Below are 208873 nucleotides of genomic sequence, written 5' to 3'. Positions count from 1 at the left end.
AGCTAGAGAGCACTCATGTTGGCTTAGAGGTTTTAGCCAGTGTTAACCATCCCTTTACAAAAACTAAAATATATGGATTCCCACTGTGCATATGTTCCTAATATACTGCACAATTAAAGTAACAGAATTTGGATAAATACTGGAGTCAAATTCTTACCTTAGTCCCAGTTTTCTGTGTTTTCTATTGCTCTGGAAATTGAACCAAACTGAGTAAGTTGTTGCTGAAATTCCAATCAGCTTTGTTTTCTTTTTGAATGAGGATTAAAGCAAACCAAGAAAACACTTTTGATTTTTTTTAACAGAAGCAGTTTCCAAAATCTGCAGCCCAGAAGGCCAGTTTGCACCTTCACAATCACAGGTCTGAATTCTTCATCCTCTTATACTGATATTTAAAATGCTTCATAAATTCCCAGAAAAGCTATAGATATTCAGACATTTATATGGCCCATTTAAGTGATCTTTTTGTTTCTTATATGTTGCTGTCCTATTGGAAAGGTTTCGTACCTTCTCGGTGGTTTCTCATGGGCAGCTCCTCACAGCACTGACTCCTTCTTCTCAGCACCACCAACAAACTCCATCCCTCCCCTCAACCAGCCAACCTGCTCTTTTATAATACCCCTCTTAATTGGATCCAGCTGTGGCCTATTAAGAGCAGGCTTGTTCTTAATGCTTGATAATTAGCACAGCTGTAACTCCTTAGGGGCCAGATTACCTTCACCACTGTCTCTATTCTCCTACCTTTTATCTAACCACACTTATATAGCAAGTTTTTGTCATTTATGTAGCTTTCAAGTGATTCTTGCATGCTTCATGTATTTGAATTGCTTCTTGTGGACCAAATCCTTTTGCACGTAAAACTTCTCAGCTGTTGAATTTGAATTTTTTTTTGCTATTAGAATTAAAGGTCCATATATGAAATATATTCCTGAAATATATACACCTGGTCAGCAAAAGAAAATAGAGAGATGAATTTTTCCCAATACACATAATGATGAAGGCAAAACTGTGTTTGATCTATTTGAAATAGATTTATTGTGTTCTTCAGCTGTGTTCCAGCAGGTTTGCATTAATCTACTTTATAAGTATAAACCTGGATTCTGAACAATCAATCAGTACAAGGTCAACTGCAGCCATTGCCTGCCTGGTGTGAGTCAAAACTTAAGACACATGGACATTTATGAGAAAATAGAGAAGCAGAGATTTCACTGTCACCAAAATGCTTTTTGTGTTCAAAAATAAATATATGGAATAGTTTCAAGTGAATTAGGTAATAAATCTTTTCATATTTTGAGAGTAAGATCAGGGAAAAACCTAGAGGTGAAGTTATAGTGTATTTACTGAGTACTGTGCTGGTCTACACCAGAAAATCCTGAGATGGCACTGTCTGAATAGTGCAGATGTTGGGCAGTGGTTAAAAAACTTACGGTAAAAAAACTTACGGTTTTTGACTGAAAAACTCCTGGTGCTGAGCTTTAGACATGTTGTACAACTGTTTAAAGGCACCTGAACACGGTGAGGTGACGGTGGAGGAGCAGTTTAGGGATGCTGCTGTCCCCTTCTTTGCTCAGGCACAGCTGACTCCTCTGCAGGCCTCCTTGCAGTGGGGTTGGGGCGGGCACATGGCAGCTGCACTGCTGTGGTTCAAGGTCTTTAGGAGGTGGGCACTGCTTCTGGCTGTGTAGCCACGTCCTTTGTACTGGTTTGGGTCAAAAGCACCTCGTTCTGACAGGAGCCTCCTCCCATGGAGACCTGGCAGCAGAAGGACAGCTGGCACAAATGCTGACAACTGGTAGCTTGCTGTCTTGAGAGGCAATGACCTACACCAAGGAGACACCACAGACATCAGGGAGTTGATCCAAGACCCAGAGAAGGCTGTGGAAATTTTCTCTCATATTAGGACCTGTGTTAAGATCTGATCATTTTGTTTATTAGAGAAATACCTCTAATAAGAGAGGAAAGACCTCCCATCAATGTGCCCCCTGAATTAAGGTGCAAACAGACCACATGCTGAGGTCTATAATAAGGATTTCATTTAATAATAAATGTGAGGCAGATATAGAAAGAAATAGGAAAAAAGCAGGGGGTGAAGAGAAAGACAGTGATAGAGAGACAGATTAAGTAGAAAGGTATCATGACCCATGGATCCTGTTGGTTCTCTCTGGTCTTCTGGTCTTTGTGGTCATGGCGGTCCCATAAAACATGGGGTTCAGGTTAATATATGTTTAGGTATGTGGGAACATCCAGGTACCTCCCCCAGAGTGGGTTAGATTTACAGTCTTTTGAAATGCTGTGGATCGTGTGCAGTCCTCTGGTGGAAGACATTCAGACTCTCACAGACCCAGGCCCTGAAATATTTATTCACATGCTAAATGAAAGAGTGCTACCAGCCCATTGTTTTTAGTCTGGTTGCAGTACTTACACACCATATCTTGCACAGGGCAGATGTACTCTTCCATCACCTTCTCCACCAGGATGAAGTTCAAAGAGGCTATAAATATATAAACCTGAAAATCATGACAATGAGAAATAAATTTGAACTATTTTGTTTAATTGAGGCAAAAAGAAAATAAGTCAAATATATCTTTAATATTTATTTTATTCTGGTTTCTGAGAGGAAACTTGGGTGATAATGTCAGGAAGATCCTGTCTATGTCTCTTGTGGTGTCCTAAAGAAAAGGATCCATTTGATATGGGGCAGCTTTCCAAAGAGTGCACAATTAGGGGCAGCAATGCGAAAAATTACAGACACAAAGAACAAGAAAGACTTGCAGACATGTGACTGAAATACCATGGCTGGGAAAAGCATGGGTCCACTTGGACCAGCTGTGTGCCTTGGTGTCCCTAATTACAGATGCAACCTGTTGTTTTATCTTCAATAGCTTAGCAAGATTACTTTCACAGTGGTTGCCTGATAAATGTCTGCTTGCTCATTAACATAGCTGACATTTCCTAGCTCTGCTTAGTTATGCAGCCTCAGTTAATTCACATCCTTTTTAGTTGATAGGTCGAAGTTCAAATGGCACAAATTTTTGATCTTATTTGTGTGGCTGTGTATACTTTCCCTTCCGTATGGTCAGAATAATAACTTCAAGGCCAGAAAGAAACCCCAAACCCTGAAAGAGCAGAAAGCTCATTTATATTTATTCTGGGGCAAAACTTCTTTTGAACTCTGAAAATAATTTCTTCTTAATCACATGTACCTTTATCTCTACAGTACAGTAGTAGTTCCTCAAATCCATATTGCTTTCCTGCAAGGCCCATGCTATAATTGTACATATGTACCCCATTAAAGCAGCAAACATTTTTTCAATGCATTTAAAGAAAATAGATATATAAGCTCACTGGATAATATGTGTTGTTAGAACTGGCAATATTATTGATATGGGACACTGACATAATATGTCAAACCAAAGCCTGTCTTTAAAGAATTCCATTTATCATGGCCTGAATTTGTAAGGTATATATCAGAAAATGTTTAGCCTGAAGAAATGAATAGAAATAGAGATTTTTTTTTTTCCTGTAATGTTTGCTTCAGCACTGTAAATTTTCAGAGAGTAGTCTCTGAAATGGCAGTAATGAATCAGGTGAATGTTTGATTTCAAGGGCTCCTTGGGAAGATCTAGAATTACTCACCTAAAAAGAAGCTGTATGCAGCTGAGCTGTGTTGCAGTCTCAGTGCTCTTCTGGGATGGAGCAGATTGGAGTGTAAGACCCTTCTCTGTTTCCTTCTTCACTTACTCAGGAAGTAAGTGCCCAACCATTACCTCCTGTACGTTTTTGGTCCCATTCCCACCTTTTCCTTTTCCGTATGCTTCTTTTTAGTAAAAAAAAAACCCCAAAAACAAAAGAAAAAAAATCCCCAAACAAACAAACAAAAAAATCCCCAAACAAACAAACAAAAAAACCCACAAAAAACCCAAACCAACTCTCCTCCCAGCTAAGTGCCATAACCTAGAACTGAGCTCAGTCTCCCTTTTGCCCAAAACACTTCCATTCCTGGATGTCCAGTTGCTGCAAGGCATGTGGTGGATGAGAGGACCTCCCATCAATGTGGCCCCCAAGCCCTGCATCTGGGACTTTCAAAAGTCCTTTAGTGAACGCCTCAGCAAGCTGAATACCACAGACCAAGGGCTCAATGTCAAGAGTTTTTCAGCACTGCAAATGAACAGATTTAGAGCAAATCAAATAGCAGAATGGCAGCTGATCATGCACTTGCCATTTTCATTCATGGACTGCTAGTATTTTTTAAATACTGTCCTACAGAAAAGTCATAATCTTTTAGTAAATAATTTTTAATTTTAAAAAGTCTACATGGGATATAATCTTAGTGTAATTTTTAACTTACTGAGTAGCTTTTATTCACTGGACTGCACAGTCTTTTGTTAACATCCATGAAACTTCAAAAATAATGTATTAGTCATTGGAGAGCTTTTAGTTTACTCCCAACCTACATTAAAGACAAATGCAGAATTACAGGGAAAGCATTAATAAAAAATTGACACTGAAGACTACAAGGACTGTTGCAAAGTGCATTTCCTAGTATGCATCAAAAGCTAACAATATAAAAAATTCTATTAAATTCATGCTTAATATAGTGTGGTTTGGTTTTTCAAGAAGAACAATGTATTTTACACTGGGCCTAAAATTGTCTCCATAAATAATAAACTATTTGAAAGCACTAAGTCAGTGCAGATGAGCAGAATCAGTGGCGTCATGGTGTTTTATTCTAGAGGCCCTGCCTTGTTTAGGTGGTGACAGGTAAGGAACCTGGTCCTCTCTTTCTGATCACAAGTTATTTACATTGGCATGAAAGATTTAAAGCCAGTGAATGAACTAGAGAGGACATGAGCTCTTGGGCAGTTCAAGTGACCAATAAGGGAGCCAATTCTGCATCATGATTAAAAAACAAAGGAACTCGTTCCCTTCACTTCTGTGTGAAGGACTTCTCACTTTTCTTTGAGGACCATTAGTGGGACAGAAAAAAACCACAATAATTCATCTGGGGCATTTTTCCTCCTCCCTTTTTCTTTCCCCGCTCTTGTTTTTCTGTGTTCCTGAGGTTTATCTGCTGAGGTTCCTGGCTCTGTGTGCACAATGTTTTCACTCATTTGTCTTGCATTGCTTTCAGGTTCTCTGAGCACTAAAACCAAACCATATCTAACCAAATAAGCCACGGAGGAATATCTGGAAAAATGAACAGAGCTGTTAAAAGAGACTGTGCATTGCATAAATAAGAAGTCATTTGAAGAACAATCTCATGTCTTCATAAGCAAATGTGGCTCATTTTCCATGTAGTGACATGCTTTTGAGCTTCCCTCTTGCCTTCCAATTATATGCTTGTCAAAGATAGAGCCAGAAGGTCACAACTACTTTACTCTCCCCACTGTACAAATCAGCCAATGAAAACTTCCACTTCTTAATGTTTTTCAATTATTTATGATACCTAGTTTGAACAAATACACTTACAGACTTGAATCTGGAAGATAAAATGGGAAAAAATGGCATAGCAACTCATTCAAAATGGGCAACACCAGACTGGAAAATAGAGAGAAGTTCTCCTAGCATGCCTTTGCTGGAACATAAATCATCTGGCTTTCTTTATATTGTTTGAAGTGATCATTTGAAACTACACCGCCCTGATATACTTAATATTCTATTTGGAACTACAGCTGAGACACGTGCAAACACATGCATATCTCCCGAGCAAATAGGGTGGGTTTACCTTGTCAGGCTAGATGTGCTAGACAGCTGAGCATCTGGCTCCTTCTGAAGCTTTGATGGGAGCCAAAACAAACATCTTATCAGTTATGTCTGACCTGATGAATATACTCAGAAGATGCCTGTGAGAATTTCTCAAAAGCAAGGGTTGGAGTAAACCACTCCTGTTAGAGAATGCTGAGTCTGGCGGCCCCAGAATGGTGAACCTGCCATGGCTCCCTGCCTCCAGACCATGAATCCATGTGCCCCTCTCCCAGAGCCATTCCCCTTGGCCCCCAGGCCAGTTGCCTCAATTAACAGCTGTTCTGTCGGGCGTTGGTCAGGGTCAAGCACTGACAACACGCCCTCCCTGTGCCCTGTGCTGGTTCACCCCTGGCACTCGGGCATCGTGCTCTTGGCTCTGCAGATGTGAGCCTTGCACGGGCCAGCAGCCCCTGTGATATCAGGATGAGTTGGCCAGGAAGGTACTGGTGTTTCCCAAGCTGTGGCATTCTTTGAGACTGTGTGTGCAGCTGTTGTCATCTAACCCCACACTCCCCATCCTCCCCGATCCAAGAACCCAATAAATGACTGTTGGCTCAGAGGGATTTACAGTTGGACTGGCACAATATGGCTACTGTGGCTATAAGATGTATGGGCTTCTGCATCAAAATGCTCTCATCAGAAGTCAGTTGTAATAAATTCAGTAATGCCAAAGAATGCCACTGAAAATGAACCAGAGAAGAAATTCTTATGAAATTCTTGATATAATGAATTTTCAAAGAATGAACATGTTTCCATAAATGGAAGCAAGTGTCAGGTCCTGTGAAGCTCTCCAGGACAGAACAGATTGTAGCTAAACAGTTTTTCTCTCCTGAACAGCAAGACAAAGTAGGGACACAGTGTTTGTGCATTTCAGATAAAAAATGAAGCAGATCTATTCCGTTCCTGGGAAAGCCCTCAGTCCTGCTTGGCTTTGGAAGGACCTGCTTAAAAGAAAAAAACCCAACTGTACAGTCCAGCTAAGAACCTAATCCCTATTGCCTGTCTGCAAACCACTGATGAGTTGAGTAGACATTCCCAGGGTGACATGGGCACAGGAAGTCCCCACATGCCTTCACGGAGCTCAGACCCAGTTTGAACTTGCTGGAGACCTGCATGGGAAGACGCAGGGATTGAAGAGATGGTGGAATTTTTGACCTTGCTACAGGGGATGTGCATGCTGTGCCCAGAGGGTAACCACAGCCCCTTGCTAGCTAGCATATGCCCCGGGATGTGGTACAGAACCCTGAACAAAAATGAAGGGCACAAAAAGGAAGTTTCACCCACTGCATGTTCTCAGCTTAGTGCTGGTCAAGGTTGGACTCCATCTCTCCTGCATTTTCTTCACATTAGATACACGTACAGATGGTGAGGCTTGTTTCATTGTGAGGGTTGTTTATGAAAATTGCTGGACTTTGTTTTTTCTTGTTTTATCTCCTCCCATGTGATTACACAGTCAGGGTCACTCTGTATTTATGGTTGTTTTTTTGGGGAAATAATGAGGAATATTCAACTCCCCATTTTGAACAGGCTTGCTCCAAAGCATCTCCCAAAAAGCCGCTTGTCAGGAAGAGCGTGGCGTTCTCCACGGTGCTCTGAGCAGAGCGGCTCCCTGCCTGCCTCCCCTGGGGATCTGCGCCTTTCACTGGGGCCATCCTGCTGGGCCTTTGTCCTTCTCACTGGCAACACTTTCTGAAACTGAAAAAGGCCCATTTATCCCCTTGCTCATTCAAATGCAGACAGGCTAATGCCGTGGCTATTTAAAGTAATGGCAGTCAGCAGAACAGATGCTTAGGACATGAGTGCTGGACTATCATTAAAAGATATGGTCTCTGATTAAAATATGTTCTTCCTATGGGAAACTGCAGCCCTCTGGGACTTTTTGGCTTATTAAGAAAGTTTTGAGCTACCATGTCTCTCTAGCAGAGATAAAATAATGCAAACTTGCTACTGGTGCCAGGAGCATGTTGTTCTCATTCCCACTGTTGTTTCTGGGATCTTCAAACTATTCTGTTTTGATTCCTGTAGCTAAGAGATTTTGAGTAGAAAGAATGAAGTATCTTATATCCTTGTATATTGAGATCTTAATTTCTTGTAAGTCCCTACAGGTACTCTTGATTTTACCCTGTGATTTCATTATATAATATAATGTAATATCATGCAATATATAATAAATCATACTTTCCACTCCTGTTTCCTCTTGTTTACTGTATTCCAGATAAGAGACCATTGTGGGTGCTTAGATTGATAATTTCACGAATGCAGAATGGGTTTGGCTGCACACATTTCTTTGAAATGAGCAACGACTGTGTTCCTAATATAATGAAGTGATTCTGAAAAATGTCATACTTACAGCTTATTTTTTACAGAGGAATTATTTCCTTTCAGGAACAAACCCTCTGTAGCATGGGAAGCCGCAACATGTAAGCCAGTTCCTAACTACATCAATTCTCACCAGAAGCAAATCTAGAGGTGCGTGTTCTACATTTCTTTGGTTAATAATCTGAATCAAGGTTTATTTAGTAAATAAAAAGATATGTGCTGCAAAAGTTTTCCAACATCTCATTTAGAGTGTAATAAACTGTGTTGTTTGCTAGCCTTGTGGCTCCTCTTAGTTTCTGATCGTATGGTATCAGAAAAATCGATATCTCATTTCTCACATCAACCAGATGGATAGGCCAGGCAAGGACTTCAGCCAAGCCTTTGTACCATTCTGACAGGGGAAAAAACATGTTTTCCCTATTTCAAGCTCTACTGTTTACAAGCAGCTATTGACAGCTTTGCAGTACTTTCTCTCAGTAAGATCTATCACAGTATAACTTTGAAGTCTTGCTGGCTCGGCTGTATTTCTTATACCTCCTCACTTACCAAGTACAGCTATAAATCCTTAAAGTGGTTACTACTGCATGTGCTTACTAAATGTTGAGATCAGCCACATAGTAAAGGGAGCGTTCTGAATTTACGGTCAGCCTGACTTATGCTGATCTTTCCAAAAAAAGCTGTCAGGAGATTTTGGCTTACAAAAACCTGGCAAGTACACTGCCATGCCTGCTGATGAAATTAGTTTCCCTGCACGGCTGTGTGGCACAGCTCTTTATATCTGTTGCAAAACAAGTTGGTGCAGAACCAACTGGCAGTAGGAAAGGTTTGTTTTTCTGCTCTGTGGATGTCATGGTACATATTGACGTAAAGGGAAATTTTTGTATACTACAACTTGGGAGAATGCTAATATTGATATAAAAAGTATTTTCAAACTTAGAAGACAGATGAAAAAAGTTATATTTTGAAATGCATTGACTAAATTTAAAACATTTCTAATGAAAGCATTGTTTTTTTTACTTTTACGCACAATATGTCATAATCACATCCAAATGAGAGTATTAAAAGGTAAACAGACCTTGTGATTGCCAAATTAATTATGCAATGTATGGGAATATCAAATAAGAATTATCCATTTAACTCTGGTCCTACTCACAGTGCTTATTACACATTATTTTTCCACAGAGACACTGCTTGTCAAAATAAAAACCATGAAATTATTTTCTCTCTCTGTGAACAGTGGCTGAGTGCATGAAAAGTTCTTCACAACAGTTTCTTCACAGTTATATCACTGCATATGAGATGGTTGTAAAGCTGGCTTCAAGAAAGCCAGTGCTGGCATTTAGTGAATCTAAAGCACTATCAGTATAGTAATACTAATGGTAATTCCCATGTAATACAAGAAATTTAAAATTCAAATGCAGGCACTCCATTTTCCAAATGTCACCCTTAGGAGAGCTACAGAGGCAGCTCAACTCACAAAGGGAATTTGTGTGCAAATTCAGACCCTTCATAGACTGGTGGAAAGCAGCAGAATACAAACCAGACCTGTGCAATACTTTTATAGTAATCCTCTTAAAACACCCACCAGTCTGTGTCCTGTGAAGAAACTAGATCCACATTCTGGGTCTTTCCCTCTGCTTTGCCACACCCAGTCCCCTCGGACCTGGAGATGTCTGGGAAGCCAGCCCATGACTAGACCCAGAGTGACAACAGCCCCCTGGGCTAAGCCTGGTCACTCCAGGGCCTCACCAACACAGCCCTACATTGTGTGCTTTATTGTAGTGCAACTCTGTAAGATCACATTTTCCCTATTTCGAGCTCTAAATGAAGGGCATTACCCTTCATTTCCCATTGCATTTGTAGGTCCAAAATTTTAAACTGAGACCAGGAAGTGCAGCTGATTCAGAAGAAAGATGATTTTTTGTCTGATATCAGTTGAAAGCTCAAAATCAATGACACCATACATCAACAGAGGCAAAGAGAATATAATCTTCTATACTTTTTGAATCTTCTGTTAAGCATAAACTGTACTGTTCTTCTGGAAATGAAATTTAAAGATCATTTTGTCAAAGACATCACAAAGTGCAAAGAAACAACTTTTGCACATTTTTAGCTGGTCTAACTTCAAGGCAGAAATCAGAGTTAAAGGAAAATAAACCATGACATAAAAGCAAAGCTTCCTCTTTTTCTGGATGATTGCATGCTCAGATTGCGCTTAAAATTCCCAGGAGATGTACAGATAGAGATGAAATATTGGTTTGCTGTAATGGCAGCATGGAGATCATAGCTATAAGCTATTTTTGTAAATCATAAATCAGTGTCTGAGCACCAAACCATGGGAGTCTAGCATTCAATTCATATATTATCACTAATTATAGTTTTTTTTACTTGACAATGTATCATCACTCATGCAAGTAGCTATAAGCTATTTTTTTCACCCATAACCACCAAACTCGTACACAAGACAATGACTCCTGAAAACTGTCAAGAATAAATAAGAAAAAGGATATTTTTGTTATTAGTAATTCTGTACCCAGTTGAGAAACTGTTTCTTCTCACTACAGCCCAGGGCACTGAGCAGTTCTTTTCCCAAAGAGTTTATCTTTCAACAAGGCAAGGCAAGCAGAGATTCTGAGAATGAGACACAACAGCCAAGAATTGAGACTGAGTGACAGTTTGCTGTCAGCATGTTAATTAAATTCTTTATTTCCTTAAAAGAAGAAACACCTGAGAACACTGTAAGTGAGGATGGGGTACAGAGGCTGTGAAAAAGAATTTTGACAGCCTTGTAAGAAGTGACTAATTAGCAAGGAGGAAGAAATACTTAAACTTCATTGTGCTCCTTTGACTTGCTTCCTAAACTGTTGGCCGTCCTGATCAGTTAATTTTCAGCATTTCTCAGCATGTGCCCTCATCCTCAACCTGCAGCTGAGAACATTGCCCCTAGAATGGGGTTCTGCCAGTGCTTTCCCTCTGAACTCACAACTCATCTGTTGCTCACAGATGTCACCTGGGCATCAGCCACAGACATGATCCTCACTGCAACCCTTGCTGGAGCTGTCTTTATCCCTGCTCCCCTGCCTGAAGATGTCTTTTAGATCTCCTATGCTGCATCCTTTTTCTTCCTTTCCCACATCTATCTGGGCCCAAGCATGGCACACTTATTCTGTGCAGGTCTATCTCAAATCACTCTTACAGTGTTTTGGGGTGGGATTTTGAAGGAATATGTCTTTCCCATTAACATTATGATCAAGCTGCAGCAGCTCCAGCCAGGGAGAGTCACTCTGATATGACAAAGAGGAGCTCAGGAGACAAAATGGGCTGAGCTTCATCTCAGTCCCTTGCTTTTAGTTATGTTCACCAAAGCCTCCCACATTACAATAAATCTTGGCAATGATACTGCATTGGTGAGCGAGATCAATACTGCCAGCAGCAGCCTGACTGATGATGTGAGCCAACTGTGTGCAGCCAGCATGGTGACATCCATGGGCACTCTGGGCTGTGCGGGGGATTTGTGGGTGTGTTCTCACTGGTGGAGAGTCACGGAGCGGGGAGCCCAGCAGCACAAGCTTCCACTCTTCCATTACATTGACAGTGAGAGTAGCTAACCTGTGCTGTCTGAGCCTGAGGAACATTTGGCGCGGTCCAGCACAGACGGCCAACTGGTTCTGAACCTCGCAAGTACCCAGATGGACTATGTCATGAAGTTGGACCTATAGGGAAGAGGTTTCCTGGGGTGGTTTCAGCAGTGGAATCCTGAGCTCAACTATGAGAAGAGTATGGTTTGCACAAAGCAGGCAGTCTACGTCTCCAAAGCTAGGAATTTCCACATAGAGGGTGAAACACTGGCATGAAGTGCTGGCTAACCGAGCAGCATCTTTGCACTGGACGAGGAAACGTGAAGTCAGAATTTTTCCAGAGTGGAGGAAGCCTTCTTTTGCTAGTGTCCATGTGCTCCGTTTTTGTCCCATTCTCCTTTTCACATACATCATATGGAAAACCAGGGCTTTGCAATGGTCAGTCGTGTTGTACAGAAAGCAGCACTTGAGAGTGTGACTAGCTCCCCACAAGCAGTATCTATGAAGTGAACATTTGTTGCACACAAAAATATAACAGCCTTTCTAGGAGCAGGTAGAAAACTTTCAGTCACAAGCAGATCACTGAAACATTCTTTGGTCATCTAAATTTCTTGCCTTTGGTGTTCTTGACCAAGATCTCAGTTGATATCCACCAGGTATATGAGCTTTGTTTTATTTGCAAATATAGTAAAGGCATTATTAGAGTTGCTTCTGTATCTGTACTGAGAGACAAGAAAAGTGTGAGACAAACACTGAAAACACCTATAAAAATGTGATAATTTCACTGGATTGCAGAATGTGATTGCAGAATTAAGAAAGTGATTTAGGTTGGTTGCAGGTCTTCTGGTCCAACTCTCCTGCTCAAGCAGGGCTGTGTAAATCCTGTTGCCCAGGAACGTATCCAGATGGCTTTTAAATTTCTCAAAGAAAAGAGACTCTACAACCTTCCTGAGCAACCTGTTACGCAGTGAAAAACTGTTTCCTGATATTCAGAGGGAACATCCTGTGTTTCAATTTGTTCTCTGTCTCGTCTTGCCATTGAAAAGAGCCTAATTCTATCATCTTTCTATCTTCCCTTCAGATACCATACAATCCAGCATGCACACACATAAATGCAGAGCCAACAATAAAAATGTACAAAGCTAATAAAAAGAGTTAAGTCAGTAGGATGTAACAACCACTGGTGGGTTATTCCAGGAGATGCTTAAAGCAAACAGAAGCCTCGTAGAAGCTGCTTTTGCAGCTTCTGTTTTTTTAGGGTGTGAGAGACTGAAATGTAATGGTTAATGGCTCAAACAATCAGCCACTTGCAAAAGCAGGAGTGCTTTGCTGTCAGTGTGCAAGGTAATAGCCCAGGTGCAGAGGGGGAAAGCACCAGAGGATGACCATGAAAAATCAAATTTTGTCTAGCAAAAAAATGGGGTTTGAGCCAGATAATGGAAGAGGCCAATAAGAAGCAGATCCTGCTAGGTGGAATAGTGTTTTGTATCATGTCCTCCCTTACACAACTGGCTCAGGTATGAAAAGTTCCCTCTGGGGAAGTACTAGGACATTTACACATGGGTCTGAAGGTATTCATCCCTTTTGAGGGGGCTTAACCGGTTAGCAATAATAATGTGAGAGGCAGCTGTAATGTCTTAGAAAGTGTCATAATCCATCAAAGACCCCCAAAGCACTCTTGTTTCTTGGGGCCTTCCATCAGAGGCCTGTCATGATCCACAGTATTGCATCAGAGAGTGTAAAATTCCCCCCACAGGGGAGGTATATGGGCATTCCCACCTATGCCCGAACACATATTAACCCACTGAGCTCTTTGTTTCACAGACTTTCCCCAACCTCTATTGGACCAAGATTGCAATCATTGCTTTGATGAAGGGACATCTAAATTTCAACAATCAAGCCTCATCACTGGATCCATGAGTAGTAGCATCTTTCTACTCTTTTCCTTCCTTTCTCTTTCTTTCTTTCCTTCCTTTCTCTTTCCTTCTCTCTTTCTTCTCCTAACTTCTCAAAATATTGTAAACCAGAGTAAAAAAAAGCTTCAGTCAATTCCTTGTTGTGTATGAGTAAGGTTAAAGTTGGTTAAGTTTAAGTTTGCTGAGTTAAAGTTTGTGAAGTGCCTTACAGTCTGGAGACTGTTTTAAAATTTGCCAGGTACCTTATTCTACCTTAATGGTCTAAAGTTTTCAAGTAAAAGTTTGTTATTGAGCCTCCTGAGAATTTTGCTGGTTTTCCCACATATCACCCAGAGTGAATGAAACTACCTCTCCCTGAACCTGTTGAGCGTCACACAGGGAACACAGGGTCTGCTGGGAATTTAGGGTCTCCTGAAATTTAGTCCACAGGTCATAAGTGGTTGCTACCCTAGACTAGGGTAGCAGTAGGTGAAGTTAGACTGTGCCAATATGCGGCAACCACACTTTTGAGCTAAAAATGCAGTGGTCAGACTTCATTTCTTCTCCAACTTGGAAGCTCTACCTCATCCAAAGGTCATTTTCCCCTTACACATGCATTGGGGTCTTAGCAGCATTGTACTGCAGCGTGCTGATGCTTCCTGTAGGCTACCAGATGTCACAATTCTGACAGAAAAGAGGGAGAAAGGCTGAGTTGGAAAAATAATTTTTTTCATTATAAGAATAGATACCCGTAAAACATCTCAGTTCACAATCTTTTCAGTTAAATTTCAAACCTGTATTTTTCCACCTACATATATATTCATGTTCTCAAAAGGGTTGAGCACCCACGTCCATCAAGACATGCCAATGCAGTACATTTTTATAACAGATTTTTACTACTGTAACTCAGTCCATTTCCTCCATTTCCAGCATTGATTACATCTTACTTGTCTGTAGAAGTGCTCTAAAAAGTCCAAGAAAGCCATTTTAAAACATTAAAGAAATCATGGATCTGACCCTTCTTACCCTGAATACTCTGTGCCCCTCACTGCTGTTTGAACAGATTGCTGCTTTAGACACTCAGCTGCTGAAATTCTCTTGGTAGCCTGTTACTGTCTGGTGTTTGATCCTCCTACACGCCCTACTTGTGTCACATCTGATGTCTCTCTAAGAAGGGTACATGCTTGGATGCAGGTGCCTGCTGACATATTACTTTCTAATCCTGGTAAGCCATGACACTGCACAAGAAATTCAGTTTGGTCTGTCTGTGAGATAAAGACTGCTCAAGGAACTGACTCCTGAAAGTCATGGAATATGACTGGTAACATCTCTAGGCTAATTAGATTGAGAAAAGGAAGAGTTTCAGTACTACCATGCTCATCACCAGGAAAAACCTCCCAGTCAGAGCAAACCAGAAGTGGGAGCTCCCAACACTGTAGGCAGTTTGAAACTCTCCAAGCACTGCTGTGAAGCATCAGTGACACCCCAGGAAATCCCTCATGTCCTTCATAGAAAGGTTGCTCCTCAAGTCACTCCTACCAGCATCCCCTTGGCACTTTCTCCATGGCTGAGCCATCATCTCCCTTGCTGGGATATGCAAGGTGCAACACTTTTTGAATTAGAAAATGCATTCAATTATCTGCAATTGACTTAATTTTTCCAGTGTGACTGAAGTTCCCAGTGCTGCTGAAAACCAAGCATGTGGTGGTGCCTCCAGGAGCTGACTCCCAGGAGCACCTTCCAACCCACGCAGCTGCTCAGAAACTTTCTATGCTGCAATCAGTTCTGTGGCATGGTTTCAGGGGGTTTGTGAGGAGATGCTTCTCTGTAATGGGGCTCACATCCCCCAGTCAAAGGGAGTCAGGAAACACAAGTGCCCCTTTGTATCTAGGGTGAATGCAGGGACATTGCTTAAGGCCGCCATCCTCTGGAGTCCAATGATCTGTGTAGGAAGTTAATCATTGATTAGACAGCAGGCACAATTCAAAGAGGTGATGCAAAACAAGTCAGAGAAAGTGTGATCAAAGCTGTACGCAGAATGCAATCAGTATCTGAAAATCCTTTTGCACCACAGGACCTACATAAGCTCTCCACGCAAAGCTGACTTCTCAGGCCACACCTGCAGTGAGGACTGAGAAATTTCTTCTTTTTCTATAAATCTCCAGACTGTGCTGGGGGTGCAAACCAGACCACTCACACCAGTCCCAGCTGCAGATCATTCTGGGGGTGCGAACGTTCATTTTTTTCAAAATTAAATTGCGAATCTGCTCACAGTTCAAAGTAATTCCTTCTGCAAAAACAAGAACAATGCTGAAATAACTTTGTGCTGTGTGATGTAAGCCCCTCAGGTTTCTACAAACTGTCAGAATAGAGAACATGACTTTTTTTATATTACAGTTATCTAAGAGGCTGATGTGTTTCCTCCCTTTTAGATTGTTTTAGGCACTTTTTTTCTTCAGAGTTAGAACACTGAAAATGTGGCTATGCTATCTGTTGCTTTTCCTCCTAAGATATGAGGAAAAAATATCCAGGCTTTTCTCTCAACAAGAATATCCAGTTTATATTATTAAAACTCAAGGCATCTTTGAATTAATCTGCAAAAAAATTCAGTTAGCAGGACAAAATTCTAGCAGTCTAGCACTCCCCAATATTACTCAAAGTAATGTTTTGGCTCAAGCAACTAGGAGGAAGAAAATCTTAAGTCTGGATGATAAAGCTGCCAGCAGATACATGTGTTTAAAAGCGCTTATCCCACCACCTGCCTTTCACCATTCCCTCCATCTGCACAGATTGACCTTGATTGGCAAAACACTCCAGCCTTGCTGTGTGCAGGCAGAGATGTAGCACAGTACTTGTCACCTTCTGCTGCTCACGTGTGCTCTCACGGGGCGAATGTCTCCCCTCATCTTCTCTCTAATCTGATACTGGCAGATTTCAGATCTGAGACAAGACTGTGTACCAAGACTGTAGGTGCAGAATCCCATTACAAATATATTGTTGTTTTACAGGGCTCTCTGTTTCATCATTCAAGAAAAAATTAATGCATTCACAGCATACATGACAGGAAGATGTTAACAGAATAGTTTTTGTTGCTTGTCTTTTGAACTCCGAGCCTTGCTTCACAGTGACACTTGATAGAGTTGAAGGAAAACACAATCCAGTATAAATTTTGAAGTTTCCATTATAAAAATGCTGGCATTTGCTATTACTATGAAAAGGAATTTAACTACTTCCTTTTTGCACAATATCATTTGCAAAGGAACAATAGGATGTCACCATTTGAGGGGATAAAAGAGTGGCCTTGTAACTTTGCATGTTACTTGCTGTTACTTGAAGCAGCGTTGAAGTCTGTTTTCCAGATCACAGTATCTGAAAGCAGACAGGTTTCTTCTGAGGGAAATTCCAAAAGGCTGTTGAGGAAGGGGTGAGGTATTTCCGTTTCCAGTGGCGGCTACCCTGAGGCAGTATTATGGCATGAGACAATGGGGATCTGATGCTAAAAAAACTGCCTTCTGATTTCAAAAAGCTAATTTCTCCAGCTGAAATTTACGCAAGGGTGAAATACACCTAATTCTGTCCCTGGGATATTTCATGCCATGTCCATGTATATGTGAATCACATGGAGCAAAGAAAACATTTGACAATAACAAACTAGAAAGACCAAAGTCCTAATAAAATATGCAGTCAGGGGATACCTGTCATGTATGAAATCGAGTAAATAATTTCATGTCTTAGCCTTTTAATTTTCCGCTCTACTTTTGCATTTCTTTTGCATTGCAAAGCCTTCAAGCAGTTACTTTCCAATCTCTGTAGTTATATTTGTCTGAGAGACTTATAGGTGACAGTGGTGCCATTACAAGTGCAATACAATGAGTGAGTAGTTTTAGTAAAATACAGTTTCCAGTGACCACAGAAGATGGGGAGAGATCTCTAGGAAAGGTCTTGTAAACTTACTAGTTAACTTCTTCAAAAAGTTGGTGGGTATTTCTGTGATGTGAAGCTGGAGCCTTAGAAACGCCAGGAGGGACATTTTGGCTGCATGTATTTATTCCTCCATGTGCACTTTGAAAGGCACAAAAGTACATCCAAATGAGCAGACACCTTTGAAGTCTAGTCAGATCAGTATTACACTGTGTCTTTGTGACACTCCTCAGAGCAGCAGGGCTACACTGTTCAGGAGCAGTGACCAAAAATAGCCATATAGCTCACACAGAGCTGAGCTTCTATCTTCGAATGGTCCTGCACGACTTTCAAGAACCTGGTGGTACAGACTGGTTGCTAACTAAGGACCTATCACAGTGCTCTCTTAGGTGATAGATGTATCACCTGGGCTTGAAAACTGAAAAAAACCCACTCAATTTTTCAAGTGCAGCAACACATATTTCTATGGAGGTTTCATTAAAATACTACACCCTAAACCTATCTGTAGCTGACAGGTTCAACAAATAATTATATTGGCCCTTGTAGGCAGACTTGCTACTAAAATGGAGCAGGAGGTTACTGCCAACTTCTGCTGCATCTGCTTTAACAGTTTTTTATATAAATACAAAACTCTTTAGAGCTTAGAATCAATATTTTAAATTTTTTTAAAAAAAATTTGAATTAATGATGTCTGAAGTCTCTCCAGGACTGCACAGAAAAGAATTTGATTGCTCTCCCCTTTGGGATTATTTTTGAGGCATAGCTTTGCTGTGGATCAGCAGGTCAAAATTGATGGAAAGGGTGAAAAGGGAGTAAGAAGGTTGCAATGAAGCAAAAATGGCTAGATTGTCTACTCATAATTTAACTTTAACCTTGCAAAGATTTGGAAGACATTCTGTTTTTTTTATAGTTTCATGAAGCAAAAATAGAAAATTCTCCAGTAACCATGGAAACATGGAAACAATGATTACTGGAAATTATCTCTACTTGTTCTATCATTGGTTGACACTAAAGTCACACATGCATTCTCAGCAATGCTGCCACAGCCGACAGGGAATGAACCTTGCAAAAGTCCTCAAACATCTGGAGCAGCTGGAGCAACTGCAGTTTTGGAATATTCTAATTCTAACTGGTGGTGGCTCAAGCTATACCTGCTTTCAGCAAGTGATTCTGTGAACAATTAAATACTGAAACTCTAACCATGTCTGAGTATGTATTTTGTTGACCAAAAGACCTAATAGCCACCAGCACATCAAGTGCCTTTATGTGTCCTCAGAGCTCTCAAAGGAAAGGTCAGCAAGGCATGCAGTGTCTCAGAGCAGTCACCACCGATGTTTATCCCTATTGAAGGGGAGGGAGAGGGATACAGACGGTACCAAATCAATAACAGCAATTTTGGGCCTTTGGAGGGTAACTCGCCATTTAGGTCACTTACAATAAAAGTTTATTGGAAATAAAAACACAGGAATGAAATGAAATGGACTTTTAGTGGAGAAAACAAGAGAAAAATGAAGACAAGAAGGAATTCAATATGAAGTATTGCAGATGTCACAAACAGCATGAGAGCCGGGTCTGTAACCTGCCTGCTAGAATCAGATAAGCTGCTCTTGTGAACACCCCAATGCTACACATTAAAGGAAAAGCATGGCATTAGAAGTATCTCTGTGACTGTGCTGCTGATATAAGATATATTTCTGAAAGGATTTGATTTTGCTACTTCACTCCTCTTTGCAAAGCAGCTGGATTCATGCTTTTCCTTTCTCCAAGAAGGAGTTTGCTGTGAAGAGTACCAGCCTCATGGAGCATGTCCCTTACAATTTCTTTCCCACTTCCTTTTCAGAAAACTACTCCATTCCCCCAAACAGTGAAAAGCTGCTGACATCCCCCATGCACAGAAAGTGTTAGGAGGGAATTATGATGGTGTTAAAACCTAGTTATCCAGAAGAGCTACTCACCCAGAAGTCATCTGGAAGCTGGGAACTGTTTGTGAACATTTGAAACAGGGACTTGCTGCTTCTGTTTGAATATCTGAAGAGGATGGAAAAGATTTCTAGTGATTTCCTGTCTCTCCATTTGTCCCTTTTTATTCCAATGAAACAGGACTTCTATTTATATTGATTTCCTTCTGAAATGGTCACGTAAGTGACATTCTCCACCTCAAGGCCATAAAACTGACGGACCAGACTCCCCCCTTTTGCCTGCCCTTGGTTGTCCTTCTTGGAGCTGTATATTAGACATTGCAATAACATGCCACAGCACACTCAGGTAGCCCAGACTCCCCACTGGACAGTTTTGAATGCACAGGGAGAGGAGCAGCTCCTTTGTCATTTATAAGTTAGCATGGATGGACAGGACAGAAAGAGTATGACAGAAGAGCTGGTCTGTCTGGTGCTGGCAGTAGCACCTCTGTTGATAAAGGTACTGCAACTGTTTGTTAATAAATGCTGTTTGAATCTTTGCATGTCAATACCCATAATCCCAAGCACAGGGCCACTCAAACATCTGTCAAAAGTGTTTTGTCTCCATTCTGTGCCAGGAGGCACAAAGTGAATCACCTTCATGTTCTTACTCACAGTGTTGTCTAATTTTTATGGTTCTTGCAATCTGCTCAAAGTTTAAGCTGGTTACTTTTAAATGCACCCTAAAAAGTGAAACCTTTACCTCTGCTTGCAGGATGTAACTGCTTCAGATTTGTAGGCTAAGATAAAAAGTCCTCTCCCACTGGGCCCCTTCTAGAAGGTTGTTAAAATTAGTGCCAGTGTATTAAAAATCTATTACATCTTTTACTAGTGAGCCATAACCTGTTCACTTGTGGGAAAATGAGCTTGCCAGTCTACTAAGGAGCTGATTTGCTAACTTCCCAGTCTTTGTGAGGTGTCTGCTCTTTGTTCCCAGGTGGTTGTCATGATGGATGCTGTTCAGTGCAGAAAAAACAATAATTTAGCACATACTGTAATACAGTACAGTAGCCCAAAGTACAATGACACTAGCTGGAAAGAAAGAAATATTTTAAACCAGAAAAAAATTAGTTTCCAAATAAATTTGACAAAGTAATAACTTGGGGACACAGACAGTGCAATTAAATAATCTTTCTTTGGTCTTATATTTTCTCTGCAAAATAAGTAGAGGCAGAGGAGATGAAATAACCTGGAATAAGTAACTGATGGAGCAATGTAGCATGAAAAGGGCAGTAGTAAATTGCCTTGAGAAACTCAGCAGTTTTCCCAACAAAATCAACTAACCCCTGGGCTCCTAATGTACATACACATATGCATTTTATATATGTGGTTTTTGAAGATATCTATATACTTCCATAAGCATGAATATTATATTTAAGGTACTTTCTACAAAAATTCTTACCTTCTATTTGCTTCGTGTCATTTCCATCTCAGTAAAGGTAATTGTTGAGAACACTAAGACAATTTATGGGCACCTGTGGGCTCATAAATCTTATGTGCTTATCCTAGAGATGTATCTTCTATATATATATACTATATCAGGTGGTTTCTATCATCCATCACTGTACAATGTATTTATGGTAAAAATAAAAAAAAGAGGTACCAAATCTGATCTTTGTCAAAGCAGACACTGGCCAGCCCTGCAGTGATGGCAGCTGCTAGATGGTTCATTATAGAGGGTAGAATGGAGATGTGTTGCTTGTGAAAATACTGACACTTCCCCAAGTTTCTCTCCTCCTATGGGTTTTTTTCAGGAGAAGGTCAAATTTTCATATTGAGGTCCCAGTTATGGGTACTAGACTAGAAAGCAGTTCAGACTGTTTTGAGTTAGCAAAGCATTTCAGAATGTTAAAAGTGAACAACAGTTGACAACAATGAATGTGCTTGCAGGAGAAATATTTGCATTTTGGTAAGAAGACTCAGAATGACTCTGCATTAGCAGCTAAGCTCAGGAGTAAAGTTGTGATGGTGCTGGCTGACTCTCCTCCAGCTCAGACCTTGAGAGGTCCTTCTACTCAGGGTCTCTGGATGTACCCAGCCACTGTCCTTCATTCACTCTATCAGGACCAAAGAGCTAAACTGATGTAAACCCCTGAAATGCACAAACAATGGTCACTGGGTCCTCAGCACCAGCTCCACAAACCTGTTCTTGCTGGGCTGCACTACTCAGTAATGCAGAGATAAATGACTGTTAGGTACTGAAACATTAGGATGTTCAGCTCCTAAGTCCCTGCCTGTTTCATAAGGTGCTTGGGGCAAGCACTTAGCTCAGACTTCTCAACCTTAACACTGGAAGTGGACAACGAAATTATACTGCTTTCTTCTTCCATCTATGTCCGTGATTACAAATGAGACTCCTACATGACTGAGAAGTCCTTTCTCCATTAATTAGATAGATGAGTTGACCACGGTGAGTGGTTACACTGAATCTTTAAACCTCTTACAAATTCACGATATAAGCAGTCTCTATGCTTGGCCATTAATTTAAATACTCATGCAAAATCCAGGATTACTTGATGCTTTTCTCTCTTTCATGAAGGCTTATAATGACCTTAAAAGCATTTACTCAATATAAGGTCAAGGAATTATTTTAGCTGTGAAATCAGTTGCTTAATAACAGTTTCATCAGAGTCAAGAAATCATGCAGGCTGTAAAGCTCAAGTAATTATTTCATTTTTCTGCCTACATATTCATGTATTTAACTACTACTCCGCACAAATAGAGAAATGAGTTAACGAGAGATTTTCAGTACTTGGGTTTAGTCTCCAAAACATACAGAGAAGCATGTATCTGCAAAATTAAACAGCTATTTCTGTAACTACTTAAGAAATCAAATGCTGTTTGAATGTCATACGCCAGTATATCACCTCTTATATAGTACAAGCAGGATCTCACGCTGTTTTATCATTACTTATTAATGGCTTGTCTTTGATTATATTGTAAGTCAATTAAACAAGTTTAGAGGTTGCAGTAGGCAAAAGCAAATAAATTTGGGTTTAGCCATAATTTGTAATTGATAAAAAATTAGTATGATTATGAAATTAATTTCCCTGATAAAATATTAAATATTCATAAACAAAATATTAGATTTTTATATCAGTGTGATGCTGTCTTTTTTAGCGTCAGAAATATTTATCAATTGAAATAGGGCAATACATGGGTAAAATGGTTTGAAAAATTGCAAAACTGACAGAGTGTGTTCCTGCTTCATAATAAACAATTGTTGAATGATGTTTATTAAAATTGGCTCTCAAGTGACAGTTAATAAATGCATAGTTCTATTATGCATGCTAAATTCAGCATTCTGGAAACTTAAAAGCAAATAGATCAAAACCAACAGAGATAAAAAAGTCACAAAGACAAAATACAGCAACACCAGAAAGTGACAGGGAAATAATTCAGTCTTAAAAATGACTTATTATTTGGTAACTTGTAACAACAATTTTATAGAACTGAAATAGAAGCAAATCAGAGTCTTTCTGATGTTGTATATATGCAATTTCTCTGGTGCATATAGTTTGATCATACAGGAGAGAAATTCACATTAAGAAGTCCCCTTCAAAAAAGCACAAGGCCCAGTTACCCCCTGTTTCTGAATCCAAGTTATGAATAGTCATGGATAACAAATGAAGGGAAAAAAAAAAAAAAAGTTGCAATAAAATTTAGCTATCAATTTATTTTAATTAAAACCCTTCAACATTTCTTCAGTATGTGGAGAAATTAGACTATAAGCAGTATGTTTCTATGTATGTTTCTTATATACCCAGACCATATCTGCACTGAATTGCAAAAATACTGGATTTAATGGGCTTTGTGTCCTTTACTGCAATCACTCCTTTGGTTCTTTGATGCTGCATGGGGTTGGTGTGATGATGGAAAGAGTTGCTTCAACCATGAATTTTCACCTCTGTTTCTAAAAGTTGAAGGGTAAAACTTTAAATCAAGGAGCAGTTTATCTTTAATTAAGAAAAACATAATTAGGCATTATCACATAATTGCTATTACTGATGGAGAAACTCATATTTTCACAACTAGTGACCCATGCTGTATTATGTCTCTGCTGTTTACTGCATAATAAATCTGTATTTGTGTTTGGCAGCTAGCCAGAAAAATTAAAAGGTAATCAACATGCTTCTCTGCAGTCCGGTCATCAAAATCTCTGACTTCACAGATGAGTAAATAACAAAGTCAAGTTGTGGTATCCTAACAGAAAAGCTTCTTTATAACTATGTTTATCTCCTCTGTCAAGACATCAAATGACACTTGAAACAACCATATACAAAAAGCTTTGCAAAACAGATGAGAAGAACTGTGCTATACACCTGGTGTTGAGTTAAAAAACTGTTTAATGTCTCAAGGCACCACCACGGTAGAATTTTATACCTGCAAGTAATCATCTAATACACTATTATACAGTTAAGGTAATGTATTAATAAATAGCTTGTGCAATTTTGGGAAGCAATCTATAAAGGAATGTTAGATATACAATAGGCACGTACTATAATACAAATAAAAACCAAAATTCCTAGAAAAAGCATGCTGAGCACCTCTTGGCATAGGTTGAGTTTCTTATTCTAAACACTATGTAAATCTTAACTTAGAAAAGGTAAAACTGCAATCTTAGAGTAACTGCTTATTTAAACTGATTTTCCTGGGTATTTTCCTCTATGTCACAGGATTATTCTTAGGGACAGAGGGCTCTGGTACTGGCTGTAAAGGGCTGTCTTGTTCATTCAGTTGTGCGTTCAAGTTTTCAGAAGTTAGAAGAGAAGAGTTAAAAACTATTTCGCTTAAGTCTGATTTTATGGATACCAGGTGTGGTTCTTGAAAATTCAATGGTTCTTCTAACACCTGTGTATTTTCTCGTGTCATTCCCATATCTGATGGTGACTTTCGTTTCATTCTTGTGTACGATTTGTCTAAATTCTCCATGCCTTGGTCAGTTTTCTGAAATCGCCCAAAGAACCAGATGAAGAAACCAAACAAAGCAAAAGCCAGCAAACTTGGAATAAAAGCCAGGCATTTGACATCAAGGCTGGAGCCTGTGAACCTGCTGTGCAAGAACATGTCCCCTTCGGCATAGGTCCGGTTCGTCAGTGGGTTAGTGTTATTGGATCTCCACTCCCAAGATAACTTAGTTCTGTTGAGGTCTTTCAAGCTCTCTGAGTCCTTCACTGTGTAGATCTTCTGTCCAGGACCGATATATTGACCATATTCATGAGGTTTGTAAAATATTTGGTTCTTCCACATATTCAGATCCAAGATTAAAACAAGGAAGATAATTCCATAGTTAAACCATTTGCCTGTTTGGAAAAAGAAAGTTCTGTCATCTGATATATCCATTTTAGAAGCAATACAAATGCCATTACACATAAAAGATAGAGAAAAAAAAAAGTTCTTTTTTATTAATCTGTAAAGCAAAGTTGTAAATAAATTTCCACCACAGTCAGATTTATGCGGAATATCCCTTAGTATTTCACAATTAGGTCTGGACACAAAAAAATTTTGTAACTGAAGCTCAGGAGTATAACATAGCTAGGTGATGTGTTACAGATCAATAAACCTAGAAAAAGCACTAATTCCACGGCTTTAAAAATATTCACATGGAAACTTTCCATAAAAAGGCCATATTTGACAGAACCATTTATATTCCAGAAATTACTGAAGTGAATGAGGTTTTTGAGGTTGGTAGTTATATGAATTTCAAGAGTATATACTTATGTTGTTTGATATACCAACCATGGAGTGCAGATATATTCAGGTACAGTTAATCAGACAAACTGATTTATAGAATCACAGTGAGATTATTGAGGAATAGCAAGGGCTGATTGTAGACTTCTGAGTCTAGCCAGCTTGGCTTAGCTTTTTTAATAATCTGTCTATGAATACACATAACAAATTATACTATTTTCACAGTCAAAGCATATCTTACATTCAATTTAGACATATGTTAAGATCTCACCTGTGCAGTGATGACAGCCATCACCCAAGAACCTGGCAAATCTACATGTCAGCATTAATGAAAATACATATATGGATGAATGTTCCTGCTGGTGATGCATGATTATGGTCTTTGCTGAAATCATATTTAAGTATGCTTCAAGTGAAAAAGAAAATGTATCATAGGATCTATCAAATTACCTAGGCTAGTGACTTGCACAGAATTAGTGGATTCCAATTCCTGAAAGTATGTGTGTTCAAACTGTACAATCAGAATTCTTCAGGAGGGTTAGGAGACTAACTTCATGTATTCAGGAGTTATGTTTAATGGTTCTCTTCAGTTCAGATTAAATAGAATGAAAATAAACAAGAATATTTATTCTCTTGTTATTCTCTTGTATTGAACAGTCGTTGCTGTTCGGAAACAAAACTGAACTGAAAAGGTTTTGCAGACAATCCTATAATTCCTGAATAACTCCTCTATCAAAGTCAAGTTGGATGGGGCTTTGAGCAAAGCAGTGTACAGGAAGGTATACCTGCTCACATCAGAAGTCTGGAACCAAATGTCCCTTAGGGTTCCCTCCAACTGAAACCACTCTATGATTTCTCCCTGTGATTTTGTCAATTTTATAATTGATGTGTTAAAGAAAACTATCTTTGCAGACTTAAAACCACATTTCATAATATTTAATTTTTTAAATCAACACCAAGAGACTGAAATTGATGCTAAAGTATGAAATAATATAACAAATAATACAATGTAACTTGATGTTTCCTGTGGATGTTTTCCATGCATTTCATGTTTCTATTTTTCCCATCACATCTGTCTTTCAATGCAAAGACACAAGATTCACTGATCAATAGCTGTTGTCAAGCAGAATATAAGAGCTGACTTCTTGTTTCTTCCTCAATTGGGCAATTAGATTACTTTTCTTTACCTTACCACCATTTCTTACGACACAGTGATAATATCACTGGTTTTCATATTCTTACTGTCTGAAAATGTTTTGAAAATGGCCATGGGTTCAGAAGTCATTTGATGCTGAGTGTTTGATAGAAAGATACACTGTTCCTGTTTCATAGAAAGTATGAACTTGAAACTCCCTCACTCAGTTCCTAGTCAGAGCTAGGCAGGCAGAGACAAAGCCCTGAGCTCAGCTGCTGTGATTGTTGGGCCCATGTGGGCCATACAAACCACTTAGGTCCATCACCCTGTTTAGTGAAGATGAACTGCCACCTGTATGTCTAAATGGCAGCAAGCTGACTAAGAACAGCTGCTGTTCTCTAGTGGATTTTCTCAAAAATCCTTAAATTTCTCATTCCAGACAATTTTTTCACCCTCTGCATCATTTATGCTTGATGAGCTGTGTGACTTTTCCTTTCCTTTTGAATACAGTTGTCACCAGAACCAAAGGGTGTGTATGAGTAACAGTCTCACTATAACCATACATGAACACAGTGACATCTCTCTGCTCCTACTCAGAAATCCCTTTAGCCAAGGGCTGCATTAATCTCCTTAGAAACAAAATGACTGAGTTAGTGCTGTCTTGGGTACTCACAGAAAGTGTTTACCTATTTCTAGAATACCATGCTCTCTGCCATCTATCCCTCTCCAAGACAGGTATTCATTGCTGTACTAGCAGGCATGACAGCCAAATAAGCCAACTAAGCCATCTTTCTAGATCTGTGATGTTTTGGAGCATAAAGATATCATTGTACTCATATGTGGTTACACAGAGATTTAATACATTGACTGATCTTTAACATTATAACTTAAATGTTTATAATATATTTATATGAAATTATTGTCTGCTGCAACTTAATTTTAGCACAACCTTTTTCATAGCAAACTTTGAGGCATATATCAAGTTTATATAGGAAATAAGCTAGGTAAATTAAAAGTCAATCACAACCTTTGGTCTTGAGCATGAACAAATTCAAGTTTGTAAGTTTGCAAAGGATCATAATAAATATATTATGAAGGTATAGATATTAATTTTATTTTTTAAAATGTCAAGTTTTATTCCAGTTTAAAAGTGACAAGGGAAAAAGGAGTCCCACATTATGAAGTCATTTAACTTGTCTCTTACCCAGTTTCTGTAGGATTAGTATCACTGCTGCTTTAGGGTTGGCTCTACTTCAATGGAATTTGTGTGACCAAGAATACTGGCATATACCTAACCCCACTTAGCCCTTCTTGGATGGAAAGGGGTTTATTATGTTTATTCAGAGACAAAATCTGAAACGGAAGGATGTAATAGGATCAACTCTCAAGACTGGAAGGCTAGTCAATCATTTTGGAAAACTGCAAAGAATTTTATCCAGTCTTCAATGAAGTTAACAATGAAAAAGTCATGTGGGAAAATAGGTTGTCATTCACCATCTGAAAAGCAATTTGGTTAAAAACTTGATCACTTTCTCAGCACTGACATTTTACATGCTGCACATAGCATTTGGAGAGTTAGGAATCTGATTTGGTGTATTTGGAAACATGGAAAAATACTGCAATTTGATGCAACAAAGATTCTCCAAAAGAAAAATTGGACCCAAGAGTGCTAGTGTCCTTGTCAGGCTGTGATGCAAACGTGAAATGTTTTTCTAGGCACTGTAGACTACAACCAGTATTTGGGGATGAAAATTCACTCTTGCTTTCTGAGAAAGCATGTCTGTTGAAAAGGATTGTATCCTCCTGGCTAGAATACTCACCAGAAGGGTGAATTGACTCTACAATAACCTCCACTTGGGGCAGCTTGGACCTGCATCATAAAACCATGCTCTGAACACCAGCCTGTACAGAGCTCTGCTTAGAAACAGTCTCCTTCCACTGCTGAAGCTCAACAACTGCACAGCACATTAATGCCAGGGGTCTTCTCATTTTGAAAGAAGTATAGATTTTTATTTTTCCTTTTTCCAGAAATTCACATGCTTTCACCATAGGACAAGATTTTTGGGCAATCCTCCACACAACATTTGGAATATATCCCAATATTCGAAACCAGCTGCTGATTCTGGAGCAGTTTTATTTTTGTGTGCCCACTCTGGAACAGACCATTCATTTCCCAACAAAAGGATCTCATGTAGAAGCTAGTCCTCAGGAACCTTAGTGAGGTCAGGAGATAATGTGAAAATTCCACTTAATAAGGCTAGACAGAAGCAGCCTCATGCTGTGCAACCACAGCCAGAGGCTAGTGTAGGAAATGTTGGCTTTAGACTTCTATCTCAACTGTAATTTGTGTCTAAAGCCACTCAGACACTGCTGTAAAACATTTGAAACGTTCTTGCTATCTTCTGTCACATTAGTGCTATTAGCTAGATACATGCATACAGACAGACCACTCACAGCTGATGTAAGATGTTAATCCTCTGAGGTTTTTCCACATCTGTGTGCACAGACAGCTTTGGTTTTACCTCTAACCTTTCTATATTTGCCCTCAGGACTCCCTCAGGCTACTCTGGGTAAGCTTGGGCTGAATCTAGACCTGCTGTTGGTTCATCTCCACAAGCCAGCCATACTGGGAACTCCCCAGCTATGAAGGTGATGATTTCTCCTTTGGGTGGAAGGGTACTTGGGTCAGATGAGCCCTCAGAAACATGTTGGAAACAACCAGAGAAATCTCCCATCTCTTCTGACACCTAAATCGTAACATTTGAATTTGAAAATTATCTGCATACTTGAGGAGATGCTGTTGGATTTCCAGTGCTGTTGTTAAAGGGTACAAGGCAGACCCCTCCCCCCCCCCCGTCTTTTAATCACAAAAGAAGCTGAAGTAACAAAATTTACTTTTAGGTTTTACAAATTTCCCTGGGTATTACAGAAACTAGGATAGACTATGTATTTTCATAAACATCAGCCTAAAAAGGAAAACACACACTTTGCAATGAACCATCTGTCAAGGGAAATCCAGATGAGCTAAGCAGATGCAGGAATTCAAGTTTTTTTTAATGTTTATTAAAAAAAGTGGCTATCAAAATAGAATGAAAATATTTAACACTCAGTAAGGAGTTTTGCAAGGAGTTCCTAGCTGCAAAGAAATGAGAGTAAAATGAGGTACGCAGTTACCAGTAAAAATAAGATAGCTTTTCACAACAAATTCAAAATTACACTAAAGCATATCAGCTAGACTCAGGAGATGTTAATTCACTATTACTGCCAAAATAATTCAGAAATCACAAGTCAGGACTAAGAAAGCATGTTATTAGTTTAAAGTAGCATGGGTTAAAATAATATACCTTATAGAGTTGGATCTTTCTGCCTTTTTAGACACTGAATTATGCAGAAGCAAATTTAAATTTTTTTTCTCTGCAATCATGGTCTTTATTTTATGAAAGCTGAAATTCTCATTTACTTACTGTATTCAGGAGATAAGTCTTTAAGATAAAATAATTTTTAAAAAGTGAGAAAAAAGAAGAAAATGATAAAGAGAAAAAGAAAAAGAGCAACTGTCTTAAGACTTGTGACAAAATCAGGAGATCTGGCAACACATAGCATGCAACTGAAATTCTTCATCTGTACAGAACTTGCTCAAAGCCATCAAGGACAAAGCAACAGAATGGTGGCTTGAAATCCTTGACTCCTTGGAATGTCACTTTCCTTAGAGCTGCGCCTTTGTGGTACCATTGCTTATTTGAAAAAATACTGAATAGGGATACTTTTAGTTATATCAATCAAAAGTGACTAAAACAGACTGTGTAAGAGCTAATAAAGAATAAACTTTGCCAGGAAAAGGATGGCAAATGTTATTTCAGCCATGCCTTCTTTCTTCTTGCTACTTGGGAGAAAATGGTTTTCAGTTTCTAAGAATTAGAGCACAGGTCAGATTTACAGGCTGGATTTATCTATTTAGCTAGTACTAAAAGAAATGTTTTTCAGGCCTCAGTATTCATTTCCTGATGGTCATTTAAAATAAGTCCTATGGTTAAATTTAACATTCTGGATTCTTTGTATTAAACAGGGCTTAAATAAAGCTGGCTCCCAGTTGTTATCATTGTTCTACTCCCATATCACCAGCTGCAGTTGTATCCACGGGCATCATTTCAGATTGGATTATATTAATCTTGATTTCATATATATATATAACTAGATTTTTCTTTCCAAATATTCTACACCTTGATTTGAGTAGAATATTCAAGTATCTGCACATCTAGACAGTCACTAGAGCTTGCAAATTATCCAACATGATGCCCTAACCTAAGACAAGAACTGATGGCAAGAACAGATGGTTCAAGCAAAACCTACCCAAAGGGAGGTTCTTGTGCCATGTGTTATGGCTGTTTATTAGATCTCCTAAAGGGTGGTGTAGCACTGAGATAAAACAGGCTCTCAGTAGACAGGATACGTGATGTGCAGTCAAATGGATTGATTTGTCTAGCGAATCTAATAAATGTATCTTGTTAATGCTGAGCAGGGAAAAATTTTCCTCAGCCTTCATTCATTATCTCATCCTCATTAAAAGAATGCCTTCTCACTAGAAAATCAGAAAGGACTCCAGTCCTCTCTGCAGAAGACTACAATGCATAAATATTGGTTTTATTTGGTTGGCCTGTTTTCAAACAGCAGCATTGCAAGTGATTGCATTTCTGATCACTAATTTATGTTCTTTGCTCTTGTTTATTCTTTGATTATCCCTGATTATTATCTATCTCCCTGTCTCTCCTACAATGCAAAACTGTTCTTTGCTCTTCAATTCCTCTTCTATCACCCATTAATTATATGCCAAGTTTCTGTATCTAATGACACAGCCCAACCTACCATGCCTCAGCCATTTTTCCTACTCCTCTGTGCATCCATTCCACTACTTTTCCTTATACAATGAAATAACAGAATGTACTCTGAGAACCTTGTGGGACTGAGCCTCTCTAAATTTACTCCCTAGTCTTGAGATAAAGGGAAAAAATTATGTTTTCGCTTTCTCTGAATTCCATACCTGTAATTCAAATAAAATATCTAATGCTCAATCTAATTTTTTTTCCTTCTGCCCCTTTCTCGTTTTGCTCACTTGGGAGAGAAAAATGTGTTCATCATGCACACAAAACATCTCCTTTCACCCTACATCTTCTAGTCACTGACTGGCCATCATTTACTTTATCCTGTTCCATAAACCATAATGGCTCAAATGGTCTCCCTCAGATATGTACAGCTCTTCTTTGTTCTTGTTAGCTGGCTGTTCTCTGTCAGCATTCCAGCAGGGCACCTATCTTCAATTTTGAAAAACTTTCTATCCCTCCATCTGTAATTCCTACTAGCCCATTTGCCTTCCCTCAGTCAATAGCCAACAGGTAACTTCTGCACTATTTTTATCTTCTTTTCCAATTTTTAATCTCATTTCTTCATTCTCTGCTGAAAACACCTTTTCTGAGGCCTATTCAGTCTGCCTCAGCTCAGTGCTGGTGTCATTCTTTCCTGACACATTTTCTTCCCTTGGCTTCAGCTGTCTGCTGAGCTTGTGACTCACCTGCTAACTCCTGGCCTTACCATTGTATCATCTCTGAATGCTCCTTTTGTCCCTGGTCTGCAGGACTTTCTTTTGGCTTGTCCTTGGTTGCCCTCATCTATCTTATTTCTGTGTGGCATCATGTGCTGTGACTTTTTATATTAGCAGTTAAAGACCCCTGCCAATTCACACCTGCATCCTTCTGTTATCCATTATTATCCATCTCTTCTCAATGTAGAGAGAGGAGCTATACTCCTTTTGTATAGCTTGAAGGTAAAACCAAAATATTTATCCCTATTTAACCACCTTCTCTTTTTCATTCCCTACTGTTATTAAAATACTGACTCACAGTATGCAAGAATCAGGTACTTTTTATCTATATGTATCATCCATTTCAATAACTGCAATTCTATTTTATTTGAGGTTATTTAACTGTCTGCTTCTTGTTACATGACTGATGGAAGCACAGTTATGAGTGGCCTTTGCCAAATGAGAATGACCGAAGTTATGAAAAGATATTAGCATAAATCACAGCAAAGGCACCTGAAAGCATAAGAGATTTGAAGATGAAATAAGCTGCTAATTTCCCTGAGAGAGTAATTTCAGATAAAAGATGTCTGAAGTTACATTATGTATTACTTAATGTCAAAAGAAGTTGCCGAAATCCATGATAAACAGCAGGCCTCTCTGATTTGTAAGATACAAGTTCCTCATTTCCTGGAGATGGTTATATATGGAGAATATGGATATGGACAGATAAAGAAAAGTCTGAGACAAACACAAAAAAATATTGGTTTAAGACCACAGTAGCATACATTTATTACGTAGATGCAGTTCACTGCGTGACTGTGTCACAGTCTGTAAGATCACCTACCTGTTATATGTATGTGATATTCCTCTTTCAGTATCTTTTGGAAATAAGGTACTTTGAATTGCATGTGTGCTGACGGCAAGCCTGGAAGATTCACTTCAACATCACCCATAAAATGTGGAAACTCCCAGTCCTGTTAAAAAAGAAAAATAAGAGCCTAAAAGTAAGCTTTCACAGTATATTTTTGCCTTTAAAATGGCTTAAATTAATAAAACAGAAATGTTCTATATTTAAGCCTCTATTATTGGATTTTCTTACTTTAAATTTGACTGACCCACTTGAAATAGAATACCTTATTTATATTAGATATTACAATATAATTTTTACCTCAGTTTCATGTAATTATGGGTATAAAAGTTCACTTCAGAATGACAGTACTGAACCCACCTTACCAGCTGATAGTACAAAACAGAAAAAGGATAAGAATACTTATTTAAAACCTGACAACACTAAGAATACCTATATAAAAACCTTGTTACGCTACTTACTCTTAGTAACTTGCAATTTGGCAAACAGTTTACAGGTATGAAATTGGCAAAGGTGGCCTGAGCCTTTCAAATACCACATATATCTGTATTCTACTTGTTCAACTTACAGTGTGTTTTCTGTATTTTGCCTTCATATACTTAAATAAACAATCACTGCAAGTGCACGCACTTCAGCATAATCTGCCTGAATCAACCCAAGCACAGTTTTCCCCACTGCCATATTTCAGCTGACAAGGTAATGCTGGAAATGTGGAAGCTCTTGCCTAGCATTATGCAAATGTTGGTAGTGTGTGGTACCCCAGCTGAGGAAGAGCTGCATTTAAAGGCATTTTTCACTTGGTTATCTGTGCTCACCATCAGTCACTTGAAAATGGGTATGATAGCATGGCTCATTAGAGTCCAAACTGAAAGCAATACTGCTAGAATCAGGATGATTACTGCCAGTGTCAGTACTCTGTGCACTGCAGATTGTTGATGATCTCCTGTTACAAACATGCTGCCCCTCTTCCTGTGCACACTCCTGGATTTGTATACTACAAGCTAGTGCCACAAGCACCTGAATTACTAAAAATAAAATAAAGGAATCCAAAATGTGAAGAACTCTATGAGTGACTTCTGATTCTCTCACATAAAAACCATTCCAGCATAGCTGTCTTCCCGTGAGAACCAATTCCATTATTTCATTTTCAGGTTTGTAAGGATAGAATGTTTTCTTACAGAGTAATATATATATATATATTCAAAACTAAGAATTATCTATTAAATTGGGAGGAGCTGTTGACTCCCTCAAAGGCAGAGAAGTCCTGTAGAGAGACTTTGGCAAATCAGAGGGCTGGGCAACCACCAACTGTACGAAGCTTAACCAAGTGCCAAATTGTGCAGCTGGGATAAGGCAACCCTGTCTGTTCCCAACAGACTGGGAAGTGCAATAGCGGAAATCAGTGCTGGAGAAAGGGACCTGAGGGTCCTGGTCGATAGGAAGTTGAATGTGAGTCAGCAGTGCCCTGGCAGCCAGGAGGGCCAACCCTGTCCTGGGTGCATCAGGCACTGCATTGCCAGCTGGGGAAGGGAGGGGATTGTCCTGCAATACTCTGCTCCTCACCTCGAGTGCTGGGGGCAGTTTTGGAGGCCATAATATAAGACAGATATAAAGCTATTAGAAAGTGTCCAAAGGAAGACAACAAAGATGGCAAAGGACCTTGAGGGGAAGCCCTGTGAGGAGTGACTGTGGTCATTTGGCTTGTTCAGCCTGGAGAAGACTGAGCGGAGAGCTCATTGCAGTTACAACTTCATCATGAGAGGAAGAGGAGGGGCAGACACTGATCTCTGCTCTGTGGTCACCAGTGACAGAACCCAAGGGAATGACCTGAAACTGTGTCAGGGTGATTTATGTTATATACCTCAAAAGGTTTCTCCCCAAAGGGTGGTTGAGCATTGGAACTGGCTCCCCAGGGAAATGGTCACAGCACCAGCCTGATGAAGTAAGAAGTGTTTGGACAATGCTGTCAGACACAGGGTGTGATTCTTGGGGTTGTACAGTGCAGAGCCAGAAGTAGTCCCTTTCAACTGGGGATATTCTATTCTATATATGACCTCTTAAAGATTAATCACTACATGTAAGTTAACTTCCGAGACTTGCTAAGCTCTCCAACATTTTCTGCAATAAAAGAGAAATGGAAGAGTTTTATGATCTGGAAATAGCACAGCCTGATCACAAACAGCTGATTTGTGCTAACTATTTGTTATAATGAGTTAAATGGATCAACAGGAGTGCAAGCAAGGAGAAAATCTGACACCCTTCACCTAGTTCTTAATGTTCACAGAAATGCAGAAAATGACAATTTACAGATGTAGAAGGTAAGAGGAATAAGGATGCTCTCATTTTGCCTTATCATTAATGCAACACATGCACTCCTGGTAACACCTGCCCAGCTGCTGTCCCTTACCCTGCATCTGTAGACATCCTCTTGCAGGGGGCAGGCATTCAAAAAATGCCCAGAGATAAAAAATTTATGCATGCACACTTTCAGTTCACTGTTTGCAATATACATCTCAGGACTGGTGTCTCTTGTCGACTCATACATACTCTCACCCAGGAATAAATAGGAAAAAATACATTACATATTCTTGAAAATAAATGAATGGAGAAGTGTGAACTCTGCATAGTTATAAGTAAACACGGGTCTATAAATCTGGCCTCCTGTTTCTGCCTTGCCCCAAAGCTCCTACTGTGCCTTTTGCTGATTTACAGATAAAATTCCACCATGCAGAATTTTGTACTGGTCTGTGTCTCTGCATCTGAGTTTTTTATTAAAAAGAGTTTTTTCTCATCTGGATGAGTACTACCCGATAATACCATTTTCTACATATATGCCCCATACTGTATGAAGCACGCCTGAATTTTATCATGGCCCTTATTACACTGGAGCACTCTAACATGGTGTGGCCATAACTAGAGAGATGGATGCAGGCTGGTGCTGCAGACCTCACAGCTATAAACAACTCACTGGCATTCAGCTAAAGAAATGCAGATCTGGGCTGGGCAAAACTACTTTTAGGGGTAACAAGGAAAACAAAGAAGTATCTCACATAAGACACTACCTGTAAAACCTATCTGTAACGTGGAGCTTCAGATCAAGGAGGAAACAGCAAGGTCTTAACATGTTATCAAATATAAAAACATCCCCAAGCTGCTTTTAGTATGAGAAAAAAGAAACCATCATGATGGGGATCATATCCTTCCCAGCAAAGGACTCCAGATGCCAACGACATGCCATAACGCTCCCACTGAACCCCATCAGACTGAAACTGCCCATTTCAGGAACCACAGGAATAGAAGAAGGGTGGATGAAACATCAGGAAAAGCAATAGAAACTGAGAAGTGTGTGCATAAGAATTTAGACATTATTATTATTATTATTATTATTACTCCTACTAGTACTACTGAAACTTCTTTCTCACAAAAGTATTCTTTTTTGTAATGATTAGATCTCAACTAATAATTAATGGATTACACTGTTTAAATTTAACACTAATAATAAAATCTTGGCTTTATATATAAAGGTCCTTCCTCACCCATACATAAAATTTTGAATGTAACACCTTTATCAGAACATTTATACAGTCTCTTCTTTAAGAACAGTTCCATGAAATTATAGAAATAAAATAATTTTTAAAGGCCACCAACAAATAATCAAATGTATTTGAAAGCAATTTTAAGATAAGGAAACTAAAATAATGAGTTAAACCTTCTGACTTCCATGGAAGTTGCTACAGATGCAACAGTTAGCAAAATGAAGCTTTAAGTTAGGGATTAAATAGCCTTTGGATGTTCATTTGACTCCCAGCTTTGCTAAGTGTGCGTGTCACCTGTCCACAGAGGGACATTATCACCTGCAGATACACAGCTGTAGTATTATTACTGTGCCAAAGAAAAGTAGATTATTATTACATTTTCAGGCTAATGCCAATATCAGGCTGTCAAATCCAAACCCAACAAAGTGGCCATTTTACTGTCTAGATTCCAAGAAAATGTTGTCCAAAATCTTTTGAATATGTTTGGTTTTTGCCTTACTGACAGCCAAAAGACAAATTTCAGCAATACCCAGAAAACCATTTTCCTAAGAAATTCAAGATGCCTTGTAGATATATTCCACCTCACTTGTAACAGCTACACGAATAGACCAAATGTTCAAGCCCATAAATGCAAACACTTCCCACTCTGGAACATAGCTCAGGCCTGCCCCATGTCCCCTGCACAGTGTTTTCTCTCTGTGGCCTCTCTCTGGTATCAGTCTGTGCTCACCACTGGAATATGAGCATCATGTGTTGTATTCTTAAAGTTTTCAGCTCATAATTATGCAGAGTTCACTTGATCAGCTTTAGTTCTCATTGCTGAGTTGCCTGTACTCTGCCATTTGTGGGATCTCATTAAGAACTGGGCCCAAAATACCATATTTAGACTGCATTGCAGAATTGGAAAAAATAAAGCTGTACAAACATACTGTTAGCTCACATATGTACCTTTCATACTGCACGAACAGATTGCTTCTCCTTTAAATCCATCAGCATCAGATTTCTAACATTCTAACATGACTTCAGTGGTTCCCAGCCTGGGGGGATGGGACAGCAGCAACATCCCCTCCGTGTGTGGAGACAGAGCCAACCCAGAGCCAGCAGGCTTAAATCAGCCGCACAGAGGTCTCTAACCTCAGCAGAAAGTTTTGTGGCATGTGCAAATCAAATAAGGTTATTGCCTCATTTCACTCTAGTCACTGAGGAAAGGGCAGCCAGAGGATGAATTTAAGATCACTGAGGGCCTCATCCTGGTGTTGCAATGGGCAGAGCGTACCTCTGATTTCCATCAGCTGCCTCATTAAATGCAGAAGCACAGAAAAAAACCTGAGGAGATCATAGTATTTTGATTCTCTTTGCTTTGGTTCTAGCTACCCAGGCCAAACAGATGCACATACTCTCTGCTGCAATGCCAGGTGTTAGTTTAAGGCCCTACAGTGCAGCTTGCAGTTTGGTACAACTTTAAGTAATGAAATTTTTGCAATGGTAACTAAGCATCAAAGCCAGACTTTCTGATATGATCTGGCCATTTTTTTGTCATCGTCTGAGGAAAAGAGAAGGCATTTCCTGAGCAGCCCTCTCCTGACCTTTCAAGCCAAGACACACAGCTGCCCAGGAGCATATTGGCAATGCCTAGTGTCCTGGTTTGGTGCAGGATGGGTCCTTGGTGTTTTTCCTTGCAGGTTGTGGGCCACATCTCCAGAGCCCAGGGGATGAGGAGCAGGTGCTGGCAGGATCAAGTCAGGATCATTAGCTGTCTGGGAGGGGAATGCTAGCCCTCAGCAAACCACAGCCCATGCATCATGCACACACAACCCCACGTGCCTCAGTCATAAGCCTTTCTCCCCAGGGAAAAATGCCACAGAGAAGGTGAGACCATGATTAGAAAACACTAACTGATGGTGAACAAATGTACCATGGTTTTATCTCTCTTCCTGTTTGAATGTAGCTCTTGGTGTGTTCATTAAATATGAAATAACACTAAGAATAATATAAACACTGCTGAGATATAATAGGGGAAGGGAATAAACACTAAATATTTTTGCTGTAAGTAATGATGACACATGCAATATTTAATGCTGTGGACACACTTGTACTTTAAGTGTCTCAAAATAGTAAATAAAAACAGGGTAGGAACGGAGAAAATGCATATATGAATGTGTATATGTGTTTCAGAAACTGCCTATAGCATTTTTTATGTATTTATTAAAAACATTTTGAGGTGAAGACTGTTTTCAGATATCTTTGCATCTTAGAACATGACGGACACAGACATTGTGAGGAAATTTCAGGAGATGCAATGGTTTTGTATTTTTGCAAGTGTTTAAAGTAAGAAATGAACAGCCAGAATTCCGAGTCAAAGGCCCAGCTCCTCTGTGGTTATGTCTAACCTCATTGCAGTGCTGCAACTTGCAGTGATGTCTACAGCTGACATCTCTGTGAGCTGCTAAACTGCAAACATATTCATAATATTTCATTCAAACATAGGTAAGAAAGGAAGTCAGCAGCCATGACTTGAAATCACTTTCATGCTTGTGAGATCAAACGTATTGCTCACCTTCTGACCTTCTGTTCTTGGACAAATAGGGGAAGACAGTTTGATAGGCAGTGTTGGATTTAGCCCTTGTTAAACAAAAAACTACATCTACTCTTAACATTACCACCTGTATACCTCAATGGCTTCAGTGTCACTATTCTTCAGAAGACCTCCTCCTTCACGTCGGTACTATCAGTGCTAATCTCTTCATAGTTTTCAAGTCCAGAAAATTTTATTTAATCTGGTCATCTGTTTTTCTTCACCTGTCTGGATTGTTACTGACAATAATGATAACAAAATCCCATCAGGAACTGTGGCACCAAGTCCATTATTGAAAATACTGCTTCACCTTTTATCACTCAGTGTTGATTTAAAGAATTTTAAATATGGAGAAAACACTGCAGTGGTGGAATAACTACTTTGGTTGAGATCCAAGCTGCAGAAACAGAATACTGAAGACAACTCCCAGGACCAGACATAGGTATAGAAAGGCTATCCTTGCACTATATGGCAATGAAAGGCACTAACATATACAGAACCAAGCTGTTGTTCTCCATAATTTTTGTGCTCTTCCCTCCTCAGTCTTTGCTTAGCTTCTTCAAGCTCCTGGTTGTTCTCTAGAAAACACACTGCAAATCTTGCTCTTTTTCTCTCATTTGAGAAAATGATAATAAGACAGCAATAACTCCCTCTATGAGAGAGCAGCAATGCATGCTTGGCCTTGATGACCTCTTCCATGAAAAAAATCATTACAGAATCCTTTGGTCTATTATCTATTTCTGCATATTTAAAGCAAACAATTCCCAGACCACACAGGACCGAAACAAGCACTTGGCACTTTGAATCTACACATTAATGCAATTTGAGCATAGACAAAGCTGTGTATGCACATGTCCTTACTGAACTGTCTGAATTGGTATTTAGCCTTTCCACAGGAAGCTCAAAGTAATCTCAGTATTTCAGTCCACCTAAAATAAGGAATGCTTGCATTTCATTGAGAGTCGCATATCTACACCTGATTCATGACAGATGGCACCTCCCTCTCTTCCCCCTGTGACTATGGCTTGGATATCATCCTCTATTCATTCCTCAGAACCTTGCAGTGCCTGGATACTGCAGATTTTTTCTGTATAACATGTGACAGATATGAAGATTCCTACCAAACCCTACAGCTAAAATTTCTATCAAGGCTCTCATCATCTGCTGTTCAGTTACACTGGCACCTTTCCCTCCGGCCTTCATGGGTGCTTTTCCCAATTGATACAGAAATGATTCTGCAAAGACCATTCTCCTAGTCTATTTTTTTTTACCATGAAACTATTTTCGTTCATACAATAAAGTACAGGCCACTTCCTTTCATTCAAATTCTTTGAGATCTTTCAACACCTATGTACAGACTGTCTATATGACAGCTGCTCCTTCAATCAGTCTTTAAATTCAGGCTATAATTTTTTTCTCTATTTAGAGATTTTTTTTTCTCTTGAGCAGTTCTCTATCAGCTGAAGAGCTTTATCCTGTCTCATTCTTCTTTATAATTTTCTTTTTCAGAACAAAACATTAGGATGTCCTGGCTTACCTGTCATCTGGACCAATAAATTTGCTACTGTTTGTACCCACCCATCTAACTAGTTACAACTCTGGGATTTTCTTTAGCAATTAAATTCTCTAGGATTGGAGTTTATTCTGACTGTTTTTAATTATCATCTAGCACAACACTGCTCTGGTCTTTAGTGATCATTGCTAGTTTCTTGATGGGACAAATACTGCTGGTAGTGTGAAGAGTGAATGTCTATCCATTAATTTTCTTACATTGCAAGCAAATTGTGTTTGAAAACAAGCCAGTGCACAACAAAGGACAGACATTAGAAGGTCGCAAATCTTGAGATGTGTAGTTACCAGGAACAGCAGTGGTCACTATTCCCTGCTCAGGGCAAGGACTGTCCTACCCTTTAAGTACTTATTATTGTCAAACAGGAGCAAGGTGAAATCCCTTTATCCATTTCCGAGGGGCGGCAGGCACCATGAAGCACAGCCTCTGTGCACTTACTCCCAGAATGTCCTAGGACCAAGTCCACCAGTTTTTTCATCAGGCAAATGTGAGGTCTCATACATCCAAGATGACACTCTGAGGTTCCTCTTCATTATAAATCACTCCTACCTGTTTAATAGCTATTCACAACTGCTAACAATGCTGATTTAAAAAACGTACTCAAAAGTAAATGCTCTTTTATTTCATTTCAGTGTAGGACACTCTGAGGTTCCTCTTCATTATAAATCACTCCTACCTGTTTAATAGTTATTCACAACTGCTGACAATGCTGATTTTAAAAAAACATACTCAAAAGTAAATGCTCTTTGATTTCATTTCAGTGTATCCATTTTCTGTAAGCTTTTACTCTTTTACTGTCTCACTGATGGCTGACCTCAGTTGAGTTTATTAGCTATCAGATAATCCATCTGGATGACAAACGCCAGTTAAAACTTTTCCAGTTAATTCTTGACTCTGTTAAACTGTTAAACAAAATGTTAATGTTACAATATTGTGTATCTGTAAAAGACAAAGAAATCAGCTCCAGTAAAGCAACTGTGTCTTGTTCTCTACCTGAAACTTCCCTAAACCACCAGCCAGTTGTAATGGTTTTTCTAACTACCTCAGTGACACACTTTATGAAAGCAATTTCTGTGGTGAATAGGAGAAATGAACATTCACTAATAATACACAGTACTTATATTTACACATTTACTGAGACTACATCCTACTGTCAAGGGAAATCACGACATAAGAGTCAATCTTTCTGGTACCCTAGAAACCAAATATCTGACTATGATGTGGAGAATAAAAATAAATTTAAAATATATTGCTGTACAATCATCTTCAACAATATCAGAATGTTGGAGAAGTACATGCAGTGAAACACATACCACTGCATTGTAGGAAATATATGCACACTGCAGCTGAACAGTAAAATGGTATCTGGGGCATTTCGGGATTTGTAAACATTGCTAATGACATTTTTACCTATTTGAGAACAGCAAGGTCTGTTTAGGGTTCTAAAGTAATTTTACATTAAGACAACTGTCTCCAGCTAACTTCAGCTGTATTAAAATGAATATTGTTCCTTCTCTTTCCAAATATCCCCATACATGAATTTCCTTATTGCCTGATATTTAAATTTTAATGGTGTTTTTTAGAGTTACCTAAACCTAAGAAGAGACATTTGCTGTAAAATACCTGAGCAGGTATTTCCTTGCTATAAGCTTTGCAACACAATAAATATGGTGTTATAAAAATAAAGAGCATCTGGAGCAAGGGGATTACTGTGTGTTCTTCAATGTAGAAGGAAAGTAAATCAATCCAAAGCTGCATCAATATTAGAAATGCATGACTGAGGAGCCACTCTGTTCTGGACAAAATTCCTTCAGATTATTATGTATGCTCTGAAGAGTTTTACCATCATCTATTCCGAGTCCCCAAAATCTGTGTCTGGTTTCAAAGAAAACTAGAAATTGCCCTTGGGTTTTCAGTGTGATCTGAAGTGGCAGATTTGGACCAGCGGTCTCAGTTTGAAAGTTTTATCCAGCTTGTTTTGGTTTAGCTATAACTAAAAAAAAATTTCAATTGCAGGGTTCAGCTTAGTGCAATTAAGGTAATGAAACAGTAATATTAAATTTCCATTGGAAAAGAAACCCAGTATTACATGCTGCATTTGACTGATATTGAAAAAAAATAATAGAGCTGAAGGTGGCATAAAGTAAAACACTGAATGCATATGGAACGCAGAGAGAAATGTCTCATGAATTTAAATGCGGGGTTTGCCAACAAGTAAATGTGAATTCCTTTTTCCTTAAAAAAATGGTAATAGTTCTTTCCAAAATTATTTTCCTCTTCATAACTTGTGCTAATTAATATATCAATTCTAACATATAAGGAAAGATAAAGGAAACTTTGTTCAAATGTTGTAAGGAGAAAGGCTGACTGCAAAACATGGATATCTGTACCAAATTTTTGTTTCAGAGACAAGAGTAATATGGAATGTACTTGGTCTTCCCAGCTCCCTCTGGTTTTTCAAGTTGAAGTTTAAATATTTTCTGTGTCCTGAATTTTAGCCTGCTAGTAGGATCTGCAGCAGCAGCATAATGTTTGCAAACAGAACTTCATTTCCTGAAGGCAACTCATCCCATTCCGGAGCCCCATCTCCATGCTACCCCTCTACCTCCAGTTTTATCCTCAAAATCTCTGATGTGGCTATTAGGCACATCTGTTGCAGGAGCTGAGAAAAATAAGAAAGCAGTAAGTCTCCCTATGTAAGTACAGGTCTACTAGTTTTATAATTTTTGGTAAATAAGAGGCTACACAAAAATAGTGTGCGGCTGGGATTACTGTAGTGTATCTTCCACGGAGTGCACAGCATTACATTAGTCATTCTCTGCAGTTCAGTGACACGGCATATCCTCTTATTAGAGAGAGTGCATGCCACTTAATAGTTGCAGAATTATTTGCTTAAGCTCTCTCTTTCCTATCTGCCCTCCCCTCTCCTCCATTCATTTTCTTATCCCTTGAGGAAGTGATGCTAGTACTCTATGTTACACATACATAAATTACATCCCTTAGAGAATGAACAATATCACAGCCCAAAAGGATAGTCTTCAATGTGAATAAAAATTGGGGAGGATAACTCTTTTCTACAGTCCCCTCTCTGACACCCAATGCAAAACTCACTTCCTGAGCATGAAAGGAAAAATGCAATTTCAGCTTTTCGTACTAGAGCAATATATCTGCCTTTGCCAAGCACATGCAGAAAACATGAACTTCATCCTAAAAGGTTTTCAGTGTTTAGAAACCTCCCGGGAGAGCTTGTCAAAAACACAGTGAACCAAGCTCTAATTGCACAAACTCACCCTGTTCTTGGCAAAAACAACTGTTTGGTCTGAATTTCAAAACTGTTCCCATCAAAATCCTTAGGAGCAGAGAAAATATTATTGAGGTGTGTTTTTGAATCTCAAAGACCAAATCAAAGGCTGGTGGTATGCAATGAATTGAAGTATTCTCCTAGTGAGATTTGAACTTAAATATAGTAACTATGTTGACCATAAGGTAAGGCTGAATTAAAATTAAAAAAAAAAAGACAGATGAGACAGGGTGACACAGGGTGGACAAGCTCAAAAGATTTGGAAATTCAGTGTAGATAAGAAACCATATATTCAGCTCTTGGCAGAAGCATATCCAAACTAACAGAGGCTCTTGAAGGATGTCCTCCTGCAGCCCTTCTATTTAGTCTTTACTTTTGATCTGCAAGAAATTCCGTTCCCCGCTTCCTACTGATGTTACTTTTGGAAGACAACTTGCTAATTTCTATTCAGAGAGAATTTTCTTTGAGGAAAATCATAAGTGCCCCATGAGCCACTCTTTTTGGAGGGGAAGATGGTCTCTTACACCATTTCTCTTTTCAGAAATTTTGCTCTTTCATCTACCCACATAACACTGTATCTCTCTAATTTTTGCCACAAACACTTCATTTCTTTTCCCTTTAATGTCTTTTCTCCCACAACTTCCTCTGTAACATCTACATGCGATAGACTTAATTCATAAGTACATATTTTTAATTTTAGGAACTTTTCTGACAAATATTTTGGGAAACGACACATTGGCTGTTCTCAGAGACACTGTTATGTGGGCAGTAAACAGACAGAAGATCTTGCCTGCAGGTAAGTGCATGGCTTCCAAACTTCCAAACTTTTAATTGATGCCATCAATGAATCAGGGGAGCTACATTACAGCCATTGAGTGATTACTCTGTCAGTCTGATTAATAGGGCAGGTGGAGTTAAAGCAATGTTCTGCATGTGTATATGCATGCAGGCAAGAGATAGATGTGTGTGGTTTTTTTGGGGGAGTTCTAGTGTAACTAGTCAAAACTGTAACAGTGGACACAGTTACTGAAACTTTCCAAACAGGAAAGTATAGAATTCAAGCATTATTTTCAATAGTTTAAAGAAATGCTAAGTCAATTTTCTCATCAGAGGAGCTGTTTTAGAACAATTCACCAAGTCAAGAAAATGAATGAGCTGTTCTTTCACAGCATTCCTCAAGGAGGAATTATCCCAAATGATATGGTTACTTAATATGAACATTTATAAAGGGACAGTCATTATGCGAATTATGTATTTTACATAATTTATTTCAGCTTTCAGTTTATAGCAGCACTTTTATCTTCCTTTCATTCAGTGATAAAAAAAGCATCAATTATAATTCTCCTAATATGTCTACAGAACAAATGTCTGCTACTAAAGTTGCTGTGCTCATTCAAACATATCATTATTCATCAGAGGGTCCCAGGCAATCTACATTTACCAAAATAATGAATAGATAGAAACTGCACACTTAAATGTGGCAGTTTAGGTACATGAGAAATCCACTACAAAACATATTTAGGGATGTGCTGGTCTGTAGTAGTGCTACCTGCTATGTGTTGACTTGGCTGGGTACTTCTGCTGTTAATTATGTAAATTATATTAGAGCCCAGAGAACAATGGTCTTACTGCCATGTTTTAAAAGAAAACAGAGACCATTGCATTGATGTCTCCTCAGACACGATACATTTTTCCTGAAGTTTATCCAGTTTACATGTACAACGCATGGCTTCAAGATATACAAATATGAAAGAAATATGAGCAAACCAGATTATAACAAGTACTACTGCAATTTCAAAGAATCTATAATCAGAGTTGGAGAGTTACAATGTAGGGGGAAAATGTAGAACCAGATGACAGGTTATTATTACAGGAATGTAATATTTAGAAATTAAAGACTATTGGGCTATTGGTCTGCCTCAGTATGCCTGACAGCAGAGGTCAGCCAAATGATCTGATCTGCCCAAAATTCAATTTCACTGGATTCTGAAAACAAAAAATTCAAAAGATAAGTTACTGATAAAAAAAGCCCATTTCTCATGTGCTACAGTGAAGATACCCTACTAGACCTTGCAGATGCCAAAAAAAGCTGAAAGCTCCAGCTCATAGTCTTTCTACTTCAAATCACTTTCTACTTTCTACTTCCAGCTCATAGTCTTTCTACTTTCTACTCATAGTCTTTCTACTTCTACTTTCTTTCTACTTCATAGTCTTTCTACTTCATAGTCTACTTCTACTTCTTTTCTACTTCACAAATTAGAGACTTCCCTGATCAAGGCTACAAAGACCACTGACCAGAAAAGAATTTTTTTAAAGTTTTTGCTCAAGTGAGCCATAGAAGATTACAAGCTCCTATAGGAACATAGCACAGGGGGATTCATAATGCACAAGGACACAAAATTAATTTTAACATTTTCCTGTCTTGTATTCTTGACCAATATAAATATTTATCAAAGTATTGACTACTCCTTTACAGTCACCTAGAATGATCAAGCCTTTTGTTAGAAACTCAGAATAAGAACTAGTATTAGTATTTAAATGCTCCTTCCTAAAATATTAATAACTTTTTTGCCTCTCATTCACAATTATCTTCTGAGCTTTCCTGCAGTCAGCTGACAAACTTTTCTCTTTAAATGCTGAGTCAAAATTAAGGGAAAATATCTCTCATTTAACTCTTGTAGCAACCATTTAAGAAGCAAGCCATACTATTTCCTTCTGATAAACATACTATTCAAGTCTACATTGCCTCATGCCTAATTCTAAATACTTAATTGTTTCCTATGAACTCATACCAGATACATGGAAATCCTTTTGCTAATAAGAGAGTGAAGTCCCTTGAAGCAGATTCTTTGACAGAAAAGAGAGTTATTAGAGGCTTGCTACTCAACTGTCACTAACGACAACATTCTACTTCCCTGAAAAAGCACTGGAAATGTTCACTGATTTCCATGATATAAGGGCAATTGCCAATCATACAACTGATAATTACATGTATCTTTTAATGAGTATGATTCTGCACAATGATTTCTACCAGAATGTGTTACCTTTTTGGAACTAAATCACTAAGGAAAATTAAGTACATGTTCTCATTCTAACTTTAATGTTACAGAAATCTATGATTTAGACAAAAAACATAGTAATAGTTTCATTTAATTTTCTTATACAACCTGAAGGCCCATCTAGCCTGCATGGTTCTGTGTGTGGCTATACAGACACAGTTATTCTATCCCCGATGGAACTTGCAGTTTAGCTGCAGTTTTTTAAGATTCTCATCACTTTTCTGAATTTCCAGTAGCAATCTGGAAATTCTTATGAACAATTCTTAGAAACAATAACACCATTAATTGATACAGTAGAAAAAATGTTTTTGCTGGATAATACTATCCTGATAGATTGCCTCTCACTGTCCCAGTGAGCAGCACTTTCTGAAGAGCTCTTTGCAGAAGAAACCTTACAACTGTGTATATTTGCATTGGGACACACTGTAGAAATTTATTTACTGTATGGGGAACAAAAACTTCATTTTCAATTTTTTTTACAGTTCAAAACTGCTACAAGCATACTTACAAGCACTATGTAAACGAAAAGCAAGATTTTTTTTGTGGCTAGAAAAACGAATACAAAAGTTAGGTTGAGAAAATGTGCATGGAAGTGGCTACACAACAACTCTGCTCAGACTCTGAGCATCACCAATATGAACCAGGCATTTTGTCTGCAAACCAACACAGTTGTGTCAAGTTGGAGCCACCATCTCAGTGAAGGCTAAAAATGGAGCCAGGATACTGCAGCACAGTTGTGTAGAGCTGGGAAAAGTCTTATCTCTGTTGATCTGAAATTCAGCAGGTCAAGGGAGCAGAGACTGTTCTTCCTTCCAGACCCCTCCCACGGAGCAACAGGGTGAGAAAACTCAGTCCTTATGTAGTTTTATAAAAGTAGCTGAAAGAAATGCAGGAAGCTCCTTGCAGTATGAAAAGAGAGTGGCATTGGGTTAATATTGCTATAAAAAATGGCACTAGAGGAATTCATACACAAGGGCACCCAGCTACCACTGTGGCAGGTGCCATATAGAGCAGGCAGAAATCACAGTGCTGCTGCTTATCATGCAAGTGGGCTTGTGCACCACTGATCTCATTTGCTTATAACTCTTCCAAATACAACTGCTTGGGCTGAACACAGCCCATGTCTGGTGTGTGCCTCAGGCTGTTTTTTTTTTGTTTTGGTTTCTTTTTTGGTTTTGGTTGGTTGGTTTTTGTTTGGGGTTTTTTTTTTTTCCTATGTTTCTGGTTTAGGGTTTTGACATTTTCAACTAGCACCATTTCAACTAGCACTTCTGAGAGTGAGACCAAAGACAAAATAAGTTGCTCTGCTCTGTAGAGATATTTCAAGTGGAGACATACAGTTTAGCAAGGGAGTACCTCTGTGTCAGAAATGTGCCTCTTGCTTTCCTGTAAATACCTGCCCCAAAGTGAAACAGTTTAAGGTACCTTTGAAAAGCCAGTAATTTTCATAGTTACAAGAATCTAGCTAAAGGTTCAGAAATGTGCATCTTCCCAAACTCTGCATCACTCAGCATGCCAAAGAGTCCCTCGGCTCCTAGAGAATCAGGCTCTGTAGTGAAACTGCATATCTCAGAAGAGAGACAGGGTATCCTCCATCTCCCCTTTGCCTTCACCTCCAGTTTTTGCTGCTGCTGGCAGGACTCTGAGCTGCTCTCAAACAAGGACTGAGGTGGCCCTGCACAGCAGCCAAGAGACAGAGAGACAGCTTTCCTCCAATTACTAATCCCAAGTACTCTATGTGCAGCTGGAGCTAGTCAAGTACAGCTTGAGCTAGGCATCTGGACCTGAGGGAAGATGGACGAAAAATGGCATTTGGCTCTGAGACTGAGTGTAGCAGGGACTAGTTTTTAAAACTAATTTTCATTTTTTGGTGTTTTTCTTTTTATTTTGCACATAGCACAACATAGCAGTATGTTGAATCAAAGTAAAGGTATTTAGACCATTTTCAAGCTGTACATTGCCAGAACAAAACTTTGTATTATATGCATTGGAACAGGCTGCCCAGGGAAGTGATTTAGCCCCCATCCCTGGATCTATGTAAAAGACATTTAGAGGTGATGTTTAGGGACAAGGTTTAGTGGTGGACTTGGCGGTGTTAGATTAATAACTTGATCTTAAGGGTCTTATTTTACCTAAATTATTCTATTATAAACCCTGTCCTCCTTCCCCCCCCAGCAGCCTTCTCTAAGAGGCTGGGCAGAAGGCTTGGCATTTCCATGTGCAGCCACACAGCCTGGGCCATGCTGTGACAGGAAATGACCACAGAGACACAAAGGTTTATAAGGAAAATTGGAATAGACTACACAAAAGGAGGGGAAAGAGAGGAGAGACTTGAATGAGGGCAAGAGGGTAGGGATGAGAGAAGGAAACTGGTTAAGGAAGAAGGGACTGAATTAGGGAGAGAGGGAAGGGAGACAAGGAGTGATTCTGGTTTGAACAGCTAGATGAGTCAGATTCACTAAATATGGAGCCTAGAAATGAGAGACATGATGACTTAAAGCTGGAATTGGATATAAATAAGGGGATATGTCCCAGAACCGAACATGAGGAGGACCCAGGATAGGGGCAAAAAAGGAGACACAGAGAGAGGACTTGGAAGCGACAGGAAGGAAAAAGCCATGCTTGGGGATGTGATCAGAAAGTGTCAGTACCACACTGGCTCTGGAGTTTGGACTGGTCCCCATGCCTCTAATTATCAGTACTCTCTGCTGTTAACAAGCAGATGTGAAGCACAGAGGCAGAGTATACTTCTATTCTTTCTTATGAACTGTCTCATTGGGAGAAAAAACACACACTGCTATTAGCAGTTGCTCACATGGCAAACATCCCTGCAGGGGAAGTAAGAGTTCCAGTACCTGATAAGACATATTGAATTCATATGGCAGGCTTTTGATTTTGAGATTGCCATCTGTCTGTAAAAAAATATCAGATTTTTGCACACAGAAAACTGTGCATTAAGGCATCTGCCTGAATATTTCAGTGGTGAAGACTCAAGAACTAGGTGTCAGACTAAGGTTATCTGTACCTTGTGGGTAGGCATGGTACAATCCTTTCTTAGTTACTGGATCACAAAATTTGTTCCAGAAGAAACAACTTTTTTCATTAAGAAGTATCTAATTTATGATCATGAGGTGGAAATATATAGTGGCAGAGACCCCTGTAGTTCTCCTGCACTCTGCATCTGCTGCACAAGCTGGAAATTGTGTGGGAAGTGGGGTATAAATGTAAGAGGTAGCAGCAGATGTGAAAACATTTGCCTCTTGTTACAAAAGTCATTGCTGCTAGGAGAAACTGAATTTGACCAGCTCTGCTATGACACATCTCTCAACCAACTCTGCTATGAGACATCTAAGAGACACCAAGTGAATTTCCAAAACCAAACTATTATTTTTTCCCTGTGGGATTGCCTCCCTACCCTACCTACACTTAGATTTGTACAAGTGACAAGTGCCCATGGCTGGTATTGAAACTAATGAGAGCTGGAACCTGAATATATCACCACTGGGAAGAGTAAGAGTTGACACGATATTAGTGGGGAGAATAAAAGTCTTGTAGTGCATGGCACTATCCAGATAGGACCAAATTGTCCTCCTTTAAGATCAGCATAAAAAAGTAACCAGACTTTTTATGGAGCTAGATATTTGACACAGTTATAGGCATCATTCAAAGCAAGCAATGAAACTGTTTTAAAATTAGTTTGAATGCTACAAGAGAAATAGGGCTGTCAGTATAATAATATATAAGATTACATCAAGTAAATATGTGGCTCTGTCTGTTAATGATGAAATAATATGCTAGACCCTCCTCCCTCAATTAGGTAACTGCTCAGATAAGAGATGGGTAATAATATGAATTTTCATAATAATGTCCTCAGACATTTCAAATTAGGGGCCGTTTGACTTTAATTTCTTTGTGCCTCAGTATAAAATGTGGACAATAATGGACAATAATACTCCTGTTGTGAAGGCTATTGTGAAGATAAATATATTAATGCTTGAGAAGCCCTTAGGAAATACAGCAATGAGTGTCACAAAAAAGTCCACAAGGAAATTAATGATTTCATCTTCATATCAAGGTTCCAATCATGTGCAGTAAGTAAGGCCTGGGGCCACAGGCTGCACAAAAAAGGTAAACCAAAATATGGAATAGCTTCTAATTAAGTGAACACCACTCATCTAGTGCAGCAAGTGAGAGAGGTCCTGTGGAAAAATGGAATGTGGATAGATAAGTAAAGATTGTATCACAATGCATGGATAAAATAGGGGTGAAAAATTTATACTGGTGACTTAATTCTGACATCTCCTAATTCCTGAATGCATGATTCTGCAGCTTCAGTGGTGTTGTCACACTTTTAACACCACTTTTTATATGTCACTGTATTCGTCTTGCTTAAATTATCATCTGCTTATTTCTGATATTAGGCTTGTTTGTGTGATGTTTTTCTTTCTCTAATCCCCTGTATTTAGAACACATTGTCCAGATATGAAAATCTTTGCAGCCTGACCTTGAGGAACAGTAAGAGTTTGTGTAATTTAGATTAGTACAGTAATTGTTTGGCCCAGATGCCAGACACATCCCCAAGGGTATTTAACATTCGTTCAGAAGATGCAGCTGTTGCTTTTCAACTTAAGGTCAGGACGAAAGCACAACCTAGAGCCAAAAGAACATGCTGCAGTTCTTGTCTGGGAGGTGGCAGTTGCAGGTGGCTGGGACACCACCAAGCAGTTGCCTTCAGAAATGTCACCCAGAGTCTGGGAAGTCTGGGCAGCTTTCTGCAACACACAGCCTACAAAGACTGGGCCAAATCGAGACCATAAAAATGTACACTTGCATTCCTGACATGGAACAACAATCTTCTTGGTTTCCTCTAACTCTGCTGTCTGATAAAGCAGATTACTTAATCACTACTTTTCTACCACCTACTCCTTAACAGATTGTGTCTTATACATGGGATCAGTGCTGCTGTTGAGAATTGTTTCTCCACTTTGGGCACACAATTCTGAAATGGAATGAAATTTCATTACAGACCAAATGTGTGCTGCACATTGTATATAGTCAAGTCCAAAAGCCACCTGGGCGAAACTAAAAGTAAAGAGGCATCCAAGGATTATAGGATTATATCCTTAAATCCATAGTGAGATACATTAGAAATTGATGTACACTGTTTTCTCATTTTCATCTACAAGCAATAGAATGGATTACCTAGCCACAAATTTCCATCATTTAATTCCTTGTGTGGTACGTGATGCGGGAAACAACATCACAGCAAAGCTCAGTGAGAACTGATGGAGAGTGAAATCAAAGCTGGATTTATATGAAAGAAAGAGATTCAGTGTCTCTCCTGAAAGATGAAATAAAATCACAGACAAAATGACCATTACCAGCCAGAACAACTACAGTGAAGTCTTCTTACTTACTGTATCATTAAATTAATGCTGGCAGGGGTGCAAGCTGTGAATTCACAGAGAAGTGCAGTGCTCCAAAGGCTTCTACAATTGTTGAAAAAGAGATGGAAACAGAGTTGGCCAGGACAGAGTAAAAACTTCTTGAAGGTGATGGCCAAATTTGGCTGGCCACAGCAGAAAAGCAGCCCTGCCAAGGTTGGGTGACTGAAACCATGAGTACTTCTCCAGGAGTGGGGCACTGCCACCAGCAACTGCCATTGGTCTGTGCCTCCCCCTGTGCCTCTGGTGCACCGTACCGTGCTGCTGGATGGAGGGAGACCATTGCAGGGGATTAAGCCAATTTCAAATCTTTCTCTCTGCTGATGTGCTACCAGGCACAGCAGGACTATCCTGCTACCACCATGACCTTAAAGCAGAGAAAGGGAACTGCTTTCAAATGTCTGCTATGAGCTGGAGGTGGCCAGGCTTGAAGCTGCAGCCATGACTGCTGGGCCTGGGCTTTTTTCTCCTTTATGGCCCTCATAAGTGCTTCAAACCTCTCCCAGCATCGGGCTGCCTTAGGACACACACTGCCATCCCCAGGGCCAGTCCTGAAAGCAGCTCTTTAATTCAGCTATTTTCATCCAGGGAGAAATGGATTCCATGCTGGCTGTGACTGATTTCAGAGGCTCTGACAGCTCCACCTTGCATTGGTTGCTAATGGATTGTCCCCTCTGTGCCTGTGGCTGCCCGCTCTGCTAATGAAGCAGGAGATGAAAGCACACGGCACCATCACACAGTACCTGAGGCTGTGTCATTCTAGCATTAGAGGTATCAGGACAAGTTCAGCATTACTGGCTACTGCAGCAATCAAAAAAGTGTTGGGGAGAGTGAGGTGAAAACTACAGCTCTTTGCCAATTTGAGCAGTATCACCTTTGTCTCTGCTCGTACCATTTCAACAAGAGCAATGATGTGTTGATATCCCTACAGCACCCGTTGGCTCAGGTAGGGTCTTAATGAAACATTATATTGCAAATACTGTCTGGGTACTAGGAAGAGATAAAGAGGTTAATTTTTTGGGGACCAGCCAAGGCATAGTTCAGTCCAAAGCCAGCTGCAGGACACTACTGAGACTGTTTGGGAGACTCTGTAGGTATGTTGATTTCATTGTTTTGCTGCTCCAGTGGGAAACACAGAAATTACACTGTGTTATGTAGTGCTGGTGCCCAATCTATCTGTCAGACCCGGTGTTATTCTGGGGAATCTCCTTTCCTTAAAAATAATTACATGACACAGCAGCAAACATGGTCACATTCCAGAAGAAGGAAACTTTTTAGCTTTTGACCTGTAGGAAACTAGAAACCTGGTTCACTGAAGGCCACACTTACACAACACCTGTGACCCACAGGGACATGATGCCAAACACGGTATAACTGAGTAATTAAATGGTAGTTGAAATTCAGAAACTATCACAACCTATCATTTCAAATCTCTAAAAGCACTAGGGAATAGTTCCCCTCCTCTATACATATGGAAAAAAAATATTTATTGATGGGCTCAGTAAAGTCTGGATTCTAACAGATGTAAAAATAGCTAATGCATTTGGTATCTCAAAACACTCAGTGATTAAATATGTCTGTTTTGTTATACAAATAAAAGCAGCAGCTTTATAGGATGTTAGAAGTCAAAGGCAATAAAAGTAATTGTCTTTTTCTTAGTGTTTCATATTACAGGCTTCAAACTTTTCGAGGAAGTATAAACATCTGCCATTCAATCAGCTTTGCAGAAATAACTCAGCTAGACTAACAATATCAAGCATATTCTTGTTTCTTTTCCTCTCTAAGGTTTAATTAAGAGCAACCAAGCTGTTCTTGCTCCCTCTTCTTACTTGAAACTCAGTATTATTGATAGGTGGATCTGTATGCTCTGTACAGTCTCGTATGTTCAATATGCCATGTAGCTAAAGGTCAGATATGGATGGGCATAAAACTTGTTGCCAAGGCAGTGCTCTGTCTAATGATGGCAGATTGAGGTTTATCTTTCTCTTTTTAATTCATTGCTTGCATTTAAAAATTGCAAGCAATTCTATCATTTAGGAAGCAGCTGAACCTGTTCAGCCTCATCTCAGAATTTTTATTTTCACATAAAAACCTGTGTAATGCTCATAACAAAGCAGATTTCTACAGTCAAAAAATACATTCCAGAGCATTTCTGTGGAGAGCTGAAATTACCTGAATATCACCATTACTATCAACGTAAATCACTCCAATATACTCTTAAGCAATGCAACATTTCTTACACGTACACCCAGCAATAACAAAGCCTATCACACACTGATTACAGCAGAATCTATGAAAAGGCTCTCCTTGCTATTAAAGATTAAAATAGTCCTGTGAAAGACTTGTAAACAATTCCCATATTTTATTGTTCCTATGAGTGCATGTTTTTCTGTGAATTTGGGCTGGATATGTTGGTTTCCAGGGGCAGTATGTGAAAATGCTGGGTCTACTTTTAAATGCTGGGTCTGCTTTGTTATTTCAGGCAAACACCTGCACTGCCAAAGAAGGGCCTCAGTGTCACATGTATGGCACGTACCAATTGTCAGGGTAAAAGGGAATGACTGTGACAAATGAGAAGCTTTTTCAGCTAATTCATTTTGTGTGTAGTCATCTCAGAGCCATGAGGCTCCAGCTGGGACTGGTGCCTGATTACACCAGAAGTTGTACCAAGTCAGCCTCCTTCACTGAGCACCTTGGGGGCTTAAGCAGACAATCACACAAACAGTGAAAGAAAAGAACTACAGTTGTTCCTCTTCTGCAAATGAGGAACTAAGTGACAGAGCTAAAAAAAGGGCTCAGCCCTCAGCCAGTATAAATTGGCACAAGAGGATTCAGGTCATCAAAAATACACCAAGTTACAGCAGCTAAAGAAAACACTGGAGTTGGATTTATAATGCTTGAGATAAATATAATGCACCCGAGCAAGACTTAACCATCTGCAATCAGTATAAAAGATGAAATGCACTTAAAAATACTGTGCTTCACATGTCTTGTTTAATAAAATCCACAGCATAAAAAGATGGTGCCAGTTATCAAACTAGACAAGCACAGAATGGTAACACTGCAAGAAAAACCAGACAGCTCGTTAAAATAGTAAGGTATATAATGTGCAATAAGGGACAAAATACACCCACCTTTTCTCAGCGGAAAATTATTTTGCTTATAATTCTCTTAGTCCCAAAGTAATGGAAAGACTTGAAGAAATGAACTGCAATTTATAGTATGGCCTGGCAAGGGAGCAAAAAAATGTTTCAAGGATTTTTAGAGGAAATTTATATATCCTGCTGGATCTTGAAAATATTTCAACAGAAACTTCTCGATTTTAATTACACATATCAATGATTTTTGACCCTCATCACACTTTTACATAAACACTACCTACACTTTCATTGAACTCTGAAGTGTTTTCCTTTAAAATAAAACCATTTGATTGCCAAAACATTATTTCATTTTCTGATCTGTAAATATAATACATTTCTATTCTCTTTGCCTTATCCTCAGTAAAGAACAAAGTGAAGGAGGTGTGGAGGCTTCATGCCCTATTTAGTCAGAGCCTTACTTCCCTGCCAGGAGACGGGCAGGGACATTTCCCTCTGTAGGACACTCCATTTCTATGTGCTGGTTCCTGAGCTGGCCATTTCTGGAACCACACTAACTTGTCTCTCTTAGTACACAATAACTCATTCCCTTTTTACCAGTCACAGAGAGATGAGACAGGAAAATTAAGAGAAAACAGATGCCTGATGGATGAAAGTGGAGCTCAGGAGAGCTACTGTTCTGTGTTCAAAATTGAACTGAAAGAGACTTGATATCATTCAAAGCAGTGACTCTCACGGAAAAAAACCCAGCACTTTGGGACCAAGGAATTCAATGCAGCTATAAATCCATAAGCAGCAGCTGTAGAGGCAGATTCAAGAAAAGAAATCTAGCATAGGAAAGAAAGATTCACATCTGACCCACTACAAAGAAATGCCATGCAATAATGGCATGAGAAACATACCTTTTTTTGGTTAAATGGTATTTAGGAATATACTCAGGTATGTCACTTGAATTTCATAACAAGTACAAATAAAGTGAAGATGTAGGTCAAGACTGTTCCTTTCTATTCCTTTAATTAATTTTTATTTTCAGGATTATTTTCAAATGTTTTACATCAGTACTGATAAGGAACACTTCCACAATCCATAGATGAGGATGCAGAAAGGACAAAAGAAGAGGGGAAAGTCTTTACTGTGTGAGACACTGCAGGAAGGAAAATCCATTACTTGCTACAGAAAGGTTTCTCCCAAAGTCACCCCACTTGAACTTGTCCCTTCTCCTACAGAGATCTGCAGGCCACAGGAGATACACTACAACAGAGCCAGACCTCACAGCAGGATTCTTGGGCAAACATTGCACAATTAGCTGAGTACAAGTGTGTCTTCAAAATGGTTATACATTTCTGTAATGCTGTTTGACAGGCGTGTCTAAAATCTGCTAGGAAGAGCAATATACTCTGAGCGGAATGAAACACTCCACAGAATTCTGACAAAAGTAGTCCAGGGTGTATGGCTCCTCTCTGTAAAACCTGCCTCAGAAATGGAGGTGGATCTGTCATTAGTTTTATTAAAGGCAAAGATCCATCTACCCTGACTCATCTGAAAAACTTGCCACTGGTCACCTGCCCTTATTTCTGAGTTCACATCTGAGACATGACCTTATCAATCTTGTCAGTATCTGAAGGGAAGGCGTCAAAAGGATGGAGCTGGGCTTTTTTTGGTGGTTCCAAGCAATAGGACAAGAGGCAATGGGCAGAAATTGATGCACAGGGAGCCCAGGGAATTCCACCTGAAAATGAGGAAGAACTTTACCATGCAGGAGACCATGCTCAAGAATAGATTGTTCAGAGAGGTTGTGGAGTCTCCCTCAGGGGAGATATTCAAGAACTGTCTGGACACAACCCTGTGCAATGTACTCCAGGATGAGTCTCTTGAGCAGGGAGGTTGGACCAGATGACCCACTCTGGTCCCTTCCAACCTGCCATTCTGTTATTCCACGCGATTTAATATTTTGCTCTCTCAACATGAGATTATTGGAGTAGCAATACTAAAACTACATTTTAAATAAAACTTGCCAACATATTTTCACAGTCCAAATAAATAACTTCATGTAAATAAATAACTTCATCATACAAATATCACTTAGAAATGCAATTAAAAAGAGCCTCCTGCTTTGTGTTATAAAAATATGAAAGAGTACTCAGGACAAGCTGTTTCACATAAGATTTTTCTCTATATTCAGCAACTCCAAGATCAAAATACTGGGATTTCATTTATCAAAGCCAAAAGAATGGTTTAATACAAATTTTATATGAAGACAGCTCTGTTTTTCTAGCCTGCATGCAATATCAAATTCAGTACAGCTTGATACATTTTCATTCATACTTTCATTACAGCTCCGTAAAGTACAATAATTTATTATACATTCTCTTGAATCTTTTTGAAACATCAAACAAAATGTAAAATTCAAGGGTAGAGAAAACAAAGCACCAGAAATTTTACAAGAAAAGCAGTATTATGAGAAAAACAGCATTTCCTTTCTTATCCTTCCAGTTCTGACCACAAACCACAGTGAGCACTGGACATTGGAAAACAACACTGAACTACAGGACTCTATGCACCTTTCAAGCCCTAGTACAGCACTGATAAAATCTGAGTGCCACCAGTGTTACCTCTATGATAATTACTCTATGGTATAAGTAATAGATAGTTTTTTAAGAGAACTGAATGTCTCAGAAACACTCTCTGCTGGCAGAATTAATAATATATTGGAGAGGATGGACCAACTGGTTCTTTTTATATTCTTTGCTGACCTCCAGTTCAACAGACTAACATGCCTAGGACTAAGAGCAAAGCCATGGGCCTTCCATGCTCCTCTTCCTTGCCTCAGCCCTAATGACATAATTTTTCTCAGAGCTTTGGGTTAATTATTCACACAAATCTCAAACCACATATAGATGCAAAGAGGAGAGCACAGCATCACATGAAGAAGGTTTTTCTGTGACCCAGACTCCTTTCTTTATAGGTAGATTGAAAGGAGCAGACATCAGGCAGATTACAATGAACCATCTCCCCAGTTAAGCTTTCAGGCAGAAGTCATTACACTACAAGGATCTGTCATCAAGTAAAAAAAAAATTCATGTGAAAGTGGAAAGCTGAATCTTAATAGCAAATATTAATTTTCATCTATTAAAGTATCTTAGTGTATAATATTGTAAATGCTTGAAATCTGGAAGTATTTCTTTCTTTTCTGAATTTATTTCATCTTCCTAAGAGAAGATTTGAATTTACAAAACAACCAGCTTCTGTTTCTTTTCCTGATGTAATTTTTGCAGAAAACACTTTCTAATTTGGAAAGTCATACAGTTCTTACCTAGCACTCTAAGAAGAGAAATCACCAATATTTTTGCAATAAAAGGCTAGAGGCCTTTTTTGCAGAGTTACTGAGAATGATGTTATAAAATGCCCTCCCTAATAGTGATTGTAAACGAAACATTTATTTACATTTTCGTAGCTAAATACTGTTGTGGTGCATCAGTTTAGTTGCTCTCTTGCATTGGGAATTTGCACAGAATAGTTTTGTATTGTACTGTATAGCTTATGTTATACCATGTGGTTTGTTACCCCGTTTCCCCATCACATGTTCTTTCCCTCACCTGTCCCGGTACCCCCGGTGGTCTCTCCCCTGGGTTACCCCTCCCCTTGCCACTCCTCACTGGTGTCCCACTGGCTGTGGACCTCTCCCTCAGTCCCCATCCCAGGGGGTATAAAAGCTCCGTGCTGCCAGGGAATGCTCTCTCTTTCTCCCATGGGTTTGTCTGTCTGATGTGTGTCTTGGAATAAAGGACAACGTTTCCAACGTGGAGGAGAGCTCTTCTCTAATCTTTTACCTTTGTCTATGAAGTATCGTGTGGGCAAGGGTCTGTAGCTAGCTGGAGTGGACCCCAACAGCCCAGGAAACATGTTTCTTCAAAACACCATTTGCTTTAGAGGAAATAGAGTGACTAGGCAGCCTCAACAGCCGGAGTGAAACATTAGGAGTGTACCTGCATGACAATAAGAAGGTCAAACACCAAGATGAAAGAAGCCAAGAAGGCTCTTGAGACCTCATCACTTGGCAGAAATCCACGATTCAGCTTGTCCCAGCTGATCCAGTCAGTAGTGATGACAAGCACAACTACAGAGGTCAGAGTAAACAGAACCGTCCTGGAAGGAAGAAGAAAAAATATTTCAGGGAGAATACAATAGTAATGAAGATGCATCATTCTGTTTTATCTGTCTTCTAATGGTCAACTAGCATTTTATCAGCACTTTCCCATTGATGAAAACCGACTAAAGAAAATTAAGTGCACAAACAAATCTTTTAATTTAAGAAAGAAAGCAGTCAGCTGTATCCTTAGTGAAAATAAATTTAGTAGCTAGTACTAAGCATGTTGCAAAATTAGCTGGAGTATATCACTCTGGTTTTTCATTCTGTACTTTTCACTGAAGACGAAAACCAGGTAAGTAAATAAGAGAAGTAAAACATACCAAGGCCTGCATGATCTATGCCAAATTCAAATTAACTAATTGAGAAAACATTGTGTAAGGCACCAAAGACATTAGAAACTGAAAATCTTTTCTGAGCTGTAGGAGCTGTAAGACACTAACTGTGAAGTCTAATTTTTATATATGTCTCCATTAAAAAAAAAATTCAATGCAATAAATTAATTTGTTTTCAAATTCTGGAGATTATAGAAAGATTTTGCTTTATGTTTTCTAAGATGTCCTTCATAAAAGTTTTTAACAATGTTATGACTTTTCTGAGAAGTCAAAAGTGAAAAGTGAATCACAAAAGTATTAAGGCCCCTGTATAAATGCTACAAGAATTCCAGAAGACACATTTGACTAATTCACACAATTTTGAAACACAGTATTTAGAAAATATCTTTCTAAGCTATCCCTGAAAAATACCTCTGCATCATTTCCAGCATCACTTTGGTAATACCTTAAAGAGTTGGCAGCAGTGACTGATTTAACTTCTGGTTCCATGGAAGCTGGAAAATTTAGTTGGTAATTTAAGGATGAGCAAGGCTTTTTCCAGTAGCCATAGCTGTCAGCAAATCTGTGCTATAATAGTGGCATATCAAAACCTGAATGCATACTCATGACTAAATAATTGTGGCAGGATTTTTTTTCTACAGCAATAATGTCTCATTTTCTTCAGCCACTGAAGGTTGTAAAATAAAGTGAAGAATATTTCCCATGACATTTCCAAACAGGACCAATACTCAGCAGAGGGAAAAAATATCTGTACACCAGTAGTCACAGGCTACCAGTCTGTATGCATTTCTTTTTATACAGCAGCCTTGTCTATCTGTGAGGAAGGAAAACCAAATATGTACATAGGCAATAGTATAATACATTTGGACTCATCAACATCATTCTTCTGTGACATGATGGGCTGCACTTCTTCAATGTAATGAGACAAAATTACTTGATTGCCACCACCTTTACATTGGAATGACTATTTTTGTTCTTAATAAATTAACTCAGTTACATGCAACACTACGGTTGATGCCCCAACAATTTCCCTCAAAAGAATTATGAGCACCTAGGCAAGAAAAAAACAATAAATGAGGTATATGAAATGTAATTAGACCTAAGCAATAGTCAAGCCTTCTTATCCCAAAATATTTGCTTAGCTACCATCTCAACTGTCAGTACCTGAACCTGACTTTTCTACAAGCTCCACTTTGGTACATACACAGAACAGTTTACTTCAGAAAGACAGTTCTCTCTCTCTTGCATATAGTCTCTTGAGACACACAAAAGTGTTTTTCCCTACTTATTTCACCTTCACATAATATTTGAAATTCTCATGGTTAATGTTCTTACTTTACCTGAAAGGTTCTCCAGAAAGAAAGCAATCCTCAGCACTTGTCTGCTGGCCAAGGCAGACTCCCCCAGCCACTAGGCACCCTGATTTTCCTTGACCTTTTTCTGTGGAACCACCTCTCCTGGGGCAGAGGAAGTTTAAAACCATAATTCAAATCTGAGTATTTTGCTATAGGAAGTATATACCCAGAAGTTATGCTCAAGACTATTCTGCCTCAGTCCTCTTGAATTATGCATTTGCATTTTGGAGCAAGAGTTCAAAGCATGGAAGATCAGACTTTGGCATGTAGGCAAGCAAAGGCAGGCTTATTTTTATTCATGCTTTGTTGGCATGCATGCAAAGACCCGACGTGTGTACTCAAGTCCTGATTTCCTTGAGGAAATGCATATGCACTTAGAAAACGGCTTTGTTATTCATTCTGAAATGTCAAATAGAGAGGGAAGGGAGCAGAAAATGGGCTGCTAATGGAATAAGAAAATGCTAGACCAACAAATAAGGTTAGAAATAGACTTTCAAAATGGTTGCATTAAACAGCATAATTAGTACTCAGTTGTATTTTTGACCTATGATACTGGAGCACAGCAAGATATTCAATACGTGCTTTTGGAGTTATTATAAACTGAGGTTTCTTGGGTTAGAGTTCAGTTCGCTCCTTGTGAAAGTACAATGTCCTGGAGATTAAGAAAAAAAAAATGAGAATTTCACTTAACTTGACATAACTTGTATTGGATAAACCAGTGTGAGCTGCCCTGCTATATCTAGCCCAGTGTAGTTTGCCCTTTAATCTGCAATGCACATTATTGAGAAAGAGCTACACCGTCAACCTATTCCCCACATTGCTGGCAGGACCTCTCCTCATTACAGAAGGGGAAAGGCTACAAGGTGAAGAGCAAGAGAGGACTGACTTTTCTCTGTACCAGGCACTAAGAAATGCAATTTCTGCCTCTAGTTCACGAAGGAAACGCACTTTTATATTTCACTTCTAATTCTAGCTTGCTGTATTGAATGATTATGTGCCCTGGACACCTATTCAGCTGCAATAACACACATTTTACAGCCTACTGCATACTCCTTAAGAGTGCAAATAAACACTGTCTAGACCAATAGCATACTGAATAGTTAAAATTATTAGGCAGGTCCACAAAAGTCAGTACTGTGCTTATCACTGCCAGTGATTATTTAAAATCCCCAGTGCTGCTGGGGAGGGATAAAAAAGGGGAGGCTGAAAGAGAAGAACTTTTACTGCCAGAAACCTCTCAAAAAATAGGCAATTTTTTAGACTGTATCTCTATAATAATCTTTGATTGCCAGGACTGAGTTTGGTCTTGAATTTGTCAAATCAAATCACTCATGCCAAACTGAATCCATACAGGCCCATTTGTTGACAGAATACTAATCTGGTTCTCAAAAACTTGGCAAGGCCCAAAACAGGTGCATCTTCCCTTCTGCCCCTTTCCACAACACTTTCTTGCACTATAAGCTTTGACCAAACTGACCAACTTTAAGTCTGTCCTCCAGTATATTATACATTATGAAAGGTTGTGAACCACATGGACCAGAAGCTGAGCAGTTTTAGTCACTGAAGGTGGTTCCCTCATGGCAGACAGGGTCACAACCTAAACCCTGTAGAGAGGAAACACAATGAGCCGAAGGTTGTGAACCACATGGACCAGAAGCTGAGCAGTTTTAGTCACTGAAGGTGGTTCCCTCATGGCAGACAGGGTCACCTAAACCTTGTAGAGAGGAAACACAATGAGCCACTGTGATCTTATGTCCTGGATGCTTGGAGACACTCTCTTCTGCTGTTAAATATGTCCTACCTCCCTCATGAGGAACTCCTAAGCAGAGCCCATGAGGCCACAACTGATTCTCTTGCAGCCCCAAGGCAGTACCACAAGACCATTCATAGCACATCCCCTCCAAACCTACGAGCATCTTTGACTCCATCCAGCCACTCCCTCAGGAATCAGTCTCTTATTTGTCTGTACTGAGTGAAAAACTGAACAATCCAGAATTTGTCCCTGGAAAGAGAAAAGACAAGCTAATAAAGGTATACATGTTCATAAAACATTTAATGTTGGAAACAAGAACTGTTTCCAATCTGAATCCCATGATTCTTCATGTCTAAATCATCAGGGGAAAGTATATAAAAAATGGATTCTGGTCTGTGATGGAACTTATTTTCTCATATTGTAACATAGAGAAAATGAAGTTTTTCATTCAAAAGTTAAATACAGTTCTCTGCATAACACTACCTTCCCTTTAGTTGTGACTTTGAGCTGCTCATTTTTGGAGGTATTTAGAAGTTTCTTCTCTTACATGACCCTCTGCTAAATCTTTTGTGATGCTACAGCTTTGATGATCAGATAAGACCAACTGAAGAGATGAAAGACAAACTTTAGTTATTTTCCTCATTTTCATTTTGTCTTTTTCTAGAGGCAAAAAACATTATCTTGCCCTTTGACTACACCTTTTCCCAAAAAAACCCCTACCTGTGATTAGTAAAAGTAGCTCTTGGATTTGTATGACTCAGCATTTTGAGAACTTTTCATCTTAATTTCACATCTAATTGTCACTAAGCTGGGTCATTTGTAAATCATGAAACATTGTTAACAAGGATTCCAAGTATTGCTTAATATGTTGTTCATTTGGAATGAACACATTTGACAGGACCAAGAAACTGGTCAGTCACGCTCCTTAGGGCTGCCCTGAGTGGGAGTGGGTGTCTGCTGTCCCACCCACATCACACTGCCAGTTCCTGGCATGTCTCTGCACCTCCCTGGGGTTTCCCCAACTCAGAAACCACCCACCATGAGTCACAATCCCTCACTCTGCTATGAAATGCACCTGCACTGGCTCTGATTGCCTTGGCAACTTCTCATGAATGTACCCAAATAGTTGCAAATATCCTGTGAAAACAGATACAGAAGAGGAACAACAAATTTTACTGCTCCTTATATTTAAAAAGGCTTTCCAGTCCTCAGGAAAGAAAGATAATCCATTGAGTCAAATACTCTACATAATTTTTAATCTCAGAATCAACACTGGCCAAATATACAGTCACACAGTGTACAATAACTATAAAGAACAATGCTACTGCAGATGTTCATATACAAATGCCAACACTTTTTATTTCACTTGTTTTAATTAAGAAGGGCTCTGTTATTTAATCCGTCAAAAATAGCAGCACTAAACCCATTCAAAATAAAATATTTAGTCTGCCTGTTGCTTGGTGTCAGAACCACTTCTGCAATTAAGCAAATATAAGGGACAGATGCTCTGGTGGTGGAAAGCATCTGTGTTCCCTGGAGCAGCATAGCTTCAATCCTCCAGCTGGCCACTGCTCTTCTGCCCCTATGGGACAGTTCTCTGAAAGAGAAAGCAGGGCCTCGAGATTTCTGTGTTTACCAGCAGCTATTGCAGTGCCACAGAGTGACACAGTTGGTGTTGAGGATCCCATATTCACAGTGTTTGGGTAGTGTGGGCTGACCTGAGCATGCATCCATAACTTTAGCACACCAGGTGAGATCCCAGTGTCCACTTCAGATGTATCCAGAAGAAATCACACTTGTGCACCCCAGAGCAATCCATACCATTAAAGAAAGGGGAGGTGGAGAGGTAACTGGCAGGTCCACCCCAGAAATGTGCTACTGAAGTGAATTGGTAGTACATACAGTCCCTAGAAATCTAGGAATATTTAGAGAGTTAATTACATTGGACCTCTTGTTAAAATAAAGTGTTTGATCCTGATGGAGATAAATATGTGGCAGAGATATGGAGCAATACTATAGTCAGATTTCAGAGCACCATTCTCCCCATGGCATGCTCTGCAGCCATGAGTAAATGGGAGAAATTACATTAATGCAGATTACCATCAATGAGACTTAATTATCTGAAGTTAAATATCAATTAGAAGAAAATGGTTATAATTCAAATGTTGAATCACATTATTTTTTAAAGTCCTTGTCACCACAAAAGTGTATGCCTGACTTCTGTCCTGTTGAAAGTAATGTGTAAGTAATTCAGCATTTGCTAGTAACTACTGGTTCTGAAACACTTCCTATGCTGTGTGTGGCTCATAACTACTCATCATTAGCAGATACTGCACATTTTGAGAACCATACGTTCCCAGCTGAGTCTTCTAAACAATGCTGCTTGTCATTCTGACTGGTGAGCTGAAGAAATTGGACACCACAGAGTATAAAGGATGTTCTGAGGTGGCAAAATTGGAATGGTTTTTCTGTTTTTTCATATATTTACTTAGTAACATTATAGGCTTTCCAGATCACAAAGATGTAGAACAAGCAAGACTGGGGCTTTGATGGAATTGACTTGGTATGCCTTTTCCAGCCAGAGTGTCCCTAGAGCTCAAGGCTCTTTGAATCTCTGAACCCTAAGTATAACCCCAATCCTAACCCTAACACCAGTTTCAGCTCTGAACCTAACAAAATCCTATAGGTTTTCCAGATCAGAAAAATGGAGGCCCAGCAAGACTGGAGCCTTGCAGGGATCATGTGGTCATGCCTTTTCCAGCTCCAGTGTTTCTGGAGCTGTCGGCTCATTGACTCTCTCAACTCTAACCCTAAAGCTAACACTAACCCTAAGCCTAACCCTAGCCCCAGCACTAGGCTAGCCCTAACCCTATACAATGGGTTTCAAGTTCAGAAAGATGCAGGAGCAGCAAGGCTGGGCCTTGCTGGGATGGTGTTGGCATGGTTTTCCAGACCCAGCGCTCCTGAAGCTCTAGGCTCTTTGACTCTCTCAATCCTAACCTTAAACTGAACACTAAACCAACCCCAGTTTAAGCCCTAACAATAAGAAAATCATGTGGGTTTCCAGATGAGGAAAGTGGAGGAGTAGCAAGGCTAGGGACTTGCTGGGATCACCTCGTCTTGCCTTTTCCAGCCCCAGATGTTCCTGGAGCTAACCTACCCCCAACAACCCTTCCCACAAACGTTGCTTCACATCTATCTTTTGCCTGTCACAGTTTTGATTTTATTAGAGCGTATCAATATGATTCCAGAGCTATTTGGGAATTTTGCACAAAGATTTGTATAAAGCCTGAAATTACATTTATGTTAATATATAAAGGAAACATTTTGCTGTTTCATGTAATAAAATTAATAAGATTAGGTAATGTAATCACCTGGTGCAATATCAGAATTCTAGCGCATCATATTTTTATTACAGGTAGAAGCATCTTTGAGTTTCCTTTTGCCACACCATTAATTTACTAAAATGAAAGTGTTATCTATTTGAAACAGCAGCTCATTTAAATTAAACTCGTCACCATAAGCTTTACATTTCAAATGCCATTTCCTATCTGTGACACAGAAAGGCAAAAAGTTTATGAAAGTTCATGGTCTTACTTGTAAAAAGCATTTTCAATCACTATCATATGCAAGGTAGTATAAAATTCACATGAATCATATCCAAAGAACTCTACTTCATGTTCAAATTCCAAAGTTAGAAGTTAATTGCTTAATTCCAGCAGAAAGCATTTGGAAAAAAACCTGAATCAAAACAGAAAACCAAACAAAATTCTATATAAGGTAAAGAGAAGGCATTTTTCTTCCATGTTTTACTTTCATATGGATACATCACTTATTTTATCAATGGAACGGGGAGTGGAAGACAGCTGCTCAAAAAACAACAGAAAAAAGATTTAAAAAAATATTTTCAGAGCAACAATATAGCTTAGGATAGACCTGCCTGGCAATTAGTCAGCAAAAATGGTGTATGTTCAGACAAGTGCAGTTCTTCAATATGCAAAATTTACCCATGAAAGGGATGATTTCTGCAATGTGAGGGAAGCTGTGTCAGAACTGGGCACAATTCCTGCACCTCATTGTGGCTGTGGAGCTAGGGCAGCAGCTCAGTTACACAAGGTAATACAAACAGTGCAGAGGCCATTACCTGTTCTGAGTAAGTCAGAACAGCTATTTGAATATTAGTGTTAATGAGGCCAGCTGGATGCAATAACAAGAAGATTTTCACATGCTACAAGGTACTATTTGTTCAGACTCTCTAGCTAGAGCTGGTCTGCTTAGTATACATGAGTCAACATTAGTCATGATGTGACATTAGTCATGAATCAACAATCCTCTGGACACAGATTTCCTACACCCATGTGTCTTAGTGCTCAGTTATTCCCAGTCCCTGGCTAGAGTGAGGTAAAGACTGTTTATCAAGGGATAAGACATGGGATATTTGTCCAAACATACAGAAGAGGGACTTTGACTTTCACGTTTCCACTATCCTCAACAACTGCTACAAACGGTCATGAGAAGATGTTATAGACCTCCATTTCTCAGTCACCATGAAACACTCAGTAAAGTCTTAGATCCATTGCAATGTAGAACAGGAAAAAATATTTTTCAGAGCAACAATATAGCTTAGGATAGACCTGCCTGGCAATTAGTCAGCAAAAATGGTGTATGTTCAGACAAGTGCAGTTCTTCAATATGCAAAATGACCCATGAAAGGGATGATTTCTGCAATGTGAGGGAAGCTGTGTCAGAACTGGGCACAATTCCTGCACCTCATTGTGGCTGTGGAGCTAGGGCAGCAGCTCAGTTACACAAGGTAATACAAACAGTGCAGAGGCCATTACCTGTTCTGAGTAAGTCAGAACAGCTATTTGAATATCAGTGTTAATGAGGCCAGCTGGATGCAATAACAAGAAGATTTTCACATGCTACAAGGTACTATTTGTTCAGACTCTCTAGCTAGAGCTGGTCTGCTTAGTATACATGAGTCAACATTAGTCATGATGTGACATTAGTCATGAATCAACAATCCTCTGGACACAGATTTCCTACACCCATGTGTCTTAGTGCTCAGTTATTCCCAGTCCCTGGCTAGTGTGAGGTAAAGACTGTTTATCAAGGGATAAGACATGGGATATTTGTCAAAACATACAGAAGAGGGACTTTGACTTTCACGTTTCCACTATCCTCAACAACTGCTACAAACGGTCATGAGAAGATGTTATAGATCTCCATTTCTCAGTTACCATGAAACACTCAGTAAAGTCTTAGATTCATTGCAATGTAGAACAGGAAAAAAAACTTTTGAAACTGAAAAGATATATGTTTTAATATTTAGAAGGGAAAACCTATTTCAAGTGCATTTAGATGGTAATTGAAATGCTATTCTAAAAGCCTAAAATTAAGCTTTTCAGACCCAGAGCAGGAGCTAAAAGTATGTCTCAACACGTCCTTGATTTTCCTGAATTGAGACACATCATTAAATTCTAGTTTTAGAAACAAAAAATACTGTAAGTGTGGATTTAACACCACATTTTCAATCCTGTCTATGATCTGCATTATTTGGATTTCTAGATGATTGCTTTAAGACAAACTGATTAATTTTCAAAAGACACAATTGAAAACATTTAAGTAAGAAAAGTGGTAAAATTAATTAATTAATAAAGCAATTCTTTAATGAATAATTAATTACTTCTCAATTGCTGAATTTACTAGCATTGTTTCTGTTCACAGTTTATTTAATCATTAATGGAACTTTAAACCTGATCAATGTTTTACTATACAACCAACACTCGGAATGTTTCCTTCAGGATATTCTAGACTTGTATTTCTTTTCTGCATTTAAGTTATTCAAATTTTTTCTGAAAGCACAGTGAGGTCTGCTACATTTCTTCTAGAGCCAAGCAAAAAACTGATCATTATTTTTTTAAAATACATTATTTTTACATATGGGTTAATTTAGTGCAAATAGAACATTTTACAAGGAATTCAGAATCAGCCAGAAACTTAACCATAGAGGTTTGGTTTTTTTCAGAAGTCTGCATGTGAAATAACACATCTAATCTCTTATGACAGTCAACAGAGATGTACTGTGAGATTTGGTTGCCTAAATCAAATTTAGTTTAGCATGATTTGGGCTGCTGTGGAGTACCTTTGTTGGTCTTCAAATCATGCAACAGAAGGTCTCCTCTGAGCCCCATGTCCTGTCCACCAGGCCTGTGCACTATTTCAATACACCAAAGCATTTCAATACACCAAAGCATTTCAAATTTTAGCCTATGCCTATGTTTAGGGACCTGAATCCCACCTTTATTCAAATGATGGAGTCTGGAAAATTATGCAGGTGACTACAGGTAAGTAGTGGCAAGCTGAATAATGATCATGTGCATTGACCAGAGCTCCATTGCCTGTAGCAGGAGCTGGCATGTTGATAGCCATGATCAACACAATAAACATCAGACATCTCAAAACTGAAGTCAGTTCTTGATGTTTTAATTTATTCAAATGAAAAGCCTTTGTATTTTTGAAATGAAAAACAAATATACTTTATGTAGGAATTAACAACACTCATATTTGAATAAAATAATGGAAAATTTGTATTTAGAAACTATCAAATGAAAGCAGTCACTGAAAAGTTGGGGTTTGCTTGCTTTTTAAAAAGGTATTTTAGAAAACTGAAATTATTTCACATACAATTTTGATGTGGCTGTCATAAAATTATCCTTGCAAGTTTTTGGAAAAGAAAACAAGAACAGACCCCATAAAATTTCCCATAGTATGTGTGATTATAAAAGTATCACTCTGTGGTTCTAAGAGTTACCAAGTATAAAGCATAAAAATGGAACTTAGTTTATCTAAGCAGAACATATGGAACATGTTGTCCTTGCCACGATACTGTCATGTTGCTACTCTTAGAAAACATTTATAAGTGGGTGGGAGAGCTGTACAGTATACACATACATTGTCAGGGCTTCTCAGACAATATATTACAACCAAAACTGAAATTTAAAATACAGTTCAAGTTTAGAATAAATTAAACATAACAGTTTAATAGCTTTCTATGTTCTAGACTAGACTAGCTGTATAATTTATCTATACACTACTTTTATTGAACAAGAAATTTCTCATTATTTTAGGGGTTCATACACCATCATATCTATGGGATATAGTTTCTCATTCATCAAGACATTGCTTTCCACAACTATATCTGCGCAAACCCTATTACAGTAAAATATAATTGCAATTGTTTTGAACTGCTCTTCAGGTTTATTTTCCCCAAAGCATTTTAAATAAATACAGGGTCTTTCACCCAACAACTTGATTATATTTTGATTAAATGTATTTCCAAAACAACTGTAACATAAAAAAAAAACAAAGCCAAAAAAAACCCCAAAAAACCAACCAAGCAAAAAACAAACAAAAGCATTTTAAATAAATACAGGGTCTTTCACCCAACAACTTGATTATATTTTGATAAATGTATTTCCAAAACAACTGCAACATAAAAAAAAACAAAGCCAAAAAAACCCAACCAAACAAAAAACAAACAAAAAAAACCCGCAAAAAAACTTTCATTTTGCTTCCAGAAAAACCACATTTTTATATCAAAAATCTTTCAGATTTTACCTCAGTGAGAAAAGGGAATTACTAGACAGCAAGCTGAGTGCATGCCAGGCATGCCTGCTGGCAATAAAGAAGTTCCAACAGCGTCCAGGGCTGCAGTAACAGAGGCACAACCAGTAGATCAAGGGACATATCCAACTCATATCCAGAATATCACATCCAGTTTTTGGCCAACAGTACATAAAAAGCACCAATAAACTAAAGTGGTGGTTTTAAAGTGGAGTATTCTAAAGCTTTACTGGTTAGGGGCTGAAACACTTGTCCCATGAAGAGAGCCTGGGGGATGGGAGAAACTAACAACTGCCCTCCACCAAATGCCTCTGGGGAGGTGAGCAAGAAGATGGAGCCAGCTTCTTCCAAGAAAGTGAATAACAGGATGACCAGAGAATTTATACCAACTCAAACATTCTCTAGAAAATAAAAGTTCATATACCTTATTTTTCGCAAGTTGAGCCAGTTCCAGTATAAGGCTGATATGTCTTCTTAAGAATAAAAGAAAAATCACATGCAAATTGCTGTGATTTTGACTTCCTGGAAGGTTAACCTTTCTAACAGTAGAACAGGACTAGAAATAAGATTTAACAAAAAGAAGATAATAAAAAAAACTCACCAAAACACATCCTGACAGCCAGTGCTGTTCCAATAATTATATTCTCAGCTCTGTGACAATGTGAATTTTGTCACTTTTCAGTGGAAGATAAACAGAAATTTCCAAGAAGAAAGTGCATCAGGGAACTTGGGAATTGTTATGGCTAAATTCGCTAATATGCCCAGATACATACTGGATAAACTTTAGGTTTTCCAGGAAATAGTTATCCCCCTCAAACAGAAATTTTTCACTATTTCAGAAAAAGTCCTGTGTTCTATGCTGAGACTAATCTGCACTATTTCCCAAATTGTTCCAGTAAACAGAAACCAGATAAATCCTGGAAGGAACAGCAATATTCAGGGAACTCAGCAAAGATGCAGTAAAACCCAGGCTAAAGCCTGTCCCATACCCGCCCTGCAAAGAGAAGTGCAGAGCTCAGATCAGCAATCATCCTTGTGGATGGGATCATCATGCTACTGGCTACTCTGAGGAGACAGGGGTCTCACTACTTCTGATGAGAAATTCCTTCCCATGGATGAGAAACATTTATCAATGAAAATTTAACCAATAATGATGCTTATTTGAATGTTTTGGTTTTCTTAAAATACAGCAATCAAAAGCTTTATTGCAGGATTCCCCAAAAGGTTTAAGCAAAGATCCCTTTCCTCCGGAAATTGTCATCCTTTACCTTCCAGTCTTGGTCTCTTCCACTTCCAACATCCTAACAAGTAAGACTTAACATTAAAGATGCTCAGAATTTACCATCTCAGTCATATAATTCTATGCTGAAAAAAACCAAAACATTTGCTTTTAGCTGACATTTCCTCATCACAGTCAGTACCCATTCAGTTTTAGACCTGTTCCTTCCTTCTGTCCACTTGACCTGACTTAGTTCTGAATACATTTCCCTGTGATTTGTAGCTTGTAATAGAGCCCCTTTGGCCCTAAGATTTGAGTGTCTTTTGTTGATCTGGGACTAATGCAAAGGACAAAGGACACCTCAGCAGGTTTTAAGGCAGGGGAGTAGTACCAGACTGCTGAATGACACTGCAGATCTCAGGCAGTAGGGATTGACAGGGACTGCTAAAAGCCATCAGTTTTCATTTTTTTTCCTGGGGTATCATCAGAGACATTTGTTTCTTCTCCCACAGTTTTCTCTCGTGGATGTCCTTTAGGGTTACAACCATCTTTTAGAAAGACTTAGAGAGTAAGTGATTAATCACACCTGGGTATCATCAGAGACATTTGTTTCTTCTCCCACAGTTTTCTCTCGTGGATCTCCTTTAGGGTTACAACCATCTTTTAAAAAGACTTAGAGAGTGATTAATCACACCACTTTTACCTATGCAACAAGGCAATTCTTTCACCAGACCCAGGCTACAATCTGGGGACAGGCCTTTTATCTTGCCCTAGAAATAGATGAGCTGTCTGGACAAGGGGCCACATCTAGGTGAGGTTAGGTATCCACCCAGTTTACCTCCAGAGACCCAAATAGTACATCAGATTTTGCTTTGCTTGCATGATTGTACTGTGCTCAAAATAGTTAAGCTGCAGCTAAAGTGAGCCCAAGTTTAATAGAGATTGTGCTGACCAAATTTCATTAATTCCATGTTTATTATTCTCTTAAACACTTTTACTCCTCACTGATTGTGTCCCCTCTAGTTTTACAGCTCTGTGATCCTTTTCTTCCTGTAAAATACTTCAACACGTGTGTTTGACAAGCATAAATGTCTACAAGCTGCCACCCCACCACTAATATGATTGCTCAATCAATCTCCAGCAAGCACCTACAGTGAAAAGCTAGAGCAATACTTTTGGAAGGGCTATATTTTACAGCTTCTCACTTTCTCTCTAAACAGGGAACCTTTGTCTTGTTGATGAGACTTTGAAACAAATCAGAATTTGGAATAAATGGATGCACTGGGCTTCTTTGATCAGCACTGCAGAGACTAGAATCAGCCACATTTTTAGACTTTTGTATTGCAAATAACTGCATCCATTTCACAAAGGTTCTAAGAATGAAGACAGCTTTGGGGACTAGATATAGCATCTCAGAAAGCTTTGTTTAGCCATTTGGATTAACTTGGTTAGTATTATCTTCAGCTTTCTCCCAGGTTATCCAGTCATTGTACAGAGTTGATATTAAATTAATTTGACCAGTTCTTCAATGAGGTTTTTTGCTTTATGTTCTTCCTGGGAGCCCTGAAAATAACTGTCATCTCTAGCTAAGAGGCTGTGAAAGATGAATGTGGCTTACAGTCATCCCTGGGCCTTTCCATCCATTACTGGTAATCTATCACAGACATTTCTGAGTTGATAACCCTTATCAATGTCTACTTAAAAAAAAAACAAACAAACAAAAAAACCAAACAAACAAAAAAAAAAAACAACCAAAAAACCCACAAAGAAATCTATTTAATCTGAGGCAGGATCCACCTTCACTAAGTTAAAGCAGGTTTGTCACATCCATATTTTCTGAAATATCCCTTTGCCCAGGATTTTTCTCCTGGGAAACTGAGAAGCCTCAGAGAAAAAGGAAAATAATTATTATCACATTTGCTTATCCTGTGTTTTGCTCCTTTGGAAGGTGTTTGCAGATTGTGTCACTGGTTTCATGTGAGTTGTTTTGACTCATTGGCCAATCAGGGTCAAGCTGTGTTGGAGAGAGTCAGGAGTTTTCATTACTAGCCTTTTAGCATTCTGTAAGCATCCTTTCCTTTCTGTATTCTTTAGCATAGTGTAGTTTAGTATTCGTTAATATAACAGTGTCATAAAATTATAAATTAGCCTTCTGAGAGCATGGAGTCAGATTCATCATTCCTTCCTGCCAAGAGGGACCCCACAAATACAATACAGGTTTTCAGTACACGGTGAGAGTATTCTGATATTTATTTGGGAAGGAATAGACTTTACATTTAAAACTCCCTAAATATTGTTAAATGTAATACTAGATCAGCTGGATTATTTTTAGTTTGAAAAGTGTTCATAAATGCTATAACCAATGATTGCTAATATAGGCATTTCATTCTGCATTTAAAGGTGGCTTCAGATATGGGTTATACAGGAATGGGGTGACAACTAGTTGCAATTACAAACAGTAATTGCAAAATGCCACAAAATCTTCTCTGGAGCTACCTGCCTGCTAAGCAAGATGCCCTTAACTTCATTCAGAATATTCTATAGCCCACAAGTTCTTAAGAATATGCTGCTAGAATAAATTTTAACAATGCTTCCAGACACTAATGCTGTTACCAATTTCTCTGTCAATCAAATTATACTTTCCTTGAATTTGCATAAATCTAAATGCTGGGAAAACACATATTTAATTCCATTTAGATTTCTGTAATTACATTTGCATGAAATTTGTTTCAAGGATGGGATATGTGTAATGAATGACACTAGCAAAGCTATATTGCTCTACTTGAATGGGAATAAGTGAACATATGAAGGGTTCTGGTTACAAGGCATAATTCAAAGACACTATATAGATCACCTCTCTCTAAAGAAAATAAAAAAATCCCCAAACATACAAAAAATAATGTAGTTTTAAGAATTAGGACTATTTCCTAGCTGGACTGATCCTGTGGAAAAGTGTCCTCAAATCTCTTTCAGAAATATGATAACAGAATAGCTCACAAAGTCAAAAAGTTTGGAACAAACTAGTACCTTAAGACCTGTGAAACCCGATTAAAATCTTAGCTCCTGCTTAACATACTATGCTGGTGGTGTGTGTGCCTGCTGTGTTGACACCTTGGACCTTGCCATCGATTTCATTCCAAATAGGTCTGACCTAGGTGCTCTTTAAAAAGGAATTGTTTAAAAACACCTCCAAGAGCTTTCTACTTACATTATTACACTTTGCAGTGATTTTAAAGCCCATTCTTTTTGCAACGCAAGGCCTGCTAGTGATTGTTTAGTTTTCTTTCATGTATACTGAAACTCTTAATATCAGGTAGCAAATTAAAATGCTTCTATAATTTTGATTTGTTTCAGAACATTGCCGCACCTGCTGCCAATTAGACTGCTATTAATGCTCATTCAGTTTTTTATGTCGCAAAAAAATTATAAAATAATAAAAGTAACCCTAATTGCCAGTGTCCTAATGAGCACAGCTGTGTCACAAGGCCAAAAGGTTCCTGAAACAATCCAAAGCCCAGACCATAGATGGCAAAATAGGATAATATCTTTTTTTCCTCTTTCTACTCATGCAGGGAGAGATACAAAAGTTGAATCCTTCCTCTCTTGGTTCAAGGAGCTGTAGTTTTGTCTTTGTACTGGGAATTACCTCAATCACAGAAAGTCACATCACTGCAGCTATCCATATAGCATGAATGATCTTAAAAACAAAAATTATAAATGTGAGGAGATAAAATAAATAATGGCATTACAAAATAGTGATTCCTCCCTCCTAATCTTTTTCAACCTGTTTAAATTTCCAAACTGATCAAAAAACACAAAAAATGAGCATAATAAGATGGCTTGACAAGATGGATGGATAGTTAGGATTTTCACAAGGTCCATAGGAAGACTTAATGATAAAATTTTAGCTTGTGACTAAGCTAGGATCCTAAATCCATAGCCAGGGAATAATATTTCAATGGTCTGATTATCTTGAGTACTAAAGCCACACAAATATGCAGGTCAAATTCATGATAATTTTTAATATATTTGGATGCATAAAATAATATTATAGGATAGTAAATTGAGATGAATATTTTGGCTATGACTGATTTTCCCAGAAGGGTAAAGCATTTTTCCTATACATCACTTTCTGACTGCATACACCTAGATATTAGTGTCAGCTTTCTTTATTAGTCTGTTCTTCCATTGAGAGGTAAAACCTGCTGTCACAAGACACATTAAAGTTTAGACTGTTGTATTACACAAGGTAAGTATGTAACTTCTGGCACTGATAAAGTCGGATTCTTTCCCCACATATCACAATCAATAACCCAATCAGGTTTCTTATGCAAGAATCATATAGATATACATGTTAAAAATATTGTTATTACTCAAAATCAGAAAAAACTCAATAAATGAATGTAAAAAGGAGCCAGATTAGGTGGAAACAAAAAAAAAACCAAACAAACAAACAAACCCAACAAACATATTCACTAAGCATCAGAATTTTGCTTATGGAATAATAAGAAGATAAGAACTAACACTGTGAAAAAAAATAGAGAAGTTCTAAGAGGGAAGTACTATCAAAGTTAAGAAAAGGTTTTAAGATTAAACAATTCAAACAGGACAGGTATCATTGTATGCTTGAGTAATCTATTTTTATGGATCCCATGGAGCTTATTAAACACTTCAAGGAAAAACATCCCCTACACCTAACTGGAAAAAAAAAAAATCTGTCAGTATCTAAAAGAGGATTAAAGTTTCACTGACGACAACTGGGCTTTTGTGATTGATTTTCAAAAGATGAAGGTCAGGTGCTTATTTTAACACACGTGAATGTACCTATTCACTAAAAGTCAATCATCTTGATGGTTAAAGTCAATATGAAAAGCCATCGACAACAACTGTTCAGAAGCACAAAGATTTTCTTAAATTTGCAATTTCACTAAGATGGCTTATTCTATGCATGAATTGAAGGTCCTAAATAAATTCTGCTTCTTTATAAAATTAAATTAGATGACATACTGCTGATATCTCTGGTAATATGGGTGATATTAACAGCATATTTCTTTCATTAAAATTACTGATATTATTAGCAGTTACAGATTGACTACAGATATAAAAAGATTTTCCTCTAGACCTAAAGAAAATCTACTGGAAGTTCTGAGGCCTCAAAACCACATTGCATTTAATAAAATAACACTAGTGTCACTAGAAAGCAAATTTTGCTTCAATAACAGTTTTGAAACTATATAAAGAAACAAAACCCCATATCTGGCTTCAGTTCAGTGTTTACTTCACAGAAATGCCTTTGCTTCACTGTGCCATTATGCGCCAGCAGAGTATGCCATTACTGGAACACAAGCTCTCATTCCACTAATGGTATTGCTCACAGAACATATTAAGATGCTGGTGTTTTCATTTGGAGATATCCATACATCTTCCACAAGTAATTACATTACCAGTAATCCTTTTAAAAGGCTCTCTTTGCTCAGTTGCTTTGCCAATAGCTCTAAGCTTGGTTACACGACAGTCGCACTCACAGCGCATGAATTGGTAACAGATGAACCAGCTAATACACTGGTGCTCTCTGATCAGCCACAAATCATAGAACCTGGACCCATCAAAGGAAACAAACATGGTTTACAAAGCCCCAGATAGTTTGGTTTTGTTTATGGCTAAAAACAGCAGAGAAAGCAGAATATAGCACATGCCCTTTCACACATTTTGCAAAGAACAACAATTACCAGGAAATTGAACCAGTAACTTTTTAAGGCGTGCTGGCATTCCATACGATATAAAAAAGCAGTTTCTAACTGCAGGACAAGGCTCTCTTTCATGAAGGAAAGAAGCAGCAATATGAAGATATGGAATACAAGGCATATCATGAAATACTCTAATAACACCAACAGATTCAGACTAAGTTTTGCTAAATATTCAAACACTGCAAGAATTAAATCTGAAGGCTATTTTCCATACTGTGAATTATGTTGAATTCATTAATGAATAAAAACTGTTAACCTCAATATTAACCCCGTACTTTTCTACTGTAGAGTCTACTCCTTGTTCCTGAGATAGTGATTAAAAATAGCAAATGTCATCGTATCTGTCAGTCAGGGTATACATAGATGATGCAGGAGGCAGTGTGCAGAAGTGTTTTTGAATCATCAAGCAGCAGTACACAGAAAGGCAGAGAATAAATTAAACCAAAAAATAAGCCTCAGGCTGATGTGTTTGAACTTCACTGCAAACATTCTTCATACATATTTAATTGCTCCATTGAGACTGTGACTGTTCTGGAGATGTTCCAGGCATTATTTCCATTCCATTAGTACACTTGCAGTATGTGTACTCCTTAACCCAAAATGATTGATTCTATAAATGTCTTCCCACTTACTGACCTGAACACTAATTGAGGTTGTGTATAGATTAAAAGACAGTGCATGCTTTTTGAAACCAGCCAGCATATATTGTAGTCACTGAAAGATCTTGTAGCGCAAGAGGAAAGTGGTGCTCTTAACTGAAGACATCAGTATGTGGTTTCACAGAAATGTTTCAGGTAGAAAGAGTTGGAAATCATAAAATAGGTTGACAAACTTTGCTAAACAACACTTTAAACAGAAGCTTAATTCTAAGTCCCACCTTTCTGAAACATAAAACAATCATTCTTTGAAATACAGTTATCACCTACCAGATCCTTTTGTCTGTTCTTGCACTTTTTAAATTAAATTACTTTGGGAGAAAGTATAAATTTTTTACATTCTATAAAAATAAAACTTTAAAATTCAGATCATTTTATCAATTCACATGCACACAAGAGGAAAAGTTGAATGTTTTTAAAACACCTTAATTAAAACTAAGATAATTAGTACCCTGCAAATTATTCAACTATGAACCAAAACTTTTCCTGTTCAAATTATTAAAGGTAAATATAATTACAGTGTATCAGATAAAATTTTGAGTGAGCCACCCTGAGGAAGCAATCCTCAAGATTTCAATAAGCACTGCCCTAATTCCAGATTAACCTTGGGGTGCTGCAGCATGCATATTCAAAGAAGGACAACAAAACCTATGAAGGGTCTAGAGCACAAGTCCATACCACAAGTATATGGAATGGCTGAGGGACCTGTGGTTGTTTAGCCTGGAGAAAAGGAGACCTTTTCTCAGGTGAGACCTTACTGTCCTTTACGACTGCCTAACAGGAGGCTGGGGACAGGTGGGGTTGGTCTCTGGTAACCAGCAACAAGTGACATAAGATGAAAGAACATAAAGTTGTGCCAGAAGAGGTTTACATTGGCCGTTAGGATAAATTTCCTCACTGAAAAGGTTCTCAAGCATTGGAACCAGCTGCCCAGGAAAGTGCTTGGAGGTATTTAAAAGACATGTAGATGTGACACTTAGGGATAAGGTTTAGTGGTGAACATGGTAGTGATGGGATAACAGCTGGACTTAAATGTCCTTTTCAACCTAAATGATTCTATGATCAACCTGAAAGCTACAGACAGTCTTAAATCCTTAGCATTTAAGACAATATCAGTTGTACTACATTTTGAAAGAAAAAATGAGACCTTATAATAGAGGTGTGCTCATGCATCTTGGTCAAGCTTGTATCAGACAGTGAAAGAATACTTGGGGAACACTAATACTCATACTTTATTTATTCTGTTTACAAACATGAGTATGTTAGACTTCATGTGACAGAATACTGGAGAGAAGCTTAGACAAGAAATCTGGACCCGTCTTTGAGAGAAGTTTCATCCTGAGACCTAATGCATTAGAAATTACATTGCCAGTGCTCTCTTGCTCCGGACCCTCCAGATAAAATTTATTCAATTTAAATCCAATTGTTTCCCACTTAAATTCCATCTCTCAACTCAGTATATCATTTAAAAGTCAAATAATATATTTCCAACTTGTTTACTGTCACTGAAAACATGCATCACTCTATTTCCTTCCCAAGACCTATGCTTCCCGTGCTATGCCAATTGGTCTTGAATATTTCAATAGATGAGGTCAGGTCAAACCATGCAAATAACTGGAAGCTGAGCATGTGTTCTGGTCCATTTTTTTTTTTACTGGCACACCACTTCTGTGTGCCAGTAAACGAAGAGCAGCAAATATATCTTTATAGATGAGGGATTTAGCACATTTCTGTGCCACATCTCTTTTTAAAATTAGAATTCCAGACAGTAACCTCCTTGGGGCAGAGTTCACTTCTCCTGGGCTGTGCAATGCTGGCACAATGGAGGTCCCCTGTAAGAGCATTTATAATAGCAGTTTGTTTTTAAACCATGGTTACAGGTGGTTTTTTATACAAAATTAATTTTCTAAAAATTATAAAATTCTTGTTTAATTTTATAGTAGGGATCACAGAATCAGAATGGTTTGGGTTGAAAGGGAATTTAAAGATCATCTTTTTCCAGCTCCCCTGCCAGCACCTTTGACTATACCAGGTGGCTCAGAGCACTGTCCAACCTGGCCTTGAACACTTCCAGGGCTAAGACATCCACAAGGGCTCTGGGACAATCTCTCCCAGTGCCCCACCACCATCACAGGAAAGAATTTCTTCCTTAAATCTGGTCTAAACCTGTCCTCTTGCCATTTAAAGCCATTCCCCCTCATCCTGTCTTGACACCTCTTTGTAAAAAGTCTCTCTCTATCTTTCTTGTCAGCCCCTTTAGTCATTGCAAAGCTGCTATAAGGTCTCCCTGGAACTCTTTCATCTTCACGCAGAAGAACTCCAGCTCTCTCAGCCTGATTTCACAGAAGAGGTGCTTTGAAAAAAAATTCAAACCAACCCACCTAAATGAAAAGTACCATGTATGAAAAAGGAGCTTGCACTGGAGCTAACAAAAGTGCACAATATCAAAGAGGTTTGTTCAGAACTGGGACAAAGCTGTATCTAGTATTTTTAAAATAAGAAATATCTTACATTTTTATTATTTTAAGCATAGCATTGAATAAGTTAAAACTGGATAGCAAGTCACAAAACTGAAATTAAAACCTCCTTCATTTTAATGTAATAATTTGATAATTTCTTGGCCCTTGCCCTTTACCTTCTCAGTTGTAAAATAGCCTTTAATAAATGAAATAGAATTAAATTTTTTATGTAGCAGAACTAGCAGAAACTGGTAGGATGTGTAAAAAAGAAATGTGTAAGCAGCAAACAAGAGTACAACAGCAAAAAGCAGGAAACAAAGCTTTGAAAAATATGAACCTTTCTCAAGGCTGAATAAGTTGTTTTCCAATTGTTTTCACTGGCTTAGCTTTACCCCTTGGCCATCACAAACAAGGGCTGATGCCCTTTCCACTGAAATCCAGAAAGATTTACTTTGTCTGCATGAGAAGCAGCACTGTGCTGACCAATGCACCAACACAATCAGTAATACAAAGCAAACAGCAGTAAACTGGAGTCAAGGTGGTTTTGATTGAAGGAGTAGATCAATCATTTCAGTACATAAAGAATCTGAAAAGATGGAAAATGTCAAGTATTGTATTAAAAGTACTGTTTACTGAAGCTCTTTGATTAGTCAATATCACAAAATCACTCTGTTAATCAGGACAACTTTCTGCTAGACAAAGCATGCTCAAATATGCATGGTCTGAAATTTAACTGGCAGCTGGTTTTGTAAGGATTTAACTGCTAACATGATTTTTTTGTGTTAAAAGAAGAAAAACCTAGCAAAGATGCTAAAGTATCAAAACGTACATTATGAAATCAAGAGCCCTGCAGGGCACCTTTTGTTAACAACCTTTTGTTGTGATTTCATTGAAAATTTAATCTACTCTTTGTTTTAGGCCTTGCTTTTTTACACAGTCACAACTGCAGTCAGACAACATGCAATTATCTGAAATAAAAATGTAGCCACAATATTCTCATTATGGTACCCAGCCTAAAAAAGATATGAAGTTGAATGCCTTGATTAAGATAGCTGTCAGCAGATGCCTTTGATTTTACAGCCATACCAATTTTTCAAAGTAGAAAAGCAAGTAAGAAACAAAAGAAAGGCTCCTTACATCTATATTGAGGTTTTATACATGGAGTAAATAAGCTTATTCACATTCATATATATATAACAGTTTTAACTAAGTTTTCTTTTGTATTGAAAGGAGTTCATTCTGACAGTGGTCATGGGGTGTAAGAATCTGAGTGGGGACAGAATGGGATAGAGGATGAAGTCTGGCAGCACTCAAATAACTTCTTGCTTCAACTTTAAGCCCAGTCTTCGCAAAAGACAGTACTATAATTCTTTTCATAGGCCTAAATAACTGAATTTGGACACACCAATGTATTTTTTCCTTCTTTTACAGCATCTCAAGCTAGAATTTACAACCACTTTCTGGTCATATGCAGCACCTTGAATTTCAAGATGTGATTTCACTAGAACCATTAGTACTCTGTGGCTGTTAGCTTGTTTGCATCAGAAAACAGGAGGATATGGTGGAGTGTTTCACTAATTGTATTTGAAAAATTGAAGCCCAAAACACAGCAGAAGTCACATCATGAAGAACTATCAGGAAATCAAGAGGAATGGAACTTTTGCAATCAGACACTCAATGCCATTTCATTCTGAAAACTGCAGATTAATAATCTCATCCAGATTGTCCCCAGGGAGACTGATTTCAGCTCCCAATGTTAAAAAATCCCATTAATATTGGTGAGCAGTTTCACTGTGTTAGTGTGTCCAGTTGCACATGAAAGCTGGAAAGATAATCTTTAAATTCCCTTCCAACCTATGCTATTCTATAACTCCAGGAGAAAGATGAGTCAGAAGTTAAGCTAAGTACATCAGCAAATTCTAAGGTACAAATTTAAACATGCCATTAGGGAGAAATACAGTTTTTGAAAAATACTCCAGCATTCCAGGAAGGCAAATAATTTCATTACTTTAATAATCACATTTATTTTAGAAAACTGTATTGATTTTTGGCACCCAGCCATGACAAAGTCTATGAACTCTGGCTGTGAGCAGAAGCAGCTGAAACACTCACTTTCTGATCTCCATTGAACTTTGTGGGCTTTCAGAGTTCACATCTTGCACAAAACCACTGGCTGATGCTGCAGCTTCTCTACGTACCAGGTCTTTGGTCCAATGGATTCTTTACAGCTTTCCCAAATGAATGAGTTTCAGTTGAACTCACCATGTTTTGGGCTATGATTTTGCCAGGCTTCTGCACACTGCACCATGAATGCAAGACTGAATTCTTACATTGGTAGTCTGAAATGTTTCCTTCTGTTGTAAGACAAATAGTCCACAATATACATGCTGATGTAATTGCAATACTTGGAACAGCTATCTCAATTATCTGACTATATATTTATATTTTTATACTTCTTTATCTTTTAGCAGTTTTTTCTGCCTCTATGATCACATAATATGTGATATAGCTATGCTCATCCCAATTTCAAGGTGGACCTAGAATGCAGCCTAGGCTAGCTGTAAATGCTGAAGACAGAAAAAAATTTCTAATAACAAACAAAGGAAGAAAGGTAAAGAGCTCAAGCAGAAAGTAGGCAATCATATAACAACCACCACATCACTGGTTCTGCTTTTCTGGAAAATTTTCCAGTGCCTAAGTGGGGGAAGAGGTGTCTCCTGCTCAGCAAGAATTCTGCAGAAAGTGGAGAGAAGGTGCTAGAAAAGAAGTTGCTCCAACTGTGGTTGAACCAAGAACTGCAACTGCCCATTCAGAGAAAAAAAGTTATTGGAGTTTCCCAAGGAAAATTTGTATCAAAGAATTAGAGCTTTTCAGGTTTTGGCATAGAATGTGATTTTGTGAAACTACTGTCATTTGGTAGTACTGTTATTACTGAAACATTGGAGACACTGCACTTTAAGAAGTTTCTGGCATAGAATGTGATTTTGTGAAACTACTGTCATTTGGTAGTACTGTTATTGGAGACACTGCACTTTAAGAAGTTTTATTAAAGTTATATGTTGGATGAAATATTTTTAGTAGTTGTTCATGATATACCTCTTTGTCAGTAATAGAGATGGAATAAAATGCACTTTTAGAAAGAGGTGAACATGAATTGCCATATCCATCCAATTACGAAGGCTATACTTAGGAATCTAGCAATTACATAGGAATAAAAACAGGGGTTTTTTTCTAGTAGTCTATCAACTACTGAATTGCAAATATCTACCAAATATAACTCAAAAAACTTAAACAGGATGAAGAACGGAAAAGATAGGTCTTAAATACATATGTACTATAGTGGTTCAGACAATTTAAATCCAAATTAAAAGTAGAATTTATGTCTATGGGCCCAGTCCAAAATCCCATTGCAGCTAATGGATGATACTTTTCTCTCTTCAGTATAATTATTTTTCAGCCACAGTGCTCTGTGAATTTTTTTTTTTAAACACCAGGACATGAAATGTTTCTATACCAGCATTCACCAGGGAAATGGCATAAGTGCAGGGGTGTTAGGAGCTCCCTTTCTCCCCTTTGTTGCCCTCTCAAGTGTATTGAGTGTGGTGATGAAGACAGGCATGTGTGGTCTACCTCATGTGAGAGGAAAGCTGCCACACTATACTCACTCTCCTCCTCTGTTGCTATCCTATATCAAAGGTTCCATACCTTCTTGGAGATTTCTCACGGGCAGCTCCTCACAGCACTGACTCTTTCTTCTTCTCAGCACAGGCAACAAACACCATCACTCATCATCATCACTCATTTAAAGATGTAAAACTTATTATTCAGTATAAACAGAACAAGACGATTGGGGATAAAAGCATCATATAGTCAACCCAGGACATTAACTAACCAACCTGCTCTTTTATAATACCCCTCTTAACTGGATCCAGCTGTGGCCTATTAAGAACAGGCTTGTTCTTAATGCTTGATAATTGGCACAGCTGTAACTCCTTAGGGGCTAGATTACTTTCACCACTATCCCTACATTTTATCTATCCACACTCCTCTGCCTCTTTCTCTTATTCATGCTAATACAGATAAGAAGCTACATACATTTTTGTTTGATTTGTAGGAGTCTCCAGTCGAAAAAAATTAGGATGAGACTGCCTTATGTAACTTGAATGAGCCAAATAAAGAACTTAATCTTCAGGCTAAAGCGAACTCACAATTTTTGTTTGTTGTTTTGAAGTTGGGGTGGTTTTTTTGAATCTCATAGTTCAGAGCTCCCTAAACTTAATTATATCTCTCTCAAATGCTTTGCCTTGAGAAGAAAAGTGAGATGAAGAATGATTCTTCCTATCACAACTAGGATGTGGGAAAATGCATGACACAGCCTTTCCAAATAGAGATTGGCACAGGCAAGCCACAGATTTCTTTCTTGGTACTAAGACAGATGGGAGACTTCCACCTGCATGCCCTCGCACATGCATACCTTTTCTCTGCTCATACATAAATAATGTCATGCAAAGCATCCACCCCTCATGCAGTGCATTAGCAGTCTGTGCAGAACACGCTCCATGTGGCCACAAGGGAGGCCTGAGGAGTGATTGCAGTCCCTGAGATGCTCCCAGGAAAGCCAGGGAAAGGTTGAGACAGACCACAATGTTAGATCAGCAAATGCAATGTTGAAGCCACCCTCCCCACAGCTGACCTAGGGCCCCAGATCATCCTTACCCTTTTCCTTTTGCAAACACTGCAGCATTTGGGGCTATTGCTGGCTGGAGGAAGGGAGGAAGGGAAGGGGAAGGGCAGACATGTTCTGCTGTGGACTGCGACACCTCCAGCTCACAGCAGTACCTGCTGAGGAGAGCAGGCTGGTGGGAGAACCCCGAATTGCTGACACAATAGTTTTCATGCACTGAGGAGGGCTGGTGTCTGAGAACAAGGTCCAAAAACGTATCTGACTCATGGGGTTGCCAAGCCTCAACCATTCTGGAGAGTTTAGACCACCTTTACTTTTCCATACTAGAACTGTAAAAGCACTTTGTTATCCAAGTAGAAAAGTTTTCCTTGGGACATGAACTAGAGAATTTTTACAGGACCAAACATAGATATGAATGAAAACTTTCCTGCAAATATTTCTGATAATACAATGTTTTTGTATTTTTCCACTGTTTTCAAATATTCAAAATAATAAATAATGAAAACTAAAAATAGGCAGAAATCTTAAACCACTCTCATTTACATGAAAGTTCACCACTCTGTATTACAATGAATTATTTTCAACATTTTTTCATGATAACAAATTGTCATTTCACAGCATAGCTTACCAATAATACCCAGAAATTAAATAAATGCTCTCAAAAATATTTTAGTCATTTCTTGAAAAATTATAATCATACATCTTGATGGCCAGACTAAATATAACAATCACTATTCATGGACAGTTTTATCCTGACAGAATATATTTAACAATGCCAGACAAGATTAGTAGTCAGGTCACAATATAAATCATCTATGGAGGACCTTACTGAATTTTTTGTATTGAGACAAAAAGGAAATAATAAGAAATTTATGTACTCTCTTGCTTATCCAAACTGATAGTATTCACTTGGGTTATAGTGTAAGATTTATTGTGAGCAATAATATTGGAAAGTATTTGTATGTTCTTTTATACTATTTATACTATTTACAAGGGAATCTGCCTTACCTTTTGGATGATTCCAAGTTTCTGTTCAGTAGTCAGTACCTTATCCCAAGATAAATTACTTAAATATGAAAGAATGAATAAACTTAAAAACCTTCAACCAAGGAGAGAATACTGTATGTGTGTCTAAATGCACATATATTATAGATACAACTATTTCATTGTTTCATGCAATTTTATTTGTGAGAATGTATCCCAAAACCTTTTACTCAAACTTAATGAAAGGTTTGTTTTGTTTCAGTTAGTACACAACTTAAATTGACCGAGCTATAATGTGCCGTACGTTTTTCTCAATGCAGAGAGAAAATGAGAAGAATGAATGTTTTTAGAAGTCGTCTTTTGAACATTCATATATGTGAAAAGAACATATTTTTCCAGTATAAGCTTATCATCTTGATTGTGAAAACATAGAATATGGAAACATAATTTATCAAACTAAATATTCAAATAGGTGCATAATAAAAAGTCTCTTATAGAAACTGCTTTTATTTCTTTGTAGAGATGTGGCTATCTATCTCATAAGGAAGCTTTCTCTAGCTCCAGGGTACAAAATATTGTCCAGTTAAGAATACTAACTTAAGCTGTGTTTGACACAATCCAGTATAAACATATGTACATAAAGTAAAACCCTAGGAATTCTGCACAATTATTTTGAACAAAAGCTTCTAAACCTATATTACTAGCTTGATTTGTTAAATTAAAATACTGTGATTCCTAACACACATTTCTGAGCATGTGTAGCTATACTTTTTATTAAAGAATGCTAGCAGGAGCTTATGGAAATACATACTAATATAGGAATATTTTGTTTGCAAAGTCAAACAGCAAACATAGAGAATCAAAAATTTACAATTATCTGTATAACTTCATTTCTTTTCCCTGTTGGTATCTATTTTGCATTATTTCTGACATGAATCCTGTCTCAAAGGCTAATTGTCTTTATTGCACCAATAAAGACTGATCATTGTGTACACATACAGTGAATGTCTAGCCAGGGACACCACAGAAATGGATTCCAGCCTGGAACTTACATATTCAAAAGTTCAGTTTGTGTATATTGTTCTGTCACCCTCTCTGCAATGAAGATTCAGCTGCACCATTCACTGTTATCTCTACAATCCCCCATTCTGATAATTTACCTTTGAATATAAATTTTCTGTTACCTGCTTACGCAGACCTCAGCAGCTCTTTTCCTCTATTCCCGTAAATTGGTTTCCTTTTGACTGTGCTCTGTTTTTCCCTATGGCTAAAAGTTCACATTCTTTATGCCTTGCTCATTATAAACCCTCCTTACTCTGTTAGGAAAACTTTGAGGGCAATTGATGTTGGAGCAGTTTGTCAAAAGAGAGCATTCAGGTCTTGCCTCTATTGAGGAAACTGCACACAGCCCAGAGACATCCTTACAATTTTGTTCCAACTGCTACGCTCAGTTCTGCACAGGGTGTGGCAGGTCACTGCAGAAGACACTGCAAGGAGGAGACAGTGACTTCAGGCACAAAGCAGGCAGAGGTAACCCCAGGCCTTGGTGGCAGAGAGCTGTATGTTAGCATGGCAATGACTGTACAGCCTGAGCACATACTGGGGCACTGGTGTGGGCAGCATCCCCTGCCTGTGCTCGCTCCTGCGCAGATGTGTACGGGACACCTTTAGTGGAGTTTGGACTTATTCAATGTTTGGAGGAAAATAAAAAAAATATTTGCGAAACAATCAGTCCTCTCAAATTCTACTTCTGCTCCTGCTTCACCTAATGTAAAACATCAAATATGGTTCTATATTGTCTTATATATTTCTCTTACCACTAGCTAAAGCTGTTGACTTGTCATCAGCCTTGTCCAAGATATTTTTTTGACTTTATTCAACAAACTTCTTTTTGCTTATTTCAAATGCCAATCCTCTCGTGTCATATATAATTTGTCTCTCCTGAATCAGCCAAGTTATCAATATATCAAAAAAATCAGCCTATTTCAAGTCAAGTTTATAATTTTGCAATACTGATGGTGATGACAGAGCACTAGAGACAGCGGTCTGTAGAGAGACTCATCTGACTGCAGATGGTGCAGATATTTAACTCCTTGTGTGTATCTTTTGTGACCCACAAACATGTCTGCACATCTTAGTAATTCCATCAGGGTTCAAGATGCTTCATTGCTACCTAGAAGTCCTCTTCACAACACGCTTTCTTAAATCCATGAGAAAGTGTGTTTGTATTTGCATTGCATCACTTAGCAATATAACAGCATTACACAAAGCTGCCTCAGAATGCTGCAATTAGCTATGAGGAGAGCTGGAAATTACCAAAATGGAGAAATTTTATGAAAAAAAAAAACAAAAAAACCAAAGACAACCTCTGACTTCAAAAAAAGTTGAAGGCACTTCAAATACTCCTTAGTGATGGACTACACAAAGGCAAATAGCAACTGATCATTCTTTAGCTAGATGAGCTGTTTGTGGAAGAATTATGATGTGAAGAAATTCAGAAGTCAGCCAGAATCCTCAGGAGCAACCAACAAGCTGTTGCTGACAATGTTTACAGAGAATGATTTAAAACAGGAGATGATAAGATAAATCAAGACCTTTGTGAATTAGTTGCATTGGAGAGCTGAAAACATTTCCAAATGAGAAACAAAGCAGCCACAAATTAACTATCATAAATAAATGGATGGTGCCTTTACCACCTTTACAATCCATCCATCTTTGGTACATTTACAGAAGTTTTCTAATTTTGCAAAGTAAACACAAAAATAAAAAAGGCATTAGCAAAAAAAACCAAGTCTAGTTTGTAGCTAAGGTTTTCATTACATCAACCACTTCAGACTGTGTATCATATATCTATACTAGGAATGATAAAAATACACTGCACAGTGTTGCAATAGCTCTGCTAAACAGGTGTGCTACTAGAAAATGTCCAGAATAAATGGATTTTGACCTACCAGTATCTGTGTAGGACACACTGTTGAGGATGCTTCATTTAGGACATTTCAGAAATGGGGCTATGCACATCACATTGCTTAAGTAGCAATAAAGTAAATACAAATACCCCATGTTACTATGCTTAACATTATAATTCCTTTATTTTTCCTACGTAGTGAAGAAAAAAAAAATCTACTTTTACTGATGTCTAACTTGCACTATATAAATAATGTCTGCAAAACATAGACTGTCATCCAGGCAATTTTGTTTCATTGCCTAAAGCTAAAAATAAAAGCATTTATGTCACCCTTCAGGTTTTGAGCATACCGTTTAATATGAGACTCCTGCATGAAAACCCTTTTTTTTTCACTTATCTCAGTATTGAACTTTTGGCAGGATTTTTCAGGGTGAATATTATTAGAAATACATATTTTTAACATTTTAGAGTGGAAAAAATTTGCTTGCAATAATATTTAAATAATTTTAATACTGCTTTATTGGTCTCCCAGTCTGGCATATAAATTTGAAAACTATCATGTCACCTTGCTTTTAATCCTTTTTTCCCATTTTTCCAGTCTTTCTGTGTAATTAAGTTTTTTCTTAAATCTTAACTAATCTCCTTTTCAGTCTTTCAGACAAAGCTATCATTCAGACATGGGGAAAAAAATCAATGATGCTTTAGACTGAGCTCAGATGACATTGTAATCATTGGTGCCACTTGGCACCTATCTGTGAATTTTTTTTGTATGTCTGCTTTACCTTTTTGCCCATCCCTGCACAGAATCTCCCTCTGCACATCCTGCAATGATGACAAGGAGCTGCTTGAATCCCCCCACCCCCACCCATAACTCAAGTATTCAGTCACATTATTTTTTTCACCTGGTTTTCCAAGATCCCTCTTTCATGCATTTTTCAAATTATTAACTTAATCTTGAAATTCTGTCACGTCACTAATATTTATGATGTATATAAATAATGAATACTACTTCAAACATTAAATAACACGACTCTTCAGACTTATCAATGTAGCAGAAAATTATTATTTTATTCATAATGTTCTCTGCAGATTGCTGAGATGATTTCTAAATGTTAGCACACTTAGTCTTACCAGTTTTCTTAATTGCATTCAGTAAAGAACTTTGTCAAAACCCATGGGAAAGTCCAAATAAATTATATCAAGCATTTCTCCCTCATCCATTATTTTGATGACATGTGCATAGACTTCTAACAGATAAGAGAAGGTCTTCTCTCAGCAAAGATTCTCCGGATTCCTTTAGCAGAAATTAATCTAGAGCTTTGTTCTTAAATCCAATATTGATATATAATGATATATAATATATAATCATGTAATATATTCAATCCATTTAGCTAAAACTGAAGTCAGACTTACAGGCCAGCAGGATATTACTAGTTTGCTGGGGAAAAAAAGGCAGAAAAAGTAAAACAATATCCAAATTTTAATATTCAAATTTTCAATAGTCAATTAAGTACTAATAAAACTTGCATCAGCTCAACCCCTTCCGTTCCTTATAAGCTTTGTTTGTAGCCATCTGATTCTGCTTTCCTTTCAAATTTCTCTTACTATTTCCTTTATAGCCTCAACTTAATATAATAGCTTGGTTTTACTCCTTTAAAGTGCCAGATACTTAATTGCATTTTCTGTAGGAGACTACATACAAATAAATATCTTTCAACTTCTCTGTATGAGTTCTTTTGAAATCTGTTCTTTTAAAAACAGCAGGTCTCATGACATTTTCACAAGTTTTTCTGGTTCTGGTACAATTGCAAAAGTCTTTGCTATTTCTTATATATTCAGCTATAAGGTCTTCAGACTGCTTCTTAGAATATATGTTCTCCATCTTCCATTTTTCCTGTCATAATTTGTGTTCTATTTTAATAGCTACATTTGTCTGGAATCTATCTGGAAGAAGCTACATTTGAGGTGAAATAAACTCTTAACCCTCACAACTTTCTGCATTGCTTTTTAAGATTGTTCTTAATCATCTGAGATTGACATGACGTTTTAAATCCTATTCATGTGGCAATTCAAAGTATTTCTGTAATTAATTTCATGGCCACAAAAGGAAATTCAAATATCTACTTTACTACAAGGAATTACAGTGGGACACCCAAATATTATCACATATACCAAAAATTTCACAGCTCAATTATAAAGCATCAAAATAAATAGAAGAAACTTTATAAATCAATGTAAACATTATATTTCTACACCAACTATTTTGACTAGGAAGTCCTCACTCATGTACCGTTTTTGCAATTTTTAGTTAGACCAGATATACCCTTTTTTTTCAACCATATCTCTTTCTGCCACAGACAGTCATAGAAGATATGTTTTTCAACATTCTATAAAAGGTTTGTTTGCAGTAATTTATTTTACTATTTTCTTACCAGAATAAAATGATCCTAATGTTTCCTTTCTTCCAGAAAGCTCTGGCAGACTTTCCCCAGTCTGGGTAGGGTTTATCCTGAAGCATCATATCTGTGACCTATAGGGAAAGAAGAAATAGTAATTACAGTAACACTGGTGCTACACAAGGCAGTACAAGCAAGGACTTTAGGAACATTTTAATTTATGTGTGGCACAGCTGCACCAGTTCTGATAATGATAACAAACAGTGGACTAATAGTGTGTCCAATGCTATTTGCAATCAAGATAATGAATACTGGGCTACATATTCTGCCTCTAGAAGTGCATGCAACTCCTTGAGAGGCTGTAGAGATCCAAAGACAGGAAGATAAGCGGAACCAATCTAAAAGTTACAGCAACCTACAGGACATGAGTTACATTTCCCTGTGGCTGTGAAGCTTTCTGGCCCAGTCTGGGAGAGGAGAAGCACTTCCCTGAGAGCAGCACCAGCAGAATTTCTACTCTTGACATCAGAACTGTAGCTAGGGAGTGGAAGCATGTGAATTAAGCACTATATAACATTTATAATGTCCTCTCAGTTCCTGCTATCAGTATAAAAAGTACACTTGGGACTGACAACAGAAAAAACCCTTAAAACTTGCAAAATTTTTAAAAGTATGAAATATTTATTCTCATTTTCATAATTCCTGTCTAAAGAGACCATCTGTTTCTCTGTCCAGCGACTCATATGTATGCAGTACTTCTGGGTGATACATGAAAGTATTAAAAATTACTTTCAGCTCAGTGAGGGAGGTGAATACCCCTCAGGCACCTGCTTCTTTGGGAAGCTGTGTTTTCATATCCATTTACTTCAAATTAACTGTACTAAAAAGCACCAGAAGTTACATCACAATAAACTCATAAATTCTGTTATGCAAATGATCCAGAGTGGAAAAGCTATCCATTTGTAAAGAGTTAAGAAATAATTGATCAGATAAGGAAATGGGGCTGACCACCTGCTTCAAAATGCAGGTAAGTAAACCAAATTTTATTTCACTGTTATCAGTACAGAGTGGGAAATTACTATGTGTTTTGACCAAAATTAAAATAAATCTTAAGACTCCAGAAGGAAATAACTTCAAACTAAAGACAAAATTTCACAGATGCTTTAAAATCCAGTTTATCATCCAGAGTGTAAGCTACCACTTTCAATCAATGGCTTTAAGAGTGTTTATCAAAGAGAACATGTGGCCAATGAGTAAATTAAAAATGGATTCAACTTCTAAATTTTGGCTTCAAGTCCATTTGGGGTTAAAAGTGCCCAGTGTATTAGCCTGGGCTGGATCCAAAGGATAATGACTACATTAAAAAGCAGAAATGGACATTCTAGAATTTTATTATTCCATTAAAACTAACCTTAACAAAGAACAGATAATATTCTAAAATACCACCTTTAGTAACTGTTTAATGTGGGTAAATATTTTCTCTGATCAGCAAGCTATAATACTTTTCTATAAGATTCCCATTATCTAAATAAATATTTCAATAAATATTTAATGCTGAACAAGACTTCTGTAAAGATTTAATTCACTACTTTAGTAACAGGTTTTTTTTCCTCTTAGGAAGAATCTACATAGTAATGAATATTTGCAAAGAAGAACGGCTATTTCAAGAGGCTTTATTCAAGTTTCAAAATAGTTTCTCCAGATGCTTTCTGGAAAATTATTATATTTGGGAGAAGGATGCAATTTGCAGCTCTATGACCAATTACCAAAGGAGCATGTTTCATAAAAATTACATTTGAGATGGAGATATTTTCTGAGGAAAATGGCAAGATGAGGCAGGAAACATTCTTTCTGATATCAAATAGCTGGTCTTTCATCCCTCGGCTTTGGCATTTATTTAAAGTCATATCACCAGATCAATGTCAGGTCAGTTGCAGCTAAATTGGCTAAAGCAGAGACAGTCATTAAAGGGATGCATTCCATAACGAGAAATCCAATTACCTTTTGCATTAGAAAAATCAAATTCACTTTCTGATTTGGTCAAGGACAATCACTGTAGGAAACAGCTCACAGGAGAAAAGCACTCAACATTGTCATACAGCAGACAAGTTTTAAATATGTATCAAATACCCATTGTTTTTAGAAAAGAAAAAATATAAATTTTAATTGAATTTGCAGAACTTCATGTAAAGCAGTGTGGGTTTTTTTCTATTTGTATTTCACAATGTAATTCCTGGACAGCATACATTTATTTCTGTTTTACTGGACTATGTTTGAAAACATTGCTGATACATGGGAATACAAAAAAAAAAAATGGACACTTCAGTAAATGTCTGCCTGCACCTTATATAATGAAAACAAAACAGGGAAAGCCACTTACCATGTAATTAAGTAATGTATTTTTTTTTTCTTGAACTAGGAGATGCAATATACTTTAATCAATAATTACACTGCTTGAGTTCAAAAAGGAAGGGTCCCAACATACGGATAGTGTATACATTTTCATTTCATTTAGTGTCTCATGAGAGAAACAGTTACACTGTATTAAATTGCAAAAGCAAAGCTGTATCACACACACTGCCTGACTTCATAAATTACACAAATGCACAAAAACCTCCATTTCCATTAATAATTACTATGCTTTATATATATTATGGCATCCTAATTTTCATTTTGCCCTGTAAAATATGGCTTTATCAACTATTCATATTACTTACTTTATATTAATTATGAGTCTAACTCATAATGGTTTTAAAAAGATATATTGCTGTCATTAATAGCAAAATATTATGATTCCCATTTTTCTGTTACAGAAAAATAAATTTGTTCCTTTTGATATGGTCCTTTTGATGTTTGATGCAATCATCAAACCACAGAAAGGCTTGGGTTGGAATGGACCTTACATATCCTCTATTTCCAACCCCACCCTGCCATGGGCAGGGACACCTTACACTGGACCAGGTTGTTCAGAGCCCCAGCCAACCTGGCCTATGATCGATACTACTGTACAATATATAATACAATAATTTGTAAAATTATATTGTATCACACAGAAAAAAGCATCTGGGATTCAAAGTCATTCAGAGCAAATAACTTAGACAAAAGTGCAGAAAGCAAAATCATAAAAAAACTCAAAAAAAATCCCTGACAAAAGAGTAAGGTGCCTAAGATATCTGAGATGTACCAAGTGGAGCACTAAGACATCCTAAGGATCATTTATTCCTTCCATGCAGTAACTCTTTGAGCCTATTCTTCAGGATACTCTGCACATACTTTACATCTCTCTGCAGACACTCATGTCAAGTGATGCTGCATTGTACCTCGCAAGGTCCTTCCCAGCACAACCAACCTCTGCACTGCCAGTGTCAGCTAAGGCAAGGTACCTCTTCTAAGTTAACAGCAAGTGAAACTTCCCTAAAAAGAAAAAAGAAAAAAGAAAAAAGAAAAAAAAAAAGAGAGAGAGAGAGAGAGAGAAAATGGCCTCACACTTTGTTCATGCCTACAAAGTACCATCCAAATACTCCACTACTAGGAACTATGCTATCATCCTCAGAGCGCAGAGAGACAACCCACAGAAAACTGATGCAGCACAGGCTGCTGGCCAAGCTGTTTTCATTTGAAAAATTGTATTCGAGAAATGTAAAAATATAAAACTATATCAGTTGGTTTGATAGTAACACTTCTTCATATGAGCAGCTGCAGAAACTGTTTTGTACTAGAGAAATGGACTCTGGGCTTTAGGACACAACATATTCTATGCTGCAATATTCATGAAATGGAGACGAGACCTTAACAGAGAATTTTCATTGCTTTATTCATACTTCGATAAATCATCAAAACAGGGTAAGAGCAGCCCTCCAGAATTCAACAGTAGGTAGAAGAATCTAAGACCCACAAGAAAAGCCTGAAAACACAAACCAAATGGCGAAATATTAAATATTTTTGTGTTCTTTTGATAATGCAACGAGTAGCAAAAAGTCTAATGGACAATAGGATTCCAACATAAAATATCAATAAAGAACCTGTTTGTGTGCAATTACTCAGCCAGAAGAGCATGACATCATCCCTGAACAACTGCATTTGCCAAAATATACCTATCTACCACTGTCAAATCAATGATTCAAGCATTAAAAGTTTTTTAATTTTTTCAATTTTTATAATCTTACAATTTTAAATATCTTCTTTGAAATCATAAACCTCTTTGTAAGTAGCACTATATTAATTACACTTGACACTCAGCCTTTAAATAGTACATAACTTGCACATCTCCACTCACCCCAAACTCAAAACAAGAAACATTCTTTTCAGTCCTACTGGGGCATTTCATTGATAAGAGCAAATGTCATAAATTCTAAAATCTTTTAGAAATTGCAAGGATTCCATAGTGACGGGACAGGCCAGAGTGCAGTTTCCCATGGCAAGATTATGAACATTGCATTCTTCATCAAAAGAATCCACCAATAGTTTTGCAAAGACTGAACATTGCCAGTGTGTTTCTGAAAAGTATGTGAGTTTTTTCTTCTAGAAAAAACAGGGGCTAAATCAGGTTAAAGTAATTATGTTTTCTGAAGTCAGAGTGGGAAGTCAATGAGAGCTAATGCACACCGCTGAGGGGATACACTTCCCTTGCTTAGCTGTTATGTGCTTTTAGGTAAGAGCTATATATAGGTGTCCCACTAACTGCACATCAATTCTTTATCATATCTCAGTCTTTTAGTACTGTACTACACCACAGTGATCATATACCAAACATTTAGTACTCAGTCATTAAAAGTTTCTATCCATCACTTTTCTCTTCTTTGAGATATGTAAAAACTGTGGAGCTGTTCACTTGATGTATAAAAGTAACCTATAGGGAAAATGTTTTTATGCTTTTTTCATCTGGATTTCTGGGACAAAATTGACTTCTGTGGATGGTGACCAATCTGATACTCCTCTATGATGGTATGACAGGATGGGTCAATGAGGGGACAATAGCTGATGTTGTCTGTCTCAACTCCAGCAAGGCTTTTCACTCTCTTTCCCATAATAACATCATGGATAAGCTCAGAAACTGTGAGTCAGATGAATACACAGTGAGGTGGATCAAGAATTGGCTGAATGGCAGAACTCAGAGGGTTGTGGTCAGCCAAGTAGGATCCAGTTGGAAGCCTTTAGTCAGTGGTCAGCCAAGTAGGATCTAGTTGGAAGCCTTTAGTCAGTGGTATTATCCAGGGTTCAATACTGGGACCTGTCTTAACTCTTTTATCAGCAGCGTGGACAAAGGGATAGAATGTACCCTCAGCAAGTTTGCAGATGATGTAAAACTGTGGGGGATGGCTGATATACCTGACGGCTCTGCTGCCATTCATTGGGACCTTGGCAGGATGGAGAGTTGAGCAGAAAGAAACCTAATGAGGTTCAGAGTAGGCAAATCAGGATCCAGCACCAGGGGAGGCATAACCCCAAGTGCCAGCACAAGCTGGGGCTGACCTCCAGGAAGTGGCTCTTAGGAGAAGGACTTGGGGAACCTGGAGGGTGCGAGCTGACTATGAGCCAGCAGTGTCCATGTGGCCAGGAGGGCCAATGGCGCTCTGGAGTGCATTGGGAGGAGTGTGGCCAGCAGGAGGTGACCTTGCTCCTCCACTTGGCCTTAGTGAGGCCACATCTGGAGTGCTGTGTCAGTTCTGGGCTCCACAGCTCACGAAGGCAAAGATCTACTGGAGTGGGTCCAGGGGAGGCACAGTGATGATGAGGGGTCTCATCTCATATTACGAGGAGACACGGTGGGAGCTGCGCCTGTTTGGTCTGGGGATCTCATTAATGCATATAAATACCTCAAAAGTGGGTGCCAAGAGGATGGTGCCAGACTCTTTTCAGTGGTGCCCAGTGACAGGACAAGGAGCAATGGCCATAAACTGAGAAAAAAGAAGTTCTACCTCAACATGAGGAAGAACTTCTTCACACAGTGGGTTGCAGAGAACTGGAACAGGCCCAGGGAGGTTGTGGAGTCTCTCTCTCTGGAGACTTTCCAGACCCACCTGGACACATTCCTGTATCACCTGCTCTAGGTGACTCTGTTTTGGCAAGGGCTTGGACTGATGGTTTCCAGAAGTCCCTTCCAACCCTTACAATTCTGTGATTCTGTGATCATACTCAACTGTTACATAGCTTACACATGATATATTTAATTCTGAAAATGCTTTGGCAGTTGAGCAGAAGTGTCAAGAACTTTGTTACACATTCTTCTGAAATAACTGTTAATTTATTTAAATCCCCTCTGCTGCATTTTGTAATAAACAAAATGTGTGTTTGAAAACAAATTTAACAAATATTTTTAATTAGGCTTACAGATCTATAAGGGGGCAATATTTTTCAAGATAAATATTATTAGTTGGCTGTAAATACACTACTAGATTTTAAAGTTTTGTCTGCTTCCTCTATTTTGGAACTAAATTCCTAATTTAGTTGATTTTTACCCTAAAAAAATGAGGCTTCTTTTAGGTTTCTTCTCCTTCAATTTAATTGCAATGAATTCTTTTCATATTTGCTTTTTCAAAGCATCAACAATCACAAAGACAAAATGGTCCCTTCAATATACTTTTTATTGTTTTCTCATTTTAATCAGAGCCAGAACATTGTTCTTGTCTTACGAACACATGCTGTTCTAACAATAAGTAAATCCTGAAAAACAACATTATACTGCTGTCACAATTCAGTAACAAATACGAGTGATAAAGAATATTATGGTTCACTTTTGTGGCTCCCACAATGATCTCCAGTACAATTTTGTGCATTTGCACATTTCCCACCATGCTCTAAGTATTACTCTTATGAGCTCTTATTTTCCTAATCCAAACCATTTGGACATGTGTACAGTCTTACACCCAAATATTCACCAAAACCAGTTAAAGAACTTCTTCTGCATAAACATGGAGGAGGCTTATGTTAATTAATGCTATCTTTACAGATTCATGCAAATTTATTTCTCCACCCTCTGAGGAAGCAACAGGCCTCTTCTTTTTTAGTTGGAATGTCTTGATTTGGTTCTGAATATTGTCATAATGATTTCTGTGCAATCCATGCTGGGATAACAACTCAACAAGATGGCAAGAACTAAAAATATATACGCTTTAGGTTCAACTTTAGAAAAGTCACTTCTGCCAGCATTTCCTTTCAGTTTCCAAATTCAGTTAGGACAGAATGCTCCACAAAGCCAACATCTAGCCCACAGAGAATTTCTGGTAAAAAAACTTTAGATATCAAAAGGTGAGTTAGGGAGAAATCTGGTCTGCAATAATTTTAAGTCTATAAGTCTTTAAGTCTATAAGTCAACTTATTCTGGCGTATTTCAATACCAGGAGAAACAATTTCTAAATAGATTTTGCTTTTCTTAAAAGCAAAATCTAAAATTTAAAAGAAAAATAAAATTTTAAAAAAAATCTTCTTTTAACTGGAAATTCCTTGACAGTTCATACATATAAGTAACTGTTTAGGATCAATTTTACAATTGAAGCAGAAAATCTCTAAGCGATGCCATTTCATTTCCTAACATGTTTCAAGTCCCTACTGTGCACACAAATCACTATATACGTGCAACAAATGTCCCGGCTGCCATGTGGCAAGCACTTGCTGTTTATATAATCATTGACTGCACATTTCAGAAGATTTTTTTCCTTGCTTTACAGCTTCCTTATTAGTGTTACAAATGCAGAAGCAGAGGTCTGGGTAATGTCACATATTACAGACAAAGTGCGAGACATAAAGCCACATCATGATTTTCATTTAAGGCATTCAGCTCAGTTCCATTTTAGGTTGTCATGGCAGGAAAGTTTGCTTCACTCATTTAGAGAGCTTGGTGGTTCAGGTGAAAGGCCAGAGACAGAAGTCATGCCATTTTTGGTGCACATGGCATATGCATCTAAATCAATGTAGATTCTTTTTATAGCCAGTGAAAAGAAAAAACATTTCTGGGGTGAAAATCACATCAAAATATGTTCTGTTGTAAAGATGTACTTATTTCTCTTCACTCTAAACCAGAACCTGCTCAGATGATCACACTGCTGGCACTGGAAGTCTGATAATATAAATTAAACACGGTTTTCTACATTTTTTAGGGTTTCTCACCAAAGTGTCATTAACCTAATTAATGACATATGTGCTGGCTCAGAGGCAACAAGCTTTTGTCACAGGAAAGGGCTGTATTCACACATCCTCTGCCTAAAAAGTAGGCTTTTGTCCTCGGTAGGCTGTTTCAGACAAAGATACTTAGAGAATCCTTAGAGATCCTTTGGCAGGTAATGGAGGATTTTAGCAAAGGATTTCAGAGAATGGAGAAGCCATATCACAAAAGAGTAACCTAACCTAGGGAGCAGAGCCAGCCAATGCAAATATCAGAGACAAAGGTACTTTCCTATGTTTCCACAGGATGGGTTTCTATATTTTTGAGAGTAAAACTGCAAAGATGTCTAGGGAATGATGCCAAAGGTGCATTGGTTTTCCTCTGTGCTGTAGAGTATTGCTTAAAGCAGTGAAATCAGTGTGCCCATTTTTAGTCTTGGATCTAACAGGGCTTATATCTTAACCAATGTCATAGGTATTATCCATTGACTTTAATTCTAAAGACACACCTAGGCAATGTAGCAGCCTTCAAGTCTCCCCATCTTCTGTAGCTGCAGAATCAGACTCTTCACAACTTGTCCTTTCTTTAATCCCATGAATTACATTGTACAGATATCTACAAACCAAAGCACTGAAGAAAGAATTGAGCCAGCCCCTGATTAGTACAGAGGTAGCCTATAGCAGAAGGTTCAAAATGAGTTCATGCTGAAAGGGACTTTTTATGCAAAATCCAAATAGCAGTTTTTAAATTAGGTTTGGATCCATAACATTTTGGAATATTGGAGGAATGCAAGCATTTCCTCATTTATTCAGCATTTACAGATTCATTTACAGGTTCCCAGCTTTGAGCTGTACAATCCCATAATCACAGAGGTTTTGTTTTAGCATACATGAAACTATACACCAAATGGTGGCACACAGTAATTAAGGTGTGGTTCATCCTCTGAGACTGTCTTAGCCTAAGGAAAATTTTTGATGTCTGAATGTATCTGTCACAGACAAGTTCAACTACCCGGTCCCATATAGAATTCAGAATTCAGGGAAGTTACTACATGCAGCAATGAAAAACAGGGAACAAATTCTGGTTTGATTTGGAACAATGCAACACAGATGCTGAGCTCTTCTGGATAGGTTGCCAGCCCTTCTGAGTACACTGACAAGGAGTAGCTATGTCTCTAAAGACAGTTCTTCTGGACTTTGCAAACAGGAAGCTTATTGGAGTGCCTGCTATAGAGCAGAATACCAGCTTAGGCATGGAATAAATATCAGTTCCCAAGACATGAAGGAGTCCCATGCCAGACAGGTTCAAAAGACAAAGGTTTCTACTGATCAAATTCAATTTCAGGCCTGTCTTCTTTCGACATCTCCATCTAACAATTTTCTCAGTAACACTTGCACGTACCCATGTGCTCTAACAGATGCAGACAGCTTTCTGCATGGGCCATTAGCTATTACTCTTGAGCAATGCCATCATTTTTATTTGTATCATGATGCCCTCAGAGACTCACAGTTAGAGTTGTAAACTGTCAATGCAACGTCTGTGTAGTCTATGTTTTGAGTGCCAGAAGGTCAGCATTTGCTGTTCTGACAATTGTAGCTTTGAAGTTCTTGCTCTTCAGAAAAAAGTGACAACATACATGTCACTTGGTGCCTTTCACAAGCCTTCTCCTTTCCCACAAATACTTTTTAATTATATTTGGTGAGTTAAGGGATGAAAGAGGAAAAAATGTATAAATAACACTTGTCCAACATTTGAGTACAGAGTGTTAGTGTGATTCAGTGACATGTGAGGAAGCAAAAAAAGTAACCTTTGTGACAATACTTTGTGACAATAGCATATTTCCAATTAATTATTTGGGAGGTTGCTATTAACTTCCACTTAGTGACTAATGAGGGAGTATCTTGTTATGAATGAGTGAATGTGAGATACAATGGGTGCTTCTGACACTTGATTTTTGGGAATTTATTTCACTTTACACAGCTGGTTCTAGATCAACAGTTAAATAGGGTAAATATAAGTTACAAAATCATATCTTTTAAAATTCTCTATTGGTGTCTACATAATGCAGAACCTAGTAAAAACTAATGAATCTGTTTGAATGAAGAATGTGATTTCAAGCTCTGATGTTTACTCTCTGCCTTCCACCTCTCTGCACCCAGGCACATAACCAGAGGAGAACCATCTGAGCACCAGGATGCCCCCGGTGATGGGCAGGGGGCACACAGGCCACTCTGCTGAGACACTCGCCTGTCTCCTCTTGCCAGAACAAGGCACCTAATTAAATGAAAATCCATCTCCGTGCTGCTGGCACCGTGCTGCTTTTCCAGTTGATTCAAGGCTGTGATGTACTGACAGCTCAGAGTGGTTTCAATCCACTTCATTCCTTGAATAAGTAAAGGGGAACTTGAAACTTCCTTTACATGGCCTTTTCTGCTCTGCACTCAAGGCAAACACAGCTACTACATGACAATATTTTCAGTCTAAATGGAGAATGAGAGAAATTCTGCACAAAACAAGTTTCTCATGGAAACTCTTACTGGAAAACACACTGAAAAAATTCATGAAGCACTTCTGAAAAACCTTTCATTGGCTATTTCCCATATCATACTGTAAAGGATTATACAACTAGAATACTATTTATGTGCAGCTGCTGGTCCTTTGACAGATTTATGGGCAGCATCATTAATTGGCTTTAATTACCTTTTTATACTGAAGCTACAATCACACTGAGAACATAATCCATCAACAAGTTATAAATCCTTCTATTTGTCCCCATTTCCTGTGCAATTCTGTGAGGTGTAAGCATGGCCACAATTTTGTTCAGTCCATAAATGGTAAAGAACTACTTTGGTCTTACTTCCAGAATAAAGAATACTCATGGAAGGTATTCAGTGGAAGGTGATTAGTACCAGTTTCACTTCAACAGAAGAAAATCTCCAGACTCTGTTGCAAAGTCATTTGCCATTCTGAATAACAAATATTTTGTTTTGAAAAGTCAGTCAATTATTTCTCCTGTTGGATTATGTTCTTTAAGAAAATCTAGGCAATTTTTAACAGTTCAGATTATAATTAAGATGTAAAAATACCCATCAAAAATTCACAAGAGAATGTAGTACCTTATTAGAAAGCTGAGAAATAATGTTTGCTATTAAACTGTGTTGGCATTGTTTGAGGAATTCTCAGTGCTGAAAGAAGAACACAAAATGAATGTCCCTATTCCCTGAATAGGGAACTTTTGGGATTAGATATTAAAAAAATTGAGATCATAACTAAAGTTGTCTCTATTAAAAAATCATAATATTGAAGGCCTTGAGGATTTCAAGTGATACCACTATTCCCTTAAAATGGTGTGATTGGCTTAGCTCAGATATACCAAATTAAGAAAGATATTACCATTAAGTTTAATTTTATTTTCATTCAGGTTTTAAGGTACATGTTTTTGTAGACCCTCCACCAAATTTGATGCTTTCAAATAAAGCAGACGATAAGACAGTCTTATATCACACAAAACTCCACTTTGGCTTTCAGATAAAATTGCTGCTACTTCTGAGTCAAGAAAAAATATTACAAATTTTAACAGCTTCAAATATTGATTTTTTTTGCACAGTAAGCACCAAAGGAGAAGCTGGTTATTAAACATTAATGGATACAACTGAAAATGTTTCACACTGATCCTTGTTTGGGAAGAATATTGAAGACACACAGGGGATAAGGGTTTGTGAAGAATTCTTAAGTACTTGTTGGGTTGCTAGAGAGGATTTTAGAAAAGGAAGTACAGCAAAAAGAGAGCTGAGAGAAATTGCAGTACCTCTAGGGACAGAATTTTACACTCCCTTCTGGACTTGTGCTGAAATATGTTCCACAGCCAATTTGACAGTAAGTAGATAAGAGGTTTTGCAGACTGGGAAGTCAATGATTGCTAGAAATGATTGGTAGTAACACTGCATTCTCACATGCCCTTGGCTATAGAAAATAGCAGTCTTTAACCAAAATGCTTAGTTACTGAGCATAGGCAGAACTTTGTACCTTTGTTGGTTTTGTTCAATAAGAAGTGAAAGAATACCAGCACCTCTGGGCAAAGAGAACATTCAAAGAGAATGGAAAGAAATTTGTTCCACTTTTAAGCACACTTGAGAACACAATCCTTAAAATACAGTTGTTTTTCATCCCCTGCTAGACTTTCATTTGAAATTTAATATCTCTTATATAAACAAAGAATCAAGATTTTTGTTCAGATTATCTTTTTGGCTTTTTATGTATGACTATCCATCTGCAAACAGTCATCCCATGGGGAAGCAGGATGGATATCACTTAGAAGAAAACATGCAACGTTGGATCATGGCTGCACAGTTATTTGCCATTAGTTAGACATGTTTGGTTTTTTATCTACTGTCTACATACAAGACCATGGGAAATCAGCTAATGGTCACTCATTAAAACATACTTTTGCCTTATACATATTTATAAGAAACACTGTAGTGAAAACCAATACATTCTTTCCAAAAAGAACAAAGGAGAAAAAGCTCAAGGAGACCAACTTTACATGAAAGGGAAAGTTAGTTTTCTTAAATGTTCAGATGTTGCAAATTAAAAAATGCTGCTTTATCAACATGGTATAAAGCAGATTTTTTTATCAGATTCTCTTTTGAACAACAATTTGTGGTCAATTACTACTTCCCATGTGGACATTTCTCAAGGCTGAGCCATACTGTGTGCACAGCTGATATGGTACAATCTTTGCTCTACAGCTGGTCTTGTTTGTCATCTCAGCTTACTTGATTAAGTATTTTAATCAGTGCTTTGCTTAAGACCATGCACCTTCTGTGGAAAATTGCTGATATTTAGTTGAAAACCAGTTGACTTCTCAACATCTTTCTTAGACTTTGTCCATTTCTCATGCCATAATTTTTGAAGGGTTTATAATTAGTATCTTATATTCTTTCTTAGAAAACAATAATGGATGTTCTCTAATACCTGCAAATTCTCTACTAATAATGATGCTTCCAATGAAGCTGCTAAGCTGTTTTAAGTTTAGTATGATGCCATGGAGAATATATAACAAGACTGTCTTATTTTGCTTTAAACTTGTACCTTTTTGCTTCTAAAAACAAAACTACTGTGTTTAGTGAAATACTTATCCCTATCTTCTGACTGTTTTGTTAAGTGACCCCTTTTATTCAGCCAGATCCGATGTTTTGATCATTTTCTTGGACAAAGTATTTCTGATTTTTCTGCCAGAGTTCTCAGGAAATGAAATGCAGATTATATTTACATGCTTGAACTAGCTTTGATGTACAATCTGAAATCACCTCTATTCTATTCATGCTGTCTATGTTTATATATGTCTCCCTTATGATATTAAGCTAACCCAGGAGCATTATCATTTGGGCTTTTCTGAGTAGACCATTTGTCTGAACTCCAGCTGTTTGCCTTTCTCTCTCAGCACAAGGAGGGAACCACCACATTCTGGGGAAATGTAAATCTGTCCTCCAGAGCCCACATCATATTTTCTTAATATCTTCTAGAAAGTTTTGTTTAAAAAAATTTAAATTAGTAAATTTATATATACAGCTTATTTACTTTAAATTATATTACCTCTCTATCAAATATGTGTGTTCTGTTTTACTAAAGTTTCATCCTCCCTGCCTTGACTACATTAGGTCACCTTTGAACCAGACCTTAGACTTACAGTTTTGATGCCTCTGAATTCTCACTGCTAATCCTAAGTCCTTGCTCAAAAAATTTTATTTTAAAATTACTCAGCCTAGGACTATGTAGCCCATGTATATGAGAGCACTGTGATATTTTACCTGACAACTCCACTCCAATTCCAGTTTGAAAGATAGACTGTTAAAACCAAGCATGTTAAAACCATGCATTTGCCTTTTAACCTGGGTGGATATTAACCTAGGAGGCATCTTGCTGGTTTAACTGCTACCTAGCTGAATTAACGTGGTACCGTACCACTCCAAGCACAAATGACAAATATAAATGGTGATGCTCAGCATATGTATAATGCATAAAGCTGAAATATACATTCCCTGATTTCTTTTGTCACATAAGCAGGAATCTCATGAAAATGTCCATGTCAGTTGGCTGAAAAATTGGCACAGAATTTTTAAGGTTTATTTATATAAGCATATAAACTTTATCTATATATGCTTGAAAACTAGTAATGTCTGTAAACAGTTTTATTAAAATTGCAGCTCCTCTCTGTATATTGGCAAAACCATTTTATAACAGATGAATAATGAAATATGATTACAGTTCTAGATTAGCTAAAATTGATATGACCTTAGGTCTACTATGAAGCATTTTTCATGCAAAAATACAGTATATACAGGCATTTTAGTTTGCAATAGGGCCTCCTGAATCCTATGCAAACCCAAAGTTTAATAAAGACTCTTATCAGCTTTGAAAACCTTTTTCATTTTTTGATAGAAAAATGAAACAAGAAAATAGGCAGTTAAAGATGACTGAAAGAGATTCTAGAAAGAGAGTGAGATGGAAGATAGAGAGTGAGAAGTGTGGAAAAGATTAAATACTAAAAATGACAGTATGAGTTGAAATAAGCTTAGTAAATTGACATAGTAATGTATAGTTGCAAAAGAATGGAGATCCAATCCAGAGCTCTTCACACTTCCTTCAAAAGAAGGAAGGATTGACACTGACAGGTAGATTATCCCTAGATTAAACAAAACTACAGCTTTAAACCAGGTACTGGAATATTTCATAGGATATTTCAGATTGACTATTAATTACTGGAATGTTTGAAATGCAATCCAAACAACTGCTTGAGTAAGACAAACTACCAACCCACAGGACAAGAACCAAGCCAAGGTAGACCAAAGACACAACTTCCAGGAGCAGAAAGTTCACATCTAAGACCTCAGTGTCATCATATGCTTGAGAGACAGGCAGATTAGATACTACCTGAAGTTATTAAATATAATATACACCTAATTGGAGTAGTCTGTAGATTTTTCACATTCATGAGTAATTAAAATATGGTCAAAACACACAGAATCGATTGCTGTCGTGTGAATCATTGAAAAAACAGAGAGGAGCAATGGAAAATTGCTTAGTGATTTATAAGTCTTACTATCTCATTGGATAAACATGTGAAGAGACTTTATATAAGTCTTCAAAAACCTTTGGCCCACTATGGAGCAATGCTAGAGCCCAGCAAGGAAAACTCTAATCTAGAACCAATACAAGCCAGTGTGTCTTCTCAGTAGACTGCAATGCCATCTACACACACTTAACTTTGGCTCACAGGCAAAGTTCTGATCTAACGTGCTTTGGCCTCCTGAGATGCAGACAGATTAATTTTGAAGGACCACAACACATTGCTTTCATTTTTATGACCCAGGCCTGACATCTATGCATTGTGCACCCTTGTGCTTCTTATGCTCAATTAGAAAATATGGACTTGCTACTTTTTTTTCCCATGCCAAATGAAAAGTAATAATGATTCACCATGTGAATATTTCATTCCAGTTACTAGGCTAATAAGTTAAACTATGTTGTAATCCTGTACTCAGCAGTCGAATTAAGTTTGGCACGAGAAGACTTGAGTTTCTCATTGCTCTGAATGATGTTCTACCAACTGTGGTTTCACTGGGGCTTCTTCTGTACTGGTCTGTGAACAGGGAGGTGATAATCACTGTTGAATGAAGGTTCTCTGTGTCAGAGACCTCTGGTAATATCTTCACCCACAAAACTTCTGGGTTCCAATAATGTTGGACATAAATCTGAACAGCTCTTGAATCCATTATTGCAGAGCCACCTATCCCTGGCTTTTCACACAGATGTGCCTGCTACTAATCATTTTCAATACAAAAATAAGGCTATGAAATATCTGGGACAATTGTGCAAACAATTTATACACATATTTTGCAGGCAAGCTGGGGATCAGGCTATGGAAGGGCTGACTGCAGAATCAGATTCTTCAGTCTCAGTTCTTTAGCCATAGCTAGTATTAAAAGTTACAGCCACATTCACTATTAAAAAGCAATATTTCTACAATTTTCAGTAAAATGGTTTTTGTCATTTCTGACACAATTACCAAAAACCCCACAAAGGCCAAAACAAAACAACAAAAAAAGCTGTTAATTACCAGTGATGGTAAACAGGACATATTTGTATCTGTTACTTGCAACCTCGTGCATACAATTGATTAAAATAATTAGAAACATGGTTATTTGTTAGCTGTTTCAGTGTAACAATCAAGGTAGCATAAAACCAGCAAATGGGTGTTTGATTTCCTGTGTCATATATGATACATATGTACCTACATATATGCATACTTCCTCTGTCAGATACTTATATTAAGTCCCCTTACGTGGAGAAAAAGGAGGATGTAGCTTTTGGGAAAATAAATGACTTGATGGATTGAAGTTTTTAAAATAACATTAGTTTATTTTAATGGTGAATTTTTAATAGCACACTTAAAGGTAGTAGTCACTTTTTAGTGACTACACATGCAAGTACAAAAATATTAATTTATACGTAAGAAGAGATACTTTTGCCTGTCTGTCATCAGTGCTTTTATGATCTGACTGGCAAAGACTTACACCCTGAAAAAATTAAACTGGGACATAGGTCCCAGTGCCACAAAGACTATACAGTCTACAGTTTACAGACTGCAAAGTCAAATGCATCAGCATTCCCAGGCCCAAGCTCTTGCACAGTCTTTAAGGCAGGGAAGTCTTACACTGGACTATCTACCAGCCTTTTACTGTCCTGCATGCCACCTGCCTCCCAGCAGCATGCCATCCTCAGATTTGTCTCACTGAATATCTTCCCATTCCCATAATGAAAGAACATTACCTAATAAATAAACAAAGGATCTCAAGGCTTAAGACTTTTTTTTGTACAAGCTCCATGGGTTTTTCTCCATTGATGTTTCTGGTTAAAAAAAAAAAATTTAAATATTCTTGGGGGAATGAGAAAATATTATAAATATAAATATTATATATTTGTAATATATATATATATATTTTTATATTGTATGCCAAATATTTATACTATTTATTTATTTATCGTATTGTATATGAGAAAATATTATAAATATAAATATTATATATTTGTAATATATATATATTTTTTATATTGTATGCCAAATATTTATACTATTTATTTATTTATCGTATTGTATATGAGAAAATATTATAAATATTACTATGAGAAAGTTCAAAGTATGCCAACTTTCTGTCAATCTGAATTGTCCCTACACTACCCCAACTCCACTGCAAAATTCAGTAGAGTTGAATTTTTCACTTGCAAAATAAATTCAAAATTCTAGAAAACAGAAATGGGCAGTAAGAAAGTGCTTCTAGAACACAGGCTGACAAAGAGCTGAAGATACTCTGTTGCTGCAAAAATGCTACTGAAGCAAAGAACCAAGCACTTCAAATGGAAAAATCAGTATCAGGTAAAAGGGCATACCCAAGCAAACCAAGGCATATTTACATATGATTTTTAAGCCATAGCATCATAAAAGTCCTCATTTGAGCACTGAGTAGGATATTTCTGAAGGGTGCTATTTATAAAGTGCATTTTTCTTCCAAAATTCTAATAGGACATTCTAAATAGATAGTATTTACACATCTATACTATTTTTACAGCAAATGCCCAGTCAGTACAAACACCATACATATGGCTGCCCTTAATAAAATATTTCACAGTACCCATTCTGCTGTAGGAAGATACTGAAATAGAACTAAAATACCTTTTGCCTCTGGTCATTCTTGTTTTTCTACCTGTTCTTAGACTATTTGATTAGTTTGTGTGTGTCTTCTTTCACATTCTATATTTTTCTGATCCAAGAAGTTTCTGGTTTTTAAATTCTTGCACTATTTTTATTAGCACTGTATATATTAGCATTATACAAATGGGTCACTCTTTAGAGAAACATCATTAAGCATAATTATTTTAGCAGTTTTTAGAAGTTTTATAGGTAAGTAACTTGCAACATATTTTCCTTCTTTTTAGTAGTGTGATAGCAAAAAAATTCCATCTTGAAAATAAGTCCTGTGGTTTCTGACTATGCTTCTTTCTCATTAACTGCACTATAAATTAGAAACCCAACAATAAATATTATGGAACCATAATTAGGAATAGATTAAGTTGTCAGTTGGAACATGACTAGCACCAGATTCCTATAGCTCACATTGTTTCATGACAATTTTCCATTTATGAATAAAACGGGCGACTTTAAAATCTATTGTTAGCCTCCTGAGATCAAAATAACAAAGCTTTTTGCACCATTTTAAGCTGTCTGACTTTGTACTAAGGCTGCTGGAGAAGGTTCATAAGAGCCATTCTGCTGACTCGTGTGTGGTTGTAACATCTGAAACTGATGGGTGGTACAAGAACACTGAAGAGACTCTTTAAGGAAGTTCTGCATGGCCACGACCATCTTAATTTCTAGACTTCTGTTTGGCCTCTACATCATCACAGCAATAAGAACATGCTGCTTTATAGTGCCCAGAGGATAAAATATAAAAAAACTAAACAGATTAGCAGTATCAACCTATTGGAAATGTTAAGGAAGGCAAATGAACACAGCCCATTTAATTTCAGCTCTTTGAGTTCAAAGGTACTTGCTCAGACAGCTCTACCAGTTTGCCATACTGGAGATTTCATTGCTTTTTCATGACTGTAAATATTAAATTGTGGGAATATTTGGGACATGCTTGATTTTTTCTGAAGCTGTCTTTACAGACATAAGGTATTTGCTTCTGTGTGAAAAACAGAAAAAGTCTAATGTGACTTTCCTTTAAAATCATTTTCTAAGCTAACAGTATTTCTTGGCCCAGATCCCTAGCCCCAGACGTGGGCATTAGAAGACAGTAAAAGCTTCAAACTGCATTTGTACTTTTCTGCTCCTACATACCCTCAAATTCTGACTCAGCTCTCAGTGTTCAGATTGATAAACACCAATGTTGCTTGATCCCTCTTCAAGGCATCACCATCATACCAATTTGCTGTCAATCTGCCAGGCAAAAGTGTGATCTTTTTATACCTGCGTTATAAATGTGCAAACTTCATTCCTCTAAGAGCAGAGAGGTTCACACACCTGGACTGATGAGGTATAGCTATGACTTACCAAAAACAACATATTTCCTTTTGTTTATTGGGATTTTAGTAACAAGATGCTGCAAATACAGCAGATAATGGAAGTATGGCTTACCATCCAGATACCTACTGAAGGGTGAGCTAGTGTGAGAATCTCAGAAAAATGCAGGATGTTGCACATGCATGAAAAGTGTAACATATCTCTTTGAAACTGCCCTTTGCAAAGTTAATATTTTGATGTTTGATGTGGAAGGAAGGTCTCAGCTGTTCTACACATGGCAATAGAAATGCCTTTTCCAAACAAAAACGAAAATGGAGAAGTTTATGATTCACACGGGATCCCAAAATACCTTCTGCTCATTTTGAAGGTTAACAGCAGGTCTGACTCAGGAACTGCATCTTGCCAATATCAGTGGAAAGTTACCATGAAAAAGGATGAAAGGGCTGAATTCTGCTCTCCATTGCACTGATTAGGACAAGTCCATTAATGTGACTGTATGGCAAGAAGGACCCTTTTTCTATGTCCACCTAAAAGAGAACAGAGTTCAGCCTAGACTTTACTGTTCTGCCTACATTCTTGTCCTTCAAAAGGCAGTCAGACTTTCCTGTCACATTTTATTGCACTCTCTTCAGATTTGTTTGACACAAATTACAGATCTGACACTCTGGGTGCCTGTCACTGCTCCTCATTAACAATATGTAATGCATATAGCACAATTGGCATCAATGGGGATGGCATGCTCAATTTAGGAACAGGTATGCTACAAAGTTGCTGGAAAGTACATATGATATACAGAACTTAAAATTACAAAAAATCTTAATCAACTAAATTAAATTCCAATCATGGGTCACAGTTTAAAGAATTAGATAAAAAGTTTTAGAAATCATGCCAACTGCAAAAAAGTTTCTAAATATTAATTAAAGGTTCTATTTAGAAGTATTTCACGCATGATTTCCTTACCATCTGTATTTCTAAAGTCTGAAAAGAAGAAAAATGCAACATCTGGTTAAAATTACTTGAAGGTACTAATACTACACTGCTTGAATCCAAATTCAATAAAGTCATTCATCCTCCTTAAAAACATATTCTTTTCTAGATGAAAAGACTACCAATATATTATCTTTGTAGGCTTGTCATGTGTCTACAAGCAGTGTCAAAATTTATTTTTAGCTATGGAGTTTACTTAATCCCACAAGGTTTTATCTTGCCTTTATGTTGACAAATGAACAAGGCTGAAATATACGGGATCTGAGCTTCTGTCAAGATTCACCCTGTTTCAAAAGCCATTGTTCTTGCACAGCTGTTTCCTTTAAGCTGTTGACTTAAACACAGTTTTATTATTCTTCTGGGCTTATTACTGAATTCCTCAGTAGATGCAGTTAATTTTCTCCAAGCTTTATCTTTGTAGACAAGGCAAGAAAATGCAGCAGAATTATAATATACCAAGATGCAATGGAGTGACTTGGATAACTAATTTAACACACATGGCTGTGTTGTGGCTAGATTTTCTTATTCCCATGTTCTTGTTTTTCAAAATATACTTGCAACATACTACCAGATGAAAGTGAAAGTGCTACATGCATTGCTTGTAACACCTTTTAGTTATTAGCACGGGCAGTAATCATTAGTAGCACATGGGTGCTGCAGGGAAATACTTAAATTAGCAGATTGGCTTCCTGAACATAGCACAAGAGACAGATTCCTTACCTTGAGTTTTCTCTTGTCCTTTCTAATGAGCACCCTTCAAAAAAACTTCTTTCTCCTGGATTTTAACATTTATGATGAGTGAAGGGCTGGTAGGCTGTCTACAAAATCAGTAAGGTGCACAAATACTTGAAAATAAGTGATTTGCCTATTGTTACCAACAGAAGCCAGTGCAGGAACATCCATAGAATCCCACAGTAATGCCAGAGGTGATAGTAATGTGTTTTCTTCCTTTTATTCAGTATCTATGTGTGGCAATACATTCTCTGCAGAAGCATGATTTTGAATAATTCTTCAAGGTCTTGTTAACAGCTCTGTGTAAAAATATTTCAAGAGTATGACATGAAAACTGCTTGCACAGAGTAGTTAGTCTAGCTGTCAGACATGCTTTTGAATCTCCTCTTTTTATTTAAAAAAGGATACACATGGTTTTTTTCTTAAAGCACCAAATACTTTAATATAAATACTGATTAGTTGTTATTTTCAAGCAAATTAAAAGATAAAGAAAACACTGAGTAGCACAGAGAACATTCAGATTACAGACAGGCTGTTGTTCCTTAGTTACACAGACATGAATACAGAGATAAATTTGAACTGCAGTTCTTAACAGGAAATTTTTAATCATCTAGTCAACAGCTGCCATCCTATGAGCAAAGTGGGGAACCCATAAACCTCATGCTGTACCCATGGAAACTGAGTATTCTGAAGATGTATGGGATAGATGGAATACAAGAACTACTCTTAAATCCTGTCAAACTACTACTTCTTCCTCTTCACTCCCAACAAACACCATGAAGAAATGAAGAAAATCTGCCACCTTACTAAACATCAACTTATTGTTGAATGAAGTACTGAAAAATATACTTCTCTTCAGAATCAATCTGACAGAGACTTGGCAGCAGGGATCCACAAATGTATGACCTCCAGATTGATTACTGCATCTCATAGTATCCAAGACTGAAAAATACATACTGTGAAAAGAACTCCCACTGCTACAAAAGCAGCTGCTAGTCTGCTTAGCAACACAAGCCACTGTGAATGCATCATTCTGGCACACTGGTCTCTGCCCAAGCTCCCTCACAATTTCAGAGTCCAGGTGCAGGTTATTTCTGTGGTCCTCAAAACTCTCTGTGGGACTGGCCTTAGGTACTTGAGAGATTTCCATCCCCTCTGCAGTGATGACCTTTTCTGACAGCTCTGCTCCCTTGGAACAATGAAGCTGTCAGCCAAGGGAAGAAGCTCAGCAATGCAGAAGAACTAACTTTACAGAAGCTAAATCTTGGTGAGAGTGCTACCATTAGGAAAAGAGGGAAATTACTAAATTTCACCAGCCAAAATCCTCAGACCTCCCACAAGTAAGTTTCTTCCCTACCAAACTACAAGATGGGTAGATGGATTGGATACCAGTGTTCAGTGTACAATATTTGCCAGAGTTAACTACAAAAGAGACACACATAGTGAGAGGTGTAATACTTTAATAACTGCTCTTATTTTGTGGTTCTTAGACTAGGAAAAAAGGATAGAAAACTGCCTACCTACTCTGTCTCAAATGTATCCTCTATTGAGGCCAACAAAAATTACTGAAAAGTGAGTTTCAAGTCATTCTTCCCAATTTCCTGCTCACTGGATTAGAGTTACCGGTAATTAAAATTTAACTTCTTTCCCTAGAAGGACAATGATTCTTACCACCAGTAGTGACACTTCTCTCTCCTTCTCCCATAAAGTACTTTTACTTTTACTTTGGGGAACTCAACAGTGATAGGAAATTCAAAGCAGCCCACTTAGAAGTGCTGTGTTTTAAACAGTGCACAGCTTCAGATGGACAGAAAAATATCCTCTTGAATATTTTTGTAAAAGGAAAAGAACATTCAGTCTCAGATAATTTAACTCACTTTAACAAGTGTTTTCAGCATCTAAAAGAAAAATAGCACAGTCTGTCATGAACAGTTATTAGGATCAGAAGGAATGAGACTGAACTTTTAACACTCTTTTCATACTATCACGATGTCACACTTCAGTGCTGGGACTTTATCCTTAACTGAGATATGGGTGTTACTGAAGAAAAGTGCTGCACAGAGTTCAAAGATATGTCAGCTGGTGGAAGCAACTGGACTGAGTAAAAACCTCAGGGTAATAAGATGACCTGGCATGAATACAAATGTATATCACTCACTCAAGGGATTACGTTTCTGACATCATACACTACAAAAACACTGCCTAAATGCTTTATGGACAGCAGCAGAACCCCAAGAACAAAATCAACACTGCTCTCTGAAGTCATTCAGTATACTATGTAGAATAGACTGTGAGCTCTTCAACATTTGAAGTTCAAAAAATTTTAAAAACACTGCATAATTCAATTTTTCTCTCAAGTGACCTCATTCAATGATGCTGGGGGCTGGATTCAATGTTTTTAAGTGAACTGAAACCATAGCAGCAGCTACTAGTGCTACAGCACAAGGAGTGGGAGCTCCCTTAAAACTTTTAAAGGGCTCCTCCAAATTTACTGGTTTGTGGGCTTGATCTGTACAGTACTTTTTACACAAATACTGCTGTAAGGGTTGTGGGATGATCATTCTCACATTGTCAAAATAGTTTTGATTAGGGTGCAGTTAAATGGTTAAAAAAGTGCAGGTGGAATCAGACTTTTCTTTTAAAAATACCTTAGCTCTAAGGTCATCAGTAATAAAATGGTTTTTCTGACTTTATCAGTACTAATGCTGATAGTTAAGACACTTTGCACAGAGGTTCACAAGCTACAGCTGCATGGGTGGCACACTGAATGTTTCTGTAACGTTGACATGTTTTGCTGCCTGGTGATGTTCATCAATGAACTGTCCACAAGTTAATGCAGTGAAGTGAGTACATTTTCCTGTGCTGCTAATAAGTTTTAGAATTTATTTTTATTTAAATACAAGCTATTCAATCTGCTCCTCTTCCAAAAATGAACTGATCATTTGCTGCAATTGTACACCTTATTCTGAAATGCATTATGATTTTAGCAATTAATTTTATTTAATGAATCAAAATTTCTGAAGCCAATCTGAGTTTTCTCTGAGAAGTCTGTCCTAAATTACCATGTTGCAGTGAATGTGTGTCACCAGCATCTGTGTTTCATTACTAAGAGCAGGTGTAAAGATGTAGTTTAACCACAGAGAAAGGACCAAATTCACCAAGGCCCACCTCATGCAATTCTGTACAGGCAAAAGTTACAGCCATGGTTAATTCAGCCTACACTGTCTCCTGCAATTTCCTTTAACAGTGTTATTAAAGTATAGCCATTAGAACTGGCTAGCAGGTTGCTGTGTTCATGCCCTTACTGTATTCCCATAAATCTCCTAATTTTAATTTCTGTTGTATAGTCTGGTGGGGCACTGATTAAAATGTCAGCAAAAAGGATTCAACCTTCCATAATATTGACCCATTTGAACGAGAGGTCTCTCCTGGACTGAGGAGGAGCATGTAGATATCAGAAAATACACATCAGTACTGCACAGCAAGGACAGTCCTTGGTGCCAGTGAGAGCTGTAAGCTTGTACACTGTCCCCTCTGAGCATCAAAACAGACTGCTCATCATGTTTATTATTGCAACAAGAACACAGCTGGCATGGGGGAGTGTGCAGGACTCAGTGCATTGCCCATAATACAAGAGGAGAGTGAAGCAATTGTGTTAATGCTAAAAAATTCAATCAGTACAAATGTTTATTATTGCAGCATAGCCTTAGCATAGTACAGTTTGCAAAAACCCCACACAAAGAATCAGTGAAAACCATTCAGTATCTTTTTTACATCACAGAGGTGTTAAAAAATGAAACACAGAAGACAGAAGTACAATGAATTAATAGATCGATTAAATCATCGTTAATTAAGTGGTCGGAATTGTAATTCCTTGTGGAAGAACTGAAGTGTAATGTGTATTGAGAAGCTGTTCAGTGTAAAAATACTGGGCAAGAAATTCAGAATGAACAAATGACAAAGACAGAAGGAAATATGAGGAGTTTAAGATATTGTGTGGTGCACAGAAAGGATGAGAGCAGGAAGAGAGACAGGCAGAACCAGAAATAAAAGATATTTGGGAACCACTCAGAATATCGCAGAATACTGACACGCAGAAATAAGAATAGAAAAAGACAATCCTTTTTCAAATCTACAATTTGAAACGAATGACAAGCAATGAGTTTTTAAAAAAAAGGAAACTTAAGAGGAAAAAACTGATTTCTGGGGTAATAATTAGAGACAGCATCATTCAAAGGTCAGATTTCAGAGCTTTTAATGCAAACCCTACATTACAGCTAAATTCTTAATACCTTCCTTATTACCTCTTCTTGTCCAGTAACTGGATTTTTGTAATACTTGTTCGTAATTTAGATTTTATTTTTGCAATACAAGGTTTTATTCCAGTGAGTGCTAGACAGTCTTCAATAACCCAACAGGGCAACACCATGTAATGTTAGAATGGCTTGGAGGTCTCACTACACCACATTTTCAGCTCCAAATCTCTATTCATTTCCAAGGGAGAAAGAAGGTGTAGAGTTGGCCAGAGAAGAAGCCAGAGATACAACCTCACAGAGGAATAGTCAGCCGGTGTTGGCATCTCTTCTGAAATCATTCCCAAGTATCTGGCTTTGAGCATCATGTGGCTGATTCAGGCCCTTCATGCTACTTCAACTCATTTAATAGTCCTTCATCTACCAACTAGCATAAGATAACCTTGTAAATAGGTTCAATCAATAAAAATAGTAGGTTAGCAAAGTATGAACAAACTTAGTAAATGATACTGGCCCAGTCTGGCTTCGGTCACACCAATGACAACGTACATGGAAATCACCACAGGACAGGAAATTCAGGGGAAATCAATAAACCAAAGCTTTCTGTGGCCACAGATCAGCTTGATCATAAATGCTTGCCTTCAATTGCCTTATAAAGATTAAGGCTGTTTTGTATCAGTAACAACAGAACACAAGAAAGGCTCTCTTTCAGGAACACATGCACGCACAAATAATTTCATCTATTAATGCCCAATATCCTTTGAAATACGTCCTGAAATTTAGATAACTTAAATAACATTTCTTCTTAGCAATTTTCCTAACTTAAAGGCAAAATTTAAAGTTCCGGAGGATACACTGACATACTTATTCTCATTACTGTCCCTACAATCTTTGATTTCACACTGCTGTTGCATGCGGATTCCTGCTGACTTATTTCCGTTATGGTTTAATTTACTCACTGCTGCATGAACCTCTGACTTTATGTGAATTCTTTTAATGTTTCATTAGGAAATCCTTGACACTCTGTAAGTATTCCTTTACATTCCTTAATTCCCAAAGGATGCTTAACAGTAAACCATTACATGTTTTAACTCTTCTGCTTTGTGGGACAACTTCTGGCATTTCTATATCTCCTATATAAGTGTCCTGGGTTTGCCCAGGACACAAAACCTCAATACCATGAATGTAAATATCTAACTCTGAGTCACCTTATAATTCCTTTGTTATCAGTGGACAGATATAAGGGGCTTTACAATATGAATTATTTGCATCATTTTAGACATCAAATATAGTCCAATGACTAAGCAAGACTTTTTCTCTTTGTTGATTACTAAGATAACCCAGAAAATTAGCTCAGAATAAAATATCAAAATCTGTAGCTGTCCAAATGTAAATCTTACCAATTCTGAGACCAAATTACTACTTGGTTACACAAATCCTACCTTCATTCTCTGGGTCAAGTGTTGACCCAAGTAAAGCACAGTGTAAAGCCATACAGGTATAAAGCCTGTTTCTCATCTGCCATGGATATTCTGGAGGTATATGAGATATAAAAGGAAGTACATGTAAAATATGTCTGCAGTCTGAAAATTATGGTCCTGCCTAATACAAGACTGAGGTGCTGCAACTTGAGCTGTGCCTTGCACTAGTGCTGGACCTTTGCGAGTGCTACACCAACGTAATCACACCTACATGATTTGTCATCATTCTGATAATGCTCCTGACAGGATTCTGTCCATTATGAAGTAGATTATGTTGTCTAATAACTCTACTTAGATTGTTTCTTTACAATAAAATTAGGGTGTTGGGTGGTAAAACTAATTTTGTGTCGTCATATGATGAGCCAAAAAAATTTAAGCAATAAACCTCTTCAGGTCCAGAGAAAGGGAGTAAGTGCCTTGATTCTCTGCAGCTACACATTAGTATGAGCTTCATCCCTTTGGTACAGTTATACAAGCTGTATATGCAAGTTATAAAAGAAATACAAAGCAGAAGAGAAGACAGGCCAGAAATGAGCCCAGAACAAACCATCATAGAAAAAACCATGTACTCTGGGTTCACACACAGCTGAAGCCAGGGCAAAAGGGAGCACAGTCCAGGCGTATTCACCACTTGGAAGTATCTCCAGTGCACATACATTCCATTGCAATTTTCCATAGACGAAATTATTCAGCATCTTTGCAGAGGCAGATACCTCTTAGAATGCTGCCATTAAAGTGGGTAGAGAGAATAATTTCTCTTAAAGATTTGAGGAGAGCAGGGATAGGATGAATACAAAACTGAGAGCAGGGTCTTGTCTCAGCTCCATCACCAATTCCCTTTTTTCTTGTCCCTTTTCCTTTGTTTCAGCTCTCTATTGTAAAACAGGGGCATATTAGCATACGTATCTCCATGAGTTGCTATAAAGATCAATCCCTAGTGTCTGCAAAATGCAAAACCTTTTTTATTACTGCCAGTGTAGGAGGCAATGATTTCTTTTGTGATTTGGAGAAGCTTAGTACTGTAAGAAATTATAAAAATAGCTTTTTAATGGAGGTTTTAAAAGTACTTAGAAAAGTTTAAGTGAAACTCGACAATCTCTCTATCCATTAAAAAAGTACTTCAAGTTCCCACTTCAAGTAATGTAAAATAAAAATAAGAAGAGACCAAAAAGAGATTAGACTCATTGTACTGAGTGCTTTCTATTAAATGAACTTTTACAATGAATTTTAATTCATATCCATTGAAACTTTTTAATGTCTCTGTTTTTAGGAAGCAATTGTATATTTTAAGTCTGATACAATCAGCAGAATTGCACCCAAGTTAGACTTGGGTTTTGACAGCAAAGAGCTTTTGGAAGCCAACCTATGTGGTTATTTCTGTAAAAACTGGGTTTAAATATACTGAATTTTCATTCTTTCTTGAGCACAATCACAAGTATGATATCAAAAAAATTATCTTTGGCTAGAGTATCATAAGCCTAAGTTTGACAGTGTCTAAGATTTCTCCATACATGGAAGACAGAGCTAGTGATTTCACTTACTCTTCAGGTTTCCTTGGTCAATTCAATTTAAGGCTTATAGCAGGGTTGTTAAGAGAAGAATTCTCACACCATATTATAATTCATATACACCATAATTCATATATTATGCAGTACTGCACAGGAAACTTAATTCTGTGCTATATTTGCTCAAGCACTTGTTTAATTGCTGTGCTGATATATTGTGAGTTGAGTTGACCTATGATAACATGGAATACAATTTAAGGTACTGTAGCTGCTGTGACAATAATCTTTCATTTTTAGGCATAATGCAACACAAAATGAGTGTTATTCTGGTAACTTGAGTGATTAGGCCATTACTTTTTGGATATATTCTAAATGCATTTTCTCTACAAAACAGCATCAGAGATAAAGTTTCTCAGCTGAACACCCACCTATTAAAATTATGCAATTTAAGACCAGAAATAGTGTCTTTCTTAATTTACCAGTTTTAACCCTGCTCCTCCACCTAGAGAAGAATGGATAATATACAACATTCTCAATATTATTTTAGACAAGAGTGCTGTGATATATTTTTTTCCATAATAAAACATCCTTCTTTTCTTTTTTCCCTTGTACACTGTGTACAGTGTCTAATAATTCATCCCACAGATCCTGAAGGAATTCAGAATTAATAAAATGTATTGCTGTGTACCACTGCCATCTGCTGCTAATCTCTCCCTGTGGATACAGAAGGTCTTACTTCACCATATATTTAATCCAGTAAAGATCTTCAGTTGAATGTGCATGGTCGGTCCAATACTCCTTTCATAATACTTTTTAAACCATCTCTCCCCATTTTATCATAGAGCTCCTGATTGCACATCTTAGCCAATATATTGAGGCAATTGTTTCATTTTCAGTTTCAGAAAGAAAATTATATTCTTCCCCCACTCAGTGAAAAAGGTTTGTGCTGCAATCTCATCCAGAACCAGACTGTTCCAGAGAGGAAGTGTCCATCTTAGAGACTCCAACAGCTTACACATTTGCCATCTGTTCTCAAAGATCTTCAGTAAGAACATGTTATTTCTAGAGTCCCACTTCTCCAGCACTTCTGACACCCACTCATTCACACCATTTCTAAGGAGTACATCATGTCAGAATGCAGAATTGCTTTAATTTATATGCTGCTCTGACTTCAGTTTCTAAATGCATGTAACCAGGATATTTCAAGATGTGCTACATAAATATCATCAAGAAGTAAATAACATTCCACGTGAAAAAGAGCAAAGGAGAGTATGACAACAAGGAAGAGAAAATAGAGGACCCCCAGTCTCATTTATAGCAGTATGGCTGCTTGAAGCTACAAAACAAATCAATCAGACAGGATTTGATTTGCAGGAAGACATATCTTCTCCTTACAGCTTGTCTTTTGACTTCTACGATATTTGGAAAACAGAAATTCCCTTATGAATATTTGATATGACCCTTCCTGTATTTTTAGATGGGATTCAGACTGCAAGAATAGTGTGCACGAGGTCACAAAAAGATGTGTATGAGCTCATAAGCACTGAAATTTAAAAAAAGATAGTTGGGGAAATGTCACACCTATTTGAAAGAACTCCTACTACATTTGCTAGTAATTGGAAGATGTTGGTAGCTGCTTTGGAGAACACTAGGAGATATTTTGGGGCCTGACTTTGGGGTTTACATTACTTACTCTTGAGCTCTGAGGTACAGCTGGCTGTGGCCTTCTTCAAAAAAAATCCTGAGTCTTTTACTTCTAGATATACTAAGCACATGTTTTAGAGCCCAGAAAATGGTTATCAACAAAGGCAACTGCTGTAACAATGAGCTGAAGGGACTTACTGGCTGGGAAATAGACAGGGATGAAGTAACACCTCTGGCAATGCCTGGTCAGGACTGAAATAACAAAGTAACAGGGGAATACAAAAAAAGATCAAGCTTGAAAAGGCAGATAATTATAATCTAGAGCATATGAACAGATGGCAGCACCATCAATCAATGAATAAATAATAGTGCAATCTGACTTGATGGGATGATTGGATGAACTCAGATGACACCAGGCACACTCCACCTTATATAACTAAGTGGCAGTCAGGAAGCAGAGCAGGATATGAGCACATTCATGCCCCAGAAAGTGGAAAAGTGGAAAAAAACCAAAATTAGCAGCTCTCATATGACTGGATATATTTGGACTGTCATTGCACTGATGAATTTACTTGTGGTTATCACCTGGAGATAGTTATAAAATGTTTCTGCAACTGGACTGGCTCTCAAGAAACGAAATGAAAACCAAAACAAGATAGACAGGTGAACAAGAAGGGCAACTGGCTTTTGTATGCTTCTCTGAATGGAAAGAAACATATTGCCACTAATAATGTTATTAGTCACATTTCTGTGCAACCCTGGCAAGTGAGTTTAGGAACAGGTGTCATCCATTTTGCTCCTTCCAGTTCATGTTTCATAGTTCAATTTCATTTCCGCTACTGGAGAACAGCAGAGTTGTTAGCTGTACCGCACTTCAGATGCTGCTGCAAATTCAATTACAGTTTTATTTTGTCATTTGATATACCAGTGGAATAGAGACAATCAAGAAGATTGACACTGATCATAATCTAAATTGTCATGCCCAAATCATGACAGAGGCCTGAGTTAAAAAAGGTGCCAGTCATTCAAGACTCCCGACTCTTCAAACTTCCTTGTAATGTGCATTAAAATGGATTATTCATTGCTTGGAAATAAATCTATGCACTATTCTTTGCTAAACAGAATCTCCTGGATAGAAGAATTATTTTTCAAGAATAATGTAAGTTTAAGAGTTAACATTTTTGGCTATTATTCTAGTCTAAAAGTTAAGTACAAAATCCTGGAAACTTTAATTTACCTCTTACCAAAGAGGTAAATTAATCTTGTTTCTGCAGAGTGGTAACGACCTCTTCATTACTCTAGGATGTTGACATAGATAGTTACATCTCAGCAAAAGAGGACAAGAATAATATTCTCTCTTAATGGACACAAGGAAAGCACTTTGAAATCATTGAATAGCTTGCTATCCTACTCTACAAATAAATGTTGTTTGTCATGATCACAGAGGCAACAGTCAAAAGCAAATATCTCCAAATACTTTTAAAACTCTTGCCAAGAGATTGCAAGCCATTAAAAATGTTTTAATGGCAATAAGTAAACATCTATTCTTATCACAAAAATTAGTAAAGAAGAAAGTACACAAAGAGTATTCTACAGGTGCCAGGTATCTACCAGACAATAACATCAAATGATGGGTTTACTGACATGTAATGCATGAACTGCATTACTTCACCCTACACTGTACAGTGTATTAGATCATTATGCTTGTATTTTATAAAGAAACACCATGACATCATTTACAAAGTCAAAATGAAGTGCCAAGTGAGAAAATATTTGGGGCAGTTGAGCATTTCTATCCTCAAATACAACAATTAGATTGTGTCTGCTGTCTGTGCAGCAGGGAATTGAAAAAAAGGTGTTTCTTAGCAAGACCACCAAGAGGGACTCAGATTCAAAAAATTACTTTAGAAGACACATGTCACTGTGCTCAAAACTATGATTCAACAATTCTATCTAATCATGAAAATATCAAAAACTTCTTAAGAGCCTCCCTGTTCAGCCAAAGAAATCCATAGACTACATAAGATTTCAGGAAAGAGAGGTTATGTATCTATGGTTGGTGCTCTCTGAACATGGAATCCAAGCCCATACTCAGAATATAGGTCTTACCACAGGCAGTGACATTTCTGTCTTCGACATAACAGCAACATCCATGCTCAGGCCCTGTTGAACATTCTTTTATATGAAAGAACATACAAAACAAAATACTCACAGCTTAATTTTTTTTCACCTGCAAATTAATGCCCAGGCCATAAAACAAAGATGTGTTGAGGAAAAAGGAAAGAGAAAAGTAATGATGAGGTAAGATGAACATGAGGAAATAAGCTCACTGTCTTTCACTGATAAGGCAGATGAAGATGGCTCCATACTCTTTCACACATTCACAGCTCCTGAGCTGTGACTTTGTCTTTCCTGCAGACAGCATTTTCAGAGCCAGCCAACATTGCTAGAATACCTCTTTAATGGCAGAGGGAATATCTGAGGCTGCAGAAGTGCTAAGTGCCTGGCTCTGTAAACAATGGGAATGGAGATATTTCAGAACAGAATTACTGAATGAGGTCAACAAAACTCATGGATAAAAGAGATGTGTTTGAAATAGGCAAAGCTGAATTTTCTAGTAGGCTTTTGAAAAATTTCTCGTCACAGGCTTCTATGGAAACTCAACACTCAGAGCTTTAGGGAAGGTCTTTATGTTGATAAATAACTGATTAAAAGACAGGGAACAGAAGGTAAGTAGGTTAGCCAGACAGCTCTAGCAATGGAGGGAGGTCATTACCAGAGTTCCACAGGGATTTTTGCAGGGCATGCAGTTATTCGTCATATTCCTAAGCAACCTCGAAAAATGGATGAGCAGTGAGGTGAGAAAGCTTTATAATGATATTAAATTTTGCACAGTGAAAAGGATGATGGCTTGCTGGATGTGAAGAATTAGGAAAGGTGCTTATGGAAGAAAGTCCCTAGGCAATAAATTGGCAGATTAAATTCTTCATAGTTGAATGCAAAGTGTTGCAAAAAGAGCAAAACAGTTCTAAAATCAAGAGACATTATGTACACAAATTGCAAGCATTTCAGTAGAGGACCCTACCACATACTGTTGGCTTGTTCTTACTCTCCTGGTTGTTTTCTGCTTATAGTCACAGTTTGAGGTAGGATAGTAGTCTGGGTGGATTTTTGGTCTGACCAGGTGGAGGAACAGAACTTTTAAACAGTTGTAGCCTGAGATTTAATAATGTACATGTGACAGAAAAACATTCTGGTTAAGGACTCTACAGATTTACTGTGTCCTTGCACGGCATTAACGATGAACTTAAACCTGTCAACTATTGATGTTCAGAGGATTAAGAATCCCAAGAAAGGCTTCAGCCTTTCAGAGTGCTCTTTACAAACCAGCCACTGGCCCCTCTACTGGTTACATTGGGACTGCCCAGGTAAGACTGTCCACGTTAATTACATAAAATGCAAAAATACAGAAAGTTTCTTCACCAGAGGATGAAGACAAAAATGTTTAACAGAGGAATGTGAATGAAAAAAAAAAAAACAAAAAAAAACAACATGGACAAAATCTATTTGAAGACAAAAATGTTTAACAGAGGAATGTGAATTTAAAAAAAAACCAAAAAACAACATGGACAAAATCTATTTCTTTCACAAAGTCAGAACACAAAATGGTGTGAGGTTTTCCCCTGGAATTATGAGGCTGAAAAACTGGAGCTTTTACAGCTAATGCAGAAAATCTCAGAAAACAAAAAATCCTTCTTGCCTAAAATCAGATAAGCTTTATCAAGGGGAGGAGCAGTCCACAAAAAGTTATACTTCAGTATGTCACTCAATGAAGTGACTCTTTTCCATAAATGACTTCACAGAAGCCCAGGCAACTTGTGCATATGGAAGTCATTATCCAGTTCCAATAATGAGGAAAGGGAGGTGTAGATTCACTACTCAGTACTAACCTTTGGAAATCCCAATATTGTGTCCTGACAAGCAGTCTTAGGCAGAAGGTCTCTACCTCCTTATCCATCCATCCATCCATCCATCCATGTGGATACGATGTGTCTTGGTCAGCACTGGATTAGCAGAACAATAGTGATCTCTCACTCTGTCATCCAGACTGTGCTGGAAGTACTACTTCCTAACTTTCTACTAATTCATCTGCTAAAATGATGAAAGATAAACAGTCCCAGAAGTCTTCACCGTCCCACACAAGGGAGAAGTCAAACTGAAATCAAGCAAAGGTGTCAAAAAGAACAGTCAGGAATTGCTACAATGATTCAGTTCACATTCATTGTGTCAAGTGCTCTGCTAAAGCACAGTGATGAGAAAATTCCTGGCTTCTCTTTTTGAAAAGAATATGCTGATACATCTGTGGTAAACACTAGTTTGATGAATATGATACTAAACCGTCCCTAGAGTTTATAATTGTTTCTGATAACAGTCTCTGCTGCTCAATGATTTCTCAAATGTTCCCAGTTCTCTCTAGCAATTAACATGGGAAAAGAGAATCTCAACTAAATTGCCATTCAGAAAGAACATAAATAGGAATAGGACCCCTTGTCAGGAGGATCAGCCTGGTATATTCATAGAGATCAGTACCAGACACTGGCTGAAGATAACTGCTTCAGCTCCTGATAATCCTAGCAAGCAATATCTAAGAAAGGTACAACAAACTTCTAAACTTCTACTGTTTAGCCTCTTTCACACGTCTGTAGAGTTTGTAGGCAGCAATATGTCTTTAACGCAAATGGTAATGGCAGCTGGTAAGCAAAGCTCACCATGTGTACAAGTGTGGTTCACAGCTCAGGGCCAATCTTTGTAGAGTCCAAAAAGCCATCACCAAAAGGGAACAACAGTTCTGATAGTCTGAAAGCCAGCACTACTCTGCTCTCTGTGTCACTTCAGTGCCACCCACTCACTCCTGCAGCTATCCTCTGAGCATGCCTTACCCCACACGCTCAGGACTGTGCCCCTCACAAAAACACAGCTGCAGCAGGTAGCTCATCTTCACAGAGAGGCCACTCTAATCATCAGAGATTCTGCCCTCAAATCAGCTCCTTCCTCAGCCTGCTTGCACTCTCCCAGAAGGCAGCTACAATTGCTAGTTTATAGGTTTGTCTGGGTGGAATCCAGCCTTTCTTCCAAGGTGCCCTACTGTGCAAAAATCTGTGTCTGCCTCAAAAGCATTCTCCATGAGGACAATGCACTTTTTATGGGAGCAGGAGGGCATGCCAAAGCAGGTACAAGATTGCAAGATACACTTCCATGGCTTCAAAGATATACTTCCATGGCTTCAAAGAGTGAAAAGTGCAGAGAGACAGTCAGTGTACTGAACCCATTCCCTTCTTCACAGACTTCAGAATATCTAACACTTACTACAGATTTCAGCAACGATGTTTATTAGTAGCAGACACTCCTGTCCAGAGGTACAAAGAAGAAGGTTCTGTGCACCCATAGCATGGCCACACTCTCATTACACACAATAGAAATAATATTGCTGATTTTATTAGAAATTGTGTCAGATCCTGTCACCAAACTAGTCAGTCAGCTAGGAAGTGTTGAGGAGAAAGTCTTACTTCTGCCTTTTCAATCCAAAACAAACAGTGATCCAAAACATATTTTCCCTCTTCAATCACTTTCCTGATTTAATAAGCCACTCCTCAATGTCCTGGGGTAATAGTATTGTGTATTGATTACTCATTTTTAAAATGGAATCCCATCTGTTTCACTTCTGCTTATTCCCAAAGTTTCCAATGAAATAAAGAATAAGATCCTAATTCCAGTACGGTTCAAACACAGTGAAGGCTACATCTCTGTATTTATCTTCTGCTTTAGAGTGTATGGATGGATGATTTCTTTAAAAAAACTTCTAAAACATTAGAAAATATAAACTTCTGTGAATGGGAAGATGTGTGGAAGTTTTGTTTTTTCTTTTCTGTTTCAAAGCAGGATGAGGAAACTTCATAAAATATAATACCACAGAAAGACTCATATTACTTTGACATCAATTCCACGCTGGGCTTTATAAGCAGAAAGTTCAAGTAAATTCAAATATAAATTACACAGCAATTTCTGTTCATATAGAATATGATGGATTGCTTAAATTAGACACTGTGGGACATGATTTGTGCCAATGTACATGTCCATGCACCAACATTCACGTCCAATCTCATCTTTCACTAATTGAGGTAGAGACCTTGAAATTGTAGTAGTTTTGTTTGATGCTCCCAGGCTTAGCTGTCCTTGAACACTGTCATTACTATTGCCTGGTTGACATACTTTGCCTAGAGATTTGCATTTCAGAAGCAATATCACTATCCTCTTTCACCCTGAAGACCTAAACATTAATCACTACACCTCTTAATTCTCCTCATGCAGTCAAAGCATGTCCTAAAACACATTGGTCCTCCAATCCCATGTTGTCTACTCTTCCTGAAAGCTAATAGAACCAGATGAATTTGAACAGTCTAGTCTAATCAAACCACCTCTGTATTTTCTCCTAGTGTCTCCCCCATTCTTCGGTGATAACTCCATCTGCCACAGAAATCTGCTGTGGCACAATCCAATTGTGACTCCACTGGCAAAGAGACCTGGGAGTGCTCTGAGTACCCAGAAAATGATCAGGATCATGCCTTTTGAATAAACCATTTCCATGCTTTATACAGTGTTGCACAAAACGGGGTTTTTTTTTCATAGAAACAAGAAAAGAGGGACTGAAAAAATCCCACATATTCTAACGTAGAACAACTTGTCTTTAATCTATCAATGCAGCCATAAGTCATATATGTAGGATGTACATGATCTCTCAAAGTTCATCTTAGTTTATGCATCATCTCTTCTTTGACACTAGAATAAAGGTGTGGAAGCCCATGAGAAAAAAGCAAGCTAAAGGTATTCAGAAGTACCCATAAATTTTATTACCAATTCAGAAGAATCCACATTAATTGTCAACATTAGTCAAGGCACCAATTCTGTGATGTCCTTACTGTAAAGCATATACAAATTATTTCCTCTGCACTTGCTTTTCATGGCCACCATTTCACAGAGTACAGTTTGTCTTGGACAAACCACAGACACATACTGAACAACATCCTGAAAAAATTCTTGATGCTTTTTTTTCCCTTCTATCTGTCGTACAGTATGGTTCCAAATATGGAGGGTAGAAGACATTATTAAAATCGAATTGCTAAAAATCTCACCTATACAAATCTTAAAAATCTAATCTTAAAAAGCTATTAAACTCACTTTTTATCACTTTGTGTTTAAGAAATGCTTTTTCTGAACAATTAAAATGTGCCGATGCTTTATTTTGTTCCCAAAAATTAGCTGTCATTTTCTGGTTCTCTTTCACTAAGCTGATCTTTGGCTTGCACATAGAAGATGTTTTTGTAACAAGTATAATCCAGGTGAAAATTTTATTTTTCTAAGCCCTAAATTAGATCAAAACAAATCAGTCACATCAGACTATCTTCAAATCCTGGCTTGTACATGGCTTGCTTTCCTTCTCTCATTCCATTGTTCTCTACTACATCTTTCAGTTTAATTTTTCCTCTCTTTCTTTTCATTAAAATTATTTATCTTTAGCTGTTATTCACTGTTTTACAGGATAGCAAGTTGTGATGCTACTTCATAGCAAAGGGTGGCCACCATGCAGAAGCCAATGGCAAAACTCCCACTCACAGAAAAAAAAAAATCTCCCTGATGCATTTTAACTGAAACTCCTCTGGACTGTCAATTGAATACCTGCCATTATGCATTTGTTACCTTTTTACTTTTCTGGGTTGAAACGCTTGAGTTAAGAGAAATTGAGTTTTCTCTCCTCTCCTCTTTCTCTTGAAAGCAACAAACATATTCCTTTCCTTTTAAAATATAATTATGTTTCTTACCATCCACGCTGTGACAAAATCTCCCATCCAAGTCCCGACTGCAGCTACCTTCATAAAATTTTCATTCCTGATGCCCATGAAGTCTGTTATAATGTATGCACTGTGAAAACAAGAACACAAACATAAGATACACACATTTGCTCAATGTAGTTGCAAAGAACTTGCATTAGTGACAAAATTTATGATTATCTGTGAGAGATTTGCCATTGCTTTCATAATAACTTTTCTGCTAGATCTGAGCCTTGACATAGAACTGAACCCATATGGGTCGATTTCAATTAGAAATGCAATGTGAGTCTGATTTTGAAGTCCATGTCTCTTTTGAAGGTGCTAAAATAACAGTTGGCAAAGACTTTGGGATTATGTAAAGCTTCTGGAAGTAGAAAATGTTTTATGCTTTTTTATCTTTTTCCTTTATACAAATAGAATTACAACATTTTTCAAATCCATGACTTTGCAAAATCTTCATGAAGAAAAATAAAAATCTTTAAGGTATGTTTAAAAAGATAATTGAGCTGCTTGACTTTTCACTCCATCAGTTATACAACCACTTTTTTTGACACATCAGTGTAAGCAAGTTTTGCAAAATTTCAGTGAGATCACTGTTTATAGATTTATACAATTTATTTTCACAGATGTATTTTACTTAAATCCAAAAGAAGCATTTCCATTCTGCTTAAATAATGCAACAGATAGGATTTACAACCTCACTTGGTAATTTGACTTCAAGTTCACCAAGATGCTATAAGAACAATTAAGAAGGTAAAGTTACTTGTTCTGGATTAAAACCTTTCTGAAAAAAACCATACATTTTAATATACTGATATCCTTTTCTAAAAGACTTTTGTAGTGGTCAAGAAGAGGCAACTCTCCTCAAGAGCTAATAATGATGAATGAATATGAATGGCAATTGTATTTAACTTTACAAGTGATAACTTTATTTTCAAGACACTTGTAAACATTTTTATGTATTGTTATGCCTATTTAGGAGTGTGCATAAGTGACACAGTTACATGTAAAAGTGTCCTTGAACACTGTGCTCTCCATTATTCAAATCTTACCATTGTTACATACCAAATATTGCAAGGTCTAGGAGTTATACAGACCATACCTCTGCAATTGGATTAGTGCAAACTGATTCCACTCTCTGGGCCAGTTCTGTTAAAATCTAAATATCTGATCAAGACAGAACGTCTTGCTAGCATGGTCTTGCATAGACCATAGTATATTTCTTGGAGAGAATTTAATATGTTGTAGAGCTGAAATATTATTGTCAGTGAACAGTTTCATGACACATGAAAAATGTCCTAGTGTAACAGCCATTTTCATTATATGTATTATGATCTTTCAGCTGGTATGTCACTAACAAAGATGCCATCTTTTTTTTTTTTTGGTTGAATAGCATATAAATGCTGGCTCTCATTTTCTGCTAAAAAAAAAATCCAAACTATTTTTAACAGCATTCCATGTAGTTAAAAGATTATCAATATCCTAAATTCACCATGTTATAAATAAGGATGTAAGAACCCAAGAACAGGAACTTCAGGTCAGCCTTAAGTCTCCCTGCTTCAATGTTCTGTCTCCAAGAGAGGGCAACAGCAGAAGCAAAGGAAGACTGAAAACAGGCAAGCACAGCCCTCCCAGATATATTCTCCTACATGCTTTAGAACTGGAAAATATTTGGAATTACTTTTTTCCTGTAGCTTGGGCATGCCATTCTTGTAGCATCTGTGAAGGCAGAAAATAATCAAGCCTGCATTCCTTAAGAAGGTGTCTTGTTCACAAAGAAGGCATGGCAATAAGTGTCATTGGTAAGGAAAGGCCCTCAAATGCAAAGCATACCTTAGTTTTCTCCATCAGTGACAGACACAAACAAAACCCCAGGGTTCTCACCTTTTCTTACTTGCACTGTACAATCTCACAGGCATTACACATGGTTACAGGTGTACAATAAGCAAACACTTGCACTACATCCCCAGAAAATTAGCTACTCAGGCCATTCCTGCAGCCTGGCACACATCCTGGCAGGCTGCTGGGCACAAGGGGGGTCAGCCAAAAAGGCTGACAGGTCACTGATCCCTGAATACAGGTATTACCTAGCAGAAGAGAAATAAACCCAGACATAAGTGATTCTTTTTAATGGAAATTGAAATTCCCAGTGTAATCACTTGTTTTTATGAATGTTAGAAGCATCAGAAGGCTTATAATAAGGTTGAATGAAGTGGATACAATATTTAAATACTGAAAGGCCTTGAAAGCATCACATCTTCCCAACAGTTCTTCTTGTCATTTAAAACATGAAAACATCAAAGAAGCCTAGTATAAATTGTGCATTCCAGTCTACAAGTAATTAATGCCTGAATTAAATATGCAAATTGACAAAACTTCAGTTAGTGTCAAAATAGCATATTATTATAAAGAAACTGTTAGGAATATAATCTGTGCATGTTTTAAGTGCATTTACTGATTAAAATACAGGTATAACTTTTTATGAACAGGAAGAATATTTTTAGCATTGTCATCTTATTAGAAATAGTAATGAAATACATCACTTTTTCATTAACTGTTAGCATTGCACCTCTTTTATGCTGTCTTTTATGCTGTCTGCAATATTGTTTTTCCTTCAAAACACAAAGAGAAATTGACTATTTTAAAATGGGTATCTGGGGCTGTTAAAAATGAATAATTAAAAAACGGTTTAGGTTTAAACCTTTTTTTAGGTTTAAACCTAAAAAACCCTCCAGTTTTCATTTTCAGGTTTTAGTTTAAATAGGAATAAGAACACTTGACATTTTCAAAAAAGCCATGCTTTCCTGATGATACTAGCAGGATACATATTATAACAGTACCAAAAGTAAAATTCATTCTGTTGTGGAAAATCCTCACATTTTACATTTTTCTAGAATAAGCTAGTGATTAGAGTAGTTTTCTTTAATTATTTAGTCTTCTTCCTGGCTAGGACCCATGTCTGCACCTTACAGAAGGACTAAGGTCTGCTGGGTTCCAGTCAACTGTCATGGCCAGCCCAGATTTTCCATAGCTTGTCAAAAGGCTTCTGTTTGCCTCACCATCTGTGTGCTGTGCAGCAAGGCACCAGCATATTGCATGAGCAGCACAACCTAAGGAAACACCCAGCGAAAAAACACCGCAGTCAAAACCCAGAGCAAAAAAGCTCTTCTGAGACAGACAGGATAAGTGTAAATAATTAAAGTCTGAGGAGCCAATACTTGTGAATATTATACACAAAGGACAAATTTGTGACTGGGATTTGGGAGCCTTTCACAGTAACACTGGAAGCTACAGCTCCAGGTAAACTGCTCTCAACTGGTGAAAGTCTAAGGAAGGTAGAGCAGCATTTTAATAAAACAGGACAAAAGAGAGGGATAAAAAAAACAAAGGAGACTTGATAAACACAATTCTAAAACAGATTTAAAAAATCATGAGTAACTGTCTACATTCATGTTGATGCAAAAGGTATGTTAATAATCATGAGTCAGTGAGTCAGTAAAAAGACGTATTTGAACACTTTCTGGAGTTAGCAGCTGTGTGCACAAAAGGGACCACACTATCCTGGAGATTTTATTCAAAGGAAGATATCAGAGCATTTTTTCAAAGGATGACACTGTTAAAATTGCAAAGTCTGAAAGCAAATGGAAGGTTTTAAATTTTACATTGGATCAAGATGCACAAGTCACCGTGGTGCTATCGACACTATTCCAAGCACTGGAAAAAATGTCATGACTGAGACTCTGCTGAGCTGGTGTTTTCTTGACCATCACAGGATGTAGGAATGGGCTTTAGCTTGAATAGAGACACTTAAATGTAAGGGTAAACCAGGAAGTCAAACTCTCTATGGAGCTTGGTCAGATTAGGTCAAGGATTTACTTGCTTTATATTACTTCTTGATGGCCAGCATGTCAAAAAAAACCCATGTTCACATATTAAAAGGCATTGTTAAACCTATGTGACTAAGTGATTCTCAGTGAAGTGACATAACTTGATCTCCAGATGCTAATCCAAAGATCTCTGTATCTCTTGTGAGGTCTGTGACATAACTGACAACCCAGACACATCTGAACAGAACCCTGGGTGTCCAGGGATAGCAATGAGAGCATAGACACATTGGGGAGGTTTTAGTTGCTTTTTAAAGCAATTTTAGCAACCTTGGTGTCTCTTAACTAAGCTTCAGCTGGTTCTTTACACACTCTAGAGTACTGAAGGCACTGGGTTGGCACACAGAACACAGTGCATGTTCTGTATAGAGCCAACAGGAGCTGCACCCACAGAGAGTGATAATGCTCTTTAAAAAGGAGGGGAGGCCTAGATATCTTTTGTGTTGAGTAACAAAAAGTCTATACATGTTCTGCAGTCCGATATGCACTTTTCTGGGGTTTTATTATTTGGCCTTCCCCTTAAATAGCTGATTATCTACATGGAACTCATCTTCCTTGGTGCATCTGACAAAATGAAGTGCTTTGACACCGGCAAACAATTGAAAGCACAGGTATTTACACAGGCTGAAAAGAAGGATGTGTTTAGATGTGGCACCACAAGCTTCCATTACTGTCAATTTAGAAGAGGCAGAGAGTGTCAGAATAACTGAAAACATAGATAAAAGACTGCAGATACAGTTCCTGATCTGTATTTGTCACTCTAAAATGACAGAATGGCAAATGAGACACTTGGTAGAAATTCACTCAGCTGAAAAGCTATTCTTCTAATGTCAGAGCCATGGGGAACTGGAAGGTGCCCAGAGACAGTAAGATCTGCTCTCTTATAAACTGGCACATCATAATGAGGATGGCATAATGCACAGCTACCAGCAAACAGCACAGAGAGCACAACAGTGATTCATCCAGTCCCTAACCATCCCCAGTGCATGCTTTAGACATACAGACAAAACTTCTATGACACCAGAACAGAGAGAATTAAGAGGCACTGAACCAGGGATTTTGCTTGACAAGACATCAAAGAGGTAACAGCCACAAGAGGATCAGCAGGCTAATCTGCAAGACACAAAAATCTGAGAAGCAAAACCAGCTTGGCTATAGAAAGGCAGATCCATGGCACAGTGCAGAACACCTGAGACTGACAGACCAATTCTGTAGCTGAGCATCACTGGTTGGTAACATATTTATACATGCTTTTTTCTAATCAGGCAGCAGAACTGTAGTTCTGAAAAACTCTGCTCATCATTCTACAGGCCTGAGGGCTGTGTGAGTTACTCTGGGGACTTCGCTTGTAGAGCTCCCAAGCCATTAGAAGTTCTGCTGCTAGGATACACAGGAGCTCCTCACTGTCCAGAGGGACAAGCCATTTAGTTTCTAGCTCTGCAAGCCTGCCTTTAAGACAAGGCTCATTGAAAAATGCAGCAATTTCAATTCTGTCTGTTAATGTAGTAGAGGTATGCAACTTCAGTAGTAGGGTACACACGAGATTCAGTCCCTACTCCAGGGGACACTGGTTTGATGCCCTTCAGAGTTAGAGAATTGAACCTCACAATCATTCTCAACATGAAAAAATGATGACACAAGAGGAGAAGAAATGTGTGTTGCAGGAGACTGTTAGATGAGGTAAAACTGAGCTGTATATTCCATATTTTTTATAAATATCATCTTTCACATAGAAGAAAAATTCCCTTTCCTTCACTTTTTGAATGGATGCCACTGGTCAGTATAGGTGTTTGAATTACATCACAACTACAGTCCAAATTAAGATGCCTCAGCAAATTGGGACAGGATTTTTAACAATTTTTTTTCTTAATGTAGCTTTTTCTACTGCTAGTTGTAGGAGTTTCCTGTGGGGGTTTTTGTGGATCTTATTCCAACAAACCAAGCATAAAGCACTTGATGTCCAATAGAGTCTGGACTTCTCTTTTCTCTTCTAGAGAGATCAGGTGATATTCATACAGATTAACTTTTGCCTAATGGTGCCAGTCTTCCTAGGCTGTCTCCACAATCAATGGATCTGACAGCAATTAAAAGCAGGATATTAATTTAGATTATTTTCTTCTAGGCATGGTGATGTCATATATGAAAATGGCCAACAGCTTACGTCTAAAGGAGGTGCAAAATGCAAATCATACTGCCAGAGGCTGTGAGAGTCTGCATCTCTACTGGGAAAGTCTTAGGGATCTGCCAATTCAAAAGCATTAAGGGCTTCTACTACGGGAGGAATGCAGCCTCCCTGGTAAAAGTAAACTTTGGTGAGTGTTGGCACATACTTCCAGCAAGTTTAAATGTACCAATGGATTTGGTACACCTATATTTTTGTGTGTGTCTGTCAAACCCTAAATGACAAATAAAATTGGAGACAATGAACAGACAAGTTGGGAATTGAACCCAGATTTCTTCCCTCAGATGAGCACCTTTCTTCATCATTTCATCATGCTCTGATGAAAATTATGTACCAACCCCACAAATTGTACTACAAGGAAATTATGATGGACAGGATAGTGTGGGGAAAAGCATAAAAGGTGCCTGAAAAAAAAATTAAACAAACTGATTTTTCAAATTCATTATGTCCATGAGATAGCATTTACAAACTTTTCAGGAGTATTGCTATTCATGTGCAATGTGTATCATAAAAGCATGTATTCTGTTTAGTCAGAAAGAAAAAAAAAGGTTGCAGAGTACATTAGTTTGGTTTTTTTTCTGCAAATATAGACTACAATACTCAGCCAAGGATTGGCTGCAGAAACATTTCTAATTATACTGTGAACAGAGGAATGCTCACCCATTCACACAAAGCACAGCCTTACCTGTCCCCTCCACACGCTCACACCAGCACTGCAGCTTATACGTAGCTGCTTATGCTTCCATTCCAACTCTTTGACTGCTGCATAAGTTGTTTTTACTGAAGCAATGACATACAGGGTTGCCTCTTACATGCCTCTTACAGTTTGATGCTGCAGAAGAGAGTTTGATACTGCATGGCTAAGATATTTGCTTGTTGAGAATTATTTTAGTGGATAATGAACAAGTTAGGAGAACTGTGACAAGTTAAGAGAATCATGCCACTTTTTAGCATTTCTTTTAACAGGCTAGTAAAATTCTGCAACTAATCTGCAACACTGTTCTATGTGCTGATACATTAAATGACCTATTTGATTCACTCCATGTGCCTATATAGTAGGACACCAGAATAGTTTTACAGTAAAAAGTGCCAAAATACAAGATAAAACAGGTGCCCAGGGACACAAATTAGACAAGTGGCCTTGGGCACTTGTTAAGTGTTTTAGACATACTTATCTTAAAATACAGATAATTTGTTTGGTGTGTGGCATTTCAGAATATTTCAGGTATTTCAGCTACTAAAATTAAAAAATAACAGATTTGGAAATAGTACTCATGTATTTGAAAAAGCAACAGAAACTAAAGAATATATCAGGCAATGCTTTTATAAAGATGAAGCTAGATTAGTAATTTAGAAAAAAATATGTGGTAAAACTTTTTTAAATAAATAAATAAATAATTCTTTGTTTAAACTTTTTTAAAGAAATAAATAAATAATTATTTGTTTAAACTTTTTTTAAGAAATAAATAAATAATTCTTTGTTTTTAAACTTGGTGAGATACTGGAAAAAATGGATTTGAGTAATGCTGCACTGGCTGTACTCTTCAGAAAGGGCCATGGCTTGCACACGTCCATGCCTGGTTTTACATTTTAATATGGCTAAGAAGGGAAATAAACAGATTGAAGTTCAAAGACAAAGAATATTATTCACTTAAAAAAAAAGAGAGAACTGTTCATACCATCAACAGAATATAAACAAAATTAAATAAAATAATATAGCTGGAACTCCACCATTTTAACCAAGTGTTTTGATAACTTTAAAACTTCAGTGACTTTCAGCAAAAGTTTGTACTTTCTATCTGTTTCAGCTTTAGGTATGACAGAGAAGTTTAAATGCACTATTACAATGAATAAACAAGTAACTGCAGTATTATTGCTATTCAGAAAGGTGAAAGTAGGAAAATTTCCAGCTGTTACAAAACACCAAATAGACTCTGCTTGTAAAGAGCAGTCCAACTGGGAAAGCAGAAGCAGAAAAATATTTAACTAAATTTTAATAAAAATGTGTAAGTATTCACAGATGATGCAACTTTGCCTATTAATCATTCTTTAACTTACTAAACTTCCCTGAAATTTTGATTTTAAAAAATTGGGGGGTTTTATTTTAAAATAATGAAATGCCAGGAAAACTACAAAAAGCATGCCATAAGTTAATGAATTGGAACAGAGGGAACAAAGAAATGTTGACACAGAATCTCTGCTGACAGATACTCAGTGATCATAATTGAAGAGAATTTGAGCTGGATCTGAAAATAATTGTAAGCCACAGCTTTAAAAGGGATACTACAATCTGATATAGCTACAAACGAGCCCTAAATAAGAACTTTCTGAAGCACTTTCTCTGAAAATGGTTTGTTCTAAAACATTATCAAATTTCTACAGCCTGCAAACAGTTCTACAGGTGCAAACAGAAAATATCTTTCAGGTTGGGTGGGGCTTTGAGCAAGCTGGTCTAGTGGGCAGCATCTCTGCCCATGATAGACGGGTTGCAAGTGGATGGTCTATAAGGTTCCTTCCAACCCAAATCTTTCTATGATCCCATGATTCAGTTATGTATATTTGGCTTTGAATCTGTTTAAGATGACTGGTTTATATCAGTCTTGCTTCAGTCTATAAAATCAGGCAGAGACATAGAAACTAGAGTTCTTAAACAAAAATTATTTACCATGCTCACAGGTACCTTTGAGAAGAAATGGAAGGAAAATGAGGCTTGACAACTCAGGGGCTGGTCTGAGGATTTGGTTGGCTTCCCTCATGATGTGCTATCAGCAGCAGATTGCAGAGCAGATGGAAAAGAACTAGACTTCAAGCAATGTACAAATTATGAAATTGAGGAGATTGTTTCTTTACTGTATTACTTGAAAACTGTATATAAAGAACAACTGTATCTAGGGCCAGTCATTTGACAGGAGCTGGCATGTAATTGCAGCAGAGAGTTTCACATGGAAAACACAGCAAAGACAGCCTGTTCTTTCACTCCTTGGCTGCCAAAGCAAACACCTTTGCTGTGACTTCTTAACTATCCAATGGTTGATACCAGTCCAACACTTGATATAACTTTGTCTTGTATTGTACTGACTGTTTTATTTTCTGGTCCCTACAATATTCAACATTTTAAATAAAATTATCATTCAAATATAGAGGGAAAAGTGACAGAATGTTTTTATTGATTTTACCCTCAAATCAACAGCTCTCCATCTTTTTTTAATGTCTTGCACATGAGTTATCAGAAGACAGACACATCACAATCACGCAATGCTCAGGTTTTTGCTTCACCACTGTCACTTGTAAGACCACTCTGAGACACATAAATGAAGAAAATACAGAACTTGTGGTCTGAACTTCATTGAAAAGAATATTCTCCTAATTTTCGCTAAGGAGTAGCACATCTTCAAACAATGGAGAGAGAGAGAGAGAGAGAGAGATGTATGCACATGACTTTTTGACACCCGGACACTAAGCTTCCATGCTTTTGGCTACATTTTTAAGGTCAGTTAGTTACAAATACTGGTGGAGTTTCATCTCAGCTACAGACTTTAAAAAAGTTTCAATTTCAACTAGTAATTCTAGGATTTCCTGGAAGAGTCCACTTCTCTCCATAGTCAATGGAGAAGCACTTTACAGACATAACTCATCTGATTCATCTTAAACATCTGCACTGGGTCTGAGACTGAGTCAATTTTCTTTAGAGCATCTCATATGGTGCTGTCATTTAGATTTGTGACCTAAAGAGTGCTGATAACACACTGAGGCTGTTAGCTTACCTTGTTAACATGCAAGAACACCTCTGAATCAGATGAATCATCTTCTGGGGATTTCAGTTCCATTAAATGCAAAAGTAGCTAGTTAAGTCCAAACTCATCTTTATTGGATTCTTAAACTATGACATACGACCAAATATGGATGTTTATGTTTTAAGACTGGCATGGTTCAGATTTCTAGAGTGAAGGTCTAACATTCCTTGTAGGTCAGAAACACCACCATGTACATTACAGTATTTCCTGAGTTTACATGTTGATTATGTGGGAGATTTTGTAACTAAACTGATATTCTACCCTGATGAGTGGAGGAAGTAGAAGGTTGCTGAAGGGCTTGGCAGAGCAATTCTAAACCCTCCTCTCTGCTCAGGAACAGCAGTGTAAAAATGCTCCCTGTCAGGTGAAGCCATGAGAATGCGTAGAAGCAGATAGGATCAAATTTAATTCTTCAATTAAAACCAAGTATTTGAAGCCTTATACAATAATATTTGGTATTTTAAAGGAGAAGATAGAACAGTAAATAGCTCATTTTCAAGCAGCAATGCTCACACCACTAAGAAGGTACAAGGCAATAAAGTAATTTGAGACCTAATCAATAGAAACTAGTCCTTACAAGGAGAGTAGGATTAAATTATCATATTTCAGGACTTTAAAATCTTATTTATAAATAACATTTAAATACACTTTACTTTAAACTTACATCATTTTTCAAAATAGATATTTATATATATATGTCAGACATATTACCTGCTTTTTTTTCTTTTTTTAAAACATCTTTTTCACACACTCATGAACAAAAAAGTATATGCATTCTAAATATAGCTTTAAACCATTCATAATACTGCCCACCTCCATTGTTACACACATTGGGTCTGGTTGAGATAGACTTTTCTTTCATTTTAGCAGCCCATGCAGTGCTGTGCTTTGCATTTCTAGCTACAGGGGTGTTGGTAACACTCTGAGATGTTTTGGCTATTGCTTGCACAGCATCAGGGCTGTCTCTCCAATCCAGCACTCAGAAGGCCAACAGGCTGCAGACAGGGAAGAGGTTTCGAGGGAGGCAGCTGGGCACCTGATCTGAACTGACTCAAAAGATATTCCACACTGTATGCATCAAAGTCATAAAAGGGAGGGTGGGGATGAAAATAGAGGGATATTTAGGGTTATGGTGTTTGCCTTCTGAAGGAATTCCATGTGTACCAATTCCCCATTTCCCAGAAATTCACTGGACATCTATCTGTCTGCTGGTGTGAAATGGTGAATAAATTTCTTCATTTTTTTCTTCCCTTCCACATGTGGCTTTTGCTTTTTTTTATTAAACTATCTTTACTTCAGCCCATGATTTTGTCCATCTTATTTTCTTTCTGTCCTCCTGAGGGTGGGTGCTGGCAGCCAGCCAAAATCAGCCCTCCATAATATATTCTGTTCATACTGACTTTCTAGAAACAAAGAGTCCACAACAGATAAAGTATTAAATACTCTGATTTAACATTAATGTAAATATTCCTAAGAAATATTTCAAATACAAATCATAATGCCAAACTTCTGGTAGGACTTCAGAGGTCTCCAGCATCTACATTAATCATATTTATTTCTCAAATACTTACTGCTAAATAAGATTAGGGATTTTACAAAAACTAATTCTCTTCATTTGCTAATATAAATTATTTACCAAACCAAACTCCTCCATAACATTTCATTTTCATATTTTTTCCAGTTTCTCTTAATCTAGATAGAAGTACTGCATTCTTACATATAGATTAACTTTGTATCATCCCCTTCTGGCCACTGTCTTGGACGTTTATACCATTTACATCCTCAGTTCAAAGTTTATGAATGAGAGAACTTCACAATTATGATAAATGTGTCAACCTAATGAGAAATTTTAACATTACACGACAATGCAGATGGTCCACAAAAACTCTAAAAATAAGTATCACCATGCCTGTGAGTTATCTCCTGCAATGTTTAAAGAACATTTTCTTGGATTTGTTTGAAGCCTGTTCAGCCAGTAGTCTGTCACATTTGTGAACTGAAATCCCATTTCTTGTTCTGTACTGAAAATGAAAACAAAATCCTCTGCTAGATAAGAGAAAAAAGAATGGATTGTGACACTGTCTCTTTTGATTTACTGGTTGTACAGGCACACTGTGCATTATACTGAGTCATCTCTTAATTTCCCCAAAGATTTTATCTCAGAACTGGCAGGAGATCTCCCCCTTGCAGGAATCCAGTTCCACTTTTTCATATCCGGTTTTCACATTTCCTATTATACTGAAGGGGGGTCATTTACCAGCACTTAAAGTCGGTAAATTTTTACTCTTTTCTGTATTGACCAGAACTCAACTGTTCTACAGGTGATCCTTTATTCCAAATAAAAACCCAGACAAGTAACACTGCAAATACATATTAAATATTTTCCTATTTTTATAACTCTCATGAACACATAGAATAATTAGATTGGAAGAAAACTCTGGAGATGACCTAATGCAAACTCCTGCTCACCTCAGGGTTGATTTCAACCTGAGTGTGTTGAGGGGCGTTGAGATCTTCCCTCAGCAGCACAGCACAATCCAAACTGTTGCTGGGGTTGGAGACCTCCCCAGATGCTGTGGTCAGAGGTGAGGAGAAGCACAAAGGAGAGGCACTGCCATGCTGAAAGTGCTACTTGGGAAATTGTTTAGGGTTTTATTAGGAAAATAGTACAAATATTCCTGCCCTCTTTTGCAGCTTGGATGACCGATTTCAGGAAGACTGACAGGAGAAAGAATTCCAAAAGAAAAGTTTGCTCCATGTTCTGCATACTTTAAATATGTTTCAACTGATCAGTTTTGGAATGAAAAATACTATTCATCTAAATTTGAAGTAAAAGTTATATCTCCTTTTTATTTTTTTTTAATTTTTTTTGCCAGAAGTGTATCAGTCTGCTATGTTTTTGTAGGGGGGTTTTGTGATAAGTATTTTGAACTGATTAAAAAGTGCACTCAATTTCTGAAAATTTCAGATGACTTACATTCATCTTGAAAGTAATCATGTTGGTAGATAAAGAAAAACACAGTTGAAAGTACAACCAAGTGTGTTAACTGGTTTTGGACAGAGAAGCCCACAAAGAATTCTTGTTAAACAAGGATTTGCCAACAGAATGATAAATAAAAAGCTATAGTTTTGGATAGTTAAGAAGAAATCTTCACTGACCAGGCTTTGGTCTTTAACTGAACTGCTGAAATAGAGAGCAAGTTCTTAAAGTATGTATTTTTCTATCCCCCTTAAAGGAAAACAAGACTTTGGCATTAGTTTATCACATTGCCAGGAAGCTTTCCTAGGGCTGAGAGAACTCCTTACTAACAGACTACTCAGGAGTGAAAGAAACCCTGCCCCCAATGAGAAGCATACGGGTGTCCTCCAGAGGACAGCTGGATTCTTAACATGGTGTGGATATGATACAGTTTCATTTACTTTTCCAACATACTTTTTCACCTTGTGTTCTCTCTAATCTGTTGCAGGCTTGACAATATCTGGCACAGCCCCACATCCATCCTGTAAGTAATATGGCTGGCTGCGACAGTGAGCACAGTGCTGCCTTCCTGTGCAAAAGTACTTGTGGGAGACACACAAGCCACAGGGCTTTTTCCAGATAGCAGAATAAGTTAGTGTTTGGAAAAGAAGTACATGAATTCTACCTTCAGTCTGCAAGAGGAACAGTCAACAGAAGTTTTCTGAGGGTTTTACACCACTTTTCCTAACACCCTTTGTTTTAGAGTTCCTACCATTACATGCTTCTCTCTTTGTGTCCCTCAAAAAAGATTTAGTTATTAGCATTTTCTTTTCTCACAAAATGTTATATGACTACCATGAGATAAAACTGAAACCTCAAATGAAAACTTATTTATAGAAAATACATAAATAGATTCTTTTTCCCACAAAACAGATGATCATTAAACCAAAAAAATTATTGTTCTTTAAGTCAAGGTGAAGTAAAGAAACCACATATGATTTGGCCAGATCAGCAAGGTAAAAAATAGCTACACTTCAGATGCACTTCCTTATCAGGGATTTGTTTTCATTTAAAAAGGTCATGTTTTCCCTTATGGAAACTTTGTGACAGAAGTGTCTGCTCATTCTGCTCATTAAACAAACTCAAGCAGTTTGCTTCAAAACAATGAAGAGAGATTATTTTTGGAGTAAAACCAATAAGTCAATCCTGTTTCTTTAAAAGCTGAATAGACTGTAGAGACAGTCAGTGTTTCAAGTCCTTCAAGAGAGAAAGTAATCAAGAGAATAGAGTTTTCTTGATGCCACCAGCAGTGCCAGTTTGGAACAAATATTAGCTTTCAATAATATCAGATGACCTCCAGGGCATAGAGAGAGTCGAAAGTGGAATGGATCCTGTGTTACTGGAAGAATTTTTTCCCCCAGATAGTCTGGGGATAAGTTTCCCGAAAGATGAGAAAGAGAAGTAATATACGATGACACGTTTGACAGGCCAAATTTGGATTGATGACACTTTTTGTTCTTATTGTTGTAAGATACTGCTGCCATACATTTGTTAAAAATGTTTGAATAACTTTTCTGAGGCATTTTCAAATAATTATAAGCCCTGTGGTCAGCTTGAATAAAACATATACAAAAAAATAATGTAAAAAATGGGGTCCATATCCAATACTTAATCCTGAAGTACTTCTGTGCAGGGGTGCAATAATGCAAGAGTCGGACTGGATACAGAAGAGATCAGCTCTAAGAAAACATTGGCAATGAAAAGGTTTGCTATCAGTCTCTCTTCCCCTGGACAATGCAGGCATTACAGTAAACCTCCTTACTTCAAGCAGATTTTTGCCACGATAGAGGCCTTCATTATTAATTGGCAGTTCTTTCAAGAGCTGATGACTATGGCTGCAAAAAGAAATTTGTATTTCAGGCAGGCCAAAAGAGTAAGTGACTATTGCTTACTGGACTAAGAGCCATGAAACAATAGTGTAGCAAGTGCCAAAAAGAAACGTGTTGCTGAAAGAGAGGAACTCATCTATTTGTATTTCAGATTTTGTGTGGCCTCTAGTCTAACTCATGAGTTTTTTCTTAATGGAGTGAACCTACTCAGAGCCAATCAGTTTATAGCTGGAGAAAAGGAATGCTCCTTGAGTTTTGTAGTACTAATTTCAGGCTCTGACTACTGCTTCCTTTCAGATGCTGCTTACATAATTTTGTCCTTATGCGTGATGTCCACCTGAGAAGAATTTCCTTCATACTTCATGTTTTAAACTACTTTTTAACAATATTTTGTCTATAATATTTGAGTTTCAATTTAAAAATAAGTTATGTGTTAATTAGCAGTATAGTTTTTGATTTATGGATAAGAACTCTTGATGGCACTCATGAACTTCTTAAACAGGAAGAAGGGACTGAGAACTTGAAAAATTGAAGCTTTGGGGATAAAACCTTTTCAGATTTGGTCTGTTATCCCAGCACTGACCTTTGAGAAGATTAACAGGTTAAAGGTTAGCACAGTAGATTGTCAATTTTCCAGATCAATCTGCCATTTCAAGAGCAGGAATATGAGCTCTGCAGGTGGGAAAAAGACTGTCAGTACAGCGGAACACCAATCTGCTACCCCTCCAGGCTCCATCAGAGAATTTTTGGGACTAAGATCCCGAAGGTAAAACTGTGAAATAGCAAAGTGAAGCTGCCACTCAGAATGTAGATGATATAAGCCAACTCGCTTGGCTTTAAAACAAATGTTTTAAAACTTTTAAAACAGATGAAGGTTCAACTTCTGATGGGGGAAGTGGTTCCTAGAACCAAGTTCTTCTGACTGGAGAGGAACTTGCAGTGATAACAAAAAAATTATTTGGAAATTTTATTTAGAGCAGCATAAAACAGATTTACCAGAGTACAAACAGCACATGGAAATACTAATAGCAGATATCATTATCAGTGTTTTTCAGAGCCTTGGCTTTTTACTTTGTTTGTTTACGGGTTCTAGAAACAAACATGTTTGTTGGTCATTAACTAGTCTCTGGAGGTCCAGCTCCTTCTGTCTTAATTGGCATTCTTACAGTCTTGAGCAATATAAAGGCAAATCACATGGTGATCTAAGAAGGATCCACACTAATGCCAGATTTGTAAAGTTAAACCAAAAATTAAGCAAACACACATTTAACCTGAATTATATTTTATAATCTAAATTACCTGAGTAATTTTCATACTTACCTTCTAACATCAGCGTGTGTGAGGCATTTTGAGCCTGATTTTATGTAAGTTCTTTATGGAAACAAGACCAAGTCACCACTGCTCAATAGCATTGCTCCCTCCCCTCCTCCTGACAATTTTTTTTACAATCTTCTTGAATGATATTGACAACAGTTAATTTTCACTCCTTTTATAACTCTAAATATTGCATTGCATTAATAAATACAAATTATTAAAGGCAATAAATAAATTATTCACTTCTGTGCAGGGGAATTTAAGCTCATTTCGGACTGTTATAATCAAAATAGGCTTTTGTTATAACATTTTGGACAGAAAGGCTGTTACGATCAAAATTAATGTTTCTCAAAATGTCAAAATGTAAGTCCCTTTAAGACAATCCTGTAGAGAACTCACACTGTTCTTGTGTTAGTAGGACTGAACCTCGGTCATATACAGGCAGCTTTGTTGGAAAATAGTTTTGTAAATTCTGCTTTTCACCAAATCAATACTGCTGTTAACAGGAAAGGTAGAGTAACATAGTAACTGTATGGGTTACTATTTCATGTCAACAACACTTAAAATGGTTTGTGCAATGAGGTTTTAAACAACTGCATTACATGGCCATAAGATAGCCTAAAATATCACTATGATATTCATTAATTTATTCTGACAGGATTTCATTAGTGGAATTGAAAGGCATCATGTTACTAATCTGCTCTGTTTCACTAAAATAACCTGACCAACAAGATTAGGGATTTATGTGTATACCCTGTCCAAAGGCTTTTATCTTGGATCCGTTCCAGCCTTGAAATAGGTCCCACTGAGAATTATTTACTTCCAAACTGGTAATAGTCAATAACTCTAGAAGCTCAATTGAACAGTTTCAAGTCAATGAAATCTTACAAATAGGTTCAAAGTTTACAGTGCTTGCTTAGTATTATCAGGTTACAGGAATCAATTTTTACAATGCTTTAAAATTTTAAGCCAACCATCTTTTTAACTGTGTTCTTACTTTTTAGAAGCCTACACTCAATGTCTTAATAAAACCATAACATAACTGAAGTAAACAATATTTCAGCAACTACAGTATTTCCATGAGTTTATTAATTACAAAGACGAACAAGTAGAGAGACAAAATATGCATCAGTGATCCAATGGAACAATAGATCTAAATAAAGTTGCATTAAGGATGTAAGGAGTACATTACAGCATGTAAGGAATAGTGAAATATGTAACTGGCCCCTACATTCATGTGACTTTCAGAGAGAAAGCGAGAACTTAGGTATTTTACTAGGTACAGTTAGGAACTGAAAGATACATTTTGGTTTTGAAATAAATTGTGCTGCAAGCTGGCTGCTATAGTCAGCTTTTACAAAACATTTACCTTCAGGTATATCACTAAAGCTAGTTATATCAGAAAGCATGTACTTAAATTAAGTATGATTTCCTGAACCACAATATACTGGTAATACCAAGTTATTTGGAAGTAACCTAACAGCTCTGGGGAAACATAGGCCTTTTCTTATCAGTCACTGCACAGCAGATGTTTCTCAGCTGGCTTAGGTGATACAGTCTGCAGAGTGTCCTCAGCATTCATATAGGAAAAGTGAACAAAATCAGAATTGAATAAACAAACAATCAAAAATATTTTAAAACAACTGTTACAAAACTACACCCATTACAGGCCTAGATCTCCACTATGTGTCATATATGTAGGGCTTCACAGAAAGTGAATATAAAATTACTAAGGAAACTTGCATAGTTTTAGTTTGGCAGATGACTGGACTACTCTCAGGATAAAAATTCCTTACACACATAGGTAAACAATACAAACTAAGAACAAGTCACAATATATACCCATGGTAGGAACATACAAAACCAGAAATAATGTCTAAGTAGATGTTATCAACTGTAACAAAGCAAAATGTAATACCAGGTATTCATGTCAAGAATTCCATGTAGAGACTTGTTTGAAGAAAAGACAATTGTCACTAAAAGTCACAAACACTGGATCAGAGAGGCAGCTAAGGAGAGTAGCATAGTTCCTTGGATTCACAAATTTAAACAACTCATGGTTTCATCTCAACTGGCTCCCCTTTAAGTGGACTCCTTACATTTTCAAGGTCATGTAAGTTGCAAAGAAGTAGCAAATCCATTTGATCAAAAAGGGCTAAGGTTGAATATGGGTGTCTAAATTGACAAGTGCCATTCTAAAGTGCAATTCTAAAGGCTTTATTCAATCCAATAGTAAACTATGCATTTATGGACCAACAGAAAGGGTAAAATTAAAAAAAGAAAAGCAGAAATTGGGGCATTAATAATTAATGAATTAGACTTGTAAGCAAAAGATCAAAATGAAACAGTATCTGTTCCTGACTGATTCACTACTGAAAGTAGTTGTCAAATAAAATATTAAATACATAGGTATAGCTGTAGTTCTACTTGGAATTGTCAGCTTCAAAATAAAACTTTGTTCACTGATATAAAAGTATTTTGAATGTATTAATTGAACTACTGCTATGTGTTAGTTTTATGAGTCAAACTAGAGCTAAAAGACTATCAATAATTTAATGTTTCAGTAGGTAATTCTGAATCTCTGCACAAGGCCATGAAATACTGTAAATATGTACCAACTGGACTGCCCTAATTTACATTCACTGATGAGCTGACCCTACCTTTACCTTGTTTCATTAAGATACATTAATGATAGTGATTATCCAGTAAAGGAATCTCAATATGAGATAGATGGTGGTCATTAATAGTGCACATTACCTTGTTGTTGTACTGCATACAGATTGATTTCACCAAATACTAGTTTTAATATAAAATAGAAGGCTCAAACAATAATACTTTAGAAAATTGCTGCAAGATGAGGAATGTAATATCTACAAATTTGCAGCTATTACACATTTGATATGTTCTGCTGAAACATCCTTATCAGCAAAGCATTAAAAGGCACGTTTACTTACTGTAATTTAGGAATTAAATACACATACTTTCTCATGCAGACCTAAAAACAAGAGTAATTTTACTGAATTTTCCCTCTTTTACTTCATTTTACAGCAATTGGCACTGGGTACAAATCTCTGTTATTAATACAAGTGTGGGGGAAATTATATTGATTCCTTTATTCACATTCCAATTCCTGAATCTTTATCTACATTTTTTATTTACATGCTTAGTTCTGCCATCTCAGTCTTTGGGTTTTCTATTATTTCTCCTTATGCCACCATGCCTTAGGCCTGCTTACACTGTGGATTACAGTACTGGAGTGTGAACCAGGAGATGCTGACACTGCAAAAATGCCTGGCTGGGGAGGAAATAATTCCGTTATGAATTAATATCCCAGCCACAGGCAGACCAAAGAAACCACATGGAGCTGACAAGAGATAAATAAGATCATGCTGCTAAAATCACTTGCCTTGCTCTAGAGAATGCCAAAATGAGAAAGGCTGACATTCCCACTAACATGTCAAGCTTCCAGACATAAATAGAAATCATTTACTTTAACTCCTTGTAGACAGACATTCACTACCAAAAGCACCAAATATAGTTAAGCAACTTAAGATGCCATTTTAAATTAATCCTAAGGCTACAGGAAAAAAATACATTGGTTCCATACATACTAGGACAAAGGTACAGTACTAGCCAAATTCTATATCCTAATGGGATATGGAACTTGATGTGTTTATCTCAGAACAGTTCAGGTTGTTGCTTATGTTTTTAGAATTTATAAATTCCAAATTAATTATAATGACAGAAAATAATTTATGTATCTTTAGCATAATACATTTTTTATTTTCCAAGAAATGACAGCCTGTGTTTCACCATCCAATGAAAAACAGCAAAGCAACACCAAAGATCAGATGCAGTTGGGCATTTGGGAACGTTTCACAGAACCAGAGAATCACAGAATGATTTGGGCTGGAATAGACCTTAAAAATCATCTGGTTTCAACCCCCCTGCCATGGGCAGGGGCACCTTTCACTAGCAGGTTGCTCAAACCTCCATCCAACCTGACCTTGAACTCTTCCAATAAAGGGATATGCACATTTTCTCTGGGTAACCTGTCCCAGTGTCTCAGCCCTCATCAAAAAACAATTCCTCCTTCTAGCCAATCACTTTCAGTTTTAAAGTGTTGACCTTTCTCCTGTCATTAAAGACCTTGGTAAGAAGTCTCTCTCCATCTTTCTTATGATCCATCATCAATACTTTGCTGGTGGTGCTGCTCCAGTGGAGCCATTTCAAACACATAATAGGCACAAATACTGAAAGGCTTCTGTAGGGTCTGCCTGGAGCCTTTTCTAGGCTGAAAAATCCCAACTCTCTCAGCCTGTCTTCACAGGAGAGGCACCACAGCCCTCTGACCAACTTCCTAACTCTTCATAGACCTGCTCTAACAGGTCTATGAAGACTGTCTTGCACCTCAACCCCACAAATGGGCACAGTATTCCAGACGGGATGGCAGGAGAATTGAGTAAAGGAGTAGAATCAACTCTCTCAACCTGCTGGCCACACATCTTTTGATGCAGCCCACAGTAAGACTGGCTTTCTGGGATGCAGGTGCACACGGCTGGGTCATGTCTAGCTTTAGAGTCACTGTCAGCAAAAAATTTAATAAAAAACTAAATACAGACATGTTTCATACAAGCAACAGTGTTAATGAACTGTTTGCCTCACTCGAAACAGGTTAAGACTATTAAGCCTTTGTTGCTGCCAGATTTGTTATTTCCCTAAGAACTTGTCATAGTGTCTCATAGTAAAGATGTTTTTACATTCTCTAGTCATTGGTTAGTAAAAAGTATTTGCCTGAGATCACTAATAGATTATAGATGTCACCTATACAGTAGCAGTTGAAATGTCTGATTATTTATAAATGGTCTATAACTTAAAGATGACTAGTTCTCCTCCTTAGTACTTAAGGGCCTGAACTTGACCTCATCTTCCTGGTTATGTCTATTTTTAACAAGCCAGTGAATGCCCTGACAAGTCTTCCTACAGCTGCTTGAAAAATTTATGAATTAGTCAGTTAACTTTATATACAGGTTTCAGCTGTCAAAAAAAGATAATTTTCCAATTTTTAATAAATTCATTATTTCAATGCTCATTTTTCCCTGAAATAAGGGCAAAACATTGATATCAGAAAATTTTCAGATGGAAGATGAAGTCTAAACACTCAGTTCCAAATGTTAGTATTGAAAAAATATCTTTAATACTGTGTTGTTGACTATCCTGCTACCAGAGAAGATTCATTACAACGTAAAGTTATATAGTTTACAAGGAATGATGAAGACAAGAGTTATCCAAACTATACCTCCTATAATCCCATAAAGCACCACAGTGACCTAGATTTATGCAAGCTGTAATGGAAAACCCTTTTAAAAGCCACCATTTAAAAACTATTTTTCCTTAAAAGTTAAAAAAATGTGTCTTTTTCAAAATTTTAATTTTAATGCAATTTCTGTAGAGAATTCTTTATTAAAAGTTTTACCCAACTGTAATACAAATTTATGAGGGTTAGTTAGCTGCTTTTTTCCTCTGTCTGGAGTAGCAGATTTTGGTCAAACAGCACACTTGAAGAGCCACAGCATTTTCCACCTCAGTTTAGCTACAGTTGTCTTGACAGCAGACGTCAAGAAAAATCTGCCACAGGGAAATCAGACACATATGCAGAACAAATTTGGGGAAGACTCAGGAATGGCAATGTGCAAACATTTTTAATGACATACTGCAGGAATGCTGAAAACTAGTAGTTCAAGAGTTTCAACCCACTGTTGAAACCAGTAACTTTTGTAAATACAGACATGTCACCTCAGTTCTCTGCCACAGTTTCTGCAGTAGATTTAGTGGCTGACAGGAGAAATAGCTACATGAAGGATGCATCTCCTTGTACCCTAAAGAAATTACATAACTGCTAAAGAGAATTACTTTTATTACTACTAAAATTTTTTAAGAGATTACAATTACTTAAAGTTGCTGTAAAGCCTCATTACTAAGGTATCAGAAGAAAACATAAGCAGACCTAACCTTGGGGTTTTTTCCACTGCAGTGGGCAAAATGAAATTAAGTAAAAGCAGAGAATGAGGTATTTTGAACATGGACATCCACAAGTATCTATAAGGATATGTGAAGAAGTTCTATTACATGAAACCCGATTTGGAAATATTTATATTTTGCTATTTCTATTTCTCCTCTCTTCACTCTTGGCCTCATGTAGTTACCCTCTCCTAGCTTTCAGTGTCTGAAGCAGCTTCTCAAGAAGCTTTCTATCTTCACTCTGTTTTGCAGCTGCTGATGCCAAAACTCTATGTACGTAAAGCACGAGTAAGATTCTCAACAATGTGCACAATTAGATATAAATGTACCTTTCCTTCTCCTGAATATATAAATTCACAGACAGATGCTGATTTTTTTTCTTTCTCAGTGGTCCACAGTTAGGAGAATATCCTTGGAATGGCAGTATTTTCAGTCAGACCATGCCTTTCAAAGCCTTCATTACTGAGCAGTAAATAGAAAAAAGCCCTAAAGTCCTCCTGCAAAACTTCTAAAGAGAGGACATACCCTGCAACCTTAATGCTTTGTTTTGAAACTCAGTCATCTGATGTGCTTGCACAGAGCAACCCTGGTCTAAGCAGAACACATCACCAGCTTCACAGAAGACCATACTGTATTTTTACTCTACCACACTCTGAACAACTCACTTTATTTCAGTTTCAAAACAGTAACAGCAGTACAGTGCTACCCTTGAATTTCACTGCCTTGTACCATGTTCAAGTAATTTGTTCATTAAAGTTTCGTGCTGCCTTAACTGGTTTCAACTGCAGGCATCAAGATCAAATTCTTTAATATTCTGTGATGATATAAGCAGGTGGGGAAAAGCTTTTGGTGTACAAATCACCACTACACAAACCACAAGTAGGTCACATTTTGGTGGCTGACCTTTAATTTGACTGACAAATACATTGTAAAACCTTTTAAAATGTTTTGAAAAGAAGCAAAAATTCCAAGTTCGTGTGTCTTTTGTATATTAAGAGTTAGAAATGAGGGTACATGAGATGAAAAACAAAATATTCTCTGAAGTGCTGCTTTCAATAGGAGCATTCCTCCCTGGGTCAAAACAGCACTGTCATCCAGCAGATTTAATAACTCCATTTTAGTGATGATGAGACAGAAGATATATAGGAGAGATTATAAAATAGAGGAAATATGCAAAAAAAATAATTTGCTCTTCTTTGCTCCACTTCATTACTATCTGGGTGTAATAACAATTCTTTTTCAATGACAGTAAGCAGAATTTTAGCTTTCTTTTGCAATGTGTCTGGTGCCAGCTAAATTGCTGTTCTAATACATAAGGAGCAATAATAAATTCTAAGGGAGCTACCTGCATATAGAAATAACAAAAGGAAGAAAAATGCAGACTGGGACAATTTAGAGAATTCATCTATCTAAAGTCTAAAAATTTCCTTTTACCATGTTTTCTTTATTTTATTTTATTTTTATTTTGTATGTCCCAGAAAAGAAATTCCATTTTATATGCATTTCCTCATGGGATTCTTCCTTCACTGCAAACTGAAATCTCACCTGATGCTGACCTTGCAGGTACAATAACGTCATTAATTCAAGACGGCCATTGTCCTCCCTGTCCTCATCCTGTTTTGTTTTTTTTTTAAAATTAGTCCTCACTCCTGTTTCCTGGATACCACTGAACATAATGCCATTTTTTGAGGCTTAATTTGAGCATTTAAGAGAAAAGAAAGTAAACAGCAGCAGAAGACACAAGAAGAGGATTGTAAATTACAAAATTTTAAAAGGACAAACAATATGAACAGAGGGTGTTATTACATCTGTCTCCTAACACAAAATCTAGGAAATAGCCAATATAATTATCAGGAATTTAAAGTAAGTAAGTATTTTCAAGAGTGTTTAGTGTAAGCAAAAAATGCAGGTAGTTTGAAAAAAGTAGAATTCAAAATTCATGTTAAGAAAACCCATACTACTCGAAGTAGTATAGGCTAAAGTAGTATTAAGTACTACTGCTGTCTAGGTGCAGAATATAGGTCTGAAAGCTATACAAAATAGTATCACCACAGAAGCTTTTTATTCTTTCTGGGTCCCAGTGAAAACAAACATGTAGGAACAGTGTTTTATTTATGTATATGCTGGCAGCAAACCTGACAAATAATTTATTAATGTCTTAATGTTCCTCCTAGTACAGCAGAATTTCATCCAAGGACACTTTGGAAAATTCCACAGAGCAACTAACCACTGTTTGTTTGAAGTGCAGACAGTTTCAGAACATTTTTTTAATATGTTGAGGTACCACTGTGCATATTTTAACTGTAGCAAATTATGCCAATACCTGAAAAAATTTTTCTCCCCAAAAGAACAGCAGAATAATACAGTTCCTCTGAATTTGTAATTGTCTTTGGCACACAATATCAACAGGAAATCATAACTTGGTGCATATATTAAAAAAAGATACTTTGACAAAAAATAAACACTGTAAATAGAAATCAAAATTCACTTATCTCAGTTTAGCCCATATTCTTCTCTGCAGTATTGCATCTAGAGAGTCACTAATTTTCAGATATCTCTTTTTAGTGACCCACAGAACTTCAGAGAAACGGCACAAAAGGAAATTATTACAACCAGCCTAATGACCTGGGAGCAACGTGCTGCCTTACTTATCCTGAGACAGAACAAAACTGGAGCTTTCACTGCATGTGATCAGATCTGTTTCACATCTTTCTACAGAACATCTGTTTGCTCACAACACAAATCATTTTCAAGGCTGCTGTGCAGCATGGTGCTGTTTTGCATCCTAGACATCAGCTGCCTCCCAGTGGTAAGGAATATAGGAACTGACTGGGAAAAAATTGAAACGGAAAGGAACGGCTGCCCACTACTGAGCTTTCTACTCGGCTGCCACCTTCTATGCTCCTGCAGGGGCACTGCTGCTCACTCCAGTACCAGACCAGAGCCAGGCTGAGCCCCCTCACATCCCCCAAATTGCATGCATTAAGGATGCTTGGTCCTCAGCACTCCTCTTTTTTTCTTTACAGATCCTATGCTATTTTGCTAAGTGACTTGCTGACAAGATATAGGCTGCACAGGTCCCTCTTGACTAGCTGGAAGCAGGACCAGTCTGTGTTTATTCTCATCCTTTGAGAAAGCTAGCAGTTAGTCCTAGCTTAGCACAGAGCCAGTTCTTGTCATTTTGACTTTATCGAAACTGTTCCATGGCTTTTCCTTTTCCAAGCAAGAACAAATTTTGACCTGACAAGAGAAACTGGGCAAAAGTGCAAAAGTATTTTGGAATAGATATAGTTTCTCAACAGAAAAATGTTTTGATACCCAAGGTCAAAAAAAAATATACTACATTAGGAGGTAAGTTTTCACAGTGTGTGTCACAATAAGGGCCAGGAAGTTCCTCAGGAATGGTAAATCCCACCCATACAATGTTGAGTCCATGATGTATAAGCACAGCAGGATCTGTCTAAGTTCTGCTCTTCTGGAAGATGCAAACAGCTGTGGGGAAGCAGAAGGAAAGCCTCCAACAAATAAGTAACAGTAAGAAACATGACAATCTCAGTACTTCTTGCCTGTGCCAATTGAAGTGGTCCTGTGAAGATAACACAGGCCAGAACACATCAATAAATTAGACTATTCATGTGAAACACCTGCAGACAGTAATAGATATTTCTTTTTGTTTGCAATATTGATGAAAAAGAATCAAACTGGTGGCTCTGAGGTGGTCTCAGAAGAGAAGTCAGACCATAGGAAAAGAGTCCATCATGTCTATATTTAAGGATTCAGCTAGATTTAAGGCACCAGGTGAGTCATACGAAATCCTTTAACTATTTGAGCATATAAGAAACATTTAAAATGCCATCTTCTCTTGAGGAGGTGAGCAAATTTTACTTTGTGTGCAGATTTGTAACCTGGATACTCCATTCAAAATTTCCTGCCTAACAGTTAAGAGGTGGTGGCTCTACTCCTTTCCCTCTTTAAATCTCTTTTTCCATTTTTCAGGTGGGAAAGCTCAACTCTAGCCAGAAATGAAAAAAAAGTTTCCTGAATTAACCAACATATCAAGTAACCCTCAGTACCTCAGCTTGTCTCTGCTCCTTCCCTGAACCTGCCCTCAAGTACTTGTGTCCTAAAAGGCAGGGCAGTGGTCAAACCAAACCAAATGCTCAGCAGTCTGTAGGAAATTTCCAATAAAAATGGCAACGCACACACAAATAAAATCAGACTCCTGGGAGGAGCTAACAACGCAAAAACAGATTTTAAAACCAGTACGTAGCAAATCACTTACTACTGAAGAAAATCTGTGGCCTGGAGACTTGAACGACACTTGTTGATCTCCCACAGATATTTTCACTGCCCAGCTATGTATGCTCATTGTTCCTCTGATAGTATCATTTCTAGCTAATGAATTAATTGCCTCCAATTAATTGACAGCAGCCTCATACTGTATTACCGAAGGATTACAAATTAAATATTAATTATGCTTCATTGTGCAGAAGAAACCAAATTAAACATAATCACACTCCATTATGAAGTAAGTACACTAGACATTTTCCAGAACAGATGCACACTGTCCAAATTACAGTCAATTCTGATATATTGTAAACAAGCTAAAACTCATTTATTAAACTGAAAGTATCACACCTCCCACACAGAAATGCATAAGACAAATGTTTAAAGCTTCAAATTTTTACAGATGGTAGCAAGGAGAAAACACTTTTATAAGACAAGTATTTGATGCCTGCAGTCTTTAGCAGTCACTGAAAGGAAAATAAAATTCCTAATATAGTTTTTTCTGTTCCATGGTATCAGTAAAATTGCTTAATTGTCACTGCGAGTTTGGCCTGACATCACGCAGAACTTCAACCACAACCATGGGTTGCCAGGTACCTAACTCCAAATTGCTAAAAATATATGTCTGAAAACAAGTTTAATGCTTTTTCAGGGAAGGAAATAGTCTTTTGCAATAAGGGCATCTGAGTTTGAAAAAACAGACAGAGAAGAGAGCCCAGAGAAGTGGAGTACATCACTCAGGAAAAGGGCGTCTTGATCAGTGTGGCGCCTTGGAAAGGACAGCTCTGTTTTCCTCCTCATGTTCCCTGAAACTTCACCCGCTCTGGGGGAGCAAGTGAAGTATTTTTGGAGGTAGTGGGAGGAAGAAGGATAAAGGAGAGACAGATATCTCCAGAGCAACATTTTTTTTCTCTCAAAAGATTGACTTCAAAACATCTAATTGTCATCTTACCCAGTGAACAGAAAATTTATTACAGAAGCTGAGCAAGATCCTTAGCTGATAAAAGTTTATTTAGCACCACTGATTTCAGTAAGTGGAGAGGTGAGCTCTCAAGGAGCCAAGACAGCACCTTTCTCAACAATATTGCCTATGTCCTTGATTCCTTTTTAAAAGGTACTCTATGTATAAACAGCTGAGTAAAATTAAAAAAAAAAACACACACAAAAAACAAACAAACAAACAAAAAACAACCAACAGAACCAAAACAAAACATGATGCACAGTTTGAAAAGGCTTCCAATGACTTTTTAGTCATCACTTTTCACTCTGCCAGTTATCACTAACAACCTGAAAAGTACTATTTCAGCATATGACAGACTTCATGTAGGTAAGTATTCTCAAAATACTCATGCAGGTGAGTCATCTCAAAAATTCTAATTCAAGAGCTCCACCAACTAGCAGCCATCTAGTAAACCCATGCATCATGTGTGGCAGCAAGAGAATACAACCGTTTAAACTGATCACATCTGAATGCAAAACCAAATCAATTTTCCACAAGGGATATCTAAAAGAATGTCCAGTGAATTATTTTGCTTTATAAGATGCAGTCATATACATTTTGTTCTGGGGTCCTACAAGACCAGCTGTCACTAACCTGAAAACACCACAAGTTTATTGTTTAAAAAATTGCAGATGACACAGAGCTATACTGAAAAGGAAAGGCACAATTATGTCATCTGTATCATTTACAGATATGTTCATTCATAACACATTACATTGTGTTCATTCAAACAACATTTTAACATTCAATAAAATAGTCCTAATCTGTAAAACAAGACGGATATCATCTGTGAAAACGTGCTATGAGCATCATCACTGCTAACAAAACACAAGGTCCCAATGCAGTATTACAGCCAATGGATAACAACATCCCTGGGAATATAAGCAGAGGAATATTTATCAAGACTTCAATGATGGTACTTCTTGTCAATATGGAGGTATTTTTGGACAACATGTGTATTCTCAGAGTGCTGTTTTGGGTTCTGATGCTCTGAAGTAAAACATCAACAGAAAAGAAAAAAAATACATATAGTGGAAGTACTAGATAATCAGAGGGCTGTAAATCCTGCCTTACAATGACAGACTTAAGAATTGTGTCTATCTGATCAAAGCAAAGATTAAAAGGGTACTTGATTACACTACACAAGTACTTACATGGGAGATAATTTATAGTAGAGAGCTCTTTAATCCAGCCAAAATGAAAGTTCCATCATTAAGTGATGGAAAGATTAAGTTAAATACCAAAATAGAACAAAGGTAGCAATGTTTTACTATGAAAATAATTAATCTTGGAAATGTCCTGTATAGTACAAGCAGGGCAACCCTGACAAAGGGAAGAATGATACATCTGACTCCACTGATATCAGAAGGCTAATTAATTACTTTATTATATTATTTTATATAAAACTATTATTATATTCTAATGTAATATGTATTACATTACATCTAAACTGAATCTGCACAAGCACTCAACTCCACTGAACAGAATCTTGCTGACCAACAGTCTGGAGATGTGCTTGGCCCTGATAGGCCAAGGAAACAAAACACCATCACTTTGGGTAAACAATCTCCATATTGCATTCTACTTTGGCACAAACACAGGCACAGCAAATGAGATAAAATTTGTTTCTTCTTTCTCTGAGGTTCCTCGCTGTGATTCCCAGAAAATATCCTTGGGAAGCTGTACCTTGCTGTTCTCTGTGAAGAGAAATGTGGCCACAGTCCTGGCTCCAAAAATCTATGAATTAGATATGACATAAACTGGTAGAATTTTTAATGGAAAAGAGAGATGCCTCTCATGCACCTAAGTCCTTAAACCTACAATTTTTTAAGAAGAGTATGAATCAAAAAGCTATCCTGGTATAATGAACAAAAATAAAGAACACCTTAACTTCATCGGCACTTCTGTAATATTTTACTAATTCTCTGTATTTATATTACACAAGTGCAGCTAAAATTTAATTTATTGTCCTGCATCCTATTCATGAGCATTCCATGCTCAGGTAGTCCTTGGGACTCAGACACATGTTTCTGAAAACACAGGTACACATTACTAGCAATATTGAAATACTGCTTTTCAAGACCTTAATTTTCTACATGTTCTCCAGTAGGAGCAGAACTGTTGATATCCTTTCTGTGAAGTAATATCATTTAGTTAAGAAACATGAGGAGCGGCTAACTGCAGGTCATAATACTGTCACCAGTCTTCATGGAAGATTTACATCAACATGCATACAGGCATGTCAAAAAGTAGTACATGCACACATCACAATCAGATTATTGATAACAGTTTTTCAGGCTATACTGCTGCAACTTCAAATGTATTCATCTTCAGCTCTCACATGGGACTTGCAGACTATTACAAGATGCTGCTTTATGCATACTGCAGACATTTTACTGTCATTTAGCAGTCTGACAACAAAACCAAAATTATACTAGTGACATGCAACAAAATGTGTTACCTACAGGATTTGGAAAAACAACACCATAATATGTGTACGCTTGTGGTGATAAACAGTATAAAAATTGCAAATATAAGGACGGATACTGAACTACTTTAAGGATTTGAATGTTTCATGTGATCCACGACACATGCGCATGTGTGCGTGTGGGTGTCAGAGAAACTGAGAGGAGCTGATTTATACTGTCAGGGTTTCCAATGTTTCCTTCTTTGGATATTTATAACATGATGTCACTCATTGGGGTCAGGGTAGTGATGGCTTATTTAGCTAATAATTTATGACTGTAGAGAAAACATTTGAAAATACTCAGTCCAGTGTCTGTTAGGTGCTGTATGAGTGAATGAACAAACTGAAGACAGACTGAATGAAACCAGCACCTTGTCTTTAGAACAGATTTGTTAACAGGAGGATTTGGACAGTACTAGAATATGCAGTGTGTACCACAACAAATATACAATGTTATCTCTGCTGTACCACAAAAAAAACTTCAAAACACCTTTCTGTTTTCACTTTCTTAAGTACACGTTTTGCATGTTTTTTCACTACCTGTGTCTTTTAAAGGAAAGGACAAGTATTAATGCTAAAGGAGTAGTAAACAGTCTGACAGAAGTCAATTCATTAGTTTGTTGACAAAACTGAAACATCTTTAATGAAGCATTCACCAACCTTTGATATCTCTCTCACATAACAGTTTAGCAATTCACAATCTCACTTACTCTTTTGCAGCTTTGTTACATTTTGCATATGATCCTTCCTACATGTTTAGCAACATTGTAAGAAGGACAAAATATTCATTCCATCTCTGATACACCAGCCCTTTACTTGCTGCAACTCTTAAATAATATATAGTGAATCAAAAGCTACTATTCCAAATAGAATAGTACAGAAACAGAATCCCAAATAGAATTAGACACAACCAGAATCTTAGATGGCCATAAACACAGGCCAGCATTTTTAACCAATTTTCCTATTTCTAAGTCTATACACACTTCTTTCCCATTTTCTTGCTAAATTTTCTTTCAGTGCCAAAGCATTTCCAGATTTTTCAGGTCATCATTTCTTATGGTATCTGGGAGACAATTTCTATCCTTCATGAGATTACTTAGAAGAAACTTCAAAAAATACCAATTTTGTGTTCAGAGACTGGTAGAAAGGGCACATTGGATATGTGATCTGTAACATTCTTCTGTGTGTTTTTACACAGCTTAATGCAAACACAACATTTTTTTAAATATCTCTTTTCTTATTATGATCAAACATTTGAGAGACACACACTACCAAAGCTGTAGGATATAAGCACTGTCTGTCCCAATATTTCACCCCTGTAAGATGGCCAAGGAAAGTATCAGAATAGAGAAACCCCATAGGTGGTGGTACCTTGCCATTAAAGACTCCCAGATGGGAGGAGTTTCAGGGACTTTCTCTGACAAATGTGATAACACTGTGTGTAAAAGTCTAGCATATTCTTGTTCCATGAGTTTATTAATTGCTTTTGCATCCACACAGACATCTGCAGCTTTCTGTGGCAGTGAGCTCCACAGCATGTTTTTGATATCACTTGATATAGTGTAAATTTTATAGGAGGATAAACAGTTTAATTAGTTAATTTGCTCTGTACCATCCATTAATTTATAGACCTTTTCATAGACTTTAGTCTAGTTCACAGCTTGTAATATAGAAGGTGTTCTTTTGACCATCCTTGCTGCACTCCTTTATGCATTCTTGAGCTCTTTGTACTATTTTCTGAAGGAGGAGCAGAACCATGTATATTATTCAAGATGCAGGAGCATTAGCGGTAAGAGGAGTTGCCCAATAATTTCTGCTTTGTTCTATATGCAATTCCTAGTTCTCTGCTCTTTTTCTAGTATTTCTTTACATTCTCTTCCTTGCCCTCTGCTCACCTTTGCACAGACAGTTTTTATACAACCACCTATATTCACTCTGAGCCCTGTGTCCTGAGAGGCAATAGCTTGTCACCTGCCATTTTGTCATCTACTAACTTAGTATTGTGAAATTCTTCTGTATTTATGCAGTGAGCTTTCATTTTGGCTACACTGAATAACTTGGGACCATCAAAACCTTTGCTATTCTGCTCCTTTCCAGTAAACTTCTCCAGACACCAAGCAGGGCAAACATCAACACAGACCCCTTTAAGACACTCCAAACAATGTCTTTTCATTTTAGAACTATCTGGAAACTGATAGGATACTGGATTTTTAATGAGTTTAGTAGTTTAGGCCACTTTTAGTTATTACAATGCAGCAATGAGAAAAAAAAAAGGTATTGTATACAGCAAACCAGGGGGGGAAAATAAGCAAAACAAAGAAACAGCTCCTATTAAACAACAAATGCCTGCAGTAGGGAACAAGACAATCACCCATAACTGTAAACAGCTTCAAAAGGCCTTAGTGAACACTGTGAGAAACTCATGGATGAAGGAAACACAATTCTGTGTGGAAAAAAACCCCTATTGAACAGGAATACGTCAAATACAAAAGTGACTACTACCTCTGAATTTCTTTACTGGCATGGGGAGTGCAGGTGTAGGGGATTCAAACATCCTCCCTCAGCTTTGTGCCTCTCCTACACAAATCTTATTGCTATCTCCTTCCCTTGCTCCTGCAACACAGTCAGATGCTGGGCACTGAGGGCATTTGACTTGCACTAATTTCAGTATCTGTTTATCATATATAGCAAGTTACAAATAAGTTACAGGAAGCCAGCTACTGTGCTCTGCCTCCAAGGCACCCACCTATGGAGCTTACAAGCTTCATTATTCTGCTATCTTCCATCTCTTTCCTGTAGCTCCAGGAGTAGCTCATGCCATGTAATGTACACAGCAGGACAGAGATGACACTCGTTCTCCTTCAAAACAAAGGCACTTTTGTTACAGACATCAGTAGAGGTTTAAACTAGAAGTCCTTCTGGCTTAAAAAAGACAAAAGAAAGGAATGAAGTTGAGCAGTGCAAGGTGTATCCCAGCATTCATCAACTGTTTGATGAGCACTGATGGAAGCAACCAAAACACTGAGGGTGCCAGGTGCCCCCAAACACCTTCTCTTCCAGTACATCTTGCAGTTTTAGTGTGTGTTAACAACAGAGGACAGGCTCTGGTGGAGGATATTTGAGCTCTGCCAAACTCATTGATATTGAGAACAAGGTAATATCGAATGGCCCCAATATACAGGCAGCTGGACTGGATAAGGGTAAATAACATCTTCCCAGACAAAGCTCAGCAGATGAAAAGCAGGCTCATTCCTAGGATTGGGTGAAGAGAGGGCTTTCACCTGAATCAGTGGCTGCAGTGTAGTGAGAACTCTGCAAGTGGACACTCATACCCACATAAATGCCACCTACACACAAGACAGGAAACTGATACACACTATTCTCTTTTAAAATTTTATTATTAAAAATACAGGCTGACAATCAATCTCTGTGTGTTTTCATTTACCTGGGAAAGACTTTTATCAGTGTAAATCAGACTTGGATCCATCCTGCCTTTCAAACCATCTATTTGACTATGATGCATAAACAAGGAAAGAACAGGTACAAGAGAAGCTATTTCTCTACATTTGGTATTACAATTCCTGGATGTAAAGTATATTGACATGGAATTATTACAGGGATGAAAACTGCTTGCTCAGTTAAAAAATTATCAAATAATCAGAATAAAAGCAATTTTCAGGTTTCATTACACATACACGAAATCACAGTTTAAGTAGTTAAAAAAAATAGCTGCAGAGCAATAACTCTCCTGGTTCACATTAATTTTCCTAAATAATAAAGGAAAAACAGTTCTTTGCAGTCTTCTGGGATTATACAAAATTACATTTATAAAATATGTGTTTTGCAGAATGAACTGATAGAAGGACTTTTATTTAAGACCTGCACTGTACTGAATCCCTGAGTTACTCGTGTTTTGATCTTTATTCCACAAGACAGAGAGGAGCCAAACAAGTTTCCTGCTGGACAGAGGAAGGTACAAGACAGAAAATCAATCCATTGTATGTTAAATTGCCTCAAACATAGCTTAGAATTGACAAAGCATTAATATAGAGAGTTAACTTTTACCTTAAGACTCTGGATTTTAATGAGAGGAATCAATTATCCTCTCATCAATTACCAGGGTAGTTTCCCTGTAATATAAGGATTTGAGCAGGTCAATCTGATTTTTTCATACCTACCTCAATAAACTTTCATTTGTTTTTCATGGTATAAGATACAATTTTCTCATTGAAAGTAAGGAACAACAAACTGATAAGAATCAGCTTCAATTAAAACTACTGAAGGTTAATATGGTATAAAATCTTAAAAATCATGAATTTAATACACTTAGAGCAACCATTTTAGTCAGCACATGGGGTTCCAATTAACATTTTTAAAGCATACTTTCTGCACTAGTCAGAGAAGTAGAATAACTATTGGTAGGGTGACAGAAATTCAATACCGATATTTAATGTTTGCAAGCCTACTGGAAATTCAGATGTTCTACAGGGCATACTTAGTGCTGCTGTAAAGGTGCAGACACACATTCTTCAATGACACTGGAAAAAACAAGCCCAAAAATCAGGAATAGGCTCAACCATAAGCAGCCCAAAACAGAAAAAACTTACTCCCTTAGGACAGAAATCACTTTATCTTTGCCTCGAGCATGCATTCAAGTGACCAATAAACCCAAGACCACTAACTGGCTCAGCTGTTATCTATACTGATCTCCCTGAATAAATCAGAGACAAAAGAGACGAGTTGAGTCATGGTGCAGCTGCAACACCCAGCATGAAACTAATCCCAGCTGAACTGCACAACTGATAATAGTTACCAGCACACACAAAATTAGGTGGGATTAATAAATGATTCCATCAAATAGATGGTGCAATTAAATAACAGCAGTTAACTGGTACGTGATTTATGTAGATAAAAACATTCAGACATATCAGATGTAAACTTTGCATTAATGAACCCTATACATAGCCATTTTGCATCATGATGAAGTGTTAAGACAAGAACTCCGGAACTGTGAAAAATAATGTTATACATCCTTTGATTTTCAACATTTTGATCCAGAAAGCAAAAGCTAGTGCTCTGAATCACTAATTTTAAATTTCATCCCAGCCTTGCATGTCTCAATACACTTTTCTGTATACATTTAAAAACATCTTTTGTAAAAATTACATACTTTCTCCATTAGCTGTGCATGTATCACTTATACAGCAGAGATTACCTTGTGATTTAGAGTGGATTATCTGGCACCTGAATGACTAATTCATAGCAGTTTAGCTATGGACAAGCTTGATGTACTTTAATCACATGAGAACCAATTCAGAGCAGGCTGTTCCACTGGTTTAAATGAGGTCACAGGAGAGCTAAGGCATTCCTCAAAGAAATCAATACAACAGAATCTGATTCTAAATCCAGCCCTGTGTGTTCAGAGGTTGCCATTCTCAGTAAGCCAAAGTCTGGAACCTTTCTTTGTTATGATTTCCAAGAGATACATCTCACAGCTGAAATACTGCTAGTTCTGTGTGAGGGAACTGAGCAGGTTGCAGAAAATTATTACTGTTTTATTTAGTTTCCTAAACATTCAGACTAATGACCAAACAAACTCAAAAAGCAATATTTTATGTACTGTACTGAATTCCTCCTCAGGAAGCAACTTTTGACATATATAGCAATATGTCATCTGTCACTTATTCACATACATAAAGATTTTAGTATAACATATAGATACCAACTTCCTTAAAAATTATTTATCAATTAGACAAGTGTGAGTAATTGATAGAAGATTTCAGCATCTGAAAACGTGCAGATGGTACTGTAAATATGCATATAGTTTATAGTCAATATATTCTTTTGTGGGACTTCAATGATATTCAGTTCTGTATATTTTTTTTTATCTCTTCATTCAAAAGCTCATTGAATGACATACAGTAATTTCGATGAATTTTACGTATGACAAAAGACATGAGGGGTAACTTTAAAGCTATTGTTAATTTCAATTTACAGTTTATGTCTGGCAAATAAATCAGGCCTTGTTAAACAGCAGATTACAAATGTTTAGCCACAGTGCCCTCTAGCTGTCTTAATTCTTATTTTACAATTTCAGTGTAGTTTTCATGGAAGCAAAAAATCTCTGCATGAACCACCAGCTAGAGAGGTACAGGTATTACCACTGTGCTCCAGCTACCCAGTTTTCCTTTTCATGACGACCCACCCACCCCACTCCCAAAAAACCTTTCTCTAACATGCAATGAACAAAATGTATTTTTCTTATTGAATTTCCCAGCCTGAAAACCAGTCTGAAGAAAATAGAAACTGATTTGAAATTTTCATTGGGACCCAAAAAACCCAACAGAAAGAATGGGTTTCTACCTTTCACTGCTTTTTACTTCTGTGTGCAATCCATGCTGTTTGTTTTGAATTGGAAGCACCAGTAAAGAGCAGCACATTTGGGCACACCTGGAAAAGTGGGCTGGTAGATAAGAGAATGAAGGCAGGCTCCCTTCTCAGATGCCAGCAGTCAGCTGCAAACAGGTAAGAGGCAGTTCATCATGTATTTTTCTAATCTAGCTGGCTTAGGGAACTGGGTGCCTTTTCAAAGGCTGTGTCTTCCAGAAACACTCCCTGATGGACACTTAATATTCTCTTCCTTCTTCCTTCTCTTGAGACTACACTTTGCCACTTCAGACCTCTTAAATCATACTAAAACCTGATTCAACTAAAACCTGATGTACTCAGTGTCTTAAATGCTCCTTCACAACTTTTTTCTCTGTAACAAGATGCACCCAGCTTCTTTCTTAACCTTTAATGGACAAGATGACTTACATACAGGAATTTTTTAACCATAGTCACTTTTGTTTCAAAAAAACACCAGGAAATTGCAGACCTTCACAAAATAATGATCTATTTAAACTATTTTGCGATGAATCATCTTAAACAGTGTGCTCCCAATCCCCCTGCAATCCTGAAGTCTGACACAACAAAGTTCCTTCCTTGGCTTTCTTTTTCCAGGAAAGGTGAGAAGAAGGGGTGAAATTGGAAAACTTAGGTCAAGCATCACAGAGGTCCTAAAAACATTTCAAATTTCTACCCCAGCCTACTATAATTTTAATGTATAAGTCCTGAGAATAACAGTGTGGTAAACAATTTTCTTTGATAGCCATTTTCACTCTGTTCTCATTTTAAATGAAAAACAGCTGCAACTAGTACAACCAGATGAGAACATTCAATTCTTTGCAATGTTCAGAGCTACAAAATTCAAGACATATCTCTGACACTGTGTGCACTCTGCTCATTTAATGCTTATGTTGCATTTATGGAGCTGCAACATATGACAAAACAAAACTATGAGAACCTGGATCTTAACATCTACTGTGTGAAAATACCCTGGGGTAAACCCTGTCTCAGGGATGCTTTCAGCAATAGATTTAAAACCAAGGTTTTCCTCAACCCTACCAACATGAGAACTGAGCATTTAGTCTACAGTTCCTTCAGCAGTTAGACAGTTCTTACTTGAAAAAGTCCAAAACTGAAATATCTAAAAAGATCAGAATTTCTGAGTCACAAGAACTGATCATAGGTGGATGGCTTGTGATGGTGTTATGCTCCATCTTATTGAATTTTGGTGTCCCCATACTGGCAGGGGCATTTTTTCTCCATTTTTCCTATCCTAACTCCATTCACCTTATTGTATGCATATATGGAAATCATTTCAGTGTGAAATACTTCTAGTAGGCAAATGTTGTGAGAAAACTATTTTGAAGAAGACTAGCAAATATCTTTGTGACCCCAAGTGCTATATGATGAAATATGTCCAGAGATTAAGAAGAGTATTTTCAGCTCTGAAAAATTTCAGGCTTTTGTGATATGTTTCAGAAGCCTCTAATCTGGCTTTTCTCTGTTGTTGTTGTTGTTTTTTCTTAGTTCCCAAGCCACTCTTGCAAGCCTCAGTACTAAGCCCAGGAAGCACAGCACACACAGGTCACTCATAACTGGTGTCACAGTCACAACTGCAGGTTTCTGCCTCTGCTGTCACACTGCTCCAGGGTGGACTTGTCACCCAGGGAGTGCACACAGGACCAGCCTTCACTCCTCTGGGACAGAAACAAAAGCCCTCTGCAAGGTCCCTCACTGTACTTCACACAGAGCACGGCATCACCCTCCTGCTACTGCAGAGTACTAAAGGAATATTCCCTTCTTGTCCTCACAAGCATTTCAAGGCTAGGAAAAGGTTTTTTTGAGTCTATTCTCATTTATTCATCTTTGTAGGACTAATTGGACATGTCAAATGCTGCTATTACCTAGCACCAATTTGTGTTCTCAGTTACTATTATGTGTTAGATAGACTTGAGGTATTACAATGGGTCACCTGGAAGAAGCAGAACCCATTGTGCATCTTGACTCTGCTTTTCAGAGCATGTGTCACTGAAGGTCATTTTATCACAATTCATTTTACAGGTTGGTTCCATTTAGATAGGTTCTAACTGTGTCATTTTCAATGTTTCATTATAATTTTTACAACCAGCAGTGCTCTCCACCACAGTCGTGCTGATTCTCTTACAGCAAAAATGTCTCTAAAAATAAATTCCTATCCGATGCTTTCCTAGGTGAACTTTGGTAAGTGGCAAAACATTGTTAACCTGTACTTAGAGATTTTCTGTAAGACATCTTTGGATTGGAAAATGTTTGTATCCTAAGTTACATTAACTTTTTGCATGCCTATATGCGTGACACTTCAGCTTGCAAATTTAGAATTCTTGCACTCAGCTATTTTAAAGTTCTTTCATGCCTAAAATGGTGAATTGCATTAAAAGTTTTACTTACTTTAAAAAAAGAGAATTTTTTTTAAATAACTGCAGCCAGTGATGCATTTAAGGAAAGCTATATGCCTATAGAATTAAAAGAGTATCTTTTCATTTTTTTCAGAAACAGCAACAGATCACAATTTCTATGATTCTACATATATGTACATGCACACACAGGTGCCAATTCACAAACAAACACATACTAAAATATACTGCCTATTCATTCTTTCACAGAATATTACTACAGAATGGACAGGAATTTATGTAACTGCATTTTGTCTAAATAATACTGAAACTTTCACACCAATTTTAAAGCTTTACTACTAAATTTAATTGAAGAATGATAGCATGGAGAAAGCTTTTGGCACATTAGTTATTAAAAAAGCTCTTCAATTTAGCAATTTTTTTCTGCCATCTGGTACTACCATAAGTAGTTATCTGTATATTATTCCAAATTATTTTTGAATTCTTGAATTTTAGACTGCTTGTTAAATTTTTACCGTAAGTATTCAATGTTTTATTGAAAATATCTGCTTCAATTGCTGTAACTGGTGCTTTGGCTACTTATTTGAATATGAAGTTCCTTTGGGTGCTGAAACTACAGAATAAGCAGTTCTGCCACAAATAAATAAGTAAATAAAAGGATGGGAGTAATTCCTGCCTCAAAACTTTGTACACTGTTACTACACAGCAAATAAAACCATTTACTTCAAAACCTATAGATAAGTGTAGTAGGGAAATGCTCAAAATGTGTAATACTGTGAAAAACACTGAAGACATTCTAAGACTATTGCTTGTTCACATGCAAAAGAAAGTGGAGGGCTGCAGCTAGTAGAAAGCAAAAAATTCCTGGATCATCTAGTGCATATTCCGATTAAAGAACTCAAGATTTGGCACAAAGACTCACAGCAAGAAAAAAACAGCAATCTGACTAATCAACTGGAAAAAAAATAAATAAAGTAAGAAAGCCTTTAAGGTCCTGAGTACTTTTGTAGATTAAAATTTCTTTATCAAATCTTGAAAATTTCTCATCCCTCCACAAATTTGCTGCCTTCTTTCTTGCTGGAGGCCTAGTATGGAGGTTCCTCCACACTGTGCATATTGTCATGTCCAATTCCATATTGAAAATACTGCTAGTTTCATTTTAGATTAACTTCGGAAAGCTTCATATAAAATAATGCAAGTAGCAGGAATGAGATACAGTACTGCTCTACCACCTTAATTTGTGCCCTTTACAATCTGGTAACTATTTCAAATCTGTCCATGTCATTTGTGGAGATTAAAACACTTGGATATTTTTAACCTTTTTTTCTCTCACTGGAATATACCTGAGGGTTTTCTAGAAACTCAAAAACTGTTTGTAGTTCCTTTTTGCAAACAAAATGTTAGAATCCATAGGCCTAGGTGAAAAAAAAATGCAGAAGGTGAAAAAAAACTCAGAAGACTTTGATTAAAAAATCCTACCACATATTCTAGTTTGGAAAAGAGGTAGTCCATTTTTAATTGACATCAAACATTTATCACGTTCTATGTACAAGTACATTTCTTAGTCTGCTGATTTGTAGAGGTATGAACATATTAATGAAGAGGTGTCACCTACAAGTGATACCCTGCTTTAAAAAAACCCCTGCATTAACCATGTGGGTTAATTACTGAAGCACTGTTTTATTTACATCACACTTAGAGATTCTCTTTAAGAAGACCTAGAAACCAGGCGATTGCTGAGAAGTGCAGGTAAATATTTTTTAAATTGACTACTTATTTTTGTTACAGTTGTGTTTTTAGGGTGATTGATGGTTTCACCATCAGATAAAGCAATAGAGAGACATGCATTAACACTTGCTAAATTCAGACATTTCTATAAAAATGTCTGTGCAGTGATTTTTCAAGATGACAATAAAATCTGTCATACAAATGCATGTACTTTCGGGAGGGACTGCAATCTCAACTGTTTTAAAAAAAGCTCAATTCACATTTCAGAAAGCAAACCTGTTTTTCTATTTCCTTCCATTATCCTCTGTACTACTAACCAGTGAAAAAAAGAGATACTTCAAATTGCCCTCTCTAGCAAGAGCAGGTTAACTAATGGCATTATGGCATTAGGGCCATAATCTGGCAAGAATTACCTCAAATGCTCAATTTAATTCACACAAGCAGTGGGCACAAACAGAAGCTAGTTGATGTACCCAGGAGTGTGGGAAGGGCAGAGCCCACCATCCTGTGTTACCCGTGGGAGCTCAAAGCACCACGTGGGCCAAATCCCTCGGAATGGCACCAGCTGCCCGGGGAGACCAAATGCCTGCAACATTTCTTCCTGCACTTTCCAATTCTTTCCCTTCCCTGCTAGGCTTTCGTGTTCAGCAGCCTCCATCCCGACTGCAGCCTGCCCTCCAGCAGGGCTGGGAAACAGGCTGCCTCCCATCTGCTGCTGCCACCCACCTCGCTGCTGGCAGGCGTGCTGGGGACAGGTGGGCTCCTCTCCCCAGCTCTGCTCTGATGACAAAAAGGAGAATACAGCAGCAGTACCTACAGCAAGCAAATGTCTCACTAGGGTGGCAGCTGGGCTACAGAATATTCTATTCCAGGTGCTTCATATCTTCAGGGTTTTCAGCCAAAATGAAGAAGGATAAAAAGTGTCAAGCCTTTTCTTCTTAAAAAACCTGATTTTTATGGAAGTTTTAATTATTAAATTTCTATTTTTGAAACACTGTTTATCTCAATGTCCTCCTGTAAGCTGAAAGCAAACAATACAGTAATGGACCAGCTCCTCAGCTAATGGAAATTGGCAGTAGGTCTCAGAAGATAGACCTCAATTTTAGGTTTCCCTGACAAAAGAAAAACCTCTTACAAGTGCAGACTGCAGCTTTACAGAATTTCTAGTTCAATGTGAGATGACATAAAGACATTATATCCTATACAAGAATAAACTATGCTTTGCTCAGACCATTCCAAAAGGTCTATATCCTAACAGGCCTCAGGAGGTCTCTTTGGACCTTCTACACAGAGATATTACCCTCAGACACATGGCCTCAGCATATGAGCTGCAAATGAAGGGCAACCCACTAACTTGTTCCCCAGACTGTTTTTCTCTTTGGAACTCAACAATCTGGGCTAGAGAAAAGTATTTTTCAGTCTTCAGGGAACCTAACTCGTGTGTATCATGGGCAAAGAAAACGAGAAATGAACACAGCATCAATGCTATAGCTCCTGAAATGGCAAGAGAGCTGCTGGAGCAGAGCATTTTCACATAATCCTACTGGACAATGCCACAGCAGCAAGGTTAGTGTGGTTAAGGGAAAACACTCTCAATGTCTACATATCAATTCAATACAGAGGGTACGAAACAAGAAAATTCATAATAGCACCATCAATTAATTTTTGCATAAGGTTTAACAGCATTGTGCTGTGATCAGTTTACCTGGTCATTTATCCCTAGCACTGGAAAGGATATTTATTTGAAAGGAGGAAAGGGGTCTGTAAGTCTATAAAGTCCTAAGACATTGCCACAGTCACATCAGTCTCACCACGGCAACACCACAGGACAGCCAGGACACAGCCACAGGGCTACTGTCCCTCTGTCTTGGGTTTAGCAGGACCCCTCTGGTGCTGGACATGCCTTTGTCTCTCCCATGCTTCTCCCATCGCAGCCTCCAGCATCCTCTGTACTTGCTGCTCATAGCTAACAGGTCTGGCTGCGCTCAGCACTTGCAGTTTTTCCCCCTGGCATCTCTCATCAGTGACAACCTTCTTGGAACCAGAGTCATTGATTCTGGGCAATAGCTAGAAAGCTCTTAGAGGAAGGGGGGTTTACAAAAGTGCTACAAATATAATTCTTATTTAAACACCTGAGACTAATTCAGCCAGCCCACATGACAAGTACTTTACTCCCAAGCTGTGTCTTCCTGTACCATGACAAAGAATTCCTTCTAAAACTGGTATGTGTCACTTCAGATTCTGTGATTTGGCCTTTGCCTGTAAGCTATCTAAAAGAATTTACAGAAAAATAATTTGGCTCTGACTTTTTTTTCACTGTTTGGTGTTCTCCAAAAATTCCTATTAATTCAGTCATTCTATCCAAGTGATTAACATTGCTCTCACCCTGATTGACCTGCATTACAAGAGAGCCAATTATGCCACAGGGGTTTTGGCAGCCTTTGATACCAACAACCAGCAGGCAGTCCTGGGATAGTTCTATGGATGAGAGAGCTCTTTGGTGTCTTGGGATACCATCCTCCCTGGGATTTATGGTGATTCTATACCAACTATTTTGTGATGTGCAAGACCTCCTTTGCCCTTTCTCTGCAGAGAGTGTGGTTTGGGGAATGAGTTTCTTGGTCATTAAAAGGTTTGAATTTTCAGAATCATCATCTTGTAATTATGCATAAATTAAACATTTTCCATTCTTTGCCATTTCCTGGCTTAGAAGAAGGAAACGTTTGATGAAGTCTGCAGATTTAGCACATGGAGAGGTACTTTTTGATCAGAAAGTAAGTTTTTTGGGGGGTAAGTTTAGCTATAAATGTTGAAACATCATGAACTAGCTTGGAATTTGCAATTGCTTTGATTTTCAAGTACTACTCCTGGCTCAAGACAATTTCCAATCACAGTGACTTGGAAAATGCAGTTTCTATTACTGCTGTGATCCCACTAGACACCTGTGCCTTAGGATCCCAGATGGGAGGACAACCTGCAATAAAAAGGCTAACTGGTAAACCTCTTACAGACTGCATTCTTAGAGCAGTATTTTACACTCATAATTTGTATAACCATAATACAGTAAGAAATAATAAACTTTCTGCCTCTATATACTTTTACATAGTGTAAACCTGTCACAGTTTTTGCTGTTTAGAAGCTACAAATATTCTAAGGGAGCTCCTGTTTTCCACATATTTTTTGAGAAAGAATGATGGCACCAAAGGATTAATGTCTGAGAACAGCATTACAGATTTGGAACCTTTCCTTCCAGCAGTTCATAAAAGCTTGAGCTTTCTGAAGCTCACAGTATAACACTATAATCTTTGCCAAATATTGAGCATGACTACGGTATAAATATGCAACTACACCAAATACACACAGAGGATACAACAACATAAAGCCCCCAAAACATATGGCCAGGTAGACAGAGCTATGAAAGTATACTGGAGACCTAACATAGATCCACTGTGGGCCTCACAGCTCTGTAAAATAGTAACCATGGTTAGGAAAACAGACCAAATCTTTGTTGTCCCTAAACCTTGTTCTAAAATTATGCTAATGATGACTAATCCTTGACTCTAATGAGCAATCAAACAAACTAAAGCACAGAATCCTGAACAACATGTAGCTTTTAAGCTTTAAGTAAATACCCATTTCCAGGGACACAGTAATCTGTATCTTGGGGAAAAAGGAAAAGGAGTGGTAACTAATTTGGATAAGGATAAAGTATTTAATAGAAAGCTATTATTGTGGCTTTTATATATATAAATTTTTACTTGTGTCAGCTTGTCAAACAAAATGCAAGCCCTCTGTACAGGCATTTGTCAGCTGCAGATTGTAATTGGGTCCAAATCCACTAAATCGCTCTAACTAAAACTAAAGTTGCATTGTTATTCCTAAGGAATTTCTGCAAGCAATGTAAAATGTATTGAAATGTCAAACTTTTTCTGCAAAAGAAATGAGCAGTAAGAGAAGATAAAACTACACCAAAAAATATGTGCTCTCTCCAAGTGCTTAATAAGAATAACCAAAACCTTTTCACAGCACAGATAACAAATTCACACCAAACCCTCTCCTGGCACATGCAACACTCAAAGAAGTCAACCCCAACAATTTGTATTATTGCCACAGTGATGTGACAATTTGCTGCTAAAGAGAAAATAGGTTTGAGTCTGTTATTTCAATAACACTTTACAGTGTTGAATAATGATGCACCTGGACATCCTTTGGACAATTGAAAACCTCTTCATCTAGGACAAGACAGCTGACATTTGGGACAAAAGCAGTCACGGCTTTGATTTTTGGACATCATATGAAAAGTACATCACTGTGTTGCAATGTTAAACATCAAAGCATTATTTACTGATGCAGGCTTCCAAAGGAGAAAATTAGTTTCCTTTTGGTGATATATTCTCTACTTAAAGCAATACCGCTGGGAAAACTTCAATGTGAGTAGGTACAGACTTGGAATACCTCAGTATGCCAAGGGTGCAAAAGTCACACATAAATAACAAAAATACGGGACAGTCCCTGGACACTTCCAGACCTGAAATTCCTTTAAAGAAAGAAACAATAAATAAAGGGCTCTGAATTTGCTTGTGGCTCAGAAAAAAAAACAGAAAAAAAGTTTGCTAGCGAGGATCCCCGTACACTTTCAGGGGATTTAGCTTCTTAAATTGAGCCCTTTGCTGCCACCACGTGGTCTTGCTGCAAGACACTTCTTGATACAGAAAAGTTAAAGTTTCCTCCTTTCATTTATGTCTCAAATACAGCCTTTAATCAATAAGCCATGTTGCTTTTCTGTTACACAGCTAAAAATCACTGCTTAATTTCAAAGAATCTAAATGACCTAAGATAAATGAACACCCAAGTCCCTTGCTTTTTAAAAAAGTATCAATGGTATTTTGATAACAGATATAACAGAAGTCACCAGATATTCAGTTCTGACTACGAGAACAGTGACCTTACACTAGTGATCACTCACTGGATCAGTGCCCTACACTGTGAAGTGCCCTACACTATGAAGTACCTAAAAGGAAACATCACTGAAAAACAAATAGTGACTTTAAATTTTAAAAGACACATTCTAATCAGTCACAAAATTTTTATTTCAAATAGTCATGCTTTCACCCAGCAGACAGCTGTACAATGTAATTCAAATACCAGAAACTTGTTCATATAATTATAGAATCATTAACACTGGAAAACGCTTCCATGGTCATCAAATCCAACTGTTTACTGAGAACCAGCGTATTTACCACTAAAACATATCCCCAAGAGACACATGTCTTTTGAACATTTGCAGAGACTGTGATTCCACCACCATCCTGGACAGTCTGTTCTCATGCTCAACGACCCTTTCTGTGAAACCTTTTTTTTCGTAATATCCAACACACACCACCCTGGTACAATTTGAGGCCATTCCCTCTCATCCTGTCAGTAGATGCCTAGGAGAAGAGATGGACCCCACCTCACTACAGTTTCCTTTCAGGTCATTGTAGATGGTGACAGAGTCTCCCCTAAGCCTCTTTTATTCCAGGCTATACAAACCCCAGCACCCTGAGCCACTTCTCTTATGACTCCCTTCACCAGCCTCACTGCCCTTCTCTGGCCATGCTCCAGCACCTCAACATCTTTCTGTAGTGAGGGGTCCAGACCTGAACATAATATTCAGCTTGTGCTCTTCCCTGCAAATTCAAGTCGCTCCTGCTACATTTTTTAAGGGATATATTCACACTTTTTTAGGTTTGCTGCACTAAGACACATGTGAAGTGTCTTTAAAAAATACTTTAAAAAAAACTCCCAAATTTTGGCAACTGTAAAATGTACCTTTTTTGGATATGGTTATATGACAGAGCTTTCAATCACAGGTTTCTCAAGCCCTCAAAAGGGCTTTTGCTGTAGTCATCCATGCTGGCATAATGCAGGATGTATGACTTTACTACTTGTATGCCAGAAAGGGATTTTCATTGATGAGACCAAACATCTGACATAAAGAAACTTGTCAGAATCCCTCTGGTGCCAGAACCCAGGGAAAGGTGATCCAGAGACATTGCAAGGAGAAAACAAAACAAAAAAACAACAACAAAAAAAAAAGGGCAGAAAAGAAAGAATGTTTTTCACTTAGTCTTGTAGACAGGAAGGCTTTCTTAGCCCTTGTATTGAACAATGTGTAATCTGGGATGCCTGTTTTTCCTAGGAGCCCAAAGGCTCAAAGGTCAGTTTCTCTCCACAAACACTATAACCTTCATGCAGGCAAACTCTGACCTTCATCCTGGAAACCAGTCTCTCTGGTGACAATCATTTCAGCAAGGCACTGTGGTAAAAGATATAGACAGAGCTGTTCTTTTGCACAGAAGTACAAACCATGAAGCAAATAGCTTTCATAAGGATTATATTTACTCATGAAAAAAAATGCACTCCTTGAAACACTTCATTAGGGCAACAGGGAGCAGTTGGCTTTGATAACGTTTGTTGTAAAAACCCTCTTTTCAAAAACACATTGTTCTACTCCAGCTTTGAAAGGACTGATCCAAGAGCTCTGTTTTATTGATGATTTAGGTTCTGTTTGAGACTGATACTGTTCCATATGCTTTCTGGCCAGAATGGAGAGCATGTCTGTAAAGAGCCCTCAGCCCACTTTGAGAAAAGCCAAGAAATTCCATAAGCACATAATGGTGAACCATCCAGAAGAATCACAACACATCCAGAACTGGGGCATAAGCTCCAGGAAAGGAGAGGCTTCACCCCACAGAAAGTAAGAGGGCACACTGTCTGACACAGCTATTTTAGTACTAGGCTGTGCCTATTTCCATGGACGTGCACGTTGATGGCCAAACAATCTCTTCAGTGCAGCTAATGGAAGCTTGTAACAGAGACAGGAAGCAGGAATGTGGACAGACAAATGAAATCTGATTTCCAGACATTAGTCAGGCTTTCAAGATTCTTAATGCTTTGTCTAACAGCTGGCTGGTTTTAGCTTATGGAACATTAGAAAGACCAAATATAAATCTTAACATGATACCAATTATAGTATGACTATGTAAATAGGGAAGCCAGAAACCTGCAATGCTCCCCGCCTCCTCACCCTAATTAGCCCACCTGTTATTGAGTGTTCATATTTGCCACGTCATTACTGTGATTGTTTCATAAAACAGTCGATGAGTCTGCTGCTTTACCTGCCTGCCTCAAACCAATACATTTAGACAATCTCATGATTATCCCAGCTGGTCTGTGCTTATGCTTATTTAGTGACAGGCAGTCTGCCTCCTACTCACCTTTTGCTTTATGTCACATTGTTTACAGGACTTTGAACACTGCACATTTTTGTTGACATGTTTAAGATCTGTAACACACCACACCACAGCCCATTACTCATCAACAGTCTGTTGGTATGGCTCTGATACTCTGCTAGGAGCAAGGAATTTAATTACTTGCATTGTTCTTCAACTCATAAGTTCTTTAGATTTCTTATTCCTTGCTGGGAAGTCTTTAGATGCTATCTTGCTTTTCATAAACAATATTGCTGTGGTTTCTTGTCCAATTAACTCATTTTGTACATATTAGATGACTAATAATATAGATTTTTTCAGGAAAATGAAATTTTCTCCTATTATCTTGAATAGGAGAAAGCAGGTCTTAAGACAGAAAATATAAAGAGATCCATTTAAAATAAATCCATACATAATGGATGGCTGTTCATCTCTCAGCCAAATACAATTTTGCTCTCTCAGAGCGCCTTATGGGAAAAAAAAATTAAGAATATTCTAAACAAATTGGATCAGCAAATATTATTGTGCATAACCAAAACAGAACTATACTACCCATTTAATATCCATGAGCTTCCTCAAATTTAGGTGTTTCAATTAGTTTTAACTCTAAACTTCCTCCCCAGGCACAATGGTAATGGTTAATGTAAACCACTCAGCCATAACTTCAAATTAAATTTGTTTAGCTATAATTTTAAATTTAAAAAAAAGACATAATATTCATTAGTACTATGATTTAACAGTTTCTAACATTAGTCTAGGACTCCATTTTTTATAACTAATACATTAATCCTCTGGGCTAATTGACCAATTAAATTACTGTTCTACCTAAATTCAGAAAGCAGAGGAATAAAAAAGTTTACAGTAAAGTATATTCTAGAGCAAAAGAGACAAAAATAAACTGTGGAACCTACCTCATATTTCCTGCCATAATGAGGAACAGGTTATAAATGTGAGAAAATATGAAGAGGAAGAGGATGGTACTGAAGAACATCGTCATCCAAGACCCATGGTCCTCTCGAAACATCTTCAGACGGAGCAACTGACCTATGGTACAAAAATTATGAGAAGGTGTATTTTAATCAGTCAGTAAATACATGTTTACATAGCAATAAAACCAAAATAAACTACTAAACTCTATTTATTCCTATAGCAAATTATTCCACTGTGTGTGAGGAGGATGTACTTAGCATCGTGCAGACAAACTACCCTTCTGTAGTTCAGTATGAACAGACATTGCTACAAAATTACAAATTACTTGCAATCCAAAGGGAGAAAAAAAAGCAACAATAATTCATTAATATCAGTATTTTTAAGAGATGATGAGAAAGACCACAGGACATAACAATGCATTTCAAGTGCTAAAAAGGTTACTGATTCATACATAATTTTCCTTTTTCATATTCAAGACAGTTTTTCATATCCAAGACAATGTGAAGTATTTGAGGTATGTCCACTGACAAATATTATTTGCTTCCCTAATTTAATTTGGTAATCAAATTATGACTCTGTGTAGAATCTTGTACTGTATGTTTTTCTTAGGCCTAATCACTTTAATTGTATGATATGATAGTATACTTTATTCTGCAAAGAACTCCTTTTTTCAAAGAATACTGGTGTGTCTTGCCACTGGAAAAGAAGCTCTGCTTACTCTTGCCACTGGTGTTAGGTGAAACCTTTACGATATTTTTACCGCAAACATATTTTTCCTGGGCTAGCTTTTCTTCTCTGTCATCTCTGCCTTTAGAGAAATGTTTAGAGTATTGAAAACCTCACCAGCACAAGAGATGGGAATTTTCTTTTGCAAGGCTGAGATTGCCACAGCAGAAGCCAAGAAGGGGTAAAGGAAGACAAGGGATAATGCAAGCAGCAAGGTGAAGGACAGCACCTACCAAGGAGACAGAGCAGTCTGGTGCTAGAAGATGTGAAAACAAGAACAGAAGTAATATGAGGAGCTAGACAGGAAGTGTCTAGAGAAGTGATATAGCAGACTGAGATGCGAAATGGTCTGGGATGGAGGCAATTTCTCTCAGCTGGTTGTTGAATTACCAAGTCCACATTTAGCATTGATTAGAACTGGACACAGAGGGAAGGTATAAAGTGGGAGAAAATAACAAAAAATTTGAAACGCTGATTCAGGCAGACAGGAAGAGTCCAGGACTAGTATTTGCAGCTGAAGATGGAGATGCAAGTTTGGGGGAGGAAGACTTGAGGACCTGGAGCAGACATGGGCTATGGGCTGAAGAGGTAGGATGTGAGCTTTGGATTAAGCAGCTGGAGGATAAGAGTTCTTTGAAAAAGCTGAGACTTTGGAATGATGTGGGAGCCATGAGGCAGAAAAAGTGACATGTAGGTATAGGGGGTGCTGAATGAAGCTCTGTAGTGGGACAAGAGAAACACAGGTCCACAAACCAGTCCAGTAGTAGGCCAGCAACAAGATTTCTGTGAGTGAAGCAAGGTGAAGGAAGGGAAAGTGCAAACACACATGTACAAGCCCCAAGCCCCTGCTCTCTTCTATGCTTTCACTGCTGGAAACCATCACAGACCCCCACCTAGCTAGACTGAGGATGTCCCACAAGTCTGTCCTTCCCTAAAGAGCAAGTGGAGGCTGCTATGGCAATAGTACATTATCCTGACTTACTGAGAGGAGGGGCTTAATGACAAAAGATATTTCCCTTGCAGTGTGATACCTGTTCTCTGAACAGCTGCCATTGCACATGGAATACTAGAGACACCTTGGATAATAAGCAGTACCCGCAAAATAGAGTTGTGATTTCAGGAGGTCCAGATTAATGGAGAGAAAGAACACAGCCTGGAATCTAGACTTCTGTAAAATAGACAACTCCAACTTTTCTAAAACAGGTAAGAGGAAAGATTTAATAAATATTCATTGAACCTGTACTCTCCAAAGCAATGCTTTTTTTTCTATTTAGTTATTACACACTGATTAATACCTACTAATATGTATAAATATAATATTCTTAAAATAATATTTTCATAAATGCTGTCTTCAGTAGACAAATTCTTCCACTTTAACTTTCCTTCTACTGTAGCTTGTGTTTGCCATCTACGACTTCATTAACTCTCAAGCAGGGTTCATCAACATAATTTTTTAATTAAAGAAATAGTACTTAATCACAACACTGATATGTAAAAATGAAAGGAATTGAATATTAGCACAATCTTCTTACCTAACTGCATACAAATGTTGCAGACGTTACTTATTGTTCCCACTGTACCAGTAAGTATAACATGCTAAATGCACTTAAAATAAAATATGTTAAGTGATCCACGTAATGCTCACACTGCTTTATATATCCTTTCACATCAATTCAGTTGAAATAAAAATGGGTGATCAGATGATTGCCTAACAGGTAAGTTGCTAAAGTAAAAATTGCAAATAATGCTTATTGTTTTTATAACAAAAACTAGGAGTCTGTATAATGCTTGGTTTTTATAAAATGAGCTAAAAGGTTACACTTTAAAAACCCACACAACAGAAATATTATGGGGTGTGAATGGTCAGAAATTTGGAAAACCTATCTAATAACTGGAATAGACTTGTAGTAGATTAAAATACAATTTGAAACAGCCCAACAAAATTCTCAAAGTAATTCCAGAAAAATAAAACCGTTAATGTAAAATTAGGGTTTTTATTATAAAGAATAGCAAAAAAAAAAAGTAGCAAGGGGAAAAGAGAGTAGATAAGGAGTAATATTACACAAAATAGCCTTTTGACTCATCTTGACTTTCTTTTTTTGGTTTTTTGTTTGTTTGGGTTATTTTTACTTCAGAAAAAATTAGTTGCTTATTATGAACTTGTTAAAAATGTAAAATAAACTCCAAAGGTATGCAGAGAAGAACATGGTTATTAGGATATATTTACACATAAAAAATTATATAGTTAAAAAAAACCCAAATAAATGTGTTAAGCCTAATGGACCTTTGTAAATGCAAGCTAAATGCCATATGAACGACCACCAGTGATAAACTGTGAATTAACTGTATACAAAAATCAAGATTGTCTTATCATAATGTTTCCAAGCTCCACTAGAAGTTTCCTCAAAATGTAATTTCTTACTGGAAACAGGTGTTTTTATCTGCTACAATGCTTGGAGCACATCAGCAGTACTAGGGGAACACAGGGTAGCAGAGATGTCAGCGTTTAGGGTCCTGGAATAAACCAGGCAGTAACCAAACAGTATTTTTTTTCCAGTCCAAGAGAAAAGACAACTCAATAGGCAGATAAAAAAAAATTGAGTCAAACAGGTTACTTTCTGAAAAACTAAAGTTTTTCCAGTATATTTAGATCCACAGCCCATATGACGGTTGCACTCAAACTGCAGAAGCAGAAACAAAAGAAACAGTAAGTTCTTACCCAAGCATTTAGCATGCTTGTCTTAATTATGAGTGATGGAAACCATAAACTTCAACCATTTCCTGGGCATATTTGTAATATTCTAATACCAAGATCTTCACTGAATCACATGTATTCCTTCAATTCTGGGTCCCCCTATCAAGGGACTGCTCTTTCTGCCCACTTAGTGCTCGAGGTCATCTTCACCTATGACTGAAACTGTTCAACTGAAAAATTAACCTCAACAAATGGGAAGTATTTTTTAACCTTGAAAACCAATTCTACTTTCATCAAAGTTTGGCAAGTCTGATTTTAGCCAGTACTAAAAAACATATGCACACTATAATGCCACGGTGCTGTTCCTTATTCTGCCCCAATACAATATGTGTATGTGTGCTGGCTGGCTTTGCTTAAGAATACATGGACTTAGCAGTGAATGCTGTAATGTTCAGAATAAGAAAGTTTGCTTAATATACAGATGCAAAATTCTGGATTCAAACTGTGAAGACAATCTAGTCATATCCTGTAGCTTGAGTTATTGTGTTGGTGCTAAGACAGTAGACAGAAAACTTGCTATTGTCTGATATAAAAAAATGTCACTTCTGAAAATATTACAGCACATATCTTCTGGACATCAGGGCGGCTCCAATGGGTTCAGCATAGAGCAGGTCATGCTGCCTGTCTTCTTGCATGCAGTCAGACTGCATCTGTGATTGTATAGGCTTTGAATTTTTCTGATGGAAGACCAGGAGATCCTGGAATAGCACCAAGCTGGGGGTCAAACCCCTCGTGCTTTCCTCTTGCTTATTAAGTTACCTCAGGAAAGGTTCCTTTTATCTCTGTACCTGCATCCCTGTGTCCACCCTCTAAGTCCCTCACTTCAGTTGCAAAGCACAGCTTCAAGAACCTAGTCTTATTTGTGGTCTCTAAGCTCTGCTACAATGCAAAGAATTAACAGGAGACAGCAAAAATATTTTAGAAAATTCAAACAGGAATCCCCAGGTAGACATGTGGGAAATGCCTATACAAACAGACATATTTTCTAATGACTCTCTGAGCTCCAAATGCACCTTACACAGCTGGGCAGCTCCATCCCCTTCAGCTACAAAACCAAGTTCATACAGCTCAGCCCTGAGTGCAGCCCAGCAGACTGAAGGTGATGAAGGAGCTAGGGGGTTTTGTTTCATCATCTGTGACTGCCCTGATGAAGTTAACAAGGCTGCACATGCAGACTTTATCTGGCCAACCTGCAGCAAAGCAGAGCAGGTGGCACAGCTGTTTGCCTCCCTCCATTTAGACCTACCCTTGGCCAGAAGCTTAATAAGATCAGGAACCTGACATTCCAATTCCCTCATGCAGCTATGGCCATACTCTTTGCAGACAGTTTAGGACATATTTATACTGCCATTTGTAAGGCAGTACACTTCACTGAAAAGGAAGGCAGAGAGGTAGGAAATGCCATTTAATTCCAAGAACACACAAACTCTAGCCAAGAGGATTTTAGGAAAATATAAATTTCCTATACCTATTCAAACTACTTTTAATTGGACATATCATGAGAAAACATTACTTAACTATCTTTCATGTTTTAAAGGATTTACAGGGATATCTTATAAATGTCAGAAGAAAACAATTACACAGTTGGCGTAATATTTATATTCACAAAGGCTAAGGAGCAAGGAAAGTATAGCTACCTTAGGTTAAAGTCCAGTGCTTCAATACTTTAAAAAAAATACATTTATAGAACAAACACTCCCACCTGTGAAATACACTGTGAGTAGAACAGATGGTTTTCTATCTACATAATTTCCTGGAAAGTCATTTGACTGCCTTTGTTGCTGAGCTTCTAGAGAAACCACTTTTCTTCCTAATTTTGTTGAGTACAGTCTAAACCAGCTTTTTGTCAGGTAACTGAGTGGACTATAAATTTGCAAAGCACAATAATGCAGTCTTTATTTAGCAGGTCTTCAATGCAGCTTCTGTTTGTTACGGTTCGACCCATGTATGTGAACATACATTTGGAAAAGTCTTAGTGTATTAAGCTTGACATGAAAGCAAAGCATTACATTAGGAAAAAAAAAAAACCACTATTGCCAACTCAATGGTTGAAGAGGTTTCAAAATTTTCAATGAATCAATAACATTCTGAAAAGGTCCTTTCTTTCACTCAAAGTGTGGCCTGTACTGATGAAAATTTTATTTTGTCATCCTAGCAAGCACTGTAGTGGACTCTGATCTATAAATTGCTGTTGGGATGATCCTCATACAAAGCTTCTAATTGAACAGACCTCACAGTCTGGCATTGTTTGGAAATTTTCTAGAAACATAACAAACTGCAATTGGTGACTGACTGAGAATATTCCAACCTTTGGTTTTATTAGGAATAAAAAAATCATTAGAGTCAAGCATAAAACTTTATAAGCATTAGAAACTTGCTTTGAAAAATACCCTGCAGATCTATATTCCACATATTCCATAAAGTGAATTGATATAAAGTAGGCCATAAATTTAGATGAAAATAATATTCTCTAACCCGACCAAAGCACAATCTTTTAATCCTGTGACAAATATTTACAGAAGAAAATAAAAGAAAAAGGTCACAAAAAGCACTTTGTCTAGCACTTTAGATTGAAAAGTTTCTGTGGTCTTCACTAAAAGCAGAATTTCATCCTCATTTTTCCTGATCTCAGTCACAGCTCAGTGCACAGCTGCCCACATGAAACTTGCCCCTGGGCCCCATACGGATGCTCAAGGCAATCAAAGCAATGATGGAATGAGCATGAGCAATTACTGTCCTTCTGTCACCTCCCCTGCTTTTCCCGAAGATAGATTAGTGGCAAGGGACACTGCTCTCACTTGAGTGCACACTTTTTTTCTCACATCCATTGTACAATACAGTAAACAGCAGAGAGGAAAGAACATAAAGCTTCTCATATAAGTTCATGAAGATCTGCTTGTGGGGGTGTTGTAGAGTAAGCTGTGTTACCTACTTGGAGTTTACATTTCTTTCGAATAGAGGAGAGAGTTTTTACACTACACTGTGTTCTGAATTCTTTTGCCAGTTCAAACAGACTGAATTTAACTTATAATTTTTGAATTTCAAATGCAATGCATCCAACTCTATTTTTATTTTAAAGGCTGTTGGTCTCTCTTTTCCCTTCAGGCATACTCCATGGACAGATGATGAATGGTACATGCATTATTTTCATTTGCAACAGAAATCCTAAGCTGGAGTGGTACTGTTATTTGCTGATTCTGGTTTGCCTTTTCACTTTATTAACAGGATTTCTAGGCAATGTACTTGCACTACGACACTATGTTTACTGCATGAAGACATGGACGACCAATACCATATTTCTGTTTAATTTAGCACTGTGTGACTTTACTTGGACTCTCATGGCACCTTTTTCAGTATATTATAATGTCCAGAAGTTTGCCATCTATTTCAGTCAAACATTTTATGAGATCATAGGACTATTTTTTAGTATTAATATCTACGGAAGTGTGTATTTCCTGACACTCATCAGTTTTGACAGATACATAGGTGCTGTTCATCCCATCAGCTCATTAACATGGTGGGACAAGGAAAAGGCTGTGTTTTGCACTATTGGGGTATGGATCTTCATCGCAATTGCATCTGGGCCTGAGATTTACTACATAGTTGCAGAAGCTAGAAAACAGCATGACATCATAAATTACCTGGATAACACTGAAGAACCATTGCAATTTGCCGTGCCATTCACACTCTCCAAATTTCTGCTGAGATTCCTAATTCCAGCCACAGTCATCTTTACATGCTATATGTTGACACTCAAAGCATTACTACAATTCAGTAAACGTCAGCAAGGAAGGAACAGACTTGTTAGGCCTCTGTTACTGATTTCAGCTGCTATGATTGTGTTTGCTGTTTCTTTCATACCTTACCATGTTATGATGATGGTGATACTAATTTACAGAATTAATTGCCAACAACCCTGTGGGAACATAAGCACATTAAGCGCCATTTACAAAGTCACAGAGATCATCTGCAGCACCAACAGTTGCCTTGACCCAATCATTTTTACAATAGCAAATAAGACATTCTGTCAAAGAATTAAAAGTATAAAATGTCATCCCAAATGCCAGTACTGCTGTTGTCTGAGAGGAAGGGTAAGGGACATCACTCTGTCCCTGAGAACAATGACTTAAACACCAGCGTACACAGACTTGCATCTCCAGCTGCTCATTTGGCTTTGTGTCATGAGACCCATTTCGTGTTTGGTCTCCCATATTGTACAGTTATCTCTCAAATAAGCAAGAATACACAGAAATGCAGAGTAAAACTTAACATGACAAGAAATACTAGCAGCTCCTAGCTTTACAGAATTGGCATTGTAAATATTGTTATAATCTAATTTATTGTGAAATAATACTTCTATCTGTATGCATGTGCAACATGGAATAAAAAATTATGAAAAGTTCTAAGTAGTTCCTTTAATTCTGGGAGAGAAAAATACAAGATTAAGAGCAGGCAGTGTTGAGGAGCCTCCTTATAGTTTCTGTTAATTATTTCTTCATCTGTTTGTAAGTGCTGCTGTGGTTGTGATTGTGCAATTAATAACTGTCAGAATGCTTACAGCTGAACTGCTTGAGCATTTGCAGAGAGGCTTTCTACAAGTACTTCATTTTAATGCTGCTTGCTCTAGAGTTCCACTGGCAGTGGAACCTCATTAACCCAGGAAAGTGCAGCACATTTCCAAAAACAAACAAACAAAAAAACAAATAGTAAGATAGAGTCCCTGAGGATAGTCAGAGCCACAGTGAATCTGCTCATGAAACAAACCAGCATGGTTACAGTGCTGTGCTAAATCTTCTCCCAGGCAGCAGGGGTTCCCCCACAAACCCCAGGCAACTACAGTTGTTTGTTATTAGTGCTCTGCTTCAGGGGAGCCTGTGTTCTACCACGAACTCTGAACTCCTCAAAAGGGAGAAGTCTGCACAGGAAAAGCTCTGAATGAGCTGCAAGAAGGGTAAGAGATGCAACTACACAGAATGCTTCTTCTCCTGTTCCTCAGGGATCTTAGCATCACAGTTTCAGGACAGTCCAAGATAATTACACTACAATACATTTTAGTCCTTCAACCAGCACAATAGTCATCAGAACATCCACCTTCAAGAGTCATTAAATATGTGTTCTTTCATCACACTGCATGGGCAACATAATCATGTTCCAATAATCAGCCACCTGCTGACTTGTTTTTGTGCCAAGTTCCACACATTACCTTGTTAATTATGAAAGCCCATGTATCAGTGAGCACATTAACTTTACTTTCAAAGTTACTGATGACAAAATAGATTTTAATATACTTTTTACAGTCTTAATTATTTAATTTCCACAGTTTTAATATAATTTGCTCCCTGTATGTATTATAAAATTATTCCATTCTACATGGGTATTCAATCTCTCTTGTTCTGTTTCAATTGTATTGACTAAATATATACGCATAAAATCTAGATTTTTTTTAAATGGTCAGTAACTGTGACAAGAAAAGAAGTCGGTTCTGATAATCTGAAAAACTTTACAAGTATTGGGATGTACTACTACACTCACACAATCCCACAGAAAAATCGCATGCCTATGTGTACTTACCTCATTCTAAGTAATGCTTCTTTCCTTTGATATTTCTTAATATTTCCATTTTTCTTACTTTAAAAGAAAAACATTCCTTTTTTTTAAAAAATTTAATTGTCTATTAGAAATATGCCTCCATTGTCTGTGTCCACAAGTTCCATAAATCTCATTAATTATCCATCAATAAGACCATCTATTACAGAGGTCCCAAGATGCTCACACATGTAAGAGAAAAAGGGGGGAAAAGAGAAGTAACAACCTCATGTTTCTAGAAAAAATAGTCTCAACCAACCCTGAATAATGAAGAACAGAAGGAAAAAGGCAGATAAGGGCATTGCTACAAAACACATCTGTGCCACAATACCTCTGTTGGCTGTTCTCCCAGCCTGGACATCTCATAGAACATACCTTTGTCCTGGGCCAAGTCTAAAAGCACTGCATAATCTTTAAAAAGAGATCCTTCCATCCCTTACCCCAAGATATTTCTGTTTGTCATGATACTCAGCAGTGAATATACTCCAGTAACTGATAGGGATTCTAGACATTTGTTTTCCTGATTATAAATGGTTATATAATCAATTAAGCACTTTTTAAAAGCATTTTTGTTCAACCAGGCTGATCTAATGCTCATGTTGCCCTGATTGAAACCAAAGGTTTTCTGCAAAGTAAGAGTTAAAAGGTACAGGACATCTGTTCATATTTACTTGCTTGTAATTTTGCTTTGAAATACATGCTCCTAAAATGTTTTATTATAATATAATACCTGGATAGAATGACATAAACAAATAAAATTATATGTTTATTCCATTTTCATACAACAAGTGAACAATAAACTAAACAGCCAAGAGCCAAAGTAAACATCTTGTACTATGTTGCAATATTGGTTTCTCGCTGGTTTTTGTTTGGATTAAATCTGAGGAAATGGTATCCAGTTCAATACCTAACTATTACGAGTTTGAACACATTATACTGTATTGTAATAATGTATGAGCCTACAAAACTGACTGCAAGCTCTAGGTAGCTTTTGTGTACCTTGTCTAGATATTCTAACATCTTCGTAATACATTAAATGAACACAAGATAGACCATGGCCTGAAAGATTTGACCTCTTATGTACATGCTCAGCTATTGTCAGAGAAACAACTTCCTCATTTACTATTGTACATTCAGCATTGCTTTGGAAGCAACAATTATTAAACCAAAAGTTTCTACGTTGAAGAGATTAATTTTGCTACAAATTTTCCAAAGTTGCTAATGAAAGCATCTTTATATTCTCTATTTTTCTTTGTAATACTTTCATCTCACAGAGAAACTACTGAAATGTTCAGTTATTAAGACAGCAGCTTGCTTTTTAAAATAAAAATGTTCAGATATTCCTTAAAGTTTGGTTTTCTCTTCATATACATAAATGAGTGTATTCCGATATCAAAGTTTTTCTTTGCCATATCTCAGAATCACCTCACTTGGCAAAAAACTATAAAAATACCATAATGCTATTAAAATAATTCACTATTGTACATTGCTTTAATCTGTGGAAGTCAAATCTCTTTGGACACGAGAAAAAAATACGCCTAGAGTGATTCTGCAGCTGGAGGAACCACAGCAGAGGCAGGTGATACAGCTAAGTCTATCATCTGCCTTGAAAGAGCAAATGTAGCTTCTCTGCTCCTGCTTTAGGGAGACATCCAAGAATCTGAGGGGACAAGTTTCCCCGGAGCCTGCAATCAAGAGATGATGGGATGTGCTGGCCTCCTCCAGGGACCTATCAAACCTTCAGCCCTCCCAAGTTCTCTTTTCAGGACTTCAGCTTGGCACCTACCACCTCGGTCCCTTCCACTTCACATGACTCAGCACAGATGGGGCTTCCTCCAGCTGGGAAAGGTGAACCTTAATCAGGGAGCACTGCAGATCTCAGCTTCTGCAGTCTAAGGTAAAATGCAACCTAATGTCACAAAAGGTAACAGTCAAGGTCTCAGCTACTGACCCAGGAGGAGAACTGATGTCCTCACACAGAACACTGTGTGCTAAGACAAAGGGAGTTTAGGAGCTCGGGTTTCCCACCAGTTCAGCCAACACTGGTCAGAAGACTGATGTCTCTAGCCAGAGGTCTTTCCACTGGGCTTCTTGTGCAGCCTGTTTTATCTGATTTTGGTGGTCTCAAGGGCCTAATCTGAACTGGAGAGTGCAGGTGAATGCACACAGATGAAATGCATAGCATTCTGCCTTCCTTAGAGAAAGAAATGCCATTTTAGAAATGCCACATAGTGTTTAAAGATCTCTTGCTATTTCTCGAAGAAGAAAATAGAATTGTTCAAAAGAATGCACGTTCATCTTTTAATACCAAAACAAGAGGAGGATGGACTTTTGCTGCTGCAAGGAAAGAGCTGATGCTTTCTTTTCTTAATAGATTACCCAAAGGCAAGAAAGAGCTGGGTGGTGATGGTCAGTGCCATCTGCCATATCAAACATTGCAGGAGGGTCCTGAAGGCACCAGATCTCTGCTTTACATTTATGTCATTGCTATTACCTAGAAGCAATACGTCAGGTTGCTGATTTGGAAGAGTTGTGAAGTGCAGATAATGTGGGAAGGCCTAAAGCTATGCCAGAATTAGTGTTTAGGCCAGCTTAATTCCGAATTTTTCTGTGCCTCTCAATTTCTATTATAGAGATTTAGCCTATCATTTTAATTTTAGACTTTACTATTACTGATTTTATTACTTCAGGTTTAGACAATTGTGCTGATGCAGATAAAAGGAAACCTGTAAAAATAGATATTGATTTCCCGTAATGTTTTAGAACATTTCTTAATGGGGAAGTAACTGAAAACCCTGCATTAGCAACAGAAAATGCTAACGCATTTGTTCCTGAGGTATAGATCTTTTAATTCTATGTGACCCAATCCCAGATTATAAAACAAAGGGGGAAAAATTCTCTTTTTCAATGGCCTCACTGCATAATTTTTAAAAAAGCTAGTTAAAGGGCATGTAAGTGTTTAATTATATTTTTGCACTCTTTATTCTTTTAGAATTTTTAGCATTTTTTAACCGCCAAACCTAAGTAGCAATTTCATGATCCTCCTAATTTTTTTAATTTTAGAGCCAAAATGTTTTATCACCATATATGTCATGTCTCCAGAAACTACATTTTCCTTCTTTGAATTCTTTGGAATCTAAATTTCATGGCAGATAAAAGAAACATTACAGTGTTTAGAGCCTGTGTAATGCTGATGCTGAACTCTAAAGGGAAGTGCTGAAATATCTGTTCTTCAATACCAGTTTGCTGATGCTCTGCAACAACTTGTCAAAATAACTAGGGTTTCTCTATAGTGTTTGTTCTTTTCTCCTGAAGCCAGTTCACAAGCTTATTTTTAATAGTAAATAGAATTGCTTACAATGTATCTACTACACAGGCCTTCAAAATAAACATTTACAAAAAATTTTGAGTCAGAAAACAAAGCAGATTAAGCATGAGGTTTATTTTTTGTCTTCAATAACTATTTGCAACTCTGCTGTCTATTATGGAGACTGACTAGATCTCACATTGGACAAACAGGCACCCCAGGGGTTACTGAACATGTCTGTATTTCCAGTGCAAAACAAAGTGAAGAATTGGTTTTGTGGGACCAAGAGGAAGCACATTCCAGTGACAAAAAAGATGCTCTCTAGCTCACAGTGGAGTACAGGGGTATGCACATAGAGCTGAGCCTTTCCAGACCCAGTGAAAACTGCTTTTCTGTAAACTGTACACTTCTCGACTGGCACCTGTAGATGCATCCAGACCAACACCTGTCTGAGCACCAGAAAAGGATACAATCAGTTAATCCAGTCCTAGGTCAGAATAGGTACGTGCTGCAAAGGATACAATCAGTTAATCCAGTCCTAGGTCAGAAAGGTACGTGCTGCAATCTGCACAGATCTCACACAGGATGGCTGATTATTATTCTGCCAGACTTGGACCAGTCTTACATTTAACAGTTGTACTTCTAACGAGTGACTGTTTATATGTTTGTTGCAGTTTTGTTTGGGGTTTTTTGTTTATTTGTTTTTGTTTGCTTGTTTTTTATGTTGGGCTCTCCTTCAGACTTCAGACAAGTGTACAAACTCTCATTAGGGATGCATTCTGCCTTAATTTACTCCAGAAATAGGTTTTGGTGCTGTTTGGTGTATGATTGGACTCAATTACCATAAAAGTATTTTTCAATCTAAATGATTCTGTGATTCCTAACTTTACAAAGTGTGTGGTTTGCTAGTTCCACCACAATTTCCATGGCTCACCTTCCAGCAGAACTGCCTAGAGTCCTGCTCAGATGGGATTTTGATTTATCAGAGAATGAGGGATAACAGATCTGTTATTTTCATGCTGTGATAATGGTTATAGCAGACGAGGTCCAGCTGTTTTATAGCAGGGGTAGCGGCTGCAATTACAGTCTGTGTAAACAATTGGCCAGAACCACAGTTATCAGAGGAAAATTAGCTTTTAACAGCAATTCAGACAGAAATAATTATCTTTTAACAGAGGAGCACCTTCTAGTGGTCTCGAGTGAACATGGCAGCTAGTTAAACAGTGTTCCAAATAAGGAGAGTTAAATATGCTAGATAAAGTATAGCAATGCCTATTTCGGTACACTATTTTTTATGATTAAATTAATGATTTATTTTTCAAAAAGGAGAAAAGCCAAGCATACATTGGGAAAATTAAAACATTTTTCAATTACAATATTTTCTGCTCCTCCCCTTCTCCTTGCAGACCTAACAGCTTGCTAGCTTTCTATATAGTTACCTTGAAAGTGTGTTTTTGCATGTTCTACTTATAACCTACCCACCCTTTTGTTTTCTTAGTGAAAAATGAAAATTTGTCTTCATTATACACCAGCTCAAAAAAAAATTTGCAATAGAAATATTACTTTGCTCAGTTTCACTGATTATTATTACACAGTTTCTCCAGCCAGAATATTCCTTTTAAGCATAGTTTTTGCAAATTATTATTTGTCCCGGTTACTTTTGCAAATAACACTGTATCAGATTGAAAATCCAGTTTTTCCTAAGTTACCACTAAATATAGTGGCAGTTTAGTCTAGTCTGTGGTCTCTTTCAATCTGTATGTAGTAGATAATCCTTTTTGGACACAATCATATAGTGTACATAATACAAATGTGCTATTTCTAGAAAAGGAAATTAAGATTATCAAGCAGTGCTTAATATCATGTCATTGCAGGATGTTTGTGCATTGGTGGTGGAAGCTAACTATATGAAAGTTACATTTTCATGACATTTCTCTGAATTTTGCAATTGAGTGAAAAATATCAACTGTAAAAACTCAGATTTTCAGGTGATTAAAAGAAGACATAGCTATTAAATTTTTGACTCCATAAACATTATAAACATATTCCTGAGTTATCAAAGCAGGGAACCTGACCTTTTTTTTCTCTGAAGAAATTTTTGAGCATTTGGAAACTTCAGCCCAAAACTAAGTCTTGCAAAGATTTTAACACATGAAAGTTCATTTTGTATAATTTGTTTTGGTGGTGCCATTCTAAAATAGATTTGTTGAAATAGTTAGTAACTTGGCATCCTCTATCCCCTGCTAGGAGGGCATAGGGATAGTAAGATAAAGTGAATGGAGTTTTGGGGTTGTCAACCACTTCTGTAGCCACAGGGACAAGACTCTGTGAAATACTGCAAATGCAATATTCTCTCATGTTATATATTATAATGCACTGATTAATGTTTTATACACAACCTTATATGAGCCTCAAGCAGGTTCTGATTGAGTTTGATAGCCAGCATGGCATTCTGATCACCCCTGGGCACACACAGCAGCCTGGCTCAGCCCCTGGCACAGGAGCGTGGCCCTGACCCCTGCAGAGCCCTGAGCACCTGCAGCTGCTCTGCCCTGTGCCCAGCCAGGCAAGCAGAAACACGGCCTCCAGAGAAGTCTGCTTTCTATCTGCAGCCTAAGAGATGGAAATCTGTAGGCATCCCCAAGAGAGCAGCACTCCTGTTTTACTCTCTGAATTAGACGTCATACAAAGGTGACCTCTAATTTAGATAAAAATCTCTCCACCTTTGGCTGCCACAGAGATAAAGCTCATGGGATATAAGCCCCAAACCTCTTCAAAGTAGTCTCAGCTGGAACCTATCAAGGATAACATGAAGCAAAGTGGTAGGCATGGAGAAAACTGTTTGTAAATACTTTTTTATTTGCTGCATGAAAGTGACACAAAATTGAATATCCTGAATTCTCCAGATCAGCAACTTCTCAGTTATTCCTTATAAAATATTAGTTTTCAGTTCCTTCTCCCTTTTCTGTACCTCTAGCACATTACACTGTCAGGTGTGAATTACAATCCGTATGTTTTGTCATTTACATCTATTAGCAAAAGAGCTAGGATATTCATGAGGTTTTGATATTGAAAACTGCAGTCTATCAATCTCTAGGCCTTTTACTCAAGTTAAAATTAAATACTGTTGCTGCTATGACTCTCTAGGAATGTTTTCCCTCATCTTGCCTCATCTCTTTACTCCCTCACTGCCCTAATTATTTTTTTCATTATTTGTTTAGCATGTTTGATTTTACCTGAAACTTGCAGATTTAATTTCTTCTTTGCTTTACTATTAAACAAAAGTGTCCTTCATAGTAGACAGACATTACATCAGTGTCACAGAAATAGAAAATATTATTTAGCATGTACATAAGTGAGCCTAAAAAGCCCTACACAGCTGGCCACTTTGAAAGATCATACCCCAGTGGTGCAGATGAAAGCTGAATTCAAGGCTCACTGCTACCTCTACTCAGATGTCCAGCCTGCTCCTGGGAGTCTCCTTTCCCACATAAAGGCACCAGGGACAGTGTGAATCCTCAAAGCAGGAGAGTTTCTGCTGCTCCTGCCAACCCCTGGCATGAGTTACTCAGTGGGGAAAGGGGCATTGCCCCTTCTGATGAAAAAAGAGGAATGGAGAAAATTCTGTTTTCCAGCACCTGAAATTAGGGCATGTTCCTCTCATGCCTCAGCAATCACATTTAGAAACCCTGCATTTCTGCCCTACCTGTGTCACAGGGAACAATTACTGATCCTTCATCCTTGAAAGTCAGTCTGGTTAGTGAAGACATTTGCAAATTCTTTTTACTTTTGCCATATGTAAAATATCTATAAGAAAGTATACACCACACCTACTATTTGCTAAATTGTTCTTATATCCTGATAATGTATTCAGATTTTTAAGGACCAGAATACATATATATATATATATATATATATATATATATATAAAATTTATTATTTTTTTAATTAAGAAAAACTTTATAAGGCAAGTGCACAGGCTGGATTCGGCTTGGGGTCCCAGTAGAATCACAGAGAGAAATGTTAGCTTGTGTGTGAAGGACCTTCATGCCACTGACAGCCTAAGGGGACCAAGGAAATCATGTTCTCCTAGGGACTCTTCAGCAGGCACATGGCAAGGTGATGTTCCACACTAATATCCTCTCCATCTCCTCCTTGTATGGGATAATGATACATGAAATTTGCCCCTGCACTAGGCTGCACCTGCACTATGCCCATCAGGATGCATCTACTAAGAATAAGCTCACTTCTATTTCTGGAAATTGGGGAATGGAGACATATCATTCCCATAAGTGGCAGGCATCATTCCAAAACCACTCCTGGCTTCAAACAGAAAGAAAAATCTGGATCTCATGTCAAAAAGATCAAAACACAGATTTGACACACCAATATGAAATAGCAATGAACTTATTTTTAGTTTTCAGTCACTGAATGCTAAATATTATCTAGAGCTTTTCCATTATGGAAAGTCTGACACACGTAGCTCTTCCTGCACTCTTATGCTACTGCTTGGGGACTGGGGTATGCACCTCCAGTAGAATCAAATCTTTCATCTTTCTGTAGCTATTGCCTGTATCTCTCTAATTAAACTCTATAATTTCCTACCCAAAGACTGATTCCACAGCTAAGGCTAAGTGCAGACAACAGTTTTCTCATTGAGTGTGAAAAGAGGAAGCAGTGAAATGTTATGGCTCTTCTAAAAATACGAGTAAGAGAAGAAATTAGGAGGTCACTTGCACGCTTTTCATTTCTATTTAAAAGGTCACTTGTGGTCTCCTCATGAATGATGTAAAGTTTAAAATAAACTGATATCTGAATTACTGTCAGCTTGCCAGAGCTGCAATCTGATGAGCCTGCAACTCATTCAGTGGCTGGCTGAGAGCTTCTTCTTTTTGTGTTGCCTTTTTTTTTTTTTTTTTTTAAATTTGAGGATTCTGGCTCTCAGAAATGCTTGCTCACAGTCATTTGTGCGTTATTATTAGCAAACTGTTAGACTGGCCCCTTGGCACATATTTTGTAGGACCAAAATAATTTTATTGCATTGCTTCAACATTTTACTGGTACAAAAGAGGTGAATTGACCGTGAGGCAATCACAGCAGACCTTGAATACCTTCTGCAGCATTAACTTGGTCATTGTTATCAAAATACTGAAAAGGCTCTTTTTTTACCAGCTATCACCTCAGTTGTTTTTTATTAGGCTGAAGTCATCAATGGGAAAGAAAGAGCAGGAACAAAGTTGCTGGGTTTTAAGTGACAGTCCTTAGTGTAATGTAAGACACAGAGCTGACAACAAAAAAGAATAAGCTCTATCAATCAGCTTAGAATTTTATGCAAGTATTGCTATATGCACACCACTTGCTTCTACAGATGGTGGTATAACTGTTCCTATCACTACCCTCAAACAAGAATGGGAAGCAATCTGGCTGAAAAACAAGCATGCAAAAATCTTAACAAATCTATGGGAAGCTTCTTTGGCAAAACAGATCACATGGCTCACTAGCTATTTCACTATGAAAGCACCACTATGAAAGTGCCAACAGCAGCAGCAATACCACTGGCCAGGTTTTACACTAACATGACCCCTAATATATCAGGATACTAACTGATCATATATGTAATATTGTATGAATTTATCCTGTTACCTACATCCACTTTTTCCATGTACTGCACCCTCATCCTGACCAAATTCCACTTTGCCTAATTTCCTCTTGCAATCTTCATTCAATTATGCACCGCTTAAATTTGAGCATAAAAGCAGACACCTAAGAGTCAGCTTTTAAGATATTTCCATGATCTTTAGAGCCTTCCAGATGAGACATTTGACAAAAAGAGTAATGTTTTCAGACTGCATACCCTGGGTGGGTGTTTTGTTTGAAACCATCTATCATGAAATTGCTCCCAGCATGGCACTACTGTCCATTAAACAATCTGCAACATTTGTGTGCACCCACAGTTCAGGGCAATTCCTAATCATGAGTGCTTTATTCATTTATCCCAGTGTCTATGAAGCTCACATTATCATTTAATTTTAAACAAACTGCATACTGTGAACATTTGTAGGAGAGAAACCCATTAAATTCAACAATTATCCAATGGCTCTAATTTACTCGTATTATTATTCCTCCATTTTAAGAAACACAGATTTAGCCATATATATCTTGCTTTCTGTAAGTTTTCATAACACATTAAGTATTTAGTTTTTCTATCCACACCATTTAGAAAGGAACTTACAAGTATAAATCTAAGAACACTCACTGGCAATTGATTCAAACACAAACATAATACAAATACAGTCTCTGCAATCAGACTTTTAACCAGGTTTTAATACATCTTTAAAATCAGAAAAACAGACAAGTAGAAACATGAACATTTTGTAATAAGTTTTTTAAAACTTATGTATTTAATATGCAGCATAAGCTAAGGATTAGTACATGTAAGGACCAGTCAAAGCAAAAATGCTGGACTGAAAAAATTAAGATATTTTTCAAGTACACTGCCCATTTATGCATATTCCTAAAAGTCTATTCACATTGAAGATTTATTTTTACATTTGTAATTCCTAGGCTTTTTTGAGGGTTTAATACCTTTCTGGTCCCTAAGCTTATTCTCTTACCCAGAGATAGCTCCAGTATTGTCCCTAACACAGAGGTTTTCCAGTAGAGGGGCATGGATTAGAACAGCTATTGCACTGGGCTCAGTGATAATGATTTATAAGGATCATGTTTATCATGATGCAAAATGCACAGCCTGAACTTTGGGCTGTGAAAATCCCCACTGAACTCAGAATTTAGGTCTGAAGCAGTGCAGAAGAGCAACTGTGCACATTCTGAGCAGGTGCCAATTAAAACACTCACTTTCTATACCTTAAACACTGTGCTATCTTCCATACAATGTCCCAGAGCAATATGAAAAATAAGCACATGCTTATTTATTAATTTAAGTCAAGATTTGAATGCATTTTTTGAATTCATAGTGTCATCAAATGGGTCAGTTTATAAGCTCTCTCTGGTTTAAATAAAGCAGAAAATTAATCAAGAAATTACCACTTTCCCTTATCTCAAGTAATTCTCCCATACAGAAAAAAAACCCAAACCAGGGGGAGGTATCTTTATTTTTTATTTCCCCAAACTTCCAATATTCTTCTATGACCTTTCAGTTTCCATTGCAATATTAAAAGCACAGCAGAACAAAACACCAAACCAAACAGAAGATATGCTTAGTGATGGATCAGAATAATACAGTGGATAACAGCCAAAAGACAATGTTAAAATTCTACTTGTTCTGACCACATGCAATGAATATATAAAGAATGTACTAGATAAGGGCTATTTTCCACAGAAATATTTATGATGGGAAATGTTTATCAAATAAAATAAGCTATTTCTTGACTGATGAACAAGAAAAGTAATTGTTTTCTAATCTTGTTTTAAGTCATGAGGAGTGTCTTGAAGAATTCCCTGAAGATGACACTGCTCAAAGGTTCCAACAAATATTATCAACAGAAAACATTCCACTATGTCCTCCAGCTGAGATCTCTACTTCTCATCAATATAGTTTACTTGCTCCCTTATCTCTCTATAAACACAGAGTGATTAAGCCTAAATCAGGTTTCCAGCACCTGTCTCCTTCCACTTTTAGACACATAAGATGCTTGAATTTATTTATTTTATTTTTTTAGTCCACGACAGTCATGGCTATCAGGCAGTGACTGTCACAGATGGTAAACTGTATTATGACACAGTTCTAGCTACACTATGTTTCTAGCTCCTATGCAAACTCAGCAGCAAGAAATACACAAGACAAGGAACAAAAAAACAGAAAGGGCATAGAGAAAGAAAATCCTTTCCTCTTCATTTAAAGTGAGATGTGCAGACTAATCCTTTTCATTTTCAATTTGCAGCCTGCATGGTGAGCCAAGGACAGGGGAAGATTGGTGTTATTTCGTTCATTTCCTGACTGCAGGAAGTTATACACAGACCACAAGAAGTAACCAGTCACAATTTCCTCTGCAAACAGAGTTTAGCAGAGAAAAAAACAAAACAAATAAACAAACAAGGATTTAAAACCAGAGCGGTCCTAAGCAATTATACATTAAAAAAAAAATAAATAAAGAAAAATTACAAAAGTAGCAGCTACTTAAAGAAATAGACTAGGGAAATTAGAAACAATAAAGGGGTGAATTCATTAACTGCTTGATGCCAGAAGATCAAGAGGTCACATTCAATGAGGATCTCAATAAAAGGAGTGATTTTTAGGCAATGAAGTCATTAAAGTAGTAGAAAGTAACAGGCAGAAAATATTTCAGCATGGGCTGCACAAATGTCTTGGAGGCACAGAGATACCTGAGGCTGTAAACTCACATTCTCATCACAGCCCTGTCTATCCACACCAGCTACACAGCCACATCAGTCAGCTCTTCAGTCCCACTGCCTGCCATCTGCTCACGGTGCATCACGAGCAGCAGCACATTTCCACTGCCACACTGCGTGGGTGCAGCCCCACAGCACTCGAGCCAACACAAGGTATGGCTGCCACAGCCCCCAGCTGCCTTGGCTGCACAGTCCTTGGCCATCTCATCAGCACTGGCACCCAAGTGATCACATCAGTTCAAGGAGCTGCTGTAGATGACAGCAGAAGCAACTGATTTTCCATGAGTTTGGCTGCCTGAGCTGGCTTGCTGCACTGTCACATCAACAGCAGCACTGGCTCGAAATGATGTGGCTGGAATTAGGAGGGTGGGGTTGTGGCAGATCTACACTGGCTCAAATTGCTATGAACCTCAATGTGCAGCAGCTAGCCTCAAATCAGATTGTACCTACACCCCTGCTGCTTGTCCAGACCACAACCACAAATATCCATAAACCAGCACTGCCTTCAGGGTTAGGAATTTCTTCCCCATTAGTTCCCTCTCATGCTGACCCCATCTTAGTGCTGCCACAAACATCAGAATGGTCAGACATGTGATCCTTACAGAAATAAAAGATGGGTGCTGCTAATATGGGTAAGTTCCCTATCCTGTTTCACTGAGCAACTGCACAAAGGGACAAAGCAGCAGACACTGACAGACTTTCCCCGTTTGGCAGTAAGACTAAATTAAGGCACTTTAAAATTTATGTTTAGCTACATATGATATTCACTTACAAATCCAGAAGGAATTATCATAATAACCTACCTAGACAGAAGATAATGACTCTGTAGTCAGAAAAATGTGTTCTCAAAAAGAAAAATTCATGTCTTGAAGAGGACATATCTTATAAAACTTGTTCCACTGGTTGTCTAGCCTTTCAGATTAAAAAAGAAATATGCTGGCTATTTGCCACTTCCAAGCACTGGACCTTGCATTACATATGCTGAACTAAAAGTTCTGCCCTTCAAATTTGAGCAAGTCACTCTCTAATCTTCCCTTTATCCTCTCAATCCTCTCACTATCGGGCTAATTTTCTATATTTATCATCAGTTTCATCACTTTTCCTTAAACATCTTCAGTTTAACAAAATAATTTCTCAACTGGGGAAGCTAGAATTGAAAACATTATTGTGGTAGCCCTTGTTCCAGGTAAAATGTCCTCTTTATGGGAACATTTTACATTTACCATTACACTATGGTAAAACAGCCTAATAGTCTTCATGATGCTGAATTATTTTTCAGAATAACTGCTTCAAGAGAAGTCTGTATTAAAAGTCACCTAATATGGCTTTGCTTGTTCATTCCTCAACACAACAGCTTTACATTTGATTTATTGAAACAATAGTGGCTCTCTCTTGATCTTAATAGAATGAGACAGACTGAGGAAATGGCCTATTGCTCATGTGCTTTGAGGTGTTCCAGTAACCATCCATCCTGCAGTGCTACCAGTATAAGAATATGGGGGTTGTCCATCTAGACCAGCAGCAACACACCCACAATCAGATGTTTCAAAGAATAGTGCCACTGGCAGAAACAAAGAAATCTTTTCTACTGAAGATGTCTAGTTACCTTTAAAACATAGAGAAAGCCTTGAGCCTTCAGATGCAACATTCTCTACACTTAAGTGAAGACAACAATGGATATTTTTGTATCTCTATATATTTACATCTAAGTTCTCAGCCTCAGAATTTATTCCAGGGCTATTTCATCCCTTTCAGTTAGTCCATGTACAGTACATTCCTCAGTTAAGTCATAGCTTGTGTATGGAAACATTTACTGTCAGGTTTTCCCCATTTCCCGCCTTTCCATTTTACTGATTTGCTCTTGTACTAAAACAGAGACAGGTCCTACCTCTCTAGAATTCTCATTTTCACATGGGAGCTCTTCAGCACAGCTCTGCTAATACTTACAAGAGCCTCTGCTTCCACTTAAGTGTCTTTTGACAAGACATGAAGAGCTGCTGCCCCAAGGAAGAATTCCTTTTCTTCAAATTGTCGAGAATATTACATAATAAGACCTAAAAACTTGACTGAAGGTGTAACACAGAAAAATTGAAATTTACTGACCTCCCAAGTATTTAAAACATGTCAGCTTTCACTATTTTTATCCTTTTTTGACTGAAATCATTGAGAGTTATGCTGTGGCATTAGTTTCCATGATGGTGTAAGCTGACATACTGAGTGCTATACAGCTCTAAACAGCAGAAGCAATTGAAAGCAAAGTTTACTAAATTGCCACAAGTAGAAAGCTAAGCTGAAAAGTCAGAAAGCCATTACCAGAAATTCAGCAGATGCATCTTTTAACTTACCAAACAAGCGCTGATGGAAGAGAAATTTCCCAGCTATCAGTCCTGTGAGAATGGCAAGGAGCCACAAAAACACCTTCAAAAATATCCAGCCTCCTCCTTCAGGGTATTTATTTGTTACAAAGGAGAAACAATTACCAACAACAATAACATTGGCTTCAGTTTGGCTGTGAGATACTGGGTCCTCAGCAAATATTAAGAAGTTAAAGAAGATCACTAAGTAAGCCACAACTAAGCGAGACCACGGGTGCTGGAAGTAGTAGCGGAAGTCTTTATCCATCCTCAGATACTGAAGAACTGGGTTTTGCCTGTATGTAAAGACACAAATGCATAATGTTATATATACTTGAAATTTTCAGAGTTTAGGACAGGCTCGCACATTAAAAAATCAAATCATTGCAACATTGTCATCAGTAATTTTTAACACTTTAGACTTGACTAGAAATGAAAGTTTCAATCAAAAGATATTGTTAGATGCAGGCACAGGAAAAACTGAAACTCCTCCCTATTCCAATGTAAAAACAACAACCAAACATATATACATTGTAGCACAAGATTTTCAGTCTCAAATAACTGTATTTCATGCACCTCCTCCATAATGGGACATGCAAAGAATGAATATAAGAACATGGCAGGCTACATAAAACCCAGACTGTCTTTCCAGCCACACAAAAAATACAACACAGATTTCACAAAAATTTATGCTAAACCTAAATGGAATCTTTTTCCATGTAGGAGAATGACGGAACCAGCCAGAAGTCCAGAGGTTTTCTACAGGAAGCTTAAAAGCATATGACCCAGAAACATCAGAAACGTGTGCTCATATCAAAGAATAACATCTTGGAAAAGTTTTTAGAATTAATTCTTGCAAGTCAGGCAAGCCTGTATAAGTCTTTTCATTGGCTTCAGGGAGTACACCTATATTTTCAAAATCATAAAATACGGCACCCTGAAAACAGGTTGTTCTGTATGAATACAAAAACTGTATTTTGAAACCTGCCTACTTATTAAGTACTGCTGCAGAAAAATGCAACTGAGCATGGAGCATTTTAGTTGTTTGCCATTTGATTTCTTTCTGTTTTATTCACAACCAATTAGTTGTTTCATCCTCTTCAACCACTTTGTATGCACAAAGATACAAGGCCTTTGTGTTATAGAACACCAAAATTATTCAAGAGACACAGTGTGTAGGAAGGGAAAAAAAAGTGTCCAGTAATACTGCTTGTTTATTACAGCATGATCCTTCAAGGATACAGTGGCAAATTTTTGCAAATGTCATATGCCCTGAAGCAAAAAAACCCAAAACAAACAAAAACCAGCCCACAAAATACCTAAACCCCCTATCAATTACTCATCCCTTCCTGGACTTCTAACTTAGGACTTGCAAACTTAGAAATGGCACGAATTTCAATGTCTCACTTCAGTTAGTCCCAACATTTTTTAATTCCATAACCCAATTCATATTAGTAAAACTGCAAGTAATTCTGTACATAATAAATGAAAAGGATAAAAGAACCTCTGGACAGATTCAGACAATGCATTCAGTAAATAAAAGAAAGAAACTTATACATTCCATTATGTATAAGTTACATACGAAAAAGAAAATAATACCACATTACAGAGTTAAAAAGTTTGCACAAGGAAGTATCGGTCCTTCAAAAACTTTATGAAAAAAAGTGATTTAAACTAAGAGTCATTGCCCAAGAAAATATCACTCTGGGGAGATTACACTGCCTTTAGAGCCACAAGGATGCCCAAAGCTATTTCTTGCTCTCCTTTCATTCTGTTACCATTAAGAAAAGTTTTGGTATTTCCTTATGTGTATGAGCCATCTTAAAGCCCGAATGGAGCTGGAGAAAAACAACTACAGGTCCTGGTATTTTTGACAGCTGCCGGATACCCGAGAATTATCAAACACTCAGCTGAAGACGCGGCTTCTTAGGAAGCGTTTTATAGCATCGGAAGCCAATATTAGCAACAGCAGCCGTGACAAAATTTTAACAAAAATCCTGCTCCTACCTACCTCGGCGCCGAAAACGCGGGTGCCAAGAGCGCCGCGGACCACCCGCCCGTCGCAACCTGTTAATGGGCACAATTCCCCTGCCGCCGGCGCAGAGCCGGCCGCCCGAGGCCACCTCCCCCGGCCGCGGCCGCCGCCGCCCCGCCGGGCACCGGGCCACNCAGCCGCGGCGGCAGCGGGCGGCGCCGCTGCGGCAGGGTCCCGGCGCCCGTGCCCGGCGTGCCCGCCCCTCCCCCGGAGCCTGCCAGCAAGGAGCCGAAACGTGCGCGGTGTGTCCCGGGTGTCTTTATTCACCCCGGGAAAGCGTGGCCGGGGAGCCACGGGGGCTTGTCCAGCCGCCGAGCGGAACGAAACCCGAGCAGCACTCAATTCCCGTCGGTCAGACTCCAGGATTATGCAAATTTACAAACATGGGAAACAGGCGGTCAAAACTGGATATTTATCATCCCAAAGCAAAAGCACAGGGCTGGCAATAACAGCCAGATCACTCAGGACGAGCTATGAAAACCCTCATATTTGGGAGGGGAAGGAGGTGTACATCCCACTTACTTACTTGGGAAGGGGCTTTGCTGAGGCTCCAGGGTGCACACCCAGTCTGTACGGTCACTGTGTCGGGCAAAATGCCCCTGTGCAGCCTGCCAGAGTTGTTGACGTTGCACTTCAGCCGAATTGTCAACCAAAGCCTTTTAATGTGGGATGTGGTCCCTAGTGCCAGTGTGCTGGTATTGCTGACATCCCAGGAAAACGTTTACAGGATGCTCTTAGCATTGCATTGTGACTGGGTTTTAATGCAGTATGCACTAGTTCTGGTCACTGCTGAAGACAGATAAAACAAACTTGAAGTTGCTAGACACAATATATTTTGGGGGAAAGTCAGGTAGCTCAATTGGAGTGGGTATCTGAAATTTGGCGTCAGACATCTGGCTGCTTCAGGCCAAGGTAGACAGCAATGTGGCTGAGATCCACTGAGGAATGAGGAAGGATCTTTAGAAGAGTCATGTTGCAAAAGACCAGTACAACCAGAACAAGCAGCAGAAGACGACTGTGAACCCTTTCTGTACTTCTGGCAATACAGTATTATGTATTTTTGTAAATAAAAGTAACTGCTACTGAAGATGTACGACATAATCACCACATTATCTTCCTCACTGGAATAGTCTGAGACCCTCAGTTTTATGTAGAAAGATGCAGTATTCAGTATTTCACACTAACACACCCCAAGCTATCTTTGCAGTAAAAAGAAAATTTAAAAAGAAAAATCATCATGTGCAATGTGAGTACAGAAATACTGTGAGAAGCACTGCCTGTTCATGCAACAGTTCTGTGTGTACTGCCACGCTTGCAGAACTCTGTCTCCTTATGTTCAGCTAATGAGAATCCACAGAGAGGGAGGCAGCATGCACTACAAAGAGATCATACTCTTCATGCACCTACACACTAAAAAATATTCTCTTCAGCTCAGATTGAAACCCACGCTACTACAAAGCATCCATGAACATTTTTTTCAGATAGTAAATCAGTGAGCAAGTGTTTGAAGTCACTAAGTTAATAAAATGAAAATCATCTACTTTTCTATTAAAGTAACTAAAACCATAAGTGCTCCATGTATCTCCCCCAGATTTCATGTTGCATTTGCTGTTTTAAGAGGAAGTTGATAAAATTTTTTAAAGTGTAGTGTTTCACTCATATATAATAAAAGATGGACTGCTCCTATTTCTTCTTTTAAACCAAGCAATCAAGATTTCCTTGATGAAATACACACCTGAATAGCAACAATTAACAAATAATCTCAGTAGACAAGACTAATCAGGCCTGCTCACTGAAAGCCAGGGACTGCCTCCAACTAAATATAAACAAACTATTACCTACAAAACTGTCAGCAAATGAAAAAGCCAGAAGTAAAACCGGTAGGTTGAACCTAAAAAGCAGGCTGAATCAGGACAATGAGTCATCTTGAAATGTTAGTTTTGATACTTGTGAATGAAACTAATCTATCAGCACTCCTGCTACAAAATAGCACTTGTGTAAAGTGTAAATTTCCAGCAGAGCTGTAAGTATTAAACTACCTGTATGTTGACACTACTAATTGATGTGTCAATTTTTGTCTGAGTGTCATTTCACACTCAGATATGAGGAATCAGCCTTTAGCACAATACTCTGTAACTGGAATGTTCTCTTTTTGTAATAAATTATATGAAACTTCTCATATTTCAGCTTGTGCCCATTGCCTCTTGTCCCTCACTGGACATCACAAGGAGTCTGTCTTCATCTTTACTCCTCCTATCAGGCTTTTAGACACATCAATAAGATCCTCTACCTTGAGCCTCCTCAAGGTTAAACAGTCACCGTTTTCTCATCCTGTCCTTCTTTCATCTGTGAATGCACAAATGCCTCTTCCCCAGCATGCTTCTCATTAAAAGTACTTCATTCCCTCAAACCTCAAAACCCCACTACTCAGAGGTTGTGCTCTCAATGTATTTCTCTTCCATCCTGCTGTTGTGTGTTGATCAAGTCCAGCTGGTAAGCACCCACACAGCTGCTAGCTCACTTCCCCCACCTCCTTCCCTAGTGGGACAGGGAAGAGAACAGGAGAAAAAGGAAGAAAACCAGTAGGTCAACAGAAAGATGGTTTAATAAGTAAAGGGAAAAAAAAAGAGTAAGAATTACAAAATGCCTACTTGCTGGTATTGGAATGTGGGCAGAATGGGAAAGTGAGACAGCCCTGATCCTGTGCAAGCATTGCTGAGCAATAGCCCAAACACTGGCATGTTTTCAACACTGTTTTAGTCACAAACACAAAACACAGCACAATTTCACTGCTATGCAGATAGTAAATTCTGGGCCAGAACCAGCACACCTGTAAAAACATCCTTGGAACAAAAGACTCCCTACTTTGGAATTTCACACTCATGATTATGACAACATGTCTCAGCTATACCACTTCAAACTTACTCCCTATCTCATCCCCAACTTATTTCTTACTATCTTCTAAAAGAAGAGAAAGCAGCACAATAAAACATGAAACAAATGGGGGAGAAAAAAAAAACACACACACACAAAAGCTGGCAATAGTTAGTGTATGACTGAAGAACTAAATAGTTGAAGAACTTAGAAGAAAAGGCAAATAGATACATTCTGTGGAAATTAAGAATGTTAATTTAATCAGAGACAATGATATTTTAAACACTAATACTGCTTTACAACTAGATGTGAAAAAATAGAATTGCGTAAAAAAATGTGGAACAGCAGAAATGTTTCTGCCGCATATTTGGAAAACATAAATAGTAACAGTGTTTTCACATTACATAACATTAACTACTTTCCATTAAATCAATAATATGAAAGAATAGTAAACTGCATGAACTAAAATTAAACATTTATTTTTAAATGGCAGCTTGAAGAGTTATTAGAAAAATAAATGAAAGATATGATAGACGACAATGTTGATAATTAAGTTTGCTTCCTAACTGCTGAAATCCTGAGGAAAACTCACAGAACTAGAAAAAAGTTAATGTTGTAATGAGTGAAAGAGAGAAAAACAGCCACATATGCATGCACATGTGCGCACACATGTTAAGGCAAAAAAAAAAAGTGACAAAATTATTCAGATATAGATTTTACGAAATATAAGTGATGTTCCAGCTAAAAATGTTAGTGGAATCTTGGGATATGGGTGTTCAATATGTACTTTTTGATCTTTGTTCACTAGGTTTTAGATTACTAAGAGGAAGTTAGGAATAGTTTCATCGCCATTGATAGGTTAAATCATAAAAATAAAATTCTGAGAGAATTTAATACATAGATATTTACTATATATATTCAATATATAGATAACTTTACAATACCAGTGGAATTTGGTACAAAAAAGCAGTAGAAGAACCAGAACTTTACATGACCTTTTATTTATGGTCATGCAGAACTTCAGTCCTTCAGTCAAATTATATAGGGCTTGCCAAAATTGAAGCAGAAGCTGTAAACTATACTGACAGTTTTGAAGATGATAGTCCAATGGCAAACCTTACACTTGAATTAAGTACTTCTGTTCATCCAGACCAAGTTTACTCCAAGTAAGAATGATTGTACTTAAGATAATCCATACCAGTTTCAAATAGAGAGGAAATATACACCTAGCCTAGATGAAATCACTAAAGGAGAACTGAATGAAGTGAATTTACACCACTCATTAAACACCTTTTAAGTACATCTGCTGGCCATATGGATGCTTTCAGCAAATATAACAACTACATGTGACTTCTGCACTAGAAAAAGAAAGGAATAATCAGCTTGCAGCTACTCTGATAGCTGCATGTACAGACTTAGAGAAAACACAAATTAAGAAAAAGTGGGATCTGAGTTCAGCCTTTACAGATTCTATTTAACTACGCTGTGCAAGCTGGTTACAATGGTGCTGGAAGACACAAGGTCAGAAAAATATCAAGTGGCAATATAAGTTCTTTCAGAGAAAAATATGCTCTAATGTTGCTGAACCCTTGTTGCTGGACCATCTTTGCTGGATGGTAGCACTCAAAGGGCTGTGGTCAATGGCTTCATGTCCAACCAGAGACCCTGATGAGGCACCCCTCAGGGGTCGGTAATGGGACAGGTGACATTTAACATCTTTGTTGGTGGCATGGGATTGAATTCATCTCAGCAAGTTTGCCAAGGATACCAATCTGTGTGCTGTGGTTGATACACTGGAGGAAAGGGATGACATCCAGAGGGACTTTATCAGGCTGAAGAGGGGGATCTGTTCAAACCTCATGAAGTTCAACAAGGCCAAGTGCAAGATCCTCCACCTGTATCAGGGCAATCCCAAACAAAGGTACAGGTTGGGCAGAGAATGCATTGAGAGGTGCCCTGGAAAGAAACACAGGTCTTGGTTGTTGGTGGGCAAGAAGCTCAACATGCCCTGGCTACATGCAGGCCAAACGCATCCTAGGCTACACAGAAAGTAGCACGGGCGGCAGGGCAAGGGAGGGGATTCCACTCCTTTGCTCCACTATCATGAGACATCACCTGGACTGCTGTGTCTTACTCTGGGGTCCCCAAAGTGAGATGGACACAGACCTGCTGCAGAGTCCAGAGAAAGGCAAGGAAGAAGATCAGAGTTCTGGAACACCTCTACTGTGAAGACAGGTTGAGAGAGTTGGGGCTGTTCAGTCTGGAGGTTTTTTCAATACTAAAGTAACATTTGATTAAAAATAATGAGGGGAAATTTCTTAACCTCACAAAAAAAACACAAGACAAAAAACTCCTGTTTCCAACATCCTGTGTCTCATGATGCTCCTCTAAAATGCAATGAACAACTCTAATGTGTACAACTATAGTACAACAATGCATTGCCTCTGTAAAATAAAAAATCTGAAGCCTTTACTGTGTTGTCATATTAATTCACTGCATCTTGATCCTGTTTCTGTTAAAACAAAAGTAGGTGTAGTATGACATAAAAACTTTGCATCTTGAGAGAAGTACTTTTTTGCATCTTGGCAGAAGTACTGTTTTAAGCTCAAGCATAGTATGATAACTCAAACAATTAAATTACTTTTTTTTTTCAAATCTCTGCATGCCTGAAATTGGTGTATGCTACCTATTATAATAAAAGGACTCTGTTCATTGCCATGTACAACTGACCAAAATGGGGGAACAGAAATGCAGCCAGGACAGGGCTGCTTCCTTGGTTGTCTCAATAGAGGCTGTGGCAAACCAGACACTGCACTAATATAAATGAAGGTCAAATCTGATGCTGCCAAAGCAGACTCCTTCAGCTGTCCTGCTCAAAGCACGGCTGGTCCAAGCACTGGATCGAATACAGGAATAGAAGTGACCTATGCTTGCTAACAACTTCAATATGACTGTCCATATGGTAGCATTTGGTGAATCAGAACTATATTATCCTCTCACTGAAAATAATTGTGTATCAATACCAAATACGAGAAAGCTAATCATAGTCTGAAGAAAATTAATAAGGGAATCATATATACACTGCTATGTCTAGAGAGTCGAGGTTTTGCTGTTTGATTTTTAGTTTTGAAGTGATGAGAAGACCAGGTTTTGTGACCTTTCTTTTAAG

At 37.7% G+C, this 208873-nt stretch overlaps 2 protein-coding genes across 3 annotated transcripts; one reads left to right on the top strand and one right to left on the bottom strand.

Moving 5' to 3' along the window:
- Positions 1–18127: 18127 nt before the first annotated feature.
- On the bottom strand, positions 18128–202957 carry TMEM117 (transmembrane protein 117). 2 transcript variants are annotated; one of them, XM_039726858.1, is made up of 8 exons: positions 202803–202957; positions 200787–201091; positions 177679–177811; positions 129201–129300; positions 91574–91671; positions 59252–59411; positions 32659–32788; positions 18128–24716 (listed from the first exon to the last, which is right to left on the bottom strand). In XM_039726858.1, the coding sequence occupies exons 2-8, from the start codon at positions 201061–201063 to the stop codon at positions 24079–24081; spliced, it is 1536 nt and encodes a 511-aa protein (XP_039582792.1). In that variant the 5' UTR covers positions 201064–201091; positions 202803–202957; the 3' UTR covers positions 18128–24078. The 2 variants fall into 2 exon arrangements, with proteins under 2 accessions (XP_039582792.1, XP_039582791.1); XM_039726857.1 differs by having other exon boundaries at positions 202807–202957.
- On the top strand, positions 179557–185308 carry LOC120510732 (P2Y purinoceptor 1-like). Its single transcript, XM_039726859.1, has 2 exons — positions 179557–179626; positions 184284–185308. The coding sequence occupies exons 1-2, from the start codon at positions 179557–179559 to the stop codon at positions 185306–185308; spliced, it is 1095 nt and encodes a 364-aa protein (XP_039582793.1).
- Positions 202958–208873: the final 5916 nt, after the last annotated feature.

This window comes from Passer montanus, unplaced genomic scaffold (genome assembly GCF_014805655.1).
Source record: "Passer montanus isolate IOZ18808 unplaced genomic scaffold, ASM1480565v1 scaffold6, whole genome shotgun sequence".
In the NCBI taxonomy this organism is placed as follows: Eukaryota; Metazoa; Chordata; class Aves; order Passeriformes; family Passeridae; genus Passer; species Passer montanus.
This window is presented reverse-complemented; position numbering and strand designations above follow the sequence as displayed.

What these genes read in the sequence shown, in the direction of transcription:
- LOC120510732 (XM_039726859.1), top strand. Translation starts at nt 179,557, where the DNA reads ATGGAGAGAAAGAACACAGCCTGGAATCTAGACTTCTGTAAAATAGAC. An exon ending in CTCCAACTTTTCTAAAACAG is followed by an intron (nt 179,627 to 184,283) that starts GTAAGAGGAAAG and finishes TTTTCCCTTCAG; the next exon opens with GCATACTCCATGGACAGATG.
- TMEM117 (XM_039726858.1), bottom strand. Translation starts at nt 201,063, where the DNA reads ATGGATAAAGACTTCCGCTACTACTTCCAGCACCCGTGGTCTCGCTTA. An exon ending in CTTCCATCAGCGCTTGTTTG is followed by an intron (nt 177,812 to 200,786) that starts GTAAGTTAAAAG and finishes TTTGTACCATAG; the next exon opens with GTCAGTTGCTCCGTCTGAAG. An exon ending in ATATCACATACATATAACAG is followed by an intron (nt 24,717 to 32,658) that starts GTAGGTGATCTT and finishes TTTTCCAAACAG; the next exon opens with GCAAATGGTTTAACTATGGA.